This window comes from Ovis aries, chromosome 25, assembly GCF_016772045.2.
Source record: "Ovis aries strain OAR_USU_Benz2616 breed Rambouillet chromosome 25, ARS-UI_Ramb_v3.0, whole genome shotgun sequence".
NCBI lineage: Eukaryota > Metazoa > Chordata > Mammalia > Artiodactyla > Bovidae > Ovis > Ovis aries.
Window position 1 is genome coordinate 24,781,534 of NC_056078.1, and position 284,580 is coordinate 25,066,113.

The 284,580-nt window shown below is 47.5% G+C and overlaps 4 protein-coding genes, 4 long non-coding RNA genes and 1 other non-coding gene across 24 annotated transcripts; 6 read left to right on the forward strand and 3 right to left on the reverse strand.

Annotated features, from left to right (window-relative positions):
- Positions 1 to 14,035: 14,035 nt before the first annotated feature.
- HKDC1 (hexokinase domain containing 1) lies at positions 14,036 to 55,781 on the forward strand. Of its 3 annotated transcripts, none has more exons than XM_027962230.3 (18): positions 14,036 to 14,200; positions 19,536 to 19,698; positions 24,089 to 24,237; positions 24,330 to 24,449; positions 28,587 to 28,682; positions 30,749 to 30,851; positions 33,055 to 33,238; positions 36,208 to 36,363; positions 37,461 to 37,694; positions 38,733 to 39,037; positions 40,618 to 40,763; positions 40,862 to 40,981; positions 45,460 to 45,555; positions 45,729 to 45,828; positions 47,223 to 47,406; positions 49,549 to 49,704; positions 50,339 to 50,572; positions 54,191 to 55,781. In XM_027962230.3, exons 1-18 carry the CDS (start codon positions 14,138 to 14,140, stop codon positions 54,336 to 54,338), a joined length of 2,757 nt encoding a protein of 918 aa, XP_027818031.1. In that variant the 5' UTR covers positions 14,036 to 14,137; the 3' UTR covers positions 54,339 to 55,781. The 3 variants fall into 3 exon arrangements, with proteins under 3 accessions (XP_027818031.1, XP_004021473.1, XP_042096709.1); XM_004021424.6 differs by having other exon boundaries at positions 30,752 to 30,851; XM_042240775.2 differs by lacking the exons at positions 14,036 to 14,200; positions 24,089 to 24,237.
- Positions 55,782 to 77,055: 21,274 nt separating this feature from the next.
- Positions 77,056 to 88,354, reverse strand: LOC132658672 (uncharacterized). The gene is made up of 2 exons (XR_009598599.1): positions 82,195 to 88,354; positions 77,056 to 81,703 (listed from the first exon to the last, which is right to left on the reverse strand). It is a non-coding gene; the product is annotated as an uncharacterized LOC132658672 (long non-coding RNA).
- Positions 88,355 to 91,379: 3,025 nt separating this feature from the next.
- LOC132658673 (uncharacterized) lies at positions 91,380 to 99,013 on the forward strand. The gene is made up of 3 exons (XR_009598601.1): positions 91,380 to 92,265; positions 95,478 to 95,525; positions 98,611 to 99,013. It is a non-coding gene; the product is annotated as an uncharacterized LOC132658673 (long non-coding RNA).
- Positions 99,014 to 108,542: 9,529 nt separating this feature from the next.
- On the forward strand, positions 108,543 to 184,297 carry HK1 (hexokinase 1). Of its 3 annotated transcripts, none has more exons than XM_060406861.1 (18): positions 108,543 to 108,786; positions 130,781 to 130,943; positions 143,314 to 143,462; positions 149,064 to 149,183; positions 151,146 to 151,241; positions 151,833 to 151,932; positions 152,046 to 152,229; positions 158,575 to 158,730; positions 163,042 to 163,275; positions 165,697 to 166,001; positions 166,922 to 167,070; positions 167,386 to 167,505; positions 169,175 to 169,270; positions 171,113 to 171,212; positions 176,101 to 176,284; positions 178,354 to 178,509; positions 181,658 to 181,891; positions 183,413 to 184,297. In XM_060406861.1, the coding sequence occupies exons 1-18, from the start codon at positions 108,727 to 108,729 to the stop codon at positions 183,555 to 183,557; spliced, it is 2,751 nt and encodes a 916-aa protein (XP_060262844.1). In that variant the 5' UTR covers positions 108,543 to 108,726; the 3' UTR covers positions 183,558 to 184,297. The 3 variants fall into 3 exon arrangements, with proteins under 3 accessions (XP_060262844.1, XP_014959890.2, XP_042096800.1); XM_015104404.3 differs by lacking the exon at positions 108,543 to 108,786 and adding an exon at positions 112,041 to 112,181; XM_042240866.2 differs by lacking the exon at positions 108,543 to 108,786 and adding an exon at positions 112,522 to 112,547.
- On the forward strand, positions 154,896 to 154,968 carry TRNAK-UUU (transfer RNA lysine (anticodon UUU)). Its single transcript has one exon. It is a non-coding gene; the product is annotated as a tRNA-Lys (tRNA).
- Positions 184,298 to 185,097: 800 nt separating the features above from the next.
- TACR2 (tachykinin receptor 2) lies at positions 185,098 to 197,588 on the reverse strand. 8 transcript variants are annotated; one of them, XM_042240868.1, is made up of 7 exons: positions 196,687 to 197,588; positions 194,923 to 195,117; positions 191,091 to 191,244; positions 190,064 to 190,260; positions 187,598 to 187,731; positions 186,623 to 186,733; positions 185,098 to 185,465 (listed from the first exon to the last, which is right to left on the reverse strand). In XM_042240868.1, the coding sequence occupies exons 1-6, from the start codon at positions 197,076 to 197,078 to the stop codon at positions 186,657 to 186,659; spliced, it is 1,149 nt and encodes a 382-aa protein (XP_042096802.1). In that variant the 5' UTR covers positions 197,079 to 197,588; the 3' UTR covers positions 185,098 to 185,465; positions 186,623 to 186,656. The 8 variants fall into 8 exon arrangements, with proteins under 8 accessions (XP_042096802.1, XP_042096803.1, XP_042096806.1 ...); XM_042240869.2 differs by having other exon boundaries at positions 185,098 to 185,730; XM_042240872.1 differs by lacking the exon at positions 187,598 to 187,731.
- Positions 197,589 to 199,766: 2,178 nt separating this feature from the next.
- Positions 199,767 to 217,510, reverse strand: LOC114110841 (uncharacterized). Its single transcript, XR_003587002.3, has 4 exons — positions 211,768 to 217,510; positions 209,065 to 209,203; positions 206,994 to 207,068; positions 199,767 to 199,875 (listed from the first exon to the last, which is right to left on the reverse strand). It is a non-coding gene; the product is annotated as an uncharacterized LOC114110841 (long non-coding RNA).
- Positions 199,851 to 222,827, forward strand: LOC105604969 (uncharacterized). 2 transcript variants are annotated; one of them, XR_009598600.1, is made up of 4 exons: positions 199,851 to 207,194; positions 208,392 to 208,499; positions 209,175 to 209,331; positions 222,717 to 222,827. It is a non-coding gene; the product is annotated as an uncharacterized LOC105604969 (long non-coding RNA). The 2 variants fall into 2 exon arrangements; XR_006058055.2 differs by lacking the exon at positions 222,717 to 222,827 and adding an exon at positions 217,503 to 220,286.
- Positions 222,828 to 227,452: 4,625 nt separating this feature from the next.
- Positions 227,453 to 284,132, forward strand: TSPAN15 (tetraspanin 15). Of its 4 annotated transcripts, XM_027962430.3 has the most exons (8): positions 227,453 to 227,649; positions 260,629 to 260,814; positions 262,080 to 262,154; positions 273,156 to 273,251; positions 275,770 to 275,886; positions 280,455 to 280,502; positions 282,975 to 283,091; positions 283,313 to 284,132. In XM_027962430.3, the coding sequence occupies exons 1-8, from the start codon at positions 227,554 to 227,556 to the stop codon at positions 283,460 to 283,462; spliced, it is 885 nt and encodes a 294-aa protein (XP_027818231.1). In that variant the 5' UTR covers positions 227,453 to 227,553; the 3' UTR covers positions 283,463 to 284,132. The 4 variants fall into 4 exon arrangements, with proteins under 4 accessions (XP_027818231.1, XP_027818232.1, XP_027818233.1 ...); XM_027962431.3 differs by lacking the exon at positions 275,770 to 275,886; XM_027962432.3 differs by lacking the exons at positions 260,629 to 260,814; positions 262,080 to 262,154.
- Positions 284,133 to 284,580: the final 448 nt, after the last annotated feature.

The following is a 284,580-nucleotide window of genomic DNA, read 5'->3' on the forward strand; positions in this document are numbered from 1 at the left end:
GTTTTCACCAGTTTCCCTACACCTTTGCGAGGATGTCACAGGTGGAATTCTTTGGCAAACATCTGCTGTCTGTTGTACCCACATACCAGAGGCTCTTCTACGTGCTGGAAATACGTAATAAAAGAAACAGATTATATCCATGCCCTCATGGAGATTATATTTGGTATGGTGACAGATAAGAATAAGTTAACAAATAAACAATGTCAGCTCTATGAGGGCAAATATTGTCTGTATAGTTCACAGCTATATGTATGGTGCCTAGAATACAGTAGCAGCAAAAATGAATGTGAAATTAATAGATGTGATTTCAGAGATAAATGCTAGAAAGTAACAGAATAAGGAAAGAGAATGGTAGTAGTTGGTGGGCTATATCATGTGGAATGAGGGGTCTTCTCATGTCCAAAGGCCAGTCTGATGCATAGTGGCCTTCACTTGTCCAGCAGTGTTTTAAGCTTTGGTTGGAGACACAGCTAATAAGAGCTTAAATACATAGGCTTTGGGGTTGGACAGATTGTGGTTTAGCTTCTGTCATCACTACCAGCTCAGTGACCTTGCCTTCTCTATGGCTTGGTCCTTACATTCAAAAAAGATGGATGGTAATGCCTACTTGGAGTTGTTTGGAAGGTTAAATGACATCTCATGACATTAAAGTCCTGGTATACAGGAAGTGTTTTATAAAGGAACCTGAAGGTTTGAGTTCATTCTGGGCTGTGAATTGAGCTCTTAGGTCATTGGAAGAACTTATTTCTTGAGCAGCTGCCAAGTTGAGGCTGATTACAGCCTGGGGATTAAAGTGATTTGGTTGCATTTCGGTCAAGGAATAGCTAAGTTTGCAGTTAGTCGTCTCTCTGACTTTTTCTTCAATAGTTCAGAGTTCAGATGGTATTTAATTGAGATAGCAATTTTTATTCTTCTAACCTTTGCCTTCATAGAAATAAAAGTTGAACAGGTGGCACTGACTATCTTTTTCCCTTACTTGTGTATAATCAGTAGTGAAATGCCTGGAAGGGCATGTTTCTTTTAATATTTTGTGTTTGAGCAACTTTAACTTATGGAACTTGCTTTCCACTGTGACTTACATCATAGCAGACATAGCCCGTTCTTGCCTAGGTGGTGTCAAAAAATACCTGTGAACTGAATTGGATAATGGATTTGGTTTCATATTTAAGTGAGGATATACATCACTTGGGCTTCCCAGGTGTTGCTAGTGGTAGAGAACCTGCCTGCCAGTGCAGGGGACATAAAAGACGTGGGTTCAATCCTTGGGTTGGGAAGGTCCCATGGAGGAGGGCATGGCAACCCACTACAGTATTCTTGCTTGGAGAATCCCATGCACAGAGGAGCCTGGCGGGCTACAGTCCATGGGGTCACAAAGTCACTTAGTCCCGCATGCACACATACGTCACTTAGAGTGTTATTAATTCTCCCACTTTCTCCAGTTTGGAAGCCAGAACTGGTAAGTCAGAGAAGACACTTTAGGCAAGATGCTTGGAAACTCAGGCAAGTTTATGTTAGTGAAGCTTCAGATAAGGGGGGTGGGGAGGGGAGCTGCTGTAAGCTGTTTGAACATTGAGCTAAAGTGTATTTATAAATACTAGTGATAGTTTACTTTTCACCTGTCCTGTCTGTGGGGGAGGAATAGCTCTGTGGTTAGGCAGAATAAGATTAAAGAAAGATGAAATCAAATGAAACAAAAAAGGAAAAATATAATTGGAGTGGTCTTAATTAATTCCCTGCAGTGTGTTTAAAATTGTCGCTGTAAAAACAAATCTTCCTTCTCTGCTACAAGTTGGACATGTCACTTTCTCTGTGGCCTTATGGGCAAGCTAAGTTCAAGGCATACTTTTCACTAAGGTCATGTTTTCAGTCTTTCCAAAACACAACTTTTTTTTGTTCTTGAAGTTTTCTAACAGGTTTTGAAACACTTGTCTGAAAACCCTCCTTGGACTATTGTGGATTCAGCTCAACATCAGCGCTGAATATGCACTGAGGCTTAGATACTGACTTCAGTTCTGTCAGTATAGATCTAGGTAACTTAGTAAAATGTGGTTAATACATAACTGGTTAACAATAATAACCAATGACTTGTAAAGCCTTGTCCATTGTCTACAAAATGGAATTGAGTCTTTTGAAAAATGACTTCTTGTGAATCACAAAGCTATCATCAGGAAGAACCAAAGATTCTTAACACCTCGAAAGTAGGAGTCTAATGATGTAGTCATTCTTTGTCCAATTTGAAACAAAGCTATGAGTATATAATGAAAAGTTGTGGTTTAATAAGAGAAGAAAATGGATAAATGAATTAGGCTATTTCTTTTCTGTATTTCAAAGGTTATAAAATACATACACTTGAACAGAGATAGCAATGTTTGTAAACATCCTTCTGAATTAGCACTATTATCTAAAAGCCTGTCACTCCACATAGTAGGACCCTTCCACATAGAGGTGGTAAGTGATAGTTGTCTTTATGGGCAAAAAGATGCCAGAGACGGGGGAAAAAAGCTTTGCAAATAGGATCAGGTTTTGAAGATTGAATTTAAGAAGTTACTTCTGGCAAATTTGGGTTGAAGAGGCAATTTTGAAGTCCTTTAAGGCTACACTCTTAGAATCTGCCCAGAGTCTCAATATCAAGTGCTCCGTAGGCAGTCCAGGCCCTTGAAAAGCCTCTGCTGCTTAAAGAGGCTTGGTAAAGGCTTGTAAGCTCAGTGACTACTTTGAACTGCTATTTGACACACCTGTGAAGTGCAGCAAAACTGATAATTTCCTGCTGGGAAATCGCTTTTTTTCTCAAGTGCTTGTAATTCGGTTGAGCCGAATTTTCATATATATTTTTGAAAGTCCCTTAAGTAATTTGTAATGTTCACAAATTGCTTTTTTCTTTCCTCTTAACAGCTACATTTTCATGTAGCTTAGCATGTTCATCACTCACTGTTATTATTAAAAAATTGATAAATAGATGTTGATCACATGTATTTAAAAGTACTGTATATAGAAATTCAAAACAGAGCTCCCTTGAAAGTAAGAACTTTTCCCTAAGTCACACTTGTGTACATTAACTTACCTCTAGCTATACACATAAGCCAAGTAAGCTTAAGCCACTTTTTAAAATAATTTTTGCTAAAGGAATACATACACAGCTTTAAAAACCACAAACAAGCACTTTCAACTCTATTATCTATTTCTTCTCATATTTACCTCTTTGACTGCACAATACACATCCTCTGCTAACTCTTGAGTCATCATTTTAAAGCATTAGCTACTGATTTCTTGTTATATTAGGTGAGGATTTAGCTTTCTTAGATCACTCCTTTTCTCCATTTCTCTTTTGATATAGCTATTATTCCTTTTTGTTTTGTTATTAATAAGTTAAATAAATTAGTTATTAATTTTAAGTCCATATTTAAAATTATGTTCATGACCTTTTGGCTACTTTCTAGGCAATTTCTCCAATTTTAACCCCTTGAAGATTTAATTTATTTTTTCTTCTAACTCCTTGAAGGTTTAATTTTTTCTGCAAGAGATTTCATTTCTTAGACATCCTTATTTGATAGTTCCTTTTTTTATTTTGAAAATAAGAGGAGTAATAATAAACTGTAATGTCTGCATCTGAGAAGAGATTCAGATACACATTTGCCAAGAATCACAATTCAGAAGAATAAAGGGGAGCATGGCAATGTGAGAGAAAAAGGGAAGACTTGTGGCTTGTTATGAGAATGTTGGCATTCTTAAAAAAAATTGAAGTATAGTTGATTTACAGTGTTGTGTTTCAGGTGTACAGCAAAGTGATTCAGTTATATATATATATATACACACATATTTTTCCATATTCTTTTCTCTTCTAGGTTATTACAAAACACTGAGTATAGTTCCCTGTGCTATGTAGGGGGTCCTCATTGGTTATTTGTTTTGTATATAGTAGTGTGTATGTGTTAATTCCAAATTCCTAATTTATTCTTCCCCCTTCCCCCTTTGGTAACCATACGTTTTGTTTTCTATGTCTGTGAGTCTATTTCTGTTTTGTACATAAGTGCATTTGACTCATTATTTTTAGATTCTACATATAAGCATTATCATATATTTGATATTTTGGCTGGCTTCACTTAGTATGATAATCTCTAGGTCCATCCTGTTGCTTCAAATGGCATTATTTCACTCTTTTTTATGGCTCAGTAATATTCTATTGTACCTATCTGCCATATCCTCTTTATTCATTTGTTAGTGGACGCTTAGGTTGCTTCCGTGTCTTGCCTGTTTGTAAACAGTGCAGTAAACATTGGGGTGCATGGGATCTTTTCAAATGATGGTTTTCTACAGATATGTGCCCAGGAGTGGGATCCTTGGATCGTATGGTAATTTTTTTTTTTTTTTTTTTAGCGTTTTAAGGAACCTCCAACTGTTCTCCATAGTGACTATACCAATTTATATTCTTACCAACAGTGTAGAAAGGTTTCTTTGAGAATACTGGCATTCTGACAGTCCCGAGTTCTTAGACAGGAGGTGCTTTCAGCACTAGCCTTTACTTGGTGGCTGTCAGCCACGAGCAGAGTCTCTGTCTTATGGTGATAGAAGAATAACCTCCCGTGATTTAGTCTCCTAAATTCTGCACAATGATTTAATTTCATCACCACCTGGTTCATATACTGTGACTTTTTATCCAATTATATATATAAATTCACATAAATTATTTCAGCTGAATTATCAATTCTGACTCCTGCTATTTAATTTTTAGTAATACTAGAACTCATGTGTCTTCACATATTCTTTTAACTATAATTCTTGCCCTGAACTTGAAAGTTTTTAGCTTTTCTTGCTTATTTTCTGGGCTTCCCTGGTGGCTCAGTGGTAAAGAATCCACCTGCAATGCAGGAGACCCAGCTTCAATCCCTGAATCAGGAAGATCCCCTGGAGGAGGACATGGCAACCCACTCCAGTACTCTTGCCTGGAGAATCCCATGGATGGAGGAGCCTCGTGGGCTGCAGTCCATGGGGTCACAAAGAGTTGGACACAACTGAGCGACTTCACTTTCACTTCTTTCATGCATTGGAGAAGGAAATGGCAACCCACTCTAGTGTTCTTGCCTGGAGAATCCCATGAACAAAGGAGCCTGGCAGGAACAGTCTATAGTGTCCCAAAGAGTTGGACACAACTGAAGCAACTGAGCATGCTTATTTTCTAGGGTAATGCTCTTCTTCCCTTACCAACTTAATACATCATATCTTGTATTGTTAAACAATTTACAATGTATGGGTGCGTGTCTTATCCCTATTTCATTTGCAGACAGTCCTGGTACAGTATAGTATTTCTCACAGGCCATTATCTTACTAGCAGAATTTAAACTGTGCAGAGCTAATTAAAAGCTGCAAAATGTAACCAGAGAATATGAAAGTTTAATACCATCAAAAATAACTGGAAAATTTGTTAGAGTATATCTTTATTCTCCAAAGTTTTATTAGGATGTTCTCTAAAAATTCATATAAACTTTTTATCAGTTATGGCTCAAGGTTAAATTTCTCATTTTGAGCTTAAAATTCTTGCTAGGAAAAAAGTACAGAATTTTGGTGTGTGGGTCATATAATTCCTCTCCCATTCCCTGCTCCACTCTTATTTTTGGTTATCATCTTGTTCTTGTTTCATGAATGCAATCAATATCTTTATTTCCCTAATGATATTATAGTTTTTGTCTTAAATTTTCTTGTTTCCTTTTTTCTTTCTTTCTCATGTGGTTTCTGCCTTTGTTGTTAGAAACTTGTCTTGAGTGTCTAGTAGTCTTTGGCTATGTTCCTATTTAAAAGTGAATTAAGCTGTTGGAGAAGACTCTTGAGAGTGAGATCCAACCAGTCCATCCTAAAGGAAATCAGTCCTGCGTGTTCATTGGAAGGACTGATACTAAAGCTGAAACTTCAATACTTCAGCCACCTCATGCGAAGAGTTGACTCATTGGAAAAGACCCTGATGCTGGGAGGGATTGGGGGCAGGAGGAGAAGGGGACAACAGAGGATGAGATGGCTGGATGGCATCACTGACTCGATGGACTTGAGTCTGAGTGAACTCTGGGAGTTGGTGATGGACAGGGAGGCCTGGCGTGCTGCGATTCTTGGGGTCGCAAAGAGTTGGACACGACTGAGCAACTGAACTGAACTGAAGCTAATAGGAAGCTCTGTTTACATGGGTAATGCTTTTGGGTTTTGATGCAGGTTGATTGTGGAGAAGGCAATGGCAACCCACTCCAGTACTCTTGCCTGGAAAATCCCATGGATGGAGGAGGCTGGTAGGCTGCAGTCCATGGGGTCGCTAAGAGTCAGACATGACTGAGCGACTTCACTTTCACTTCTCACTTTCATGCATTGGAGAAGTCAATGGCAACCCACTCCAGTGTTCTTGCCTGGAGAATCCCAGGGACAGGGGAGCCTGATGAGCTGCCGTCTATGGGGTTGCACAGAGTCAGACACGACTGAAGCGACTTAGCAGCAGCAGCAGCAGGGTGATTGATTCATAAGCTGGCTTTTTTAAAAACTGAGGAATAATTGACATATGATATTGTTTAATTTTAAGGTATGCAGCGTGTTGGTTTGGTACATTTATAAATTACAATATGATTATTTTCGAGTGTTAGCTAATACGTTTATCATGTCACATATTTATCACTTTTTTTATATTAAGAGTAGTTAAGATTTAGTCTCCTAGTAACTTTAAACTTTATAACACAGTACTATTGGCTAGAATCGCTATGTTGTACCTTAGATCTCCAGAACTTATTTATCAACTAGTTACAAGTTTGTACCTTTAACATCTCCCCAGTTGCCCCATCCCTAGCACCTGGTAACCACCATTCTACTCCGTTTTTCACAAGTTCAAGTTTTAAAGATTGCGTATATAAGTGAGATCATAAAGTATTTGTCCTCTGTCTGACTTATCTCATTTTGTATACTGTCTTTAAAGTCCATCAAGGGAATTCCCTGGTGGTTCAGTGGTTAGGACTTGGTGCTTTCACTGCTGTGGCCCCAAGTTCAGTCCCTGGCCAGGGAACTAAGATCCTGCAAGCCACACAGCATGGTCTAAATAAATAAATAAAAGACTATCTTCACTGTCCCAAATGGCAGGATTTCCTTCTTTCTCATGGTCGTATAATATTCTTTTGTATAAATATACCACATCTTTATACATTCAACTGCTGACCGACACTTAGATTGCTTTCATATCTTGGCTATTGTGAGTAAAGATACAATGAACTGGGTATGCAGATATGCTTTTGAGATACTGATTTCAATCCCCTTGGATGTATACCCAGGAATGGGATTGTTGGATCGTATGGTAGTTCATTTTTTAGTTTTTTGAGAAACTGCCATCCTGTTTTCCATTATAATGGTTGTCTCAATTTATAATCCCACCAACCATGCACAAGGGTCTCCTTTTTTCCATATCCTCACCAATGTTGTTATCTCTTGTCTTTTTCTAAAAGCCATCCTGACAGGTGTGGCTTTTCACACCTGTGAATTTCATCTCACTGTGGTTTTGGTTTGCATATCCCTGATGATATTGACCATCTTTTCATAGATCTGTTGGACATCTGTTGGACATGTCTCCTTTGGAAAAATGCCTATTCAGGTCCTTTGCCCATTTCTTATTAGATTATTTTCTTTTTTTGCTGTTGAATTGCATGGGTTTTTTTAATATATTTTGGTTATTAGTGCTTTATCAGATACATGGTTTATGAATATTTTCTCCCATTCTATGGATTGTCTTTTCAATGTATTGATTGTTTCCTTTGCTGTTCAGAAGCTATTTAGTTTAATGGAGTCCCACTTGTTTATTTTAGTTTTTGTTTCCCGTGTTTTGGTGACTAATCTAGGAAATCACTGCCTGGACCAATGTCAAGGATCTTTTCCCCTCTGTTTTCTTCTGGGAGTTTTATGGCTTCAGGTATTGATTTTGAGTTAATTTTTGTGAATGGCACAGGGTAAGTCTCCTGGTTATTTTTGAGGGGTCATGGAACTAATCCCTCACAGATACTAAGAGATGACTGTACATGTATCATTCCAGAATGATGAAGTCATGTTCTTGGGGAAAGCAGCTTTATCAACTATAGTACTCACTCATTTCCAGAGTTACCCAGGTCAGGTCTTCTCTTCCCATCCCCTTCAGGGAGGCTATTTTTATACATTTGTAATATTGTTCTTTTGTCATTCCCATTACATCCATCCTCTCCTAAGTATTCTCGTGAAAGTGAAGTAAAAGTGAAGTTGTTCAGTCGTGTCTGACTCTTTGCGACCCTGTGGACTGTGGCCTCTGTCCATAGGATTCTCCAGGCAAGAATACTGGAGTGGGTTGCCATTTCCTTCTCCAGGGGATCTTCCTGACCCAGGGATCAAACCCAGGTCTCCTGCATTGCAGGCAGATGCTTTACCCTCTGAGCCACCAGGGAAGCCCAAGTATTCTCTTAGAGTCACATAAATTAAATTCACTCTTCATGCTATAAAGTTGTATGGATTTTGACAAATGTATTTTTTTTTCCTCATCCTGAACCCCGCTCCCACCTCCCTCCCCATCCCATCCCTCTGGGTCATCCCAGTGCACCAGCCCTGAGCACCCTTGTATCATGTACTTAACCGTTACAGCATCATACAGAATAGTCTCGCTGCCCTAAAAACTTCTCTGCTTCACTTACTCAATCCTCCTCTCCAGCTCCTTGCAACCACTGATCTGTTTACTATTTCTACTGTTTTGCCTTTTCCATATCTGAGGTCATTTAATTTTACCAGAAGAAAAACTGGATTCCCCAACTTTTCCCAGTGGGGGAAGAAAGGGATATATACAGATAAATATTTGGTGGTGGAAACTGGAAATAAGTGGTTTGGGGTCTCACTGTTGACTTGAGAGTTTAATTTGATGGCCATATTTTCTGTCTCGTGCCTCATTCCTGCTTCCCATGGTGCCTAATGGTCCCAGGTCCAGAGGTTGTTGGATTCAATCTCTCCAAAGAACAAACAGCGGTTCTCCTCTAGGGGGTGGGATGCAATGGTCACTTATTGCTCTAGGCAGAGGAGCATACCTGGACCTAACTGCCTTTTCATATACAGTTTTAGCCGATCTCTTTTTTCCTCTCCTCTCGCTTTTCTGAAGTATCAAGGCCTCCAGTTTCTGAGCAGTTCCAGAGTTACAGATGTCATTCCCCATTTCTTGGAGGAATCACTCTCTGCAGGCACTTAGGTATCAGTGTTTCCTCTGCTAATCTTCTCTGTCAGCTTTCTGTCTTCCAAAATCAGTTAAGTTCTCTTGTTTGTGTGGATTTATGCCATGCTTATGTATTTTGCAAATACAGCTCTTAATGTATAGTTGTGATAAAAAGTAATGTACAGTTGATTTCTTTTTTTCTTTTTAAAAAATCAAATTTAGGTATCATGTATCTGTATAATATGTACGTATTTTTAAAGTTAATAAAAAAGAAAGAAATCAACTGTACATTATTTTTTATCACAACTGTACACAGAGCTATATTATGTAATTTTTTTTTAGAACTATAGTTAATATACATGCTCGTTTGTTCATGAGTGTTCCCTGGATGCTCTTGGGTCAGGAATAAACCTGTAAAAAAAAAAATTATCAGTAGTATTCTTGTGAAACTTGCTGAAGTTAACATTTCAGCTTCACTTGTGGTTGCTCCCATGGAAACACCATAGCAACTGCAACAGCTGGCAGAGTTTGGAAGTTTCTACATTGACTTCTTTCATGGCAGGTTGCTCTTTCACACACTCTCTTTCTTATTCTTTGGCAGCAAGTGGAATACCAGCAGGTCAGACTGACTTATATTAGGGACGTCTTAACTTTGTCCATATTGTTAACAAAAAAAATCAAGGACAGAATTCAAGACCTGTTTACTTTAGTAACAGGAATAAAAATTATAAAATTACTAATTGTTTCTATAGTTCCAGTAAGTGAAACTGGTAACTTTTAGTGGTTTTGGTTATGAAATATTTTTTAGGTTTATTCTAGTTATTTATTAATATTTATTATTGAGGTATCATTGATGCACAATATTATATACAAGTTTCAGGTGTACAACTAGTGAGTCACAATTTTTAAAAGGTTACATTCCACTTGTAGTTATTATAAAATATTAGCTACATTCCCTGTGTTATACAATATAGCCTCATAGCTCATTTCTTTCTCTCTTTTTTCATAATGATTTCAATAGACCTTTATTATCCTGTACTGTTTTCTAGGAGTCTCTGCCATAGAACTTTCACCTTAGACTTTTTTTAAAATTTGCATTTATGTCATACATAGTAGTTTGTACTTCTTACTCCCCCTACTCCTATCTTGTCTCCCCCTTCCCTCTCCCCTCAGATAATTCCTAGTTTATCTTCCATATCCGTGAGTCTGTTTCCTTTTTGTTTTATTCACTAATTTATATTTTGGATTCGATAAATAAGTAATATCATGGTTTGTAGTTATGTTTTACTGAATGTACTGAAAGGGCTGCATGTATTTTCTTACCCTAAGGGCTTAAATGGGATGAGATGAAATAGCAGTTTTAAGAAGGGGTATCTAGCTAGGTGAAGGCTTAAAGAGATGCTTTTGGTGTGCCCACGGTGGGATGCATGGCTTTTCTTATGTGATCTCATTTACTTTTATTTTCCAAATGACCACTGAGGGAACTATGAACACTTTACAGATTCAAACTTGGACCCTTTGTCTTCAAACAGGGCAGAGCCAAACTGGGAGCCCAGGCTCTGTGCACTTTCCACTGGGCCCGTTTCCCTAGTTTGGGTTCCGTATTTCCCCTGTGCTTTGCTTCCAGGTTAGCCAGAGCCAGTGGAGGACAGTGGATAAGCATGGACCCTGAAGCCACACTGCCTGCATTTAAATGTCTATCCCATGTACCACTTGGGCTCTGTGCCTGTTTATTTGTAAAATAGAAGAGAATGATAGTTGCTATGGGAATTAATATTGTAAAACACCCAGTAAACATTACACAAGTGTTTACTAAATAATAGGTAAATTCTGCTGGATTTCTTATCTTTCTGCTATGCTCAGTACTTAAAGGAAAGTAGATATTGTCTTTAGGCCTTCCCCTAGGGGCCAGCTCTATGGAAACAGAAGTGTGTATAGATGGACGGTTTGGTCTAGACAGATAGTACATTTTCACTAAAATGTTACTCAGTTTTCCTGGTGGCTTAGCCATGAAAAATCCATCTGTCAATGTAGGAAACAGTGGGTTTGATACCTGGGTCAGGAAGATCCCCTGGAGAAGGAAATGGCAACACACTCCAGTGTTCTTGCCCATGGGAAATCCCATGGACAGAGGAGCCTGGCAGGCTAGTCCATGGGGTTGTAAAAGAGTTGAACATGACTTAGCGATTGAACAAAAAGAAAAAAAATAGTCACTTAGCTGGCCAACCCTCAAATGGTGTTCTTAAGCAAAATCTAAGTGCTTATAAGACTTGCATATAGCTACATACAGCTTTTTTTTTTTTTTTTTTAAATTTTGCTGTGTCATGTGGCATGCAAGATCTTAATTCCCTGACCAGGGACCGAACCTGTGCTCCCAGCAGTGGCAGTGTAGAGTCTTAACCACTGGACTGCCGGGGAAGTCCCCCACAGAGCTTTAATAAGGGTGAAAAATTCCAATGTTTGTACTGAAATAATCAGATGAAGGATGGCAAAATAATCTAATTATTTAGTCTTTATAAGTTGAGAGGGCTGAGCTAGATGACTCCAAATACATATGATCTTTGTAGTCATTAAGCTTCTTGATTTAGTCATCCAGCTCTGACCTGGAATGTATGAACAGACGCTAATGTGCTTAGATTAAAGAACGGAATGATACAACAGGTGAAAATCCTCAGGTGTCTTTTGCCTGATTAAAGTTCCAGAGGCTGCCTATCTGGCACGTAGAAGCAACCACAAGATTGCAGAGATCTTCGGTTATAGCTTTGTGTCCTTTTGTCCACGAGTCACCGTAACCCTTTATCCCCATGTTGAATAGATAGATCGATGACCTCGGGGCCACACTGCACCTCAGAGGTTACTTTTTAAATGAAGGAATTAGGACAATGCTGTTCTCCCTCATGGGCAGGTGACCTGCCCAGGATGTTATCCTCCTCCAGTGTAGACTCAGGGACAACACAATCTGTCTCAGGAAACCAACAATTTCACATGTCCAGTATTGTCAACAACTGAAGATTAACCTTTGCTTGCTTGCTTGTAGGAATGACAGAGGAGCTGAAAGTATTCAGAGTCTGAGGGGTAAACACACTGCAAAAGATAGTGTTTCTCAGTCTGGGAGAGGGTTTTATATCAATCTGAGAAAAGCATTTGAGTAATTGTAATCGAGCATCCTGGGCTCAAGCTAGACCTCTCGTGGTTCATCCACATGATGGATGGATAGTGAGCACTGATTGGAGAATCAGTACCTTCTGAAGAGGCAGCTGTCGAAGGTTCTCACCCTGGCAATTATCTGGAAATTGTCTTGGTTGATGAGATTATGCTGCTGAAAAGCAAACAAAACTGAGGCTGTTGAGCTGATAGGAAAGTGTTTTCCCTTTGTATTGTAGAGCAGGTGCCTATGGGAGCAGAGAAACACTGGGGTGCCCGTCTGACTCTCATTTACATCAGGCAGTTGCTAATTTTAGGGAGCATTTGGTACCTTAGGCTCAGAAATTTCCTTATTTAGCCATTTCCCCCCACTGGGAAGATCCTGTTGTAGTGATATCTCTGTGTTTAGTTTTCCAAGTACTGTTGACCCTTGAGCAACTCAGAGGTTACGGGCACCAGACCTTCCATGCAGTCTAAAATTTAACAGTTAACAGCCGGCCCACCATGTATGCGATTCGACATCTGCAGGATTCAACCAGCCCTGGATCATGGAGTAATGTAGTATTTACCATTGAAAAAAATCCACATATAAGTGGACCCATGCAGTTCAAACCCTGTGTTACTCAAGGGTCAACTGTAGTTGGAATTCTCGACAATAACCCAACAGAATGCTGCTGCTAGTAGTAGCTCTTATCTATCATGTGGGAAAAGAAGAAAGGCAATGTTGTGTATTGGTTAACAGCTGGGCCCTGAAATGAAACTCCTGGATTCGATTCTTCATTTGCAAGCTTTGTGATTTTGAGTAAATTAACCTTTCTGGGCCTCAGTGTTCACATTTATAAAATGGAAATAGTAAGTGTTCCATCCATGTTAGCTACTGTTGTTAACGTTGTCGTCGGTTTTATTAGCTGACCAGTGACTCCAGGAAGAATCAAGGTCTGTTGTATCCATACGTCGGTTCCTTTATGGGCCCTTCTCATATCAGGTATGATGAGTGAGATACGTGAACCAAACATCCCGGTGGCCTGAGACATTTCCTGCTTATGACTTCGATTTTTCTTGCCAACAGCACAGTGAGTACAATGAGTACAGGTGATTTCATTCCTTCTCATGGATATTTTTTCTCTAGTTCCTTATCTGGGAAATCAAGGTTTTCTGGCTTACCATTCTGAAAAGATAAACCTTTATTGACTTTTTTTTTTTCCATTACCGCAGGCTGTTAGCTAAGAGATCTTGATCTGTCACAAATGAAGGAATTTGCCCCAACATTCTTGAAATCTTCTGACCAAGGCAGTACTTACTCTTAATTAAGATAGTGCTCTGGAAGAGCAGGGATCCAAGAGTTACGTCCCTGTGTTGAGAAGAAAGGACCAAAAAGAAAACTCTTTTTGAGACTAGACTTTTGCAGAGCAGCTCAGCTGGTTGGGAATTGGCTTTGTTTAATGGTCAACTCCTCAGAAGATTTTCCTCAGCTGAGTGGGCTTGGTGGGGCACTAGCTTGAGCATGTTGCTTAGCAACGAGATTTTGTGACACCCAGTTCTCAAAGAGTCAAGCAGCCCACCCCTTGCCTGCCCTCCACCAACCCTCAGCTACCACCCTGAGCCTCCTATTAGACAATCGAGCGTGTGCTGGAGGGAGGGACCAGAGACTGGGGGTGAAGTTTAATCATTGAACTGAGCAGCCCGCAAGTATATAATCTGTAGCACCTAGTTCCCCGGAAGCCTCCAGGCTAGACTGGAAGTGGGCAGCTCTCCAGAGACGTGGGTGTAACACTGCACAGAAACCTCTGCTCACCTCAGGAGAAACCAAACTTGGAGAAAATGTTTGCGGTACACTTGTTGGCGTTTTACTTCACCAAGCTGAAGGAGGATCAGATCAAGAAGGTAAGCACTCTCAGAGCTGAGAGATACCTGGTTCTGTCTCCCCTGATAGAGTTAACTGACCCCTACACAGGAAAAGATTTAAGAGAGCTTATTAGCATAGGCACAAGGCACACAGGAGAGGATTAAAAAAAAAAAAAACTCACAGAGGGGGACAAAGAGGTAAATCTCCCATCAGCTGTACATTGCATACTGTCCTGAGCCTTCAATTTCACTCAAAAATTCCTGGCAGACACCAGATGGGAAGGGGATGAGGAGAAAGTCTGTAAAAAGCCCGGAGATAGTTGTGTTTAATGTGAGAGATGTTTAGGAGGGAGGGCTACAAAGGAGAATAATTTTGTTTTATTTTTTTAAAGAATTTGAGAACTTTAGAAGTAATTCACACGATTCTTCACGTGCTTGAAAAGTATAAATGCAAACACCAAAAAGGGTGTGAGATTCCACATATTGTAATCAAAATATAAATTATTGGTATGTGCTGTTTGCCAGGGGTGTGTGTGCTCTTAATGATGTGCATTATTTTGCCACTTTGCCCAAGAAACCTATCTATGAAACTGATTCCAAGGTGGGCTGATTAAAAGTTGCCAAGGCTGGAGGCCAACAGCATTCTCTCCTGGCAGCTTGGAATGAGGCCGGCCTGCCACTCTAGCCACACCAGTGGCAAGGCTCTGAGCACAAAAATTGCTCAATTTATAGATACCAGAGGTCCTCCCAGCAGGTCAGTTCAGTTCAGTCGCTCAGTCGCGTCTGACTCTTTGCAACCCCATGGACTGTGGCGTGCCAGGCTTCCCGATTCCCGACTTCCTCACCGACTCCTGGAGCTTGCTCAAACTCGTGTCCATCAAGTTGGTGGTGCCATTGAATCATCTCATCCTCTGTTTTCCTCTTCTCCTTCTGCCAGTAGGTTGGTTTAGCCAAGATTACCCAGGTATTTAAGGTGGAGTAGGGATTAAACCCAAGCCCCTGACTCCTCTTCCAGCATTCTTTTCATTGTATCATGATGCTTCCTAGCCTTTCAAACTGAAAGCAAGGAAGCATGGCACCTTTGGGCAGCCCTCCTGCACTGGGTGGGATAACCTCCCTCCCTACATTCATTAGGGAGCTGGCTTGCAGGTTGCAGCAAATCTTAAAATATTGTAAATCAGTCAGAGTTAAGTTATCTGACTTTTCATTTGTCAATTAGATTCATGGAGCCCTCTGCCAGCTTAAGGAGGGGGAAAAGTGCTAAACAGCACTGCTTAAGAATTCATTTACTTCTTGGTCAAGATGCGAGCTGCATGGTGTCTCTCCAGCCCCCAAGGGGAGTCTTTGCAAACTCTGTACCTCCAGTTCTAGCAAATGAGTTTCATTTCCTTGGGCCCTGTTGTGGTGGTTAACCTTTAGTCACACCCTGGAATCAGGCTGGACATGTTTGTCCACCAGCCCAGGTGCAGGCCCAGGAGGCAAGGTACGCAGCCTCCAACAATCTCTTCTCAGTCCTTCTGGGAGGAGGATCGGTGTTTGTCAAGGCCTGGAGGTGACCCTTCTCTCTCTGGGGAGAAAGTTAAGAGTGAGGTGAGCAAGGATAGTCAGCAACATTTTCCAACCACCTGGAGTGAATGGGCAGCAGGTGTCTGGCATAGCAAGGTTTTATGAGCTGCTTGGATGAGTCACAGGTTCAGAGAAAAAACAACTCATTCACCGTCCTCATGGTGACAGTACATCTGGTCAAAAGGCACAGGCTCGTTCTCCCTCCTGGTCAAGCAGCCAGTCCTCTCCAGAGTTTCTGTGCTTCCCGCCTTGAGAGTTGTCAAGATCCTGGGCCCTACTTGCCCGCAAGTGTTAGTATTCAGAACCTGGGGTGATTTTTGAAACCTGCTTATACCAGTATTAAAATGAAAACAAAACAGAAAGGAAGAAGAAAGGGAAAGAGAGAGAGAGGGAAGATAAGAGAAAGGAGAATCCATGCTTATGGCTGCTTTTCCAATTCCATGCATTGGCATTATTTGACCTAGTGATAGCACTGAGCTGAGTTTGGTCACTGACCTGCAGATTGTACATTCATAAGAGAAGGACTGGCTAGGGTTTTCTATGTGTACTTTTTACAGTTTAGTAAGTCAACATTGCAAAAAGTGGAGATGTTACCTTTGGTCCCATCCTTTTCATAAACACTGTCATATTTGCCATGTGGAAGACTTTGCAGCCTTTTTTCACAGTGGATGTTTTTATAGTTATATGGTGCATATTGTTCTGGACCTATGTCCTTCACTTACTGTTATATCGTAACCATGTATATAGATTTCGCCATAACTATCATTTTAATACCTTCCTAATATTCTGTTGAGGCTTTCCTGGTGGCTCAATGGTAAAGAATCCACCTGCCACAATTAAAAAATAAATAGAATTTAAAAAAAACGAATCTGTCTCCCAATGCAGGAGATGTGGGTTCAATTCTGGGTCAGAAAGATCCCCTGGAGAAGGATATGGCAGCCCACTACAGTATTCTTGCCCAGAAAATTCCATGGACAGAGGAGCCACTGGGCTACTGTTCATGGGGTTGCAAAAGAGTCTTAGTGACTAAACAATAATAATATTTGATCAAGTTGGATATGCCATAATTTAAACTTCCCCATCTTTTTGGACATTCAGCTACTTTCACAAACATTTTTTGCCAATTAAAATATTGCTATGTTAAACATAGGCATGCATTTAATATTCTCCATATTTGGGATTGTTTCCTAAGGGTAGGTTTCCAGAAGTGAAATCACTGGGTCCAAGAGTTGAACCATTTTATGACTCTCGATTCATAATATGGGACCTTTGGACTAAGTGATCTGTAAAGTCCCTTCCAGCTCCCACATTCTGTAATTCAGCAGCTTTGAGCTTACATTTTTGAATTTGCTCTTTCTATGTTAAATGTGCTACTTGTTGTTTCTTTTGTTTAGAAAGTATCTCATGTCACGTGATTTGTGAGTCACTCCAAGAGTAGACTTGGTTTTCTGAACTCAAGCGCCTTCCTTGGCGCCTACAATGTGTGTTCCTGGTTATACAGTCCTCAAATCACCTGTTTGGGTTTAAAATATAGCCTTTTTGTCCCAAGGTAGGTTTCATTCTTCTCTTCTAGCTGCTTTACCAGGGGTTGTGGAAGATAAACAAATATATACAAAACAAGAAAGCCATGCTAGTTGACATTTTTTTTTTTTTTGACATAACTTTAACTTATTGAAACAGCAGGAGTAGTAACTCCAAGTCCTGAATGACTCTCTTAAACGTCAGCTGGCAAACGACTGCCAAAGGGCCTCAAAACCATTACTTACAAAGGATGATGCTATGGGAATGCCTAGAGAAGCTCATTATACTCTGGGGATGGGAAGAAATGAGCAGTAGGTTGAGGGCCCCTGTCTGAAGGGCCTTGGGGTGGGAAAGGAGCACGTTTAGTTCCTGAGGGGCACGTCTCACCCTTCTCTGAGCCCCAGTTACTTGGGTCATGTCCTTTCTGTCGGTTGTCTCCTTGTCTGTTGCTGTGCCAACCAATTAGTCATAAACAGACTCCGAGTGAACAGAAAGCCCTTAATGAAGCATGACCTGGTTCCATCCTATCTCCTCAAATATGCTGAAAGCCCAATTGTCCTCTTTTGTTAATGACTCTTTGATGGTCTTCTGACCTCTTTCTGGCCCTCAGGCCCCCAAAGCCATGGACCACTTCACTGGCTTAGGACTCCATACTGGCCCTGGACTGAACTGAGATGCCTGCCCTCTAGGCTTGGCTGAAGGCTGGGTACCTGTCTTATGATAAAGGTCATGTGACCCCTGGCTTTGGTGTAATTTGTCTGTTGGACTTGCGGGTCCTGCACAAAGCTTTGAAGCATTGGAGTGAGGAACATGGAGGAACTGGAGTCCCAGTGCTGCCCCTGACATACAGCTCTCCTGATGGCTCTGAGCCTTGGAGTCCCCATCTCTCAATTAGGAGCCATCATTCTGGCCTTACCTGGCTGCCTCAAGGGGCTTCCCTGGTGGCTCAGACGGTAAAGAATCTGCCCACAACGCAAGAGACTCAAATGGATATCTTGGCGATTAGATGAGGTATCATACACAGAAGCATTTTTTAGACTGCAGCTGATGTTCTTAGCCTTAGGGAAAAGTGTGGGGAAGCAATTCCTGTAGGAATGTGCCCAGATCAAGCCTTCTTGTGACCTGGATGAATAGCGAGGCTGTTCAGTATATAAAGCAGGGTGGCAATACAGGGTGCCTGTCCCACTGTCCCAGTGAGCCCTGGGAATCCAAGCCACGCCATCTAGTGACTAGTGTTAGCATGGGAAGGGAGGTAGTAAGATGTAACTTCCTACTTTAAAATGGACTGTGTACAGCAAGAATAACTTTTATATCTTTCCTCCATTGGGGCATTTGTCTTTTGTCCCAATGTTCTGATTATGTGAGTGACATCCACTCATTTCCAATAGCAATTTGAGCTGGCTTTAAAAATTAAACTTCATCTTAGTTAGAACAACCTCAGTTAAAAAGGAAATTTAAAGTATTGGACTTCAGAGATTGTGCTTGGAAACTGAACTTGGCTTTGAGCTTCCTAGCAGCCCATAAACAAGGGGAGACATGTAAATAGCTAGTATTATCATTGCATAAAAGAAAGCTTCCTGTTTTGGAATTTAAGGTTCACTCTATAAGCTAGTCTCTTCCAATGGAGAGGCAATGGGGAAATGGTGAGGACCTTTTCCCATTAGGGAATTAGAAACTGAGTCCTTCTTGTTTTTGCCCCTCTACTGTCCCATCAGAAAAGTGGGGGGACCATTTTTCCCGCAGGGTTTGTCCTTCAGGGGGAAAAGTCCCTACCCCTCATCCCTCAGTTTCCCATTCAATTCTGTTCTTCTAAGCTCAGTGAGGAGTCAGGCAAGGGGCCTTTGGGGATCCACATCAAGAAGCTGTCCCAGGGACTTCCCTGGTGGTCTAGTGGTTGAGAGTCTGTCTGCCGATGCAGGGGACATGGGTTCAGTTCGTGCTTCCGGGGGATCCCACATGCCGTGTGGCAGCTGAGCCCATGAGCAACAGCTACTCAGCCTAGAGCCTGTGCCCCTTAAGAGAAGCTGTCACAGTGAAAAGCCTGCACGCCACAGCTGGAGAGAGACCCCTGCTCTCTGCAACTGGAGAAAGCCCGTGCACAGCAACGAAGACCTGGCAGAGCCAACAATAAATAAATAAATCTTAAAAAGAAAAAAAAAAAAGAAGAAGAAGAAGAAGCTGTCCTGAGTCAGGAATGCAGCTTTCTGTCTGGAGTGGGAATTAACATCCTTGAGTGGAGGGCAGGTGCCCCCAGCAGCCAACCCTGATCACTCTGCACCTGTTCCAGGTGGACAGGTTCCTGTACCACATGCGCCTCTCCGATGAGACCCTTTTGGACATCATGGCTCGCTTCCAGGCGGAAATGCAGAAGGGCCTAGGGAAGGACACCAACCCCACAGCCTCAGTGAAGATGCTGCCCACCTTCGTCAGGGCCATTCCAGATGGCTCGGGTGAGTGAGGCTAGGGGTGGCCGGGGACACTGCTCCCCCTGGCTCCCTTTTGGCTGATGGGTACCTGAAGTTGTCTCCTGTGTCCTGGCTTACCTCTCCAAGCCCTCTCTCCACATTCCCCCTCCCACCTTCCTGACTCCAGTAATGTCCCATATCAGAAGTTTTGAGCCAGTTTCTTGCTTTCTCCCTGCCTGCCTTGGCCCTATGTATTCTGTGCCCTCTCCTGCTAGAGCATCCCAACACTCTTCCCCTTATGAACACCAACCTGGCCTTTCCACCTTAGTGTAGAGATCACTGACTCCACCTGGGAAGCATCCCCATGCTCGGTTAGGTGCTTGTCACCCTGCTGTGTATGGGAGTCTCCCCACTGGACCAATGCTCCCTGAGGGCGGAGTCTGCATCTTCTTCACCACAGTGCTCCGAGTGCCGCATAGTCCTGGATGCATGCTAGGCCTGAAATGTCTGCAGAATGGATAGTAAATGGCATTTCACTCCTAAGTGCCTAGGTTCTGGGCTACAGATAGCAAGTTGTGGAAGGTAGTATAGTGGAAAAAATATTAAATGCTGGTTGAAGAAACCTGAGTTCTAGGCCCAGGCCTGTCATTCATCAGAGACCTTTGGCAAAATGTTTAGCTTTGATTTTTTCTATCTGTAAAATGTGTTCTCTCTTAGTGCTGTAATAAGTTAGCACATACTTAGTAGCTCTAAACAACGCACATTTATTCTCTTGCAGCCCCGGAGGTCAGAAGTCTGAGATGGGTCTATAAGCAAGGGCTATCGTCAGGATGCGGCTGAGCTGCGTTCCTGGTGGAGGCTTTAGGGAAGAGTCTCTCTGTTTCCTCGCATTTCCCAGCTTTTCCTATGTTCCCTGGCTCATGCCCTTCCCATCTTCAAGCCCCAGTGTAGCATCTTCAGATCTCTGACTCTGACCCTTCTGCCTCCCTTTCCATACTTTAAAACCCTGTGATTACATTAGGCCAACTGATGAGCAATTTTGATTCTATCGGCAACCTTCGTTCCTTCTTGTCACAGAACCTAATATATTCATAGGACCCATGATCAGGATGTAAACATCTTGTGGGAACTATTATTTTGCTATCAAACTGCTCTACTCTCAGCCTCTGGGTAAAGCCATAGGAAGGAAAGAAACTGGTATCTACTACACACCTCCTCTGGTCATGGGGTGCTAGGGACTCGCTGTCTCATACAATCCCCATAAGAACCCCATAGTGAAGCTCTTATCCCCAAGTCAGATGAGAGCAGTGAGGAACAAGGGGCTCCCCCGAATGTCAGAGTCCCAGTGCTCCAACCAAGCTCCAGCAGGGGCTTTGGGGCTTTCAAGGGAGCAAGGACTAAAGTTTAGGAAGTGCTCAGGGATATTTGATTGGATTAGCAGGGCTCTGGGCCCCACTGGGAGAACACCTAGGCCAAAGTTGCTTGACTCTGCCATTTGAGAGGCTCCTGGGAACTGTGATGGGAAAGACCCATTCCCTTGCTGGTGGGGGTTGTGCGGCATGGGCTCTGTACCACGTGGGAGAAACACAAGCTCTGAAGAGAGACAGTCCCGCTTTGAAATCTCTGCTGAGTTCTGACACTGCTCTTTGAGAATGCTGAGAAGACTGTGGTCCTTGATGGGTCCTCTGGGGCCATTCAGAGAAGCACCTGAGTCCTGAGGGGTGTGTGTGCTGGGGAGCACCAGCTCAGAGTCCTCCTGGATTCCAGTGCTTTGTCTCTTCTTGTAGAGTTGTGTCCCCAGAAGCAAGGGGAAGCGGCCTTTGATGGTCTGGAGGCTGCTGGCTGCTTCAGGAAGGTTTGGAAGTGAAACTGACCAAGTTTTAGAAATTACCTCCTCATCAGGCCAGGAGACGCCACCTCCTGTCTTCATGGTCTCCTCTGAGCCTCTCACTACACAATCGGTCTCACTAGGGATTCTGCTGCAGTGAGGTCCCTGGGCCCAGAGTCTTTGTGGAGCCACATGCCTTTGTCAAGTCCCAGAACCACTGTACCCCTGTTCTCATTAGTAAAAGAGATGTGGCCAGTTTGTCCACCAACGTGTAGGTTTGGTAGCATCAGATGAGGTCATGTACAAGGAATGCTTGAAACTCTCCAAAATGTCCCAAGTGCTATGGAGCTCCTCTGAGCTCCTGGTCTGATTTTAGGATTATTTCCTAATCTCTTGGGACCTCCATTTCTGAAATGTGTGCAGTTTCCAGAAGAAATCCATCTGCATTGGCCCATTCTCTAGTTTCCCCTCATCTGAACCTGTCTGAGGCGGGTAACCTGATAGAGCCTTTGTTACCTCCCAGCTGTCAGGGAGCTGCGCTTGACTGTGCTTACAAGAGCCTTAAAAGCATGGTTGTCATTTGTGCCTTCTCCTCCACCAGTCACAAGGGAAGGGGGACAGGAAGTGCCCATCTTGTGATTTGAATGTGTCAGTGATTCTTTAGGCCTCTCTTCTTGACCTCTGCCTCCAGGCAGCCTCCTAGGCCGCTTGGAGGCTGAGCCTTGTGGGTGAGACCAGCAGCCTCTGTATTATCAGCTGAGGGCCCCAGACATCTGCACTGGGGCAAAGGTTCCACACTTGCCTAAGCATAAGACTCACCTGGGGTAACTCCTGGGGGACTTCCTTGGTGGCTCAGATGGTAAAGCGTCTGCCTACAATGCGGGAGACCTGGGTTCAATCCCTGGGTTGGGAAGATCCCCTGGAGAAGGAAATAGTAGCCCACTCCTGCACTCTTGCCTGGAAAATCCCATGGATGGAGGAGCCTGGTAGGCTACAGTCCATGGGGTCGCAAAGAGTCAGACACAACTGAGCAACTTCACTTTCACTTCAATGGGGTAATTCCTAAATATACAGTTTCCCAGGCTTCTCCCCTTGGAGATCGTGAATCTCCAGAAATCTACTCATTCAGTCCCTGTGCACCTTTGGGAGATGCTGTGCTAGAGAGTGGAGAAGGAACAGGGGCACAAGCCAGACACAGTGCAAGCCAGAGCAGGAAAGCCCAGTGTCTACGGTTTCAGCCTACCATGTGGCCACTTTGGCTACCAGCTGACCTCTGGTGTGCAAAATGCTTCCATTTCTGTTTTTACCACCTACTAGCAATTTCCCTCTGTGTTTTATTTCACATTTTACAAGGACTGAATCTGAATGGCTAGCTGGTCCCTTAGATTCAGGCAGCTGTGTCTAGGGTCACATGGTACCAAAAAAAGGCCATTTGAGTGACCAGATTAATGTGCATGGAGTTTCATTTATACATGCCTTGGGTATATGTCATGAAGTATGCCTGGTACACGCAGCCAATTTTCCAGCACAGTTAATTTTGTACGAAGACTTGTTGGTTCAAGGGTCTGCACGCATGAGCTCCCATCCCATATCTGTGGCTGATGCTAAAGACACTGGCAGGGTCCTAGGCAGGAATTCTGGCTGGATGGATTGACATCAGGGTGGGCCACCTCACCCCAATACATGTGTCATTTCTACCTTCTTATTAATAGCATCTGTCTTATACTGGGCTAGGTCATGTTACATTTTCTCCTTTTGGAATGACTCTGCCCCAAAATATTAAGCATCCTTGGCTCCTTGAGGGCCAGTATTAGGTGTTTGCCTCCCTTCCCTCCTAGAGTATTTTCTCTCTGTCCATGAGACTGAGGCTTGTATGAAGCTGGATTCTCTTCCCTGAAATCCTGTCTTTTCTGCCTTATTTGAATTTTGTGAAGTATCAACTCTCCCTTCCTGGTTGTGGTGGTTGTGGTGTGCTAGAATAAGCTCCATCCTCAAGGCTCGTTTCTTTCTTTCTTTCTTTTTTTAAAATTTTTGGTTGTGCTGGGTCTTTTGCTGCCTGCAGGCTTTCTCTAGTTATGGTGTGCAGGCTTCTCACTGTAGCATTTTCCCGTGTTGCGGAGCACAGGCTCTTTGTATGCATGGGCTTCAGTAGTTACCGTGTGTGCGCAGGCTCAGTAGTTGCGGTGCGTGGTCTTAGTCTCACTGCAGCATGTGGAATCTTCCCTGACCAGGGATTGAACCCGTGCGGATTCAATCAGCAGGTGGATTCTTATCCACTGCACCACCAGAGAAGTCTCTCAAGGCACATTTCTATTACCACCTGCCTAAAGTGCATTCACATTTCCCCTCTCCCGATGAACACATTTATTCCCCACAGGATGGCTCAGTGGGCAGGGCTGAGGCGGCAGAGGCAGGCAGACTTGGGCCACACCCCAACTTTGCCCTTCACTGGGAGGGTGCAAATCAACAGTCACACTTCTAGAGTCTTGGCACACGGGCATACCTGGCTTGTGGGGGTGTGAGATTTCATGTTTATCACAGTCCAACTTCTAATGCAGAGCTTGTATATAGCAGACTCTCAGTAAATGATAACTTTTCATTTCATAGAAAATGGGGAATTTCTCTCCCTGGATCTTGGAGGATCCAAGTTTCGAGTCTTGAAGGTGCAAGTCTCTGAGGAGGGGAAACGAAATGTCCAGATGGAGAGTCAGTTTTACCCAACACCCAATGAAATCATCCGAGGGAATGGCACAGAGGTACCAAGACTGGGGGCTCTGTGAAGGTGGTCCTTGGTAGCAAGTTTCTGGATGACCTTAGCCCTGTGTCCTATGCTTTCTTTTCCCTGTAGCTGTTTGAGTACGTAGCTGACTGTCTGGCAGATTTCATGAAGACCAAAGAATTGACGCAGAAGAAATTACCTCTTGGCCTAACCTTTTCCTTTCCCTGCAAACAGACTAAATTAGAAGAGGTAAGACTGGTGCAAGGGAGGGAATAGGCTGTGTAGGATTTGGGTTTGGAGCTGGAGAATGTGGCATGTGAGGGGATCAGGCTGGGAACAGGCAAGATCAGCAGGAGTTTTCTTGTTTGCTTTTTCTTTGTTTTTAAACATGTGAGGCAAAGAATATGGTAACACGGCTGCCTTGAGTTTACATTTACCCCAGGCATAGCACAAGGAAGGAAATGTTTTCACCACCAAGCTCAGTGGTTCTCAGACCTTGGTTTAGTCAGAACCCCTGGAGGGCTTGTTAAACACAGATTGCTGGGCCCCATGCAGGAGTTTCTTAACCAATGGAGCCTTAGATTTGTATTTTTAATAGTTACTGGGTGGTACGGATGTTGCTGGTCTGGCGACCACACTCGGAAGCACTGACATAGTTCACTAGAATAAGGGGAAGGCCGGGGAGTCTCCTTCTACAGTGAGCCCTTAGGAGGAGGGCTGAGGTGGGGTCACTGGAGGGAAAGTGTTACTGAGCAGACCTGGCCTCTGGGATGTACTCTTAGCTGTGCAACTAGCCAGCTGGGCACTCGGGTAATCCACCTCTCTGTGCCTCAGATTATCAGTTTATAGATGGGGAGAAGATAAACCTGATCTTACGTGAATCTGTGGAAATAAATAAAGGGCCATATAACAGGACAGTGAGCTTTCTGGGGCCAGGAGGCTATTGTCTTGAATCAGCTCTCCTGCCTGGGGTGATGGTCCCTGAACTCTTGCTGCCCAGACCAGTCATGGCCCCCAGCTCACAGCCAATTCATGGACCCACCTTGACTTAGGGTGTATTTGATGTTGTTGCCTTGAGATGTTTATTGATTATGGGATAGTGGAAAGGGAGTGGGTTTTCACATTTAATAAACCTGGCTTGGAACCAAGGCTCAGGACATATTGTGTCCTCTGGACAAGTTACTTAACTTCTTGGGTCCCTTTTTTTCTTATCTGTAAAGCAGGGACACTGTCTACTCACTGGGCTGAAGTGAAGCTTAGACAAAGCCTCTGTAATGTGCTGAGCGCTGTGCCTGGTACATCGATGGTAGCTTCAAAGTTTTAATGAATGTCCCTATACAACTTGTCTCTTCATGCTTTTGTATCTTGTCCCTCAACTGAACAGATATTTCTGGAGGGCAGGCACTATTTTATATTGTTCTTCCTGTCCATTTCTAGGGTCTCAAGCACAGTGTCTAATATTTAATAGCTGCTTGATAACTATCTGACAATTGAAATGTGCAATCAGTCATTTACTGGATTCCATTGAATGGGAATTTACCATCACCTATTGATACAGGATATGGGCTGAGGTTTACTGATTAGTTATTTTCTAAAGAAAGAATTAGGGGGAAAATAGTGTAAAGGTTTCAGGGAAGTTAGAAGAGGCCAGGTGAAGCTTTGCTTGTCTTTGCACGTTGAAAGGACAGAGTTCCCACAAGTCAGTAGGGAAAGTGGGGGGAGTCAGGAAATCAGGCCTCAATTCTCCAGATAGTTAAACACCTCTTATTTGAGCTTAGGAACAGAGACCTTAAGTGCTGGAGTGGATTGCCAATTTCCTTCTCCAGGGGATCTTCCTGACCCAGGAATCGAACCCGGGTCTCCAGCATTGCAGGCAGACGCTTTACCGTCTGAGCCACCAGCGAGGCCCTAAGAAGAAGGAAGATTAGGATAGTGATGATAGACTATACCTCACATTTTTACACTAGTACTATGTTGAACTCTCCATGTGTATAACCTCATTAAAATCCCAAAGCAATCATATGAGGCAGATAAAATTATTTCTATTTTATATTTGAAGAAACTGCAGTTCAGAGAGGTTAAGAGACTTACCCAAGGACACACAGCCAAGAATTGCTCAGCCCAAGCTCACAAACTCTCTGACCACACTGATTTTCCAAAAAGACACAGTTCTAGAAAGTTGTTTAAAATGCCAGCAGGGGACTCCCTGCTGATCCAGTGGTTTATTCTCCCTGCTCCCAGTGTAGGGGGGTGTAGGCTTGATCAGTGGTCAGAGGACTAAGATTTTTTACATGCTGTGCAGCATGCCACACACCCCCCGCCCAAAAGTAAGTAAATAAAATTGTTTTTTTTTTTAAAATACCAACAGGTGCCTGAAAGCATTTGACCCATTTTGTGTTGTACACCAAGGAGAGTTTTCAGATGACATTTAAACTAGGCAAGGGTGGCTTGATTATATCAAGTAAAGGTGAAAATATTTCTCTTCAAACTCTAGTTGAATTACTTGCATTTTATAAAATTTCCTCCCAGGCTGCCTTTCAGAGAAGTCTGAAGTAGAAAAGTTTCAGTCACAAGGAAATGAATTAGTAATAACAACCAAGAGTGGGCATAGCTGTTTAACCATGATTCTGATGCATGTAAATTTGTGACATGAAAATAAGGGCTTTGGAGAAGGTGGAGTCTGATCGGCCATGTAGGTACAGAAGGAGGTGGGAAAGGGAAGACTTCCTGAAGGGGTGTGACTGAGGAGGATTCTTTGTGACACTAAAAAATGATTAAAGAAGACCAGGGCATTGGACTTAAAGGAGAAGGTCATTTTGTTGTTGTTTTGTTTATTTAAATGAGGAAACAGAAAAGTCTTAATCAAAGAAAAATTTCTGTGTGTGTATGTGTGTTTCTGATGATAAAATGGCAATATTTCTTAAAGGTAGGGGAAAAAAGAGAGAGAAAAGAGGGTTGGAATTGAAAACTTTAAAGAATCCTCAAATCTCAAGCTTCAGAGACACCCACTACTAGAATTATTGGGTTTTCCTTGCAGTCATGAAAGAGTTAGTCACTCAGTCGTGTCCGACTCTTTGGGATCCCATGGACTATAGCCTGTTAGCCTCCTCTGTCCATGGAAATATCCAGGCAAGAATACTGGAGTGGGTAGCCATTCCCTTCTCCAGGGGATCTTCCTCAACCAGAGACTGAGCCTGGGTTTCCTGAATTGCAGGCGGATTCTTTACTGTCTGAGCCCGTTGCAATCGTATCTATATTGAATACTGGTGCTATGCTGTATGTACAGCTTTTTTTCCCCACCTAACAATATGTCACATACATTTATTCCCCACTCCCCCATATATCTCCCCTTAACCGGTCCCACATTGTCCCTGACATCCTTTTTGAGGGGATACCACCAAACAATCTCTCACTCCTCTGTCCGGTGAGGCAGGAGTTACCATAGCCCAAGAGGGCAGAAGTTAGGGGAAGCTACCACTAGGTAGCGCTGTGGTGCAGGGAAAAAAACCTGCTCTCTGAAGTGGGGGTGGGGGGTTAGAGGGGTGTAGGGGAGGGGGTTAGTGTCAGAAACCTGCATTCCAGCTGGGCTCTCTCCTTCACTGACTATGATACTTTCACTGACTATGATACTTTCACTGACTATGATACTTTCACTGACTATGATACTCGGAGCAACTTCCTTCTTTTCTGAAGCTTGTCTGCTTTATTCATAAGCTGAGGGGGTGGGGCTAGTCAGGGAGTTTGTAAGTTTGGGTTCAACTCCTCTCCACTAGGTAACCTTGGGCATCTTTTAATCTCCAAGTTCTCCTTCAGTCTGAAAAATCCTGTGATTATTTGCTAGGTTAGACATGAAACTCTTTGAGAAACACCACTTGTAAGCAGATAATTGATAATGCATATTGAGATCTATTTTTCCAAGTTGAAATTCAGTCCCCCAAAGAGTCTTACAAGGTAACATGTTGGTTCTGCTTTGTGGACCTGGCAAACTAGACATTCTGCACACATCATGTATCTACCACATTCCGGGTACTTCCATCAGAACACTCCTGAGACAGAGGCAGGGAGGTGATGTTTCCATTTCCAGATGAATAAACTGAGGCTCAGGGAGGTGAAATGACTTGTACAATGTGTTGTGAACCCAAGCATTCTGACTCTGCAGCCATTGTTCTTTCTGCCCCTGTTTTTAATATTTTAAACTGCTCAGATGAGAGTAAGAAGCATGTCGAAATTATTAGAAAAGGCCTCTAAGGAAATGAAAGAATTGGTGTGACTCAGCTTAAAGAGAAGGCTACAGGGGACCCACTGTAGTAAGCATGAAATTTCTGCAGCTCATTTTCAGAACTGAGTGCCTTCTTTATTTTGTCTGGATCTAATATCTTCCCCCAGGGTATCCTGCTTTCATGGACCAAGAAGTTTAAGGCGAGGGGAGTTCTGGGCACAGATGTAGTGAGCTCTCTGACCAATGCTATGAAAAGACACCAGGTAAGGAACCCATCTTGATGTGGGGAGCTCCCCAAGTTCCGGCCCTTATCTCTTGTGGGGGTGGGGAAGGGTTGCCTTCTACTGTGCCTGCCCCTGAAGGAGAATCAGAGAAGGACTTGATCTTAAGAAAGTTCTCACTGTAGCACAGATGTGGCCAATTTGGATAAACCCTCCTGTGGGCCTGGTATGTGGCAAGTGTTCTAATTACTGTTGAAGGGTGACCCATACTTCCCTGGGGCCTCCCCAGCTGCCACAGTCTCTTCAGGGGTCTTGGTTAGACTTTATGCTATGTGAGGCTCCAAGGCCTCACCTTTCCTCTCTGAGGCATGAAAGGTCATTTTCTTTCCTGTCTGGTTCTCCCATTTTCCACACCCTACTCCTTGAATATCTCTATTTGTTGGATACATTTTACAATAATTTAAAGAACTATTAAAGTAAGCCATGCTCCTGGCTGACCTGAGTACACAAATTAACCCAATTGACTTGTTACACTGACAATGTGAGAAATATTTTGAAGTATACCCTTCCAGTCTCTTTTCTCTTTAAAGGCTATCGTAGCCTTTTGTATACGTTTTCTCTTATTTTCATTTTGCTTTAAAATGCTCTCCCAAACCTTGTGGGACCGTGGTGCAATAACCCTCGATGACTTGATAGAACAGGAAAGCCCTGGTGCTGCTCACAGAGAGGACTTGATGGAGGCTGGTTAAAATGTCCCTGTGGGCGAGGACTTTGGTGTTTTCTCCTGGAGGCACCATTCCTCCTAGGATAAACATGATTCCTCAGCGTTCTTCAAGCACTGGCTGGAGTCCTGGAGATCTGTCCCTCATGCTTTCATTGCTCAGAGGCCTTCACCCATGAAACAGGAGCGTGGGTTTCATTCACTCTCAGTCTCAACTGCTCTTTTTCTCTCCTGGACCTTAAACCTTGAGAAAGTCGTTCTTTCTTCTTTTTTTTTTTTTAGCAATTTAAATTTTTTTCTAGAAGATTATTTAACTTAATTTCAATATACAGTCATCAGAGGAAACAGAAACAACAGAGAGGAATAACAGTGTATATATCACCCAATTGGGCCGACAACCTACATCCATACTTGAACAACACTGGGAAGTCCCGAGTAACAGCAATCTGGAGCCCCAGTTGGGAAAGGGGTCCAAGGTGGTGCATCCACATCATGGGTGAGACTTCAGATCGCAGTTCTGGGGGCTTCTGCTTATAATCCCAGCCTGCAAACTACTATTAACCAGTTTTCACATAAAAATGCAGCTCTGGTTTTCCTTTAACTTTTACAATGCTGTTCGTTTCAACTTGTGAATCTTAAGATTCCTTAGACCCTGGGGGACTAGCGAGGTCTCCAGGGGCTTAAGAAAGTCCAAGACCCACTCCTTTTCTTCTCTAAAGTGCCGCTTGACTTGCTGGTAACCACCCGTGTGCTTGCAGGCAGACCTGTAGTTCTGCCAAGGTCGGAAGTCAGTCAGAAGCCTGCTCCCCTAATTTTGAATCCCAAACAAGACTACCTCCATTTTAATTTCCCTAACAGTTCTTTCCTGTTTTGCTAGTTCATCTTGAGTCACAGGTGTGTAGGATCTAGGGGTCAGCAGGAAAAGTCAGAACATCTTGATTGAAGGCAGACAACTGCAGTGGAGCAAAGGCCTTATTTCTTAATAAGGCAGGCCCAGAGGGCAGGATCTAGTGATTCTCTCAACCAGGCACCTTCATTACTTTTGCTTCCCCTAGGAGAAGGCAATGGTGCCCCACTCCAGGACTCTTGCCTGGAAAATCCTATGGACGGAGGAGCCTGGTGGGCTGCAGTCCATGGGGTCACTAAGAGTCGGACACAACTGAGCAACTTCACTTTCACCTTTCACTTTCATGCATAGGAGAAGGAAATGGCAACCCACTCCAGTGTCCTTGCCTGGAGAATCCCAGGAACAGGGGAGCCTGGTGGGCTGCAGTCTCTGGGGTCGCACAGAGTCGGACATGACTGAAGTGATTTAGCAGCATGGGGAAAACTAAGGGAATAGTGCCTCTCTCCCACACACTGATGCCCTCTGGGACTGGTGTTCCAGCAGGACTTAGATGTGGACATCCTGGCTTTGGTCAACGACACCGTGGGGACCATGATGACGTGCGCCTATGACGATCCCTACTGTGAAGTTGGTGTCATCATTGGTAACTCAATTTGCCTTGCTCTTTGGAGGTGGGTTGAAAGGGGCTGGTTTGGGGCTTAGTTTCAGGAAACCCTGAGCAAATTCTGTGGGAAGAGTATTGGTATTTTCTACTTAGAAGAAGCAACATAGGGAGATAGAAAATTAATACACGCGTTCATTCAACAAGTGTTTACTGAGTAACCACTGTGTGCTGGGCCTTGGGCTCTGTGTTGGATGCTCGATGGTGAGAGTCCCAAAGATTCCTGTACTCATGAAATTTTCAGTGCAGAGGTGGGTGAGAGACCAAAAAGGCCTAAACAAATCATATTTCAGGTGGTTAGTGTGATGAGGAATATAAACCAGGGTGATGTGACTGAGAGTGAGGGTAGTGGGGTTGTGAGGTGACACCTCACTGAGGGGTGACATTTGAGCAGGGACCTCAGTGATGAGGAGGAGGGAGCAAAGCAGAGATGGAGGGGAAGCGAATCCTGTGGCCTGTGACAGGGGAATGAGTCTGGGCTGCTCGAGGAGCCCTAAAAGGCTGAATGGTTGTGAATCAAAGCAAGAGAGGCTGAGAGTAGAAGGCCATTCGGGTGAGAAAGAGTGGCTGGGACCGGGCAGATCACCGAGGACATGGGACACCGTCCCTGGAAGGTCTTTGACTTTAAACCCACGGGAGACAAGGCACTAGAGGACTTTGGGTGGTGGATGGACAAGTGGGGTGTGCATTTTGCAAAAGCTCACTTGGCTGCTGTGTAGAGAATCAACTACTGGGGGTCAGGCCAGCCAAGAGGCCACTGCGCTCTATGGCGCAGGACCAGGGAGGCCACAGCAAAGTGGGAGTGTCTGTGGGTGGTCTCAAACCTGAGCTGGAAGGGGGCCCTCCTGGAGGGGTCCATGAAAAGGGCTGTGTGGGGTCAGTAAGGCCAAATGGACCGGATTTATAGGCTGTTCTCAAATGTCCCTTCAACCCTCCTATTCCGTTACTACTATTGGGGAAAGTTTTCTGAATTGTTTTTTCCTAATTAGCATCTCACTCTCCTCAGTCTGACTTTCCCAAAGAGCAGGATCTTTACATCTGGGGGTCTTGATTTGCCTTCCAGTTTCTGGAGCCCTGTATCTCAGAATGGGCCTGGCACTTGCCCAGCAAGGCATCTGCTACAGTCGGCTGTGCTTGTCTTACTGACTCTGTCTGATAACCTGCTAATTGGGTGCCAGTGTCTGTACTTTAAGCCTTTTCCAAATATTGTATTACAATCTGATTGCCTAAATCTCTTATTTCTCATGTTGCCTTTAAAATCCTGAGACCTAAATATCAGCCAGGGAAAGATACTTAAAATTAAAACAACAATAACAACAACAACAAAATAGCTTTATTGGGACTTCCCTGGTAATCCTGCGGTTAAGACCCCACATTTCCACTGCAGGGGGCACAACTTTGGCTCCTGGTTGGCCAACTAAGATCCCACATGCCACATGTCAAGGCCAAACAAAGACAGACTATCTTTGAAGCATAGGGTTTGAAGCATAAAAACCCTCTCATTTAGGTAATAATGAGTGATTTTAGTGAATTTATAGAGTTTTGTAATCATCACCGCAGTCCAGCTGGAACGTTTCCATCATCCCAATATGTCTCAAACAGGTTGTGCCTGTCTGCAAGCTACTCCTCACTACTCAGGTGTTTGAGGCATTTCCTTGCAGTGAATTTATGTTTGAATAATGCATGTTGCTCTCTCATGCGATAGCTCATCACTGTCAAAGATAAGGATGTAGCTTATGCTAGGGACAATTTGCGGCAGGTATGAGTAAGGAATATTTTTAGTATCAAATAGAGAAGAGGCTAAGTAGCACAGGGAAAAGATTAAAAATGTTAGTGAGTCGGTGAATTTTTAAAACCAGAAGATTCAGTTTACTCATCCTCCTCTCCGTAAATGTGCTCTGTCAGCTTTCATACATATTCATCAGGGGCTTCTTCACAATTGACTCCATTCATAACAGCAGACCATTAACACCCTGACAAGTGTGGACTTGACATGTCAGCTTTATTCCTCATGAACTCCCGGGCTGGCCAAAGCTGCTTCCCTCAGCAAGAACCAGCCCCGGGAGTGGATCAAAAGCACTTTGTGGTGCATTCAGAGGACTCTCGGGCGGTTGAGGGTTTCCTCTGTCTTTGCCCAGCTGGGAGCCCTCGCGTCTGTTCGTTTTCTCTCTGCTCCCTCGTCCAGGTACCGGCACCAACGCGTGCTACATGGAGGACATGAGCAACATCGACCTGGTGGAGGGCGACGAGGGGAGGATGTGCATCAACACCGAGTGGGGGGCCTTCGGGGACGACGGGGCCCTGGAGGACATCCGCACTGAGTTCGACCGGGAGCTGGACCTCGGCTCTCTTAACCCCGGGAAGCAGCTGTGAGTACCCTGTGCTGTAATCTGGGCATCGGCACCAGTGACTGTCCACTCGCTCAGGTACGCTTTATACCTGGGAGTCTTCCTAGCTGTCGCTTGTTCTCCATCACAGGGAGTTTAAGAGGCGAGGCTTGTACTGGTATTTCAGTTTTACCAGATAGATGAGGAAAGGGAAGCCAAAGAAATTGCGCGATTTCTCCCAGGTCAGATCCCTGATCAAATTCAATCCAGAGGCAGGGGAGATACAGCTGTGAACCTGGTGACTAAGTCCTGCCTTTTTGGCCCATTGGAATGAATGGTCACAGAACAAATCAGTGCGGCCTGAGGAAGCACACATTCCTCGTTTGCGTTTCAGGGCCCCCCTGCACCTCACTCTCTCCTAGGCCTCACCACGAAGCACCTGGTGTGAGTCCCTCCCAGCCTCAGGTCTCATGGAGACTTCCTGCACGCTTATCCCACGCTCACATGTAGTATAAGCCTTCAGGGTCTGCCCCAGCTCTAACTGAATGCTGAGCTCCCTGAAGGCAGCTACACTTGGGAATTCCTTTCCTTTCTGCACATAATGTCTTTACACGTCGTTGCAGCTTTAAGTGTTTGTTAAAAAAAAAACAAAAAAACAAAAGTGTCTGTTGAATGAAAAAATGTTTACAACTTAAAAAAATAATTTCAGATTTATAGAAAAGTAGTGAAATAGTACAACTTTCAGTCAAATTCCCAAATAGTAACATTCTATCTGTGTGTATATGTATATACACAGACACATAAAATATGCACCTGTATAAAATATACACCTGTATAAACACGTGTCTGAATAAAATTATTTTTCTGAACCATCTGAGACTACAATTGCAAATGTAGTATCCCTTCACCTCTATATACTTCAGAGTATTACCTGAGAACAAGTGCATCCTCTTATACAACCAAAGTGTAACGATCAAAATTAGAACATTAGCATTTAATCAGTTCTAATATCTAATTTATAGATCTTACTCAAAACTCACCAGCTGCCCCACTGTCCTTTATTTAAAAAGAAAAATTGTCCAGGCCCAGGATCACACATTACATGTTGCTGCTGTGTCTTTTAGCCTCTCTCAATCTTCTGTGATATAGTTTTGCTTTTCATGGTCTTCAAGAACACAGACCATGTATTTCACAGCAGATCTCTCAACGTGTGTTTGTCTGGCGTTTCTCATGATTAGAGTCAGGCAATGCATTTTCAGCAGGACTATCACACAAGTGGTGTGTGTCCTTCCCAGGGCATCAGATCTGTAAGTGTATAATATTTATTCAGTTCCTGGTGACACAAATTCAGATCACTTGGTTAAGGGAATATTCGAGAGGTTTTTCCACCGCAAGGTTATTCCCTCTGTAATGAATAAGTATCTGGTGAAGAGATTCTTTGAGACTATGCAATTATCCTGTGTTTCATTAAACTTTTACTCTCTAGTTTTAGCATCCATTGATGAATTTCTAAATGCATTATTCCCTCTGCAGTTATTAGTTGCTATTCTACTGTAAGGAATACTGTAAGGAAGAGCTAGCTCCTCCACTTACTTCCGTATACTAATAGGGATTCTTTTATAATTTAATGTTATAATTTTTTCCTATCATTATTTTATCATTCCTTCCTATCAAATTTTTTTTCAGATTTAGCCAGTGGAAGCTCAAGCTAGTCCCTAAGTGCTTTTGACATGTTCCCATCCCTCTTTAAGTACTTCCCTATTTTCTTGCACAGTAAGATGCTCCAGGCCCACCATGCACTTTCCCAGTCCCAGCAATGGAATCAACCATTTTCCCAAGAAGCCCTGGTGAATAAACATTTTAAGTACCTCCTGGAAACGACTCCACACTAGAAGTGAATATCTGAGGAACAAATTTCTGCTTCTGATGTACTCGTTCCCCAGCACACACCCATTCTGCTTGTGATACAGAACAGTCACAGCCTAAGGAGCCGGGTCCGTTGTGAGGACTTTAGCATCCTCACACTATTCATTTCACTTAGCATAATTCCACTGTCCCAAGCTCAGCTGGGATTTCTTTCTGTTGTCTTCTATTTTTGCAATGTTTTAAGACTTTTTTTATAATGAAATAGATAAAGTTGATTAGGAAACTGGTTGTCCTTGATTTTGTATTTTATTATGTTTGCAGAATAAAAATTATATTGAATAGTTTACTTGGGAAACAGTTAGTAATTGCTTGTTGTATGCAGACTGAAAGTCCACATGTGGGTAACCTGGTGGGACATTTCACCCATATTATTGTGTGTGCGTGTCTATAGATTTTATTTTATTATTATGTTTAAAAATTTTATTGGGGTATGGTTGATTTATAGTATTAGTTTCAGGTGTACAACAAAGTGATTCAGTTATACATATACATATATCCATTGTTTTCCAGATATTTTCCCATATAGATTATTACAGACTATTGATAGAGTTCCCTGTTCTGTACAGTAGGTCCTTGTTGGTTATCTATTTTACTCATTATTGTAGAACCTCTCTGAGGCTATCTAAGCCCAACTGACAGACACAACATCTTTTTCTTTTGGGCAGAAACGTGTAGGAGTTGGAAAAAATTTCAAATTTGGATTTGTCATGCTGTGGTTAGTGATCTTGGGAAAGTACCTAAATTCTCTGAAGTTGAGATTCCTTAGATCTGAGACTGGCACCCCCACAGTCAAGTGTGATTTGAGATAAAGATTCTTGGACTCAAGCACTTTGTGATCAGAAAAGAATCATAGGTTTTCTCTGGTTCAGTGTTCCTCTTTTGTAAGTGGGGATAATGCAGCTCAGAGACCTGCAGCGGGCTCCGAAGGGCACCTCAAGGTGGGGCAAGGACAGAGGCCTCCTGACCCAGAAAGAGGCCTTTCCACTCCTTGTGTTCCTGACCATGGGCCATGGCTCATGGGCTTGGGAGAGGAATGCTGCATAACCAAAGGCATTGCTGCCACTTATCTGTTCACCAAATTGTAGGTTTGAAAAGATGATCAGCGGCCTATACTTGGGTGAACTCGTCAGGCTTATCTTGCTGAAGATGGCCAAGGCAGGCCTCCTGTTTGGCGGTGAGAAATCCTCTGCTCTTCACATTAAAGGCAAGATTGAAACACGACATGTAGCTGCCATGGAGAGGTGAGCTACTGGCAGGATCCCTCCCACCTTGACTCTGAAGAGGGTAGGGTGGGCAGCCAAGGCATGGTGCGCTCGTGGGAGTGGTGCATAGGAAGAACCAGGTCTTCCTTCTTCACCGGGACGATTTCAGACTTGTGCACAGCTTCAGGTGGATTAGCAGTGCCTGTTGGGCCTCACATGTGGCTTCTGGTTGGTATCAGTAACCAGGGATTCTGCTGTTGGAGGTTTACCCCCTTCTTACATTTTGTTGCCTTTTTCCTCCCTAAACTGGTGACATAACTTTTTTCAGATTGCAGACCCCTTTGAGAGTCTAAGTTCTGGACATTTTACCTCCAAAATACACACTTGCACGCAACTTTGCTCATTATATCAGGGTATCCTTGGAACCATTAAGGCCCTAGCGTGGAATCCAAGTTAAGAATTCCCACTACAGCAATAATCTTCTCTACCTGCTGCTGTCAGGGACTGCATTAGGCTGTGGCTTTGGTGATTAGAGGGAAGAGCTCACACAAAGGTCTGCAGTAGGGAGCTGACTGCTGAGGGTGACTGGCCCCGGTTGACTCGAGATCCTGTTAGAAACCCTGGCACTGCCCTGAGCTTTGCAATCAGCTTAGATTCTGAGCTCAGCAGGGTGACACTTGACTTCCAGAGTCTGTGTTTATGCAGAGCTTGGCAGGGACTGAGTTTCTATGAAAGGCAGTGCCGTACAGGGTGCTTACAAGGGTGGGCTCCTTAATCTAACTGCCTAAGTTCAAATCTTGACCCTTGCACTCACCAGTTAAGTGCCTATGGACAGGTTATCTACCCTGTCTGTGCCTCAGATCCCTCTTCGGCACAGTAGGATAATGACTGTCCTCACCCCAGGTTTGTTGTGAGGACTAAGTTAACACACATGTCAAGTCCTTACACTAGCACCCGGCAAATAGTGAGTGAGCAATAAGTGGTGGTTGCCATGATCATTGTTGAGATCATCATTATTATATGACAATGTGCCAGCCTGTTTATGTTCACAGTCCCAAGAGGTGGGAACACGCTCTCTGAGGGGGATTCCCATGGGATGGGGCAGTGTGGTCCTCTCATTCCTGTCCCCTGGCCAGGTACAAAGAAGGCCTAGCCAATACGAGAGAGATCCTGACAGATCTGGGCCTGGAGCCTTCGGATGCAGATTGCATTGCGGTCCAGCACGTCTGTACCATCGTCTCCTTCCGCTCCGCCAATCTCTGCGCAGCCGCTCTGGCAGCCATCCTGACACGCCTCCGGGAGAATAAGAAGCTGGTGCGGCTCCGGACCACAGTGGGCATGGACGGCACGCTCTACAAGATCCACCCCCAGTGAGTGCTGGCCTCCGGCCCACACGCTCCGCAAGCAGTCTCCCCTGGAGCAGAGTCCGGTTTTCTTTCTAAACTAGGCTGCTTCTCTGGGTTTCCAGAACCAACCATATTCTATGGTTCTGAGATTATACAGCAAAGGGTGAATTCAGAGATTACATTCATCTAGCTGGCAGGGCGGCTTTAGGGGGTCATTCTTAAAGGAATATTTTGCTAAAGCCAATAGCCTGACTAGCAAGGCCATCCACCCATGTGCTTATCCATCCATCTATCCCTATATTCATCTATCTATTCATTATTATTGAATACTCACTACGTTAAGATAGGAAAGTGAGATATGTCCAGTTACAAATGGGGCAATAACTGGATGGCAGAGGTTGCCATGTTCACATGAAGGATACCAGTGGGAAAACACAGAAGGGAGAATGAAAGCCCCTCTGACTAACAGAGGTGTAACTGAAAATCAGGCATGTACACCTGGGAAGAGCTGGGGAAAAAAGACCTTTCCCTATGTTCAGTCAATATATGTATTGATTGTATATGTGTATGCATGCTAAATTGCTTCAGTTGTGTCTGACTCTTTGAGACCCTGTGGACTGTAGCCCTCCAGGCTCCCCTGTCCATGGGATTCTCCAGGCAAGAATACTGGGGTGGGTTGCCATGCCCGCCTCTAGGGGATCTTCCTGGCCTGGGAATCGATCCTGCCTCTCCTGCAGCTCCCGCATTGCAGGCAGATTCTTTACTGCTGAGTCACCATGGAAGCCCGTATATTATGTGTGGATATGCCCTACTAGTTGTAATATTGGTGATAAAATAACCACTTCTTTGAGGCTTCCAAGGATCCTTTCCACTCCCTCAGATGACCTGGACCCTACCCTAGTCAACCCCATCATCCCCCTCCATCCAGCAACTAAAGGGGTGAGCCTTGGCCCAGTAGGGCTCCCCAGGACGCTGTCCCACTGCTCCACCTGTATCTGTTGCTATTGGCTGGGCCTGGGCCTTTATGGTTTTTACATATTTTGCCACCACCCCTGCCTTCAGATACCCGAAGCGCCTGCACAAGGTGGTGAGGAAACTGGTCCCGAACTGCGACGTCCGCTTCCTCCTGTCAGAGAGTGGCAGCACCAAGGGGGCTGCCATGGTGACTGCCGTGGCCTCCCGGGTGCAGGCCCAGCGGAAGCAGATTGATAAGGTGCTGGCTCTGTTCCGGCTGACCCAAGAGCAGCTTGTGGGCGTTCGGAACAAGATGCGGGTTGAGTTCGAGTACGGGCTGAAGAAGGATACCCACCCGCGGGCCACAGTCAAGATGCTGCCCACCTACGTCTGTGGGATGCCGGATGGCACAGGTGGGCCCTGCGCCGCTCCCTTCTCTGATGGGCCACCCGGAGCTCCATCCAAGCACCTTAAACCTAGTTAGGATCTTTGTTTCAAGAGTCTTGGGTTCGTGTCTAGAATGGAGGGAGGGAGAGTACTCTGCTGAATCTGTTCTTTGGTTGATCCAGGGCACTGGCAGTGAAGAATACCTGAGTTAGGTTCCATGTGTGTGAAGACCCCGCTGCTGTCCCCGGGAGCTACCGTCTGGACATGTGGCGTCTCTGGCTTGTCTTCTCCCCTTTCCTCTGGCTTTCTTCTCTCCTGGTGCTTGGCTCTCTTCCTCTCCCCTCTCTTCCTTTTCTGCCCCTGAGTTTTCTGATACTTGATCTTTTTTCCTGGTCCTCTGTGCTCAGCTGACAGGAGCTATACAACAGTGAAGTCAGTTCTTTAGACAAGTAACTCTATCTCTTTGCATCTCGTGAATCTCACCGAGATATCCTGATCTTTGTAAAATGCTTCATCTCTTGAATTTGCTTTTGACTCTTTAGTTTCATTTTGTGCTCACAACTACTCTGTATGTTATGTAAAGAGAGAATGATTCCCATTTTATGGATGCCAAAACTGAGACTCAGAGAAGTTAGGTCACATACTTAGGGTTACACAGCTGTACTTGGAGCCTCTCAACAACAAAGATCTTTTCCAGAGCCAGTATCCTTCGAGTCTACTCGGGGGAGAAAATGAGAGCAGGAAAAGACACTATTCAATTATTCATTCTTTCATCTCTTTTTTCCTTTTGCCTCCATTCCTCAAAGTTTCATTAAGTGCCTGCTATAGGTTAGGCTCTGCTGTAGGCACAGTGACAGAGCAGTTAAGAAAACACAGTCCCTGCCTTTATGGAACCTTTGTTCTGTTGGGCTGACAGACAGTAAACAAATAAACACCAGATGATGCCATGCCATGAAGGGCTATGAAGACAAATAGAGCAGAGTCAGGGGTAAGAGAACTGGCTGGGGATGAGGGCTTTGGCAAACTCAAGGAGAGCAGTAAAATGACCAGTGTGATGAGAACAGAGTGAATGAGGCAGTCAGTGAGAGGAGGGATCACACAGAACAGACTGTGATGCTCTAAGATGTCAGAGAAGCAAGAGGCACTGCCCTGGATAGTAATGGGTGTTGGACTTGATACGGTTTCTTATCAGTCTGGTGTGGGTGTGGGAATCCAGGGATGGGAAGAGCGGGACAGAGAGTCATTTCAGGCTTGGGATGAGCAGTTCCTCTAGGCCCTACAGACAGAATGGAAGCACCTTCCTGAGTCCACTGTAGTCAGGTAGCCTGACCTGGATTCACCCTCAGCGGTTCCTTGAGTATAAGTATCACGTGTGGCCGTTAGCAGACACCAAGGAAAGCAAGCTGGCCTCAGATGGGCTCAGGATGCCTCCCCAGGGCTCTGACACCATGCTTGCTGACCACCACGCCCCTTTGGCCTCTGAACCTCAGGCCAACAGGCTCTAGGTCTGTTCTCTTTCGGCATCTCTTCTTCTTCCCAATGCCTGCACACGAGGCCCTGCTTAGTGCATGCTGGTGGAATGCCACACTCACTTCCTCTACCACAGAGAAAGGAAAGTTCCTCGCCCTGGATCTGGGGGGAACCAACTTCCGGGTCCTCCTGGTAAAGATCAGAAGTGGACGACGGTCAGTGCGGATGTACAACAAGATCTTCGCCATCCCCCTGGAGATCATGCAGGGCACGGGCGAGGAGGTAAATGCTGGCCGGGGGTTCACCCTCCGAGGGGCCAGCCTGCCGTCCACCCCGTACAGTGCAGTCCAGCATGACTGCTGCTCTCTCTCTCCCTGCAGCTGTTTGACCACATCGTGCAGTGCATCGCCGACTTCCTGGACTACATGGGCCTCAAGGGAGCCCAGCTGCCTTTGGGCTTCACGTTCTCATTTCCCTGTAGGCAGGCGAGCATTGACAAGGTAAGACGGTCCAGCTTGGCGGGCCTCCCTCCTGCACCTGGGGAATCTCAAGGCAGCTCCGAGTCACTGGTCACTTTATTTAGGGGTCTCAGGTTCAGGGCAGCTGGGGAGACATGATCAAGGATTTAGACTATTTAATTTTTTCTATTTACTGCGTTCCATTTTCACTATTACTGTATTATGGATTGAAGTTTGCAAGATGCTTTAGGGTCGTATAAAGAGACACATGGATAAAATTACTGTTAGAAGTCAAGTCATATTATCAAGAGATAAGAGGGAATGACCAGTTAAGGCAATTTATAAAACTCTTAGCCTGTAAATATTACATGTGTCTTCCTGGGTGGTCAGTGTAAACAGGGAAACACAGAAGGTTGTAAGGCTTTTATTGTCTGATGAACAAAAGCTTACCAGTGCTTCTGAAGAAATGCGTTTCTTTCCTGATGTTAGACTCTCAGGAGACATTGATCATATTGACACATATTTTGCTGACACTGAAAAACTTCATGGATGATGATTTTAATAAATTGTTCATAATAACTTAGAAATGCGCATCACATGACTTTTCTTGGACAAAAGCACCATTCACCTGCTCAAGGAGAACAGAGTACTCTCTTGCTCTCTAAGAGGCTTATGTCAGTCAAGCTAGCTGATCTGGTGTAAAAGCAGAACACCACTTTCAATTTACAGAGAGAACCCTGGTCAGCATGGCAAGCCAGCCAGAGAGCTCATGACGATAATAAGAATGGCACCGAAGATTTAAGACTTTGTTTGATCCAGTCAGTGTCTCCATGATGTACACATTTTTTTTGTTTTGTTTATTTTACCATCTTTTATTGTGGTAAAATTTATATAACGTTTACCATTTTGGCTGTTTTTAAATGTACATCGGTACTTAAAAGTGTACTGATTTACACTTAAAAAGTCCAGCTGTGCTGAGGCCTTAAGTACATCACGTTGTTGCGAACTATCACCACTATCCATCTTCCGAAGTCTTTCATCTTCCCAAACTGAAACGCTGTACTCATTAAACAATCTCTCTCCATGTGCCCTTCTCCTAGCCCCTAATAGCCTTTATTTTACTTTCTGTCTCTATGAATTTGACTATGTTAGGTACCTCATCTAAGTAGAATCATAACAGTATTTGTCATTTTGTGACTGGCTTATTCCATCTAGCATAATGTTCTCAAGGGTGATTCACATAGAATTCCATTCCTTTTTAAAGCTGAATGATATTTTATTGTAGGTTTACCTGCTATTTTTAATCACCATTTTGTAGTTAAGAAAAACAGAGGGACAGAGAAGTTAAGTTGTCCAGGTTACCATATCCATAAACAGTGGGGGAGGGGCCAGTCCAGGACACTGGCCTGAGAGCCCAGGTTCTTGCACTTTGCCCTCAGGACCTGGAACCCATTGTTTTTGGACCATTTCGGCTATAATGCACAGTATACTTACATATATATATATATGTATATATATATATATATATATAATGAAGACAAAAACAAAAAAGAGAGAGTACCTACCCTTGTTCTGTGCATTTAATTTTATTTTCTATCCTGTTTTTCATATGAGGAAATTGAGGCATACAGTCTCATCCAATCAGCAGCTGCAAAACCAGAACTGAAACGGAACTCTCCAGGACTCTGAGAATGCCATGAAAACCCACTCACCAGGCTTACCTCTCACTCCTAATCATTCCGAGAACAGGAAGAGAGGGGTTCAGAAGGTGAAATTATCTGGTAATAGGGCTAGATCTCTCAAAATTAAAAATGCGAGAAGGCTAACAGCCATAAGATCCATTTCCTCAAGATTAATGAACAAGGATATTCACTACACCATCCCTCTTTAATAATGAAAAATTAGAAATAACCCAAATGCCTGGCAATGGAAAATGACTAAATAAAAAATGGAAATAAATTTTCATTTCCCCTAAAATGGAAAATGACTAAATATAGACTACCACTCATATGAGATTACTGGATTTTTATTTAACAAACACGTATGTAGTGCTTGTTTGGTGCCTGATGCTGTACTAAATGCTTCACAGACATCACCTACCCAGTCAGGAGGCCAGCAGAGTGCAATAGTTTGAGAGCATGGGTCTGGAACCACACTGCCTCAGTTTGCATCTTGGCTTCTCCACACTTACTGGCTGTATGACCTTGGGTGAATTACTTAACCTCTCTGCACCTTTTACTCCCTTATTTGAAAAGCAGGGATTAAAATAGTACTCATAGGTATGTTTCGTGGATTTTAAAATTTCTGTGCAATTATACTTGAGGAATATTTTCCATGTTAACTGACCAGGAATGGTATAAAAGATATATTCCTGAGAGAGAAAAACAAGGGCTTCACAGGTGGCTCAGTGAAAAGAATCTGCCTGACAGTGCAGGAGACATGGTTTCGATCCCTGGGTCAGGAAGATCCCCTGGAGAAGGAAATGGCAACCCACTCCAGTATTCTTACCTGGGAAATCCCATGGACAAAGGAGCCTGGTGGGCTACAGTCCATGGGGTTGCAAAGAGTTGGACACGACTGAACGATATAACTTAACTTTCAATAGAGGTTACCTCCCAGGTTTAGGGGAATGGGGAGTTAAAGGAGACTTTGTTGTTATCAATAGCACTGAGTTTTTGCAAAGGTAATGCATTCTTGTATTACTGCGGCTGTTAAAAATTAATACACATAGAAATGGAGTTGGGGGTGGAGGAGGGGAAAGCCATGTGCAGCTGTCCATGGTCCTGAGTGGTCCACAGGCACCAGGCCACAGCTGCTCCTCCTGACTCGGGGCACTGGGCCTCCAGGCCTCCCTCCCAGCAGTTCTGACAAGTTCACGAAGATATAACTAAGAAGGAAGGGAGACCAATGGAGAGCTTGGAGCAAAGACACCAGTGGCTGAGGAGAAAAAAAAACTTTCTTTAAAAATAAATGAAATGTATTTGATTTACAATCCTATATTAGTTTCAGGTATATAACATAGTAATTTGTTATTTTTATAGGTTGTACTCCATACAAAATTATAAAATACTGACTATATTCTCTTGCTGTACATTACATCCTTGTAACTTATTTATTTTATACCTAGTAATTTATATCTTTAAATCTCTTTCACCTGTTTTGCCCCTCTCCTCACCGCTCTTCCTTCTGGTAACCAGTAGTTTTTCAAGAAAGAAAGACTTTAAAAAATTATGATTTGGTATAATTGTAACTAATTAGAAAGATTTGTCAACTGGGGTTGAATCTCTAAGGTTCTACATATATTCACCAGGAAAGGAGCAAGGAAGCCTAGCTTCCCAAGGACTGTGGAGAGAAGGGGGAGCCCGGAGCTGAGGGCCTCAGGGTGAGGTGGCCGTTCATCTCCTGGGGTTGGGGTGCTGCCATTAGAGTTTCTGGCTATCTCATCTATTCCAGCTGCTCTTCTGGCCTAGACACCCCAGCTTTCCCTGCACTCACCCACCCCCAGCTCTAGGATATGGAGTTTGAGGCTAGATAACTCTTGCTTCTGGCTAACAGTGTAACCATCTTTTTAAAAATTAGAAATACTTTTTCTTGGTAGTATAAAAAGTTAGACATATTGATTTTAGGAAAATCGGAAAACATGGACAAGCAAAAAGGAGAGACTGAAAGGTACCTATAATCTTACACCTAAAGAGAACCACCGTCAACCCTCTGGTGTGTGCATTGCTCCAGACCTTTTTCCAGATTTGAGTGTGTGTGTGTGTGTGTGTGGTTTTTAAAAGAATAATTGAATAATTCATCATCTGTATTTGTTTAATGTGAGTTCACTTAACAGTGTATGGTAAACATCTTCCTCTAATGGCTAACATTCTCTTAAAGCATTATATTTTTGTGGCTATAGAGCATTTCCTATATTGATATACAATGATAGATCCATATTGTTGGAAAGACAGAATGTGTGCGTGTGTGTGTGTGTGTGTTTGTGAGTTGCTCAGTTGTGTCTGACTCTTTGCGACCCCATGGACTGTAGCCTGCCAGGCTCCTCCGTCTGTGGAATTTTCCAGGCAAGAATACTGGAGTGGGTAGCCATTCCCTTCTCCAGGAGATCCTCCCAACCCAGGGATCAAACCCACATCTCTTGCATTGCAAGCAGATTCTTTGCTGCCTTACCACCCATTTTTCCTGTGAAACAATGCTTTGATGAACATTTTGTAGCTTTATCTTTGATCATGAAGATGTGATTGATTGGATAAATCAGAAGTGGTGTTTGTTCTGTGCAGTCATGGCCAGGGAACGTGAGTTGATGTGAATTTCTGTAATTATTCCACTCAGCAGTAGACCTTGCCTGAGCATCATGCTTCATGGTGCCTCTGGGTCCAGTGTTAGGGATCCAAATGGAAGCACAGTCAAAAGCATTTGACCAGCAGTCAGCTGTGGTCTCTTGCATCTATTTGATGCTGAGGTTGTGCAGTGGTTCCAGCAAACTATTACTCAAATGAATTTGCCTTCCTTTCTTTCAGGGAACACTCATTGAGTGGACCAAAGGCTTCAAAGCTACTGACTGTGAAGGGGAAGATGTGGTGGATATGCTCAGGGAGGCCATCAAGAGGAGAAATGTATGATATGGTGTTGAAGCTCATACCTGACCTGACCTTCCCCAAGGCCCCTGTGCTCTGTCCTCAGACACCAGCCCTGCAACTCTGGCCTCTGCCCACCTCAGTCTGATATCCCCTCTTGAGACTGTTTGGCCTGCACATCCTACTTACAGTAGAGCTCTCTTCCTTTGCAGGAATTTGACCTGGACATAGTTGCAGTTGTGAATGACACAGTGGGAACCATGATGACCTGTGGCTACGAAGATAGTAATTGTGAGGTTGGCCTGATTGCGGGTAAGTGATCAGGCATGTCCCATTGGCCTGCTCCCATCTGATCTTTTGGAAGTTACCTTTTAACATACTGAGGGGGAGGGGGCCATTGTTCCATTACATAGGGGCTCTGAAGCCAGCTTTGTCCATGGCTAAAATGAAGTTAAGATTGGGATCTCAGGTCTCCTAATTCCCAAGTCTTTACTTAATATCTTTTTCCCTAAGGGTTCTAAGCCAAGGTTGTCCTTTCTGTTGAGGAAGGAGAATAACATAGAAAGAGGGAACTTTCACATTTGGGCCTTGGGGCAGATTTTACTGGGTGGAGGGAGACCACAGTTGGATCATGTTGGTTGGCCTGGAGCTGAGAGAGCTAGATTTTCATTCCAGCACCATCTTGTACCTCTTCTGTTCTCTGACCTCTTCTGGCTGTCAGAAGGTGCACAGGATGGGGAAGAGTTGGAACGAAACCTAGGAGAGGAGCAGGGAGTGGCCCAAGGTATGATATAGGCATTTTAGGAGTCTTCTGGAAAAGTCTGGCAGTGATTAAGGGCAAGGGTAGATTCCAGGGGGATGACTGTAAGTGGTGAGGGGACAGGTGGCATTTGAACAGGTGGAGACAGGGGTGGTGGGTATTCCAAGTGTCAGGCACTTGTTAAATAATCACAGAATCTGAAAAAGTTGTTCCAGCTGGTTGTCTGGGTTTTCCTGAGGGTAAGTAGTGCATAGCACAAGGAGACAGGGATATATTGAGATGTCTTCAGTGCCAAGGAGAGGTTTCATCTCACTCTAAATCTTACCTGCTTTGTGACCTTGGGCAGGTTGCTTATTCTGTCTGGTCTTGAGCTTCCTCATCCATAGGAAGGGTTGGGCTAGATCTGGGAGGTCAAAGAGGTAAGATTTGTTTGATTGAAGATGGTAATTGCCTGGACTGTTGTCTTGAGAATAGTTCTGAGACCAGGTCATGGACAAAGGAGAAGAGGGTGGCTTTCAGATACCAAGTGTCTGCTTATCCAAGACTAGATGGTTCCTCATGGTCCCTTCCAGCTCTGCTAACTCTGTGACTACTTGGAGCTCACTTTGTGTGCCTACGGCTTATCAATAATGGGGAGGGTGAGGAGGAGGATAATGGTATCACAGGTATGAATTCTATGTGGAAGAAACTCACAGACATCATCTCATTTTTTTTTCTTGATAACAAATCTATAAGGCAGGTGTTAGTTCCTTTTTACAGATGAAGAAATTGGATATATGAAAGATGTAATACTTGCCTGCAGTCATCCAACTATAAATATAAGGCTGAAGTCCACACCCAGTTGTATCTGACTCCAAACCTAAATTCCTATCTGCTGTACCCTGCTGGCTCTTTAAGACCTAGTGGTGTCTTCTGAAGACTGAAGTCCCTTCATGATTCCTTCTAGGAACAGGCAGCAACATGTGCTACATGGAGGAGATGAGAAACATTGAACTGGTGGAAGGGGATGAAGGGAAGATGTGCATTAATACCGAGTGGGGAGGATTTGGAGATAATGGCTGCCTAGATGATATCCAGACCCAATATGACAAGGAGGTGGATGAGGGGTCCTTGAATCCTGGCAAACAGAGGTGAGAAGGGGGTGTGTGTACATTTCTGTAGGTCATCCATCTTCGGCAGATCAATGGGGGTGCCCTTTTCATATTACAGCTATTTGTATAGTTTGTACATGTATAACAACTCTTCATCAGATGTCAGTGAAGTGTCTAATTTGAACAAAAGCAAAGGTGGCCCAGTGGTAAAGAATCTTCGTGCAATGCAAGAGACCTGAGAGGCACAGGTTCTATCCCTGGGTCAGGAAGATTCCCTAGAGAAGGAAATGGCAACCCACTCCAGTATTCTTGCCTGGGAAACCCCGTGGACAGAGGAGCCTGGCAGGTTACAGCCCATGGGGTCACAAAGAGTCTGACATGACTAGAGCATGGACACAGCAGCAGCAAAATTTATGACAAGTTCCCAACAAACAGACGGTGTGCCTTTTTCTAATTACCATAAGGTTACCATAAGGTTACCATAAGGTTACCATAAGGTCTAGTGGTGGCTTTGGAAATGAGGCCAAGGTTGTCAGGAAGTCTGTTCACTGTGGGCTTGATGTCACACAGCAGGGGCATGGTGGGCCTCTCAAGATGGGTTTCTAGTAAGTCCTGTTTAGAGGTCAACATCCTTAGTCTTTTAAGAGCAGGCAGCCAGGTTGCTGACCTCTGTGGTTCTGGGGTTGGGGAAGTAACTGCAAGTGAAGGGTAGGAATCCTGGTTCTCAGCCATGACGTCATGTCCCAGCATGGGTCACAATCACTTGTAAGGGTTATTCCAATTGTTAACCATACTAAAAACACTGAAAACAATGAATGGTTAAAAAAGAACAAACACAAAACAGAGTACATTTTCACTCGCATTCTCATATAGCTTCTTTAGTGGGAGAGAAAGGGGTAGAGCTAGCATGGGGGGAACTGATTATTATAGCCTGGGCCCATCTGTTTCCATAGGGGTTGGCGTACTTTTTCTGCAAAGGATCAGAGAGTAATGTTTTACTCTCAGGCCATATGGTCTTGGTCACGACTAAGCTCAGTGTCTTTCTATATGAAATAAGATGAAAATACAGATTTACTGAGAGACAATATCCAAGTGGAAATGTGATGGGATGCCTAGGTCATAGACGCTTTGATGACTATTCAACTGAGAACACTCAGTAGGAAGAGACTTGACAAGACCAAGACCAGCCCTGGTGGTCCCACATCTTCCTTTGGCACTAGTCTTTGTAGCTGGGAGGCAGGCAAGTTACCATAAGCCCAGCTGAACCAGGGGCCCAAATCACAAGGGACCTGAATTCCAAGTTGGGGCATCCAAGTTTTGTGTCTGAATCCAAGTTTTGTGTCTGAATCCATTGGAGGTTCTCATTTCTGGAGTGAAGAGTGTTAGGGGGCAACATACTTGGATTTACTTTGCTGTCCCCATTGTTTGTCTAAGTGTTGGTTCCTTAGACTGATGAAATCCTGAGCAGTTAAGAGAATGCAAATCCAGCATGTAAGTCGCAGGCACACTCAGATTTTCATTTGACCCTGCAGGCAGTTGGAGTCCAACTCCACCTCACTGTTATTACTACTGTTTCACATACCTGGGCAGAGTGCCTGGTCAGTGCCTGTTGATTGTAGAGCTTCTTTTTCTCTTGCACCTTCCATCATGGAGCTCACAGGCTGGTAGGAAGAGGGAAGGGAGCTCACATTTTGGACCATACTTTGTGTGTGTATACAGTTCAAATGTGTTATCTCATGAAGCAGAAGCTCTAGTGGAGAAGATTTCTTCAAATACAAAGCCAACGTAAACTAGCTTTGGGGGCAGAAAAGGGACTTAGCTTAGCTTAGTGTCTACTGTGCACCAGATGCTTGGCTTCCAACAGTCTTGTGGGGTCAGTGCTTTGCTCCCGGTTTCATAGATGATGGCTTATAGTCCTTACTCAGGTCATGCAGCTAATGTGTGGCAGAGCGGGAAATTGACTTCCGCTCAGCATGCCTCCAAAGCCCGGCCTTCGCACATCATACTGTCTCCTGCATGCGCTTCTCTGGGCCTGATGCCCGCTCCACCCCACTGTGACCCAGGTAGCTAGTGGATGCCAGTGGCACGCCTTCCATGCCCTGACATGCGATCCTCTTGGGAACCACTCTCCAGCACTGATTTCCCTGCTCTCACGCACCTTGTCACTCTTCCTCTCAACAGATACGAGAAAATGACCAGTGGGATGTACCTGGGGGAAATCGTGCGGCAGATCCTGATCGACTTGACCAAGCAGGGTCTCCTCTTCCGCGGCCACATTTCAGAACGTCTCCAGACCAGGGGCATCTTTGAAACCAAGTTCTTGTCTCAGATTGAAAGGTGACTCATGATCAGTTTCACTTGCTCCATGTAAAAGGCCCTATATTGGGACATGCTGCTGTCTCACCAGGCTCTAGCAGATTTGAAATCTAAAAATAGAGAGTAAGGGCCTGGCTGGGCAGAGGGTTGCCTCCTGGGGCTACTCCCTCTCTCCAGCTACATCAGTACTACAGCATCCAGCTGAGGAGCCAGAAGCCTGTCTGGGCCCCTAGATTCCTAAATGGTTACAGAAGAGTTAGGTTAGGTTAAAAAATGATCCTCTTCTGGGACTTCCCTGGTGGTCTGGTGGCTAAGCCTCTATGCTCCCAGTGCCAGGGGCCTGGGTTCCATCCCTGGTCAGAAAACTAAATCCCACATGCTGCAACTAAAACCCAGTGCAGCCAAGTAAATAATAAAAAAAAGATCCGCTTTTGATTCTGGAAAGATGATGTGCTCATACTTTAAAGATGATGGGACTTCCTGGGGGTGACAGGCTTTCTCGAATCTCAGCTTCTAAGGCATCCTGCTCCAACCTTGGCTTTTCTGGGACCATTTCTTCTACTCAGGCACCTAGGGATGGGGGACTGTGAGTCCTGAGGAGCAGGTTCCAGGGCCCCAGCAATAGCTCTTGACATCCTGCTCTGCTTGCTGGCAGCGACCGGCTGGCCCTCCTCCAGGTCAGGAGGATCCTGCAGCAGCTCGGCCTGGACAGCACATGTGAGGATAGCATCGTGGTGAAGGAGGTGTGCGGTGCTGTGTCCCGGCGGGCGGCCCAGCTTTATGGTGCTGGCCTGGCTGCCATCGTGGAGAAGAGGAGGGAAGACCAGGGACTTGAGCACGTGAGGATCACCGTGGGTGTGGACGGCACCCTGTACAAGCTGCACCCACAGTGAGTGCTCCAGAGACTCAGGGCTGGGGGCTGAGGCTGAATGTGGAGCCGTTTGGGGCTGACGGACAAAGTGGCTCTGCTTCCTAGTGCTGTGATGTGGGAGTGTTCACCACTCTCCCTAAACCCCAGGCTCTTCTTCTGTATCAGGCAGGCAGAAATAATCTCGAGGACTGGGTGAGTTCATACATGTAAAGGGCTTTACACAGTCCTCGGGTGGCGCTAGTGGAACCCACCTGCCAGTGCAGGAGACATAAGAGACATGGGTTCGATTTGTGGGTCAGAAAGATCCCTGGAGGAGGGCACGGCAGCCCACTCCAGTATTCTTGCCTGGAGAATCCCATGGACAGAGGAGCCTGGCGGGCTACAGTCCATAGGGTCACAAAGAATCAGATATGACTGAAGCAACTTAGCACACATGCAGTAAATACAAGTGGTTGTCATTAACACAGTCCAACCTGACCTCAAAGGGAGCAATGAGAACTGAGTATTTTGCACATCACAGAGAGTGTGTCAAGTATGAGCTCAGAATCAGCAGGCAGAAGGATGAAGAGTGAATTTGAATCCTGGCTCCACTGCTTAGAAGCTGGGAGGCCCAAGGCCAGTTTCTTACCCTCTTTGACCCTAGTTCTTTATGTGTAAAAGGATGATAAAAATCGTACCTACCTCATAGGTTGTCAGGAGAATTAAGTTAAACAGTGTCTGTAGACTGTGACAGATTACAAAGACGGCAATAATGACAGCTTTTATTTTTATTTAATGTTTTACATTTTATCTTGGTAGATGAAGAAAGGTATTAGCCAGCTTGTAAAAAATTCTAATCATGCTGAAATAAACATTAGTACTGTAGTCCTTGATGCTTAGCCCTTCCTATGATGCTGACTAATTATCCAGGATAACTGACTGATATCTTTTCTTGATTCTCCCCTTGAGGTCACATATTTTTGCTGTGATTCCTCCAAGCCTCTTCCTTTGAACCTGACCAAAGGACAAAAACCATATGTTCATTTCAATAGGTGCAGACAAAACTTTTGATAAAATCTAGCACAACAGACTGGTTCCAAATAGAAAAAGGAGTACATCAAGGCTGTGTATTGTCACCCTGCTTATTTAACTTATATGCAGAGTACATCATGCGAATTGCTGGGCTGGATGAAGCACCAGTTGGAATCAAGATTGCTGGGAGAAATATCAATAACCTCAGATATGCAGATGACACCACACTTATGGCAGAAAGTGAAGAAGAAATAAAGAGCCTCTTGATGAAAGTGAAAGAGGAGAGTGAAAAAGTTGGCTTAAAGCTCAACATTCAGAAAACTAAGATCATGGCATCTGGTCCTATCACTTCATGGCAAATAGATGGGGAAACAGTGGAAACCGTGTCAGATTTTTATTTTTGGGGGCTCCAGAATCACTGCAGATGGTGACTGCAGCCATGAAATTAAAAGACGCTTACTCCTTGGAAGGAAAGTTATGACCAACCTAGACAGCATATTAAAAAGCAGAGAGATTACTTTGCCAACAAAGGTCTGTCTAGTCAAAGCTGTGTTTTTTCCAGTAGTCATGTATGGATCTGAGAGTTGGACTATAAAGAAAGCTGAGCACCAAAGAATTGATGCTTTTGAACTGTGGTATTGGAGAAGACTTCTTGAGAGTCCCTTGGACTGCAAGGAGATCTAACCAGTCCATCCTAAATGAAATCAGTCCTGAATATTCATTGGAAGGACTGATACTGAAGTTGAAACTCCAATACTTTGGCCACCTGATGTGAAGAGCTTACTCATTTGAAAAAACTGTGATGCTGGGAAAGATTGAAGGCAGAAAGAGAAGGGGACAGCAGAGGATGAGATGGTTGGATGGCATCACTGACTCAATGGACATGTTTGAGTAAACTCCAGGAGTTAGTGATGGACAGAGAGGCCTGGCATGCTGCAGTCCATGGGGTCGCAAAGAGTCAACACGACTGAGCGACTGAACTGAATTGAGCACCTTTTATGATAAGAGCACTCAACAAACTAGGAATAAAGGAACTCCTTCAACCTGATAAAAGCATCTGTGAAAAATGCACAGCTAATGCCCTACTTACTGGGGAAGCACTGGATGGATGATTTCACCGTAAAATTAGGAACAAGACAAGGATATCCACTCTTGCCGCTGTTCTTCAACATTGTACTGCTTCTAACACTGCCTACAGATGATTGTGTGGTTTTTGTCTCTCAGTCAAGTCTTTATTTAAGGGAGAGGCTTATAGGATCCAGGTCAAAAAATTATGTGACCTCAAAGGGAGAATCAAGCGTAAGTCTAGACAGGCAGTTAGGCAAGAAAAAGAACTAAAAGGCATCCATATTGGAAAAGCAAAACTATAACTATCTTTGTTTGCAGATGATATGATTTTGTATATAGAAATCCTAAGGAATCCACAAAAAACTATTGGAACTAAGAAACAAATTCAGTCACGTTTCAGGATGTAAGATCAGTATATAAAAATCAACTGCATCTCTATGCATCAACAGTGAGTAATCTGAAAATGAAATTAAGAAAACAATTCCATTTCAGTAGCATCAAAAAGAATAAAATACTTAACAATAAATTAACAAAAGAGGTATAAGACTTGTACACTGAAAACTACAAAACATTGTTGAAATTAAGAAAGACCTAAATAAATGGAAAGATATCCTATGCTAGCGGACTGAAAGCCTTAATGTTGTTAAGGGAACAACTTGCCATCTTTTTTTCTAACTGCAGTATAGTTGACATGCAATATTATATTAGTTTTAGGTATATAACATAGTTATTTGATATTTATATACGTTGCAAATTGATCACCACCGTAAGTCTAGTAACCATCTGTGACTGTTTAAAGTTATTGCAATCTTATTGACTATATTTTCCATGTTGTACGTTACATCCCCCTAACATACTTGCTTTATAACTGAAGGTTTGTACCTTTTAGTACCCTTTATCTGTTTGGCCTGATCCTCTAGGCCCCTCCCTTCTGACCACCTGTGTCGTTTGTTTGTTCTCTGTGTCCGTAGCTCTGTTTCTGTTTTGTTTTGTTTGTTCATTTGTTTCGTTTTGTTTTTTTGTTTCACATATAAGTGAAATCGTGCTGTATGTCTTTCTTTCTTTGACTTACTTCACTTAGCATAATCCCCTCTAGATCCATGCATCTTTTTGCAAATGGCAAGATTTCATCCTTTTTGTGACTAATGTGCCGTTGTGTGTATATGTGTGTGTGTGTGTATCATATCATATTTCTTTATCCATTCATCTATTGATGGGCACTTGGGTTGCTCCCATATTTTGGCTATTGTAAATAATGCTGCAATGACCATAGGAATACGTGTATCTTTTCTATTTAGCGTTTTGTTTTCTTTGGATGAATATCCAGAAGTGGAAATTAGTGGATCATGTGCTGGTTCTACTTTTAAATTTTTGAAGACCCTCCATCCGGTTTTCTGTAATGGCTATGCAAGTTTACATTCTCACCATCAGCTGATGGATGGATAAACAAAACGTGGTGCATCTATACAGTGGAGCATTACTTATAAAAAGGCACGAACTACTGGTACATGCTACAGTTAAATGCCAACGATGTTTCCCCTTTCTCTTTTTCTATAGCTTTTCTCGGATACTGCGGGAAACTGTGAAAGAACTAGCTCCTCAATGTGATGTGATGTTCATGCTGTCAGAAGATGGGAGCGGAAAGGGAGCAGCTCTGATCACTGCTGTGGCCAAGAGGTTACAGCAGGCACAAAGGGAGCACTAGGAGCCCCCTGGGGTTGGGCCTGGTGTTCTTTGGCTACTGACCAGCCTTTCCTCTGGCAGACGAGTTAATCAGAGACCAACACGCAAACTTCTGGCTGGCTTCGCCTTTTGGATGGCCAAACGAGAACCCCAGGTTCTTGCGTACTCTTAGAATTTCGTTACTGGCTTTCAGCAGCATGAAATGACTCTCTATTTGCCATCTTTGTACCAAAGATGAGCCAACTTGTAAAACCAAAGCATTGGTCCCGAGAGATTCCATTTCAGCAAATTTCTCATTTGAGACCTAAGCTGTTAATTTTCTGTGGCTTAGTGTCCTGTGGCTGCTGGACTTGGAAGCAAATACACACTCAGCCCAGGTGGCCTGGCTGGCTGAATTCCTTATGGGGATGCTTCAGTCATGGTTTGTAGCAGATTGGGCCATCTACTGGGAATGCACATTTCAGAGGGATAGGGGCTCACGTAATTACCTGGAGATCTAATCTAACTTGTCGTGTTGACTTCAAGCATGAAGTGAGAACAAAACTTTGGAGTATTCAGCCCCAGGATGAAATCATCATCCCAGGATGATTGTCAGGGATCTCCATAGGAAACTCTTCATGCTTAAAGTGAGTTATATCAGCGCCCTGTAGGATTTGTTTCTCAATACATGTGAGTGACAGGGAGGGTGCTGTTCGGGGCACCTGTTAATCATTGTACAGATGGCTTGTGCCACTGCTGATGATAGCTTTTTAAAGGACTATCAGGTATATGAAATCCAGTAAAAGAAAAAATATTTGATTTCCCAAGAATCTTTGAATGAAGTTTTAATAGTTCATCTGGGAATGAAATGATTTCATCACTTGGGAACTCCATGCTCTGTTGGTGGAAGAAGAGACACATAGAGTCACAAGTTGTGGTTTAAACTCTCTCCTTTAAACTCCTTACCAACAAGGAGAAAATATATGGACTATTGTCTATAATATCTTTAACAAATTATCTGAATTTGATTTGAATGAATACTGCCTGTGACCAGGGTGTTTATCCTATGACCCTACAGCTCTTGCTTTTGAACAGCAGGAGTTGACCAGAAGTTTTGTCTTCCAAACTGACCCCTACCTCTCTGGAACTTGGCCCCTCCCACATGCTCCATCTGTCTCTATTTCTACCCTCCCGAACTAAGAGGAACTGGCCTGTCCTTGACCTTTTTCCCACTGGATGTCCTCTCTCTTTCGCTTTCTATTCATTTAATTCCCTGCTCCCATTCTCTAAACCACCTGTAACCTTCTACCTTGTCACAGAGTTATCTGTACACGTCTCTTATCAGGCCTGGTAGATTCTAAGTGCTTTGTTAGATACATTTTTGTTCTGGCCCAGGGAACCCAGCACTGTGCCATTCCTATTAAATATTTCCTAGATAGAGGCATGATCGAAATAAAGTCTTCCAAGAAATTTTTCTTAGAAAAAATGTAGGCCATTATCATGGGTAACAAACTGAATAGAGTGATATTTGATATTCCGGATCATCCAGGTTGATTTATTTCATGTACTTAACGGTGCTAATTGTCTCCATTTGCTAAAGCAAGACATTCAAACAGATAGAATGGAGGAGGCTGGAGGGAGGGAAGAGAGAGTCTAGTTGAGGCTGGGAACAGATGAGCGAGTTCCCTAGGAAATATTTTTTCACACGTTTATGAAATAGGTATGGAGATACTGCTGTAGGTTTACAGGTTCTAGTTACCAAAATGAACTTTTTTTTTGCATTGGCATTCTACCTCTCCTCAAGGATATTGTGTGGGTTTGTTAAAATTATATTTTTGTATTTTGAGGTTATACCTCCTTGGGGAAATGTTTCACCTTAACAGATTTTGCTTAGTTAGCCCCAGACCTTGTTGTCCTTATTATCCTTTCCCCAGTTCTGCTATTCCTAAGATAACCCCGGCTCCAAGTCCCTTTCTCTCCTGATTCTGCTGGGGTTTCTCCCTTTGCCATCCTGCCTGGGTGGATGACCTGGCCCAGAGATTCAGGGATTTGTACCACCACATTCTCCCACCACCTGGTCTTTCAGCACACGTTTGGCAGGTTCGAAATCACCTGGCCTACTTGTCTCTCGGGTTGGTTTCTTGCGAGGAAGAGAAGCCCCAAGGTATCTAGGCAACATTCTGACTAACTGATAGCATCATAGAATCCTTGAACCAAAACAGAACTGCAGAGAGGGCAGATAGCCTTTTTGCTGTCTTCAGACAGGCCGGCCCCAGAAACACACGGGGCAATGGAGGGCTAACTTCTCACAGTTTACTAGGCAGGACCAGCAACCACACAACAAGGTAAACTGTCCTCACGCAACCCCACAGGCTTGTCCTGTTAGGAAAGACATCGTTGTCTACGTTTTCTACCTCGTGGTGACTTTCCTAGGACCCTTTTGTCCAGAAACAACTGATGAATATAGGTGTAAGAACTAGAGATTCCTCATGACTATGACCCCAGAACTAATGGGGTCATTCCCACTTTCTCTCATCAGAAATCCTGTTTTCCCTCCTTTCCATGAGATGGAATGGGTGCTCCATGAGAATAAGGAGTTGGGTTTCATTTTTCCTGTTGTCCCCAGAGCCTGCCACAGTGGCTGGCATTGAGGACCATTGGACAGTTCTCTAAATGAACAAATGAATGGATGCTCAAACAAGCATGTGAATGAATTTTTGCTCTCCTTTGAATCACTCCATTCTTCTACCCCACCCAATGGGACTTGAGCCTTACACAAAATAGATACTCTACAAATGATAGCTCAACAAGTGCTGAGCCCTGTTCTAGGCACTGAGGAGCCAACGAAATAGAAGGTACCACTCCTGCTTCGTGAGGACTCACAGGCTACCAGGGAAGGGAAGGTATATGAATGTAGGTGATACAATATGGTAAACAGGAATAAGGTGAACACGCAGTTCATGACCATGCGCTGTATCCTTTAGGCAAGGAACTAAGGAACTCAGCCTGTGTGTGCGCAAGCATGTGTGTGAACGTGTCCATAAACCCCTTTGGCAATCATGAGAAATCTATGGACCCTTTCTCAGAATGTTTTTAAATGCATTAAATACCTAGGATTACAAAGGAAGTCAGTGGTAGTGAATTACAGTTATTAGAATATTACAGGGGTGGTGTATTAATGGACATGCTTATTGTTAATGCATTCTATGACAAACCTAATAACAATCGTAGTCTTCCCGATGAGTGTAAACAGTATTTTGAGACATTTGCAACAATAGCTCGTATATGAAAATGTCCGTGGTTTTCACTGGAAAGTTACAGGTGCAGCTGTTGCCCATATTCGTAATGGAAGGAAAGGCTAACTTTTAACTAGAAATGATTAACATAAAGTTGAAACCCTTTCCCAAAGAAGTTTATGAACTCCTTGCTTTGAGAGTCATTGAACCCTCCACCCCCCACACCTCACCATGGGGTCCAGGTTAATACTCTCTGATCAAAATAGAACTGGTGCTTACTTAGGGATAACATATTAGATGGCAAAGAGGCAGTGTGGTTTGGATTCAGAAGAACTAGGCATGCTATTTAAACTTCCCAGGCTTCAACTTCCTCATGTGAGAAAGGAGAATAATATAACAGCCTAACACAGCTGTGTGAGCAACACAAGCTGAACATGTGGACTTGTGGATAAGCTATAAGTCATTTGTACACATGTGAGGTGGTTGTGTTATGGTCGTTACGGGCATCTTATCAGGGGTGTGATCAACTCAAATGTCAGCATTAAGGTCCTTCAGAGCCCATTGTCTGGACATATAAATGGCTGCTGCTGCTAAGTCGCTTCAGTCATGTCCGACTCTGTGCAACCCCATAAACGGCAGCCCACCAGGCTCGCCAACCCCTGGGATTCTCCAGGCAAGAACACTGGAGTGGGTTGCCATTGCCTTCTCCAATGCAGGAAAGTGAAAAGTGAAAGTGAAGTCGCTCAGTCATGTCCGACTCTTAACTACACCATGGACTGCAGCCTACCAGGCTCCTCCGTCCATGGGATTTTCCAAGCAAGAGTACTGGAGTGGGGTGCCATTACCTTCTCCAAGACTGGCAATTGAAGCAAATGCATTTCTCACAACCCCTTCCTTCCATCTCTACTGTCTTGTTATTCCCTCTCTTGCCATTTCACAGCTGAAATTCCTAGTGAACCATATTTTATTATAGAAAGCAGGGGATTTGGGAGAAAATATTTGGGAAAATAATAGAGGAATCTGGTACCTCATATTTAGGGTGAAATAAGAGGTGATTAGAGTAAAAGTAGGACAAGATAAGAATCGGACAGGACTGAGCGACTTCACTTTCACTTTTCATTTTCATGCTTTGGAGCCGGAAATGGCAACCCACTCCAGTGTTCTTGCCTGGAGAATCCCAGGGATGGGGGAGCCTGGTGGGCTACCATCTATGGGGTCGCACAGAGTCGGACACGACTGAAGCGACTTAGCAGCAGCAGCAGCAGCGGAGTAAAAGAGTTGGGTTATTTTCTGCTCCAGTCAGGGAAGGAATGAAGCTTGGGAGAAAGTGAAAATACAAAAACTCTTCCAGTTTTTTTTTTTTCCCTTTCATTTTTTGTTTTTCTAATGAGAAAGAGAGAGAGAGAGGACTAAAGGTAGGTTATTGACAACCTCAGGAATCAGAATGGCTTGAGGGATTGACCTCGAGAGCAGGGATGGATTAACAGCTGCAAGGTCTGCAGTTCACGTCATGATCTGAATGTGACCCAGTTCCTATTGAGTCATCTGTGGTAGCTCACATGGTCTCAAGAGGCCTTTCACAAGGTATGTTCTAAGTTTGACTGGATATCCCCAAGTTCACTAGTCCCTGGAGTCAGTCGCTGTTTCCTTTAATACTTGAATGAAATGGCTTATTTCTCTATACTTATTTCCAGATACTGCAGAAAGCTCTGTCCCCCAGCCCTAGTATTTCAGCAGTTCCTAATGGGAATGCTTATATCTTCCCCACTCATCTCAGCTGATCTCACAATTCCTACAGCGGCTGCCTCTCTCTGTGTTTTGCCTAATCTGTGGGACTGTCCCTTTTTGATTCCCCAAAACACCATTAACTCAAGGCCAGTGACTGGAACACACTTAGCTAAATATTTGGGGCCTGTGGAGGGGGACTCCATCACAGAATAGGAAACAATTAATTAATTAATTGATGGCATAAGATGGCAGACTAGAAGGACATGTGCTCATTTTCTCCTGCGAGAACTCCAAAACTACAACTTATTGCTGAACAACCATCGACTGGAGAATGTTGGGTCCCACCAAAAAAAGATACCCCATGTCCAAGGGCAAAGGAGAATCCCCAGCAAGACAGGAGGGGTGAAATCCCATTTAGAATCAAACCCCTTACCCACCAGAGACACTAGGAGGGCTCAAACAAACCTTGTGCCCTCCAGGAACCAGAAACCCTACAGAGACTGAGCCAGGACTGTGTTTGAGTGTCTTCTGCAAAGGTAGAGGGCAGTAGTGGCCTACCTCAGGGGCAGAGACTCTGGGTGCAGCAGACTTGGGTATGGCATAAGTCCCCTTGGAGGAGGTCACCATTAACCCCACCATGGAGCTGCCAGAACTTACACAGGACTGGATAAACAGACTCTTGGAGGGCACAAACCAGAACCTTGTACACACTAGGACCCAGGAGAAAGGAGCAGTGACCCCACAAGAGACTGACCCAGACTTGCCCGTGAATGTCCAGGAGTCTCTGCCAGAGGCATGGGTCAACGATGGACTGCTGCAGGGCCGGGGGCACTGAGTGCAGCAGTGCATGCAGGGGACCTTTTGAAAGTTGCCATCATCTTCATCACCTCCATCACAGTTTGGCCTTAGATCAAACAACAGGGAGGGAACACAGCCTCACCTGTCAAAAGAAAATTGTATTAAAGATTTACTGAGCATGGCCCTGCCCATCAGAACAAGACCCAGTTTCCCCCTCAGTGAGTCTCTCCCATCAGGAAGCTTCCATGAGCCTCTTATCCTTCTCCATCAAAGGGAAGACAGGATGAAAACCATAATCACAGAAAACTAACCAAACTGATCACATGGACCATAGCCTTGTCTAACTCAATGAAACTATGAGCCATGCCATGTAGGGCCACCCATGATGGATGGGTCAAGGTGGAGAGTTCTGACAAAACATGCTCCACTGGAGAAGGGAATGGCAAACCACTTCAGTATTCTTGCCTTGAGAACCCTGTGAACAGCATGAAAAGGCAAAAAAGATAGGACACTGAAAGAGGAACTCCCCAGGTCGTTAGTTCCCAAATATGCTACTGGAGATCAGTGGAGAAATAACTCCAGAAAGAAGGAAGAGAGAGAGCCAAAGCAAAAACAACACCCAGCTGTGGATGTGACTGGTGATGGAAGTAAAGTCTGATGCTATAAAAACCAATATTGCATAGGAACCTGGAATGTTAAGTCCAAGAATCAAGGCAAATTGGAAGTGGTCAAACAGGAGATGGCAAGAGTGAACATTGACATTCTAGGAATCAGTGAACTAAAATGGACTGGAATAGATGAATTTAACTCAGATGATCATTAAGATCATGACATCCGGTCCCATCACTTCATGGCAAATAGATGGGGAGACAGTGGAAACAGTGGCTGACTTTATTGGGGGGGGGGCTCCAAAATCACTGCAGATGGTGACTGCAGCCATAGAATTAAAAGACACTTGTTCTTTGGAAGGAAAGTTATGACCAACCTAGACAGCATATTAAAAAGCAGAGATATTAGTTTTCCAACAAAGGTATGCCTAGTCAAAGCTATGGTTTTTCCAGTAGTCATGTATGGATGTGAGAGTCAGACTATAAAGAAAACTGAGCACCGAAGAATTGATGCTTTTGAACTGTGGTGTTGGAGAAGACTCTTCAGAGTGTCTTGGACTGCAAGGAGATCCAACTAGTCAATCCTAACGGAAATCAGTCCTGAATATTCATTGGAAGGACTGATGTTAAAGCTGAAACTCCAATACTTTAGCCACCTGATGCAAAGAACTGGCTCATTGGAAAAGACCTTGATGCTGGGAAAGATTGAAGGCAGGAGAAGGGGACAACAGAGGATGAGATGGTTGGATGACCTAACTGACTCGATGGACATGCCTGTAAAGTCTGGAAGTTGGTGATGGACAGGGAGGACTGGCTGCAATCCACGGGGTCGCAAAGAGTTGGACACGACTGAGCAACTAAGCTGAACTGAACTAATTAATTAATTATTTGGCTATAACACACAGCTTGCAGGATCTTAGTTCCCTGACCAGGGGCTGAACCCTGACCCTGGCAGCAAGAGCACTGAGTCCTAACCACAGGACCACCAGGGAAATCCCAGGAAAAATTAAATATGAATATCAAAGTTCTATCACCATCTCTGCCCTAGAGAATTTCTCACCAGCCATCTTTCTTCATAGGCTCTGCTGGCTACATGTTTCATGGATTCTTCCCACTTCCTCTGGAGACTTCTTTCTCCCCTTTTCTTAATCCTGGACTCCTCCATAAAGTGAAAACTTTCTATAATTTTTTTTTTTAAACAGAGTAAGTGATTTCTCCTGTGGTCTCCACCCACTTCTAGGACAGCCCAAGGAACCTCACCTTTCCCAACCAAAAAGACCCATTGAGGTGTTTGAATAAAAAGGACTTTTCTCCCTAAAATGAAATCATTCTGCTCTCCTAGAGTCAAGTTACAAGTGCTTTTTCTTGACATAAGTAAACTGCATCTATTTAAAATATATAATTTGATATAATCTGATGACCCATTACTAAACTTTAGACAATGAACATTATCATTACCAACAAAACTTTCCTTGTGACCTTTTGTAATCTCTCTTTCCTATCCCTCTCTTCTCATCCTCATTTGAGTAACTACTGATTTGCTTTGTTTTTAAATAATTTCTTCTGCATTTGCTAGAATTTTATATAAATGGAAGCATTTGTTGTCGTTGTTCAGTTGCTCAGTCATGTCCGACTCTTTGCGACCACATGGAAGGCAGCACGCCAGATTCCCTGTCCATCATCTCCTGGAGCTTGCTCAAACGCGTGTCCACTGAGTTGGTGACACCATCCAACCATCTTGTCCTTCACTGTCCCCTTCTCCTCATGTAGTTTTAGACATCTATTGATGTATCTTAATTTTTTTCTCAATTACTTACAATAATGAGTATCACCTATTAATTTAATAATATTACACCATCCCTGCAACACTGCCATAGACTCATCTTAGTCATGGTTTATTACCATTTTTTATAACTATTGAATTTGATTTGCTAACATTTTATTTAGAAATCATGCATCTTTCCAAGTGGAATGAGCTTATAATCTTTCTTTTTCATATTGTCATTGTCTTGTTTTTGTAAGGTTATACTAGTCTCATAGAAAGAGTTTTTATTTTCTGGAAGAGTTAATTGAAAGTTTTGTGAAACCCACCTATAAAGCCATATTAACTACTTCTTCAATTATTTTGAATAATTAGACTATCTAGGCTTGCCATTTTTTCTTGAATCAAGTTTGTAGATTATATTTTTCCAAGAATTTATCTATTTTGTCTTATTTTTCAAATATATTTGCATAATTTTTTTGATTTATGTAATTCATATGACATAAAATGCACCAGTTTAAAGTGTAAAATTCAGTGGTTTTTAGACTATTAACAAGTTGTGAGACCATCACCACTATCTAATCCCAGAACATTTCCATCACCCTAAAAACTACTCTCTGTGGATTTGCCTATTTTGAAAATTTCATATCATGGAATCACACAATATGTGCCCTCATGGGTCTAACTTCTCTCAACATAATGTTTTCAAGGTATTTATCCATACTATAGCATGTATCAGAACCCATTCCTGTTAAATGCCAAATAATTTTGTTTATCGGTTCATAAGTTGATGGACCTATGCTTGTTCCTACCTTTGACTATTAGAAACAATACTACTATGAACATTTTAAAATAAGTTCTTGTGTGAACATATGATTTTGAATCTCTCAGACATATATCTAGGGTGCAACTGCTGGGCCAAATGATAATTCTGTGCTAACTTTTTGAGGAACTTTCAAATTGTTTCCCAAAGCGACTACATCATTCACATTCCCAAGACAGCGAGCTGTGCGTGTGTGTGTGGTGTGGCATCACACCGCCCGTCCTCACCAACACTTGTTAGTGTCCGTCTTTTTGTTTATAGTCATCCTGGTTGGTATGAAGCAATACCTCACCATGGTTTAGGTTTTCATTTCCCTAGTGACTAATGATATTGAGCATCTTATTATGTGCTCTTGGGCTATTTATCTATCTTCTTTGGAGTCATGTCTACTAAAATCCTTAGCCCATTAAAAAAAAAAAGAGGTTATTTCTCTCTTTGTTGTTGAGTTTTAAGTGTTCTATATATTCAGATGTATGGTTGACAAATAATTTCTCTCATTTTGGTGAGTTATCTTTTCATTTTCTTGATAGTGTCCTTTGAAGCAAATAACATAAATGATTTTATTATTTCTTCTGTTCTGCTTTTGATGTTATGTCTTGAAAACCACTTCTTAACCCAAAGCCAAGAAGATTTACCCTTCTGTTTTCTTTTGTAAATTTTACCTAATTTGCCTTAACTCTACTCAGTGAATTCTTTTTCCTCCTTTCTCTCTTCCTTTCTTTCTTCCTTTCCTTCTTTTTGTTTTCTTTTTTTACAAAATATTATATGAAAAAAATGCTTATCACAGGACTTGCAAAGGGTAGTGCACAATAAGTTATCATTCAGATGGGTTAAGAGAAAATGTTTTTTGTTATTTTTACATTGATTTCTAGTTTTATTGGGTAGTGAAAATAGAATGTCTTTATGGCAACATAAAACAAATTGATATTTATAAAAAATTTATTGACATAATAGTGTTGTATTAGTTTCAGATGTATTACATGACTCTATATATGTACATATCGTAAAATGATTACCACAATAAGTTTAGTTAAAATTCTATCCACACAGAGTTAACAGTTTTTTCTTGTGATGAGAACTTCAAAAATTTAGTCTTCGTACCTTTCAAATATACAATACGACATTCTTAACTATAGTCATCATGTTGTACATTACATCCCCAGGAATTATTTATATCATAACTGGAAGTTGATCACCTTCACCTATTTTGCCCATCCCTTATGCCTCATGTTTTGTAACCACACAAAGGTGGTATCTATGAGTTTTTAAGATTCTACACATAATTGAGGTCATATTGTACTTGTCTCTCTCTATCTGATTTATTTAGCTTAGCATAATGCCCTCAAGGTCCATCCATGTTGTCACAAATGGCAGGGTTTCTTTCTTTTTTATGGCTGAGTAAGATTCCATTCAATATACATGAATACCACATTTTCCTTATCCATTCATCAACTGATGGGCTCTTAATTTCTATGCCTTGGCTGTTGTAAATAATGCTGCAATGAATATGAAAGTGCAGATTATCTTTTCAAGATAGTGATTTCATCTCCTTCAGATAACTGCAGAGGAGGAGAATTGCTGATTCATGTAGCATTCCTATTTTCAATTTTTTGAGGAATCTCCATATTGTTTTTCCTAGTAGCTGAACTGATTTATATTCCCATCAACAATGCACAAAGATTCCCTTTTCTCCATATTCTTTCCATCTTGTTTTTTTTGGTGGATGGGGAAGAATGAGGGCAGGAGGAAAAGGAGGCAGAGGATGAGATGGTTGGATGGCATCATCGAATCAATGGACATGAGTTTGAGCAAACTCTGGGAGATGGAAGGACAGGAAAGCCTGACATACTGCAATCCACAGGGTCGCAAAGAGGCAGTCATGACTGAATGACTGCACAACAAGCCTACATATTACCCTATATCTAGCTTTTTTGGCTTAACAATACATCATGGATAACTATTATGATTTATGTCTTTTTATTTTTTTGGTAGCTCCTTATAAGCTTAAATGAAATAACACTCACAGCTACCCCAGCACTGATAAAAAAACAGTATGTTTTACAGTGAACTATGGAGGGACAGGGGATAGTGCTGGGCACAAAAATAAATCTGAAGGAGCAGAGGAAAGGAGGTTGACATTTCCCAGAGAAACTGATATGTTTGACCCATGTCCCAGGTCAAATCTATCTTCTTGGAACCACCTAGCAGTTCCTCTGACACCTAGAGCACTTAGTGCAAAGCTCACTGCTCAGGTGGCTGTGTGGCTCATTTTTAGATATGTGCATGCTTAATCTGTTCTATCACTTTGCTTTTTCATACTGTTCATGGGGTTCTCAAGGCAAGAATACTGAAGTGGTTTGCCATTCCCTTCTCTGGTGGACCACATTCTATCAGACCTCTCCACCATGAGCCGTCCATCTTGGGTGGCCCCACAGGCATGGCTTAGTTTCATTGAGTTAGAAAAGGCTGTGGTCCATGTGATCAGATTGGCTAGTTTTCTGTGATTATGGTTTCAGTGTGTCTGCCCTCCGATGCCCTCTCACTTAGGTTTCTCTTACCTAGGATGTGGGGTATCTCTTCACGGCTGCTCCAGCAAAGCGCAGCCGCTGCTCCTTACCTTGGATGAGGTCACCCCTTCTGACCTTGAATGTGGAGTAGCTCCTCTTGGCCCTCCTGAACCTGTGCAGCTACTGCTCCTTGGATGTGGGGTTCCTCCTCTCAGCCACCGCCCCGATCTTGGGCATAGGATAGCTCCTCTCAGCCTGTGCCGTTAGCCTTTTAGAACTAACACCCAAAAAAGATGTCCTTTTCATTATAAGGGACTGGAATGCAAAAGTAGGAAGTCAAAAAACACCTGGAGTAACAGGCAAATTTGGTCTTGGAATACGGAATGAAGCAGGGCAAAGGCTAATAGAGTTTTGCCAAGAGAACGCACTGGTCATAGCAAACACCCTCTTCCAACAACACAGGAAACAACTCTACACATGGACATCACCAAATGGTCAACACTGAAAGCAGATTGATTACATTCTTTGCAGCCAAAGATGGAGAAGCTCTATACTGTCAGCAAAAACAAGACCAGGAGCTGACTGTGGCTCAGATCATGAACTCCTTATTGCCAAATTCAGACTTAAATTGAAGAAAGTAGGGAAAACCACTAGACCATTCAGGTATGACCTAAATCAAATCCCTTATGATTATACAGTGGAAGTGAGAAATAGATTTAAGGGCCTAGATCTGATAGACAGAGTGCCTGATGAACTATGGATGGAGGTTCATGACATTGTACAGGAGACAGGGATTAAGACTATCCCCATGGAAAAGAAATGCAAAAAAGCAAAATGGCTGTCTGGGGAGGCCTTACAAATAGCTGTGAAATTAAGAGAAGTGAAAAGCAAAGGAGAAAAGGAAAGATATTCCCATTTGAATGTAGAGTTCCAAAGGATAGCAAGGAGAGATAAGAAAGCCTTCCTCTGCGATCAATGCAAAGAAATAGAGGAAAACACCAGAATGGGAAAGACTAGAGATCTCTTCAAGAAAATTAGAGATACCAAGGGAACATTTCATGCAAGGTGGGCTCAATAAAGGACAGAAATGGTATGGACCTAACAGAAGCAGAGGATATTAAGAAGGGGTGGCGAGGATACACAGAAGAATTGTACAAAAAGATCTTCATGACCCAGATAATCACGATGGTGTGATCACTCACCTAGAGCCAGACATCCTGGAATGTGAAGTCAAGTGGGCCTTAGAAAGCATCACTATGAACAAAGTTAGTGGAGGTGATGGAATTCCAGTTGAGCTATTTCAAATCCTGAAAGATGATGCTGTGAAAGTGCTGTACTCAATATGCCAGCATATTTGGAAAACTCAGCAGTGGCCACAGGACTGGAAAAGGTCAGTTTTCATTCCAATCCCAAAGAAAGGCAATGCCAAAGAATGCTCAAACTACTGCACAATTGCATTCATCTCACACGCTAGTAGAGTAATGCTTAAAATTCTCCAAGCCAAGCTTCAGCAATACGTGAACCGTGAACTTCCAGATGTTCAAGCTGGTTTTAGGAAAGGCAGAGGAACCAGAGACCAAATTGCCATCACCCGCTGGATCATGGAAAAAGCAAGAGAGTTCCAGAAAAACATCTATTTCTGCTTTATTGTCTATGCTAAAGCCTTTGACTGTGTGGATCACAATAAACTGTGGAAAATTCTGAGAGAGATGGGAATACCAGACCACCTGACCTGCCTCTTGAGAAATCTGTATGCAGGTCAGGAAGCAACAGTTAGAACTGGACATGGAACAACAGACTGGTTCCAAATAGGAAAAGGAGTATGTCAAGGCTGTATATTGTCACTCTGCTTATTTAGCTTATATGCAGAGTACATCATGAGAAATGTTTAAGCAAAAGCTGGAATCAAGATTGCCAGGAGAAATATCAATCACCTCAGATATGCAGATGACACCACCCTTATGGCAGAAAGTGAAGAGGAACTAAAAAGCCTCTTGATGAAAGTGAAAGAGGAGAGTGATGAAGATCATGGCATCTGGTCCCATCACTTCATGGCAAATAGATGGGGAAACAGTGGAAACAGTGTCAGACTTTATTTTTGGGGGGGGCTCCAAAATCACTGCAAATGGTGATTGCAGCCATGAAATTAAAAGACACTTACTCCTTGGAAGGAAAGTTATGACCAACCTAGACAGCATATTAAAAAGCAGATATATTACTTTGCCAACAAAGGTCCATCTAGTCAAGGCTATGGTTTTTCCTGTGGTCATGTATGGATATGAGAGTTGGACTGTGAAGAAAGCTGAGCCCTGAAGAATTGTTGCTTTTGAACTGTGGTGTTGGAGAAGACTCTCACGAGTCCCTTGGACTGCAAGGAGATCCAACCTGTCCATCCTAAAGGAGACCAGTCCTGGGTGTTCATTGGAAGGACTGATGCTGAAGCTGAAACTCCAATACTTTGGCCACCTCATGCAAAGAGTTGACTCACTGGAAAATACCCTGATGCTGGGAGGGATTGGGGGCGGGAGGAGAAGGGGACGACAGAGGTTGAGATGGCTGGATGGCATCACGGACTCAGTGGACGTGAGTCTGAGTGGACTCCGGGAGTGGTGATGGACAGGGGGGCCTGGCGTGCTGCGGTTCACGGGGTTGCAGAGCCGGACACGACTGTGCGACTGGACTGAACCATTCTACCAGCTCTTCTGGTGCCTCAGAGTCTGGTCCGCCCTCCCACTCCCCACCACTCACCCATGCCCTTTCCCTCTTGTGTCTGATACACAAAAGGCAGCAGGTACTGGCTGAAACTGGAGATCCATCTGTCCTCTCAGAGAAGGCTGGAGCAATGTGGTCCGTCTCTGGGCCCCATATTCTAGTCTATCTAGATTTCTAAGTCTGTTAGTGAAGCCGGGGAATGCTTTTGGGGGAACACAGGGTGGACTGTCCTGGGACTGAAGCTTGGATCTAAATGGTTGGAGAGTGTCTGGAGTTTTGTACAAAGGATAATTGAATTGTGAATGGGCTGGGAGGTTATTGTGATAGCCCTGGTGCCCTGCGCCTCCAGGGGACTGGAAGCCTGTGGGAGCACATAGCTGGCATTTTTTCCTTGAGATTACGAAGCCTTTAGCTTCCTCTGGGTAGAGGCTTGAATTCAATGAACTGTTGTGATGGGATGTAGTCTTTTTCTTTCGGAAAAATGAAACAGAGATTTGGCTCCAGTTATTACGAGGTGGTGGGCAAATGAGCCGACTCTATGGCGTTTGGTGAAAAGCCAGTGTGAGAGCATGTAGTCACAGTTTTGTCCGGCATCATCAAGAGCACGGAGAAGCTGTGATTCCAGCCTCAGAGGAGGGAGCTTTTATCTCGATATGATTCTCCAAAGACCATCTTTATGCAAGAACTGTCAGAGCCCCATTTCATAGTAAGTTTCTTTTGATGCTTTATTTTGGTTGAAGATTTATTTTATATCCTCACTCAAGGACTGACATCATCTTCAGATAGTGGTGTTTGGAGAGCTTTCCCAGGCCTGGGAGGTGCTGAGTGTTGGTGGGATGACCAAGCTGAGAGGCTGATCCCTGTGTTGTATTCTAGGTTTCTGTCTGGCTCTCCCTGGGCTGATCATCTTTCTACCTTCTTCCTCATGTTGCGAAGGAAGTTGGGAGAGCATGAGAACGCAGGTTCAAAAGCGAATTTAAGTTCCTCTTTCACACACTGTCACGTTTCTGTTTCCCCAGCTCTTTTGTTAGCATCAGCTTTGGAGCAGAACTTGCCTAAAGTTCTCTTAGGTTTTTCAGCTTGGAGAAGAAATTGGGTAGTGCCCAACTGCAAGTTGATTGAGGAGGCTAGACTGGACTGGACGTGCAGAATGGTTAAATGAATGTGTGAATGAAGATACAATTGGTAGAATGTTATCAAGAACCTCAGATTGACACCAGAAACATGTTCTGAGGGATGTTTATTCCAGAAACTAAGTAGATCCTGGCTGTTGTGTAGTTAATACCCATAAGCATTGATAGTTTACATATACAGTCCTAGCCAGCCAAGTCATGAACGCAGGACTTGAAATAAACCACATGCTAGGTGTCATGGGAAGCTTGGGCCAGAGTTAGGAGTCAGATCCTTGTAACCTTTGTTGAACATTCTCCAGAATGTGAGCCAGTCTGCAAAGCCACCTTCATGTCAGTCAGCTCAGCTGAAAGGCACATGTACTTGTAATTGTCTCTATCATGTTCACGCTTGCTTTAATAAAAGCATTTATAACTCTGGGATCTTCTCCTATATTTCAGTTGGTCAATTATTATATCTTCACTAAGAACTTTAGATAAACGAGATTATCATCCTTGGGAGGTCATAGGAAAGAAGACTTCTTTGCAAGAATCCAGAGAACTAAGGTTGATGAAAGGAAGTCAAAAGGAGGCAGATTTGGGGGCTTCCCTGCTGGTCCAGTGGTTAAGAATCTACCTGCAGATGCAGGGAACATGGGTTTAATCCCTGCTCTAGGAAGTTCTCACATGCTGTGAGGCAGCTAAGCCTGTGTGCTGCAACTTCTGAGCCCAAGCTCTAGAGTTTGAGGGCTGCAACTACTGAAGCTCATGTGTGGCCTGGAGCCCAAGCTCCGCAATAAGAGAAGCCACCACAATGAGAAGCCTGTGCATCACAGTGAAGAGTAGCCCCCACTTGCCACAACTAGAGAAAACCTGCAGACAGCAACAAAGATCCAACACAGCCAAAAATAAAAATAAATCTTGTTTATTTTTTTAAAGAAAAAAGAAAAGGAGGCAGATTTCATCCCAGACATGATTAGCCATCAATGGAAAAGGCTACTTTAAAGGGTGGGGTATCACCTACCCAGATCTTGTCTTGAATGGGATTAAGAATAGGATATGATATGCCAAGTTCTTTCCAGTTTTCAAAGAATCTGATTTTACCTCCTGGAGTCTCATGTCTGGGGCAATGGACCTCAGACTTGCTAAAATGTTCGTATTTTATCCCCCATTCTCAACACCATCAAATCACTTGTCCCGTTTCTCTCTACAGCTGCAGATCCCTATCAGGCCTACTCTCAGAAGATTATCTGTGAATTCCTCTTCCATAGGGAACATGTGAGAAAGTGGGAGAGAACCAGAACCTATCATACTTTTAGTGGGTGAATCCACTTGACTGTCGGTATCTGGAACAGAGCTCTCCACTTCATCAGTTGCAGAATGGCATGGGGTCTTGTCGAACACAGATGGTTGGCTCTATCCTCAAAGTTTTCAGTTCAATAGTTCTGCAACAGGGCCTGAGAATGCACATTTTAAACAAGTTCCCAGACAATGCTGCTACCACTGGTCCAGGGAGAAGAATTTGAGAACCATTTGAGAACCCTAGAGGCCCAAGCCAGTCCACTCTCAGTAAGACCCAAATCTGGAGGGATAGATTAATAATCAGTTTTAGGGCACACCCTCCTCCTTCATCCTTCTCTCCTATTATTTCATCAAGATTCACTTCTCACTGGCTCAGAGGCCTCAGAGAAAACTCTGAGGACTTCCCTTGTGGTCTGGTGGTTAAGACTTCACCCTCCAACGCAGGGGATTCAAGTTCAATACCTGGTCAGAGAGCTAGGATCCCATATGCAAAAACCCAAAAATGTTAAACAGAAGCAATGTTGTATCAAATTCAATAATTTTAAAACGGTCCACAACAAAAAAATCTTTTTTTCTTTTTTAAAAAAAGAAAACTCTGACCCAGACCAATGTGTCCCAGATACAAAGTTTGTAATATGTGACTTTTAAAAAACTTTCTATTTTTATTTTTGGCCATGCTGCTCAGTTTATGGGATTTTAGTTCTCTGACCAGGGACTGAATCCATGCCTCAGCCATGAAAGCGCCAAGTTCTAATCACTGGATTGCCAGGGAATTTCTGACTTCTTTTCTAAGTTGCTTTATTATTTATTCTTTACAATTATACTACTGAAGTATTATTGATGTACAGTATTATATGTTACAGGTGTACAAAATAGTGATGTACCATTTTGAAAGGCTATACTCCATTCAAAGAAAGCCATTTAAATTTTTTTAAATTTTCTTTTGTTTTGGCCCCACGGTGTGGCATGTGGGATCTTAGTTCCTCAACCAGGGATTGAACCCTTGCCCTCAGCAGTGAAAATGCAGAGTTCTAACCACCAGAGCCAGGGAATTCCTTCATGTGATTTCTTAATTAATTTACCTCTCTTCCAGAGACTCTAAGCTCCATGAGGGCAGGATTTAAGCAAGAAAGAGGTGAAGGGACAGTAGTAGATTACTCAGGATTGTGAAAGAAGGTGGAAGAACAGGGGTTTTTGTCCAGAAAAGAAGGGCCTATTGATGGAAGGAGGAAAGAAGGAGGTGACCTGGGACAGTAACTAGGACTTTTGGCTCAGGTCTACCTCAGCTCAGCCTGGCACCAACAGATGAGGTTTGTGTGAGTGTGCCTGCTAAGTCGCTTCAGTAGTGTCTGACTCTTTGCAACCTGATGGACATGTAGCCCCCCAGGCTCTTCTGGTCATGGGATTCTCCAGGTAAAAATACTGGCATGGGTTGTCATTCTCTTCTCCAGGGAGTCTTCCCAATCCAGGGATCGAACCCACATCTCCTGCGGCTCTTGCATTGCAGGCAGATTCTTTACCGCTGAGCCACCAGGAAAGCCCAGATGAGGTTTACCTTCTCTATTTTTTCCACCAACCTGAGCATTTCATTTCTTCCCAGATTTAAAAACCTGAGTTGGTTCTACTAATTCTGAGCTACTTGCTAGCTCTAAGCCTCCGCTGCTGCACCCATAAAATGCAGAAGTCAAGCCCCAGGAAGGGAGAGATCTGCGTTCAAAAGCCAGCTCTGCTTTTTCCTGCTGTGTTTCCATGAGCATCTGACTCAGCTTCTCTAAGCTTCAGCTTCCCTAGGCATAAGGAAAAGGTTTCTACTTCCTGAGGCTGTTGGGAAGCCTCTGGAGTCGATACACAGGAAATCTTTAGCATAGTACCTGGCACAGTGAGGGCTCAGTGCACATGGGTTTCCACTGCCATTACGATCCTCACCATCCTCTTCACCACGGTCACCATTCCTGTCCTCCCCACCCAAGGCTTCTGTGAGATCCCAGTGGGACAAAGAACTTTATAACCATAAAGCATAACCATAATCTTGACCTCTGAATGTCAACGGCACCAAGGTCCCCAGCCCCTGCCCATAAGGCCATAGTAACATCCCTTCGTTGGAAACAAGGCCTGTGTCCTTCCGTCCTCAGGATGCTGGAGCAGCCTCTACGCCTTCCCGTCCTTTGGTGAGCCTTGATACAGTGACAAATGCATCTTTTGTCCCTTTCTGTTCTCAGGACTCCAACCAACCAACCGAAGAACTGTTACCCAGTGCATTGTTCCCAAGGAAGAAAAGAGCCAAACACCCACCCACACTTGCTTTGTGCCAAGAATCTCCAGTTGGGTTGCAAGGCAGCATATGTTGTCCTTTTGGAAAAATGAAAGTGAGACCAAGTGAAGAGCCAGCAGAGGTGTCTCAAGTCATCCCAAGGCAAGTGAGTGGGCGGTCAAAACCTGGTGGTCTGACTCTACCCGGAGCCACGCCCTCCCTGACCTTTGCATTAGACAGCTTCCTGTCCTGTGTAAAACAGGATGAGTAAAGAGATACTATGATCTCAAAGGGTAGATCCTGGAGTTCAAACCCACATACTCGACTAAGGGCTTCCCTGGTGGCTCAGACAGTAAAGAATTTGCCAGCAAGGCAGGAGCTGCAGGTTCGTTCCCTGGGTCAGAAGAATCCCCTGGAGAAGAGAACGGCAACCCACTCCGGTATTCTTGCCAGGAGAATTCCACGGACAGAGGGGGCTGGTACGCTACAATCCATGGGGTTGCAAAGAGTCGGACACGACTGAGAGACTAACACTTACTTACTTGACTGAAGAAGCCCAGAGAGGGACAAATACTTCCCCAAGTTTACGCAGCGGTATATGCATTTATTTCTGACTGCACTGACTGGGTCTTCATTGCTTGCACAGGCTTTTCTCTAGCTGCCGCAGGTAGGTGCTACTCTTCGCTGCAGTGCACCGGCTTCTCATAGCAGCGGCTTCTCTTGTTGCAGAGTATGGGCTCTAGGTGTGGGGGGGCTTCAGTGGCTGTGGCACAAGGGCTTAGCTGTTCCACAGCCCGTGGAATCTTCCTGGACCAGGGATCGAACCCATGTCCCCTGCATTGGCAGGCAGACTCTTAATTCCTGAACCACCAAGGAAGCCCTACACAGTGATTTTTCAACTGGACCCAAACTCACTTCAGTTAAGTCTTTTGGTTTTAAATAACTGGGCTAACAGTGTGATTTTTTTTTTTTTAAGGTAAAAGCTGTACTGGTATTCATCATAGCTTAATAAACTGTAAAGGATCTCTCTTCCCTGAGTAACATTTGCCCTTCTTCTTAACTTCAGTGTTTGAGCTGATGCTCTGTTGTTGAGGGAGAATGTAGCACAGAAGCGAAAAGTGCAGGAGCTGGAGCCAATCTGATCTCCAATCTCAGCTCTGCTACTTACTTGCTGTGTGACCTTGGGAAGTTACTTGACCTCTTTGAGCCTCAGTTTCTTCATCTGTAAAATGGGATAATATTACTTATGATATGTTCTTGTGAATTAGGGTCTTGACTTATATGTAGCAGTGCCTGAGAAATAATATGCTCTCAATAACTGCTAGTTACAATCACCTCCAAGTGAGTTGTTTAAGGGAAAGAGTTGTTTAAGGGAAAGATTTGAAGTCAATTGATTAGAAGATTCATGCTTTCTCATAAAGTCTCAGATGATACCAAGAAAGCATATCTGGAAACCAACAAGGAATCCGATCACTGATATGTGCAAATGAATTGTGGATTTGTTGTTATTAAATTCAGGTAAATGACTTAAATTGACTTAAATTTAATTACTTAAATTCAGGTAAATGACTCAAGAAATGAAGCATCTGTTTGGAAGTTGTGTTAAGATGTTGACTATGCCAGGTTTTTTGGGAAGGGCAACTCTCAATTCACACAGATGCTCTAGATTCTGAGGAGGGAATTGAAGAGAGACTGTGTGAGTCCCAGAAAGAGGACTAATGGGCTTATGGGGTAATGCCAGCTCCTAGAAGGAAGGAGGGTGTGTGTGCTGATAGAACCACAGTGGGCCAGTGGAAATGCCACCAATTTCCACATGAGCTCTGGGCCAAAGCAGTTTCTTAACAAAAAGAAACACTGCTTTGAGTGACCTTCACACTGAGTGCCCTGGGCCAGTCCCGAGGTTGCTTTCTCCCCTCATTCCCATCTCCTGGGTAACAGCAGATAGGAAGCCAGCAAAGAAGAGGATGAGAGCATCATCTTCTCGGTCATGTGACAGACCCATGGTGGCTTTAGGAAACAAATACCAATGGGAAAGATGGACGTTTATTGTCTGGCAGGTTGCTCTGGTGATCCAGGGTAGTGTTTGAACTAGACTTGGGAAGCTGCCTGGGCATCAGAAACAGTGCATGTAGAATGTGTTGAGGAACTGCTTTGGATGCTAGTGGGCAACTTAGCTCCTGCAGACTCCTTGGGGAGGGGCTGGACCTGGGGAGTGTGTGATTCACTCCACTCCAGCCTTCAGGAGGCTGAGGCGTGAGGAGGCGTGGATGACATGAGAGACTCTGGAGGACAGGCAGCTTGTGGAGGGGGACAAGGTCTCGGGAGTCTGTGAGATCTTCCCCTGTGCTTGTTTCCCTATGTCCTACTGTGTGACAACTGAGTGTTGGTTGTACTCTCCCCCTTGCAAAAGGTGTTACCAGGATCAAAGGAAAAAATGTATAAGAAGTGCAAATGCAACTCTTTCTTCTTATAGCATTATTAATTATTGGAAGGCAAAGTTTCTTTACAGCCAGCTGCCATTCAGGTCATGCTAATAGCTCCCTTGAGGGATACAAGCAGTTGGATGAGATCTTCACAATGACCTGCTGAAGTAGACAGGAGAGCAGTTGTGATCAGGTGACACTCTGAGGCCTGGAGGGGTCGAGCATCTTCCCCGAGACCATTTAGGTAGCAGCTGGTGGAACCAGGCTAGAGGGAGGCAGCTCCCTGACTCCTGGCTCAGCACTCTCCTACAATAGATGCTCCTGGGAGGCTCAGTTATTTATTGCGATGTTATAAAAACACCCCCAGGGACTTCCCTGGAGGTCCTGTGGTTAAGACTCCATGCTTCCACTGAGGGGGGCACAGGTTCAATCCCTGGTCCAGGAACTAAGATCCTGCATGTTATGTGGCATGGCCAAGAAATTAAAAAAAAAAAACAACTTTGTGGCTTACAACAATAAGCTTGAGATTCTGTGTTACAGCAATGTAGGCTGGGCTGAGCTGAGTGGCTGTAAAAGAAGATCCATTTCATTTGTGTATCTTCTGCTCACTCCAAACGCTTCTGGCCACCAGGTTGGTGGGGTTTCTCTCCCAAACCAAACAATTCCATGACACCAGAATTATAGACCATCCTACAACTTAATTCTGACACCATCTACCAACTCCATGGGCTAAGGGTTCAATTCCACAAGGCTACCTCTCCACCCCCACTTCAACGCCAGTCACAAATCCAGGCTGTCATCTGTGCTTCTGACCAATTGACTCTGTAGATCAGAATTTCCCACAGTCCTCTCTTCAAGTTTAAGTTGCTAGAGCAGCTCACAGAACTCAGGGAAATGGTTTACTTATTAGACAACCAGCTTATTATAAAAGGATATAACTTGGGAATACCCTGGTGGTCCAGTGGTTAGGACTCTGTGCTTTCACTGCTGAGGGTGCTGGTTCAATCCCTGGTCAAGAAACTAAGATCCCTCAAGCTGTGTGGCATGGCCAAAAGAAAAAAATTTATAAGAGTATTCCTCAGGAACAACGAAATGGAAAAGATACATAGGGCAGGATATGTGGGAAGGGGAATCCAGCTTCCATGCCCTCTCCAGGTACACCTTCCTCACAGAACCTCCATGTGTTCATCAACCTGGAAGCTCTCTGAACCCCCATCCTTTTAAGTTTGCAGGGAGTCTTCAATACACAGACAGGACTGATTAAATCACTGATATTGATTCATCTTCTAGCCCCTGTCCCTTCCCCATGGGTGGTGTGGCAGTGGGACAGAGAGGGGCCTGAAATTCCAACCCTCAAATCGCAGGGTTGTTCCCCCTGGCAACTAGCCCCATCCTCATTAACATAAACTTGAAAGGGGCTTGTGAATAATAAGGCACTCCCCTTGATCACTTGAGTTGTTCCTGGAATTGAAGCTATCTGAGGACAAAAGACCAAATATGGTAACAAGAGTCTCTCATTATTTTTATCACTTAGGAAATTACAAGGGTTTTAGGAACTATGTACCAGGAACAGAGACAACGACCAAATGTACATTTCTTATCGTAAATCACATTATCACAGTGGTACTGCAGATCTGAGGCACATGCGGCTGGTCTTGGTCAGACTCACTCCTGCATTTCTGTCAACTCCCTGGTTGGCTGGGGGCTGGCCAGCCACAGATACTCGACTGGGATGGCTATTTCTGCCCCACTGTAGCTCCACATTAGCCAGTAGGCCAGCAGGGGCTTCTTCCCATGACAGCAGTGGCAGGGCTCCCAAGAGCAACAAGAGAAAGCCCCTTAAGTGTAGGCACTTTTCAAGTCTTTTCCTGTGGCACAGTTGCTATTGGCCAATTGCCCAAGGCAAGTCATTGGTGAAACCTGGGTCTTTGTGTATGGGAGCTACCCAAGGGCATGGATACAAAGAAACCTATCCACAGTTGCAACAAGCTGCCATGTGTACAGTGATGAAAGGGAGAAGATGAATGCCAGGGCTCCAGTTTTTATTCAACCTAGGATTCTGTGCCATGGGCCAGAGGTTGGTGTTCTTACTCTGAGAAGTCTCCTTGGATTCCTAAAATATAGTTCTTCCCCATCACAGCGCACTACTGTTGGGGGAGTTTGTAATTTCTTCAGTTCTGTCTCGCCACAGCAAAAATTTGAATCGACAGACAGATCGGTGTTACAGCTCAACTTTACTTGGCATGCAAAGGAAAATACATCCTCAAAGCGTGAGGGTGGGCCAACCCAAAAGATGTGAAGAGAAGAGAAGCCCAATTTTGGCTCCTCTTTTTGTATGTTTTTTCTTCCTCCCCCTGAGCCTGCCCTATATAAATTGGGCTAGCCAGGAGGGGCTGTTTGTTTCACTGAGGTTGGTCCTCCGACCTTCCTTTGTTCTATTTTTGGGGGCTTTTCCCTTCTTTGTCTTTAGCTATCACCATTCTGAACTCCTTTTTCCTATTCTAACTACCTAACATCCCCCCCTCAAGAAATGGGAGGCCCAATTCTTTGGGAATTGGGACATTGAGATCTCTCTGGCTACTTCCTGCAGAGCTGGGATGGTGAGGGGCATTAGGCCTCCCCCTCTTGCTAGTCTCAAGCCTCAGAGTCCTTATAGCAGTGTCCATCTAAGGGTGAGTGATATTTTCTGTGGTTGGGTGTAGTTTTATATATCCTTGTTGAACTGGCACTGCATGTTTTAGCTTGTTGACCTGAGCAGAGACAAAATGGGTTAAACAATTGATAATATATGGGGCAATCACATGCAGCATCAGTATGGTGATAATAAGGATTAGTAGAGGCATTCAGTTCAGTTCAGTTCAGTTCAGTCACTCAGTCGTGCCCAACTCTGCAAACCCATGAACTGCACCACGCCAGGCCACCCTGTCCATCACCAACTCCTGGAGCTTACCCAAACTCACGTCCATCAAGTCAATGATGCCATCCAGCCATCTCAACCTCTGTCGTCCCCTTCTCCTCCTGCCCCCAATCCCTCCCAGCATCAGGGCCTTTTCCAGTGAGTCAACTCTTCGCATGAGGTGGCCAAAGTATTGGAGTTTCAGCTTCAGCATCAGTCCTTCCAATGAATACCCAGGGCTGATCTCCTTTAGGATGGACTGGTTGGATCTCCTTCCAGTCCAAAGGACTCAAGAGTTTTCTCTAACATCACAGTTCAAAAGCATCAATTCTTTGGTGCTCAGCTTTCTTCACAGTCCAACTCTCACAGCCATACATGACCACAGGAAAAACCATAGCCTTGACTAGACAGACCTTAGTTGGCAAAGTAATGTCTCTGCTTTTGAATATGCTATCTAGGTTGGTCATAACTTTCCTTCCAAGGAGTAAGCGTCTTTTAATTTCATGGCTGCAATCACCATTTGCAGTGATTTTGGAGCCCCCCAAAATAAAGTCTGACACTGTTTCCACTGTTTCCCCATCTATTTGCCATGAAGTGATGGGACTGGATGCTATGATCTTCGTTTTCTGAATGTTGAGCTTTAAGCCAACTTTTTCACTCTCCTCTTTCACTTTCATCAAGACGCTTTTTAGTTCCTCTTCACTTTCTGCCATAAGGGTGGTGTCATCTGCGTATCTGAGGTGATTGATATTTCTCCCAGCAGTCTTGATTCCAGCTTGTGCTTCCTCCAGCCCAGCATTTCTCATGATGTACTCTGCATATAAGTTAAATAAGCAGGGTGACAATATACAGCCTTAACATACTCCTTTTCCTATTTGGAACCAGTCTGTTGTTCCATGTCCAGTTCTAACTGTTGCTTCCTGACCTGCATATAGGTTTCTCAAGAGGCATGTCAGGTGATCTGGTATTCCCATCTCTCTCAGAATTTTCCACAGTTCATTGTGATCCATACAGTCAAAGGCTTTGGCATAGTCAATAAAGCAGAAATAGATGTTTTTCTGAACTCGTATTAGCCAACTCCAAATTCCCTCTCGCCATGAGAAGTATCTCCCAAAGAGAGATTGTAGTCACCCTGAGAATTCTCTAGCTCATTCTTTGAGATCTTGTAGGAATCTGAAGGTTTTTCTTGAGGACTGTGAGACTTTCTTTAACTTAGTTGGAGGTATTTACCCAGAAACAACACATCTTATTCAAGATGTCTCAAGTCCCTCCTTGTTCAGGGATCAAGAGATCTCAGTTCAGTTGCTCAGTCGTGTCCAACTCTTTGTGACTCCATGGACTGCAGCATGCCATGCTTCCCTGTCCATCACCAACTCCCAGAGCCTACTCAAACTCATGTCCATCGCATTGGTGATGCATCTCCTGTCTATTTTGGAGTACAACCCCTGCCAAGCTGTGTTGGCTCTTAGAGCTACCCTGAGAAATCTTACCCTTAGAAACTTAATTTTAGGGTTGTTCATTAGAATGGCACTCATTTGTAGTCCTGAATAGGTATCTGAGAGCTACCAGGAGTTCACAGGTATATTGAGTATCCTCTTCTGTTTTCTTCCATGGTTTGACTCGTGAGTAGTGAATCCAGGAGTTGTGTCCTGGTACCTTAACTGCTGTAGGAATAGAAAGTATTACAGGGTAGGGGCCCTTCCATGTGGGCTGGAGTTTGAGCCTTTGGGGACCCATCTTTCCAGACTTTAATTAGGACTTGAATCCCTGGAGCATATAGTGATGACTCTTTAGAATTTTTCGGGTCCTGGTTGACACCCCACAAGTGTATATTTTGTGGGAATTGCCTAATGGCCATGGTAAAGACCAGAGGGTTTGAGCCTCTGGATCTAGGAAGAGGTCACTGACATAAACAAAAAGGTCTCCCATATAGCATCTCATCAGAACTAAGACCAACCTGTTCCTTTCAATATCGGTGTGGAGGAGAGCTATTGGTAAGCCTCCTTCCATCCCAGGGAGGTCTCCTGGGTTATCTTTTTTATCGCTGATTTTAAGAATTTGTTGACTCTCTCTACTTTTCCTAAAGACTGAGGCCTCCAGGCACAATGGAGATAGTGAGTAATGCCCAATGCTTTTGAGACCCCTTGGGTGACCTTAGAAGTAAATGATGTCCCATTGTCACTTTGTAATGACCTGGGCAGACCAAATCTCAGAATGATTTCATGAAACAGTTTTTTTTTTTACCACCTCCTCAGCCTTCTCAGTCCAGGTGGGAAAGCCTTCAATCCATCCTGTGAATGTATCTATCATGACTAGTAGGGGTTTATACCCTTGAGAAACTGGCATCTGGGTGAAGTCCATCTGCCAGTCCTCCCCTGGGTAGGCCCCACATCATTGGACGGACTAGGCCAGCTGGGGTCTTCGAGCTCCTTGAGGGTTGTTTAATTGGCAAGTGGGACAAGAGGAGACAACTTGCCTTATAGTTGTTTGGAGGCTTGTTCCTCTGAAGGACCTCTCTAGTAGTCTTTGGAGGACCTTTTCCCCTAAATTAGTGTGGCATGTAAGGAGTAAACCAACCTTCATTGGAGGTTCCAGGCAGAAAAAGAAGTCCCTTCTTTTGGAACCACCCTATATGATCTTCTTGAAAGCCCTCACTCTTAGCTTTAAGAGTCTCACCTTCAGTATATGAAGGAGTTTCTGGCAAATTAGTTTGTGGAACTAAGGTGGCAACCCCTGTTAGGTCATGGTTCTGTAATGCTGCTCTCCTAGCTGCCTGATCAGCTGCTTGGTTCCCTCACACCACTTCCATGCTCCCTTTTTTGTGTCCTTTACAATGGGAGACTGAAACTTCAGTGGGCAGATGAACTGCCTCCAAGAGCCTAAGGATTTGATCATCATATTTGATTGGGGACCCTCAGGTGGTCAAGTGGCCTCTTTCTTTCCAAATAGCAGCATGTGCATGTAGCACCAGAAAGGCAGACTTGGAGTCAGTGTAGATGGCTACTCCTTTTCCTTTTCCCAGCTCTAAAGCTCGAGTCAGGGCTATGAGCTCAGCTAATTGGGCTGAAGTACCTGGTGGCAGAGGCTTAGCCTCTATGGTCTCAAAATTGGAGACTATTGCATATCCATGTCTTCTTTTTCCATCCAAGACAAAGCTGCTTCCATCAGTGTACCAGATTTTCTCAGGATCAAAGGATCTTCAGAGGATCTTCTGACAATTCCTCTTGGGGTTTTGTTCAGTGGTCCAAGGTTTCTAGGCAAGAATGAAAGGGGAGAGAGGCCTCAGGGATAGGCAAGAGGGCGGCTGGGTTAAGAACCTCACAAAGGGTTATAGTCAGGCCTGGACTTGCTATCAGAACTACTTGATATCCGAGGATTCTTTGATCAGACATCCATATATGGCCTCTCCCATTCAGGAGTTGTTTCACTTGGTGGCTGATAAAAATAGTTTGCCTGCAAGAGAGAGTTTTAAAGCATCTTCTATCAGGACTGCAATAGCTGCAAGATTTTGAAGCAGAGAAAGATCTCTTCCCAATAAGGGAATAGGACACTCAGGGAACACCAGAAACTGGTGGGAAAATATTTGTCCATCCCAGGAACAAAGAAGTGCTTGGGTGAATCTTTTTGTAACTGTTTTTCCTGTAGCACCCAAAATGGTACAGCTTTGGGAGGAGAAGGCTCCAGAGTAGGAGGTCAGGACAGAGTAGGTAGACCCTGTGTCAACCAAGAAATTCTTGGACCTACCTGCCACATCCAGTTGCACCCTTGGCTCCAGCCGCACGATGGTTACCTGTGACAGGCAGGCTGGCTGGAGCAGGCTGCTTCAGTCCTGTCGAGCCATCGTGAGGGAAGGCTTGGAGCTTGACCTTGAGGCTCTTGGGTCCTGAGGGCAGAGTGCCACCCAGTGTTCCGACTGATGGCATTGGTAGCATGTTTTAGGAGACTTGTCACAGTTTGGACACTTAGGCCCAATGTCCTGCCTGTGTACAGATTAGGCATTTGCCTTGTGCTTTGTCCTTTAAGGACTCAGGGTTTGCCCTGAGGGCCCCTGGAGGGCGTCCAGCATGCTTTGTCCCTTTCCTTCTCTCTCTCTCCTGGGCCTTGGCCTCCCTCTCCTGTTCTGTGTTATAAAAGGTATTGGTGGCTGTCCGGATGATCTCATCTAAAGAAGCAGCAGGGTCCTGCTACTGTAGCTGTTGTAACTTTATCCTGATGTCTGATGAACACTGGGACAGGAATTTGTCCTTTAAAATCACCTGTCTGTCATAAGAGTCTAAGTCCAGATTGGTAAACTTCGGAAGGGTCTCGTTTAGCCTTTCCAAAAAGGCAATGGGGTTCTAACTGGGCTCCTGAGTTATTGCTGAGCCCCAGGCATAGCTGATTACTTTCTGCTGGGCTGCTTTTAGTCCCTGTCTTTACACAGATTACAGAATGATCCCTTTCCCAGATGTTTTCAGGGTCATTCTAATCAATTAGGATCTAGAGACGTACTGCAGTTTCCCCCACTGGGTATTTATCTCTTGACATGTGAAGCCCCATAGCATACCTTTGGGCTTCGTTTAAGACCCTAGCATGCTCAGGGTCAGATAAAGTTTTACTAAATATGACCGTGATACACTTCCATGTCAAGTCAAAGGCCAAGGTAATGTGTTGGAATGTATCTATATATATGCCTGGGTCATCTGTATAGCTTCCCAGGTCTTGTTTGATCTGTCTTAGTTCTAAGAATGAGAAGGGCTTATGACCCTGGTTTGTCTGAATTCTCCAGTTTCAACTAAGGGACACACTCAAGTTGGCTTTCGTGGAAGGGGTGTTCCTGGATATGGGGGCACGTTTGGGTACAAGGAAGGAGTGCCAGGTAACTCGGGAGCCGTGGGAGGTGAGCCTTCACGAGGCGCTTCCGTCTCTTGGTTGTCTGCGCCTCACACCATTTGCCTGGTAGGCTCACTTTTAGGGCAGACAACAACCCCATAGTTAAGACAGAGTTCCTTCATATCTCTTAGTTGGAAGAAAATTTGGACATGGGGATCACTGTCCATTTCTCTTGTCTTTGCAGAATAAGTCTAGCTGCAGGAGGGTATTGTAATTTAAGCTCTCATCCTCAGGCCAGTGTTCCTTGTCCCCCAGAGGATACTGTGGCCACACAGTGGCACAGAAGAATTTTAAGCAACTTCTCCTTGAGGTTAGAGGATCGAACAGCTTCCAGTTATCGAGGATGCATCTCAAGGGCGTCTGTTGGGAAATGGATTGGTTATTTCCCATCTGAAAGACAGTGACGACAGGCAGGAAAAGAAAAAAAGTTAATAGGCTTCCTTCTATTTTTATGGGTGGACTTCATTAGGGGTGAGTCTTTCTAAAGATTATCCTACCCAGTACTGTTGCAACCTGAGAGCCAGGCGTCCCCAGGTCAGGGTGCAGGTCCCCAGGTAGGCTGAGGCCTGACAGCCTGTTGGAGATCGAATCCCCCAGCAGGTCGAGGCTGGTCAGCCTCCCGAGAATTGGGTCTCTGGGCAGGTCGAGGCATGTCAACCTCCTGGGACTCCTGGAGGAGTCCTTCCATGGCAACCTTCCAAGGACCAGATCCCTAGGCAGTTTGAAGCAGGTCGACTTCCTGGGGACCCCAGACTGGAGTTGGGCATCCTCAAGGTCTCCAGCGTGACCAGTGCTGGGTAGAATTAAGGGGACACAACTGAGCGACTGAACTGAACTGAACTGAATCTTAACTCATTGCTGGTTTGTCCACTGTGGATGGGAATAGATACCATGATGTAAAGCAATCCAAGTCTGTGCCCTGAGACTGAGAACCTGGTGAAACAGCCATAAGCCTTATCCTCTTATTGCTCTGAGGGAATGTAAACCACTGATTTCCTCTCCTAGTCTTCCATAAGAGCAGTTTAGGGTGTTTTCAGTGGTAAACCTTTCATTGTCATAGACCCACTCCAGGTAATAACAGAAGTAGTGACAAAGGAGTGGGTTATCTGGTCCTGTTAGAGGCATTAAGAGTATTTTAATAATAAGTGGGATGGAGCAATGTTACCTACAAGAGGGGAGGGTCCTGGTTGTAGGAGTTAGTAAGCGGCTTAAGAACAAATTGATAAGAGGCAACAAACCAGATGTTCCATAAAAGTGGAGTGGGGATTTGATCTGGGAGTATGTTTGTAACTTTAGGAGAAGGATTGTAAGGGTCTGGGCCCAAACAGCCTGCAGGGCTAGCTCCCAAAGTGGCAAACATCCCTTGAAGCCCAATTGCCCTTGAAGGGATGCCACCACCAGATGGACTTCTAGCAGGCATTGTGTGCCTGTCGTCCACCCTAGCGGGTTCACTGAGAAATGCTGTTGTTGCACATGCTATAGGAAACATGGAAGATGAAGGCCTGAATATCTAGAACGATTGGATATGACACAGTATTTCTCTTGCAAGGGCTAGCTGTCTTCTGTTTGTCCATCCAGAAGATTGTAGAGGCAACATTGTGAGCCCAGACAACACTGGGCTCAGGAAAAGAGCATGTAACAGGAGGCAAGAGGGCAGGGCACAACTTTTGAAAGAATGACATGGCCCAAGGGCATAACATAAACTGATTAAAATCAAATGGGTTCAAGATGACAAGCCAAATTCAATTAAACCTTGATCCTCAATCTGCAAGCTAAATGACCGACCCAGAGGTGCCAGGACAGTTCCAAGGCACTGTCTAAAGACCAAGGAGTTGGTGGTTCCCCAATTGTTGGGACGGTCCTCCCACTCATTAGCATACGAAATCACCCAGCTTGGAAAAACTAACCATACCACATTCCATGGCCACCACATTCACCCTCTTTGACAGCCCACACCCTGTGCACTGTACTTCTCTCTAAATCCGAACAAACCCACCTCTTACCTATCGCTGTGTCTCTCACTGAATTTTTTTGTAATGAGACATCAAGAGCCTGAGCTTCATTAGGTCTTAAAACCAGGCACCATGGGTTTTGGCCAGGCTCAAGTCTCAGGAGAGAGGACATGAAGGATGGGAGGAAAAAGCAGTGGGAAAATGTGCCTAGGAATCCCCTTCATAACCTGCTGGAAAATCTACTAAATACCTGACCTGTGCTCACAGTTTTCATTGGCCTGATCCTTGGCACAAAGAAGATTAAGATCAGAAGAACCCCTACCTGCTTGGGCAACAGCTCCAAGAGCACAGAGGATAGTGGAGCCTTTGAGACACACTGGGGAGTAGCCTCTCCAGAGTCCCTCAATTGCACCCACTGCCACTCGCCTGTCTGTAGAGGGGTTCAAGGAGACAAGCAACAGGAGATTGTAAAGGAATTAAGATTTTGTTAGCCATATGTCCTTCAAGCCACAGGGACGAGGACTTCTACCCCAGCCAGAGGTCTTCTAGAGTCTGGGACTGAGCTGCATGAGCTTTCTGCCGATTTGTTTTGGTTGTCCTGGTTTCCAGCATGATGGGCTTCCTGTTACTTCCACTGCATTGAGGTTTCTTTGCATTCAGCTTCCACCACAGGAGCTTTTGCTGATTTGGGCTTCTGCTGTGTTTGGGCCTCTGCCTTGCGGGGACCAAGCTGAGCTTGTTTCAGCCAGGTTAAATCTGAGAAACGGCACCATAGATGTCCGGGAAGTTGGTAATTTTCTCGGTTCTGTTTCACCGCAGCAAAAATTTGAAGTGACGGACAGATCAGTGTTACAGCTCAGTTTTATTTGGCAAGCAAAGGAAAATACATCCTCAAGGCGTGAGGGTCGGCCGACCCAAAAGATGTGAAGAGAAGAGAAGAGGAGCCCACTTTTGGCTCCTATATTTTAGTTTGTTCTCCTTCCCCTGAGCCTGCCCTATGCAAATTGGGCTAGCCAGGAGGGCTGTTTGTTTTACCTGAGGTCCTCAATCCGGTCCTCAGACCTTCCTTTGTTCTATTTTCACCGGCTTTTCCCTTCTTTGTCTTTTAGCCACTGCCATTCTGGACTCCTTTTTCCTATTCTAACTACCTAACACTATCATTGCTCTTTAATTGTTATAAACTCCGCAAGGGCAGGGACTGTGTCAATCTTTTTCACTACAGTGCTCCTAACATCTAGTACAAATAAATACTCGGTGAATGGACATCTTTATAATTTCACCTTTGAGAATTACAGAGAGGTGTTTTCTCATGCTTCATAATAGGGCTATATCCGGCAGCTTGATACCCACACCTGGGCTTCTCTGGGTTAGAATAATCTGTTGCCCGCTCTGAGTTGGTAAGTGTAAATATAACATTAATAATAATAATGGCCATATTTATTTAGTACTAATAGTTGTTGCTTATTAAGGACTTATGTATGCCAGGCTTTCCACATTACTTAATCTGCAATGCACATCAGGAGAGTTCCTAGACTCTTCTAAACCTCCAGATTCAAAGATTGCCACAGGCCACACTTGGCCCCATTCTGCATGCAAGACTATAAGACAAGAACCACAACTTGCCTGCAGGACCAGTCCGAGAGCTTCTTTTCTGAAGGAGTCTGTGTAGCAGTTCACAGATAGGAGGAGACAAAATCTCATCAGGCAGCAGGATTCCTTTTAGCTTAAAATCTCCCTTCCCCACAGGAGACAAATTCTCTTGTAACAATTCCATGGGGACATCTTCCAGGGTCCCTGTGGGCACAGGACAAGAATCACCTCTCTGAGGAAAGCCCAAAGCTATGACATTCTATCTAGTGTTTATAGTTCGTCCAACCAAGAGCAATCTACCAATCAGGGATAATCTTTATCCTAGGAGATATTGCTTATAAATAAATTTGACATAGTACCCTTACCAGGTAAGTAGGGGAACAGAGCTAGAGCACTAACTAAGGCCATGTTCTAGTGCAAATCGGGGTGTACCCTGGTGGTTTAGTGGTTGGGATTTCGGGCATTCACTGACATGGCCCAAATTCAATCCCTGGTGAGAGAGCTCGGGGGCTTCCCAGGTAAATAATCCATCTGCCAATGCAGGAGACGCAGGACACAGGGGTTTGATTCCTGCGTTGGGAAGATCCCCTGGAGGAGGAAATGGTAGCCCACTACAGTAGTCTTGTCTGGGCGATTCCATGGACAGAGGAACCTGGCAGGCTACAGTTCATGTGGCTGCAGAGTCAGACACAACTGAGCATGCACACCCATGAGAGAGCTGAGATTCTGCAAGCGTGTGGTGCAGCCAAAAAGAAAGTAGAGAAGGGTCATTCGTTCTTACCTATTACGACCTCCACTTTATAGACAAGGAAACATAGAGAAGTTCAGTGCATAGCAGAGCAAGGATTGAGCCCAGGTCCTAGGCCACATTGCTATTTTGTTAGTCTATCTAGCATTCTTTTTATAAAAATTGAATTAAATAATAAATTACAAAGCAAAATGTTTGTTGCCCATAAGTCATATTTTCTTTGGACTGTGCCAATGATTGGAATTTCATTAGCACTAGATTGATAGAGCCTATTACCTTTTGTTAGTGCCTACTACCACACAACTGCACTCATCTCACATGCTAGTAAAGTAATGCCCAAAAATCTCCAAGACAGACTTCAGCAATACGTGAACCGTGAACTCCCTGATGTTCAAGCTGGTTTTAGGAAAGGCAGAGGAACTAGAGATCAAATTACCAACATCCACTGGTACATGGAAAAAGCAAGAGAGTTCCAGAAAAAATCTATTTCTGCTTTATTGACTATGCCAAAGCCTTTGACTGTGTGGATCACAATACACTGTGGAAAATTCTGAAAGGGATGGGAATACCAGACCACCTGACCTGCCTCTTGAGAAACCTATATGCAGGTCAGGAAGCAACAGTTAGAACTGGACGTGGAACAACAGACTGGTTCCAAATAGGAAAAGGAGTACGTCAAGGCTGTATATTGTCACCTTGCTTATTTAACTTGTATGCAGAGTACATCATGAGAAACGCTGGACTGGAAGAAACACAAGCTGGAATCAAGATTGCCGGGAGAAATATCAATAACCTCAGATATGCAGATGACACCACCCTTATGGCAGAAAGTGAAGAGGAGCTAAAAAGCCTCTTGATGAAAATGAAAGAGGAGAGTGAAAAAGTTGGCTTAAAGCTCAACCTTCAGAAAATGAAGATCATGGCATCTGGTCCCATCACTTCATGGGAAATAGATGGGAAACAGTGGAAACAGTGTCAGACTTTATTTTTGGGGCTCCAAAATCACTGCAGATGGTGACTGCAGCCATGAAATTAAAAGATGCTTACTCCTTGGAAGAAAAGTTATGACCAACCTAAATAGTATATTCAAAAGCAGAGACATTACTTTGCCAACTAAGGTCTGTCTAGTCAAGGCTATGGTTTTTCCTGTGGTCATGTATGGATGTGAGAGTTGGACTGTGAAGAAGGCTGAGCGCCGAAGAATTGATGCTTTTGAACTGTGGTGTTGGAGAAGACTCTTGAGAGTCCCTTGGACTGCAAGGAGATCCAACCAGTCCATTCTGAAGGAGATCAACCCTGGGATTTCTTTGGAAGGAATGATGCTAAAGCTGAAGCTCCAGTACTTTGGCCACCTCATGCGAAGAGTTGGCTCACTGGAAAAGACTCTGATGCTGGGAGGGATCGGGGGCAGGAGGAGAAGGGGACGACAGAGGATGAGATGGCTGGATGGCATCACGGACTCGATGGACGTGAGTCTGAGTGAACTCCGGGAGATGGTGATGGACAGGGAGGCCTGGCGTGCTGCGATTCATGGGGTCGCAGAGAGTTGGACACGACTGAGCGACTAAACTGAACTGAGTGCCTGTGGAGCAAACTAAGAGGAACCAGGGATAAAACTAAGCTGGCTTTACACTCCCAGCCAGATGTCTCCAAACTTTTTTGGTCATGCACTCTACTGGTAACATACTTTTGCAGGCACATTCCCAAATGCACGTATTTTAATTATTTTGAGATTATATACACATATGATTTCACATATGTGGAATGTTCAAAATAGGCAAATCCACAGAGAAGAAAGTAGCTTAGTGGTTGCCAGAGACTAGGGTGGGGAGAGTGAGAGGGAGTACCTGCTGATGGGCACAAGGTTTCTTTCTTTCTTTCTTTCTTTTTGGCTGCACCGCTCTTTTCTTGGGATCTTAGTTCCCTGACCAGACATGGAACCTGTGCCCTCAGCAGTGAAATCATGGAGTCCTAACTACTGGACAGCCAGGGAATTCCCTACAGAGCTTCTTTGAGGATGATGAAAATATTCTGGAATTAGATAGTGGTAATGTTTGCACAACCTTATGCATACACTAAAACCACCAAAGTATACACATACTTTGAAATGTGAATCTTTTGGTACGTGAATTATATCTCAATTAAAAAAAATTATATACATTTAGTAAAGTACTAAAATAGTGTACACATTATAAAGACTAGCCTAAAAAAGTTACAGAATGAGATTTTAAAAGTTGTAAATAAAAGTCCTGATAGCATCTTCAGTCACCCCAACAAACTGTCTGGTGTTCCCTGTGGACTTACTTTGTTAAACCATCTCTGAATAGGCTGTGTCCCCTAATTATAAGCCTTTTCTGGCTCTCGATAAAAGCCCTTTCTTCTTTCACAGCTGTTTTGAATGTCTGTAAATTTGCTTATCAATCAACAGGGATGATGGTTAACTAATGTATCTTGAATATACACTAGGTGCCAAGCTTCTAAGTTTATGTGCCTCATTCCAATGTGGCTCTATTATTATTCTCCCCATTTTACAGTTGAGGAAACTGAGACTCAGATAGGCCAAGTAACTTTTCCAGAGTCAAGGCTATTATGTGGCTGAATAGGGCTCCAAACCAAGTAGCCCAACCTGTAGGCTATGTTCGACACCTATTATGTGCCTAGAACCAGGGAATGCACAAAGTCCCCATATCTTGGGAGCTTATCCTCTGATGGAAGAGTTTGGGGGTGGGTGCAGTTATCAAGTAAATGTCAAAGGACTGATATTTCTAAATTCTCTGAAGGATATTTGATAGCCAAGTTTGTGTCTTTTCTCTTCCAGAAATTCTCAGGATAAAGGAATTAAGTGTGAACTTTAAATGAAATTTTGTTTAGGTAAACAAATAACAAAGCAACCCCACAAGTTTTGTTTATGCCTCTGAGCTGGGCCAGGGAGGCTTTGGGGTGTCAGAGGTGCCCCAGATATACTGCCAAGACCAATTCTGGCAGAATTCACACACCCTGAACTGTTGGGATTCAGTGGCTGCATGCCCAGCTTACGCCAGTGTTTAAGAGCTTGGACTCTTGGCTTACCCTCTGAGAACTGAAAAGGCCTCAAATTGTAGGGAGGCTTTGGATTTGCTGCAGCACCCTAATTGTTAGGCAAATCACATTATATTTGTAAGCTGTTCATGATAAGTAGAGACAATAATATTGCTATGAATTTTGACTTTAGGCTATTGAGTAAGGATTCTTGAATTAGCCTTTCTGTATACAAATTCTAAATCTCTACTCAGTGTAACCAAGAAAAATGATGAGATCTTGATTATGGTTGTTGTTTAGTTGCTCAGTCATGTCCTACTCTTTTGTGACCCCACGGACTGTAGTCCAGCAAGCTCCTCTGTCTATGGGATTTCCCAGGCAAGAATATTGGAGTGGGTTGCCATTTCCTTCTCCAGGGGATCTTCCTGACCCAGGAATCGAACCCACATCTCCTGCATTGGCAGGCAAGAAGCCACTGAGATCTTGGTTAATTGACATGAAAAGATTTTCATAACATAGTATTCTATGGAAAACAGTAGATTTTAAAAGTATATTATAGCATGATTCCATCTTTGTATTCATATTGGTATGTAGTTATCTGGAGAAAAATATAAGGAAGGGGCAGGTGCCACAATGTTAATAAAGCTTCTTTCTGTAGGAATGAAGCTGATCTAATTAAACTACTTGTCTGTATTTTCTGACTTTTGTTGTGATGAATGTACATTGCTTTTGTAATTAGAAAATTATTTTTTTACACAGAGATACTCCCTGTGAAAGTTGCTCAGTCATGTCCGACTCTTTGCGACCCCATGGACTGTACAATCCATGGAATTCTCCAGGCCAGAACACTGGAATGGGTAACCGCTCCCTTCTCTGGGAGATCTTCCCAAACCCAGGTCTCCCACATTGCAGGTGGATTCTTTACCAGCTGAGCAACCAGGGAAGCCCAGAGATACTCCCTACCCTGTTTGTTTATTTTTTTAAGATTTTTTTCTTAATATGGACTATTTTTAAAGTCTTTATTAAATTTGTTACAACACTGCTCCTGTTTTACATTTTGGTTTTTTGGCCACTAGGCATGTGGGATCTTAGCTCTCCAGCCAGGGATTGAATCTGCACCCCTTACATTGGAAGGTGAAGTCTTAACCACCAGACCACCAGGGAAGTCCCTACCCCGTTTTAGACATGGGAGAAGAATGCTACTGTGATGAAGATCACGCTTCTGAAACATTGGAGTTGTCTTGGCTAATTTCCGTTCCTACTTGGTTCCTTCCCCAAAGGAGCACCCAAGACCAGACCTCTTTCTAAGGAGAGGAGGCTGAGGCTGGGATGAGGCACCACCTGCAGACTGGGTTCCTGGGAATTTCTTCTGGGATGATAACCTGCCAGAAACCTCATGACAGTTTACCTTGGGAGACACGGGCCTACACTCAGCCCCTAGTCCTCTGTATCTGCCTGTTTAGCGTCCTAGCTGGGGAGGACAAGAATGAGGTGACAAGCCCCTGATGCTACATCCTCTGGGCTTTGCTCTTCTCCAGGTGTCACCGCCCCTGCTGCTGAGAGTGGAAGAGAGGAAAGGACCTCCAGACAGCAAGTGTCCTCCCCACCATGGGGCAGACCTGCCAGCGAGGATGGGTAAGAGCTCCTCTAGCTTTTCTCTGACTGCACAAGGTCACATGCACCCCTTCCTGCTCAGCCCGCTCTCTCTGGCAGGAGTTACATTAGGATCCATTTTACAATGGAAGCCCCAGACCAAGAGCCCTGCAGGGACTTGTTATGGAACAAGTCAGGAGCCCCTCAGATCCAGCCTTTCTCTGTGCAGTTTAATTTTCACCTGAGCCAGAAATGTCCTGACCAAGGCGAGCCCAGAGGATTATTCATGTAACCCCTCTGTTTAATTGCTTCCTAGATAGTCATCTGCTAATTCACAGATGTGTGATGTAAACAAGACTGTGACTTTTTCTATCTAAGAGAAGACTTCCAGGGCTGTTTTCTATGTTGCCATGTAAAAGCTGAAGCCCATTCTTGCCTCTTACAGACAGCTTTGCTGCTCCTCTGGATGTTGAAACAGATCCTGGAAGATGTTTACAAGACAATGTTCTGAGTGGGCTGGCTCATTTTAAATTAACTTGTGCTGCAGATGGCCCCTCTGGGCGAGGACACACTTGCTCCTTTTCAAAGTTATGGAACTAGAGGCACTGCGGGATTTTAAGCCCAACAGACAGTCGGACAATTGCAGAGCTAAAGTCTTGGGGACAGAACTCTCTCACACCAGCATCTTACATCTTAAACACTCCTATGGCCCCAGCACTCCTGGGTGTCAAATTAATTCCCAAATAGTGTTTGAAAGTGGGGAGGGTGTACGAGCTTGTGAGCTGCTTTAGCCTCCAGGTGAGGGGCTTGGGCACACAGGAGTGGGGTGAGGTGGGGGCTCTTTCCCTCAGTCCTGCCAGACTGGTTTAAAATGCGCCCTTCATCATCTCTGAGATGGACTTTGCAAACTGTAGCCCAGACACATCCTTCCTGCCTCGCAGGGCATTGAGAGAATTGGATTTAATCTCATTTCTAACTCCCAAGTGGAAGCTCAGCCTCTGTCTCTTCTGTGGAATCTGAGGCACCTGTCTGGTTACAGTCAGAGACTCTGTGGGTCCCTGGTCTTCAGCTTCTTTTCCTTCCCTTACTTCCTTTACTCCACAGTGAGAACGAGACAAGTTTTCCTGCTCAGAGGAGGAGGAGGACCTCCCAACTAGGTTTGTCTGGGGTGTCGTTGCTGGTCCCCACTGTCCCTTTCCTGTGCCCCTGCCTGGTTTTGCCAGCTCCAGGCAGAATGCCACTGAGTGTTTAAAACAGGCCAGGCCAGCCTTGGAGAGGGGGCACGAAGCAGTGGGTGTCAGAGGCGACAGGTGGCAGTCAGCAGGCTTGGCCACTGGCACTTGGAATTTGAGGTCAATCTGTGGGTCTAGGATTGGTCCTCTATGGTACTTGGGGGCCCAGAGAGAGGAACACGGGCTCTGGGGTCTCAGACACAAGCTGAAAACTGCCGATTTGGAGGCTGCTTTGAGCTCTCAAGTAGCCCGGGAGGTGAGTTGGGGTGAGTTGATGTTGTTGCTCTGTGCTTCTGTGTAAATCCATGATCTTTTCTGCAGCTGCTGCCATGTCAGGAGCAGTACCCCATGCCAGCCACTTCAGTTTACATTCCTTTAATTTTCACAGAGGCTCAACCAAGCAGGTATTATTCCCATTTTAGAGATGGAGAAACTGAGGCTTGGAGAGGTTAAATTACTTGCCTAATTTTGCACAGCTAGTCAGTGGCAGATCCAGGATATAAATTCAGGTCTCTCTGACCCAAAACCTGTGTTCTTTTTACTTTCACATCAAAGTTAAGGCTCAGGGCAAGGCATGCCACTCAAACCATGACTTCCTCAGGACAGTTCTGTTTCCAGTTGTTTCAAGCTTAGGAATGTTGTGCTTTGAATGCTGAATTCCTACTCTTCATCTAACAAAGGGCCAAAAATTATATGGTTCATTCAGCACAGAGTGGGACCGATACGGGTTGCCTTTCAGGGGGATTCCGATTTTCCTGCTGGTTCTCACAGGGACTGGCTGCATGTCTGCCAGCTGCCATGCAACCTTCTAGAAACCTCGGTCTCCTTCCTCAAAAGGAGGATTTCCTCTTGTGCTCTGTCACGCTGGATTCCATTCCCTCTCACCCACTGAGAGTGGGGTTTGCAAGAGTCCCAACAGCAGCAAGAGAGAGCAGGCCCCTGCACAAGCCATTTTTCAAGTGCTCGCATCCTGTTGCTACCGTCACATAGCCAGTCCCGGAGTAACTCTGGGAGGAGACAGCACTAGAGCATAGACACAGAGAGGTGAACTGTTCTGGCTGTTTTGTTTTTTTGCAAACAATTTACTATTTATATCCTCCTTATCACCTCAGCTGCCATGAGGAAGAAATTCACATGAGCCTGTCTCTCGTTTGGCAGTTCAGTTCAGTCGCTCAGTCGCGTCCGACTCTGCGACCCCATGGACCGCAGCAAACCAGGCCTCCCTGTCCATCACCAACTCCCAGAGTTTACCGAAACTCATGTCCATTGAGTCAGTGATGCCATCCAACCATCTCATCCTCTGTTGTCCTCTTCTCCTCCTGCCCTCAATCTTTCCCAGCATCAGGGTCTTTTCCAATGAGTCAGCTCTTTGCATCAGGTGGCCAAAGTATTGGAGTTTCAGCTTCAACATCAGTCCTTCCAATGAAGGACTTGATTGGCAGCAGCTCCCCACATCTGTTTGGCAGGGGAAATTGTTAGAGGGCTATGGAAGGGCGGGGTGCTAACTCAGCAAATGGTCACTGTTTAATACCCACAGTTCCTCCACACTCATCCAGGAAGCATCTCACCCTGCAGTCTTGGGGATGCGGTGGGGCCAGTGGTTCAGCAGAGACAGATTCCTGTGTTCCCACGGCTTCCCTACCCACCTCTCTAGCAGCTAGCTTAGCCAGCTGTGCTTTCATTATTGCTGAGCACGTCTGTCCTCTCTCGAGGACTGTGGCTCCCTGAGGGCAGAGCCACTGCTGGTTTTCACCTTTGCATCGCCACCTCCTAGCACAGTGCCTAGCACATTTGTAAATACCTAATAAAGGCTGATGTGAATACATTCATGAATCGAAGATTCCTGAGCTTGGCTGCATTTCATTCAGAGGCTCATTTGCCGCTATAGGATATGCTTAGGTATTTCAAGGTTATGTGTAATTACTCTCACTTTCTGAGCATAGTTGGTTAATTATAAGCACCAATGTGCTGTGAATGCAAATTGCATGCCTCTGTAACACCTTATCTTGTCCTGTCTTTAAGTGTACAGAAACTGAAAATTCAATCCGGCCCCCGCTCACTGAAAGTAAGGTAAGAGACCTCAATGTTATTTCCATTTCCTTCTGTAATGTTTTCTGTAGAAGAAACTTAGCATATGGCAATTCCCTTTGGAAATTCTGAACATGGTTTTACTGAGAAGCCCTGCAGTGGATTCTGGGGTGAGGGCCCAGACCACCCCCCAGGGCAGAGGCTTTTGGAGAAGACTTTGTTCCTAGACTCCCTTCTTAACCTTTTTTGAATATTATTCAGTTTTATTGGCGTATAGCTGCTTTACACTGTTGTGTTAATCAGCCATGCATATAAATATATCCACTCTTTTTTGGATTTCCTTCCCATTTAGGTCACCACAAAGCACTGAATTAGGGCTCCCTGAACTACACAGTAGATTCTCATTTGTTATCTATTTTATACACAGTATCTATAGAGTGAAGTGGAGTGAAGTGCAGTGAAGTCGCTCAGTCCTGTCCGACTCTTTGCGACCCCATGGGCTGTAGCCTATCAGGCTCCTCCGTCCATGGGATTTTCCAGGCAAGAGTGCTGGAGTGGATTGCCATTTCCTTCTCCAGGGGATCTTCCTGACCCAGGAATTGAACCCAGGTCTCCCACACTGCAGGCAGACGCTTTACCGTCTGAGCCACCAGGGAAGCCCCATCAATAGGGTATATATGTCAATCCCAATCTTCTAATTCATTCCACCCACCCCCTTCCCTTCTTGGTGTCCATACATTTGTTCTCTATGTCTGTGTCTCTATCATCATTTTGCAAATAAGACCATCTATACCATTTTCATAGATTCCACATATATACGTTAATATACGACATCTGAGCCCTTTCTTAGAAGCAAAATGCTAAGCATCAGAGCAAAACACGGCGCTCTGCAGCCTTGGAGCTGTGTGGCATCCTGACTGCGGGAGACTCTGGGAGATGGAATGGAAGGGTCTTATGCCTCTCTTGTCTCTTCCAGTGTGCTGGAGCAGGCCTGTCAGGAAACTGATGCCCACTCCTCCACCCCAGAGAATGAACAGGTCTCAGATCTTCCCTACTGGAATCACCCATGTGCTCCCAAAACAGAATGTTCTGTGCCATTTGAGGTGGACACCTCCCCTCATTCCCTAAGCTGGCACTTTACAGTGTCTTTAAAATTGCAACAGGGAGTTCCCTGGTGGCCTAGTAGTTATGATTCTGGGCTTCCACTGTCATGGCCTGGGTTCAATCCCTGGTTGGGGAACTGAGATGCTGCAAGTCATGCTGGTGCAGCCAAAAAAAAAAAAAAAAAAATTGCAACAGAGTAGATCTGAGGTGGATTGCTTCATGCAAAGCTGGTAAATTAGAGCCCTTAAGAGCCAATTTGCTGGAAGAAAAGCAGAATAACTCTCGATTTCTCCTGCATCTGGGTCCACTATCTGGTCCTATGTGAGGCTCAAGGCTGGGTTGGCATTCATAGCCACCTCTGCCCTGACCTTTATTCACTGATTGTACAGCTCTATTTTCCTCCTTTCCAAAATAAATGAGTCTCCAGTGTTTGAGGATTTACGGTTGAGAAGTGAAGCTCCACAGAAAAAAGTTACAACATAGGGTGACATGTGACTTAAGAGCCAGATGTCAGAGGACTCAGTCGTGTCTTGGGAAGAGAAGGAAGGCTGGATAGAAGAGGTGAGATCTGCAGAGGGTCTCGATTGAAGAAGGAATTTGTAAGGGCAGGATATACATGCCCAGCAGAGAGAGCAGAGCCTGTAACCGATGGAAAGGAGCCTGGAGAGGCTGTCTGGTGTGATACTGGTGTGGAAGACACAAGGGGAGGCTGATGAAGTCGGGTGGGGCAGGCACTGGGTGTCTGGTTAAGGAACTCTAGCGACTGGGTGAGAAGGCAATGGCACCCCACTCCAGTCCTCTGGCCTGGAAAATCCCATGGACAGAGGAGCCTGGTAGGCTGCAGTCCATGGGGTCGCAAAGAGTCGGACACGACTGAGTGACTTCACTTTCACTTTTCACTTTCCTGCATTGGAGAAGGAAATGGCAACCCACTCCAGTGTTCTTGCCTGGAGAATCCCAGGGACGGGGGAGCCTGGTGGGCTGCCGTCTATGGGGTCGCACAGAGTCAGACACGACTGAAGCGATTTAGCAGCAGCAGCAGCAGCAGCAATGACTGGGTCCGAAAGATCTTTAGGCTGAAGCATCATGTGATTACACTGTATTCTATCTGGCAGTGTCAAGGAGCATGAGCCTTGGGCATCCAGGAAACTCAGACATGGGGATGTGGGGACATGTGTAGAGAGATCCCCAGAGGTGTGTGTGCAAGATAATCCACTCAGAGTAGGGAGAAAATATTACAAAGTCCCATTGTTACAAGTTCCATTGTAACCAATTTCTTGATGGTAACCTTGCTTGGTTAGACTTTCAGATGGTTAGTAGTATCATCTTGCACCTAGGGTCTTTCACAATGAGAAGTGGTTGTTAACAGCCCGTTGCTTTGTTTCCTGAACCTGTTTAAGCATATTATGAGGCTTTATATCTTCAAACTGCTTGGTTGCAGACTTTTTGTTCTTTATTTTTGTTTTTTTTCATATGTTTTGTTTTTCAGTTTTCTGGGTAATGTTTTATTTTTATATAATCCCAAACTTAAACTAGTTGACGTTTTATGCATGACGTTATCTGGCTTTAACTAGACTGACCCTTACAAAACACGCAAGTGGCTGAGAAAGATTTCTACATAGAAACTGGATTAAAGCTAATGAACAGTGAGAAATAAGAATGCTGATTGCTTTCCTATCTCTAATACAAGCTACTCATCAATCACACCTTGGGGTTAAAAGAAACAAAAGGTCTGATCAAATATAATAACTAACCAGTCAAAAAAATTAAAGTGAGCAAGGCTATTTGAATTCTGTCTCTACTTCGTATATCACTAATGATGAGCTAGTCTCTATTTACATAAAAGGCCTTGAAATAATTAGCTAGTGATACATTAGGCTATAGCCTTTTAAAACGGTTTATTTCATCTTTATCTCTTTACTTTTATTAACGTATAATTGACTAGCAGTCAAATGCATAAATCCTAAGTGTTAGATCAATATGTTTGAACACATGTATGCACCTGTGTGTGCTTCCCTCACAGCTCAGTTGGAGAAGAATTCGCCTGCAATGCAGGAGACCCCGGTTTGATCCCTGGGTTGGGAAGATCCCTTGGAGAAGGGAAAGGCTACCCACTTCAGTATTCTTGCCTGGGAAATCCCATGGACACAGGAGTCTGGCGGGCTGCAGTCCATGGGGTCCTCACAAAGAGCTGGACGTGACTGAGGGGCTATTACTCACACGCATATGCACCTATATAACCATCATGAAGTTCAAAATATAGAACATTTCCATCACTCCCCAAAATCTCCTCACGCCCCTTTCCAGTCACTGCTTCCCCATCCCCTGTCCTGAAGTTATCTTTGTTTTCATTTCTAGCACCATAGGTTGGGTTTCTTGTTCTTGAACCTCATGTAAATAAAATCATACATATGTGTTCTTTGGTATCTGGCTTTAATGTTTTTATATTGCTGCATATATTCATTCCTACATGATTTTGTATATAGAAGATCCTAAGATACACACACACACACACACACACACACACACCAAAACTGTTAGAATTAATGAACACATCCAGCAAGGATAGAAAATCCATACACAAAAATCAGTGGATTTCTATACATTTACAAAGAAAATCCAAAATGAAATTAAGAAAATGATTTCATTTATAATAGCACCAAAAAGAGCAAAACACTTGGGAGTAAACTTAAAAAAGTGTAAGACTTATACTATGAAAACTACAAAACATGTTGAAAGAAATTAAAGAAGATCTAAATAACTGGAAAGACATGCCATGTTCATGTATATCGAAAGCCTTAATACTGTTCAGATAGCAATACTCCTCAAATTGATGTATAGATTCAACACAAACCCTATCAAAATCCCAGCTGGCTTCTCTGCAGAAATTGACAAGTGAATCCTAAAATTCATATGGAAATGGAAGGGACTCAGAATAGCCAAAACATCTTTCATAAAAAGAAGAAAGTTGAAGGACTCATATTTCCTATTTTCAAAGCTTATAAAGACAGTGTGGTACTGGTGTAAGGATGGACATATAAATCAATGGAATAGAATGAAAAGTCCAGGAATAAACCCCAACACCTTACAATCATTTGATTTTTGACAGGGATATCAAAACAATTCAATGGGGGTTAAGAAGAGTCTCTTCAACAAATGGTGCTGGGACTGTTGGATAGCCACATGTGAAAGCATGAGGTTGAATCCCTACCTCATTCCATAAGCAGTTCAGTTCAGTTTAGTCGCTCATTAGTGTCTGACTCTTTGTAACCTCATGGTCTGCAGCACACCAGGCTTCCCTGTCCATCACCAACTCCCGGAGCCTGCTCAAACTCACGTCCAGCAAGCCATATGCAAAACTTAATTCAAAAGACCTAAATGCAATAGCTAAAATTATAAAACTCTTACAAGAAAACAGAGGTATGAATCTTGGTGACCTTGGTCTGGTGGTGCTTTCTTAATTTGATACCTGTTATGGACTGAATTGCGACTTCCCTGGTGGCTCAGACGGTAAAGCATCTGCCTACAATGCGGGAGACCCGGGTTCAATCCCTGGGTCGGGAAGGTCTCCTGGAGAAGGAAATGGAAACCCACTCCAGGACTCTTGCCTAGAAAAATCCTAGGGACGGAGGAGTCTGGTGGGCTACAGTCCCTGGGGTCACAAAGAGTCGGACATGACTGAGCGACTTCACTTTCACTGTGGACTGAATGCCGCTGCTACTTGCTGCTAAGTCTCTTCAGTCGTGTCCGACTCTGTGCGACCCCATAGACGGCAGCCCACCAGGCTCCCCCATCCCTGGGATTCTCCAGGCAAGACCGAATTATGTCTCCACAATATTTATGTGTTGAAGTCTTAGCCCCCAGTACCTCAGAATATAATCATATTTGGAGATAGAGTCTTCAGTAAGCTAAAATGAGCTCTTCGGGGTGGACTCTCATCCACCCTGACTAGTATTTCTACGACGATGACGTCTGGATACACAAAGAGACATCAGGGGTCTGTGCCTGAGAGAGAAGACCATATCAGGAAGCAGCCATCTGCAAGGCAATGAGAAAGGCCCTGGAAGAAACCAAACCTACTAACACTGTGGTCTTGGAAAATTCTGAAATTTGGAAAGCTTCTAAAATTGTGAGAGGGTGAATTTCAGTTGTTTAAGCTTAACATCCAGTCAGTGATATTTTGTTATGGCAGCCCTAGCTAACTAATACAATACCAAAAGAATCCCTGGAGTGGAGACAACCAGCTCTCTATTAATGATGAGTGAATAAACAAACTGTGATAAAGCTGCACAACAGAATATTACTCAGATATTTAAAAAAGACTGAAGTTCAGGTATGTGCTACAACATGCTGCTGCTGCTGCTAAGTCGCTTCAGTCGTGTCCGACTCTGTGCGACCCCATAGACGGCAGCCCACCAGGCTCCCCCTGTCCCTGGGATTCTCCAGGCAAGAACGCTGGAGTGGGCTGCCATTTCCTTCGAACCTTAAAAACATGCTAGTACAGAAGAACCTATTTTCAAAACAGCAATAGAGACACAGACATAGAGAATGGGCACATGGATACCAGGGTTGGAAGGGGGTTGGGATGAAGTGGGAGAAGGGGACTATACACACCGCTGTGTATAAAATAGGTAACGAACGAGAACCCGCCATATAGCACAGAGAACTCTACTCACCGCTCTGTGGGGACCTAAACGGGAAGGAAATCCAAACAAGAGGGGATATATGTATAGATAGAGCTGATTCACTTTGCGGTCAGCAGAAACTAACACAGCATTGTAAAGCAACTATACTCCAGACAATTTAAGAATGATGAGGAAATTATGGTAAATAAAAGAAGCCAGTCACCAAAGATTGTATGAGTCCATTTATACAAAATGTCCAGAATAGGCAAATCTGTAGAGACAGAAAGCAGATCAGAGGTTGCTCGGGGCTGGGGAGTGTGGCCTTTTGATGGGAAGGGACAGGTAATGGCTATGGGGTTTCTTTTAGGGATGACGAAAATGTTCTAAAATTGACTGTGGTGAGGATCTCACAACTCTGTAACTGTACTAAACATCATTGAATTTTATACTTTAAATGTGCATATACGGTAGTCAATTATATCTCAATAATATTGTTACCCCTAAAAAAGCATTTGTTTTTTATACCTGAGAAGTATAAAGTATGTATGGATATACTACAATTTGTTTATCCCCTCTCTTGCTCATTGACATTTGAGTGGCTTCTAGTTTTGGCTATTACTGATAACGTGTTATGAATTTTTGTATACAAATCTTTGTAGGGACATATACCCTAATTTCTCTTGGGTAAATACCCAGGAAAGGTATTGCTGGGTCATGGGGTCGGTGTCTATGAGACTTTATCAGAAGCAACCAAACAGTTCTAAAGTAGCTGTATCGTTTAAACTCTCGTCTGTCTCATCCATTTTCATGTCTAGCATAGACATTTAGGCGTGTTTTACAACATACTTATTAGTATGGATATGCATACATATAGTAGTTTGCACTAATAGTTGTAAAACGTTTTTACTACATTGAGATACATGATCAAAACTTTTTTACTATAGGGATTTCTAAACAGATAAGCTCTGGAGCCTGGAGCCAAGAGAGAGTAGATACTGTGCTAAAAGAAATGTATTCATTTCCTAGGGCCACAAGAACAAATTGCCACAATCTTGGTGGCTTAAATAAACAGGAATATATTGTCTCACCCTTCTGGGGGACCAGAAGACCAAAATCAAGGTGTCAGCAGGGCCAGGTTCCTACCACGGGCTCTAGAGGACTTCTTCCACTGCAGGGGGCTCTCGGCACCCTTTGGCTGGGTTTCACGTGGCATCTGCCTCTGCCCTCGTATGGCACTTTCCTTTCTCCTTTGTATGTCTTGTCTTCTGCCTCTCAATGAGGACAGCCATGGGATTTAGGGCCCATCAGTAATCCAGGATAATCTTGAGATCTTTAATTTAATTACACATGCAAAGACCTTTCTTCCACATAAGGTCACATTCACAGGTTGTGGGGATCAGGCCATGCCTTGGAGGGAGGCGGGTGCCATTCAACCCACTCCAGTCCTGCTCCAGCAGAATGAATCAGAAGGAGAAGATGGATTCAAGAGAGTCCGTAGGTTTGATTTGTGTTGTGTTTGTTCTCAAGACCCAAGTATAAGTAGATTTGATGGGGTTTGGTGACAGATTAAATGTGGGGCATTTGGGAGGGGAAAGAGCTCAAGGATGGTGTTCAGGTCTCCAGCTTGGGTGGCAGGGAGTTGGTTCTGTCTGGAACATTCTTTTCCCAAGAGAGAAGAGAAAGCGCAGGCATGGCATACTCCCTCCTTTTATTCTGGTCTCTGCTCAAATGTCACATATTCAGAGAGGCTTCCCTTATCCATCCTATCTAAAATGATACTCAGATTCTCTACGGTTTTCTATTATAATTTAGTTTTTCTCTCTCAAGCTCTGGAAATCTGGAGGCTGTCAGTGTAGGGCTGATGTGGGGTCCCTGGGTGAGAGGGAAACAAGCTCTACTTTATTTTGTTGCTTTGTTTTGTATGGCTGCCATTCTTAAGGTTATCTCTTAATCCAAGACAGTTCGTGGATCTCCAGCCAGTCTGTAGTTCAGCCAGCAGGAGGAAAGGAGGCGGGATGGCAGAGGGGAAGCTGCGCAGGAATGGCCCCGGGAAGCTTCCATGAGATGCTCTCACTTTCTTTTTGTTACTGATGGAACTTGGGTCCTACCATCTGATGTGTAGCAAAATCAATCTACAGATACCGGGTGGGTGGTAGTGAACAAATTGCCGAAGTACACTCTGTACAATATTTACTGTGGGGCACTCAGGGGCAGCTCATGCACTACAGACTTTGAGGCAAGGGTTTTTTGTTTTTTGTTTTTTTTTTCCAGGCAAGGGCTTTTTTAAAGGGAGCATTAGGGGTAAGGGTCGAAGGGTGTGTGATAGGTTAGCAGACATTCTGATTGGTTGGTGGTGAATTAATAGATGTTTTCAGGAGTCCTATTCATCAGTCTTTTAGTTCCAATCACTCTGGGGTCTACATGCTGGGGGTCAGCAAGTTACCACCCTCCTCTGAGTGGGGGTCTTTCTGCAGAACTACTCAAAGATACACACACGCTTCAGATGTTATCTTGGTCACTTCAGGAGGCCCGGGACCATTATTCTAATCATTAACTCCAGGAGTTGGTGACGGACAGGGAGGCCTGGTGTGCTGCAGTCCATGGGGTCGCAGAGTCAGACGCAACTGAGCGACTGAACTGAACTGGACTGAAATACTCTGGGGGGCTCAGGGAAGGCCAAACAAGAAGGCAGATGGGGAGCGGGGAGCATGGAAGGATTTCTGCCTGGGAAGACCCTACAGGGTCCCGCTCAATTTCAGACCACCTTTTCTTGGATATTCCTCAAGCCTGAGGGGAACAGGGATGGGAGAGGAAAGGGAATAAACTTTTGCATAGAGAGGTTAATCATAAACTTGGCAGGGGAACTCAGTTTTGGGGGACTCAAGGACAAGGGGAAATAGAAATTGTAGGAGGTAGTTGTGTGGCCAGCACTTTGCTTTATTTTCCCTCCTACCACCTGACATAAGGTGCCTCTAATTTGCGATTTGTTTACTGTCTCTCCCCACAGAAGGTAGGCAGAGACTCTGTCTTGCTCACCTATACATTTCTAGTGAGCTAGAAGTGCAGGGCACCTTAAGTGCTTCACAAGTATTTGTTGAGTGAATAAATGACAAGGAGAGGAACCAAGAAGAAAATAAATTTAAGAAGAAATGACTGTGATGGGAGACAAATTGAGTTTCAGGTGCCTGTGGGAGCTAGGACTGGGTATTTACAGGCAGCTGGAAATATGAACCTGGAGCTCAGGAGAGGTGGGGACTGCAGCTCTTGACAAACAAGAGTGATTCTTTGGGTAGGGCAGGCTGGGATGCACCCACAGGAGACTCAGAGAGCAGGGAACACCCAGCTCCTTTGACCAAAGTAGATGCCCCACCCCCACCGCACTGGAAGGGGCCGCTGCTTTCCTACCCCCGCTACAGGCCCCTCTGTCACTGGATCGACCTCAGCACTTGGTCGGAAAATGCCCTTTATAGGATGGTTCTGCAGAACCAGGCTCCACGTGCTATGTTTTATACATCTAACCAAAAATGGCTCAGTACACTAGGGGAGACAGGCTCCCCAACTCAAGTGCTTGGACCCAGCTGTGACTGAGCCATCACTAGGCTTGGGTGAAATAAGAGAAATAAGGACAATATCGTGAAATGAATATTTCACCTTCTTAGAGCAGCAGGGTGGTCTTGAGTCAGACTGCCTGGGCTTGGATCCCAGCTCTTCCATCAGTAGCCCTGTAATCTTGGAGAAGTCACTTAATCTCCCTGTGACTTGGTGTTTGCACCTATAAGATGGGGATAAAATTGGTTTTTACCTCATTGGATTGTTCTGTGGATCAAGCATGTTAACATATGTAAAGATTTTAGAACAATACTTGGTATGTGGTAAATCCTGCCTAAACACTATTATTATAAAGGGGGCTTCCCAGGTGGTTTAGTGGTAAAGAATCTGCCTGCCAAGCAGGAGATACAGGTTGGATTCCTGGGTTGGGAAGATCCCCTGGAGAAGGAAATGGCAACCCATTCCAGTATTCTTGCCTGGGAGAATCCCATGTACAGAGGAGCCTGCTGGGCCACAGTCCACAGGTTGTAAAGAGTCAGACGTGACTTAGCAACTGTGTGCGTGTTAGTCGCTCAGTTGTGTCCGACTCTTTGTGACCCCAGGGGCTGTAGCCCACCAGGCTCCTCTGCCCATGGGATTTTCCAGGCAATAATACTGGGGTGGGTTGCCATTCCCTTCTGCAGAGATCTTCCTGACCCAGGGTTTGAACCCAGGTCTCCCACATTGCAGGTGGATTCTTTACCATCTAAACACCAGTAAACATTATTATAAAACCAAAGTATTTGATTTAAAAAGCAGCCCTTATTTTTACTTCTCTGGGCTAAAATATATTTTCCTTTAGGATATTATGGTGAGAGGAGATGGAAATTACAATGGAAAAAAAATCAGCAAAACAAAAAGCCAGTGCCTAGGTTTTGTTTGTGTTTAATTTGCTGGCCTGTGTAGTCCCACAGGCTGGGGACCCTGCCTAGGTGTTGACATGGACTCTCCTATGTGAGCATTTTCCTCTATATTTTGGAGCTAATTCCAAGAGGCAGGATTGAGAAATTTTTCTGGACTCATGAGGGTGGTTTGTGTGGGGGCACTGAGAGAAATAGCCCAGAAAACTCGGGGTAGCCAGCAGGGTGATTTAAGATTGCTCTGTTCCAACATGATATGGGTGTCCTTTGGGGAAGGAGCTGGCCTCAGATAAGGAGCAGGCCTGAGGCCAGGCAGGCCTCAGCAGTCTGGTTAACCCTTCTTCCTCCAGGCCATTATTCTTTAAGCACAGGAGGCTCGTCAGGTTCAGAGGTAACGGGAGGAGGATGGGGTGTTCAGGGATTGACAAGACTGGATTGGGCTTCCCTTGGCATCCCTGAGGGAATCATCCTTAAAGGAGAATAGAAGCCTTTTGGGGACAGAAGCGGAACAAGGTGTCTTGGAGGGAGGGTGGTGGTTTCAGGCCCTTTCAGAACCAGGTAAATAAGTCAGAGGTGAACAGAAAGCAGGCATGCAGGGACCTGGATGACACCTGAGAGGGCTGGGACTTGGGTGAAGCAAAAGAGGCGCCAAGAGTAAAGAGCTGGAGATGACAGAGCGACTGAGCATGCATGCACACATGCAGGGTGCAAGGCCTCTCTTACTTCATCTCAGTCCCGGCTCTGATACCTGAGGCCTTGGGTCTGTAAATTCCAGTTATCAGCTGAAAGTTGAAATGCCTACTCAGGCCTGTCAACTGTGTGTACCAGTGAAGCAGGTGGACAGGTGGGGGTCTGGGGCAAGCCGCAGTACCTCAGCCTTGTCTGAAGGGGGCAGTAGTGGTCAGTGCCAGCTGATTGTTGCCAGTAATAACATGGGCTCTGTGAGGCTAGACTTTAGATGCCAGAAATCTGGATTTTAAAGTGACATCTGGGACTTCTCTGCTGGTCCAGTGGGTGGGCAGACCATGCTTTCAACATAGGGCATGTGGGTTCAATCCCCGGTGGGAGAATTATGATCCCTCAAGCCAGGCAGTAAAGCCTAAAAAATTTTTAAAAATAAGGTGACATCTCCTAATTTTCAAGGGTTGGCCCATACATATAAAACATTGTGCACGTGTGCTTAGTCATGTCCAACTCTTTGCACCCCTTGGACTGCAGCCCACCAGGCTCCTCTGTCCATAGGATTTCCCAAGCAAGAATACCAGAATGGGTTGCCATATCCTTCTCCAGGGAATCTCGTTGACCCAGGGATTGAACCTGTGTCTCCTGCATTGGCAGGCGGACTCTACCTCTGAGCCACCAGGGAAGCACCTAAAACATGAGGTGGGTCCAATACAATGTTTCAGCCTGGCAGTTGCCAATTTGTAACTTCTGTTTTGAGGTTGTTGGAAGGCAGCACTTTAGGCAAATGAAGGAGGAAGGGAGGCAAGCTGAGGTGATTTTACGACCCCAGCCACGCCTTACCCTTCTCACGCAAGAAGCAGAACTGTGCAAAGTTGATGAGAAAGTCACAATGAACTTTCATCCCAGTGTTCTCCAGATTGACAGGATCACTAGGACCCTGGAGGAACCATGGCCAGCAGTGTCTGAGGGAGCCTGCTGAAAGTATTACCGGTCAATTCATTTCAGACATTTCCTCCAGATGTCCCCTTAGAAAGTTAGGGTCTAAATCAGTCATTTTCATTCCTGACAGTCTCTGGCATTCACCTAGGGAACCTTTAAAAGGCTGTTTGGACTGCACCCCAGATCAATTCAGCCATCATCTCTGGGATTAGAGCTGGGACATTAGCATTTATAAAAGCTCTCCAGGTGATTATTATTATTTTTTGCTGCACTGCCTGGCTTGAGGGATCTTAACGTTCCCCAACCAGGGATCGAACCAGGGCCCACAGTAGTGAAAGGGTTGAGTCCTATCCGCTTTCACCACCAGGGAATTCCCTCCAGGTGATTCTTTTATGCACCCAGGTTGAACACCACAGATCTAACTAACAGAAACACTGGGTCAGTCTCCCCTCCTGGTGGTGCTTTTCAGAATGTGTTCTGCATGCATGACAGGGCCCCCACTGTCAGTATTCCAAGATGCTGCCCTAGTGTGGGTTTTCTTTCTTCGCTTTCTCTTTCTCTTTGGGACCTTAAACAAGTTCTATAAACCCCATGACCCTCATTGATTAAGGGGGGATAATGATATTTGCCCTTCTAACCTCACCAGCCTGTTATCAGGAGAAATGAGGCAATAAATGAGAAACTACTCTGTAAACTGTCAACATTATCCAAGCATTGCTGTTACAAGCGTGCTGCCAGATGCTGGGGTACAGCTTTGTTCCTCTGCAGAGAATTTCTGGAGTAAAGTTCCTAGTGCCCATGGGGCTGATGCGAATGGTTTCACTCTGACTTCGCTGCAGCCCTCACTTTCTTACCAGCAGGGGTGTTTCATGGCTTGATAGTCCAGCAGTCTGATCCTCTACCCCCACCCCAACTTGAACAGAGAAACCCAGCAGACATCCAGGAGGAGGGGGGCATCTAGAGGGGAGACCTGTGGAACTAGGTTTCCTATGGTCCAGATCTTTGCTGCTCTTCCTCAGCAAAGGGACTTTGCTGGCGTCCAAGAGATCTGTGACAGCAACTAAAAAAGAGGCAGAATAATAAAGAAGTACAAGGGGTGATAAATGGCATGACATAAGGGGGAAATTCTGAGCCTAGCATGGGACACAGCCGTGCAGCATGGGCCCCGGCCTCAGGAAGCTGTCTGATTGGGACAGATAAGGCCACCCACCCCCAGAAGACAGCCAACAATATCAGGCGGACAGTCATGACTCAGCGTTACTTATCTGCGGGCCAGGCTTACAGTGAGGTGGTGGGAAAGGATGCACAGGACACTGGCTGGGCATCAAGACTGGGTTTGTGTCCCAGCTCCAAACTCTACCACAACCTGACGCTGGGCAAGATGGTCCACCTACTGCTCCTCACGTTGTTACTCTGTAAAGAAGAGCCTTGGTCTAGACCTAGATGGACTCTAAGCACAGTCCGAGTTTGTGCTGTGGAAGTGCTGAGGCCTGGGAAACTTCAGTGAGTAGCCATGGTCAGGGAAGGCTTTATGGGGAGGGTGGGAGAGCTGGGTTTCCGGTGAGAGGGACGCTGGTCAGGTGGAGGTGAGTGGAGAAGGCTGAGCAAGCAAGGAAATAGTGCAGGGGCTCAAACAGGATGGACCTGGTGTGGGCCAAGGACAGGGGGAAGTGGCCTCCTTGGGGTGGAGAAAAGATAAGTGGGGAAGAGTGGAGTCAGATTACGTAAGGCCTCAGACACCAGGCAGAAATGTTTGAATTGGCTCCATCAGGAAGGAGGGGGGCCATCAAGGGATTTAGGGCATGGTTATGATGTGATTAGGCTGCTTTTTCGCAGGAATAATGTGGCTCAGACCTCAGAATGACTTGGATGGCAGGAAGCCAGGAGCCAGGAAGGGCAGCTAGAAGACTTGTAATATTTCTGGCATGGGCTGATGAGGACTGAGGGTTGGGAAAAAGCAGTGAGGCAGGCCTAGAGATATTTCTCAGGAAACCTCGATAGGCCTTGGGACCTGGCCGCATTCTGGGGATGGGGAGGAGTGAGTCCTCTTAAGAAGCAGATTCTCTCTCAAAGGCAACGAAGAGAAAGTACTGGCAGCCTCCCTACCTGCAAACAGAACATCTCAGGGTAGCCTGGCCAGTGGAAGGGTTAGTTTTCTCTTGCTTTGGCTCAGATAAACATCTCAGTTGTAGTGAGGGCTTGGTGATGATGCTGGCTGGGCCTGGGTAAAAGGGTATGTGTACTCCTGATCACTGCCCTGGACTCATTCCATCTTTGAGTGCCAGGCCCTGGGCTGAGTGTGAGACAGAGCAATTAACAAAGCACAATTCTTGGTCCTTGTGAGTCTGGAAGAATTACATTTGCAAGACTTGAATGGCACTTGAGAACAACCAAATTGTTCTCATCCTCCCAATTTTGCTTTATGGAACTGCAGGTGATGAAATGTTTGATGGCTGCCAAGAGACCTCTCTGTTCCTGGCTTATAAGGATACTATCCAGGGGGTGAGGCTTTCCTGATGGCTCAGCAGGTAGAGAATCTGCCTGCAATGCAGGATACACAGGAGACGCGGGTTTGATCCCTGGGTCAGGAAGATCCCCTAGAGGAGGAAATGGCAATCTACTCCAGTATTCTAGCCTGGAGAATACCATGTACAGAGGATTACAGTCCAAAGAGTTGCAAAGAGCCAAAAAGGACTGAGCAACTGAGCACATGTCTAGGAGGCAGAGCCAAGTTTTGTGAGGCTTGTAGCTTAAGCAATTTGGGGGAGCCTCTTTGGAAAATAACTCAAAATTACAAAATAAAGTTGATGGGTCCTCTCAGGGCCTGCTGCTGTTGCTAAGTCACCTCAGTCGTGTCCGACTCTGTGCGACCCCAGGGACGGCAGCCCACCAGGCTCTGCTGTCCCTGGGATTCTCCAGGCAAGAACACTGGAATGGGTTGCCATTTCCTTCTCCGTCTCAGGGCCTAGACTCAGGGAAATGTGAGCAAGAAGCCTCAAAGTGTAAACCTCATCAGCTTCCAAGTCAATCTTATAATACCCACCATTTATTATTTGCATATTATAAGCAAGTGTTTTATTTGTACTCTTTCACAGCAGCCAAGGGAGGTAGGTGCCATTAGTATCTCCATGTTATAAGATGAGAAAGCAGGCTCAGAGAGGTGACTTTGGATGCCTCAGCCATAAAGCAAGGGGGTGAGGGCTATGCTCTGGACTGACAGCTCTAGGCTCCAGGGCTAAAACTGAGATCCTCTTCAATTGATGATGGCAAAAATCATGCCTCTGAGGTTCCTGAGAAGTGTTCTGGTCCTAAACCATCCCCTCCTGACTCCACTGTACCTTTCTTAGGCCTGGCCAGGGGTTCCGAGGATCCAGGGCTCAGGTAGAGGTTATGGGGCTGGACACTGGCCATCTCTGCTGCCTTGGTTCCAGTACCATGGCCTGTTTAGGCAGAGTGGCTACCTACCACTGGGAGGACATAAAACCCAGGGGTGAGCACTGGTTTGAAAACGCACAGACTCAAAGTCTAATCCTAGATCGACAGCTTTCTGGTTGTATAGTAAGACACATGGCCTCAGTGAGCCCCCACTTGCTTACCCGATGAGTCAGTAACCACTTCTTTGTATTTTGAGTTCAGTTCACGTCCTCTCGTAAGGCAGTAAAGCGCCTGGTGGTGTCTGGCACACAGAAGCAATTAATCTAAGAATCCTATGGCTGCCATCAGTCCTAGTAGCAGCATAAACACCTCTGATTCCGCACCTCCCTTCCGTATTTTAGAACTGAATAGTTTTCCGGGGATTCCTCCCAACCCAGCTAACTTCCTCCAGGATGTGAAAAAGGCGGCATCTAAGAGGGGCGCCTAAACTGTCCCCCAAACTCCACCGAGCCTGGGCCTGGGCGCTCGGGAGCCTACGGGTTGGGGCCAGTGCCTGCAGCTCAAGTCCCGCCCAGCGGCGTGCGGCGTGCGCCCTTGGGGAAGACGGCTCAAAGAACCGGTGACTCAGGGACGGACGCTGTGGGGCGTCGCTCTTGGTTTAGCAATACAAATCCTCCAGCCGGAGGATCAGGCCTGGAGGCGCTGCAGCACGGGCGGGCCAGGGTGGAGTGGGGTGATGCCCGGTCGGTGAGGACCCCTTGGGCCCGCGAGAGCTGGCAGGCGTGGGGCCCCGGGGCGAGGACCGCCAAGCCTCCCAAGCCTCTCGCATCCGCCGCCACAGGCCCCGCTCGCTTTTCAAGGCCACTTCTTCGAGTCCCCTTAGGGCGTCTCCCCTTCCTTGGAACTAACAGGGGCTAACCCTAATTTCCGAGAAGGGGGACTGCGTCCCCGCCCCCCGCCTGCCCAGTTCCCCAGCCAGCCGGGCCGGGCGATGCCGCCTCCCCGCCTGCGCCCCGCCCAAGCAGGGCGCCGCCACGCGTGGCGGTGCGCGCGCGACAAAACCTCCCGCCCCTGCGCCGGCTCCCTACGTGGGGGACGTGCCGGGAGATGCCTGGCCGTGGGGGATTTCGCAGCGTCGCCCGCCCTCTTTCAGACGCTGGGAGGAGCGGCCACCGCGCCCCCCAGGTCCTGGCCCGCCCGCCGCCGCCCGGCGCAGCCGAGGCGCGCGGCAGCCAATGGGCGCCGAGGAGGTGGGCCGGCTGGCGACGGTCACCCTCGCGCGGACGGGAGCGCGCAGACGGGGCGCGCGTGAGCCGGCGCCGCGCTCCGGGCGGTGGGGGAGGAGCCGCGGGAGCAGGAGGAGGAGCCGCGGAGCAGCCGCCAGAGGACCACTGATCGCCCGGGCTGCGGAGGACAGACGCCGGCCGCCCGCCTGTCGCCCCGAGCCCCCGACCGCCAGCATGATCGCCGCGCAGCTCCTAGCTTATTACTTCACCGAACTGAAGGATGACCAAGTCAAAAAGGTGAGCCGGGGCCGCTGCCGCCGCCCGGCGCTCTGCCCGCAGCCTTGCATTCCGGCATCCGCTCGCCGCCGCAGCCGCCTCCATCCTCCCGCGCCCAGCCTCCCTCAGGCCAGCGTTGGTTGGATTGTCGGGCGGTGGGGAAGTCTTCGCCTTTCGATTCTTCCTGGGGCCGTCTGTGTCTGTGTGGAGGAAAGACCCTCGAGCCTGGGCTGCCTGCTGCAGTGTCCTTGAAACGGGCTGTGGAAGTCAAACGGGCCCCCGGGCCAGGCGGGGAGGTGGCCGCGTGGGGACTGGTGGGCTGGTCCGTAGGCCTGTTTGGTACGGTCCTAGCGCCGTGGGCGGAGTGATCACAGCGATGCTGGGGAGGTGAGTGCGCGGCAGGCGGGGGTGCTGGCTGGAAGCCGGGCATCCCATATTTGGGGTTCCTGGTGGAGGGCGTCAGGGGTCCGGGAAAACTGTCACCCCCAGCTCTCCCAGCTATTGCGGCTGCTCCCTTAATCTGAGTACCGAACGACCCGCATGGTTTCCTGAAACAGGGAGGGGCGCGGAGGCCACCGGAAACTTTGCTCATAGGCCTCAGGTCTGGAGCGGTACGTCTGAATGGAATTTTTTTTTTAATCCCTCTCCGTGACCGCTCTCTTAAGCTGTAATTTCCCACCAGCCCAAGGGAGCTCAAATAAGAGACTGCTCTTTTGAGTCGGATGGAGGTCTTGACTTGTATGCTTGTGGCGTGTGTGTTCTTGCACAAGGACACATCTCCCTTCCCGGACTTATAACATAACAAACTGTCAGCTGGCAGGTGTGAAAGGTGTATCTCTCCCTTCTACCAGCTTTGGCACCAAGTTTTTAAGAAACAGCCTAAACTGTAGGGAAAGACGCCCATTTTATCATTGCCGAGCCTGGCAGATGCTCCTGATCCACACCCAAAGTGAGTGACATTATTGCTGGGATAAAGTGGGCTGGAGAGCAAAGTCAACCTGACTTTGGAGTTCCAACAAGGGAGCGCTACCTACAGGTGAGAGGCAGGAGCCATAGAGCTGTAGCCACCGGAAGTTCAATGCTCTTCTCTTCCTAATCACCCGGGACAGCCCCCGCCTCTGGCACAAGAGGAAACAGGCCTGCTCAGGGTAGTGAGGTCACCTCATCAAGGTCACCCGAGGAGTTAGGGGGAAAGCCAGGGTGTGACCCACGTTTCTGCCTCTCTCCGCTAGGAACCTGACCGAGGCTCCTCCTTGAAGTCAGCTTAAGGGGAGGTGCTGAGACAGAAACGATGGAGGATGCTGCTTGGATCTTGGATCCTGCGCTCAGTAGGGACCAGAGTTGAGTAGTTAGGAGACAGGCCTGGGAACCAGCCAGGGTCCCTCATGGCTACAAGTGGCAGTGACTGGAGCTGTGAAACCATGGGACTCCACTCCCGAGGAGCACCCTGCAGCCTCCTGGCCACTGAGCTCTGGGAGCTGTGCATGCCAACGTGTACATTTCACCAGTGGTCTGCAGTGGTGTTGTGTATCATTGATGTTCTTCCCATTTCACAGTGGGGAGTTGAAGACATAGATGGGTTCACTGTCCTCTCCCTGCCCGTGGTGCCCTCTGTAGCTCAAGACGGCCGATCACCAAGGTGGGGACCCAGATAACCTTGTAAGCCTCCAGCATCCACACCCACCATCATCTGTGGCTGCCAGGGGCCAAGTTGAGTTGAGGTTTGGACTGCCTTGGTGGGACCCATTTTATCATGTGGGCAGTTTCTAGTGTAGCCAGAGCCCTCCACTCCTTATGGTGGCCTGACTCGCAGTCTATCCACCAGGCTCCTGTACGCATCTAACTGTGTGATTTCTGAATCACTTGATCCTCAAATCCCTCCTCCTCTGAGACTGGCATTCTGAAATTCCTTCTCTGCCTTCCTCTGGCCTCAGAACCTTGCTGGAGGAGGGTCTTGAGGCCAAAGCTTCCACCAAATAATATTATTGGTCAAGGAGAGTCTTAAAAATAAGCTGGCATTCTTGCATCTCACGGAGGAGTTCTCAGGCTGCTTTCTATGGGGAGAGGATGTGGATTCCTGCCAGAGGGACCTTCATGATGGGCTGCGTGGCTCTTCCATTGTGTGTGTGATCCTCAGGAAGCTTCCTGGGCCTCCTGAACACAGAGTGGGCACTTGTTCTGATAGCCTAGTCAGTTTTCCCAGCCGCTACTTGTGCAGATCCTGAGAGACTGCGTCTGTTCTCCTGAGACTCCGGATTATTAGAGACCACTTACCATAGGGATCCAGGGTAAGCCCTCCACTGGCAGGACTCCAAGCCCTGTTCTTCCTGCGGAACTGGGCCCTACTTGCAACCCGATGAGGACCCAGTGAAGACAAGCCATGATGATTCAGCCCTCCAGCCCTAGGTGGCCTCTGGAGCACTGGAGACAGCTCTGGCAGCCCCCACTAATCTTCATCCATCTCCTTGCCCTCTGTCTTGGGGGTGGGGAAGGGGAAGATGGGGATGGTGCCAGCAAAGGTTTATGGGATTGCTTGGGATACAAAAGTGATCATGAAAGGGTATCTTTTCTCTCCCCATTGCTTATGGGACATCAGTAATTCAACCTCATAAATACATCCTGTGTTGAAATGCGCCAAGCATCTGGCTTCCCAGCATGGATCGCCGTTTTCCAGACTGCGTATGCATAGTGTTAGATGATGGGGTGCAGTGAAAAGGGTGCCCTGGCATTAGACTGAAGTACAAGGGTACAAAACACAGATATCCCTTTTACTCTTCTATTGCTTTTGGGAGGAAAAGGATGCTCGTGTGCATTCCATTCATCAGAATTCTAGCCACCTGTTAATTCTGCAGCTAGAGCCTGTGTCTTTTGACCTCCAAGCAGCTTTTAACATGCCTCTTCTCTCGCCTGCTTCCTCCACTTGGGTTAGCCATTAAGAGCCTGAAGGAAGGTGAAGGACTACATTGTGCTGTATTCCTTCAGAAAAGGAAGATGGGCCCCGCAAGGTTAGAACTTGGCCTCTAAAGAAAGGCTAGACTTCTTTCCCCCGGGGATGTCAGAATGGTGAACAAATGCCAGTGGATTTTCCCTAGGAGGGATCCCCATGATCGGTCGGAATCTCCATAAGCAGGTGAGCAACAAGTGTGATTTGTCCAAAGTCCTCGAGTACTTGGTTCGTGAAGACAGAGGAGAGTATGCTTAGCAGTTAACAGGGCTACCGAGTTCTAGTTCCCTGGGGCCCCTGTGTCCCAGTGGCAAAAGCAAGCATTTAAAAAATGCCTGTTTCCTTATTGATTGGGGGTGGGGTGGGGGGAGTGAGACAGAAATGATAGGAAACCATCACAGGCACCTTTTGATCTGGTGTTAGGCAGATACTCAGGAAGAGCCTCACTCCCTGGGGAATCTTCGTTACACAGCCCCTGTCCCCTCTACCCTTTGGAAGTTCCTTGGAGTTCTCTACCCAGAAAATCCCCAACACTTCCTTTGGTTTCACAGTTTGGGATGTCTTGAGGGAATAAACTGGGAGTGCGGGTGGGTATGAGGGACTTTCACATCTGGCCATGCCATGCAGTCCTCCCACACTCCTGTTTTCTGGAGAAAGCATGGGCAGCTTTCTCCTAGAAGGACTGTGTGCCTGCAGTCAGGGGTTCCTGTCTGGTAGAATTAGCCACTGGAGTCAGCTCTGAACATGCCTGAGGAGGTCCTAGGGGAGATGCTGGAGAGGCCAGCATACACCTCTGCACCCAGGAAGTAGTCCTGGCTAGACCGCTGGCACCTGCTTAATTGATTTGAGGACATTTAGAATCAAATCGGATCATGGGAGAGCAGTCATTTCTTCAGAAAATGTTTGAGTCCTTTATTACGTGCAGAGTACTATACTAGGCTGGAGTGATGACTATAAACCTGGACAAAATAGTCCCTGTTTTCTCACAGAGTATAAATAATTATCTGCTCTCTTATGATAGAGCAAAGCATAGAATGCTATGAGAGCTCTTGGGGCCATAGTCAGATCTTTAGGTGGGAAGTCACTAGCCTAGGAGTTGCTTAAAGTCAGGCGCTAGGGAACTCCCTGGCAGTCCTTTGATTAGTACTGCATACTTTCACTGCCAAGGGCCCTGGTTTGATCCCTGGTCAGGGAACTAAGACTACACATGGGCTGTAGGGGGCGGGGCAGGGGGAAAGCTACACTCTAAATGTACAAATGGGAATGTTATACTTAGAAACTTTGTAAGGGTGAGTCAAATGGATAGTTACCAAAATGTAGTTTGCCTTCTCTTTTTTTAAATGGTTCTCTTTTTAAAACACCTTCCGGGTGCCATGTGCGTGGGTGCTAAGTCACTTCAGTTGTGTCCGACTCTTTGTGATGCTGTGAACCATAGCCCTCCAGGCTCCTCTGTCCGTGGGATTCTCCAGTCAAGAATACTAGAGTGTGTTGCCATGCCCTCCTCCAGGAGATCTTCCCAGCCCAGGGATCAAACCTGTCTCTCAACGCCTCCTGCATTGACTGGCGGGTTCTTTACCACTAGCACCACCTGAGAAGTCCTGCCGCTGCTGCTGCTGCTAAGTCGCTTCAGTCGTGTCCGACTCTGTGCGACCCCATAGATGGAAGCCCACCAGGCTCCGCCGTCCCTGGGATTCTCCAGGCAAGAGCACTGGAGTAGGTTGCCATTTCCTTCTCCAATGCGTGAAAGTGAAAAGTGAGAGTGAAGTCGCTCAGTCGTGTCCGACTCTTGGTGAACCCATGGACTGCAGCCCACCAGGCTCCTCTGTCCATGGGATTTTCCAGGCAAGAGTACTGGAGTGGGTTGCCATTTCCTATCAGATACCAATTGGGTGTGTAGGTATATATGTCTGTCTGTATCTAACAATACACAAGGACATACTGACAGCCACAGGGGTAAGTGTGTGCTTTCATCTGATCTTTCAGAAACCTCAGTGAGGTTGTCATGGCAGGAAGTGTTATCCGTCCCCCTCACTGCTCCTTCCCTGCACATTCTGCTGCCTTGAGTGTATGGACAGAAGGCAGAGATTTTATTCCCCTTTTAGAAACAGGGACTGGCTGGAGGCCCAGAGGAGATAAGTAACTTTCTCAAGGTCTTAGAAACTGGAATGGGTTCCAGAGGGCTATTGTTTTTAGTGATTTAACTTGGAATCTGTATTTTAATTCTCTCCCCCCACCAAATCAGTACATAAGAGTTAATTTATTATTGTGAAATATTCGAGGTGCATAAAAAATATTGAAGCTAATATAACAAACACTTGTGTATCCACTGCATAGCTTGAAAAGTAACAGACACAGTTGCAATTTTATTACAGACACAACTGAAACCTTTTCTACGCCCATCTTCCGTCCCATTCATTTCTCCTCCCAGAGGTGACCACTGTCCTGAATTTGGTGTTTATCATTTCCTGCATGTTTAATATTTTTTTGACTGCATATCATGTATCTATGAAGCAGTGTGTGCTGTTACTTTATATGGCTTGAACCTTTTGTAAATGGTGTTATTCTGTTTGTATCCTTCTGCAACTGGTTTCTTTAAAAGCTCAACGTTGTATATTTAAGACTCTTCCATGTTGATCCGTGTACCTCCCTTTCATCAATTTAAACTGTGGAATGCTCTTACATTGTGTGAACACACTAAACTCACTTATCAGTTCTTTTGGTGTGCTTTTGAATTTCTGATTCTTTAAATTGCAGTGCCATAGGGATCTTCTGTCCACAAAGAAGTTGCTCTAGGCTGTGTTTCTAGGGCTGAAATTACTTGGCAGAAGAGTGTGTGTATCTTCCCATTGTTGACGTTTGCTAGATTGCCTTCGTGATCAGGCTTCCGGTTGGAAGTTTTGTACAGGTTCCGAACTTATGGTTGCCAGGGGGAGGAAGTGGGGAAGGGATAGCTAGGGACTTTGGGCTGGACGTGTACACACTGCTATGTTTAAAATGGCCAGCCAGCAAGGACCTGCTATGTATAGCACAAGGAGCTCTGCTCAATGTTATGTGGCAGCCTGGATGGGAGGGGAGAACATGTATATGTATAGCTGAGCACCTGAAACTATCACAACATTGTTAATTGGCTATACTCCTATAAAAATAAAAAGTTTAAAAAAATAGAAAAAACAAAACAAAAAAAAGTTTTGTACAGGTTCCTATGGTTCCACAGCCAACCCTTGGTGCAGTAAAACCTTTACAATTTGTAATAGACAATTTTTAAACAGACTGTTTCTTCCCAGACACTTCCACGCACGTGACAGCATTTGAGCTTGGTTTAAAAATAGCCATTTCCTAGTTTGCCTTACGAAGGGAACCCTTGCTGCCAGAGTGTTACTGACTGAGGCTGAAAACTCACTGTGAGCAGTGCCCGCCTCCTTGGCTGTTTCCACGGTGCATGCGGAGGGGGTGGGGGTGGGGGGTACAGAGACAAGCTTGTGAGGGCTCTTTGTGTCCCCTGTGCTCTAGCGTGAATCCTGTAAACTTTCCTGGGAGTTGAAACACACAAGCGTGCTTTTGCCCGTGCGTCCTCTCTCTTCCTGGGTGGATCTGGGTGGGCAGGGCTGGCTTATCAGCCCCGTAAACATTTCTCTGTTAGAGAACGCTCAAAGCCGGCAGCCTCTCTCAGACTATCTTCCCTAAAAGGAGAGGGTGGCTGTGTCCCCCGCGGCAGGGAAACTGAAATGTGGAGTCTGCAGCCCAGCCCTTTGCAACAGATCTTGTGAGCCCTGTGAGAGGCAGAAAATGTCGGATCATGTTCATCCGATTCCACTCTCAGTTACTGGCTTGCAGGCGCTGAGGCATTGAGGGGACCTTGGAGGGAAGGTTGCACTGAATGCCTACTAGGGGCCTGTCTTTCCTAAAATGGTTCTTATTTAACCGTCAGTAGTGACAATACTAACCGAAGCCAACGTGTGATGCCTGTCCTGTTTGCTGCACCGAAGGCATTACATGCCCCCAGCTCCCCTGTTAGTGGGGATCTCTTATGATCACTGCTTTTGGATGAGAACCCTGAGCCTCAGGTATAAACAGAAGAGTCAGCGTGCAGACCCATTCAGTCTGCTGGCAGAGCCCCTGCTTTTTTTGAACATTGAGATATAATTCACATACCACAAAACTTAACGTTGTAAAGAGTGCACGTCTGTGGTGTCTAATACATTCACGAGCTTGGGTAACTGTCACCACCGTCTCATTGCAGAACATTTTCATCAACCCCAGGAGAAACTCTGTACCCGTTAAGCAGTCACTCCCCATTGCTCCCTACACCTTGGTATCTACTAATCTATTTCTTTTTTAAATGAATTTACTTCTTCTGAACATTTCATATGAACAGAATTGTATACTAATGTGACCTTTGTGTGTGGTTTCTTTCGCTTAGCGTGTTTTCATGGTTCATTCATACGTATGTACTCCTAAGTACCTGTACTCCAGTTCTTTTTATTGCTGAATAGTGTTCATGTGTGCTTATCTCCCACGTTTTGTTTACACATTTGTTAGTTCAGGATGTTTGTGTTGTTTCCACCTTGAGGCTGTTGTGATAATGCGGCTGTGAGCAGTTTTCCCTGTGTGGACATACTTTCATTTCTCTTGGGTATGTGTGTAGAAGTGGAATTGCTGGAAGAGATCCTGCTTCTGTCCCCCTGAGGAAGGAAATGAGGAAACTGAGGCCCCATGTGGTGGAGGGACTTGCTGACCACATGGCTTGTGAGTGATAGAGACAGAAACACCGTCAGGTCCCCTAACTCAGAAACCCATCTTCTTTCTACTATAACACACCCAACTCTCGTTTTGCTGTTGAGGGAAACAGATTCAAAGGAGGAAAGAGCTGGGGACAAGGCAGAGCTGGGCACAGAATCCTCAAAATCCCCCTGACTCCCATCTCCCCTACCTCCCCACCCTCCCCAGCACCAGCACCCTGGTTTGTGCCTGTCCATCCCCACCCTCCGCCCCCTACCTCTCCACGCCCCACCCCTCCACCCCCATACCTCTCCACGCCCCACCCCTCCAGCCCCATACCTCTCCACGCCCCACCCCTCCAGCCCCATGCTGCTCAGTGTTGACCAACTCCTTCCACCTGGGAAGGAAATTGACCCAATAAAGTCTTTTACAGTGAATGTTAGGGATGTTCTCTGGTTTTCAAATTTCTCTCTGTACCCTTTGTCCATTTGTCCCCCTCCCTCCATCCTGTTTGTATTTAAAAGAGGACATTTGGGGAGGCCAGTGCTCACCTTGCAAGACCTCCCTGTGCTCCCTGTAAGGCATTATCAATCTAGCTTTCTCTCCCAACATCTGCCTGGCCCTTCTGTAAGCAGCTGCTTTCCTTGATTGATTGATGCACGGGGTTTGCCTGCAGGCTTGTTATTCAAGCTGACCTCATTCCTCTGATGTCCCCCAGTGCCTTCCAGGACCCTGCTGGGGTGGGTGCGATGAATCAAGTAGGAGACTCCAGGCCATCACTGTAACAAAGACACTGCCTCACATTTGCAAAGTTCTGTTTCATTTTCAAAATACTTTTACATGCTTGATTTAGTGGAGTCCTTCTGGCAAGCTTGAATGTGGGCATTTCTTCCTACCTCTTACATGTAGGGGCAGGGAAGCCTCAGGAAGTGGAATTGACATGATCTTTGTTAGCCAGAGAACAGAAGAGCTGGGAAGGGGCACAGGTCTGCCTACACCAGTGGGTGGCTGTCACTGCGCATGCAAATCCAGGACTGTGGTCCAGGGCTTGAGGCTTCCACAGCAGTGCATGGCAGTGGCCTCCCAGCAGAAATTGTCTCTCAAGGCTCCCATGATGGGGATGTGGCTGGAGTGCTAGAGCCTTGCTGTCCAGAACAAGAGCCACTAGCCATGTGTGGCTGCTGCTGCTAAGTTGCTCAGTCGTGTCCGACTCTGTGCGACCCCATAGACGGCAGCCCACCAGGCTCCTCCGCCCATGGGATTTTCCAGGCAAGAACACTAGAGTGGGTTGCCATTGCCTTCTCCACATGTGTGGCTATTGAGCACTTAAAATGTGGCAAGTCTGGTTTGAGATGTGCTGTTGAACATTAAATATAGGGTTTTGAAGACTTTGTATGACAAAGAAGATATATAATACAGCTCATCGATGATTTAAAAGATATTAATTACATGTGGGAATAATAGTTTGGATATATTGGGTTAAATAAAATGTTATTAGAATTAATGTCACCTTTTCAAAAAATGTAGGTACTAGAAAATTTTAAATTACATATGTGCCTTGCATTATATTCCTGCTGGAAGCACTCTGCTAGAAGTGAATTTTATGGCTCCGAGGTTTGGACAGAGGCACTCTGCATTTAAAGCAGTAGGTTCCTGGGGTCCTTGGGGCTCGATTTCCTCATCTGTAAAACCAGGAGGCTGGAATCCTTTCTCTCTTAAGGATCCCTGTGGCTGAAGCAGTATTGTTAGGCATCAAGCCCTTTGGGTCTCAGTTCCCTTCTCTGTCAGATGAGGTGATTTGTGTCTCACTGCCCGTTTATGAAATCAGAGAATGGGTATGGAAACACTTGGAAAGTGTCCTGAATTACATAAATGCCAGATATTATCATTGTTCATCCAGAGCACACCGGTAGGCACCTGCAGAAGGAGCGCAGCTTCCTGGATAACAGCAGGCAGGTGGCCAGACCCCCGAGCTGGGCAGGAATCCTGGGTCCCATTCTGCTTGGCCTCCATAGGATTCTGAAATCTTGTATTCTGAGGAATCCATGGTGTCATGGAGCTCCAGTGCCCACTGTATGTGACAAGAGGGTAGTTTTCAATGATGCTCTTTTACTGATAGGAAAAACACAGATGGAAGTGATGGGCCCAGGGTTATAGGAGGAATCCGTGCAGCTGGAGGAGGCCTGAGATCCTTTGCTTTCCAGACTGTTCTGCCCCCACCACTGCAGTACTTTGGAACCATGACTCTGGGGTCTGGATGTCTCATGGTGAAAGCAAAGCTGTCTATACTTCGGATCTTCTCTTCCCTTGCCTGGAGGCACCTGAGACATTGAAAACTGTGAGTCTGGAGCCTGGCTCTAGCCCAAGCCATTGACCACGAGGCCCAGAATGAAGCCTGTTGTTCTTGTCCTGCCACATTCCAGGGCTGTTCTGTTCACCTTCAGGGACTGGGTACCTCCTTTATTTTTAGCTAGTTCAGTATGACAGCTGTGTTCTCATCCTGGGCAAGGGCTTGGTCTCTCACCAGCAGAAAGTGCCTCGTAGCAGGAGTCAAGGTCACCAGGAGGACTTCGGGCATGACCTTTGGCAGTCATCCTAGCAAGAGGAGTCTGCGGAGCACTGGATTGGGGTCTGAACCCAGAGCCACCCTAGATATCCCAGATGCTGCATGTCCGGGCCTTTCCCTTGGCTGCTTGACCCCAGGCTCCTCCCATGTAAAACGGGGCTGACAACGCCCACCCTGCAAGTGTGCTGCTTAGATCAGGGCAGGCTGAAGTGTTCAGCAGGGGCTCCAGTGCCGCTTACTGTTATCTCGGTTCCCAGAGCCTCAGTTTCCTCATCAAGAATGGGGATCCCATTTTCCTCCTGATTTGTTGTGATTAAACAGAAGTGTTGTATGAATAGTACATGGTGCTTAATAAATGCTCAGTCCATGCCCACTGAAATGGAACTAACCATTCAGAAGTACAAAGGACCAAGAGCTGTATCTGAACCTTCGAAAGGGCCTGAGAAAGGGAGCCTCTGAGGACAGTGTTTGAACCTGCCAAAGAGACCCTGATGGTTTGGGGATGTTTGCACACACAGCTCTGTCTCAGAAGCCTCTAAAATGGAATTTATTTTCCCAAACATGTTTCCTCTCTCAGGTATTCAGCAGCCTCTGGTCACCTTGAATAGTGGAGACCCCTGATCATCTGTAGAGCTTTTGTGTCCCCCCTGGACCCCAGGGTGCAGATGTTGTGAGGGGTAGGGGGATTGGAGAGCGCCTGGAGCAGTCCCTCCCTCACAGAGGGGCTGTTGGATCCACACAAGTCACCATGAGGCTGAAGTAAGGGGCTGGTGCTGGAGAAGGCCTGTGTCATTCAGGGAAGAGGACTCCTGCTTTATCTGAGCTAGCAAACCCTTCTGAGATGACCTCCTGGGTTAGGTGTCACTGGAGGCTTCTGTTCACCCAGGAGAGCAGCCATTCAGCCCAGCTGAGAAGCCACCTGAGGGGGTGGGGACACCAGTGGCCTGGAAGTGTGGCCCCTGCACCCCTGGCACTCCCAGTCTGGTGGGAGGCACACACCGTGCACATGTTGCTGCGGTGCCCTGGGGAAGACTCACTGCTGCTGTCCCCAGGCAGGTTGCTTCCTCCACACTGAGCACAAGGGCCAAGGGGATGCTGAGAAGAGCAGCAGCTGGTGCTGGGCGGGCGGATCACCTGGCCCTTTGGAGGAGTGCGCGTGGAGAAAGGAGCGGGGTGTTGAGCGGCACTGACGGGCCAAGGCAGTCAAGTGGAAGCAGATCTGTCAGGAAGGACCATCAGTGGGGCAGAAGGCAGGAGGGTGCCCCGGACGGGTGATTCTGGTAGGGAACTCAGGGCGTCCAAAATGTCTCTCTTTGTGTCCAGTGCCCTGCCTGCTCAGGGACTAGCTGCCAGAAGTAGGATAGAAAGGTAGGTTTCCTGGGCCACCACCCTCATTGGTGAGGTGGGGCTGGGCAGGCAGGAAGGGGGTTGGACCTGCCAGAGGGGGGCTTGGGATGGTACCCACCATGGCGGAGGGTGCCGTTAGGCCAGGACCTTTGGGTTTGCTATGGCTTTTGAGCATCCTTCCCAGGATGGTGTGAAAGGGAAAATGAAATGAGCAATTCAGATCGCTGGTGGCTGCTGGGGGGTGAATGAGGCCTCCAGAATAACCAGGCTGCAGGGTGTGCTTTTGTCAGGCAAGGGAGCCTGTATACTGCTTCTGTAGTGGATGGAGTGGTGGCATTAATGCCACCGTTTCCCACACCTCCCTGCTCTCTGACCCTGGGGCTGGGTTCGCCCTGGGCTGAGCAAGAAGGGTACCGAGGAAGGAGCACAGAACCAGGAACTTGGTGTCCACTCCAGCATTCTCGCTGACCAGTGATCACCTCGAAAGTGTTCGTTGCTCAGTCATATCCGATTCTTGGTGACCCCATGGACTGTAGCCCTCCAGGCTCCTCTGTCCGTGGAATTCTCCAGGCAAGAATACTGAGTGGGTAGCCATTCCCTTCTCCAGGGGATCTTCCTGACCCAGGGATCGAACCCAGGTCTCCTGCATTACAGGCAGATTCTTTACGGTCTGAGTCACCAGGTGGTCACCGTGGCCAGTTGAATAACCTCTCGAGACTCTGATTTTTCCTAAGGGCGTTGGATGTGATGGCACCTGCGCTGCTTCTCTGGACAGGATAGCTTGAGGGTCAGCACATGAAAGCGCCGTGCAAAGTAGAAGGCCTTCGTAGGTCAAAGTCAGGTGGACACAGCCACATTATAGATGGAAAGACTGAGGTGCCTGCAAAATGGCAAAGCTGGAGTCCGACCTAGGTGTCTACACTGCTCAGTCCGTGCCGTATCCTCGAGCCAGGCAGTTTCCTAAAATCTAAGTTGGCTGTTAGTGTGTCTTAGAGAAAGTTCCCAGGAGAAACAGGAATGGAGTTAAGGTTTCAAGGGAGAAACTGTTTATAATATGATTCCATTTTTGTAACAAAATATAAAAAAACCAAGCTCTGTACCCACGGATGCTTAAGTAGGAAAGCTGCCCTAGAACATAAAACTGTACTAGCAAGGACTTCTCTGGGGAGATTGAGGGACGAACTCAGACTTTTTATTAGTACTTTTATGCCTTGTTTGTGTTCTTTAGTAGTAAATATATATAACTTACTATTAGTTTAAAAGAAAAGAATAAAACAACCCAAAAGTTTCAGAGGACTTTTGTGAGAATCTTTCATTTGCTATGATTTCAGGCAAATGACCACCTTGCCTTTCGTTTTCTTTTTTACAAGATGGGTTAGTAATATCTGGCAATCAATGCATTTCTCTAGATATTTAGGTAAAAGGAATTAGGGGCATGTGATTATGAACTAGACAGGTGAGTGAGAGAGATGGATTCCCTTTTGGTCATTTCAGTGGAAGGATGGGAAGAGTTTTTGACACATTATTAAAATTCTCCCAGTAGCTTTCTAAGGTGAAAGTATTGCATGCATGCTCAGCCCCGTCCGACTCTGCAATCCCAAGGACTGTAGCCTGCCATGTTCCTCTGTCCATGGAATTTTCCAGGCAAAAATACCAGAGTGGGTTGCCATTTCCTAATGCAGGGGATCTTCCAGACCCAGGGATCAAACCTGTGTCTCTTACGTCTCCTGCCTTGGCAGGCGGATTCTTTACCACCATGCCACCTGGGAAGCAAAAATATTATTATTCCCATTTGAAAGAGGAAAACAAGAATCAGAGAGATTAAGTAACTTGTCCAAAGTCACACAGCTAATAAATGGCAGGTATGGAACTCGGTTCTCTTCATCCACAGCCCTGGGTGCTTCCCACATGTGAGAAAGAATAGAAATCCATAAGGAGGAGCCCCCAGAGAGGGGTTGGAAGGCTTGGAGTCTAGGTCCAGCTGCCACTTATAAACCACATGACTGTGTGTGAGTCATGGGTCCCCATTTCCTCAGCTATAAAATGAAGATAATGATATCTTTCCTGCCTGCTTCACTGCCGTATTGTGCTGGAAGAAAGGGAACTAACGCATGAGCCCCCACTTCATGCCAGGCACCTGACATCCACAAGCTCGTTTCTTCCCTTTCTATGACATCCAGATGGGATAATATGTGAAAGTCATGTGTGTAAATGGCAGAGTCCTCTGCAAACATGAGCGCTCATTAAAATAATATTTATCACCCTGGACCCATTCTTTCCTGAGTCAGTCCCCTTAAGAAAGAGAAGTGCATCTGATGTTGAAATCTCTTCTCTGCCCTTAAGCAAGAGTCCTTCTTAACCCTTCACTGCCTGTTCCCCAGTTTCCTCTGTGAGTAAAACATCTCACTTGGGACGTTCACTTCACAGGCCTGTGCTGAGCCACTCAGGCACATCTGTTGCTTTGCTGAGAGAGGGAGTGAAAAATTTTCCATGGCTGTGCCCCTTGCCATGAGGGGTCAGAGTGCCCGAATCACCAGTAGTTACGGTGCCTCCTGCCACAATTGGCCTATTCACTTGGGCATGCCCAGTCTTGAATTTTTTTTTTTTTTTTAATGCATGTTTGGGAGCAGGAGGTGGCTTCGGGCACAGATGCTTTTGAGTTTAGACCAGTGTGGGGCCGCTGGGTACTTCTGCTGGCAGAGTGGCTCTGCGGGGCTTGGCGAGGCTGTGTTCTCTTCTGACATCCCCCCTGCCTCTGAGCTGTGTCTGCAGGATCCAGCGCAGCGTGTGGTGTCTGGGACCTTGGCACCCCTGCCCCCATCTCCTTCCCAGTCTGACTGAGTCCTGCGTGCTCGTGTCAGACACCAGGTGTGAACGTGAGCTCTCCAGAGCCCAAGGAGTTCCTATCACAGACTCCTGGGAGCCTCTGTCTGTGTCTGTGATAGACATCCTATGATAGATGGCTTGCAGCTTGAAGCCACCAGAAGAGGTGCTGTGCCCTCCTGTCACCAAAATGTAGGGCTAGGAGTTTAAGGCATGTGTGGGATGCGTTGGACACCAGCGTTTGGCCAGAGCAGCAGAGTTTGGAGGCAGTATCCTAAGGGAAGAGGAAAGACTGTGGAAATATGAGAGGTAGGGAGAGAGAGTAGGGAGGAAAAGATCTGAAGCTGTTTGGAGAGGGGGCAGAAATAGAAAAACTGAGAGGACCACAACTTTGGCCAAATCTCCCAAAGCCAGAAGTTGTCCTTCTCCAGCCCTGCCTCTCTCATTTTCCCCTCCTGGGCTTCTGGGCCCACCTTCTATAAGAAAAACAGCTCTTGCACTGGGGTTCTTGCAGAGCTCTGGAGCAAACAGGAGAACCCCCTTCCTTTCTACCTCCCTCTACCCACTGCCCATTCCCAGCTTCTTTCCCAGGTGGGACAGAGGGCAGCCCAGCCAGCTGCCAGGCAGGGCTCATCTGATGAAGAGGAAAGAGGCCCCTTGTTTGGTGAGGTTCTGGGCACTCTAGTTCCCACGGAGCATCCTGCAAGTGTCTCTTGATGTGGCTTCAGTGCTTCCTGGGCTGCTAAAAGGGCCACAGTCCGTATGATGCGAGTCTGCTGAGCCCTGCACCAGGTACCTGCCTGGCCGGGCAGGGTGGGGGGTACTGCAGCCCAGCCTCAGGTTCAAAGGCCCCTCCTGAGCTTCTGAGGACCAGGAAGGTACCACCTGAGATCCTAGGGGCTTCAGAGTCAGTTCTAGCTCTGCCCTGTGCTGTACCCTTTTTCTGGCCCCGATTTCCACATCTCTGCTGAGAGGAGTTGTACCATGTGATGATTCATGAACATGAACCAGAGAGGGAAAGCCCTTCTTCCTTCAACACTTGAGGGCCAGGTTGTCTGGCATCTGTTTCCCTAGCCTGCTTTCCTGTATGAGCTTCTTGGCTCTATTTGGCTTTGATGGGCTGTCCTAAAACATCGGGCTTCTGGGATCACTGTCCCTGTGCTGAGCTGCACCTTGAGTCAGGAGGCAGGCTGGCTGTGGAGCCCTGCTTTTTCTAGAAGTTTCTCCCTGACCAGCTAGAAAGTCTCAGCAGTTTTGCTTGGCCTTGATGCCTGCACAGTAGAGGGGACTGGCCTTCCCCAAGGGGTGGGAGCGGTGGTAGGCTCCACTTAGCTTCTTGAAGCCTCAATTTCTACAACTGGAAAATGGGGATTAAGAATGTCCCCCTGACAGGGTTATTTTGAAGACAAAATGACATATTAGATACAAAAGCACTTGATAAACTATAAACCCTGATATAAAGTATTCTTGCATCCAGCATTTGTTGGGTGCAACAACAAATTTATTGGGTGCCTCCTTTGTTCCAGGCAACCGGGTAGTTCCAAAGGTCTACTCGACATGTTTCCTTTCCCTGGGAAACTCATGAGTTATCAGAGGAGACAGGCATGTCAGTAGACAGATGAACGTAAGGAGGGTGAGGAGTGTGGTAGGGAAAACACGTCCAGATGCCAGAGGAGCGCCGTGACTGTCTCGTCTCTGCTCCTGCTCACCCGTCCCCTCCGCAGCACACAGCTTGATCTTTCCGAGACACATCTCACTGTTGAATACTCAGTCGAGTCACCTTTAGAGTCTGAATTTGTCCACCTGTCTTATCAGGCCCCGCAAGCCTTTGCTCCTGACAGCCTTTCAGCTGCTCCATTCTTGCACTGTGCGCTCCATCATCACACAGACCACCCTACCTGCCTCGTCCTTGGCCTTTGCTCTCGCTTGTGCCCTGATGCGCTCTTGCACTCAGTAGCTGCCCCCGCCTCCGCCCGCCGTGCGCTTCTGTGGCTCACGCATGAGCGACTGCCTCTTCCGACCAGCTCGTGGTCGCCGTGACTTGCAGCAAGAGCTGCCGATGGGCGCTGCCAGCCTTGGGGGTAGAACAGAGCACGTCTCCTGGGGCTGTGTCCTGGCCATTTCTATTCCAGCTCTCAGCGGTTTCTGATTGCCCTTCTCTTCATTACGAAGGGGAAAGAAAAGGTGGTTGTGGTGGAAGAGATGGGGGTGGGGGTAGGGCACAGGCCACAGAGGACGCTGGAGGACTCCTGCCTTGTCTGTGAGACTGGAGACAGGCGGGGCTGGGAGCAGCAGGAGGCGAGAATCCAGAGCAAGAAGGCTGCCTGAGAGCAAGATATGCAGAAATTACTCTGTGTCCTTGAGTTGAGTGTTTCCAGCCACCCTGAAATGTAAGCATGAGATCCCATTCTCAGAAGCCAGTCAGCATCAAAGGCCTTTTCAGCAGCCTCACTGAGTCATAAATCAGCCTCTTCATCGACCGGGAGCTTGCTATGTGTGAGGCTTCTGTGAGTCACTGGGAGGTCAAGGTGGATGGAGCAGACACTGTCCCCATGACAGGTGTAGCAGGCAGTGAGCCAGGCTGGACCATGTGGAGAGATAAGTGCTGAGGGAGTCATTGTCTGTACCCTGAGGGTCTCAGACGTCTGCTGGAGGAAGTGACATTTGACTGAACCTTGAAGGGAAGGTGAGATTTGAGTGGGAAGAGAAGGAAGGATGGTTTGACAGGAGAGCCCAGGCACCTCCCAGGAATAGTAGGAGAGGTTTGGCTGGAGGTCAGAGAGCCCAGAGCTGCACCTGCAGAGTGTAGGGGCCTTGGACATGGGAGGCATTGCAAGGTTTTGAGCAGAGGAGTGAAGTGATCAGGGTCCCAGTTTAAGAAAGTGAAATATCCTGGACAAGCCCCCTGCCTCCCACCCCGCAAAAGGCAAAATGTGGTCATGGTATAGAAGATAGGTTAGAAAGGGAGAGAAATTGAAGACTGAAAACCATTGCAGTGAGTGGGTCAGGAGTCAGGAATCCAGGCACTTGGCTATAAGGGCTTCCTAAAGCAGAACGTGGCAGAAAGAATGAGCCAGGAGACAGAGAGACTTCCAGTGAACTCCATGAGGACAGGTGTCTAACCCAGAGCCAGACATGTAGTAGGCGCCCAGTTAATACTTTTGGGGAGAGTCATTGGGAAGGTACTATGAAGAAAGAAAAACAAATGACGACAAGGAGGCCTAAGGTTGGGAGCCTGGGATCCTGGAGGAGAGCAGGTAGCCCAGGAAGAGGAGCAGGTTGGTTCGGTCCTGGTGGAGTCAAGGGTGGTCTGATCTGGAAGAGTGGGCACATGGGCTCTGGCACACAGGCATGGGAACTTGGGCTCTTCCAGACCTTTTCGGGAGAGTGAGGTTAAGGTCTCTGTGCCCTGGGCCTGAAGCGGCATGTCCTGAAGGGCTCCGGCCCTTCACTAGCCATTTCCTTTCACCTAGAAGTCATGCCCAAGGAAACCCACCAGCACCACTGCCTCACGACCCTAGTAAGAAATTGCTGATGTTTATTGAGCACTTTGCTGTGTTCCAAGGGCTTCTCTGTCTCCTTTGATCTTGTAACATTCCGCGAAGGAGGTTCTGTTTATCATCTCAGTTTTTCAGTTGAGGAAACTGAAATTCACACAGCTGTTAAGCGATGGAGCTGGGATTTGAGCCCCAGGTGATGGCTTTGGAGCCCTTGTTCTGGGGCACTGCCATCCATGTGAGGATGAGCCAGAGGGAAGGAGTCACATGGAGGCTTAATGTGCCTCTGGCATGTGCTTGGGAATCAAAGGACAGTTTCCATGTAATATTTAAGGGTTGATAGGGACCTTGGAGGTGTCTCGTTCATTTTACAGGAGAGGGACCAGGGCTCAGAGCATTTGCAAACCTGCTCTGGTTGCAACATGGTTGATGGCAGCTCAAGGATGGATCAGCATGGGTGCTCCAGGGCCCATGGATCTGTATGGTCTTAGATGGGTACCTCTCACTCTAGTGTTCTTGCCTGGAGAATCCCAGGGACAGAGGAGCCTGGTTGGCTGCCATCTATGGGGTCGCACAGAGTTGGACACGACTGAAGCGACTTAGCAGTAGCAGCAGCAGATGGGTACCTCACCCCGTCGTCCCTGTCCTCCTCCAACCAGACTGGAGCTGAAACGACCTTCCTCAGCCTTGGCCTCACTTTCTTTTCTTCTCATCCTTCCTCTAGATTGACAAGTATCTCTATGCCATGCGGCTCTCTGATGAAACTCTGTTAGATATCATGAATCGTTTCAAAAAGGAGATGAAGAATGGCCTCTCCCGGGATTTTAATCCGACAGCCACAGTCAAGATGTTGCCAACATTTGTAAGGTCTATTCCCGATGGCTCAGGTGAGTCTCACGCCCAGAGATTGGGCTCTCAGGGCTGAATGCTCTGTGAAACCATCCTTCCAACTTTCATTCATTTGTTCATTTATTCATTTGCTTACTCATCCAGTTATCCATCCATTCACCATTCCATCCATTCATCTATCCATCCATTCATCCATCATTCCATCCATCCATCCAATTTATGTTTGTTGGGATTCTGTCGTGTGATAGGGGACCATGTTTGGACCAGGCTGACCTCCCCTGATTGTCCTGACTGTCTAGTGACTTGTGGAAAGAGGGCATAGTGTTCATGGATCTTTCCGATGCTATGTGAATTACTCTTACATCTCCAGGACAGGAAAGGTTCCAGAACAAGCCAAGAGTTCATGTTAGGAGAATCTCTCCATCAGGGCACCAGGGCCTCCCTGTACGATCCCAGATAAGCAGCAACCCTAGTGGCCAGGTGGATCTCAGGCCCAGAGGGGAAATTCAGGTCCCCATTTGAACAAATTTCACAGATGCTAAGTCAGGTCCATGCTGTGTGAATTACTCTTACATCTCCAGGACAGGAAAGGTTCCAGAACAAGCCAAGAGTTCATGTTAGGAGAATCTCTCCATCAGGGCACCAGGAATGGTGAGGGGAGTAGGATTGGAAAAGGGAAATTACCCTCTTGGTCTGCATCGTGTGGCTCATGTCCTGCAGTGGGCATTTGGGGGCTTCCTGAGGATTGTCATTGCCCCGCCCTAGGGGAGTGGCCTCAGTCCCTCCGCTTGGCAGAGTGGAAGCTGAGCGCGCATAGCCTGGCCTTGGCCTGCTCAGTGGAGGTTGTTCTGTCTGGCTGACCCAGTAGTGGGTGTTGTCCCTACCCCAGCTTAGCACATGCCCAGGAATCCCGCCTTGAGCTGGGTTCTGTCCTCTAGGCTGGGGTTCACCTGCCATGTGCAAGGGAGGGAGAGAGATTATGAAAGTTAAATTTCTCTTGGGGTTGTGAGTACACACTCCGAGAGTATGGCCCTTACGCTCTCCTGCTATTTCTTCCCTGCTCTGGAGACTCACTGAAAGCTGTGATTTGAGGCATCTGATATGCAGCCTTCAAAATGGCCATCAGGAAAACTGCAGCTGTTTCAGCTGATGTTTATGAAAGACGGGCAGGTGCACTGCGTGTTGGAGTGACTGGGCGTGGTGGGAAGGTCCTTTTGTGCCAGCAGCTGGCCTTTAAAGTCCTGAGCAGACTGGGACACCATGGAAGGGCGGGTGCTCTTGTGTGCCTTATGGCCACAGGTGGGGTTTACTTCACGCACACACACTGGTATTTGTATTTCTCACGTTTCCCGACTTTTTAAAATCTACCCCACTTTTATCCTCTTGTTTTCCTTGAGGTCTTGCTCACCAGCAGTTTAGGCTCTTTTATGACTACCGAGGAGACTCTGGCCGTCAGAGTGACCAGACCACAGTGTCCCCTGGGTTTTTTTTCTCATATCTCTGGCTTTGTAGTTTGCTCCTACTTTTCCCAACCCCGAATGGCACCCGTGTCCAGAAGCATTTGTGTCTTTACCAGGTTAGTTGAATTCTGCATGTGGCTCTGCCTGCTGTCCGCTGAGAGAAGGGGGAAAGGGAGATAAGATAGAGGCGCGTCCCCCCAGGGCCCCCGCTCTGGCTTTGCTTAGATAACTCAGAAGGATGCCTGATGCTTGGGGGACCCCTGATCTTGTGTGACTGGCCCTGTGCTGGCATGTCCCATGAGAGGTTCCTTCCCTTTCCTCCTGAAAGCTGCCTGCAACCCAGCTTCCCTTCCGTGGCCCGTGTGACAGCAGGGGGTGCCTTGCCTCATACCTTCACATTTTTAGGGCTGAGGGACTCAAAGTGTGATCCAGATACAGTAATAATCTAGCCGTTTGAAAACAGGGCTCCACATGCATTCTTATTTGGGAAAAACAATATTTCCAAAGATCCCTCTTAGAGATCCAGAGCAGGGACTTGATAGTCCCGAGGTTAGGACTCTGTGCTTCCAGCGCAGGGGGCGTGGATTTGATCCCTGGTCGGAACTAAGATCCCATATGTTACGTGGCATGGAAAATCAAAAAGAAAACAAAAGAAGAGATTGGAAGCAGATACCAGGGTGCTAAAGGCCCTGAGCAGTCCTGCAGGAGAGAAAACTATTAAACCCGGCTACCTGCCTTTTCCCCAAACCTGTTTGCTCTTTCCCCCAGTATTTACTACTATATTTCATCTATTCCGAGACCCTATTTTCATCTTTGTTGTCGAGTCCTCTGAAATCAGCAGTGCACTGTGCAGTAGTTGCCTCTTTAAATTACTGTGAGCAGCACTTTTTTCTCTCTTCGAATTACATAAAATAACGACGTGTCCACAATCAGTGGTGTCTTAAATGTGATGATGTATGTGGTGATTACGCCCGTGTTGGGAAATGCTGTCCTAGAGTTTGTGGAACTGGAGCCAGCAGCCTGGGCCCCATGCCTCCTTCTGAGCCTCTCTCGTGTCCAGTGTGAAAAGAAGTGAGTGGGCCCGAATGTTCAGGGTCCCTCGGGAGCACAGAGCCGTGCTGAGAGCAGGAGGAGGAGGAAGGGGAGACGCCAAAGCCCTGAGCCCCCAGGACCCACCCTGAGGCCCTGGCTCCCCTGGCCTGCAGGGCTAGCCCTTCCCCAGCTCCGCCTCCCTCGGCCCTCCCTGGGGACTGTTTCTTCCGCTCTGTGTTAGTTTCCAAGGCTGCTGTAATGAAGTCCCATGAACCGCGTGGCTTTAAATGAGAGTGATTGTCTCACAGTTCTGGAAGCTTGAAGTCCAAAATCAAGGTGTCGGTGGGGCCGTGCCCCTTCCGAGACGCTGGGTTAAGTCTTTCCTTGCCCCTTGCTGGCTTCTGGAGGTGGCTGGCAGCCCCTGACGTTCCTTGACACGCACCTGCATCTCTCCACTCTCAGCCTCTGTCGTCATGTGGCATTTTCCTCTAGTAAGGATGCCAGTCGGACTAGAACCCACACTCATGACCGCCTCTTCATCCGATTACATCATCTAAAAAGACCCTTTTCCAAATAAGGCCACATTTACAGGTACCCAGGGTTAGGACTTCTGTGCCTTTTGGTGGGGATACTGTGCAACCATAAAATACTGTGTAGCTCTTCTCTCTCTGATTGTTCCTAATATTCATGGGTGGGCTCAAGTCAGGTGTCCAGGGGCCCACACTCCTCCTGGAATGGTCCCTCCAGCCCCACATAGGCACTGATATTGATGCCAAGGCCTTGGGCACCAGTCCAGTCCCTGCCACTTTTTGATGGAAGTGCCTCCAACCACGAGGTCCCTTGGAGGAGCCAGAATGTGGGTCTCCTTCATTGTAAACCATGGTGCTAGTCTCTTTTTGAGATGTTAATTACTGCTTCACCTGTATAATTAGTCAGTGACAGAATTAGTGGTAATCCCAAACCACCAAAGGATAAATTGGAGTCACTGCAGTGGAGAGCTGCCCCTGCCCGTCAAGCGGTGATGTGACTTCCAAGTCAGAGGGAGAAGCAAACCTTTCCTTTCCTGCTGACCTTGACCCTGATGACTGGATTACTGAAAACTGTTGGCTTTTGAAACTGTATTGATTTTTTTGGAAAATGTTATCAGCCCATTTTTGTTAATTTCCCCCCTTTTGACGATTTTAATGGGCAGTGCTTTTTCATTAATTGTTCTCAAGTAATCTATACATTAGGTTAAAAAAAGATGCAAAACCCTAAAGTGGCTTTTAGCTGCTGCATATCCTTTTTGCAATGGGAAAGATATGAATAATACATAAAGGAGGAAGATACTGAAGCCTTTTTATGCTGGTGACTTGGCTAAACAGAAACCCTTGTTCAAAGGTGCCCGGTTTCTGGGGATAGCTGCCCATCTGTATCCAGCTTCTGTCAGAAGGCCTGCCCGACTTTGATTCTCACTTGGGAAACGTCCCCTTTTTTTCTCATCTTGTCATTTATCACTCAGGATATTGTAAATATCAATTAGATTGTAAGCTTCTTGAGGGTAAATTGAGTTGAAGATTTCCTTGTTTCCGCCATGTGGTTCCTTAGTGTGCTCTTCACCCAGAGGATAAGTTTAGAATGTTTGATTTGAGGTGTGGTCCTGGGCTTCCCCTGGTAGCTCAGGTGGTAAAGAATCTGCCTGTAATATGGGAGACCCGGGTTTGATCCCTGGGGCAGGAAGAACCCCTGGAGAAGGGAATGGTAACCCAGTCCAGTATTCTTGCCTGGGAAATCCCATGGATAGAGGAGCCTGGAAGGCTACAGTCCATGGGGTCGCAGAGTCAGACACGACTGGACGACTAACACACTTCTTCCTGGACTTCCCAGGTGGCGCTGGTGGTAAAGAACACACCTGCCAGTGCAGGAGATATAAGATCCCGGGGTCAGGAAGATCCCCTGGAGGGAGGACATGGCAACCTACTCCAGTATTCTTGCCTGGAGAATCCCACGTACAAAGGAGTCTGGCGGGCTACAGTCCCTAGGGTCACAGAGTCAGGCGTGACTGGAGCGACTTAGCACACTCACAGTTAAATTGGTGGGGCTTAAGATACACTGCTTTCCAGCCAAAGGAAGGAAAACGTTTCCTTTCTCACTGCATTTGGGCTGTTTACTTACCTTTCTCTGTCCTTATGTGGGAAGATGGTTGGATTATCTCAGAAATTCTCTCATTTGATGAAATCTCCGAAATGCCTAGCATTCCAGTTGGGTTTCTGATGAAGGTGTGAACTCTCATTGGCTAGCAGGATTGCAGACAGGAGGCTTTGTGTCTTGTGTACAGGATTAATGCATGGAGCAGGCAACGGGAGGCAGCTCATGAGCGCTGAGTTTTGTTTGCCCTGTATTCCAGCACAGGTCTGGACTCAAGAGAGACATCTGTTTCAGTGTTTGTTTGCCATTATTTGCTGGTAATAATGGCTGTCATTAGAAAGTGGAGAGTTGCCAGGGGCCCTTCAGATGCTTTGTTTAATGAGCCTTCTATAGAAGAGCACTTCTTCTTGGCTTCAGTGGAAATGGGAAATGTAGGGTGAAGTCTCGGCAGCAGCAGGCAGGAAGGTTGAAGCCAAAGATTTGAAGAGGAAGTAAGAAAGGAAGTCAGCTGCTGCAAGGAGACCGAACTTGAAACTGAAGGGGAAAATAGAGTTTCAGACCACTGGATTAATCTCCGGCTCTGCTGCTTATTATCTGTGTGATCTTGGAGAAGTCACTTAACTGCTATAAGCCTCCATTTCCTCATCTGTAAAATGGGTGTGGTAGTCCTGCTGTGCCTGCCTCGAAAGGCTGTCAGAAGGATCAAAGTGCTTTGGAAACTGCAAACCACCATGAGAGTTACAGAGAGTCATTGTTCTGCTGGTCATCATTATAACTTAATAAATGACTTTCTAAGAATTCTTAATGAGCGTCCCTGGTGGCTCCGTGGTAAAGAATCTGCCTGCCAATGCAGGAGACGTGGGTTCGATCCCTGGGTCAGGAAGATCCCCTGGAGAAGGAAATGGCAACCCATTCCAGGATTCTTGCCTGGGAAATCCTATGGAAAGAGGAGCCTGGCAGGCTACAGTCCATGGGGTCACAAAAGAATCAGGCACAGCTTAGCAACTAAACAACAACAAAGAATTCTTTGGAAGAATTTCTCAACTTTGGAAGGCCTTCCCATCTGATGTGGCCAAAGGCCCCCTACCCATCAGACCTAAAGGTAGAGGTCTCGCCCTGGAGGAAAATGTCAGAGCTTTTCAGAATTCACCAGCATCCCTGTGATGTTATGGGAGGGAGGAGACAAAAAAAGGGGGGAAGCAAAGGCAGGCTGTCTCACCCCCACCCCAGTACCCCTCATAATTGTGGATGAGCCCACAGACTACAGCTCTGGTTCCTCTGCAGCTGGGTGATTGAATACCACAGCTCTGAATGGGGGGACCAACTGAGATAAAGGGGAGGATACATCCTTTATGGAGGGCAAGTTGGTATTTGGAGCACCCATTGCCTAGTAAAGAATATTGAACCCAGCAGCCTCTGCTTATAACTGAAAGAAATCTAACTCAAAGTTGTATAAGCAAGAAAGGGAATTCTAGGTTCACATAATGGAAAATGTAGTTGTAGGTTGGCTCCTGTAACCCAGGCCTCATCTGTCTCTTAACCAAGGCTTCATTCGTAGGCTGCCTCTCCCTTATGGGGGCAGAGATAGCCCCAGCAGCTGTAGCTGACACCTCATCTCCAAACTAGAGGTCCCGGGGTGGTCTTGGAGAAGGTGGTGATTGGCTGATGTGGGTCACGTGCCCACCCTGAACCAATCACATTGGCCGAAGCTGGGGACTCTGGATGCTCTTGGGTCACATGGAACAGGCGGTCAACCCCACCCCCAATTCAGATGACAAAACGGGAAGGGTGGTTATCTAAAGAGACACCAGACAGCAAACAAAGCTTTCTGGACACCTTGCCAGAAGTCAGTCCTTGGTGTCCTTTGCCTGGCAGAGGATAGGGCTGAACAGACCATGCATTTAACCCAGGTGTTCTAACTGAACTAGCTGCAAACACTTTCTGATTTGCCTACTGTATGTGGGACTCAGTACTAGGGAGAAGGAAGTAAGCATGCTAAATTGCCCTTGCCTTCGAATTGCTCATCACCCAGACGAGGAAGATAAAACTTTATGTGTATATGTGTGTGTGTGTGTGTATGAATGAGCATCCCAGTATTTGCAAGTATATGAGTGACTAAGGAAAGGGAAGGGCCCTGGCCTTGCCACAGGTGTGACCATGAGCAAGTCATTCAGCAGGTTTGGTTGGAGCTGCCTTATCCATAGATTGAGGAGGCGGGTTAATATTTGTCCCATATTTCCTGAGCTGCAAATGTGATTTACAGAAGAGATGCCAACTGCCATTTCTTTTAGCAAGCACAAACACACCCTGGAATCAGGGTCACTGCTCAGGAAAGGATCAGGGGCTGCATTGGGCTTAACAGCGACCGTAAAATGCCTTCAGGGAAAGGCCCCTTCACAAATCATCTCAAGGCTAACTTTTCTCCTTCTCTGCCCCTAACTCCCTGAAACCCTATTGACCTGTGTTTGTTAAAAAAAAAAAAAAAAAGAAAGAAAAAGGAGAAATGGGGTGGACAGACTGTGGTGGGAGGCTGGGACGGGGCAGGGGTCTTACAGAGCTGCAGAAGTGTGGGCCGGCCCCATGCACCCTAAGGCCAGGTTCTTCCCTGACCTAGAGGCAGATGAGATCATTTAAACTTATCCTGCTTGAAAACTTGAGAGCTGGGGCTTCAGGGGTGCTGCCTGAAACCTGATTCCTTCCTGTTGTGTGTTGATAATGACACCAATAAGCAAGAGATCCCCTACCATCACGTGGAACTTGAGCATAAGAGCCTGCTTTTACTTAGTCCCTTGATTCAACTGAAGATGAGACTTTTGACCTGATTGATTTATCAAGATTTCTCAAGCTATTTTTTAAAGTTATGATGAAAGCCAGTGCAAAACATGAAATAAATAACTGTTTGGTTTTTTTTTTTAAATTAAAACAGTGTGTGTGTGTGTGTGTGTGTGTGTGTGTGTGTGTGTGTGTGTGTGTTAGTCCCTCAGTCGTGCCCAACTCTTTGCGACCCCATGGACTGCAATCCACCAGGTTCCTCTATCCATGAGATTTTCCAAGCAAGGATACTGGAGTGGGTTGCCATTTCCTTCTCCAGGGGATCTTCCCAACTCAGGGATCGAACCTGGGTCTCCTGCACTACAGGCAAATTCTTTACTGACTGAACAGTAAATGAATTAATTAAATAAAAATGTTAGCAAGGAAAAGCTCCCATATTTTCATCCTAGCACAGTGTCCGCTTTTGCGTGTGTTATTTCCCTGTACACAAGTGGTTTTTAGAGAGATGTAGCCATTCCTGATGTGCTGATCTCACTCTAATGCCCTCTCTGGGGATCCTTGTTCCTGAGGTCTGTCTAAGAGGCAGTTGTATCCAATGGCTATGAATTTGGGCTTTGGATTCAAATTCTGGCTCTGTCAATTACTGGCTGTGTGCTTGGGCAAGTTCCCTAACCCCTCCTAGACTTTACTTGCTCATCTGCAGAATGGGGATCATAATAGTACCTACTTCATAGAGTGGAGAGGGGTTAGAAGTAAAATGAGCCAGAAGAAGTACTTAGCAATTGGAGAACAGAAAGGCTTAATGAATGATAGTAAAGTTAAGTGTTTCTGATGTTCTAGTAATTCATTCTCCTGAGAAGGAACCCTCTCATATCACATCTATTTTTTTTTTACCCAGTAGTAGTGTAAGGGATTAGGATTCTGATGAGAACTCAGGGAAAACCCAAAACTAATTTGAATGACCTATGACATCAGGGTCAGAATTTCTCACAAAGCTGAGACACCTTCTTCCTAGCATTCCCACTTGGCTTCTTTCCTTTGGACCATTGTTGCTCAGTTGCTAAGTTGTGTCCAACTCTGACTGATGGACTGCAGCACGCCAGACTTCCCTGTCCTTCACTATCTCCCAGAGATTGCTCAAGCTCATGTCATTGAGTCTCTGATGCCATCCAACCATCTCGTCCTCTGTCGCCCCCTTCTCCTGCGCTCAGTCTTTCCCAGCACCAGGGTCTTTTCCAATGGGTTGGCTCTTCACATCAAGTGGCCACAATGTTGGCGCTTCAGCATCAGTCCTTCCTGAACATTCAGGGTTGATTTCCTCTAGGACTGACTGGCTTGATCTCCTTGATGTCCAAGGGATCAAAGAGTCTTCTCCAGCACCACAGTTCGAAAGCAAAAATTCTTCAGTGCTCAGCCTTCTTTATGGTCCAGCTCTCACATCTTGTACATGACTACTGTAAAAACCATAGCTTGAACTATACAGACCTTTGTTGGCAAAGCGATGTCTCTGCTTTTTAATATACTGTCTAGGTTTGTCATAGCTTTTCTTTCAAGGAGCTAGCCTCTTAATTTCATGGGTGCAGTCACCATCTGCAGTGATTTTGAAGCCCAAGAAAATAAAGTCTGTCTTGGTTTCCATTTTTTCTGTATCTATTTGCCAGGAAGTGTTGGGGCTGGATGCTGTGATCTTAGTTTTTTGAACATTGGGTTTTAAGCCAACTTTTTCACTCTGCTCTTTCACCTTCATCAAGAGGCTTTTTAGTTCTTCTTTGCTTTGTACCATTTAGGGTGGTATCATGTGCATATCTGAGATTATTGACATTTCTCCTGACAATCTTGTTTCCAGCTTGTGATTCATCCAGCCTGGCATTTTGCTTGATGTACTCTGCATTCAAGTTAAATAAGCAGGGTGACAAGTAACCTTGACATACTCCTTTCCCAATTTTGAACCAGTCCATTTTTCCATGCCTGGTCCTAACTGTTACTTCTTGACTTGCATACAGGTTTCTCAGGAGGCAGGTAGGGTGATCTGATATTCCAGTCTCTTTAAGAATTTTCCACAGTTTGTTGTGATCACAGAAGCAGTTTTAAAACAGCAACATCATGTGGTATATCCATACTGTGGAATGTAACCTGTCACAGAAAGGAATGAGGTACTGGTATATGCTTCAATGCAGGTGAACCTTGAAAGCATTATGGTACATGAAAGAAGTCAGCCACAGAGGACCACGTATTGTATGTGTCCATTGTAATGAAATGTCCAGAATAGGGAAATCTCTTGAGACAGACAGTGAATTAGTGGCTGTTAGTGGATGAGGCGGTTTGGGAGGAAATGGGGAGTGACTGCTAATGGGTATAGAGTTTCTTTTGTGGATGATGAAAAATTTCTGTAATTAGATAGTGGTGATGTAAATATACTAAAACTCACCAAACTGTACACTTTAGAATGTGATAGGTGCAGACTTCCTTGGTAGTCCAGTGGTGCAGTTAGGACTTCACTCTTTTATTGCAGGGGGCATGGGTTTGATGCCCACGCCCCCTTGAGCCATGTGGCACGGCCAAATAATAAAAATAAAATCAAATGTGATATTTTAATTATTTCCTATAAAGCTGTTGCTAAGAAAACAAACAACCAATCAGTGGTGTAACTGCTTCCTGTGTAATGAACAAGAAGCCAAACTTCCTTGAATGAATGAATGGGCCACCAACCCTTGTGATCAAGCAGCTACCAAGCACTTATTGAACTACCCTGGGTACCAAGGGCAGATGTAAAGAATCCTAAGTTGTAGTTTTTCCCTCAAAGAGCTTGAGAGGATAAGAACAGAAATTCAGTTGTAAATGTCTTTGGTTTATTCCTCAATTCCTTTGCCACCCTCATTAATTCAACTATTAATATTGGTTGTGTTCATATTATATGCCAAACAACCATTCTAAGTTCCAGAAATAGAGCAGTGTGTCAGAACCTAAAGTTTGCTGGAATCAAATACAAAGAGGGTGTCAGTTTATAAAAAAGAAGTTAAAAAAAAAACAACAATCCATTACATAAAAAAAATAAAAACTTCAAGGGGCTCAAAATAGTGAAAACAATGTTGCAAAAGAACAGGGTTGGAGGACTTTCACTTCCCAGTTTCAGATATTCGGAAGCAGTCAGGTCGGTGTGGTACTGCTGTTAGGATAGATATACAGATCAGTGAATCAGAATTGAGTGTTCACTATGTCAATTACATCTCAAAACGGGGGGGAAAAAAGGAATTGGGAGTTCAGAAATAAATCCATATTTATGGTCACTTGATTTTTTACAAGGGTGTCAAGACTTTTCAGTGAGGGAAAGAATAGTCTGTTTAGCAAATGGTGTTGCTATTTGACAGTGCCTGCCTGGTAAAGAATCTGCCTGTCAGTGCAGGAGACATAGGAGACATGGGTTCCATCCCTGGGTCGGGAGGATCCTCTGGAGAAGGAAATGGCAACCCACTCCAGTATTCTTGCCTGGGAAATCCATGGACAGAAGAACTTGGGGGGTTATAGTCCATTGGATCACAAAAAACACGACTCAGCAACTAAGCAACAACCGTCCATGTGCCAAAGAAGGAAGCTGAACCTCTACTTCAGACCATATACACAGATTAACTCAAAATGGACCAAATACCTCAATGTAAGAACTAAAACTGTAAAACTCTTAGAAGGAAGCATAGGTATGAATCTTTGTGACCTTGAATTTGGCAATGGATTTTTAGATATGACCCCAAAAGCATTAGCCACAGAAGAAAAAAGATAAGTCGCACTTTATCAAAATTATAAACTCTTATGCTTCAAAAGTCATCATCAAGAAAGTAAGGTGATGGTGAGACAGTGATAATGTAGCATCAGAAGTAAAATGAACAGATTTTCATTGATTTTGGAGGGGACCTGGGATAGAGGATGCTGGGTGGAGGCTTAGTGGTTTGGTTTCTCATCACAGCCACCTCCACTGGTGCTCTGTGGTGGTCTTGACACACAAGCCTGTTGTCTTTCTCTAACCCACTGAGGTCCACCCCAATCACTGCTCACATTGGTCGCGAGGAATAAAAGTGGTTCAAGCCAGTTTACTCTTGTGTGACCAGGAGGGACTTCTGTTAAAAACATCCCCTGGGCAGAAACAACAGGAGTGTCCAGTATCTGATGAATGGATATACATACAAGGAAATATCACCCAGCCTGAAAACAGTGAACTACTGATATAGGCTATAACATGGATCAACCCTGGAGACTTGATACAATGCGAAATAAGCCAGACACTAAAGGACAGATACTGTATGATTTTGTTTATGAGAAATATCTAGAACAGGCAAATTCATAGAAGTAAAAAGTAGAATAGTGTTTGCCTGGGGCTGGGGACAGGGGAAATGAGGAATTACTGCTTACTGGTTATAGAGGTTCTGTTTGGGATGATGGAAATTTCTGAGGATGGTGGTGGTAGTTGTGTAACATTGTGAACATTTTTAATGTCAGTGGGCTGTACACTGAGAAATGGTTGCAGCGGAAAATTTTATGTTATGTATATTTTACTACAATTAAAAAAAAAAAATCCCCTGGGGAATCAGTGGAGGTATGGACTAGCTGGAATTGGTGTCTCAGCTGATGGGGAAGGAACTCAAGGCATGGAATAGACCTCAGATGCAGGGTTTGCTCTGAGTTGAAATGCTGTTTTTATTTTTACCTTATGGATAGCATAGCCATTTGTGAGAAGGGGTAAAGACTTGGAGAACGATGGTTGGTACTTTAATGAAGTCCATACTTTCATTCTGCAGTTGGGACTGAACGGAACTGTGTGAAGCTGTCTGCCTAGGGACGCCCGGCTAGGAGAGGGCTTCTCTTGCCCACTCTTCCAGGTGGGGCTGTAGTGTGATGGAGTCTTCATGACTCCTGTTTTGTGGCCAAAAGCACTGTGAAGTGGGGCCAGACCCTGCTGAGAAGTGGGTGAAGCGTGCAGCCTTCCCAGGCACTTGAGTCTGATGTGATGTTATTGTCTCCCTAACAGAAAAAGGAGATTTCATCGCCCTGGATCTTGGTGGGTCTTCCTTTCGAATTCTGCGGGTGCAGGTGAATCATGAGCAGAACCAGGCTGTTCATATGGAGTCTGAGGTTTATGACACCCCAGAGAACATCATGCATGGCAGTGGAAGCCAGGTGGGTCTCTACTTCCCTTCTGACTAGCCCCTGTGGCCTAAGCCTCAGGCTGCAGGGTACCCCCAGGAACCAGCCCCAGAGCAGCGGTGGGCCGAGCCCCTGGGCGAGTCCATCATAGGCATGCATAGAGAAGGACTCCCGGGTGGAATCCTCACTGTGTGAATGAGCTGGAGGATGGGAGGGGGCTATTGGTCCTTTCAGCTGCTGGGCCTTTCAGGTGAGGGGTGTAAAGAGGAGGCCCAGCAGGTAAATGCATTCATTCCCTAAGGATCCTGGGGTGGTTCCCCAGAAGAGGGAGCGCAGAGCCCTTGGGTGAAAGCCCTTCTTCCAAGTCACTGTCCTCCTCACCCAGTTCCCCCATGGCCTCGGCCTCGTCAGTTGTGGCTGTCACCTTGTGGGACAGCAGGAATCTGAGTTCAGAGCCCCAGGACTATTCTAAAGGGCTCCTGGCTTCCCAGCTGAATAGTCTCCTACGAGACCTTGGCATGGAAAGCAGCGAGGGCAGGGCCTTGCCTGGAAAGTCACCATCCCTTCCTCTCACACTTGTAACCCCTGCCAATGGAAGGGCTGCCTTCATTTGCTGGCCGAGGCCATGCGCATGCTCAGGAGGGCCTGACCACCCTCCTGCTTCCCCATCTGGTTGTGGTGGGTGGTAGGCTGCAGGCTCACTGAGGACCCTGTGATCAGGTTGTGGGCAGCCCTTGGCAGGCTTGCAGTCATTTCTGGTCCTGTTCTGCTCCTCCCCCTCTCCTGCAGATGTTCTGACCCCTCCCCTCCCGTTTAGAGCTCGCCTCCTAAGTCATGGCTGTTGTCAGGATATGTATTATTCAGAGCTTGCCAAATATTTGTTTTAGGGAGGGTGTGTTCACAGCAAGGTTCATGACTAAGTTCTGCAGAAAACCTAATGGCTCTGGGCTGGACTTTGGGATGAAGCCCAGCGCCTTCTCTTGACTCCTCTTTGTTCTTAAATTCCTGTGGCTGGGACCTAATGCAAACTCCACCTTTTCCTTCTACCAGAGAAAAGGGCTAATCCTGGTCTTTCACCTGCTGCTGAGGAGGGGCAGGGGTTGTGTTCAGAGCTTTTCAGACTGTGAGCATTGATGGGGACACTGTCCTTAGGCCACTTTTTTATCAGCCACTGAAACGGGTGCATCGCTCATAGGATGCCCCTGCCTGGAGGTCTCTCTGCTGTCCCTCCATAACAGGGCTGCAGAGATTGGCTCATTCATTCAGTGTGTGCATGAAGGCTGCCAGCGAGTGGGTCTCCTCACCCTGCCCAGTGCTCGCCACATTGCTCCTTTCTGCAGGTGGCCAGCAGCCTCCAGTTGGCATCTTGCTCCTTCTATTTGCCAACAAACACTGATTAGTCACTCTTCCCCATGGCCCTTGGGAGGAGCCACCTCTGCCTCCTGCCTTCACCTTTGGGACTTGCCCCCCATGCCGTGGACATTCCTGTGAGTCTTGGCTTAACTTTTTAGGAGCAGGGTTTGTAAATTGAGGGGATGCCCTCCTTCAGGTGCACGCTTGCTGCATCACTTCTGCCGTGACTCTTTTTTTTAAAGATTTTTAGAAAAACGTTTATTTCTTAAAAGTTAACATGTGCATACTAGGAAACCAAAAAACACAAGAAGCAGAAGACATAGTCATCCAAAATCATGAGCAGTTGACCATTTGATGTGTCCTTCTAGGTTTCATTTGTGTATTTACACAACTAAGCATCCATTTTTGTGTAATTAAGATCATACAGTTGTGTATCATGCTTTCTCACACATCATGAATATTAATTGTTTCAGAGTTCCGAAGCTAATGACTCTTCTAATTGCTGCCCCCAGGACCTTGTCTATCCCAGCCTCTGTCCCCTTCTTCCCAGCTCCAAAATTACTTTGTTTCCAGCTGTTTCTGCAGCTGCCCCTTTCAAGCAGTTTGCAAAGAAAAGATGTTGATGTTGATGAGGATAATGATGATGTTATATTATTAGAGCAAATACTTGCATAGAACTTGTTATGTATGTCACTGATATAAGCCCTTTATACAGATTAACTCATTTAATCATCATTACAGCTCTGTGGGTAGATATTATTCCTGTTTCACAGATGAGAAAATTGAGGTTCAGCTGTTAAGTGATCAGCCCCTTGGGTCACACAGCACATAAGTGATAAAGCTGGGATTTGAACCTGGGCAGTCTGGCTCCAGATGTGACAGTTTTAGCAATGTGGGGCACTGTTAGACTGGGTCTTTGTTTTTAATTAATTAATAAATTAGTTAGTATTTTTACTAAAATTTTTTGATAGTGTAGAAATGTGTGGGCAAGGAGGAAGGTTGGCAGTTGAAAAATAGGAATGAAGCGGCAACCTCTCGTCTAGAAGTTTGGTGTGAGGTTAGCAATAAATATTGGTGGCCCATTTTTCTGATATCTCTTGTTGACCTATAGAATACCCTAGTCCACAAAGGGCCCCATTTTGCCCATGAAGCAGCTCAAACTCACAGCCTGTGAACTGTGCTGAATTCTTGGGGCTGTGATCTCATGTTCAAACATAGGCAGGAATTTTTGATAGATTTTAAAACCTTTTACTCTAAATAATTTTAAACTTTCAGAAAAACTTTAAGATAGGCACAAAGAGCTTTTTATATCCTTTATCCAGATTTCCCAATTAACTATTTGTTTTACCCTTTTTTCTCTCTTGCTCTACACACACACACATAACACACACAGAAACACAAAGTATCTTGAAAGTTTCAGCACAGTTTTAAGTGTTAATAATTTCAGAAACATAATTGTGATCTTCTTAAGACATCACTTATTTAGCTTGGGGAGTTTTGAATACTAAATAAATGACTTAAATTTATTTAAATTAAATAAATGTGCATGTTGTCAGGAAAGAAAAAGAATGTTTTTTAATCACTAAAATTTTGAGTGCAGAGAGGCTGGGTAACTTCCCTTTCTGGTTGGTTAGACACGAGGTAGCCTGGGGGAAGCTTCCTGTCTATTCTGAGCAGGCTTGTCACCGCTTCGTTGGGGCATTCCACAAATGGCATTTCCTTTTTAGCAAAGTGCAAAGGGGTGGGTGTGTGACTTCAATCCAGAGACTGCTTCCAGCGCCACAGCCCTGTGTAACTCACTTCCCTGCCTCTTCCTGCCCACAGCCTGCCTGCCTTCCGCCCAGCCGGCTCCCCTGAGGGAGCTTCTTCCGGCAGATGACGTGGGGCAAGCTGTCGGGCTTCGTAATGGGCTTACGTCGCTCAGAAATGTAGGTCGCAGGAAGCTTAGCTGGGTTCTCCCAGGGGAGGTGGTCATGTGTCTCCTTGGCCAGAGTTGCCGCTGTCACCGTGGCCTCAGTAATAGTGACTCAGGGACAGAGGCTCCCAAGTCAGAACTGACAAGTTTTCCTTTCCTTTGGCAGGAAGATCAGACTGCAGAGCTGGGTCAGGGACGTCTGGGGAGAGATGGGGATGGGAATATTGACTTCTGGCCTCCTCCCAAGGAGACTCTACAGAGTGGCTGTGGGGGCAGCCGTGATGCCTGGCCCAGCTCTGCCTGGGCCCTTCCTGGATTCCTCCTACACAATTTATCCGACGTTTTATTTTGGTTTCCTCTGTCCCCTCAATCTGTCAGGGAGCTCTGACAGAGTGGCCCGGAGTGAGTAGACCGTGGTTTTGGTGAAACTGTCTCTTCTCCCTTCAAACTACAGCCCTAGTGGGGAGAGGAAGTGGGTGCTGCTTGTGGTCTGGTGTTTTATCTGTAAATTCAGTCTGGAATCAGAAGGCTGTGTATTCTGGCAAATGGTCCTTGTGCCATTCCCCGACTCCTCCCTGGTCTGGGTTCTTGTTCCTCCATAGCCCTGTATCCCAGGCACCACCCCCACAGCCTGGGGACCAGCCCCCTCCCCTGTATAGGTCTCCCCCGAAATCCCTTTAGATGAGGAGCGAAGAGAAGGAGAGGGGAGGGGACCTGCCCCCTCCTCAGGCGTTTGGGAGGGATCTACCCCCATGGACTCCCCTCTTTCCTGTGGGGCTCTCTCCTCGACACATTTGTTAAAATCAAACTATAAGTTTGAATAGAACTATAAGTTTAATATGGGGAGGGGAAGGACCCTGCAGAGAAAGCCTTCAGGCAGTTGGCCTTGCCTTGGCTGAGTTTGCTTCCTGTGACTGTGCGGTTCGGCCCTGCAGACGCTGCATTCTCTGGGCTTCAAGAAGCTCCATTAGCTGTGTCAATCCCATGTACTTGGGAGGCCTAGTGTTAGATGACAGCCACGTGAAAAAAACAGAGGGGTTACCTAGACTGTGGCATAGTTGCCAAAAGAGCATATATATGGTTTGGTTATATTAATGGAGGTAGAGAGCTAAGAGAAAGGGAGGTTCTTAGTTCAACTAAGCTTTTTTTTTTTAATCGGAGCACATGTGAAATACTATATTCAGTTCTGGATATACTTTAGAGAAAGAAGGAGATATTGGATAAATCCAAGAAGTTGCCTAGGAGGTGATGAGCTTGCCGTCATTGACAGCATTCACACAGAGGCTAGGGAAACAGTGTTCTGACTTCTTTCTAGTGGATCCTAAGAGACATATGCATATTCTGGCAACTTGTTGTAGAGCCAGCAAGTTCTACAGCATGTCGTAGAACTTAAATTGCAGTTCACTAAATAAATCGTAGTATATTCACACCATAGAATACTATGCAGCAATGAGAACCAGCACTGGTTCTCACACAACTACGTGGATGGCCCACACACATAGTGTAGAGGAGAAGAAGGCAGACGCCACGGAGTGCACGCTGCTGTTCCTTTTATACATAGTAGACAGCCATGCAGAGGGCGTTGGAAGTCCGAGTGCCTTGCGATTGGCCTTGTGAGTTTGGGTGGCAGCAGTGACTGCACGGGAGGGTGTCTGGGCGCACCTGTGAGAATCCAATGAACCCTACACTTAGGACGCGAGCACTTTTTTTTGCATGCATATGGAACGTGAGTTAAAGTAAAAAGTGGATAACTCGAAGATTGTGAGATCACTCAAGTGGCCTGGAGGCTGGGGAATTGCCTCACAGAGCTTCTGGAACTGACAGAGGGAGGGAGAGAGAGATGGAGTTAGAGAGAAGGGGCCAGATGGCCATGCTGCCTGGGTGGCTGCTGGCGGTCCAGGGCCTGTGTGTTGTGGAGGATGAACTGTCTTTCTCTTATTTTCACATTTCGTAAATACCCAGATGATACATCTTAGTACCCAGGTGATACACAAGAGGCCACGTGAAGGCTTACAAAGGCTTCCTAAGCCGTGCTGGCCCACAAGGCAGGCTGTTTTCAAGGGACTCTTCTTTGCCAGTCATGCACTTATTGGCTTCTCTTTTCCTTTTTTTTTTTCTGTGCTGCACATCATACATGATCTTAGTTCCTTAACAAGGGATTGAACCCACATCCCCTGCAGTGGAAGCATGAGGAGTCTTAACCACTGAACCTCCAGGGAAAGCCCCACCTGGCGACCAGGTGCCTTGGGGATGGGCAGCTAGGGTAGCCAGGCTCCTTTCTGTGTTGGGCGGAGAATCCTTCACATTTTACCTGAAATGCTAAGTCCTCTTTCTCCTTCCCAACTGCTTTCTTGTGCTTCCTCCAGCTTTTTGATCACGTCGCTGAGTGCCTGGGAGACTTCATGGAGAAAAAAAAAATCAAGGACAAGAAATTACCTGTGGGATTCACATTTTCTTTCCCTTGTCGGCAATCCAGAATAGACGAGGTAAGACGTTCTGGGATTATCAGGCTTCCCAGACACCCCGGAGAGGAAATGCTAAGGAACCCTTTTCCTTTCTCTGGAAGGTCTGCGTGTCTTGGATTTTTTTTCTTTAAGAAGCATTTGTAGAATGAGTGTAAGGTCATGATAATCATGTTTATTTTTCGGTTGCTTTAGTTATATGTGTATTTTTCATGACAAATCATGGTATTTGTGGCCATTTGGTAGAGAAAACCATTTCTTAAACTCAAGCAAGTGAAAGAAAAGAAAGTAGGGTTAGTGGCCTTTAACGAGCAGCGTTGTCAGTACTGTTTTCCCTTGGCTTTTGAGAGCTGAGGCTTGACAGCCACGCTCCCCAGGCAGAAGACAGGGTGAGACTTCCCTGTTCCCGCCGGAAGAGGCAGGAGATGGGCCGGGAATGAAGCGGCTGCTGGCTGTTTGCTTTTTCATCAGTGGCTGTGGACCAAGTGCCATCCTTGTGGGTTGGGCTAGGCCCTGGGAGAAAGCTGCACACAGATATGGCCTGCCTGGCAGAGGTGCTGTCTTCCAAGAAAGAAGGCATTGCAGAAGTGGATAGGGAATGTCCTCGGGGGCACAAGAGCCCCACAGAGCAGAGCAGAGCAGAGCAGAGCAGATGGTGCCTGGCAGAGAAAGAGCCAAAAGTGTGGCCCCCACCTGCCAGCCTTGACCCTTCTCTGGGGAGGGCTTGCTCAGCCGGGCATGCTGCCTGCTAGGAAGCCAGTGGATCCCAGGATCTAATTACCCATCTGGAGGCCTGAGCCCACTCTCAAGGCTGCCTGGGACCTTCAAGAGTGTCTAGACCAGCTGCCTTTTTTGACAGATGAACAGAGTCACCATAAGAGGAGTTGGGAAGACTGCCCACGAGGAAATGGACAGAAGTGGTGGGGATAGGATTGATGTCCTGATTTCCAATCCATGTTCTTTCCACAGCACTGTGTTTTCCAAGGCTTTGAGGGGCCTGAGCGTCAAAGGGGTGATAACAGTGTCTGGGGGCTTTTGGAATGCCCGGTCAGCTGCAGGCTGCTGCCTACCCTTCCTGATGCATCCTGCATGGAGGCTACCCGGCTTTTGGAGTGCAGGGCAGCCCAGTGTAGACATTTCCCATCCCTGTGTCACCCTGGAGACAACAAGGCCTAAACAGCAGCTCTTCCTAACCAAGCCGCATTTATAATGACTTCCTGCACTTGGAGAATAGTCACATAGAACAATATTCTTTTCTTGGATCCTTGATTTAAAGAAAAAGATACAGAAGCAATATGTAAAACTATTGAAATAATATAAAGGTGTAAAGCAAAATGTGAAATTCCTATGCTTGTATAGTCTCAAGTGAATAACCACTGGATATATGTCCTTAGTGTTTCTCTAGAAATATACACACGGAAATGGATTATACTGTAGAGTCATCGCTTACAAATGGGATTTACATTCCAAACTTGTGGAAGAGGCATGAATCAGTTAGTGTTATCCTTTAAGCTCAGGACTTGGCTCTTAGAAGCACAGTAGCCAAGAATTATCTTAGCATTTTGTTTCTCTTCGAAATTTGGCTCTGATGAAAGTTCCTTGGGGCCATGGGCCATGGAAACCAAGGTCTGGTTTGAAAATACAGAAGGGTGATCAGGTAATAACAGCATTTCTCTTTCTAAATGAAGTCGGGCTGTGCAGTTGACACCAGTTAGATCTGCATGCTGTGTGACACCACCCACTAGCCAGCCACTGACAATGTTTGAGTATGAGCTGCAGGGTTTTTTTCCCTGTGGCAGCTGCCAGAGAACTCCATTGTGTGGATAGATAAGCAGGAGATAAGAGTCTGGGTCTGTTACCTGATGTGATGTGTCTCCCCTCCCTGGGCCTCGGCTTAGTCACTGTCCTTGAGCAGACTCTCCAGGGACCTGGAGGTTGCGGAGGCCTCCTAGCCCTCTTCTGACCCCTCTGTGCTCTCCTGTACAGGCCATCCTGATCACCTGGACAAAGAGATTCAAAGCAAGCGGCGTGGAGGGAACTGATGTGGTGAAGCTGCTTGACAAAGCCATCAAAAAGCGTGGGGTAACTTCTCACTAGCCACTTGCCTTGACCACCTAGAGGTGGGGAGTGTGGGGAGAAGTCTGTGTGACTAAGGTTCTTTCGGGGGACAGTAGTGCATGGCCTGTGGCGGTGGTGTGGTGGGTGCGGGTCTTTGAAGACCGAGGCAGGTGAGCAGTGAGAGCTCACACTCTGGAAGGTTGGGGCTGGTTCAAAGCAGAGCTGTCCGAGGTGCTACCAAAGAGCCGAGCTCTTGGGCAGGGGTTAGCCTCCTTTTGACATGAGGGCAGCTGTGCAGGGAGCTGGCGTGATTGAATGCAGCGTGCCAGGGTTGCAGCAAATGCAGAAGGCACATGGATGCATTGGGATGGTTTACACAGGGCTGTGGCTCTGTAAGTGAACTCCACACTGAAAAGAATCATAAGCCAAATAACGAAGGGCGCCTCTTTGTCTCCATACTGTGATCACTGGGCTTGAGTCCGGTGAATTTGAGTGCCCGCAGTGATGAAAGCAGCGGAGGCTATGAAGTGGGAGCCCTCCAGCCAGGCCATCTTAAAGGCAGGTGATCGCTGCTCCACGTGCGAGTGGACAGTGACCCCTCTTCTCTCCCTCCAGGACTATGATGCCAACATTGTGGCTGTGGTGAACGACACGGTGGGGACCATGATGACCTGTGGCTACGACGACCAGCTGTGTGAAGTCGGCCTCATCATTGGTAACGCCCACCCTGTCCTTGTCCCTTCCTGAAGCCGGTGTTTCCAGCAGGTGCTGCCGTCTCTCTCATGACGTGGTGTGGTCACAGCTTCTGATCTCCTCTCTCTCTCCAAGGTACTGGCACCAACGCGTGCTACATGGAGGAGCTGAGGCACATCGACCTGGTGGAGGGCGACGAGGGGAGGATGTGCATCAACACCGAGTGGGGGGCCTTTGGGGACGACGGGGCCCTGGAGGACATCCGCACTGAGTTCGACCGGGAGATAGACCGGGGGTCGCTCAACCCCGGGAAGCAGCTGTGAGTCCCACCTTTTCTTAATAGTCATATAGAGGACCTACAGGACACTTAAGGGGAGATTTGGGGTGGTTGATGAGAGGGGCAGGAAGCCAGGTGATCACAAAAGGATCACCCATCAAGTGTATATTAGCTCACTTTTTTGGAGACACACACAGCTGTGGCGTGTGCAGCATTGAAAGCGTATTTTAAATTATTTTCTCCTTATTAATTTTTGTTGAAGTATAATTGATTTACAATGTGTTGGTTTCTGCTATACAACAAAGCAAATCGCTTATACTGATACATTTATCCACTCTTTTTTAGATTCTATTCCCATATAGGTCAGTGTATTGAGTAAAGTTCCCTGTGCTATACAGTAGGTTCTTATTAGTTATCTGTTTTATAGATAGTAATAACATGTATACATCCATCTCAATCTCCCAGTTTACCCCCCCGACTCCACCCCCAAATTTCTGTTTAATTACACTGTGATTGTGTTCTTGTAAACGTTTTAAAAATTAAAAGCACAGAAGCATTAGCCTGAAGCTAAGGTTTAAAAACATTTCTGTATGATGTCCTCAGTAGGGTTTGCTGCTGAGGGTGGGAGAGGCCACTCAGCATGTGGGGTGTCTGGCGAGCAGGGAGAGTGAGCAAGTGTCCATTCATTCTGCACACACTTCTGGAGCACCTGAGATGTGCCAGCTCAGTGCTTGGCTCCAGGCATACAGAGTAGCACCTTCCCTTCCGGAACTTAAGGTCCATTTGGGGAGGGAAGTCACATCTGCAAATACCTGTCATGCAGGGGAGTGGTCGGGAGCCATGTGAGTCGTGCAGACTGTGGGGAGACCTTCTTCCATGTCGTGTATAAGCCAGATGGGTCACAGCTGATAGAGAACGTTGCATCAGACTTCTCTGGCAAGTTGGTCTTGGCCTTGGAGAGTTCTGGCCACAGAAGTGTGAGTGATATTATTTAGGCTGGTGTGGGCATTGCTTCCTGTGAGCTCCTTGTTTCCTGAAGTGCATATTCATATTTCTCTGTGATGCTTGCATGCTGCCCTCTTTGACTGACCTCCCAGCAGCCTTACTCTGGAGTTGGGTGCTGTCAGCACGCTGGGAGATGTTCATTGACCCTGTGAGCTTAATTGCCCTTATCCTTTGCCAGAGAGACACTGTCAGGGAGTTTGTCATTTTGAAATCTGTCACCCAAAAGATCTCAGCCCCCCAGGCTGGCTAATAGGCTTTCCACCTGAGTTAATGGAATTGCATAAATGGCCAGCCTCCCTCCACTGGGACTGGTGGTGGTGAATAAATGAGGTCTCTCACTGGGAGAATCCTGAGTTCTTAGACCCAGCATTGAACATCTGCTCTGCATGCTGAAACACCAGCTGGGTAATAAGGAGCCCCAGCTCTGACAACCAAAGGTTTTTTCCCCTCAATCCATTGACCTAAACCCCAATTCTAAAACCTGACCCCAGCTGCCTTGAAGCTATTTACTCGCGTGTTTATACATGTCCCTGGAGATCCGTGCTTGGTTATAGCCCTGCCTCAGGCACCCCTGGGGCTATTCTGTACTATGTGGCATGTGTACCGTACTACCTCTCTGAAATCCTCAAATGTCCACGTTCCCGAGCATATGTGACCCCAGGGGTTTCAGATAAGAAATGATGTACCTGTAGTTACTGTCAATCACTGAGTCTGAAGTCACCCGTCTCAGCAGAGCAGGTTGGGCAGTTACCTGTGATAACTGAGCAGATAAGGCCCAGGGCCTTGGCTATTTCCTTAGCCTTAATGTAGGGATCCTACGTGGCTTAGGTGGAAACCTGGACTGTCTGTCATCCATTTTGATGTAGTTCTGAATTTCTCTAAAGAGTTGAACTGTATCCTCAGGCTGAAATGTGAACTGGCCTCACAGTTGACTTTCAATAAACATATTTGGAATAGTGGATGGATAGAAGATGGACACGCAAAGATAAGTGGATGGATGGATGGATGGATGGATGGATGGGGGTTGGAGGATGAGTAGTGGATAAGAAGTGTGGCTGGGAAATGGGTGGGAAATACGTGCGTGTATAAAAGAGTGAGACAGGTGGGATAAGGTCCATCTCCATCTTCCCTGCGGACTGAACCATAGGGCAGGTCTTGGTGAGCACAGTTCCGAAGAGATGACAGATTTTGAGTTGTATCATATATTTCTAGAAATAGGCTATCGGTCAGAGGGTTTTTTGCCAAAGTTGATGTAGCTGGTCTCCTAGGCATCTGCCTGATTTGGGGGGTCTTCCCTGTGTCTTCTGTGCAATGTCAGGTTCTTCAAAGCTGTTTTGTTTTCCTTGTACCAGGGAAAGGTGTTTGCTCCATTTGACTGATGGGGAAATTAAGGCACGAGGACCCTGGGACAGGGCAAAGCTGGTTTCATTTGAGGTTTCATTTGGCTTAAGTTTGTGGTTTTCTGTCCTGCTGGAAAGTACATGTTTTTCATAGTGAACTTCCAGAATGTCTTAAGAGGCATTTCATCATTTATGAGCAAACATTATCATGAATGGTCTAAAGGAATGTTTTTCTTTTTTTTGGCTGTGCTACACGGCATGAAGGATCTTAATTCCCTAGAAGAATTCCCCAGGAAGTCCCCTAGAGGAATGTTTTTCACTAGAATTACATTAAAACATTTTTTTCTTTTTTAAAAGGGGAATTCCCTGGTGGTCCAGTGGTTAGGACTCTGCACTTTTACTGCCAAGGGTCTAGGTTCAATCCCTGTTCAGGGAACTAAGATCCCACAAGCTGCGTGGCATGGCCAGAAAAAATAAAGAAGAATTACGTAGAGACCTTTAAAAAACACATTATTGCCTAGGTATTTTCCCACCCTACCCACCTTCCCTCCCAGTCCTACTTGGCCTAGGCTGAGCCCTGTCTTCAAGAGCCTGCAAGTGGTTCTAGTTTTTAACCAGGGCTGAAAGCAGAGGTGCATCTAGCTAGCTCTGTCTAAAGGCTCTGTGCCCAGGTGGGCTCTCGACCGCTGCGCGTCCACTCATTTGTTTGGATTGAAGTTTCCATTTCCTGAGTACTGACCGTATGCAGCTGACAGGAAGGGTATCAGCACCGCGGCTCTGTGGCTCCTGCCTTCGTTGCTGACAGCTGCTTCAGGACCCCTCCCCCAGCCCCCAGGTTAGAAGGTTTATCCCTCTAAAAGGGGTCGGCCATGGCCTTCCTTCCTCCCTGCTGCCCTCTGTCCTGGTTCCGCACCTGTCTCCTACTGTAGATGAAGCCCCAGCTTCTTTCATTTCTAATTTTCCTTCTCCTCTTCTTGTCTTCTTAGGCCTTTTGCTCTTCTGTTTTCTTTTATTTTCTGCTTTGTTAGGAATTCTGAATCCCATTCCCCTGTGATTCCCTCTCACATCTTTCATAGTGATGGAGACACCGCCCCCTAAAGCAGCAGCAGCAGCCGTGATTGTGACAGCAGGGAGGTCTGGCCTGGAGAAGTCTTTGGCCTGGATGGTGGTGGAGTAATTGCACCTCTTTTGAAGTCATCCCCCAAACACCTTCGTTACTGTTGCTCTGCCTGCTCCATAGACTCTCTCAGCAGTTCTAACCCTCTTTAGGTGCCCACAGACCTCACCTTTCTTCTCTGACCCTGGGCTGCCCGTTGGAGCAGACCCTGGCTGCCAAGGGCATTCCTTGTCAGCATCCAATCCCCTGCCCACCTTTCCCAGGCCCTGTGGGCCACAGCCCTGCCTGTGCCCACCAGCATGCAGCGAGGCTGCAACACCATGGTGCCACCCACTGGCCTGTGGTCGTAGGTATCTGACTGCTGAGCAGCAGATCACGGCTTGCTGGCTTTCGCCGGAGGCTTGTGAGAAGGGCTGTTTCCTTGTTCTGCTGCTCCAGCGGGGACTCTAGGGACTGGGAAAGGACAGATTCTTGGCCTCAGGCTTCCTTTATCTGAAAAGGAGGATGGCAGTGTCTGTGTGTCTAAGAGACCATCATATAGAAAAGGGAGCAGGTTATTCTGAGTGTCTCCAGAAGGCAGAACAAGAAGCAATGGGTGGGACTTCCCTGCTGGTCTGGTGGTTTACAAATCCACCTGCCAATGCAGGAGGCATGGTTTGATCCCTGGTCTGGGAAGATCCCACATTCTGTGGGGCAACAAAGCCTGTGCCCCACAACTGCTGAACCCCGATAGCATTAGAGCCCATGCTCTGCAACTAGAGAGTAGCCCCTGTTCCCTACAACTAGAGAAAGCCTGGGCACAGCAATGAAGGCCTGGCACACCCAAAAATAAGTTAAAAAAGAAGAAGCAGCAATGGTAGGAAGGTGCACAAGGCTGACTGTAGTCCACCTTAAGGGGGAAGAACCTTCTTGCTGTCAAATTTGCCCAATAGCAGGGGCAGGCTGCCTAGAGGAGTGAGCTGGAGGTAGACGAGCAGAGGCTGGGTTGGGCTGGGGCTGCTGGCTGCCAGGATGACAGTGATACAGGTGACTTTTAATGATACTGTCCATGGGAGAGACAGAAGAGCACAGTGCTTAGAGCATGGAATCTGAGGCTGGATTTAACTGGATTGAAAATAATTTGCCACTCATCAGCCCTATGACTGTGGGCAAGTTATATAACCTTTCTATGCCTCAGTTTTCTCATCTGTGGAATGGGGATAATGATGATGTCTATCTCATAGGCTTTATAATAAGGATGAAATAAGTTAATACACATGAAGTGCTTAATTAGGCAGGAGACATAGCAAGGGCCATGGCTCAGTATTAGTCAGGCACTGGAGCATTTTACCTATATCCACCTCTATCTTTCATACAGCAACCTTAGAGGTGGGCCCTGTGTGCTCCCCATTATGCAGGTAAAGAAACTGAGGCCCAAAGAGGTAAGTAGCATAATAAAGTGGTAGGGCTGGAGTTCAATTCAGGCAGTCTGGCTCCTGTCTGTTCTGAGATTCCAGTTTGGGTGGCACTAAAGCTGTTCCCACAGGTTCCTGGGCCAGGAGCTGGGTGGGGCAGCTAGGACTTAGCAGGGTGCCCTCCTGCCAGGGATCCTCAACGCAACTGGGGCCAGGGCAGTCCTGTCTGGTCCTGTCTGAACAATGGGACCTAGTGTTTCTCCACTCCTTGATTTAGGGGCGGGTTGGGGGACCGTGTGCTCAGGTCCCGGCAGCATCCCTGGCTCCTGCGCCAGCTCTGAATGGAGCAGATTGTTTTGCTGTGTCATAGCCAGCCCTGGATGTGCCAGCTGGGTGCGCTCAGAGGAGAGGCCAGCTGCCTGGATGTGGACCTGCCTCTGATCTGTCTTGCTCTGGGCTTCCTCCTGGCCTCTCATCAGCCAGGACTCAGGACCTGGCTCTGGCTCAGATATGGCTTCGAGCCCTAGTTCCTGGCTCCCTCTCCCCTGCAGTGTTAGGCTCAAAATGGCTGCTGCAGTCACAGCACTCAAACCGCCCACCACACCTCCCAGGGGAGGCAGGAGGGCCGAGCCACTGTGATTGGCCTGTGGCTGAATGTGGCCGGAGCGGTAGGAGGAGCTGGTTGGTTTTTAAGCTACTCGGGGAGCCCTCTCCTGGAGTGTAAGGGCAGGTCAGTGGGGAAGGAGTGAGTTGCACAAAGCACTTTCCTGGAGACCTTTTTTCTTTGTCTCTCCGCTGGAGAAGGAGAACATGGGTGCCAGGAAGGTGACCAGTGACAGAGGTCCCATGGGGAATGGCTGCATTTTAGCCTTGTCATCTCCCCTCAGAGAAGACGTCTACACTTTCTGAGCTGGGAAATGGAGAGAATACTTCCTGACCACCTTGCCACAGGAATTGGAGAGCTTTCTGATAGAGGGATAAAGATGAAAGCCCTTTGAAAAGTACAGTAATTGGAATTCCCTGGCAGTCCAGTGGTTAGGACTCAGTGCTTACACTGCTAGGGCATAGGTTCGATCCCTGGTCGAAGAGCTAAGATCCAGGCAAGCTAAGATCTTGTAAGCCAGGTGGCATGGCCCAAAAATAATAAAAATAAAAAATAAGGCGTAAAGTTTTGCACAAGATGATCATATCCTACTCATTCCTGTCTGGGTCCCTCCTCATTACCCTTCATCTAAATCCTGATGCTCCCTCCACCTCCAGGCAGCCTTCCCTGACTGCCCCTGCCCTTGGCGCTCTCCTCCTGTTTCCTTCCCTGGGAATGGGTGTGGGGTCTGGATGACCCTGTTCCCCCGCTTGTCTGTTCATTGTTTACTCACACAAACGTGTGGTCTTGCCTGCCAGTGAGACTGTGCACTTGTGAGAATTGAGGTGTGTTTTCCTCTCGTTTCACGTCTCTCCCACCACTCATGAGATGCCACAGTGGTGAGCATGTAGGAAGGACTGACGAGTGCCTGGTGCTTTTCTCCTGCAGGTTCGAGAAGATGGTCAGTGGCATGTACCTCGGCGAGCTGGTCCGACTGATCCTGGTCAAGATGGCCAAGGAGGGCCTTTTATTTGAAGGGCGGATCACTCCCGAGCTGCTCACCAGAGGGAAGTTTAACACCAGTGATGTGTCGGCCATCGAAAAGTAGGTGCCTTCCCTCACGGCTTTCCAGGGGGCATGGGGCAGAGAAGAACAACGGGTCTCTCATTACCTGCTTGAGTCCTGGTTTGCTGGGCTTCTCCTGAGGAGTGTTAGAGCTTTCTGGGCCGATCTCCCCTCTCACTTGGCTGACCAACCCTGGGCTGCTCTCCCTGCGGGCACCTGGTGGCTGCACATTAAAAAGTCGTCTAGTTAGGGGCAAATGCTCCTTGAATGGTGTGATTACCAAAGATCCCCTTCTCCTTCACTCTCCCCCAGCCCCACATACAGCTGATCCTGGAGGTGAACAGGAACTGATTGAGCTCAGGCCTGGGTTAATCCCTCCTTGGGATTATCAGGGTCTTCTCCAGACAGTGTTCCAGAGAACCCTACTGACCTCAAGATCATTAGGTGTTCCCCCGAAGAAAGGGTTTTGTGGCCACTAGGACTGGGAGATATTTAGAGAAGTCTTAAGTAATCATGATGGTGTGATCACTCACCTAGAGCCAGACATCCTGGAAAGTGAAGTCAAGTGGGCCTTAGGAAGCATCACTACCAACAAAGCTAGTGGAGGTGATGGAATTCCAGTTGAGCTATTTCAAATCCTGAAAGATGATGCTGTGAAAGTGCTGCACTCAATATGCCAGCACATTTGGAAAACTCAGCAGTGGCCACAGGACTGGAAAAGGTCAGTTTTCATCCCAGTCCCAAAGAAAGGCAATGCCAAAGAATGCTCAAACTACCGCACAATTGCACTCATCTCACACGCTGGTAAAGTAATACTCAAAATTCTCCAAGCCAGGCTTCAGCAATACGTGAACCGTGAACTTCCTGATGTTCAAGCTGGTTTTAGAAAAGGCAGAGGAACCAGAGATCAAATTGCCAACATCTGCTGGATCATGGAAAAAGCAAGAGAGTTCCAGAAAAACATCTATTTCTGCTTTATTGTCTATGCCAAAGCCTTTGACTGTGTGGATCACAATAAACTGTGGAAAATTCTGAGAGAGATGGGCATACCAGACCACCTGATCTGCCTCTTGAGAAACCTGTATGCAGGTCAGGAAGCAACAGTTAGAACTGGATGTGTAACAACAGACTGGTTCCAACTAGGAAAAGGAGTACGTCAAGGCTGTATATTGTCACCCTGCTTATTTAGCTTATATGCAGAGTACACCATGAGAAACGCTGGGCTGGAGGAAGCACAAGCTGGAATCAAGATTGCCAGGAGAAATATCAATAACCTCAGATATGCAGATGACACCACCATTATGGCAGAAAGTGAAGAGGAACTAAAAAGCCTCTTGATGAAAGTAAAAGAGGAGAGTGAAAAAGTTGGCTTAAAGCTCAACCTTCAGAAAATGAAGATCATGGCATCTGGTCCCATCACTTCATGGCAAATAGATGGGGAAATAGTGGAAAACAGTGTCAGACTTTATTTTTGGGGGCTCCAAAATCACTGCAGATGGTGACTGCAGCCATGAAATTAAAAGACACTTACTCCTTGGAAGGAAAGTTATGACCAACCTAGATAGCTTATTAAAAAGCAGAGGTATTACTTTGCCAACAAAGGTCTGTCTAGTCAAGGCTATGGTTTTTCTAGTGGTCATGTATGGCTGTGAGAGTTGGACTGTGCAGAAAGCTGAGTGCCAAAGAATTGATGCTTTTGAACTGTGGTGTTGGAGAAGACTCTTGAGAGTCCCTTGGACTGCAAGGAGATCCAACCAGTCCATTCTAAAGGAAATCAGTCCTGGGCGTTCTTTATAAGGACTGATGCTAAAGCTGAAACTCCAATACTTTGGCCACCTCATGCGAAGAGTTGACTCATTGGAAAAGACCCTGATGCTGGGAGGGATTGGGGGCAGGAGGAGAAGGGGACGACAGAGGATGAGATAGCTGGATGGCATCACTGACTTGATGGACATGAGTTTGAGTGAACTCCGGAATTTGGTGATGGACAGGGAGGCCTGGCGTGCTGCGTGATTCATGGGGTTGCAAAGAGTCGGACACGACTAAGTGACTGAACTGAACTGAACTGAAGTGTTCATTAGCATATAAAAGAAAGCCTAGTTCACTTTGGTTAACTGGTCATTTCCCAAAATCCTTTTGTGCCTGAAGCACCCTCCCCACTCTTCCTACCCCATGCCCCTCTCTGTCTCCCACCCCCCAGCCTCCCCATTCTTTCACTTGTTCACAGCCACACATGTTCCTTGGCACAAGTTTGAGAAGCATTGGTTAATAGATGAGATAGGACAGATAGACATAGAAGGACAGAGTCCAGCCAGCAACCTGGCTTCTATCTTTTGACCTCAACGTAAGAAACCCAGTCTTCTCTGTCTCAAGTCCACCCAAGGCCTGTTATTTGCAGGCCTTGGGTGGCTTGATGCCAGGCAGCTTGATGTAGCCGAATGTCTGAAGGGCATCTGTCCTGTGGCTGGTTCCCTTTGCCACCAGGTTCTATTCCTGGTTCAGGAGACTCCACGTAGCCACGTGAGGCCACCTGCTAAAAGACAGGGTTAGCTTGATGCTAGAAATGCCCTTTCATCTCTGCATGAGGCCGTCATCCTACTGCCCATGCTGTGGTCCTCGAAATTCAGAGCCAGTGGCATCATTGCTCTGGCTCCAGGGAGAAGATGCTGATGTAAATGGAAAGGGGTTTATCTGAACCTGCTCTTTTCGAGTCCTGACCTTTGTCCTAGGACCTCTCCTTCAGGACCTGCAGCACTACAGTCATTAGGGAACCACACTACTGAGTTTCCAACAGTCTCCCTTCTCAGGTCCCTGCTCAGCTGTTGGGAGGGGAGGGAGCAAGAAATGTGTGGCTTATCTCAGAATCACTGACAAAGTCAGGAAATGCCTGCCTTCCTCTGGGCCTGTTTATGGTGTTGGCTCTTTGGTTACCAAGAAACAAAACCCACTTGAACTAGCTCAAGAAGGCATCTATGTTGTAATAAAGCCTATCTCAAAAAAAAAAGAAAAAATCTATTAAAAACCTCTTACCAGTGAAGATATATTGGAAACATTCTCTTTAAATTCAGGACCAAAATAGTATCACCTGATTCTTTTTTGTTGTTGTTTCATTGGAGGATAATTGCTTTAGAATGTTGTATTGGTTTCTGCTGTACAGCAACATGAATCAGCCATAAGTATGCCTATGTCCCCTCCCTCTTGAAGCTCTCCCCCACCCCTTCCTACCCCTCTGGGTTGTCATAGAGCACCGAGTTAAGCGTCCTGTGTTAGTATCACCTGTTTCTATTCAGCATTGTCCTGGAGCCTTAGCTCCAATATTTTTTTACGAAAGAAAAAAAGAAAAGAAATTAAAGACATAAGAATCCAAAAGAGAAGTAAAACTGTCATTAATTGCAGATGTATTTGTATGGAATACCAACATATCTAGACAAGTAACAGAAGAGGTTAGGAATGATATCTAGAGATAAGATACAAAAGTTAATTATATTTCTATGTATTGACAGTAATTAAAATATGTACATATTTTAAAATCTTTTAGACTATTTTTAGAATTGCAGAAAAACTTCAAAGATAGTATATACCTCTTACCCAACGTTTCCCATTGTTAACATTTTAATACGGTACATTTAAAATACGTGTGTATTTGTATTTTTTATTTAAGACAACATCTACAATAGTATTAAAGCTATACCCTCCAGGATATACTTTAAATCCAACAAAAGCTATACAAAGCATATATGCAGCAAATTACGCACTTCCCAGGTGGCTCAGTGGTAAAGAATCCACCTGCCAAGCAGGAGATGTGGGTTCGATCCCCGGGTGATGAAGATCCCCTTGGAGAAGGAAATGGCAACCCACTCCAGTATTCTTGCCTGGGCAATCCCATGGGCAGAGAAGCCTGGCAGGCCACAGTCCATGGGGTAGCAGAAGAGCTGGACATGACTTAGCGACTAAATAACAAAAATGCAGGAAATGAAACTCTGACTGAAAAAATCGTGGAAGAATGTGTAAGAATCCAGGGGCATACTACAGACCCAGACCAGGAGATTCCCTCACATCTCTGAAGCACTGAGGCCTGGGATGGAAGCAGCTATTTCTCCACCTGTTCAGAGCCCATGCGGGCTGGCCTCTCTTCTCCATGTGCCTGACATCACTTAACCATCACAGTTTTTCCTTCTGCTGCTTTCTGACTTCTTACGGAGGAGACCCCGTCTCGGGCATTTCTCCTTTGCCATACACACATGATGAATGGTCAGTTCAGCTCCCCAGGACCTTCAAGCCCCAGTGCTCACAGCAGTGCACTGCCGGCTGTAGTCCTTAACTAACGACTTTTGGCCTCTGACTTCACAGGAATAAGGAAGGCCTCCACAATGCCAAAGAAATCCTGACCCGCCTGGGAGTGGAGCCGTCTAATGACGACTGTGTTTCGGTTCAGCACGTGTGCACCATCGTCTCATTTCGCTCTGCCAACCTGGTGGCGGCGACCCTGGGCGCCATCTTGAGCCGCCTCCGAGATAACAAGGGCACGCCCAGGCTGCGGACCACGGTTGGTGTCGACGGGTCCCTTTACAAGACGCACCCACAGTGAGTCCCCTTTGCTCTAATTGGCACTCAGTACCTGCCCTGGCTAAGGACCGTCTCCAGAGGTCAGACTTTTGCACCCAGTGAAAGGTTTTGGCAGATAAGACAATATCTAGTTGGACAGAAGGGTCAGAGTTGCCCACTTGGAGAAATATCTGGCTCTCAGCTGATTCCCGCTGGTGTTGCTTCTGCACTGCTCTGGCATCTCTCCTCATTTCATAAGTCTTGTTAGAGGCTACTCTAGCTGCCAGGAGCCCTGGGTGGAATGTGTCTGTATCGTCAGTTCTCTTACTTGTCTGCATTTAATCAGGGACCATCATTGTCACTGTAGTTTGGGTCATACATGTGCTGCCCACATCCCTGTGTTAGAAGCTCCTGTGAGTTTCTAAAGCTCCCCAAACACTCAGATAGTAATTTTTAAAAACAGGCAGCTTGTCAACACTTTGCATCTGCAAGCCAGTGAGAGATTAGGTTGTCAGTAGTCCTCACTTAGATGCTGCCTTCTTGTCTGTTGGACTCCTTAGTGTCAGAAGCCGCCTTTGGCCACAAGAACATGGTTTGTAGTTTTTTAAAAAGCTAAAGGTGAATTCTAAGTCTTTATGTACTGAGTTTTATTTGTTTATTTTAATTAATTTTTTAAAGCTTTTTTTGATGTGGGTCATTTTAAAAGTCTTCATTGAATTTATTACAATGTTGCTTCTGTTTTTTTGGCCACAAAGCATGTAGGATCTTAGCCCCCCATTCAGGGACTGAACCCACACCCCTGCCTTGGAAGGTGAAATCTTAACCCCTGGACAGCCAGGGAAGTCCCTGTATTGAGTTTTAAAAATGACTGCCTATAAGATGTTTTTTTTTTTTAAATACATGACCTCAGATATTTCTCCCATTGTATATATAATGTGCCTGTTGAAGTGGCTTTGCAGATACTGTGCCTTCATACCAGGTCTTGAAACAGTTAAATGAAGATTGACTTAAACTGAGATAATTCAGTGTTATTGAGGGGATAGGGTTTGAGCTAGTTAGCTGTTGTTATCTGCCAGGTTCACAAGAGTATTTGTAAAATTCTTAATAATGCAATTAGCCATTAAAAAAAAATTTCTTGGCTAATTTTTGGACAAGAAAGCTTAGGCATTTACATCACATTAAAATAATTTTCTAGTTGTGATAAAATATACATAATATAAAATTTACCATCTTAACCATTTTCTTAGTGTATAGGTCAGTAAATTTAAGTTCACTCATCCTGTTGTGCAGCCATCACCACCAGCCATCTCTTGAACTCTTCATTTACAACATCATATTAAAAAAAATAACTGATTAAATACAGATTAAAATACAAAGTAACATACTTTTGGTATAGAAACTTCAAATAATTCAAAAAATGCCAGAGAGAAGCCATTTTTGATCCCATCCCCTGGAATTGACCATTCTTATCATTTTGGGGTTCTAAATTCCCAGTTTCCCAGCCTTCCATACTTACAACAGACCACAAACCTGGAGAAAATTCTGTGTCTTACTGAGTCCTGTCCTAAAGTCCTCTTCTAACCACTAAAAAATATCTCAGCTCTTGGGCACTGAGGGAAAAGTCCAAGTGAAAATGAAAAACAAGAGCAGTTCTTTATTGAGCCCCTGCTTAGCGCCAGTTATTCACTGAAGCATTTGATGAACTCAGTTGAGTTCCTTCCTCATCATTGTCAGCCAGACGCTGTCATCTGCATTGACTCCAGGATTAAGTAACAGGCCCAGGTCCCCTGGTGTGGAAGTGGGGACTTTTTTTAAAGATTTTTTTATGTGGACCATTTTTAAAGTCTTTATTGAAGTTGTTCCAACACTGCTTCTGTTTTGTTTGGTTTTTTAGCCCTGAGGCATGTGGAATCTTAGCTCCCTGACCAGGGATCTAACCTGTACCCCTTGCATTGGAAGCCAAAGTCTTAACCACTGGACCTCCAAGGAAGTCCCTTCTGGTCTGACTTAAACACTGGGCTCTTTCTTAACCAGTGTACTGTATTATCTCCTTGTCATGGTGGACAACAGATTTTTGAACCCTGAATTTTCTGTACTCGATACAATTTTTTTTTTTTTTTTTGGCTGCCTGGTATGTGGGATCCTAGTACCCTGATCAGGGATCAAACCTGTGCCCCCTGCACTGGAAACATGGGGTCTTAACCATTAGACCACCAGAGCAGGCCCTCGATATTTGTATAATAATGAGAGCCCTCTCTTTTTGTGTGTGATTATGGGTAATTTCAGTTTTCCTTTTTTACCTGTCTGCGTTTGCTAACTTGTCTACAGTGGATGTGTTGTATGACTTGAGTAACGAGGAAAGTGAGTGTAGAAGATGGAATTAAAATGTGGAGAAAGAAGGGGATCCGAGAGGTCCCGACAGTCTGGCTCAGTCTGTATACTGTGCGCCCCGCGCCCCAGGTATTCTCGGCGTTTCCACAAGACTCTGCGGCGCTTGGTACCCGACTGCGATGTGCGTTTCCTCCTCTCCGAGAGCGGCAGTGGCAAGGGGGCCGCCATGGTGACTGCTGTGGCCTACCGCCTGGCTGAGCAGCACCGGCAGATAGAAGAAACCCTGGCCCACTTCAGTCTTACCAAGGAAATGCTGCTGGAGGTGAAAAAGAGGATGCGGGCTGAGATGGAATTGGGGCTGGGCAAGCAGACGCATGACAAGGCTGTGGTCAAGATGCTGCCCTCCTTCGTCCGGAGCATTCCTGATGGGACTGGTGAGGACCTGAGCTGGGGGCTCACACGTGCCTCCCGCTTCTCATCCCAGCGGCCGAGTCACTGCGGGGCTGCCGGGAGGTTGTCTTCTCTAGGGGATACATTGACACTGGGACGGGTGGCATTATTTTGGCAAGAGTTAGAAACTCACTCAAACCTCTCAAAGATATCTCTTCTATTTTTATATAGACCATTTCTAAAGTGTCTATTGAATTTGTTACAGTGTTGCTTCTGTTTTCTGTTTTGTGTTTTTGACCATGAGGGATGTGGAATCTTAGCTCCCCAACCAGGAATTGAACTCACATCCCCTGCATTAGAAAGTGAAGTGTTAGCCACTGGACCACCAGTGAAGTCCCTCTCTTCCATTTTTACCACCGACTTGCTTGCTGCATGTGAGACTTGAGGCAGCTGACCTCCCCTGGTCTGGACTCCCAGGCAGGTGCTGTCTTTAAAACCACAGCCCTGACTCTGAATTAGAAAGTATTGTTTAAAGAACAGAGCTGGGCAGATTCTGAAGCACTGAGATTGCTTGTAGGTCCTTTGTTAAACACAGTAAGGCAGAAGAAGGACACACCCAGCGCCTCCTTCCTAGGTGGAGAGTGTGAGAGGCCCGCAGAGGCCTGGGGAGTTTTACATCCAGGCACATTGGAGCTCAGCATCCAACCTGTACTGTGACCTTGCTGGTCCTGTTGGTTCATCCATGGGGCCTTTTGTCTTCTGGTGTGACTTGGAGACTGTGGTGGTCATGAGTTTGTGCCCACCTCTCTGAGCCTGGGCTGTATGCTGAGAAAAGACTTAACGGTTTCTCCCCTCTGTTTAATATGGGGTTTCCTCCCTTGAAAGTTTGAAGTCTTGGACTTACTGGCTGCCAGGAGGTGAAATTCACTCTTCTTGACCTTCTTGATGTTCTTGACTACAACAGAGAATGGTGACTTCTTGGCCCTGGATCTTGGAGGAACGAATTTCCGCGTCCTGCTGGTGAAAATCCGTAGTGGGAAAAAGAGATCGGTGGAAATGCACAATAAGATCTATGCCATTCCCATTGAAATCATGCAGGGCACTGGGGAGGAGGTAAGATAGTGTTGCTTTTCCCTCGCCAAGGCACGTGTGCGTCACATACGTGGCCAGTGGCATTGCTGGGCCCCAGAGCCTCCATGTGATACGTGCTGCAGTGCAGCTGGGTCCGTGCAGCCCAGAAGTGTCAGGTACATTCAGCCCGCCTGGGCTGAGGATGCTCAGGCCCCTCTGAAGATCCGAGGGAGGGCAGCTTGCTCTGCCTGTGTCATTGTGTGTGTGTCTGTGTGTCTGTGTGTGTGTGCGCGCGCGCGCGCGCACTGAGGGTGTGAACCCAGAGGTGCATGAGTAATCCCTTCTTTTCTTCTAAAGCTGTTTGACCACATCGTTTCCTGCATCTCTGACTTCCTGGACTACATGGGCATCAAGGGCCCTAAAATGCCTCTGGGCTTCACATTTTCGTTTCCCTGCAAGCAGACGAGCTTAGATGCGGTGAGTCTCTTTCTTTCCAGGCCTCAGACATTGGGCAGCACTGACCGACTGTTGGCCAGTGTGGGTCAGCCCTTGAAGCCTCCTCCAGACTGTGTCACCCCTCGATTCTGGACAATTTAGCTGTCACAGAGGGTTGACCCAGCTCTTACGCCACACCCTCCAAAACATCTTCAGACTCTATTCTTCTTTTATCATTTAAAGCATGTACCTCTTCTGGGAAGCCTTCTGGGCCTCCAGGCAAAAAGAATCTCACCCTCCTTAGTGTTCCCTGTTCTCATGTTGCCTGGTTGTAGCACTTTTTACCCAGTTTTTAGTGTTCTTCTGTGTCATTCTTTTCTTCAACGTCATTTGACCCTTGAGCCAAGGATTTGTATTCCCCACAGGCCCTAGCCCAATGTGCTAGCAGAAAAGACGCTTAATAAATGTTTATTCAGTAGATGGAATGACACAGGGTTCAAGGTCAGGGCTTGAGCACCTGCTGAGGACTGAGAACACTAGGCAGGCAGTTCCTGTCCTCAGGGAGCCCCCAGTCTAGTGGAGCATCCCAGCCCTTAGACCAGCAGCTCCAGCGCCACGCTTAGGGGTCCTGGTGGGGCAGGGGGACAGTCTGTGTGAAAGGAGCTGACTGTTCAGAGTTGTGCAGGCAGGCCCCGTCCTGTTGTTGCGGGTGCCCGTGTTTTCCCAGGTAGGGGTATGGCCAGGGAGGAAGCCGTGGTGCTGGCATCGCATGACATAGGTCTTAGGCCAGGGTTTGCAGCGTATGACTGGCAGCAGTTGAGACGCTGGGTAGGGCCACCTGCCTCTGAAGCCAGTTAATCCAGTCACAGTGCTGACTTAGGGCTTTTTCCCTCTTAAAGGCTTTGAAATCTCAACAGGTGGATCCATGTAAACTTGTTTCTGGCAGTTTTTAAGGGTGTTTTTTTAAAGGTCTGGTGGTTTTTAAAAGCAGTTCACTTGTACCGTCATCATAGTGAGTACACAGCTAGCAAGCATATAAACTACAGTCCAATCAAGCCTAAAGTTGACTTTAGGTAGTAACAGAGTTACTAAAAGTTTGCATTTCTCCACTTCTGTTTTTGGCAAACTGTTCTTCAGGGGAACTAGTTGGTGACACCACGGGCAGCACCATTAACTTTCTATGCCCAGTTCAGTTCAGTCACTCAGTCGTGTCCGACTCTTTGCGACCCCATGAATCTCAGCACGCCAGGCCTCCCTGTCCATCACCAACTCCCGGAGTTCACCCAGACTCACGTCCATCGAGTCCATGATGCCATCCAGCCATCTCATCCTCTGTTGTCCCCTTCTCCTCCTGCTCCCAATCCCTCCCAGCATCAGAGTCTTTTCCAATGAGTCACCTCTTCGTGTGAGGTGGCCAAAGTACTGGAGTTTCAGCTTTAGCATCATTCCTTCCAAAGAAATCCCAGGGCTGATCTCCTTTAGAGTCTCCATTTGTGAAGTGGCGCTTATAAACCAGACCACTGTGAGAACTGTGAGAAGGGGGCAGGCCTGGGAGGACTCTTCATATTCTACTCGTTGTGCCTCCGATGTTCCAGCGTCATCTCACTGTGCTGTCTTAGCAGGTGTTTACTCTGGAAGGAGGGAGTGGCATTTTGTGTTCTGCCTGGAAGGATTAATGACACGAGACTCTGCGGGGCCCTTCTTGTTGCAGGGTATCTTAATCACCTGGACCAAAGGTTTTAAGGCAACCGACTGCGTGGGGCACGACGTAGCAACCTTACTGAGGGAGGCGATAAAAAGGAGAGAGGTAACTATTAAAAGGATGTTTTAAAAAATCCTTACTACTTTTTTTCAGGTTATGTTTTGATTTTTTGGCTGCACCACACAGCATGTGGAATCTTATTTCCCCAAGCAGGAATCGAACCCTCGGCCCTTGCATTGTAAGCTCAGAGTCTTTTTTAGCATATGTGCTGCCGAAGCGAGCACTAAGCTCAGAGTCTTAACCACTGAACTGCTCCTTTCTTCAGATTATAAAAATTGTACTTGATTGGGAATTCTCTGGTGACCCAGTGGTTAGGACTCCACAGTTCCACTGCAGGGGGCACAGGTTTGATACCTGGTTGCAGAACTAAGATCCCACCAGTCACTCTGTACCACCAAAAAAAAAAAAGGTTGTACTTGTTTGTTGTACAGAATTCAGTCGATACAGAAGTATGCGACAAGGGTACCAACATTCCCCCCACCCAATGGCAATAAAATATCAGAACAGTTTTGTGTTATTAAGGGATAGTTTAAGAAATGTAAAATCATGGCTCTCCTCTAGCTTGAAAAAGGGAAAATCAGCTCCTGACTGTGGGGCACAGCCTGGCACTGTTGCGGGGCACAGCTGCCGTCACAGCCCCCCTGCGACAGTGATGGAATCAGGTGAGAAAGAAGCACTCCGTCATCACAGCAGAACTTGGCACACACTCGGAGATGGCCCTGCCTCCTGACAGCACCCAGTCCAGAGCCAAACCCCACTTCTTGACACCCTCCCTAAAACCACCAGCACAGGCTCAAATCCTAGACTTGTGCTTTCTAACACATTCTGAGTCACGCCATGGGATGTGTTTGCCTGTGTTGCAGCCAACCAGCCAGGAAGCCCAGCTTTATCTACCGTGGGTGCGTTTCTATGGGTATGGTCTTTGGCTGGAGGACGTTGACAAAATGTAAAATAAAAAATTAGCTCCTTAGTTAATGAGGGAATCAGTAAGAAGTTAAAGAAAAAAGTCCATTCAAGTCTCTCTGGTTCAGAAGAGCAGATAAATACACAGGCAGTTAGAAAAGCTGAAATGAATAGGCATGAAGAGGAGCCGGTTGTTCCTAGAGGAATATGCTAAACGACAGTTAATATTTCATTGAAAAGAAATCTGATGACTCATTTTGCCCATTTCACAAACTTTTAGTGTTCTTCCAATGTACTTTCCATGTGTATACGAATATACACACATTTAAAAAATGGGAGTCATTCCATATATACTATATTACAGCTGCTTGGGTTTTTTTTTTTTTTTTTTTTCATTTAATAGGAAACCAGGAGTCTTTCATGTTACTACATAGAGGCCAACCTCACTCGCTTTCTTGGCTGCACAGGATTCCAGGGTTTGTCTGCGTCGGGCCTTCCATAGTCCCCTTTGATCTGCATTCCAGTTGTTTCTCCTGGCTCTCCTGAGTTACGGAGAAAATACGCTTGTATGTGCCTTTGTGTACTTGCTTGTCTGGACAGATTCTGAGACATGGATTTGGTATTTCCGTCACGCCCTCTGAAGGCTATCATTTTTACCTGCCAAGACAAAGAGCTGCGTGGCCATGATTCCTCAGCTTTTCCCCATCCCACAGCGCCCTCTGGGCTGCCTCTCTAGTGCTCAGTGCCATCTCGGAAGTGGGTAGAATGCATTCTTTCTTCTGAGTTCAGGCTTCAGATGCACCTTTAATAGCAGATGCTTAGTGAAGGAGCATCTCGTTACCTTTCACAGGCTGTTAAGGAAACAGTTTCAGATGACGCACCAGCGGCTTTCTGACTGGCATGCAGCAGAGTGAACCTGCAGACCTCAAGCCGGGCAGTGCGTGTCCTTCCCCTAAAGCTAAACTTGTCTTTTTCTTTCCAAAGGAATTTGACCTGGACGTGGTGGCTGTGGTCAATGACACGGTGGGCACCATGATGACCTGTGCTTATGAGGAGCCCAGCTGCGAGGTTGGACTCATTGTAGGTGGGTGTCCTGGAAGGTCTTTTTCTGCGGCAGGGAAGGCTGGGTTTTCCTGTTTTGTGGAGCCCTGAGTCAGTGTCTCGGTGCTCGGTGGGAGACATCGTACATCTGTCGGTGCTGTCCCCTTACACCTCCAGAGTTGCATTGTGGACTGAGGCTGCAGGGCTCTCCAGAGGTTTCCCCTCCTAAAACTCACCCCATGAGGCTGTGCACTGACCATGAGCAGACTGTCAGAAACTGAACTCTCCGGGAATGAGGCTCCTGGTGGCTCTCATGGCCCCAGTGGACAGGGTGGGAGGGCCTGGAGCTGACCTGCTCAGCAGGGCAACTCAGAGGGCTTGCATGAGGGACTTGGGCAGGTGTTGCAGGGCCAGGTCTGTGGCTGGGAAGGAAGCAGAGCCTACTCTTTTCCTGACTGCAGAGAAGGGCCAGAGGGCAGTCTGGATGCCATTTGGCCTTCAGCAGCAGTGGCCCGCCAGCTGCTGAAGAGGGAGGCACGTTACTGAGCCAAAACCTGGGTCCGCTCACCCAGTAAAGCCAATCCGCCAACACTGGGATATGGTGAAGGAAAAACCACTTTTTTTTTTTGATAGAAAAAGAGGTTGTTTATTAGCATAGGATAAAAGTACAGCATTTATTGTAAGGCGCCATACAAGGAATCCAGGACAGTCAGTGCTCAAAAAGTCTGAACTCCCCAGTTGGTTTCAGCGAAGCCGTTTTAACGGGCTTACCTGGTGGCTCAGACGGTAAAGAACCCACCTGCATTTCAGGAGACTGGGGTTTGATCCCTGGGTTGGGAAGATCCTCTGAAGGAGGACATGGCAACCCACTCCAGGATTCTTGCCTGGAGAATCCCATGGACAAAGGAGCCTGGTGGGCTAAAGTTCATGGGGTCCCTAAGAAGGCCACGTGAGGGAGGGAGTCCCAGAATGTGATCAGCTCGTGCACAGTTCTCTGACTGGTTGAGATGAGGCAGCAGGGTGGTGTCACAGGGGTTAACATTATCAATCCTTAGGCTCCAGCAGGCCTGTGGGCTGTGTGCCCAAGGTCAGCAAGTAGCTAGTATCTTCCATTTGGTGGGGGTTTTGGCATCTGTAACACAACTCAGGGAATATTCTTCGGACGTATTATCTAGGCACTTCAGAGAGGAGCTAAAGCAGAGAGTGTGGGAGAAGGGTCTGTCCAGGGAAGGCCCCATAGAGTCCTGCTTGGTTATAGGCAGAAAGATTATCTTTTGGCTTTTCAGGTTGTTCCTTTATAATCCAAGTACGAGTCTGGGCCTTGAGAGCACAGAATTCCAGAAGCGTCTTGATTTAGGTTGCAAGAAAACCATTTGTTTAACCGATCCTGCTCCTAGTCTCAGGAATGCTGAGAAAAGGCCCGGTTTCTTAGTCAACAGCTGCAGACATCCCTGGGCAGAGAGGGTTAGCACCTTGCTGTGTAGACCTGGGGGATTGGGAGAAGGCCCCAGAAGGCTGCCTTCCTGGTGCCAGGAAGACCTTTTCTTTTATTAATCCACTTTTGGCTTCAGTGGAGATTTCAAAGAAGAGGAGCAGCTCCAGGGGAAGATTGGTTGAGGCCTGACTTTGGGCACTTTGTTTCTTTCTTTCTTTTGCAAAGCTTGCTTTCTCCTCCTGGTCCCTTCCGCTTTCTGCTTATGAATGGCCTTAGGTGTGAAATGCAAAGCTAGAGTGACTCAGCACTTTCTCTGCTTCCGGCCTGAGTCAGACCCACAGATGTAAGGGCAGGGGTGTGGGAGAGGTGTAGGAGGGGTTCTGCTGCCTTCAAACCACTCTTTGCCATCAATTGATCTCTGTGCAGAACTCCCCCAGCAAGAAGTATGGTTTGCATATTTTGGTTTTCTTTGTACCCCTTCCATTTCTGGGCCTCTTCTCTCAATTTCACCCTCTGGTTGAAAGGGAACTGAGAAAGCAAAAGTAATCCAGTCATGTTAATCCCAAACTGGGTTGGCTTCTTGGTGGGCATTGAGCCAAAAGACACAGCCAAACCAAAGATCAGAAGGAGAACACTGGGGATCTTTCCCAAAGCAGTGTCCCCTACAACAGAAGAATTGGGGAAGTTTTAAGCTAAGGGTACTTGCATATTCATGAAATACCTTGGGCTTGGGCAGAGGAGAATTCAGTATAGAGTTGGGGCAAAGGTTGACAGAGTCCAGGCTTCATTTGATTTAAGTCACAAGGGTGAGAAAGGTCAACATCACCATCTCTTCAGTCAGTTCAGCTGCTCAGTTGTGTCCAACTCTTTGCGACCCCTTGGACTGCAACACACCAGGTTTCCCTGCCCTTCATTATCTCTCTTGGAGGTTGCTCAAACCCATATCTATTGAGTCAGGGATGCCATCCAGCCATCTCATCCTTTGTCATCCCCTTCTCCTGCCTTCAATCTTTCCCAGCATCAGGATCTTTTCTAATGAGTCAGTTCTTTGCATCAGGTGGCCAAAGTACTGGAGCTTCAGCTTCAGCATCAGTCCCTCCAATGAATACCCAGGACTGATTTCCTTTAGGATTGACTGGTTTGATCTTCCTGCAGTCCCAGGGACTTTCAAGTCTTCTGCAACACTACAGTTCAAAAGCACTAATTCTTTGGCGCTCAGCCTTCTTTATGATCCAACTCTCACATCCATACATGATGATCTGGCAGTTGAGTGCCTGCAGGGGGTTTAAAGTCTGCAAAACAGCTCAGGAAAGTGCTTCAGGCTAATCTTTAACATGAAACAGAACTAGGAATCTTTACAACTGATTTATTTTTTTTGCTATTATTACTTCTCTTCCCTGATAATAGTCTGTTCTTTTGTCCCTTAAGATCATTATTACTGAGACCTGTTGCAGAGCAAGAATTGTGGCCAAACTTAGATCACAAAATGCATTAGGCCAACATGGCTTCATTAACGTTAAGAAAATCATGCCTGTTTGTCTTTCTCCGGGGACCCCCTACCCTATCTGCTTATAGTTATACAGTCAGAAGCATCTGCAAATTCTACTTAAGTTTCTTTAAAGGGCATAAAACAACCTGAGCCCACTTGTCTAGTTGGTAGGGGTGTCTTTGTGTCCCTTAATGATGTTGAAAATCAATCTACCTCTGCATCCCACCCAGGATGGGTCCATGGTGCTCTAGGGCCTTGTGAATCTTGTTGTGGTCCATGGACCAGCAACATCAGCATCATCTGAGAGCGTATGAGAAATGCAGGGTCTTGGGACTCATCCTTCACCTCCTGAATCAGGAAATCCATCTTAACACCTCCTCAGGGGATTCAGGTATATAGAAAAATATCTATGTGAGGGACTCCTTGGTTGGTTGGTTGGTTTTTAAATTTCCCATCCATTCACTGAGACAAAGCCAACAACCACAAGTTTGATATCTGGCAATTAAAACTGTTATGAAAGTTTTAGAACACTTCCTCCCAACATCTGGACCTAAATCCTCCTGGATGAGAACAGCAAACAGTTTGGGTTCTAACCCTAGTCCTTAAGGGACCACACTCTGAGTAGCCCTGTCCTGGGACATCAGGGATGGAAATCAGAGGCTCCTGACCCCCTGGAATCCGTTTGTGAGACTATGTGTATACAGTGTATGGGTACACCTGGGGAGATGTCCCTTTTCTCAGGAGTGTGTATGTGCTAAGTTGATTCAGTTGTGTCTGACTCTTTGCCAAGCTCCTCTGTCCATGGGATTCTCCAGGCAAGAATACTGGAATGGGTTGCCATTTCCTCCTCCAGGAGATCTTCCTGACCCAGAGATCAAACCCCTATCTTTTATGTCTCCTGCAGTGACAGGAGGGTTCTTTACCACTAGTGCTACCAGTTCCCAGACCCCGGCCCCCTGCATTGGGAGCACAGAATCTTAGCCCCTGGACCACCAGGGAAGTTCCTTTCTCAGGAGAATCATCAGAATTTCAAAGAGATCTGTGATACCAAAATGGTGAGGAACCATTGCTTTAGAAATGCACCCTGGACATGCTCAGGACGCTGTCCTTTGGTGAACTAACCAGAGGCCTCATTGTAGAACACACAGGAGAGTTTATTCAGGCAGAGTCCATGACCAAGTGTGATAAGATATATGGATATATGTCGCTGGATAGTAGACAACACCTCCACGTATTAATAGTAATATATGCATGTGTGCTAAGTCGCTTCAGTTGTGTCCTACTCTTTGCGACCCCATGGACTGTTGCCTGCCAGGCTTCTCTGCCCAAGGAATTCTCCAGGCAAGAATATTGGAGTGGATTACCATGCCCTTCTCCAGGGGATCTTCCTGACTGATCTCCTGCTTTGGCAGGCAGGCTCTTTACCCCCTGGGAAGCCCAATTTTTATATATAGTGTGTGTGTGTATGTTTGTATCTGTGGCCAGTGTGTTGGGGGTGTGGGGGAAGAGAATTGGAGAAATACCCTTTCAATCTGAATGCTGCATAAACCTCCACCACTTTTAAGATGCATCCCTTTGCTCTAACACCGTCTTGTATTAAAGTAAGCATAGCCCTACTTGGTGGAGAAGGAAATGGCAACCCACTCTAGTACTCTTGCTAGAAAATCCCCTGGGCGGAGGAGCCTGATGGGGTGCCGTCTATGGGGTTGGACAGAGTAGGACACGACTGAAGCAACTTAGCAGCAGCAGCAGCAGCAGCCCTGCTTGGACAGGTGAACGTTTGAGGCTCTTAGTATTGGTGCCTTGGTATAAAGTGAGTTAATCAAATGCTCTGGGCAGTTTTCACTCTAACTTTCCCATGATATTTTGAGATTTTTCTGGAAGACATTGGGAAAGTAAATGTTCATCTCAGAAGCGTGCCCCGGTGGAGCGCCAGGCCTAGTTGCAATCCCCCTCCCCACCAAGCATGGAGACATGGCCATTCATTCCCCACTTTATGTATTTCAGGGACTGGCAGCAATGCCTGCTACATGGAGGAAATGAAAAACGTCGAGACGCTAGAAGGAAACCAGGGACAAATGTGTATCAACATGGAGTGGGGGGCCTTTGGGGACAACGGGTGTCTGGATGATATCAGAACAATCTATGACAAACTGGTGGATGAGTTTTCTCTAAACTCTGGGAAGCAAAGGTAATTCCACCTGGTAGAGGAGACAGGACAGTGGTGGGCGGGTGGGGGGCGGGGGTGCAGGGTACGTGGCTGTGTTTCTGCCTGTGTTCGTCTATTTTTTGGCTGAGTCATGTAGCGTGTGGGAGCTTAGTTCTCTGACTAGGGATTGAACCTGGGCCCCCTGCAGTGAAAGCATGGAGTCCTAATCACTGGACTGCCGGGGAAGTCCCCTGCCTGTTACAGTGAAGGAAGTTTCTAGTGGGAGGGGGCTTTGCACAGAGCCTGGAGACTGTGGTCCCTCAGGTTAACTCCTGACCTTTTCTTTTGGCCCAAGAACAGAGAACTTAGGGGTGGCAGCTGCAGGTGGCACAGGATGGCCCAGGTTGATGTTCTGTCCAGGTGCCTTCCCTGGGTACAGGGTGGCAGTGGTCACACCAGTCCTCTCACTGACCATGTTTATTCTGGAACATTCTGGTCTTGCTGTTGCTCTATGATTCCTCCCCATAGACTAATAGAAACCTCTTGGTCAGCAGGCTGCTCACTTGTTTAGTGGACGCAGAACACCCTTGACTTGCAGTTGGTAATGGGCAAGGGAAGTTAGGATGTTGCCAGTGGGGGTGGGGATGGGAGTAGGGGGCTCCAGGTCAGGGGTGAGGCTGAGGCCTGCCGCCCTTTAGCCTTCCCACAGCAGACCTCTTGCAACACCTAGTGGCTATTTGGAGCTTTGCAGCCTGGGTTTCAGGGACCCTCCCCAAGGTGGCAGTGTTCCCCCTTCCCAGCAAAGAGACAAATGATCTCTTGTTTCAGGCTCCCAGGGATCAGGCCATCCTCTGCCACAGCCAAGATAGGGTGGTCTAAGTCACGTCCCCAGAAGCAGAACGAAGAGCTGGGGTAGTACCTCTCAAACATAAGTGATTCTCCAGCTAACCTCAAGATTTACATCTTTTCCAAATACCACCTAGGCTGCATGTTTTTCTTTAAATCAGCTTGTATTCCTGAGTTTAATAAGGGAGGAAAAACCAGTATTACCATAAAATGGATATAGTGAAGAAGAATGTTATTTCTGTCTTACCTACTGTGCCCACCAAACGCTCTACAGGAAGACCCTCTTTGTTAAAAGGGAGATCTGTAGGGGTTGGAAGGGGATAGAGCCATATCAGCACCAAACTGTTCCATACCAAGGAGATGTCTCCTTGATGGAATGAGAAAGACTAGGTGAGAATTGAGGATAATTGTGCTATTTCTTGTTTGTGTTTTTTTTTTCCCCTATGGAGCACCCCAGATCTTCTGGAGTATACAGATTCCAGGGGAGTCTTCCCAGCTTAGGGACCCTGAGATATGGGGTGTGTGCACGGAAGCAGTTAAATCCCTTGTCATTTCTTGAGGCCCTTGAGCATGGAGAGGGCAGGAATTAAAAGCCCCAAAAACAAGTGGCCCCCAGGGGTGCGGTGGCTGCCTGGGTCCTCCAGCCCGTGTGGCTTTGTCACTCTGTGGGTGCTTGACCAGCACCCTGGGTTGTGGCAAAACCTTTCAAAAATCGAGTGGAAACACTCTCCGTGTTGTCCTATCCCTTTAAGCCACTTGAGAGCTCTCCAGTTAGCTATTGAGCGCTTCAGAGAGCAGCACTGTGTTGTGCTAGGCCCTGGGACACAAAACTGAGCAAGGTACTCACACTCTGTCCCCTCGAGGCTTTCACTGCAGGGATGCCGAGAGGCGGAGGACCCGCGTGCGTTGGGAAAAAGGGAGGGTGTCTGGAAGCTGAGACAGGCAGGTGAACTGTGGGGAGGATAGACCCCTTGGAGCGGTGATGGTTGAACTGAGAGCTAGGAGCTTGAGTGGGATTTCACCAGGCAGAGGCAGGGAGTCGGGTGAGGAAGAGGATGATCCAGCAATGAAGCAGTGCTGGTGGTAGGTATCCTGGGAGGGTTGGGGATTCCTCAGTCCTTCCTGGTCTTGCACTTCGCCTCTGCCAGGGAGCACAGGGCTGGGTGCGCGGGGTGGTGATGCCCGTGAGGCACAGGAAGGCACCCATGGTTACTGCGAGACCAGAGGCCTCCTAGAGATGCCCAGCCTCCCTCCTCTCGTTCCAGGTATGAGAAGATGATCAGCGGTATGTACCTGGGTGAGATTGTCCGCAACATCTTGATCGACTTTGCCAAGAGGGGCTTCCTCTTCCGGGGGCAGATCTCTGAGCCGCTGAAGACCCGGGGCCTCTTTCAGACCAAGTATCTCTCTCAGATCGAGAGGTGAGCGGGCAGGGCCTTCAAGTCACAGGTGGACCTGGCCAGGGGGCCGTGGTAGGGGTGGTAGGCAATCTAGGGGACATCTTGGCCGTTTGTGAGGGTTTTCTTCTTTTCTGGAGTAGTATACCCTGAGCAGTTGCATGTTGAAGTTCCATAATTTTACTGTAAATCATTCCCTTTTATTCATTCTGTATGTTAGGGCGTTATATTGATTTGTTTGAAATCGTCCTGTGTGTAAGTAGGTTACATTTCAAGACAGGAAAGGTGCGTTGCAGATATTTGAATTGAAGGAGCACTGAGTCCAAAAGAGCCAGGTGCCATTGGTCTGACCTCACGCTCTTCTCCTCTGAAAGGCAGCTTGGGATGCAGGGCTCACCACCCACAGTGTCCCAGCAAGCCGCTTCTGTCTTCCTCCTGTTTTTCTCACCTGGAGTGAACATTTCATCTCCAGCATTGCCATCTTGCACAGTGAACTGTGGGAGAAAGTAGGAAAGTGCTCAGCGAAGCGCTTGTGCAGAAGCCTCCTGCATTTTAGCATGGTCATGACAGCGGCACTGGGCCAGGGCCTGCTCCTCACTGTCCCCCAAGCCTGGGTCTATAACCTGCAGGGGAAACTCATTGCCCACCAGAACCCACGCAGTAAAGTGCTTGCTGCTGTAGACAGCAGCCCCGAGGCCCCGACCTTGGAGGCACCCAGAGTGGTAGCATTTCACAGCCTCAGGGGAGGGAGGGGCCGTGATAGGGAACCAAGTTTCCCACCTCTCTTCATTCTCAGTTCACCCATGAGCCAAGTGTGGAAAATAGCAGCCAGAAAAGGAGAAGAAAGTAGCAGTGAATATTTCTTGTTAGTACTTTTTTATCACCGTGAAGTGAAAGTTGCTCGGTCGAGTCTGACTCTTTGTGACCCCATGGACTTCTTGACAACTTCCATCCGTCCATGGCATTCTCCAGGCCAGAATACTGGAGTGGGTAGCTGTTCCCTTCTCCAGGATATCTTCCCAACCCAGGGATCAAACCCAGGTCTCCTGCATTGCTGGCAGATTCTTTACCAGCCGAGCCACAGGGGAAGCCCTTTTTATTGTGGTAGATACACATAGTGTTAACTTTATCATTGTGACCATCTTGGAAGTGGACAGTTCAGCGGCATTAAATACCTTCACTTTGTTGTCTGACCATCTGCACCATCCATCTCCAGAACTTTTTCATCTTCCCAAACTGAAATTCGTACCCACTAAATACTAACTCTCATATCCCCCTCCCCCCAGCCCCTGGCAACCACTGCTCTGCCTTCTGTCTATGATTTTGACTCTAGTGACTTCATGTAAGTGGAATCATATAGCATTTGTCCTTTCACACCTGGCTTACTGCACTTAGCACAGTATCTTTAAGGTTCGTCCAAGTTGTAGCATGTGTCAGAATTTCTTTTTTTAAGGCCAAATATGAATAATTCCTTGTATTGTATACACCACATTGTGCTTATCCATTCAACCATCCGTGGACACTTGGGTTGCTTCCACTTTTTGGCTGTTGTGCATAATGCTGCTATGAACATGAGTGTGCAAACACATGACCACATCCCGGCTTTCGATTCTTTTGGGTGTATACTCAGAAGTGGAATTGATGGATCACATAATTATTTTATTTATTTACTTGGAGGAACTGCTATTCTCTTCCACAGTGGCTGTACCATTTTACATCCCACCAACAATATATATAAGGGCTCCAACTTTATATCCTTGTCAACAATATTTTATTTTCTGTTTTTATTTCTTTTAATAAGAGCCATCCTGATGGGTGTGAAGTGCTGGGGAAAGTCTTTTCATGTGCCATATCAAAGGGAGAAATAATAAAGAGAAAATTGCAAATTTTAGCTGCATGGTTTCTGTAAGTTAAAAACAATATCAATCCTCAAGCTTAAAAGACAAAACAGCAAACCAAAGAAAACATCTGCATTCTATATGACAAGATACAGAGCATGGCACGGTGGGCGAGAGCTTCGGTAGTTCTGGCCCTGAGACCTGCTCTACGTCACTGGCTGTGAGCTCTGCCTCACCTGCCACATCTTTAAGATGGGAACAGTCAAATGTGGATCAGTTGGCTGTTAGGAAGAGGAATGAAGTGATGTGTGTAAACACCTGTCACATAGTAGGTCCTCAAAGAAGGCTCACCGCTCTTGTCACTGTTGTTGTCATCGTCATTGTTTCATGGTCAACTCTTTCAATTTCATGAGGAGACAAATATCCCAGGAGACCAAGAGTCAGCTTTCAGAAAGGCACTTGCCTTCTGGGTCAAAAGCTCTTCGACCCAGAAATGTATCCTAAAGGTAAAATCTGAGTTGCACACAAAGACTTCTAAACAGGAATGTCATCAGAGTGTTACTTTTTGGTAGCAAAAAATTTCAAGTTAAATTTCTCTAAATAAATTATGGTCATTCCCAGAATGGAATACTATGGCAGCCTTTTTCAGTCCCGGTCTTGGATAAGGAGGTAGGAACTCCCTCATAAATGAAGTAAGAAAAAAGCAAGAAAGAAAACCATATATAAAGGGCAAGTCCACAATATTATTAATCAACTATGTGAAAGTCAAAGCCACCCAGTCATGTCTGACCCTTTGAGACCCCATGGACTGTCCAGTCCATGGAATTCTCCAGGCCAGAATGCTGGAGTGGGTAGCCTTTCCCTACACCAGGGGATCTTCCCAATCCAGGGATTGAACCCAGGTTTCCTGCATTGCAGGTGGATTCTTTACCAGCTAAGCCAGAAGGGAAGCCAATTAATCAACTATACTCCAGTATAAAATAAAAATTTAAACATAAATAAATGACAAGCCTATTTACATACAGAACAAACACAGTTTAATGATATTCAAGAAAATTAGATTGGAAGGTAATATATTTAAACCTTAATAGTGTTTTCCCCAGTGTTGGGGTTGTAGAGGTTTAATTTTCCAATTTTAATTTTTCTAGAGTTGCCAGTTTTTCTACAACTTAACTTGTAATACTTGGAGGGTCATTTTTAAAATATATATTATTTTGAAGGGAAGAGAAAACCCCATGACCCTTTTCACGGATAAGCTTGGTGATTTGGGGATGGCCCCTGCTGCTCTCCAGCGGGTTCCCTTTCATCCGGCCTCCTGACTTTCGCCCCCACAGCGACCGATTAGCGCTACTGCAGGTCCGGGCCATCCTCCAGCAGCTGGGTCTGAACAGCACATGCGACGACAGTATCCTCGTGAAGACCGTGTGTGGGGTGGTGTCCAAGAGGGCAGCGCAGCTGTGTGGCGCAGGCATGGCTGCTGTGGTGGATAAGATCCGCGAAAACAGGGGGCTGGACCGCCTCAACGTGACTGTGGGCGTGGACGGCACGCTCTACAAGCTTCATCCGCAGTGAGTGGGGCTTCCATTGGGGGTGGGCGCGTGGGCGAGGCCCCTTTTGGTTCCGGGACATCAGGATGGGATTTCCCGCCCCCTAGTAAAATTCCTCACCAGGAACACAGCCGGCCTGCAGGCTGTGCGGTCGGGGCGGGGCTCGTTTGGCACGAGGAACTGGGCGCAGGGCGGAGAAGTGGCTTCGCATGTAGCTGGCTCCATCCCCAGCTGTTTCTTCACCGTTGTGAAGCAGGGTGGGCGCGGGCTTACCCATCAGCCGGTGGAGAAGCTGTTTTTTAGAAGCCGGGAGAGGGAGTGAAGGAAAGGGAGAGGCCCCACTGTCTTGTTCATCTGCTACATGCGACAAAAGCCTTGGAGCTTGGAGCACGGAGGCTGGCAGGATCAACCTCCTTTAGGCCCGGTGTCCCACATCCCATGCTGGAAGAGAAGGGGTGGGCCCATCTGCTCTTTGACCCGCCTTATGTCTCAAAGCTGGCCTCTTACCTATGGAGTGACCGTATTATTGTCAAAACAGAGGTACTTTGGCCAGTCGAGAGAGGGCTACTAATAATTACACTGGGACCGTTCCCAAGTAAACCAGCCATAATGTCACCCTACTTTAAAGCAGGCATACCCGACTCAGCGTGGATGGTGCCTGCTTACCTCACGGCCGTGGCTTGGGATGGAACAGGCTGTCTGGCTCCATCCCCAGCTGTTTCTTCACCGTTGTCGCTGTACTCCTTGTCACTGTGTTTAGAGCTAGTCTTTGGAGCCCAGCGTGGACAGGCATGGATTTAATCCTGACAGCACCCTTTAGAAGCTGTGCTCAATTGCTTCATCTCTGTCAAGTCTCCTCTTTGCGGGATAATAACCATTGGCAGACTGGACATTACATATATCAAGTGTGGGACACCTAGGAGATACTCAGCAGAGGGCAAGCAGTATTACCTCTAGGAGCCCCGCTGCCCTGAGCATTCTCAGCCTGGCCCTATCTCATTTGCAGTCCAAAATGCAAGAACCCAGAGTCGCTTCTCATTTAGAGATTATGCTTCACTTGGGGGTGGAAAGGAAGGCTCCCTCTCAGCTTCAGGTGCTGATGGGCTGGGGTCTCAGAGGGCTGCAAGCTAGGGATGGGTGGTGATTGTTTCCATGAAGCCTGCTGAGCTGAACAGCTGACCCGGCCTGGCGCGCCTCAGTGGTCCATGCCCAGGTCTCGACACCCCCTTCTTGGATTTCGGTCCTCTCAGATCCTCAGGCTCTGAGGACGGGAGCTGTCTGGGTGTGTTACTCATGCCATTGCCCTCAGAAGCTGTCCAGAGGAGCTCATTTTGGATTCTCCGTCGTGCCTCCCTGCTGCAAATTGTAATTAGGTTGGCAGTAAACCTGCTTTCCTCCCAGCCATTCTCAATAAGTCTCCGCTGCTTCAGAGCAGCCCCACCCCTCTCACTTCCCTCCTTCCCTTTGGCTGCCTCAGCATCTTCAGGCGGGTCCCGCATCTCTCCTGTTCCCCTACCAACCCATCTCTTTCGTCCTTTTCAGCTTCTCCAGAATCATGCACCAAACCGTGAAGGAACTGTCACCAAAGTGTAACGTGTCCTTCCTCTTATCCGAAGACGGCAGCGGCAAGGGAGCCGCCCTCATCACAGCAGTGGGCGTTCGGCTCCGGCAAGAAATGAGCAGCTAAGAGCCCTGACCCCCAGCCTGCTGCCCTTCCAGCACTTCTCTCTTCAAGCAGCGACCCCTTATTTTGCCCAGCGAGCTGTGCTGGGAGACGCCGGCGCCAGAACCCGCCTGCACCACCGCAGGGAGGAAACCAGAAGCCCACTAACGGCGCGTAACGTAGGGTACAAAATAGAGTGTGTGCTGTTGATAATCTCCCTGCCCTCCAGGTCCCTCCTCACCTGCCTACCACTCTGCATGATTTGATTTCAACCCGGTCGTATGTTCCCCACGTGTGAAGTTTAGTGGCGTCCATTTCTAATTTATGCATTCGTCCAACCGTTATTTATTGGCCCAAGATGAAAAGTCACACCATCTGACAGGCCTTAAGGGCCTCTGCTGCCCGTCCCTGGGGACCCATCCCCCACGTGCAATGTATTATCACCAGCAGACACTGCCGGGACTTCTCCTCCCATGGGTGCAGTGGCCGCCGCTTCCTCCCGGCGCTGCACCCACTGCTGTCTGGTGTCCCATCTGGGCATGGCAATGCCACTGAATTATGTGTCCGTGGAACTGGTCATAGCCACATTGTGACAGTCTTGCTTTCTGTCTGTCTTGGGGAGGGGAGGTGGGCAGTCCTGCGGGAAAGTGTCTTGTCTCCATTTGGGTAAAAGGAACCAATCAAGAAACAGTACGCTCATTGGAATTACCCATCGCTTTTGTGAGCCATGTTGTATGACCTAGTAAACTTTGTACCAATTCAAAGACCCGAGTGATGCTTAATGACTGGGGAGTGGGGAGGATACTGGGGGATGTGGCAAAAACCAAACCCTGGGGGGTTTTGTGGCCTTCTGGGTCGGGGGAAGAGTTTGAACTGAAGGCTGTGTTCTTCAGCCTGCAGCCTTCTTTTGGCTCAAGGACTTCTGTGCTCTCCCCGTGTCTTCTGGCACCTGCCCTCCAGGCTCCCTGCTGCAGCCCCAGGGGCCTGCCTAGGGGAGGGATTCCTGCACCCCCACCTCGACCTCTTTCAGAAGGTAAAGGCTTCTGTCTTCCAATAGCCTGCCTTCCTCACCTGTAGCTGGAACAAAGTAGAAGCTTGGCTTGCAGGGGCTGTTTGGGTTTCCCGAGAGGACGGGGCAACACTGGCCCCCGCCGCTCCCACTGTTCCCGAGCAGGTCCTGCCTTCATCATCCTATCTGCCAACTCCAGGCGAACAGATGAAGAGACGCCCTGCCCCGAGTAGGTGAAGCCTTGCAGCAGCCCTGGGTAGCAGGGTTGTGGTGCTCTCCTCCCGCGGCCCCCCCTCACACACACCCCCTTTGAAAACTAACCCCTTCTATGGGAAACTGGCCCTTGTCCAGCCCTTCCATCCCTGCCCCACCTCAGCCTGGAGGGTGCTGTTCCACTCTGTGGCTGCCATTTTGGATTCCTCCCCCCAGGCTGGTCAGCAGACCCCACATTAGCCCACATTCTGGTGCCCTGTGACTGCAGTGCCACGTGAGTCTCCCCGGCCATGGGCACACCTCTGCATGGTCTTCCCCAGGACCGACTGCATGTTCACTTGGTTTGGTGAGACCAGGGTCCCTTTATTGGCACTGCCAGCGCCTACGGCACAGTGATTTTATGGAGAACACAGGTAACATTAAACTCTAGGTGTGTGTTTCCAGCATTATGTGCTTCTTCTGGAAGGGCCCGAGGCAGGAAGGGTGAGTCAGCAGGCAGAGTGACGTGTGGACCCAGCCGGGCCTGGAGCTTTCTAGGGGATGGGATGGCTGGTGTTCTCTGCCTGCCAGCCTCTTGAGCAGAAGTAAGGGTGACGGCTGTGTTGCTGACTTGCAGAGGCATTCATGTCAGACGGCTGCCATGGTAGTAATGAAAGTCACGGCTGCTGTTTATGAGGGCTTCCCAGGTGACTCAGTGGTAAAGAATCTGCCTGTCAATGCAGGAGACATAGGTTTTATCCCTGGGTCGGGAAGATCCCCTGGAGGAAGACACGGCAACCCACTCCAGTATTCTTGCCTGGAGAATGCCATGGAAAGGAGCCTGGTGGGCTACAGTCCATGGGGTCACAAAGAGTTGGACATGACATAGTGACTGCGCACACACACTGTTTATGAAGCACTTAACATGTATTGGGCTTGCTGATGTATAGGCATCCCTCCCATCATCCTCAGCCTCCCTGCAAAGTAGCTCTGCAACTGAAAGAGGAAGGCAATGTGAAGGTCATTGTCTTGAGACCACCCAGCTGAGGCTCCCTTTGACCCTTAACCACCAACTCCCCTGGGGTGGAACTGGGTTCTTAGATGCTAAAGCAGAGAAGCCCTGGATTGGCTCACAGGTTAGGGGCTTTGCAAAATTAAGAAGCTTCTTTCCTTGTGTCTTTATCCTGATAATAAATCAGTGTCCTGGTTGAGTACTGCCCATGGGTGTGTTTTGTTTGGTTCATACAACATGTATAAAAATGTGAGCTAAATTTAACAATTCTGGAAGTGAAGTTTCACAAATTTGGATTTCTGGCTTCTCTTGAAAGATGCAGAGGATCAGTCACATGGCAGCATTTGCCCAGAGCTGATCAGCTACTGTCCCCTTTGGATTCCTATGCCCTCCAGTTTGCCACAGTCCCCACCATTCCCTATTGCCCCAACACTGGAAGCCAGTTATCTTTTATCAATATATCTACAATTTTTCTTTTATACTGGGTTCAATTTACTCATTATGTTGTATGCCCCAGGAAGGCATTTGACCTTTCAACTCCTGGATTAGATAAGTGTTAGCTCACCCTGTCTTTGAATTATTGGATCCCTGAAGCACTGTCTGAAGGGCTAGCTGGGAGAGGCAGTACCCACTGCAGAGTTCCTGGCCCTGCCTTGTCTTCCCATGGATGTACTGAAGGGTGAGGCATGGGCCAAACTTTCAGATGTGGTCCTTTCGACTGGCTACTTCTCAAGGGTGCGGAGCCTCTCCCTGCAGCCAGGCACTAGGCTTCAGGGTTCAGTAGACACTCCAGCCTGGGGGCTTTCAGCCTGCCTGTTGACTGCCTCAGAGGGGGCCAGATCCCCAGACATGAAAAAAATCTCTTTAGTGTGACACCTGTTGACCCTCGTGGAGAGGGATGGAGTGTGGGTCAGCTCCATCTTGTCCTCCTCGGTTGGCGTGACCCATGGACAGCAACGGAAAGCAAGCCGGAATCCAGAGCGAAACCTGAGGGGTGGAGGGTCATCTTGAGAAATGGAGTGAGGCCAAGTTATGGGAACTGCCCTGTGGCTGCCCCACCTCCCGGAGCCGATCTTCCCTCCAGAGGAAAGTTGCTTCGGAAATTCACTCATAAGAGCTCAGGGTCTCTGGAGGACTTCCCTGGTGGTCCAGTGGTTGAGAATCCTCCTGCCAATGCAGGGGACGAGGATTCGATCCCTGGTCCAGGAACTAAGACCTCACATGCCCGTGCAGCTAAGCCTGTGAAGCTAAGCCCGTGACCACAACTACTGAATCCCGAGCGCCCTAGAGCCTGTGCTCCACAACAAGAGAAGCCACTGAAATGAGATGCCTGCACATCACACCTAGAGAAAAGCCGGCGCACAGCAAAAAAACCCCAGGGCAGCCAAAAATAAAGAATTAAAAAAAAAAAAAAAAAGAGCTCAGAGACACGTTCTTTAGTGGGTTGGGGTTTTGGAAACAGCCAGAAGTAATCTGGAGCCAAGTCCAAGTTTGAAGTGGGTGATTAAGCTGGACAAGACCATTTGTTATTACAAACAAATAACAACAAACCAAGTACAATTATAACACAACAGATTTTCTTGTTTGTTAATTGGCTTCTAAAGGCGTATACAAAGAGGAATCTTAAGAAATTGGGGCTTTGGCAATGTTGGCTGGAATAAGGATGCTCTCCAAGGGGACTGCTTTGAAAGGAAATATGCACATGGAACTACTAAGTCTGGGGACATTTGCTTAAAGAATAAGTGAGCTTTCCCCATAGCAGCACAGAGGGTCCCCACGTAAATGAGAGATCAGAGGAAGGAGAGAGTGAGTGGAGAAGTGAGACAGAGCCAGCAGAAGGTAGACACTGACCTGTTAGGAGCAGAAATAGATGAGGCCCTGTGTGGTGCAGAGAGAGGCAGACAACCGGGTGGTCTGTTCCCAGGAGATGCAAGCTTCTGTGTTGCAGAAGCGCGGACCTGACGTTGGTTCCTCCCCCTGTAGCTCTAGAGAGTCCACGGTGCAGCCCAATGAACACCTTTATTATGGGAGCTTCATGGCCACTGTCCCTTATACCTACACTCAGCATATCCCAACCTGAGCTCCCTATCCTCTTCCCCCCATACCCCTGACAGTCGTCCTCATCTCAGCTCCTGATAACTGACCACCTGAGAACCTGGAGTCATCCTTGACTTCCTCTCCATCAAATTCTGTTGACTGTACCTTAGCAATCTCCAGATTCTGACCACTTCTAAACCCACCATCTCTTGCCTGGTGGGATTACTGCAACTGCCTAATCCTCTCCCGGCTTCTCCCCCTTACCTTGGGTGTTCCCTCTGCCTGGAACTCTTATCCAGACAGCTACCAGGGCCCACTCAGTCCTCAAATCTGCTCTAAAGGCTCCTCAGTAAGGCCTACCCTGACCATCCTGTAAAATTGCAACCATTATGCCCATTACTTCCCCCATTACTTCCTGTCCTCCCTTAGCCAGTTCTTCTTTTTTTCTATAGGATTTATCACCTAATACACACTGTGACTCACTGACTCATTAGCTTTGCTTATTGTCTATCTCCACCTGCTCCCCCTAGAAGGCCAGCTCCCTGAGGAAAGGGATCACTGTTTTTGTTCACCAGCATATCCCAAAGGGCCTGGAACAGAGCTGGCACACAAAGCCACTGGAGATTATTTTTTAGAGAAAAGAAGACTGCACCAGGAGGAACAGTCCTACTGCAGAGCTGGTGTCTTCAAATCCTGAACGATCAGAGGTTGTTTCAGGAACTCACAGAGCCCTGGGGTGTTGACTCCCATGGACTGTGTCATTGGGTACCAGTGCATAGACACAGAAGGCTGGGGGCCCTCCCTGCTGTGACAGTCCCTGTCTCTCAGTTCTCACTTCTACAACTGCATGGGAGAAAAATGTGTGATGTGGGGATGAGATTACAGACCTTGGAAACACATGGAAGTCTTGTTGTATGAATTTAGGAGAGTTTTCCTTTCTGAGACTCAGTTTCTTTATCTGTAAAATGGGGATAACACCTCCATCCCATTACATGGGTAGCCCTGGTGGCTCAGATGGTAAAGAATCTGCCTGCAATGAATCTGCCTGGAGAAGGGAATGGCAACCCACTCCAGTATTCCTGCCTGGAGAATTCCATGGACAGAGGAGCCTGGTAGGCTACAGTCCATGGGGTATACTTGCCTGTCAGGAGACAATGGAGGGTTCTGATGCCTATTAAACATTCAAAAGATAAAAGTCAGTCTCTCACTTCCTTCTGGCCTGTCCCAGGTGGGTAGGATGTCTGAGCAACAAAGGCTCTATTGGGCTTATGAATGGTCTGGATATCTCTGCAGAGAGGTGATAAAAGAGGCCCAAGGTCAATGTCACCCACATCACTGCCTTGTTAAGGCCAGGACTCAGTGTTCACCTCTCACCGACTCTCACCTGGCCCCACTGTCCTGAGGCTGAGTGGCCTGCTCTACAAGGACTCCTGGGCACTGGGGCTCCCGCCTGGCCCAGCATCTCCCACCTGTGCACGTGCTCCAGAGCACATGCCAGTCCCTCAGTGAGACTCCACTTCTCTAGAGGTACGAGAGCAGCAGGGAGTGAGAACTGGGCTCCTTCCTCCCTGGCAGTCTCTGCCAAGGTCATTTCCTACCGCCCCTGAAAGCCCCTCCTGTGATCTTCCAGGGAGCAACCCGTTTCCCCTCCAGCCGCGGCCCCAGCCCTCAGGCTGTGTTTCATTCACTGTGGCTGGCACTGTTCTCGCCTACAGACAGTCCTCAGTTGCCTCCTCAAAGTAGAAAGCTCTTAAAAACATCAGTACCTCCCTCCTCCTTGTTGTTGTTGTTTCTTTTGTCTTTATTGAATTTCTTACAATATTGCTTTCTATTTTGTGTTTGTTTTTTTTTTTGCTGATAGGCACGTGTGATCTTAGCTCCCCAACCAGGGATCAAACCCACACCCTCTGCATTGGCAGGCAAAGTCTTAACCACTGGACCACTAGGGAAGTAGCCAAGTCCCTCCTTCCTTTACCTGGCTCCTTCCTTCCTCCCTCTCTGGCTGTCCTTCTGCCTCTCTGCCCCTCCCTCCATCTCTCTGTCCCTCCCTTCTCTCTTCTCCTTGTCCCAGGTGCAGCCCCCAGAAGAAAGAGCAGGAGCAGGCAGACGTGAAAGCTGTGGCCTGGGCATTGGGGCAGAGCTTTGGGGAGGGGGTGGGGCTCAAGCGAGGATTATGCTGGGGGATCCCTGTGAGGATGGCAATCCCATGGGGATGGGTGAAGCTGTGCAGGGGGGTCCGGATGGAGCCAGGCTGAGGAGAGGGGCTGGGGTAAGGGCTACCTGTGGTTGAGGCAGCAGTAGATGATGGGATTGTACATGGTGGAGCTCATGGCCAGCCAGAAGAGCGCCAGGTAGACCTGCTGGATGAACTTGTGGCAGTAGATGTCCTCCTGGAAGGTGCCCAGGATGAAGTAGAGGTGGTAGGGCAGCCAGCAGATGGCAAACGTCACCACCACCAGCACCATGGTCTTCACGAACTGGGCCAGGAGACACTCCAGTCACTCCGCAGCCCGGATGCCCCAAGACCCACCAGTCTTCCTGAGGGTGAGGGTGGGGCACCCCTCATGCCAGCCTGAGAAGCCCTCAATAATCAGGTCCCCCAGAACACCTGCTACCCAGGCACTCCTGGGCCCTCTACCTGAGGGCTTTTGCTCAGGCTGGTCTCTAGGCTCACACTGCTGTCTTTCCTTCTTAGTCCTCAACTCCTCAAAGCCCAGTTCAATGCCACCTTCTCTAAAAGGCGTCGTGGATCCTTCTTTGAGCAAAGCAGCTCCCCTCCCTGGAGAGTGGATGAGCTCTCGCTCCTAACCCCATCCTTTGGAGAGACCCTGCCAGCTATGGGTCCGCAAGACCCCCACTCGCTGCAATCTGTGCCTGTCACAACCCAAAGACCAAAGGCAAGTCGGCCGGCCTGGGGAAGCAGGAATGAAGGCTCTGGCCAGAAACTTGGGACAAACGCAAGGTACAGGCGGAGTCTACCCTCCGCGGCGCCCTTTCGCGGGTGGGCCCGGAATGGCCGATGCCGAGGCGTGGCCAAACTTCCGGGCCCGCCCTGACCCCGCCCCCCGCCCCCCCCCCCCCCCCCCCCCCCCCCCCCCCCCCCCCCCCCCCCCCCCCCCCCCCGCCCCCCGCCCCCCCCCCCCCCCCCGGCCCCCCCCCCCCCGGCGGCCCCTGGCGGGTGGGCCCGGAATGGCCGATGCCGAGGCGTGGCCAAACCCCCCCCCCCCGCGCGCCCCGCCCGCCCCCCCGCCCCCCCCGCCCCCGCCCCCCCCCGCCCCCCCCCGCCCCCTTCGCCCCCGGAGTTCACCTTCTTCTTGGCCTGCAGGTGGCGCAAGTTGGCACCATGAGCCTGGTGCCCCGGGACAGAGCGTCTCCAGAGCGTGAGTCCGATGACACTGTAGGCGACGAACATCACCACGAGAGGCAGGAAGTAAATGAGGGCGATCACTACGAGATGGTACCTGGAGGGAGAGTCAAGGGCCTGGGCACCTGGCGACTGCCAGAGCTCAATCCCCAGGACCTTGCAGTGCCCCTGAGTTTTCCTGACAGGCCACCCCAGGGCCGCCTCCCAAGACCTTGGTTTAATTTTTTTTTTTTTTTAAGGCAAACCGACTAGCATATGTGCCCAGTGAGGGCTTCCCCTGCCGCAAAAGGGACACCAGTGTAAGCTCCGAGTCCTTCCAAGTGGCAGACAAGTTATCAAACGAGGAAATAAATAGGAATGAAAAAGTTAACCAATACATTTGTTTAAAATTTATAATGACATTAAGCACAAGTGAAAGTGGCTCAGTCGTGTCTGACTCTTTGCGACCCCATAGACTATACAGTCTATGGAATTCTCTAGGCCAGAATACTGGAGTGGGTAGCCTTTCCCGTCTCCAGGGGATCTTCCCAACTCAGGAATCGAACTGAGGTCTCCTGCATTGCAGGCAGATTCTTCACCAGCTGAGCTATCAGGGAAGCCCCATTAAGCACAAAGGAGGAAGTAAAATTGCATATCCCACCCCCGCCACTATTAACGATTTGGAATATTTTCTTCCAGAATCATGCATTATATGTGTGTATATACACATGTATTAGATAGATTATGTATATTGTCTATATCTGCATCTGTCTGTCTAAATAGATTTCCGGGAGTTGATGTGTTTCTATCCTGCACCAGCATCCCTACCAGGGAACGGGGCAGTGAAGATGGGCCACACTGTTCAAGCTATCGGATCACCTCTTCCTGACTGTGAGCATTGTTGGGAACACGGCTCATATCAGCAGACACACTTTCTGCTGTGAGCAAGTGGCCTGGAACACCACTGATGGTGCTCATCCAGTCCCCATGGCGGACACCCAGGGCTGTGCTGAGGCCCTTTTATTTCCTTTGGGGTAAAGGACATGCGTGCTGCCCCTTCTGGTTTCTGAGTGGTGCTGCAGTCACGCTCCAACAAGACCCAGGCAGGAGCATTTGGTGGATGGACCCAAGACCCCTGGCCCTGTCATGTGACCTTCTTCTAGGAAAACTGAGGTGTTCCCAAGCCACTTCTCTCCTCCACGTGTGCCAGCCTTTCTGGGCCCCTTTCAAGAGGGGCTGCCACCTGGAGAGAGGAGAGCAGATGGGTTCTTCCCTAAATACCTTCCCTAAAACCTGAGTTTAGAATTCGACTTTCTAATTACAAAATGTCTGGCGCCTCCTAGACACCCTGATCCCCATCTATCCTACTGTGGAGCAGGTAAGGAGATGAGGAGCAGTGAGTGCCAGGCCCCTGTCACTTTTGATTGTGAGGTCACAGATAGACCTTGAGGATCAGCTGAGCCATCTGCCTCAGTGTCCAGATCGAGGAACTGAGGCTCAGAGAGGCACAGGAAGTCTGTGTCATGTGAAACAGCTCTACAGACTTAACACCTAAATGATTTCCCTTTCACTGAGAATCAGCCCTGTGGAGTCAGAAGATCCGGGTTCTTGTCCAACCTCTAATTTAAAGCATGACCTTGGGCAATCAGATCTCTCCTTCAGTCTCAGTTTCCCCATTTGTAAAACATGGAGATAATCTCCACCATGCTTCCCGAGTATGAGTGATGCCCCTTTGTTGCCTCATTCTTTCTTGGGTTGGTGCAGGATGGGGATTCACTCTGGGCTAAGTTCCCACCACAAGGAAGAGCCAAGGAGCATTGGGGACCATCTTCTAGGGCCTGCCATTATCAGGAATGGCTTCTCCCACAGCTGAGACTGCCTTTTTCTTGGCATTTTGATTTTGCAAGTGTATGTGCATTTCCCTGGAGAGGGGATCTGTCATTTTATCAGATTCACACACACAGAATGTGAGCCTGTAAGGATGGAGCCCCCAGTCTAAACCTCAGAAGCTCCCTAACCCGAGAATGAATAATAAATTCTCACACATAAGAAACCAAGCTTTGGCCCAAATCCTCTCAGAATTCGAAGTATCACCAAAGGATACCCTCCTAGCCCATCTCTGCCCTCTTGCTTTCTGCCTTCGTCTGAATCAGGGTCGCAAATCACCAACCCCAGAAAACTGGGGTACCCTGGTCCTGGTTGGTACCCTGAGTTACTACTCCGAGCCTCCAGGAGAAAAGCTCCATGTTAAGGTGGAGAAACATCGCCCCCCAGTGGCCAGTCTCGAAATGTTCTGCTCCCATCCCTTCCCGGAGCCAGAAGAGGGGCGCGTCCCTACATGGACACCGCCCACGGAGCATTGAATCCTGAGAACGTGGGGGTACAGGGTGAGGCCAAGACCCAGGGCAGGGCCTGCCCTCGAAGCACAGCAGTCCCCAGGAACAGGCTTCTCAGAGGAATGGCGCCTTCTGGCCAGTGCTCGGGACTGGAGGAGAGGTAGGGGCCGGCGCTGGGAGAGGGCTGTCGCGGGGGCGGGGAGGGGCCTGAATTGTCGCGGTGATCTGGCGGCTCTGGGCTCAGAGCGTGTACAGACTTATGCTTGCGGTAGCCAGGCTTTTCTTGGACTAAGTCTGACGGGTTTGTTTTCGTTTGTTCCCGTTTAAACGACGACATCCTGGGCACAGGTTCTGCTGCAGGCTCGGTACTACGTGCCTCACAACAACCCCTGAGCAAGGGTCTCTTGCGAATCTCCTTTGAGAGAAAGAGCCAAAGGCTCAGAGAGGTTAAGTGACTCAAAGGATCCTTGAGCCAGCAGGGGACAGAGCAGGATCCAACCCGAATACTGTTGCCAGAACCTCAACCGCTTCTTTATCCTCTATTTTGAATTTCCAAGGTGCTTGGGGATGACAGAGCCACGTGAGAACTAGGCAAACTGAGGCCCAGAAAAGGAAAGGACTCATCCAGGGTCACACAGCAGCTGCACCGAGTCTGAGTTCTGCTTTCTGCCCCCATCCCCTAGCCCATGGTGCCTGCCTCAACTTAGGCTGTCTCCAGGCTCCTCCTGAAAACATCCCAGGCTCCATCATCTGCTCTTTCTTTCTGCCTCAGTACCGTGATATGCCCCTTATTTAAGCAAGAGTGTTGAGGAGATTGGGCTCTGAAGCAGGACTGCCTGGATTTAAATCCTTGATTTACCACTTAATAGCTGTGTGGTCCTAGGCCCTTAATTTTTTTAGTGCTTTGGTTTCCTCATCTGAGAAATGGAAATAATAATAATACATACTCATAGTGTTATGAGAATTAAATGAGTTCATGTATGTAAAGTGCTTAGACCAGACCTGACGTTTACTGAGTGCTAAGTGTCACTTTGAGTTGATACTGTGCTCACATTGGAGAAGGCAATGGCACCCGCTCCAGTACGCTTGCCTGGAAAATCCCATGGACTGAGGAGCCTACCTACAGTCTATGGGGTCGCCAAGAGTTGGACACGACTGAGCGACTTCACTTTCACTTTTCACTTTCATGCACTGGAGAAGGAAATGGCAACCCGCTCCAGTGTTCTTGCCTGGAGAATCCCAGGGATGGGGGAGCCTGGTGGGCTGCCATCTAAGGGATCACACCGAGTCGGACACGACTGAAGCGACTCAGCAGCAGCAGTGCTCACATTATCCCCCGTCCACTCACAGATACCTGTGCACTCACACTCACACGCTGCACATGTGTACACCATGGATGTGCATGCACGCACACACAGGCGCATGCACACACGCCATGTTCCCTCACCCCCAGGCCTTACAGAAGGAGCGTCTTGCCACCGCTGTCTTCAGGCCAGGCCACCACGCACTTGGTGGCGCCCTCATCCATGGTGATGGTGGAGTAGAAGCACTGGGGGAAGGCGAGGGCCAGGGCCACCAGCCAGATGCCAGCAATGACCGCTCTGGTGCCAGGAGCTGAGAGCCGGGGCTGGAAGGGGTGGACGATGGCCATGTACCTGTGAGCAGAGGGCGGTGTGAGTCGCGGGTGCACTCCCATCAGACCAGCCTGCACCTCCTCTTCCCAGTCCAGGCCCACACTCTCCAGCCTATTCCCCGCACCCCGCTGGTGACCTGCAGAGAGCTGCCGGGCTGGTGACGGTCTTGTCGACGCATGGCACGCTAGCGCCCTAAACTTCTGTCCACCTCATCACCTCCTTCTGAGCGTGGACATGCTCTCAGAAGGCCACAAGAGGGCAGTGTGGCCACACCAGAAGTCCATCTGGGGCATTGTCCTGCAGCTCCGCCCTGCCGAGTTCCTCAGCAGCCCAGCCTCTCTTCTGTTCAGAAACTCTTAACAGCCCGAAGGTCTTCTGCACAAAGCCCAAGCAGTTGCCCACCAGCTGTCTGCAGTGGAGAAAGTGCTCTACATATGCAGAAATGACCTTGGTCCTAGATGACCCCCCGAGCCTTCCTCCCTGGGATTAATCTGAACCTTCAGACATGGCCAGGACGATAAGACAAAGCTCAAATCCCACCCTTTCACTGATCCTGACATACTGACATCCTGATATACTACCTGCCCCACCCCAAAACACAAATCCTAGCGCCTCGAATCCCCTATCCCCTTTCTAATATTTTCCCATAGCCCTCATGACCTCAAAATACAATGCATAATTTATTTAGTCTTGTGTTTCTATTTAAATTTTCACCAGGGCAGGCATCTTTATCTGTTTTTACCTGAATGTGCAGAGCAGTATCTGTACATAGTGGGCACTGAACGTAAGAATGAATGAAGAAAGGGATGGACGAGTCTCCATTATTACCATCCTGACCTGAGCCACCATCTTCCCTCCCCTGAGTTACTAGTCAACCGCCTCCTGCCTGTCTGGACTCCTGGCTTCCACCCTGCCCTCTACAGCCCATACTACCCAGCCCCCAACCTGAGCTTTAAGGCGGAAGTTCCATGAGGCCATGCTTTTCCCACTGGTGTATATTCCCCAGTGCCTGAGACAGTGCCTCAGATACTTACTGAGTGAATGAGAAAGTCTTAGGTGACTTAGACCTGCTGACTGATCACTCCTCCACCCTCCTGCCCCTCAACCCCTCCAGAGCCTTGCTCTGCAGCCCCGGAGATACAGCACTTGGGAGGTAATTGGCCCCATCGTAATTATGTGGTAACTGCATGCAGTGTTTCATTTTCCCCTCACATAATCTATCTAGGAATAGGAAACAAAATAAGCAATTTCCTTGTAAAAGAAAGAAACCAAAACAAAAATCAACTCCAGAGAAGAACACTCCAGAAGGTCCCTAAGACACTGTTCTTCCCCTATAGCCTTGAACAGCCATCTAGGGCAAAGTTCTTTCTCGTGTCTAATCTTATCCTTTCTCGTCTCAGTTCCACAGTCCTCTGTGAAACTATTCCAGATGCATAGTCTAGGATCATGAGCAGGTTAGGAGGCAATTAATTCCCTGGGTTCTACACTTAACTTGCTGTGTGACTGTGGGCGTGGTATCAGCCCTATCTGAAGCCAACACAGTGAACCGGCTCCCCGCAGCTGCCCCACTACCCCACTGCCCCTTCTTGCCTGTCAGCAGCAATGGCAGTCATGGAGTAGATACTGACGAACATGGCTGTGATGGGGAAGAGGTTCTGGAAGTAGCAGAAGGCACGGCCAAAGTACCAGATGTTGTGGCTGGCGTAGACGAAGTTGAAGGCAGCGTTGAAGGCAGCCATGCAGAGGTCAGCCAGGGCCAGGTTGACGATGAAGTAGTTGGTGACTGTGCGCATCCTCTGATGGGCCAGAATGATCCAGATGACTGTGGCATTACCCATCACAGCCACCAGCACCAGGGCCAGGTAGGCTGCGGTCCACAGTGCCAGCTGCCAGCCGGGCATGGAGAAGGCTGTGATGCCCGTGGCGTTGCTGTCAAGGCCAGACGAGATGTTTATATCGGTCATCACGACACAGGCCCCCATGGCCGCCTCTGAGTCTGGGACAAGGGGTAAGGCTCCTTGGCTCCCTCCAGGCCCTGGTGCCCTGTGGGAGCACACAAATCCTCTCTGAGTGCGGGGAGCAGGAGGAGTGGGTGCCGAGCCAGGCACGCCCAGGGAGCTGGGGGGTCACTCCCAAGTCTCAAACAGAGATGAGTTAGGCTGAGCAGACAGCCGGGTCCAGAGCCCTAGGCACTTCAGATTCCCATGTCCTGGCCAGCCTTCTCCAACGTCACGTGGATATCTAGAATCCAAGACGTGGTCTCAGAGTAAGAGGCATCCTTCTAAATCATCAGTCTGCGTCTTCACTGCAGAAATGGAAAAACAGATTCCAAGTGGGGACCAGCCCAGGTCATGTCGTAAGTTGGTGATAAACTCGAACCCAGGTCCCTCCTAATGTGGTTCAGGAGACATTAGGGATCAGATGTGCGCAAAGCAGCTGTTTGGATCCCGCAGGTCAGTTGTGCAGCAGGCTGTCTCTCCAGGCGCTGGGGTGCAGGCGGGGAGGCCGTCCCGCTACTATCCGGGCGGGGCCGTGCGGTGCAGGGCGGCGAGGGCCTTGGCAGAGGTGCTGTCTTCTCACGAGCTGGGGCTTTGCCTCCGCCCTTTGCCCCACCTCCCGCATGGATGGCCAGGCTTCATCTCTTGAGGAAAGATTTAGGACTGGCTGCTGAGGCAGGGAGAGACCCAGGGAAAGTTGAGGGGGTGGCCGGGGTGGGGCCTGGCATGGAGGGCACAGTCCTCAGTAGGGTGTTTACATTCAGCGGGGCCGGAGCTTCGTCTAGAATGTGACTAGGGGCACGGGCTTGGGAGCCTCGGGGGCTCCAGGCAAGGACTCCTAAACCTTTCCGAACTTCAGCTTCCCCATCTGAAAAAAATAGGAGCAATACAGTGTGCATCTCGCAGTGTATTGGTGAGTTTTAAATGAGATAGTGTATATTAAGTCTGCTTAGCACAGGAGCTGACACGTAAAAGGTGTGACAAGGAGTCCCAGCCCCGTGGGAGGCCCCCGGGCCTGCTCAGGGCTCTGTGACCAAGACAGAACGCAAAGCACGTCCAGCACGTTCTCGGGTGATGTTAATGCTGCTGGCCCAGGGACCTCACTTTGAGAACCACTGTCTTAGGACAAGGACAGGGCTCACCGCCTCTCCTGTGAGCTCCAGAAAACCCCGAGGGGCGGCCCGCAGACTCCACTCTTGCACGCTGACTGTGTGATGTGTCGGGCACTGCCTGAAGCTGCTGTCTGAGTGACTGTATGTGTATGTGACTGGCATGTGTAAGCGCATGCACATCCGTGCACCTGTGCACACCCGTGGGGGTGTAGACCATCAAGACTGGGCAGCCGCAGAAGGGCAGGGCATGTCCCTCCTTAACGCTTGGAGGGTTCTCAGTCACCAGCATGGGCAGCCCTGCTGTGCCAAGTGTGTGCTGTCTCCCTGGACTCCAGCCAGCTTCCGGGGACCCCTACTCTTCCCGCGGGTGTGTATACTGTAGGACCCTGGGCCTCCTGCCCTCCCAGAGTCAGCTTAGGACACAAGGGCTCCCACCCCGGCGAGGCCATGGGGCAGAGGGAGGCCTGTTCCCTGTCTGGGTTGGGCCACCATCCTCTGTTTGGACAACTGCCTTTTGCTGAACGACCTCTGCCTCTGATGTCTTTTGGCAGGAGAGCCACAGACACTCCAGTTCGGGGCTTGTTTGTCTTATGCTTCCCTGACCAGGGTTTTGGAGGCAGAATGTGTAGAAATAAGGATGTAAGCTGGGGCAACCTACTCTGTTGGTTGTTCTGCCTCCTCCTCCAGGCTGTCAGAATTTGTTGAGTTTCAGGTACACGCAGAGTGCAAGGATAGGACACCGACGCGTGTCACCCATCAGAGAAGCCCCAAACAGTACCCGTTTCTCCTCCCCGCCAGCATCCCACCACCTCCAGTGTTTACATGAGGATTATGTTTTGGAGCTGATAAATCTAAGAGTTTTATTTCCCCCTTAAATCATGTGCTCTTGTAGCTTTCCAACTATGTACTGGTGGCCTCGTAGAAGGAGAGGGTGGGGGCCACCCTGGACAGAGGGGCGCGCAGAGCTGGCCTGCGGAGTCCATCACTAAACAATGGTCGTGAAAGCCGGTCTTTCTCAAGACAGGAAAACGTTCTGAATTCCTTTAGCTCCTCTGCATACGTCCAGGTTCCAGTTTGGTCCTCGAGGATTTGTATGGGAAGTTTCCTCCATCAGGAAGTGGAGGAGATTGCTGCCCATCAGTTCTGTTTGGATGGGCTGAGCAGTGGCACAGGTTGCGTACCCCGGGAGGCTACTCTGGTTCCGACTTTAGAGTGCAGGATGTTTATTAAGGAGCACATGGGATCAACCCCTGGGGAAGGGAGGGGAGAGAAGCAGGTGTGGGCAAAGGGGGTGGCTGAGCAGTGATGGTGAGACAGTGGCCTTGGACAGCCCCAGGTCAGATCACTCTGAGCTAGAAGGACCCATTAGAGTTACCCTCATGGTTTGTGCTATTGTGGTTTTGAAGCTGGAGTCCTGAAGACTAGAATGGGAGAGGAATTGTACTTCAGGGAGTTTGGAACAGAAGGTGGGAGCTGCTGCAGGTGTAAGGGATGGGAGAAAGAAAGGGGTTCCAGGAAGTGCTGTGGCCCAGGTGCCCCTCAACAGTGTCCCAGAGATGCCTTTGGCAGTCGCCCGACCATGTCTCTGGCTGGGCTTGGACCACCTGGTCACGGCTTCAGCGGGTCACACGTGGCTGCAGGTCATCTGGTCACCACGAAGTTCACCTGGGCTGGGCAAGACGAGGACAAGGACAGCACAGTGAGCTGTTCATTTGGGTGAATGAATCCCATTTGAAAAATCAGCCTTCATTCTGAAACTATGCCCTTCTTGCTTTGGGGGTTGAAATATCCTTTTTTTCAGGAAATAATGGTGATGGCAGATGGTAGTTGCCTCCCTGGTTTTTCGTTTCCTTTTACGTTTCTTACTCAGTGGAATACCATGCTGATGAGCTGTATGGTTCCCTCAGTTAGGTGTTTTGGTATTTTATTGGTCCATGAAATTCAAAGACACAGGAGTCCTGATCTAGTTCCTCATTTGGAGAAGAGAGGGGGAGCCCCTGAGAGGAGTAGGCTGGCCTCGGGTCCTCTGGCCTGTGAAGGGGGCCGCTTCCTGATGGCTTCCCTCGTCCTGCACAGTCTGCGCTGGCTTGCCTGCCTCTGCTCTCATGAAGCCACTTCTTGGTCACCTCCTTGTTACACAGGTGGGGAGCTCCTCAGGGCCTGGGCTGTGTCTAGTTTATGTCTTTTGTCCAGGAGAGCAGCGAGCATATCGCAGGTACCTCTAAGTGTGGACTGAATGAAAATGATGAACCAGATTTAAAATGACTCAGGGGTGAGGGATGGTAAATTGTATATATTGCATATATCATCTATTTATCTATCTATCTATAATGCTGCAGCTTAGTGGTTCAGTTGTGTCTGACTCTGTGACCCTGTGGACTGTAGCCTGCCAGGCTCCTCTGTCCATGGAATTTTCCAGGTAAGAATACTGGAGTGAGTTCCCATTCCTTCTTCAGGGGATTTTCCCAACTCAGGGATCAAACCCAAATCTCCCACATTGCAGGCAGATTCTTTACCGTCTGAGCCACCATGGACGCATCTATCTATAATAGGTAGAACATATCTAATAAAGAGACAGATGTTTGACAGATAGATAGATGTGAAAACCTTAAACTAATGGGATTGGCAGTGGTGGGATTTTAGGGAACTTTGAGTGGGCAGGGCAGTGTAAAACCTGGCACACTGGCACACAGTAGGTGCTCAATAAATCTCAGATGAATACATGAATAACAAATAATGAATAAAGTTTAGAACATCACTTGGTCAGGGGTGATGGGAGTAGCATTCTTATTTTCACAGAATCTAAAACTTAAACTAAAAAAACATGTCTGTGTAGGTCAGGCAGAGCTTTTGGAGGATGCTGAGTGTTTCCACAGCATCTTAGGATTTATTCCTCAGTTTGCCCCACCTTGTCCACAAGAGGGTCCCAAGATGTGGCCCCTTTAGAAGATGAACTCTGGGCCCCCACCCCCCTGGCCTGAGCATCAGTGGCCCAGAATCTGGGACTTCAGCTGGGAGAGGGACAGTTGCAGTCTGCCAAGAGCACGCGCTGCAGCTGACACCTTTTTTAAACACTGTGAGTGTGATGGGGCGGTGCCTCCCCCTAAAAGCCTGAAGTTTATCTAGCCAGAGAAGAGAGGCCGTGAGTGTTTACATCTGCTGCGGTGCTGGTGTACACAGAGCTCAGAAGCTCTTAACACCAAACGGGTTCATTTCCCAACATCAGGCTTCTGCAAAATCTGCCCATCTATGGCAGGCCTAGGAGGAAGTGGGCGAGGCTTGCCTAGGAGGGGATTGCTAGTTAGGTGACTGGGGTCATCCCAGAGGCAGCCTGGGTGTTGCAGACAGAGGGCACTTGGTGTCTGCCCTGGTACTGGCAATTGTGCTGTCGTGAGGAAGGGGGGAATGAATGAGGAAAGGGGGGTGACAGAGAGTCAGGGTTTCTGCTGAAAGGTCTGAGTCCTGTGCCCTGCAGGGGGTCTCTCAACTGGACTGGGAGTGGAGAGACTCCCTGCAATCATCCCGGAGTTAGGAGAAAGCATCATGTCTCTACCTTCAAGAAGCTTCCAGCCGAGATGGAGAGCCAAATCCTGGAGGAGCAGAGAGCTTACCACCCCTGTACTCTCTGTCCCTCTCCACTCCATCCTCCGCCACAGTGACCTCTTAAAACACTATCTGACCACGCACTTCCTGCTTGTAACCCTCAATGAATCCCCATTGCTCTCTGGTGTTGGGGGCCAGCGTGAGGAACTCCGCCCGTGGCAAAGTCATGAGGAAGGAAGCTTGGCATACGCAAAGGCGTGATCAAGCCTCAGGAAACCCCCTGTTCCCGAGCATCTACCCCAAAACCAGAGTACTTTACAGGGAGCTCTCCCCCATAACCATTTCTCTCAGAGAATGAGTTAACTTGCAGCTCCAGTTAATAAAAATTCCTGGGTGTGACAAGAGTGTTTCAATTTACGAACTCTGGAGGTTCTCTGGCCTGCCTCATCAGGCTCGTCCGGCCACATGTGATTGTTTACAGCCTCCCAACAGTGAGAGGCACAGGATGTTTTAAAACTTTCTAAAAACAGACTCTTTTGAGAAGTTAGAAGATCATTAGTATAGTATTAGTAGGATGATTAGGAATTATATTGGTGAAGGGTTTTTTCATTTGTCCTGCCAATAATTACTGCTAATTCCCTGCCCTGGGTGTGACAAGGATGTCTCAGGTCAAACCTCTCTGCTGACAGACTAGCTTGTGCGACAGCCCCTCAGCCATAAACAGCACAGAGTTTGGAGTATTGGCATAGGGCTTTTTTCATTGATGAGTCAATGATTGCCATCAGGCCTCCATATCCTTAGGCACCTGGGAATATATTAATCAATGTATTTGGAATATAGAAAAGGAAATATAGTAGTTTTTTGATGTTAGCAATACTAGACTTTTTGAGTTAATGAATCTTCTCTTTGGTTATAGATCACTGTACTTTGTTATAAATCACTATAAATCACTGTGTCCTTGCTATGCAAAAATGTAACTTTATCAGTATCTTAAAACAAAATAGATCTTAAGGGGAACATTGGTGAAGGGTTTACATTTGTTGAGCCAATATTTGCTGCTAAAACTTTCATATTCCTGCCCTTATAATGAATATAACTAGCATAGGAAAAATAAGTATTAACCTTTAAGATTAATCATGTTAAACCCTAGGTTAAGTAAATTCCTTTCTTGATTGTAACTCACTACACCCTCACCCTATAGGAATGCAACTTTATTTGGAGGGTGGCGCCTGATTTAAGAAAAAATCACCCCTGGAAAAATAAGTTTTCTGGTTAACTGACAGGTATCAGAAAGAGCCATAAAATGTCAGCAGACCTCATGGCTAAAAGATGATGAAACTCATAAGACCTTTGTATAATTTTATATGAAGCACCTGATTGTGACAAGGGTCAGGTCTGCTGACCCCCACGTGACTCTGTATTCATCCCTATGTATAACAAAAAGGTATATAAACAAACCTGAAAAATAAAGAAATCGGATCAGTTTCCAGAAAGACTGATTCCCCCATGTCGCTTCTTTCTTGCTCCCGTTTTTCTGGCTGAATTCCCGTCTGGAGCATGGATGCTATTCCACGTAATCCAAGTTATTCAGCCTCTTTTTCTCCACTAATCTTCCTACTACACTATCCATTTCTAATCTCTCTAGATCTATGATTAAATATGTATTTTTCCAAAGACGCTGGCTCCGTCCCCACCTTCGAATCACCCTGGATCCACCAGGGCTGGACCCTGGCACTCTGGGTTGAGGAAAATAGCCTCATTCTTTTACTGCTAATTCTTTCTCAGGACCACTTTCCCCTTGCTTCTTGTAGCAATAAAACTGCCTCTGTTGTTACCTATTGTCACCTGGCTTCCCAGCTAATGGACTGTATTTCCAAGCCTCCCTTCCAAGCCAGAGGTGGTCACATGATTAAGACCTGACCAGTAGGATGTGACATGTATATATAGACAACTTCAAAGTCTCATCTGCTTTTTTTTTTAAACAGCTTACTTTTTTAAAGTTTTAATTAATTAACTAATTAAGTTTTGGTTGTCCTGGGCCTTCATTGCTGCATACAGGCTTTCTCTAGTTATGGTGAGTGGAGGCTGCTCTAGTTTCGGTGTGTGGGATTCTCACTGCCGTGGCTTCTCTTGTTGCTGAGCACAGGCTCTAGGAGGGTGGGCTTCAACAGTTGTGGCCCACAGGCTCAGCGGTTGTGGCCCACGGGCTCCGTGGTTGTGGCCCACAGGGTCAGTGGCTCAGCAGTTGTGGCCCACGGGCTCAGCGGTTGTGGCCCACGGGCTTGGTTACTCCATGGCATGTGGAATCTTCCCGGACCAGTGATTGAACCTGTGTCCCCTGCACTAGCAGGCAGATTCCCATCCATAGCACCACCAGGTAAGTCCTCATCTTTTTTTTTCTAATCTATTTTTTATTGAGATATAGTTGAGTTACAATGTTGTGCTAATTACTGCTGTACAGCAAAGTGACTCATTATACATATATGAACATTCTTCATATTTTCATGTTATAGTTTATCACAGGATATTGAATTTAATTCCCAGTGCTGTACAATTAGACTTCTGTCATTTATCCATTCTATATATACTAGTTTGCATCTGCTAGTCCCAAACTCCCAGTCCAGCCCCCTCCCACCTGTCTCTGCCTTGGCAACCACTGGTCTTTTCTCTACGTCCCTGATTCTATTTCTGTTTCATATATAGGTTCATCTGTGTCCTATTTTAGGTTCCACTGATAAGCAATGTCATATGGTATTTGTCTGTCTTCCTTACTTCACTTAGTATGAGCCTCTCTAGGTCCATCCATATTGCTGCAAGTGGCATTATTTCATTGTTTTTTATGGCTGAGTAGTATTCCATTGTATGTTGTACAACGTCTTTATCCATTCATCTGTTGATGGACAGTTAGGCTGTTTTTATGTCTTGGCTATTGTGAATAGTGCTGCTATGAACATAGGAATGCATGTATCTTTTTGAATTATAGTTTTGTCTGGATATATGCCCAGGACTAGGATTGCTGGATACTATGGTAGTTCAATTTTTAGTTTTCTAAATAGAATCTCTGTACTATTTTCCATAGTGACTGCACTCACTCACATCCTCACCAGCAGGTTAGGAGGGTTCCCTTTTCTCCATACTCTCTCCAGTATTTGTTATTTGTAGACTTTTTGATGATGGCCATTCTGAAGGTCTCATCTTTAGAGAAGGAGTTGGCTGCTTTCCATTTCCACTCCCCTCTTCCTACTGGGTGGGAAATGGTAACAACAGGAGCTGACAGTTTGAATCCAGAGAGGGCAGCCCTGTCTTATGGCGGGCAAAACCCAGGGTTGTTGCATGAAAAAGAAAAACAAAGCAAAACAAACTTCTCTCTTATTTAAGGCATTGCATGTTAGGCTCTATTACAGCACTGAGCCCTTCATGATACACTATCCTTTAAGAATTTCCTTGATGATTCCACAGGTTGACTATCTTTGTCCTATACTCCAGTAGCATGCCTGTGCTTTCCTTCTTGTTAATACCCTGACCCATGCTAAGAAATTCATGAGGCCAGGAGTCCTATCTGTCTTCATTATGGTCATATCTTCCTTTCCCTCCATTATGATTGACACACTGTGCACGCTAGATGCTATTTGTTGGTTAAATAAAATGAATGATTGGGCAAACAAATGAATATATTGACACAGCTTGGGTGTAATGGTAGAAAACTTTTTGCTATAAGCAATAATGACTTAAACAAATGGGGGCTTATTTTCGCACATAACCAGAAGTCAGGAGGTCAGTGATTCCATGCTAAACAGTGCGACAGTTTCAAAGTTCTTTAGGAATTTTTTTTTCCTTGACCTTTGCCTCTTGGCTGTTAGATGGCTCCAACAGCTCCAAGTAGCAGTTTCTTACATGACAGCATTCCCATTCCAGGAAGGGAGCAGGAAGGAAAATAATTCCCCTTCCAGGCATTTCTCCTTTGTTAGGGAGGGAAATCTTTTTTCAGCACCCTCCCAGCAGATGTCCCTTATATCATGTGACCGGAACAAGGTCACATGACCACCCTTAGCTACATGGGCAGTTGGGAGAGGAAATGTTTTTCATTTTTAAGACCCAGCTGTGTTTTGGTACTGTGGGGCCCACTGAGGCTGGTAGGAAGAAGCCAGTTCTAAGAGCCCATGCCTTTCTTTAGCCAAATGGTCCTTCCATTCGGGAAGTCCCAGGAACCATAGGGTATCATGATGTGGTCACAAATAAGAGCTTCATGCACTGTGCTTAATGCTTGCTGGAGAATGTCACTTTCTGCCTCTTGAAATTCTTTCCTCGACACTGACCTTCCCAGGAGGCTGAGCTCTGCCAACAAGCTTACCTGTTCCAGTAAAATCCATTGACTATCATCTCTGTGGTCACAGAAGTAACTGTCCACCCACCACGTGCCCATGTGCCTGGGGACTGAACCAGTGAAATAACCTCTTTGTTCCTCCTCCTCCTTGTTTGTCAAATAGGGCTAGTTATCTCGTAGGATTGTGGTGAGGATTAAATTAGTTAATACATGCAAAGTGTACCTGGTGCACAGGGCTAAATAAGAGTTTGCAGTTGTCATTTCATTATAACCCAGTCTCATACATGAGATTATACGCTCAGAAAGGTTAAAGAACTTGCCCAAGGTCATGCAGCTGGGGGAACCATCGGTCAAGCCTGGTCTGTCTGACTCCAGAGCCCATACCCTCTTTTCTCCGACCACAGGCCTTCTCTGAGATAAGTTTCTCCTGAATGTCCCAAGGGTGGGGTGTCTGGCCACAGACACTTTAGGGCCCGGATGGAATGCTACCTCCTTCCAGAAGCCTGTCTGGAAACTTGCCCTCTACTCCTTACTGGCATGTGACAGCCTTTCTGGAGAACATGAGAACTGCCACTTGTCTCTTCCTTTGAGGCAGAGAAGGTCAGTCTTGTCCGCTGTTGTGATCATCAATATGGATACACTGTTAGTCCTCCAGGAGCACCTCGTCATGGTAAGGACACTGATGCCCGGGTAAGGTGCTCACTGCAGGTTGAACAGCCAGTACTGACAGAGCCATGCCTGCAGCTCCCACCAGCAAACTCCCCATTCAGTAGCCCCCGCTCAAGCCTCCTTCCATGAGGTGAGCACTTTGCAAGGACAGCGGCTTATCCCAAGGAGACCTTATTCAAGTTGGGCCAAGCATTGGGGCTCCCTGGGAGATTGTAGCCTGAGCAGTAAAAAAGATCATCTCTGATTGCTCACCTCCAGCTCCTGTTCCTCCCTGGGCCCAGGTCCTGGGTCCATCTCCTGCATGTGTGTCAACTGACGCCTGAGTGCCTGTAAGACAGATAGTGACACCAGAGGGCGACATCATTACTTTAATCCTTGTGAGCACAAGGGCTTCAAGCAGCCTCTCAGACTCAGATGATGGGGAAGATGGTGATGATGATAACCACGGCCAGGGTTAAGATTTTTTAAGCCAAACCTCTTTGTAATAAGCATGCATCACCTCTAATCAGGAGATCTTCCTGCGTGCAACCCCTTTCTCCTGCTGTGTTCTGCATCTCAGAAAACGGACCACATGCCCCCAGTCACCCAAGCCTGAAACCTGGGCATCAGGGACAGCAGCTTCTACACTTGCTCCCCACCCAGTATCACTCACTCCTGTCCACTCTACATCCTAAATCTTAACTCATCCACTTCTCTCCATTCCCACTGTTTGTTCTCTGCCTCCAGTTCCTAGTTCCACCTACAGAGAGCCACAGGTTCTGGCCTCAAGCTTGGTGTAGGCCCGTGGTTCCCAAACTTTGCTGCTCATTAGAACCACCTGGGGAGCTTTGAAAATGCTTGCTGCCACATCACAGCTCAGATGAGTTAAGGCAGGAGGCGGAGGGCATGGGTGCCTCCCTGGTAGCTCAGCTGGTAAAGAATCTGCCTACAATGCAGGAGACCCCAGTTCAATTCCTGGGTCGGGAAGATCCCCTGGAGAAGGGCTTGGCTACCCACTCCAGTATTCCTGGGTTTCCCTGGTGGTTCAGACAGTAAAGAAGCTGCCCGCAATGTGGGAGACCTGGGTTCGATTCTTGGGTTGGGAAGATCCCCTGGAGGAGGGCATGGCAACCCAGAATAAATGCTTCAGTATTCTTGCCTGGAGAATCCCCATGGACAGAGGAGCCTGGTGGGCTACAGTCCATGGGGTCTCAAAGAGTCGGACACGACTGAGAGACAGCACGGCACGGAGGGCATGGGGGTGGGAGCCAGACGTCAGTACTTTTTAGAGATCCCTAGGTGGTTCTAGTTTGCAGTCAAGTTTGGGAACCACTCTCCCCTTGTTCTGAGACCCTCTTACACATCCTTTCACTGGGGCAATGTCCACTTAATCTGGCAGGCTTCTTTTTAACATTGCTGCCTCCTGGAAGCCTCCCTGAACACACAGATCTAAGCAACTGCTCCTTCCCAATGTTGACACTTACCGCATTGTGTTGTTATTGCTTTTTCAAATGTCCGTCTTTCCCCCACCTTCCCCCACTTACCACCACCTCCTTCCCCACTGAGTGGATACGTGCATGCAACTAATCTCACAACAAGAGGCAAGTTTTATTAACCTTATGATTTTGAATGTTGCCCAGATTTTAATCTTTGCCATTTATCTGTTTACAGTGTTTGAAGCATGAAGAAAAGCATTTTCTCTTTAAATGTGGATATAGATACAAAGGGGGCTTCCCAGGTGGCACAGTGGTAAAGAATCCACCTGCCAATGCAGGAGAGGTAAGAGACACAGGTTTGATCCCTGGGTCGGGAAGATATCCTGGAGGATGAAATGGCACATAGATGTAAAGATGTCTGTTCTTTGAACTCTTCAAGCCAGTTTTTATCTGTTTTCTATTTGAAATTCCCAAGTGGTGGCTAATAATTACCCAGGGAACTCGAGACTGGGGAAAACACCCTGTATTTAAAACTGATTTATTATTTCCTGTCGATTATCTGTTGACATTGCTTCTCTGGTGTCCAGATTCAAGAGCTAAAAATGAAAACTCTAATGTTTGTTTGATGTTTGTTTCTCTTTTAAGGAAGCTGCTCTCTCTGCTGTAAGACTGTAGTTTTTTCTCTTTTTATGTAGAATTCAGGTATAAATTGACAAATTTATATCAGGTGTATAAGGGTATTGGTTTTAAATATGATACTCAGTGAGCCCTTTCATTTTGAAAACAAGTTTTTCTTCACAGGGAATTTTTCTTCTATAATTTCTTAATTTCTTCTCATATTATGTAAGAATGTAGCAGAACAATTGAGTAAAGAATGACTTGAATAAATAGGTGCTTATTTTCCTTACCTCACAGGGCTCTGGGTAGGCAGCTGCTGACTTGGGTTCTGTTGTTCGACAGCATCAGGGTTTCGACTGGTATGTCCTCACTTCTCTTGGCCTCTTTCTTATGGTTACAGGATGGCTGCTGCAGCTCCAGGCATCATGTCTGCATTCAACATAGGAATAAAGGAGAAAAACATGTGACACTAATTATTGTCACGCGAGTGTATATTCCTCGATTCTTTGTCTCGTCACAACAAAGATTTGGAGTGATGGACATTTAAAGTCCCCTTGGTGAGTCACAGCTCTCAGGTCTTAGATAGACTGTGTTATAGCTCTTAGACAAATCAGTGTTACAGCTCTATTTTATATAGAAGATAGCAGGAAAATCCATCTTTGAGGCGTGAGGGCACGTCGATCTAAAGACACGAGGAGAAGAGCGCCCCAGCACGCAGGAAAGAGAGAGAGAGCTGGCTCTGGCTCCTCTATTTATATGTTTCTCTCTCCCTGGGCTTGTCCTATGTACGTTGGGCCAGCCAGGAGTGTTGTTTGTTTTACCTGAGGTCCTCACTCCAGTCCTCGGACCTTCTTTTGTTTCATTTTCATGGGCTTTTCCCTTCCTTGTCTTTTTAGCCACCACCATTTTGGACTCCTTTTCCCTATTCTACTTACCTAACATTCCCCCTCAAGAGATGGGAGGCCCAATTCTTTGGGAATAGGGGCGTCGAGGTCTCTCTGGCTACTTCCTGCTGAACTGGGGCAGCGAGGGGTGTTGGGCCTCCCCCTCTTGCTAGTCTCAAGCCTCAGAGTCCTTATAGCGGTGTCCATCTAAGGGTGTGTGATATTTCCTGTGGTCGGCTGGAGTTTTATATCTTTGTGGAACTGGCACTGTATGTTGTAGCTGGTTGACCGGGGCAGAGACAAAACAGGTTAGACACCTGAGAGTACATGGAATAATCATAAGCATCATCAATATAGCATAACAAGGACTAGTAGGGGCATTAGTCATTTTTAAATTCACATCGCCAGGATGGCTCAAGTCCCTCCTTGTTCAGGGATCAGAAGATCTATCTCCTGTCTGTTTCGGAGTACAATCTCTGTCAAGCTGTGTTGGCTCTTTAGAGCTATCTTGAGAAATCTTATCTCCAGAAAACAGATTTGGGGGGTGTTCATTAGAATGGCACTCATTGGTAGTCCTGAATAGGTATCTGAGATCTCCCAGGAGTTCACAGGTGTATTGAGTGTCCTCTTCTGTTTTCTTCCATGGCTTGACTCATGAGTAGTGAATTCAGGAGTCATGTCCTGGTACCTTGACTGCTGTGGGAGTAGAAAGTATTACAGGGTAGGGGCCCTTCCATGTGGGCTGGAGTTGAGCTTTTGGGGACCCATCTTTCCAGACTTTAATTAGGACTTGAGTCCTGGAGCATATAGTGTTGACTCCTTAGAATCTTTTGGGTCCTGGTTCATACCCCACAAGCATATATCCTGTTGGAATTGCCCAGTGGCCATGGTATAAGACTGGAGGGTCTGAGCCTCCGGATCTAGGAAGAGGTCATTGACATAAACGAGAGGTCTCCCATATAGCATCTCATAAGGACGAAGACCAGCCTGTTCCTTAGGGGCGATATGGGTGCAGAGGAGGGCTATCGGTAAAGCCTCCTTCCATCCCAGGGAGGTCTCCTGGGTTATCTTTTTTATTGCTGATTTTAAGAATTGATTGGCTCTCTCTATTTTTCCCGAAGATTGAGGCCTCCAGGCACAATGGAGATAATAAGTAATGCCCAATGCTTTTGAGACCCCTTGGGTGACCTTAGAAGTAAATGATGTCCCATTGTCACTTTGTAATGACCTGGGCAGACCAAATCTTGGAATGATTTCATGGAGCAGGTTTTTTACCACCTCCTCAGCCTTCTCAGTCTGGGTAGGAAAGCCTTCAATCCATCCTGTGAATGTATCTATCATGACTAATGGGTGAAGTCTAATGGACTAATGGACTATCTGGGTGAAGTCCATCTGCCAGTTCTCTCCTGGGTAGGCCCCTCGTTGTTGGACGGGGTGGGCCAGCTGGGGTTTTCGAGCTCCTTGGGGGTTGTTTAATTGGCAAGTGGGACAAGAAGACACCACCTGTCTTATAGTTGTTTGGAAGCCTGTTCCTCTGAAGGACCTTTCTAATAATCTTTGGAGGACCTTTTCTCCTAAATGAGTAGTGGCATGTAAGGAGTTAACCAACCTCCATTGGAGGTTCCCAGGCAGAAAAAGGAGTCCCTCCTTTTGGAACCACCCCATATGATCTTCTTGAAAGCCCTTGCTCTTAGCTTTAAGAGTCTCACCTTCAGTATATGAAGGAGTTTCTGGCAAATTAGTCTGTGGAACTAAGGTGGCAACCCCTATTAGGTCATGGTTCTGTAATGCTGCTCTCCTAGCTGCCTGATCAGCTTCTTGGTTCCCTTGTGCCACTTCTGTGCTCCCTTTTTGGTGTCCTTTACCGTAGGAGACTGAAACCTCAGTGGGCAGATGGACTGCCTCCAAGAGTCGAAGAATTTGATCACCATATTTCATTGGGGACCCTTGGGTGGTCAAGTGGCCCCTTTCTTTCCGAATAGCCACATGTGCATGTAGCACCAGAAAGGCAGACTTGAAATCAGTGTAAATGGCTTTTTTTTTTTTTTTCTTTTCCCAGCTCTAAAGCTCAAGTCAGGGCTATGAGCTCAGCTAATTGGGCTGAAGTACCTGGTGGCAGAGGCTTAGCCTCTATGGTCTCAAAATTGGAGACTACTGCATACGGCTCTTCTTTTTCCATCCAAGACAAAGCTGCTTCCATCAGTGTACCAGAGTTCCTCAGGGTTGGTCAGAGGATCTTCTGACAATCCTTCTCGGCGTTTTGTCCAGTGGTCCAAGGTTTCTAGACAAGAGTGAAAGGGGAGAGAGCCCTCGGGGGTAGGTAGGAGGGTGGCTGGGTTAAGAACCTCACAAGGGGATATAGTGAGGCCTGGATTTTCCATCAGCATTACTTGATATCTAAGGATTCTTTGATTAGACATCCATAAATGGCCTCTCCCATTTAAGAGTTGTTTTACTTGGTGGCTGGTAAAAATAGTTTGCCCCCAAAGGAGAGTTTTAAAGCATCTTCTAGCATGACTGCAATAGCTGCAAGATTTCGAAGGCAGCCTCGGGTAGTTGGATCAAGCTTTTTGGATAAGTAAGCTACAGGCTGGGGCTCAGATCCCAACCTTTGAGTTAACACTCCCAAGGCTATTCCCTCTCTTTCATGGACATAAAGTTGGAATGCTTTTTCTGGGTCTGGCAACCTCAAAGCAGGTGCCTGAGTTAAGGCCTGTTTTAGTGTAGCCTCTGCCTTCTCTTGAGGAGCTCCCCATATCAGTGGGATTGAATCATCTCGTCCCTTTAAGCTTTCATATAAGGGCTGGGCAATTAGATCATAGTTGGGTATCCAGATTCTACAATATCCAGTTAGCCCCAGGAAAGCTTGCAATTGTTTTCGAGTCATGGGGGAGGGCAACTGGAGGATTCCTTGTACCCGATCATAGGACAGCCTCCTGGACCCGTGTGTAATCTGAACTCCCAGGTAAGTGACCTTTGTCTCGACCATCTGTGCCTTAGCACGGGAGACCTTATATTCCTCTTTCTGCTAAGCAGTTTAGAACCTGAACTGTGTGTTGTTGGGCACTTTTCTCATCTGAAGAGCATATTAGTAGGTCATCTACGTATTATAATATTTTCCCATTAGGTCCCAGGTCCAGATCTAGGAGATCCCGGCTAAGGGCCTGTCCAAACAGGTGGGGTCTATCTCTGAACCCTTGGGGTAATACTGTCCAAGTCATCTGTTGGCGTTTTTCTCCTGGGGCCTCCCACTCAAAGGCAAAAAGATATTGGGATTCTTTAGCCAGCGGTATGCAAAAAAATGCATCTTTGAGATCCAAGACTGTAAACCACTTGGCACTGGGTGGGATTTCTCCCAGGATTACATAGGGATTGGGTACTGTGGGATGGAGGGGGACTACAGCTTCATTTATGATCCGGAGATCTTGAACCATTTGCCAGGTTCCGTCTTTTTTCTTTACTGAGAGGATTGGGGTGTTACATGGTGAACTGGTGGGGACCAATAGCCCACAGGCAAGGAATTTATTTATTAAAGGCTGTAGTCCCTCTTGAGCCTCTTTTGAGAGGGTGTTGTTTCTGGTTAGGAAACCAAGTGGGATCTTGGAGGACAATGATGACTGGTTCAGCTTGGTGGGCTCTCCCAGGAATCCCCTGGTCCCACACCTGGGGGTTAATTTTGTCTTCCCATAGTTTTTGGTCCCTCTCTATTGAAGGTGTAATGGGTTTTTCAGTAGTAACCAGGAGCTGCAGGGCTCTAGGGGCTGAAAAACTTCCCATCACAAGGGTGGTCCCCAGTTTAGTGAGTATATCTCTTCCAATAAGGGAGTAGGACACTCAGGGACCACTAGAAACAGGTGGGAAAATATTTGTCCATCTCAGCAACAAAGAAGTACTTGGGTGAATCTTTTAGTAGTTGCTTTTCCTGTAGCACCCAAAATGGTACAGGTTTGGGAGGAGAAGGGTCCGGAGTAGGAGATCAAGACAGAGTAGGTGGCCCCTGTGTCAACCAAGAAATTCTCGGACCTACCTGCCACATCCAGTTGCACCCTTGGCTCCAGCCCCATGATGGTTATCTGTGACAGGCAGGCTGGCTGGAGCGGGCAGCTTCAGTCCTTTTGAACCATCGTGAGGTTAGGCTTGGCGCTTGACCTTGAGGCTCTTGTGTCCCGAGGGCAGAGTGTCACCCAGTGTCCCAGTTGATGGCATTTGTGGCAAGCTGTTTTAGGAGACTTGTCATGGTTTGGACACTCTTTGGCCCAATGCCCCGCCTGTCTACAGATCAGGCATTTGTCTTTTGCCTGTCCTTCAAGGACTTGAGATTTGCCATAGGGCTTCCCTGGAGGGCAGCCAGCATCTGGGCATGCCTTGTCTCTTTCTTTCTCTCCTTCTCCTGGGCCTTGGCCTCCTTCTCCTGTTCTCTGTTCTAAAAGGTATTGGTGGCTGTCTGGACCATCTCATTTAAAGAGGCAGCGGGGTCCTGCTGTTGTAGCTGTTGTAACTTAATTCTGATATCTGATGCACATTGGGACAGGAATTTGTCCTTTAAAATCACCTGTCCCTTGTAAGAGTCTAAGTCCAGATTGGTAAACTTTTGGAGTGCCTCTTTTAGCCTTTCCAGAAAGGCAATGGGGTTCTCATTGGGCTCCTGAGTTATTGCTGAGACCCGGGCATAGCTAATTACTTTTTGTTGGGCTGCCTTCAGTCCTGCCTTCACACAGATTAGAAAATGATCTCTTTCCCAGATGTGCTCAGGGTCATTATAATTCCAATTAGGATCGGAGGAGGGGACTGCAGTTTCCCCTACTGGGAGTCTATCACTGGACATGTGAAGCCCTGTTGCATACCTCTGGGCCTCCTTTAAGACCCTAGTATATTCAGGGTCAGATAAAGTTTGACTAAATATGACCATGATGTCTTTCCACGTCAAGTCAAAGGCCAAGGTAATATGTTGGAATGTATCTAAGTGTTTGCCTGGGTCATGTGTATAGCTTCCCAGATCTTGTTTGATCTGTCTTAGTTTTAAGAGGGAGAAGGGCTTATGGAACCGGGTTGGTCTGAATTCTCCTCCAGTTTCAACTAAAGGACATACTCTAGCTGGCTTTTGTAGAGGGGGTGCTCCCGGATACGAGGGCACGTTTGGATACAAGGAAGGAGCACCAGGCAACTCGGGAGCTGTGGATGGTGAGCCTTCACGAGGGGGTTCCTTCCCTTGGTTGCCTGTGCCTAACACCATGTGCCTAGTGGGCTCACTTTTAGGGCGTACAACAATCCCATATTTAAGACAGAGTTCCTTCATATCCCTTAGTCGGAAGAAAATTTGGACATGGGGATCTCTTTCAATTTTTATGGGTGGACTTCGTTAGGGGTGAGTCTTTTTGAAGCTTGTCTTACCCAGAACTGTTGCAACCTGAGAGCCAGGCATCCCCGGGTTAGGGTGCAGATCTCCAGGCAGGCTGAGGCGTGACAGCCTCCTAGAGATCGAATCCCCGGGCAGGCCGAGGCGTGACGGCCTCCCGAGAATTGGGTCCCTGGGCAGGTCGAGGCGTGATGACCTCCTGGGACCCCTGGGACTAGCGGATCCCCGAACAGGTTGAGGCATGACAACCTTTCGAGGACCAGATCCCTAGGCAGGTCAAGGCGTGATGACCTCCTGGGACCCCCGGACTGGAGTTTGGGAGTCCCCAAGGTCTCCAGTGTGACCAGTACTAGGTAGGATTAGGGGGTTGGATATTATAGAGTATTTCCCTCCCAAAACCAGTTATTTTCTGGTTGTCTCTCCAGAAGATTGTAGAGGAAAACTTGTGGGTCTGGATGGGACTCAGGAAAAGAGCATGAAACAGGAGGAAAGAGGACAGAGCACAACCTTTGAAAGAATGACATAGCACAAGGGTATAATGTAAACCAGTTAAAATCAATTGGGTCTAAAATGACAAGTCAAATTCAAGTAAACCTTAATCTCCAATCCATAAGCCAACAGACACACCCAGAGGTGGCAGGACAGCTCCAAGGCACTGTGAAAGAGATGGAGGAGTGGGTGATTCCCCAATGGCTGGGATGATCCTCACACTCATTAGCATATGAATTTACCCCTCTAGCAAAACCGAGCCAGGCCGCATTCAATGGCCAGTATCCCGTAGAATGCAGCACTTTTTTCTGAATCTTAACAAATCTACCTCTTATCTATCGCTTTGACTCTCAGTGAATTTTTGTAATGAGACCTCAGAGCCTGAACTTTATTAGTTTTGGCCAGGCTTGAGTCCCGGGAGAGAGCTGAAGGACAGGAGGAAAAAGCAGTGGGAAAAACGTGCCAAGGAATCCCCTTCATACCCCGCCGGAAAATTTGCTAAATATCTGACCGGTGCTCACCGTTTCTTTGGTCTGATCCTTGGCACAGAGAAGAGAAAGGACAGAAGAACCCCCACCGGCTTGTGTAACAGCTACTGGGGCTCAGCAGATAGTGCCTTTGGGACATGCTGAGGAGTAGCCTCTCCAGAGTCCCTCAATTGTGCCCCCTGCTGCCTGCCTGTTCGCGGGAGGTTCGAGGAAACAGGAAACAAGAGGTTGTAAAGGAATTAAGATTTCGTTAGGCATGTCCCTCCAGCCAGAACAGCGAGGACCTCTTTCCTTAACTGGAGGTCTTCTGGGATCTGAGACTGGGCTTTCCGCCGTCCCGGTTTCCAGCACGATGGGCCTTCCCCTGCGCTGGATTTTCTTCGCGTTCCGCCTCTACCGCGGGAGCTTCGCTGAGCTGGGCTCCGGCTGTGCTTGGCCTCTTCCACGCGGAGATTGTTTCAGCCAGGTTACATCCGAGTCACGGCACCATAGATGTCACGTGAGTGTATGTTCCTCGATCCTTTCTCTTGTCACAACAAAGATTTGGAGTGACGGACATTAAAGCCCCCTCGGTGAGTCACAGCTCTCAGGTCTTGGATAGACCGTTATAGCTCTTAGACAAATCAGTGTTACAGCTCAGTGCTACAGCTCTATTTTATTTAGAAGATAGTAGGAAAATCCATCTTCCAGGCATGAGGGCACGTCGATCTAAAGACACGAGGAGAAGAGCGCCCCAGCGCGCGGGAAAGAGAGAGAGAGGGAGCTGGCTTTGGCTCTTCTATTTGTATGTTTCTCTCTCCCTGGGCCTGTCCTATGTACGTTGGGCCAGCCAGGAGTGGTGTTTGTTTTACCTGAGGTCCTCACTCCGGACCTCGGACCTTCTTTTGTTTCATTTTCACGGGCTTTTCCCTTCCTTGTCTGTGGCCACCACCATTTTGGACTTTTTCCCTGTTCTGCCTACCTAACACTAATTATATCAGAAAAGACAAAGAATCTTTCTGGATGTCTACGAACCCAGAACAGTATCAAGCAAGGGAAGCTGGTAATAAGTATACTTCACGTGTCCAGCCTCCACAGTGAAGTCAGAGTAGGAAGGAGGAGGTTGAGAACAGGGTTGAGTTAGCAGCAGCATCTACCACATTCGTCCTGGATCTGGCCTCCACATCTCTTCATCTTTTTCTTCTAATCCACGTCTTTGTGTTTTTCCTCTGAATTCTGAGATACTTCTCTCTCTGCCTTTCAGACCAGGACTCAATGTGCAGCACGCGCTGTCTCTATTGGATTGTTATATTTGAAAGTCATACTTTTTAGTTTGCAGGAATCTTTTTGTGTGTGCTCCAGCTACATCTTTCCGTGACCCTTTTTTCTCTCTTTGAAGTCCTCTTCTGTCTGTCTTGCTAGTTCTAATTTACATGTTCACCTAGGGCTTCCTCCCGTTGTTACTGAGTCCTTTCAAGCAAGTGTGATTTTTCTTTACTTGCTCATATTTTTTTTTCCCTTGGTCCCCCTAGGGTTCAGGCTGTTGACACGTCCAGAGTGGGGCCGAGCCAATAAGTGGTAGAAGACACAGCCCTTTCTGCTCTCCTGGGCCTTTGGCAAAGCAAGGGTCTGGCAAACAGTCATTCCTTCACCACTGTCCACCCGAGGCATCTTCAGATGTTCACTGGCCGCCTGGGATCCACCGGTCCCCCAGCGCAGTTCCCCTCTGGTCCATGGTGGTCAGCTGGGTGGGGCAGGCCCCCCAGGACCACACACAGCTGGAAGGCAGAAGCAGCCCGCTCCCTGAGAAGAGTTAGGGTTCTACTGTGGCGGGGGGTGGTTCACCTCTGGGAACCAGGAGTTCCTTTCTACCTCGTGCCAAAAGGAGCTGTGCCTTTTTTCCCACCACTGGTCCTTGAGCTGTGACTCCAGAGGGTGGGGCCCCAGACCTTCTCTTGTCCTTGGAGATGTAGGGGCTCCCTGTGGCCTTAGATGCTCTTTCCTGGCTTCCTGGTTATTTCACCCAGAGAGTGAGTGGCAGGTAGGGGGAGGGGATATGCACTCAGTGCTCAGTCAAGGCAATCTCAGGATTCACTTGAGCCAAGTTTGTATGGGTTATGCTTTTGCTTAATACCTGGGTAGTCTCTGTATAAACAAATGTTATAATAAATCCAGGTGTAACTTACCTGTTTGCTGAAACAGGCCTGGTAGGGCTTCTCTGGAGGCATTTGGTCAACAGTTTGAATTAGTGATTTCAAACAGTGGGTGATGACTAGTGTTTAAAGGGAGACCATAGAAAATACAGGAATGCATCCTGTGGCAAAGGTGACTTTGTTTCATGCAGCTTTTGCTGAGTTGTGTGTTTTGTACACTGGACTGTAACGTGAAATACAGTTCTGCATCATGTTATAAAAAGTTGTTTAAGCAGGGGAATTCCCTGGCAGTCCAGTGGTTAGGGCTCGGTGCTTTCACTGCTACAGTTGGAGTTCAATCCCTGGTTGGGGAACTAAGATCCCACAAGCCACCAGGTGTGGCAAAAAAAAAAAAAAAATATAAGCGGTGTTGAATTGGAGGATGTTCTAGGGGCAGTTGTTTTGGCTTCATATGAAAATAAAAATAGAAAAGGATTAGATCCTTTACCAGAAGAATCCCATGACTCCCTCCACCCCAGCTGATTTTAAACACAGGTTCCTAAGACATACTGAACTAACTAGTATTTAGCAGCCTAAATTTTCAGTGTTCTTTCCCCAGCCCCCACTTGACCCTCCAGAAGTCAGACTAGCCTGCTTTCTCTGCAGTTCTTGTGAAGGTTTGGGGTCATTTGCTGGGGGCAGAGAGGGAGCCCGCTTTGCTCCAGTGTTTGGGGGGACGATTGAGGAGGCTCAGTAGGAAGCAGAAACCAGCCCTAGCCTGCGTGTAGACTGTAGGGCTGCGTGCAACACACACTCCTCGTGAATAAAGCAAGAATTATCTTCCTTGTCTAGTTTTGCACCCAAGGATATTCTGATGACCCATGGAAAAGGAAAAAAATCCCTCAGTCAATACATGTTTGTAACAGAAAATGGAGTTTTGCTAATGGAAAGCCTTTTATTTTCTCTGAGCCGGACAGAGAGGGACTTGGGAATGTAAGACAGAGAGTAGCAGCCGTGGCTGATGCAAATTGCTCAGCAAACAGGAAAGAGGAAGTTGAAATGGCCTACAGGGAAATGTAGGCCTTAGGAGTCTGCAAGTCTGGGAGAAGGGAACTGGCTCCTCCCAGGACAAGTTTTACATTAAATGTCTGTGGGACTAGGTTTCTGGTGGAAGCCCCAGGGGAGGGCGGAACCTGCGGTCTGAACGAAGCTGCAGGCAGAGGTGGCTCGTGTGGCTGTGTCCATGTTTAATGAGCAGCTATGTGTGTCCAACACCCCACGAGGCCCTCAGATACCAATTGGTGAGATGGTCCTTGCTTCATGGTGCCAACAACCATGGGGAAGGAGGGTGATAGCCAAGTAAATCTAGGAGTGGTGAGGGCTCTAATATGTGGGTGAAAGCACTGTGTCAGCTCTAAACTGGGTGGTCTGCCCTTAGGCCTACCCTTGCTGGAGGTCCCCTAGCAACCAGCACGGGGCAGGATGCTGTGGCTTGTAAACCTTCCTGACGTAGATCAGCAAGTCCATGAACATTTTCTGAGTGTAAAAGCCTTACATCCCTTCCTCAGTAGCTACAGGATCAGGTTCAGACCCCAGTTCTGTGTTCCCCAAGGCCCAATCTTGGTACCTTCTGACTGCACTGGGGGCCCAGCCACCTCCTCTGAGGCTCCCCACCCCCAGCAGCACCCAGTCTTCCAGAAGCAGCTGCCCTGCTCTTCCACATGATAGGTGGAACCACTGCTGCAGCCCTGATGCCTGGGTGCCCGCCACTCCCAGTGAGTCACACAGCCCTGGTCCAGCACCAGTGTACCCAGGCTGCTTTCCCAGAATTCCCGGCCGGGCCCCAGTGAGGTCAACCCCTGTGGGTGGCCAGCTCCGAGACCCTTCCTCTGTTTGAGAGGCCAGCCTGGAGTCTTCTCCAGAAGGGCCTCTCCCCTATGGGAAGAAGAGGTGGGAATGGCATTTCCCCAGTCTGTCAGCCCTTGGCATTGCCTACTTAAAGGAATCTATTAGTTAATTTTAAAATGTACAAAGGGGAAAAGGGGGCTTCCCTGGTGGTTCAGTGATCAAGACTCTGCGCTCCCATTGCAGGAGGCATGGGTTGGATCCTGGTATCCCGCATGCTTCACAGCGCAGCCAAAGAAAAAATATACAGAAAATAAAATCATAAAATTTGTAAAACTACAAACGACTAATCAACATGTAAAACTACACTTGACTTCACTAATCATAGAGGATATGCATATTTAAAAACTGTTTTCTTTTCAAAAAACATTTTTCTTTTATTGTGCAATATAACACATATAGAAGAGGGCATTAGGTGTAAATAGGCAACTGTGAGCAGGATGCTGGCTTCTTTTAGCTTAAGTTCCTCTGTTCATTTATGAGAGGGGTGGACCGAATGATCTCTGAAGATCCTCCCAGCTTGGCTGCTCCCTGAATCACGACTGTCAGACTTGATTTACTGCTAATTTCCTCTCTGGTCTGTGGGGATGGGGTTGATGTCCTAACCACCCTCTTTTCTCATTTGTAATCAGGCACACAAACACGGAGTCAGCCTGCCTCCCAGTGCTGGCAGGTGGCTCCAAAAAGTTTGAAGGAGAAAACCAGCCAGAGGATAAATGCCCTGGGAGGGTCAATGCCAAGCACAGGGTCAGCACCCAGGCTGTGAGGGAAGGGAAAGTCTGTGAGGTCAGTCCTACCACCCACCATGTCTACTGGTCCCCATTGGACTGGGTCAACTGTGGGCAGATCTGACTCAGTTCTTTAGGACCAGCTTTGTTTTAAGTACAATGCTCGATAATTTCATTTGGTTACCTTGTAGGGTCCCATTTCACAGATGGCATTGGTGTCCCAGGAGGGTAACTCGGGTTCCCAGAGCCTCATTCAGAGTTGATTGGCGTGTGGTAGGGCTGGCATGTAACCCTGCCCCTACCCCAACCCCCCCAATCCTGAATCACAGTGTTTTTCTCAAAGCTGTGCTGCTTCAGGGAGCTTGACTCATCCTCAGCATGTCTCCTCGGTCCCTGTCCCAAGGGATCCCTTAGAATGAACTTTTCCCTTTCCTCTCATGACAGCCTCCAGAACCTGAAGACACTGGTCCTGTCCCCTGAGTGTTTTCTTCCTCTTTCTCTGACTTTAGGGGGCACAGTCTGAAGCTGTCTTACACTGGCTACACCCCTCTGAACATCTGTGAGATGATGGAAAGGATGGAAAGAAATAGGATGACCAGTTGTCCTGCTTTTGCACTGGTCCTTCCTAGTTTTAGCACCCAAGCTCCTCCAGTCCCAGGTGGACTGTATTTCTCGGGACTGTCCCAGTTTTAAATGTCCCACAAACCACTAACAGACACTAGTGTTTGAGATGTTAAAGCTGGTGTCTGGGGGAAGATAGAGGTGTGCAGTCAAATATAGTTGAGAAAAGCTGCATCTCCCTCTTTCTTACTGGAGAGAAACAATATCTGTTCTCATGGTAAAGGCTTTGAAACAGTCCTTCAGCATTTCCCAGACTTATTTGATAGATCCTTTTTAACAAAACACTTATCTCACAGAACTACTATCTTGCAGTAATGCACAATAATGCTACGGAAAGTTGCAACTCTAACCAGTATTGAACTCAGTATCTGAGCTATGGTGTATTATTTCCAGTTGCTTTTTAAGCCACATAGTTAATTCATTTTACTCTAGCGCAGCTGGGCCACATCTGCATTCGGTAGAAAGCACATCATTTGCTGGCTCATAGAGCATTTGGACTTCCCACTGGAGATAAATCAGTTTACTTCTTTGAATCTCAGTTTCCTTCACCTTTCAACTATAAAGTGGGATTCATCAAATCAAATTCTATGGGTGGTGAGAAATTAAGAGGTAGTTATGTGAAAGCCCTGATGCTTAATGTGGAAGCATCAGGGCCTGATGCTTAATAAATAACTGGTTGGGAATAAACAGAGATCCTTGAGAGTTAAGATGGCATGGGAAGGAAAAGTGGCCTAAATTCTGAGCCATGAGATGGCCCCCAAAAGAGTCAAGGAAAACCTGAAGGACAGCAAAAGTCCCTCCTCCAGAAGAAATAAATAGACTCAAATGTGCAGTACTTTAGGGGAAGAACTGGAGGAATGATTTAAATTGATCTGATGACTCTCAAACTTATATCATCTAACTTAAACCTCACTTCTGAGTTCCCTGGACAATTCTACCTGGGTTTTAAGAAGGTATCTCAAAAAATTAAATGGCCAAAGTAATTGATTTTTGACCCACATTCCCCCACTCCCCGGCAGCAGCATTCTTCGTAACATCCCTCATGTTTGTAAATGGGAGCAAACTTTACCTGGTTGCTCAAAGCAAAAACACTTCGGAGTATCTTGATTTCTCCCTTCCTCACATTCCACACCCAATCTGTCAGTAAACCCTGGTGGCTCTGTCTCCAGGATACATCCCCAGTGCAGCTACCTGTCACCATTCCCAGTGTGCACCACTAGTCCACAGCCCTTCACACTGACCCTGTGCAAAGGCTCCCTAACCAGCCTTCCTCACCCCCAGCCCTGGCCCCCTCCTGTCTGTCCTCTGTGCTGAAACTGTCTTCTTTTTTTTTTTGGTTGTGTGGCATGTGGGATCCTAGTTCCCTGACCAAGGATCAAACCTGTGCCCCCTGCAATGGAAACTCGGAGTTTTAACCACCAGACTGCCAGGAAAGTCCCAGCTGCAACCTTCTAAAGTTTAAATCAGATTCAGGATCACGTCCCGGCTAAACACAGTACCCATGGCCCTCACTAAACCTGGAAATAAATCTGAACTGTTTACAAAAGTTGTGAGGTTTCTTCCCATGCCTCTGATCTCTCTCCATTCTATTATATTCTCCTGAGGTCCTTGCACAAGCCACATGGACCTTCTCAAAGCTGCAGCTTCTCTCATGGCCTTTGTACCTGTTGCTTCTCCCACTCAGAAGGTCTTCTCCTGTATCTTCAGCACTTGTCAGTACCTGCAGTTATCTTTGTCTTATATTAGTGGTCATACATGTTGCATATCCCCACCCCCACCCCCACCCCTCCAATGCCTCAATAGAAGAGACTAGGCGCTGTTGTCTATCTTGTTTATAGCTGTATCCCCAAAGCCCTGGGCAGGGCTTGAGTCACAGGAGAAGCTCAGCGTTTATTTGCTGACTGACTTGTCTGTGAGGACTATAGCTAAGATTGTTAGAACTAGAAAAGAAACAGTCCAAACTGATGGTTTCACAGAGGGGGAAACAGAGGAATGGATGCCAACTTATGCCAGCCAGGTTGGTTGTGCATAATCGGTAGGTTTCTTTTTCATAGGCGTAGTAGCCACTAAAGGTGAGATTAGTTATTTCCCCCTACAATCTCCCTGCCAGGTTATCATGAATTAGGTATCAGAACAAATTCTGCTACCCATGTAAGCATACAGCAAGCATTTCGAGCAAGGAGCCACAAGACCAGTTCATACAATGTGTTATTTGAAGTCAGTGAAGCCCCAGTTCCCTGTATCACCTTGCATGAAGAGTCCAATCAAGACAGATACAACAGGGACTTCTCTGGTGGTCCAGTGGCTAAACTCCATGCTCCCAACGCAGGGGGCCTGGGTTCGATCCCTGGTCAGGGAACTAGATCCCACACGCTGCAACTAGGCACTCGTACCACAAGTAAGAGAAGTCTGAGTACTGCGACAAACAGCCGGCATGCCGCAATGAAGACCCAGTACAGCCTAAATAAAATTTAAAATGTAAAAAAAGACTCAATCTCTTAAAAAAAAATACAATATCCTAGAGGCAGAATTCAGTTAGCTAGATGGTCACATTAGGCAACCAGAATCCCTCAGGATTTGGGATGCCTCAAGGGTTTAGCCCAGTGCATCACCCTTAAGTAAGATTTTTTTACTCTGAAGAAAGAATCAGTAGCGCCCTCAGTCATTTTAGCCAACCCATACATCTTGAATGCGACAGGCACACCTTGTTTTCTTGCACTTCACTTTATGGCATTTGGAAGATACCGTGGTTTTTACAAATTGGTTGGTGGGAGCCCTGTGTCAAGTCCAGCAGCATCTGCTCACTACATGGTTCTGTCACATTTTGGTAATTGTCACAGTAGTTCAAATTTTTTCCTTATTTGTTATGGTGATCAGTGATCTTTGATGTTACTATTGCAAAAAGATTACAGCTTGATGAAGGTTCAGGTGATGATTAGCATTCTTTAGCAATAAACTATTTTTATCTTTTTTATTTTTATTTTTTTTAATAAACTATTTTTAAATTAGGCATCGACATTGCATTTTTAGACATAATGCTACTGCACTCTTAATAGACAATGGTATAAACCTATCTTTTATATGCACTGAGAAACAGAAATTCATGTCACTCACTTTATTGCAATATTGGAACCCTCAACATGAAATATCTGTGAGATAAGCTGGCAGTAAGTTCATCAAAGAATAGCTCATTTCTGACACCTGTTGTGCTAATTAATAAGCCATGAGTTTCACTGATGCATTCATTATGGCACTCCCTATGCTAATCAGTATTGAGATAAGGAAAGCTATGGGGCTGTGTTGAGCTGTTTGGGTGTGACTGTGCACATCTCAGACATGGTGGGAGTATTTACACCATGGAAAGTGGCAAGAGTCCCCCTCTGCACCCCCTACCAGAGAGCTAGTTATTTAACTTTGACCTGCATACTGATAGCTATCATACCTGATAGCTGAGTGTCCTCAGGAATGTGACCTTTCTGATAAAATTCTGACTGACCACCTCACCCTCATGACTACCTCTAGATTGGCAATGCCTGCTCTTTAGAAATTACCTGGGACCTTTACAACAATACTGATAACTGATACGCAGGTCCCTGTTGGTGGAGATGCTGACTTGACTGGACTGGGGTGGGGCTTGGAAATCAGGAAACATTGAAAGCTCACCACGTGGTTCTAAACTGCAGCCAGGGTCACACTCATGCCTGTATGTCATATTGGGTTGGCCAAAAATTTTGTTCAGCTTTTTTTTCTGTAAGATATTCGGGAATATGATTTATGCCACATATTCTAACGAAGTTCATGACTGAACCCAGCTTGGCATCAGACCTGCTGACCCGCAGCCAGGAGTTTCTGGCAAAAGGAGAGAAAAATCGGCACTTCCCTGGTGGTCCAGTGGCTACAATTTTAAGCTCTCAATGCACAGGGCCTAGGTTCGATCCCTGGTCAGGAACTAGATTCCACACGCTGCCACCAAGAGTTCACGTGCCACAACTAAACATCCTGCGTGCCACAATGAAGATTAAAATCCCATGTGCTGCAATCACCCAGTGCAGCCAAATAAAGGAAAATAATTTTTTTTTTAAATGGAGACACTGAAAATACGTTGTCACCGCTTCTGAGATCTCAGTGTTTGCCAGTGTGACTGAGGAGTACCCCATAGCACTTGTGATCAGGTCGGGGATAGGGAGGGACAGCAAACTTGCTCAGGAACTGGGGAAAGGGTGTGCTAGCCCCAAGAGCTCCAGGCTTCCTCTGCAGGGGTGTCTCAGCCTCATCACTCCAGGCGTCATTGTACAGGGGCTCAGGGATTGCTGAGAGGAGCCACTCAAATGAGTGCATGTCATTAGGAAAGATTTGTAGAGGAGCGAGTGCAGCTAGCTAGAAGGCCAGGACTAAGACAGGGACAACTGAAAGAAAATCCCAGTAGGGAAGGAGGCTAGAAGGCTAACCCCAGGGAGTAGGAGACAAGACAACCCCTCCGAGGGCATGGTGCTGAGTCAGCCCTCCCGGGGATGGAGCACCTCAAAGAGTAAGTGTAAGGTGAGGGCTGGTGAGGAAAGTTAGTCCTGTAAAGAGGGGTAAAGAGTTAGTTTCTTCCTCCTTAAAGGACAGAATATGGGCTTCTCTGATAGCTCAGTTGATAAAGAATCTGCCTGCAAATGCAGGAGATCCCGGTTCCACTCCTGGGTCGCGAAGATCCCCTGGAGAAGAGATAGGCTACCCACTCCAGTATTCTTGGGCTTCCCTTGTGGCTCAGCTGGTAAATAATCCACTTACAATGCGGTAGACCTAGGTTTGATCCCTGGGTTGGGAAGATCCCCTGGAGAAGGGAAAGGCTACCCACTCCAGTATTCTGGCCTGGAGAATTTCATGGACTGTATAGTCCATGGGGTCGCAAAGAGTCAGACACCACTGAGTGAAACCATTCAAAGGACAGAAATGACAACTTCTAACCTTGAAGTAGGATGCCTTTGAAGCCCCAGGTTATTCATTTGAAGGTGACCCTCAGCAGTCCCTGGTTCCATGTCTCTACCCAACCTTGCAGGGTTTGCTCCCTTGTACCAGGAAACTGGCTTCCTTTCAACCCCTGGGCATGACATTGCTTCCCTCCCCACCCAGACCTTACTTGCTTCCTTCTACAGTGAAACCGGCAGAACTCTGGGGGCTGGGCCGCTGGTCTCTATCTGTCTCTGGCAGGCTTGTGAATTCAGATCCCGGGAATGGGACAAGAGTGCCATTCCCGAAGTCGCCACCAGGGACCACACCCAGCCCTGCCTTGAACTCTCATATTTAATTCCTGAATGCTACAAACATGGATTGCCTGGTTCCCAAGTCCCCAGCTGAGCTCGTCCTGCGGGGAAAGGAAAACAGCAGTGAGTCAAGCAGGGGCCGTGGGAGACAGACTCACAGCCAGGAAGACAGACTTTGACCCCAGACAGAGGAAAGGCTGGGCGGAAAGAGGGTGGGTCAGACCTGGGCTGTGTGCAAGGTCTGAGTTAGGGCTAGTGGGTGAGGGCTTCTCGGAGGAGGAGGCCATGGGGGCAGGGTTGCTACCTCACCTAGTCCCCAGTGAAGGAGAGGATCGGAGACTTGGGGGAAAGCCTCCCACTGTTACAAAAGGAACTGTGGGGCCTTCCAGGAGGGCCCTCCGCCCTACCCTGGTCTGCGGCGCCTTCCCAGATGCGACCCTCCCGCCCTGCTTAGACTGAACAACTCCATTTCCTTATTCCATTCATGGCTTGCACACTTAATTGCACATTTTTTAACGCCTTAAGCCATAAATTCCTGCTCTTTCCCCATGGTCTTCCCTCTGGACCGCAGTAGAAAGCGGGCATCTGTGTGCCCCGAATGAAGCACACTAGCTCTCTCCGTAGCGACGCTCTGCACACTCTCTCCCACGCCCCTCAACGCGCCTTAGCACCGGCGCTTCTAGATTTGCCCGCGACCTGGTTCGCACAACCCTCGCCCCCGCCCCTGCCTTGGCCTCCTCTGGGTCCAGGGCCTCCGCCCCGCCCCAGGCCCGCCCCCTCCCCGAGCGCCCATTGGCCGCTGGGGCTGGCCGGTCCCGGGCCGGAGCTGTGATTGCGGCTCGCCGGTGTCAGTCCCCGAGCGAGCGCGGGTGGCGGGGCCGGGAGCCGGTCCGGCAGCCGCAGGTGGGGCTGCTGGCAGCGAGGGACCCAGCCCGGGAGCCCCCCAGGATGCCCCGCGGGGACTCGGAGCAGGTGCGCTACTGCGCGCGCTTCTCCTACCTCTGGCTCAAGTTCTCGCTCGTCATCTACTCCACAGTGTTCTGGGTGAGTGACCCCAGTCGGGCCCCGGGATGGGAGGGGGAGAACGCACTCCCTTGTTCACCCACACGATGCGCCGGGGGGTGGGGGGATGGGGGTTGGGTTGGGTGCAGACTTGTCTGCACCAGGGAGGGGGCAGAAGCGCACAACTGGATTCTCGTCCCACTTTTCTTGGGAACCAGGAAATTCTGGCTGCTCGAGCTTAGCCTGAATTTCAGCCGCCGGGTGGGGAGCCTTAGAGCTCGTTGGCAAGGGCTACGACGAAGGAGCTCCGCGTGGCTCACCTGTGTGCACCTGACCAGCAGTTTGGTTCTAGGAGTCCACCAGCCTGCCCTGGTGCGGTAGGCTGTGGTTACCACGTTTGGCCGCTCCCGCCCCGCCTGCCGGGTGTTACTGAGTTCGCCTACCCATCATTCTGTGGAGCAGTGGTCAGGCTTTGTGGTCTGCGGTTGGGGGACCTGGACTCCTTATCCTGTCCCACTATATACCTGCCAGCGTCCCCCAGGATGCCTCCCCATTGTGCCGCTGGTTCCTCTAGGGTGGAAGGAGGTGCCTTGTAGGAGGTGTGGTCAGGCGGATTCCACCAGAAGTGTCTGAGGATATCTCCAGCTGCTTTTAGGTGCTCAGATCTTTAAAAAGCCCCTGCACTTTACCTTCTCCTCTCTCCTGTTGGAGGACAGGATGCTTGTGGTTGGACATGAACCAGCTTCAAATCCTGCCACTACCACTTTACAGCTGAGTGATAGTGGGGAAGTTACTTCGTCTCCTGAGGCCATGGTTTCCTCATGTGCCCATAGAAACAGTGATGATACTCAACTTTCAGAATGGTTGTGGGGATTAACTGAAACAGGTCAAATCCGTTGCTTATTACAGGGACCAGCAAAGAGCTCAAGAAATCCCAGCCATTGTTATTACGGACAGGGGAGCGGACCCTCCTGGTAGGCTGACCCAGTAGACTGGGTTTCACTATGGAGATTTCGGACTGGGCTGGGCCGCCTCCTAGAAATGAGGACTTCTTTCTACAGGCCAGTGCCAGCCCTGCCACTCTAGAATAGTTCCCCTGCCCCCAGTATGCCACAGGACAGACTTGCCCAGGTACCTGACACCCATCCCCTGCAAACACATGCACACTCTGGGCTCTTTCTCAACCTTCACTGAGTCTTTTCTTCTGGTGGGAACTGCGAGATCTGCCATCAGGCTTTCCTTGTGACCCCTCTGTGGATGTGACCTTACCTGGTGTCCAGATCCAGATTCTTGATTTGTTCTGTTACTGACTCAATGGGAGATCTTAGGCAAGTCACTTCCCTGTCTGGGGCCTCAGAGCTGTGAATTGACTCACCCAGCTCCCAGTTCAGTTCTCTGACTCTATGTAATGAGCAAGAGTGATGAGCAGTATGTACGGGGGCTGGAGCACAGACTCACTGATGGATGGTCCAGGGAGGCAGAAGTGTTTCGTTTTGTTTTTTAATATTCATTATTTTGGCTGCGCTGGGTCTTTGTTATGGCACGTGGGAACTTTAGTTGCAGCATACAAACTCTTAGTTGCAGCAGGTGGGATTTCCTCAGTCAGGGATCAAACCTGGGCCCCTGCATTGGGAGTGTGGAGTCTTAGCCACTAGACCACCAGGGGAGTCCCAGGAGCAGAAGGTTTTATGTGAAACTGGGATGGGGATGATCTGAGCTGTCACTCAGCGGTTCTCTCTCAAAGGTACACCAGAATCAACTCAGAATTTTAAAAACACTCTAGATCCCTGGGCCCTGGCATACATATTTATTTAAACTTATTGAACCTCCTCAGGTAAGTGTATAATAAGTGTTAAAAACTGCCGGGCTAGATGGTCTCATGGGCCCCTTGATTCTGATTCTGGGATTTTTTTTGCCTGCTCCTTGTTTGTCTGGCCTCAGAAGCTCCTTCCCTGGAGGTCAGAGTTGGCAGGGAGAAGGCTAAAGTTGATGGGTGGGGAGAGGGGGAAATAGAAGACCAGGAGTCAGAAGGTGGGGGTTACTTTTTTGGCTTCACTGCTTCTCTCAACATTGTCACTGTCAGTCGCTAAGTTGTGTCCAACTCTTTTTGACCCCATGGACTGCAGCATACCAGGCCTCCCTGCCCCTCACCATCTCCTGGAGTTCACTCAAGTTCATGTCCATTGAATCAGTGATGCCATCCAACTGTCTCATCATCTGCTACTCTCTTCTCCTTTTGCCTTCAATCTTTCCCAGCATCAGGGTCTTCCAATGAATTGGCTGTTTGCATCAGGTAACCAGAGTATTGGAGCTTCAGCTTCAGCATCAGTCCTTCCAAAGAATATTCAAGGTTGATTTCCCTTAAGATTGACTGGTTTGATCTCCTTGATGTCCAAGAGACTCCCAACAGTCTTTTCCAACACCACAATTCGAAAGCATCAATTCCTTGGCACTCAGCCTTCTTTATGGTCCAACTCTCACATCCATACCTAACTACTGAAAAGACCATAGCTTTGTCTCCTAATTTCTTTGCATCTCCATTTTTCCATCTACAAAATGGGTAACTGATATCCTGCCCCACACCTCAATGGATTGTTTTTAGGGTTAGCCATGTGGGGAGAAGGTGACACGTGGACAAACCAAGTGCTATAAAAAAGAAAGTCACACAGTTAAAATGAAACTTGAATTTTCAACACCCTGCTTGCCACTGTCCCTGCAGCCGTAAGAAAAGACCACTCTCTGGCCCTTGCTCTGTCCCTTCTGGAGCAGGGTGGGACTCAGAACTCAGAATCCTCCCTTTTCAGCCACCTGAGACTGACTTTAAAAATCTTTAACTTCCCATCCCTGGAGGTATTAGTGCTTAATAATCTCCTTATGCATGCCAAGAACCCAGCCACCTGCCAGGGCAACTTGGTTGCCAGGTGCCAGAATTTGACTTCAGGGTGGAGGCCCAGTTTAAGTGATTTGTCCTAACTGGGTTTCTTGTTATTTGGAAACCATTACAGGAAAGCTTATTAGCTCAGTGCCATCCCTTGGGAGGAGCAGTGGGGCCAAGGGTTACTTGCTTTGTAAGCCCAAGGAGCTAGCATTTTCATCTCAGTTATCTAAGGAGCTAAAAGGTTCACCATAGCTATGCACCTTCCGTAGGACTTTATGCTTTAAAACTTATTATCAAATAGGAAATACAAGGACATTGTACAAAATTTAAACGTATGAAAGAGTAATCATCAGTTATAAGCCTTCCTCCAGTCCCTCTCTGGTATGCCCTGTCCATAACTTTTGTGAGTTTCTTTAGCCTTCCTTTTGTTTTTTGGCCTTGTCTTGTGGCATGTGGGATCTTAGTTCCCCACCCAGAGATCAGACCATGCCCCCTGTATTGGAAGCATGGAATCTTAACCACTGGACTGCCAGGGAAGTCTCTGTTAGGAGTTTCTTGTGATTCTTTTCTGAGATACTATCCCAGGCACAAACATGTTCATGTGTTATATACCCTTCCCCCCCCCCTGCATAAAATAGCATTCTGGGCTTCCCAGGGGGCCCTAGTGGTAAAGAACCTGATTGCCAAGGCAGGAGACTTGATAGCCATGGGTTCAATCCCTGGGTCAGGAAGATCCCGAGGAGAAGGAAATGGCAACCCGCTCCAGTATTCTTGCCTGGGAAATCCCACGGACAGAGGAGCTTGGCGGGCTACAGTCCTTGGAGTTGCAAAGAGTCAGACACGACTAAACACACACGCACACAAAGTAGCATACTATACGCAGTTCTGTCCTTACCTTTTCACTTAAATTTAAATCCGTGTCAATTTTGGAGCTCTGATAGGGGCTGCCTCATTCTGTTTGATGGCTATGTAGAATTTACTGTGGATGCGTGCTAAGTCGCTTCAGTTTGTGTCCGACTCTTTGTGACCCCATGGACTGTAGACCGCCAGGCTCCTCTGTCCATGGGATTCTCCAGGCATGAATACTGGAGTGGGCTGCCATGCCCTCCTCCAGGGGATCTTCCCAACCCAGGGATCGAACCCACATCTCTTTTGTCTCCTGCATTGGCAGACAGATTCTTTACCACTAATGCTGTCTGGGAAGCCCAGAATTCACTGCAGGCTATGCCAAAATATATTTCATCTGTCTCCAGCTTGGGGACTCAGGACTAAAGATTAAGGACCAGTCTTTGATTACTGCAAATAGTGCATTTTTGAATGTGTCATTTTACACATGTGTGTATGTCTGCAGGGTGATTTCTAGAGGTGGAATTGCTGGGTTAAAGGCTATATGAATACATTATATACATATGGGAATGCACTCATCTTAAGTGTATACAACTTAGTGAATTTTTACAAAGTGAACATCACTGTATAATCAGCCCCCAGGTCAACCAACAGAACTGTCAGCAGAACCAGAAACCCACCTTGTGTCCACTGCCAGTTGCTACCACCCCTCACCAGTAGTAATCACTATTGGGATGCCTAATAACACAGAAAAGCTTTGCCTGTTTTTGTACGTACATTAAAACTTTTCATTAATGTTGTTAAAACAGCCATAGTAGAAGCTATAAGTATTATAAATTATTTATGTGTAATATTATATTACTTTAAACTGATTCACTTTTTAAACTTAAATTTATTTCCCCTGTGACTTGCAGGATCTTAGTACCCCAACCATGGAGTGAACTTGTGCCCTTGGCAGTGAAAGCATGGAGTTCTAACCACTGGACTGCCAGGGAATTCCCTACACTTAAATTTATTTTTAAAAGGAGGCTTTATATCACTACTTCCAATGGGGAAGGCTTCCTAAGTGGTGCAGTGGTAAAAAATCTGCCTACCAGTGAGAGAGAAACAAGAGACTCGGGTTGGAGCCCCGAGTCAGGAAGATCCCTTGGCGGACTACATGGCAACCCACTCCAGTATTCTTGCTGGAAAAGTCAATGGACTGAGGAACCTGACGGGCTACAATCCACGGGGTCACAAGAGTCAGATACGACTGAGTGCCCGCGCACACACACACAATGGGGAACCAAAACTCCTCATCGAAAATAGCTGGTAACAGTGACAGTAAACATAGTGCAGGGAGAAAAATCACATTGTGAAATCCTAGCTGGACACTGCGGGTGCTGGAGGCTGCGAACCTGAGGCTTGGCTGGGTTGTCCCAAAGGCAGCTCGGCAGATGTCTTGAGAGGTGTAAAGACAAACTGACACCAAAGCCGAGATTTGCTCCATGATGAGACTGGAAGGATCAGAAGGAAAGTGAGCAACAAAAACTTCTCTTAGTCTGTGAGTCAATATGAACATGACCTTGAACCGCTTATGAGATCTCTTTTGCCATGCTTGGGGGCCCTCTTATTTTTTTTAGAGGGTGACCCCAGGGCTCCGACAGGGCATGTCTCAAGGTCACTCAGCACAGCTGGCACTAGCCTTCAGGTGTCCTCGTTTCCAGTTCAGTGAGAAATGAGCTCATCCACAGGCTCTTGGAGCCTCCTCTTCCCACTGCACGGGTGAATCATTCTGACACATGTGCCCTCAGCCCACTGGGGACACACCTCTAATTATAGCACCGACCACAGGGTATCCTAGAGATCTGTTTACATGACTTTTTTCTCGCTGGACTGTGGGCTCCTGGAGGTCAGGGGAGTAGCTCTTTCATGTCCTCTTCCGGTCTCAAGGCCAGGCACACAGTGGGTGCTCAGGAAAGGCTTGTTGCATTGGGGTGGCTAAGTCCCGACCTATACCTCGGAAGCAGGGATTGGAGATATGGGCGCCCGGATCAGAGGCCAAACTGGGTGTGTAGCCAGCAATGGTCAAGTTTGCTGACGCTTTGAATTTGCAAAGTGGGCTGGACTGATCATGGAGACACTGGCTGTCTAGAAAGCACCAAACCTATCCCGTTACAATGAGGTAGGGTTTTCGGTTGGGTAAGGGTGTCAGGGCTGAGCGGTGTCTATAATTGGGAAGGAAGTGGGTGCGGACAGGTGGTGGAGGTTATAAATGCTGGAGGCAATATTAAGTCTTTCTTGTCCCTTCAAGGATGGGCCTCATTACCATAGTTCTTGTTACCCAAAGTTTAATGGTTAAGAGTGTGGACTCTGTACCAAGCTATCTGGGTTCAAATCCGGACTCTGACACTTACAGGTTGAGTGACATAGGCATTAACTTCCGTCTGTCTCAGTCATCTCATCTGAAAAACAGGTGACACCAGAACCTACCTGAGAGTCGCTGAGACCCTTAAATGGGTTAATTATCGGAAGGGCTTAGAGCAATGCCTGCCACGTGATAAACACTACACCGGCTACTTAAGAGTTAGCCATTCTTTCCCTGCCTTCCTTTCTATTCTTCAATTAGAAGGGCCCTTGAAGGCACCTCTAGTGTGAACTTTTAATTTTCCTGAGAAGGAAACAGGCCTGGAGAGGAGAAGCAAAGATCAGAGACCCCACAGCAAGTTAATGACAGACCCAGACCAGGACTTAGCCACCTGACTTCAGTTTCTTCATGGGGTCACCGTGACCTTTACCAGCAATGGTATCCCCCTCCCCCATCCCCCGGTGGCCCTCCACTTGTCAGGGCTCCAGGTATTAAGTGGACAACAGCATTTCTGGAAGGAGCTAGGTAACTGGCCTCCCTCTTGAGCACAGCAGGAATTTTTAAGTTTTGAAAAGAGCTTTGTTTGTGCAAAAATAATATGTGGCACATAGTTGAAAAAGAATTCCAACCAATTCAGGTAAGCACAGAGATGAAAATAAAAGTCACTTTCAATGCTATCAGTAAAAGGACCATTGTTGGGGTAAATACTCATTTGGACATCTCATCACACATTTGTGTGTGGGTGCTAAATGACTTCAGTTGTGTCTGACTCTTTGCAACCCCAGGGACTGTAGCCTGCCAGACTCCTCTGTCCGTGGGATTCTCCAGGCAAGAATACTGGAGTGCGTTGCCATGACCTCCTCCAGGGGATCTTCCCAATCCAGGGATCGAACCCCCGTCTCTTACGTTTCCTGCATTGGCAGTCAGGTTCTTAACCACTAGCACCGCTTGGGAAGTCCCTTCCTTGCACATATATGTAAATATTTAATTTTTTTTTTTTTTTTTTACTGTGTTTGATTGATTGGGAAGTTCTATTTCCTTCTTGTTCTAGGCAAGCATTTCAAAGAGAAAATAGTGAAACTCAAGAAAATGAGGAAGCTTAAATAGTGGAGGTGGTCACGGGCCCAGAGATGGCCTGGGGCTGGGCTCAGGCCTCAGGCCCAGGGAGGTCCCTCCCCTAGCCGGGCCACAGGACCTTTACAATCCAGAGAATCCAGAAGGCAGCTCCTGAAGGGGTTTGGAGAATTTTCGAATGCTCTCATTTTCCAGATGAGCAAGTAAGACCCCAAGAAAGTTTCTTTGTGCTTAGTCGAGGCTTCTGTGGGTAAACCCACCTTTTCCTGTAAGAGAAGGGTTGTTTTATGCTGCAGGACTGGGTTGGGAGCTCACTGCTACCTTCGATTGGTTGTTCTTGAGAAGCAGGAGTAAGTAACAGTCTGCCCTTCTCCTTCCCCCTGCCCAGTGCCTCTTCTCTCTGGGTGGCTCACAATGCCGACCTGGGGTAGGTAGGACTCAGAGTCAACCAGACTAGGGACTGATAATGAAATTTTTGGAGCAGCTGGCTCCAAATACAGGGGAAAGATGTCTTCTGGGTAAGCCTGGGCATGGGGGATTGAAAAGACAGACCTTTCCCAGAGAGCACCTCTGGATGTGAGTGGGTTGGAATTGATGTCTTCATGGAAGGCAGGAGAGTCCAGTCTTGACACGCCATTCCCTCCAGGGTGGGAACCATTTGTTTGCTTATTCAGTCAACAAAATAGTTATTTAATGCCTACTGGGTATACCAGGCACAGGGATAGTTAACCAGGAAACAACTGTGAACAAGATAGACTTGTCTGGAAGACAGACAAACCACTAAATACATGTAGCTGCGATAGGTGTTAAGGAGCAAATTAGGGGGAAGTGGGGAAAGGTGGAAATTCTTACTTTAAATGGGGTGGTCAAGGAAAGACTTTATGAGGAGCTCAAAGACTGAGAGGCTTCCCAGGTGGTTCAGTGGTAAAGAATCAGCCTGCCGATGCAGGAGATGCAGAAGATGTGGTTTTGATCCATGAGTTGGGAAGATCCCCTGCAGGAGAAAACGGCAACCCACTCCAGTATTCTTGCCTGGAAAATCACATGAACAGGGGAGCCTGGCGGGCTACAGTCCATAGGGTCGCAAAGAATCGGACACAACTGAGCAACTGAGCATGCATGCAAAGACTGAGAAGGAGCCAGCCACACAAAAGGCCTGTGGAGAACATCTCAGATGGAGAGAACAGTAAGTGCACAGGCCCTAAGGTAGGCAAGTGTGGTTGCAGCACATGAGGAAGCCTGCTGCTGCTGCTGCTAAGTCGCTTCAGTCGCGTCCGACTCTGTGTGGCCCCGTAGACGGCAGCCCACCAGGCTCCTCTGTCCATGGGATTTTCCAGGTGAGAGTACTGGAGTGGGGTGCCATTGCCTTCTCCGTGAGGAAGCCAAATCACGGGAGGAGAGACTGGTGGGAGTCTGGTCATATGAGGAGTCTGGGGTCTGAGTGACCTAGGGGGGCGGTTTCATTGTCAGGACTTGATGGCAGTGCCATCTGGAGACATGGATCAAGTGCTGGTTCTGCTGTGACTCTGAGTAAAGAGAGGACTCCCTGAGCCTGCTGGATGACTCATCTATGGATGCTGAGGGGAGGATCCCGCAAGATGAGAGATGTGGAAGCTCCCAGCTCACTGTGGGCCTGGTCCACGGAGGGATGGAGACTTACCTGGGGAGCCTTACAGAGCTCAAGGGAACTGGGACGTTAGATGTGATAACTTCTGGAACTTGTCTTATCAGAGGAGGTTACTTTCTGCTGGGGATGCTCTGCCTGCTTAGAGCAGATGGCTGTGGCTTTGCCCTCGGGTGGAAAAGTCTGACCCCTTGGGAGAACATGTGGCTTCTTCTAGGAGCTGGGCCCTTCCTACTCTTTACTTCCTGGCTTTAATGGTGCACCAGTAGAGGCTCTGCGCCATATGCTGCGCATGTGAGTCTAGCCTAACCAGAAGGCGCTGAGAACACCCAGATGAGAGAAGAGGGGATGGGAAAAGCACTTCTGGGAGCCTAGAGGCAGGGTCTGCCCTTGCCAGAGAATGTCAGACAGATGATGTCAACAGGGGCACTGTTCAGCTCCAGGCTGGGCCTTCTTGCCTAGGCCAGGAGGAGGAGACCAAGGAGCAGATTAGGAGAAGAGAAGATGAAGAGGTCAGCCCACGAGGGAGATGGAAACTGAAATCAGGCAGCAGTGGCCAGCTGGAGCTGGTATGTGGTTTTCTGCCCGACTGTCTGGCTATGACTGCAGAGGAGCCCTGGGGAGACTTCCAGGAGGTGGGAGCTGGGCTGGAGGGGCGCAGAGGCCAGGCTGAAAGGAGTGGAGATAAGCTTCGGGAGGGGAGGGTGGGTCACTGCAGAACTGGATGTTTCTTGGGCCTGGTTATTGAGGTCAGAAATAGCCGCTGGGGGAACTAGGCCTGGAGGCCCAGCTCTACTAGGCAACTAGTTAGGAGAATGAGCGCTTCTTGTCTGATGGGTGGGGAGCAGGTCTGATTGACTGAGTGACCGTGGAAAAGTCACGAGCAACTCTGTGCCTCAGTTTCTTGTCTGTGGGAATGAGGTAACCCTTGTACCTTGAACAGAACCAGGCTTGGGTGGGCAATGCTTCCAGAGCTCTTAGCAGGGTGTCTTGTGTAATAAGCATCAGCGTGGATGCCGGGAGAAGTGGCATCACTGGGTGGGAGCCAGGTGGCTGCTTGCTGGATGTTGGCAGAGAGGCTGGAGGTGGGGAGGAGGCTCTGCTTTGCACTTACATCACTGAACTTGCACTTCACTTCTCTGGGTTCTCAGAACAACCCTGTAAGCTGGACACTCGTCCCCTTTTACAGCTGAGGGGACTGAGGCCTAGAGGGAGACATGACTGACACAACCCACTGTTTGCCTCCATCCCTGAGACCAGAGCTGTTTCACTGTGAAAATTGTACCTGTTGTGTTTTGTTTAATTCTTTCCAAAGGAGACTTTCTCACTAATAGAGATATTTGCATCTTAGTCTGCAGGGAAGTAAATATTTGCCCAGAGGGTAGAAGAACAGCCTTGGCCTGGTCATTCTCAGAGCCCTCCCCTTCCTGCGGGAAAGCGCCTCCCAGATGTGGCAGGTGGCCTTGGACAAGTCAGGGCTCCCTGTTGCTGTTTGCCATCCCTACCAGAAGATGGGCTGTACTGGGTTCAGTGCAGGGGGCTGCGGTCAGTTCCTGTGCATCCACTGAGAGCTGGGCTCTGGGCCCAGAGAAGGGCCCATTGTGCTTGGTGGTGGGCAGAGGGCAGCCTCCAGCCTGACCCATCACAGGCCAGGGCCAAATACCCTGCTGTGGTGGAGTGGGGTGCTGGCTTCCGAGGCTGGCACGAATTTAGAGACTAGGTCACTTCCTGAGGTCGAAAGACAGGATCTTCTAGGCCATTGGATCTGTGAGGCCTCCCATCTCACGGATTTCACAAGCACATGTATCTAAGATCCATTTTCACATCTGATTCCATGGGTCTGGGTTGGGGTCCAAGCACCTATAATTTTTAAACTTCCCCAGGTGATTCTAAGGAGCCGCTGGAATAAAACCGCTCATGGCGGTGTCTGTGAGGGAATTCTGGTGGAATGGCCTGCTTTCCACGCCGACTTTCTCACTAGCTGAATCCTGATTGATTTGCTGAATGTTTTCCCAATCTTGCTGACCATCTGGACAGTGTGTGGGCTGGGGAAGTTGGTATGCCTGTTTGAGGGAAGCTCGCTGGGAGGGAGCTGTCCTGGAAGTGGAGGGAGCATGCTAGGTGGGCGTGGACAAGTCGGGGATGTGAGGGGTGTTGGCAGCACCCAGTCGGGGCTGGTGGAGGTATGTAGAGACTACCAGCCTTGGCATTTGGGTGACTGTGTGGAGGCTGGGCTTCTCTGGGGATCTAGATGTATCTGGTTGTGGGTGGGTATCCATAGTTCTAGAATTCTGTATTCCTTTCGTTATCTTTACAACATCCCTTTATCTGCTTTAAAGGCAATGCTTCTCTGTAGTTAACTTTGTAACTTGAAGACGTTTCTATAGAACCAGACTTGAAGTTTCTTGAGTCAGGGATTCACACACTTAGAGGGTGAGCTGTGATCATTTCTCCCCTTCAATTATGTCTCCAGTTTGAGAACAGCTGATCTGTTAGCATTGTGTTGGAAGGCTGACTATGATCTACTGAGTGTCAGTGACCTAAAGTAATGACCCTACAGGGGAGGTGCGGCAAGGAGGGAAGCAGAGTTTCAGATGGCTGTGATGAACCTGCTTGGGGTCACTGTAATGGCCCAGTTAGTGGAAGGATGAGGACTTGACTTCTGACTCTGACCATGAGCTCTGTATTGGGTTGAATGGTTCCCTCCCCCGCATCCCCAACAACAACATAAAAGATATGTTCATGCTGCAGAACTTGTGAATGTGGCCTTATTCGGGAAAGGGTCTTTGTAGATATAATTGGGCTCAGAATCTTGTGATGAAGTCACTCTGGATTGACAGAACATGGCTTAAACTGAAATGACAAGCATCCTTGTAAGAGAAAGGCAGAGGGAGCTTTGAGGCAGAAGAGAAGACAGACATGCCAAGGGGAAAGCCGTGTGAATGCAGAGGCCAAGGAATGCCTGGAGTCACCTGCAGAAGCTGGAAGAGGTGAGAGAGGCTATTCCCCTGAGCCCTCTGGAGGAGGCATGGCCCTGCCCCACCTTGGTTTCAGGCTTCAGTGCAGTTCAGTTCAGTTCAGTCGCTCAGTCATGTCTGACTCTTTTCGACCCCATGAATCGCAGCACACCAGGCCTCCCTGTCCATCACCCACTCCCGGAGTTCACTCAGACTCACGTTCATCAAGTCAGTGATGCCATCCAGCCATCTCATCCTCTGTCGTCCCCTTCTCCTCCTGCCCCCAATCCCTCCCAGCATCAAAGTCTTTTCCAATGAGTCACCTCTTCGCATGAGGTGGCCAAAGTACTGGAGTTTCAGCTTTAGCATCATTCCTTTCAAAGAAATCCCAGGGTTGATCTCCTTCAGAATGGACTGGTTGGATCTCCTTGCAGTCCAAGGAACTCTCAAGAGTCTTCTCCAACACCACAGTTCAAAAGCATCAATTCTTCGGCGCTCAGCCTTCTTCACAGTCCAACTCTCACATCCATACATGACTACTGGAAAAACCATAGCCTTGACTAGACGGACCTTAGTTGGCAAAGTAATGTCTCTGCTTTTGAATATGCTATCTAGGTTGGTCATAACTTTTCTTCTAAGGAGTAAGCGTCTTTTAATTTCATGGCTGCAGTCACCATCTGCAGTGATTTTGGAGCCCCCCAAAATAAAAGTCTAACACTGTTTCCACTGTTTCCCCATCTATTTCCCATGAAGTGATGGGACCGAATGCCATGATCTTCGTTTTCTGAATGTTGAGCTTTAAGCCAACTTTTTCACTCTCCCCTTTCACTTTCGTCAAGAGGCTTTTTAGTTCCTCTTCACTTTCTGCCATAAGGGTGGTGTCATCTGCATATCTGAGGTTATTGGTATTTCTCCCGGCAATCTTGATTCCAGCTTGTGTTTCTTCCAGTCCAGCGTTTCTCATGATGTACTCTGCATAGAAGTTAAATAAGCATGGTGACAATGTACAGCCTTGACGTACTCCTTTTCCTAGTTGGAACCAGTCTGTTGTTCCATGTCCAGTTCTAACTGTTGCTTCCTGACCTGCATACAGGTTTCTCAAGAGGCAGGTCAGGTGGTCTGGTATTTGTGTCTCTTTCAGAATTTTCCACAGTTTATTGTGATCCACGCAGTCAAAGGCTTTGGCATAGTCAATAAAGCAGAAATAGATGTTTTTCTGGAACTCTCTTGCTTTTTCGATGATCCAGCGGATGTTGGCAATTTGATCTCTGGTTCCTCTGCCTTTTCGAAAACCAGCTTGAACATCAGGAAGTTCACGGTTCACGTATTGCTGAAGCCTGGCTTGGAGAATTTTGAGCATTACTTTACTAGCATGTGAGATGAGTGTAATTGTGCGGTTCTGGCCTCCAGAATTTTGAGAGAGTGCGTTTCCGTTGTTCTAAGCCCTTTGTGGTAATTTGCTGTGGCAGCCCAGAGGACCAGTGCAAGCCCTTTCTGCTTCTCCCGGTTGCCTGGCTAGGGAGGGGCCCAGTTGAGCAAGGCCTTGAAAATTCCTTCCCCTTCAGCAGGTGCTGAAAGCGGAGGAGAAGGGGTGGGGCGGGGGGAGGAACCTGGCTGGCCAGGTTGAAGGCCCATCGTCCCACCCCACTGGGGCCCCGCCCCTCACGAAGCCCCGCCTCTCAAGCGGCCCGGCTCCACGCAGGTCCAGCCCCTTTCCAGCCTCTGCCCAAGCAGATCGAAGGCTGTGTTCTACAACTGATTTCTCAAGGGTTTTTCCTCTGCGAGGAAAGCCTGATAGAAAGAAGCTAAAGCATGGGAAGGGAGTACAAGTTAGCTCTCAGGAAGGACTTCCAGATTCTGAAAATAGTTAAATCTAAGCTGCTTGCCGAGCGGAGCTGTGAAACACCCACTGTTCCCCTACAACCTCTCAGAACAGGAGTGTCACCCACCCCTTGGGGCATTTAGGATGTGGTGGAGTTCCAATTGGGCGAACTTCGAAGGACCATGGAGAGCATCTGGTGTAGCAACACCTTCCTTCCGGAGCAGAGGGAACTGAGACCAGACCACACAGAAAGTGCCTCTGGTTCGAATACCTCCATTCAGAGGGGACAATAGGAACTGCTTCGTGATTTCACCCCAGTGACAACCTCTCTCGCTGGCATTGTTGGTGTCCTCCCCTGTAAACGGGCCTGCTGCTGCACCTGCTGCAGAGGCCTGATGTGTGACCTGTCACAGACTGGCCTTCTCTGCAGAGCTAGAAAGAACTCAGGCAGCGGGAACTCTGTACCTGCCTCTGACCTGGTTCTCTTCAGCCTTTGACGAGGAAGCTCTATTTGCCTGACGCTATGCTGGGTCGGGGGACAGATGTTCCAGTCATGTCCCTGTCCCTTGAGAGGCTGGCACTCACTGCGTCCTAGCAGTGTGCTCAGGACAGCGGCAGACGTTCTGTGATTGGGGTGGAGCCGGCCGGCAGCTCCTAGTCAGCAGTGGAGGCTTGGGTTCTGGGCGGAAGCAGCCACTTGACTTTCCATCCTGGAGAGGAGGTGGGCTTAGCATCAGAGCAGAAAGAAGACGAGGACAGGAGTTGTTCAGGGGCCCACAGTCCTGAGACAGGAGCGGCCCTGTTTTTGTCTTCCTTTTCCACTGCAGTCTCTTTTACTCACCTTACTTAGAATTAAGCTTTCCCTTTGCAATTAGAAAACCTCCCTTGTCTGCCCTCTGTCTAATCTGGTTGTGCCTTGTGCTTCCTCTTTTGTCTTTTTAATTTTTATTCCAGCTTTGTTGAGATATTTTTATTCCAGCTGTATACGTTTAAGGTGTACATAATGATTTGATGATGGTTTGAATTAAATCATGAAATGATTATCACAGTAACTTTAGTTACCATCATCTGATATATCAATAGACATAAAATTAAAGAAATAGAAAAATTTTTCCTCGTGATGAGAATGCTTAGGATTTACTCTTTAAAAAGTTTCACGCATGACATACAGTAGTGTTAACTATATTTATCATATAGTAAATTACATTTCTAGTATTAACTTACCTTTTAACTGGGCATGTGGGATCTTAAGTTCCCTGACCAGGGATTGAACCCGTGCCCCCCTGCAGTGGAAGTGAGGAGTCTTAACCCCTGGATTGCCAGGAAAGACTCTTGTCTTTTAAAAGCTAACAATGAATGAGCCCTTCCTATGTGCTAGACTGTGCTCTTTCTTAGACATTCTTTCCTTTAATCCTCCAGCAACCCTGAGAGCAGTTTTAGGCTTATTGCCCCACTCTACACTGAGGTAAAGAGAGGCTCAGAGAGGTTAGGGGACTTGCAAGTAAATGCAAAGCCTTACTCTCTCTCTTCTGGCAAACTTCTCGATGCCTTCCTGTCCCAGGTATTTGTCTTTAGGAGGAGAACACTTTTAAGGGAGGTGGGCTGTTTGGGGATGAGTTGTTTGTTCTTTGGTTCTATCCTTTAGTCACTCATTTAACATTTCCTAAGCATACAGGAAATACTTCGGGGCTTCCCAAGTGGCGCTAGTAGTAAAGAACCTGCCTGCCAGTGTAAGAGACGTGGGTTTGATCCCTGGGTCGGGAAGGTCCCCTGGAGGAGGCATGGCAATCCATTCCAGTATTCTTGCCTGGAGAATCCCATGGACAGAGGAGCCTGGTGGGCTACAGTCCTTAGGGTCGCAGAGTCAGACACGACTGAAACATCTTAGCATGCACACGTGCATGCAGGCATACAGGGGCTGTCAGGTTCTCCCTAAGATGCTGCTAGAGGAGAAAGGGCACTGGAGTGGGGACCGACTTTCTGGGGCAGGGACCCTGGGCTCCTCAGGGAGATGGGTTGACTGCCCCACTCTGTGGAAAGGGCAGGGGCAGCCCTGAAGTGGCCCAGGTGCCCAGTCCTCTTCAGGCTGTAGGCTCTCAGGAGCTACAGGAAGGGAGAAATGGAGCCTTCAGAAACATCACTGTCCTTCAGAAAGAGGTTTTTAAAAATTTTTCTTTTAGGAGAGGATGTGCCAGGGTGTGAGAATTCTTTGTTCCCGATGGGAAAAGGCAGCTTGCCGTGGAGAGAGCACTGGCCTTGGGAGTCTGGAGGCCTGGGTCACGGCTGCTGACCGAAGGCTAATGTGCTGTGTGACCTTGTGGGAGTGACTGCTTCTCTCTGGGCCTCAGATGCCCATCTGCCAAATAAGAGAAGGGGACTGGAACAGCACCATCTCCTTAGTGCTGGTGGTCCACAGTGATTTTAGGTGCTTCTAGGGGGGACATTTTAAAATTTAGTATGTGTGTATTCGGTGTAATGTGTATTAAAGAAGATAATTAGTACCTCAGATTTATGATTTCATAGATGTAGATTAGGCTAGGTCAGGACCGTATTTATCTTAGTAAGAAAAGTCAGTCAATTTAAAGAAAAATTGTGGCATTTCCCGGTCAGGTGTAGGCACTTAATAGTCTTTGTATCTGCTGAACCTTTACGAAAGAATGGGGATTCCCATTACGTGTTACAGCACTTTACAAAGGAACTTCCCCTTCTCACTGGGTCCTTTGAGTGACCATTAGGCAGGTATTATCATTCCTTTTTGGGTGGCTCTAGTGGTAAAGAGGGCTTCCCTGGTAGCTCAGCTGGTAAATAATCTGCCTGCAATGCAGGAGACCCTGGTTCAATTCCTGGGTGGGGAAGTTCCCCTGGATAAGCTACCCATTCCAGTATTCCTGGGCTTCCCTGGTGGCTCAGATGGTAAAGAATCCACCTGTAATGTGGGAGACCTGGGTTTGATCCCTGGGTTGGGAAGATCTCCTGGAGGAGAGCATGGCAATGCACTCCAGTATTCTTGCCTGAAGAATCCCCATGGGCAGAGGAGCCTGGGGGCTACAGCCCATGGGGTCACAAAGAGTCAGACATGACAGTGTGTGCACACACACACATCATTCCTATTTAGCAGCAGAGTCAGCTGACTCTCTAAGAGGAAAGTGGTCTATCCAAGGTCACACAGCTTCTAAGTGGGCTCAGCTGGCACATGCTCTTTGCCCACCAGCCCAGCCTCAGGGAGCGCAGTTCACATGGCCTTTGGCTGGCACCGGCTGACCTCATATTGTTGGTTTCCCGTGTGCATCTTCTCTGTTCTAACTTCCTTAAAGCAGAGAAGGATGCAATTAAAGGTGACGAGGGACTCTCTCTGTCCCTTCTCCAAGCTTTTCCCCCAAGCATAGGAGGAGCATGTCCCACAGCCCCGGGTGCTGTTTTCCTGTGTTCTTGCTGGATGGGTAATAGGCAGGTTCCCAGCACAGCCAGTATTTAGTCCTGGTTGGCAGTTAGTGGAACATCTGGTGAGGGCATTAATTCCAGGCCAGAGGAAGCTGCCGGCCCTGAGCCCTCGTTGAGCCGGCCCCTGGCTGTGACCACTGAGACCTCCCAGGCCAAAGGGAGACTCAGACTGTGAACATATCCTCTCATAGAAGAAATGGAACTTGGACCTTGCTTGCTGCTTCAATATTTTTATTGTAAAAAAAATTTTAAACATAAAAAAGGTGAAAGAATGATAGTGAATACCCATGAGCTTACTTTGCTGTGCTATGCTTAGTCACTCAGTCGTGTCCAACTCTTTGGGGCCCCGTGGACGAGCCTGCCAGGCTCCTCTGTCCGTGGGATTCTCCAGGCAAGAATACTGGAGTGGGTTGCCATTTCCTTCTCTAGGGGATCTTCCTGTCCCAGGGATTGAACACAGGTCTCCTGCATTGCAGGCAGATTCTTTACCAGCTGAGGTACAGGGAAGCCATATATGCCCACTGCTGCTGCTGCTGCTAAGTCGCTTCAGTCGTGTCCAACTCTGTGAGATCCCATAGACGGCAGCCCACCAGGCTCCCCCATCCCTGGGATTCTCCAGGCAAGAACACTGGAGTGGGTTGCCATTTTCTTCTCCAGTGCATGAAAGTGAAAAGTGAAAGGGAAGTCGCTCAGTCGTGTCCGACTCTTAGCGACCCCATGGACTGCAGCCCACCGGGCTCCTCCATCCATGGGACTTTCCAGGCAAGAGTACTGGAGTGGGGTGCCATTGCCTTCTCCAATATATGCCCGCTAGCCAGAATCAATCATTTTAACATGTGGCAATGTCAGAATAAGTTGCAGACAGTTCACCCCAGATATCCAGGATGCATCTCCTTTTAAAAAAAGTGTCCTTAGATATAGCCACAACACCATCATCATGCCTAATAAAAAAACAAGTCCATGTGAAAACTTTGCCAGTTGTCCTTAAGATGTGTCTCACGGTGCATTAGAAAAAGTAATCAGGATCCAGTAATACATTGAATCTCATTTTGACAAAAAAGGTCCCAGTGCATCTGAAACACGAGGGGTGATCTCTGAGGCCCCAAATGATACAGATTCTGGAGTCCCAGGAAAGATGATCATGTGTTACTTGCCTACATTTGCCTAATCCACCAAGAAATACTAGGGCCTGGCTTAGGGAAATTCAGAAAGTGGAGAAGGAGGAGCTTCCTTGGGAGCCTGGGTTCAATCCCTGGTCAGGAAACTCGATCCCACATGCTGCAACTGAGTTTGAATGCCACCTAAAGATCCTGCTCGACGCAATGAAGATCAACTATTCTGAGTGCCGAAACTAAGACCCGGTACAGCCAAATAAAATAAATAAATATTTTTTTAAAGAGAAAGAAAGTGGAGAGGGAGAGGCTTGCTGGGCTGGGATATCCATGTGGATCTGCCGGCCCTGCCTGCACAAGCCCTCTTTCTGCCTCTTCCTGTTGGAAGGAGCACTGCTCAGTGGCTGGAGCCTAGACACCGGACTCCCTGAGTCCCACCCCTTCACCCCGCCCCAATCACCAGTGGCACCTGCTCGGCCCTGTGCCAGGTGCTGTGGGGCGATGTTCTGAAGAGCTATGAGACCTGGGTCCAGCTGCCCACAGTCTGCAGGGACACTCCATAGATGCTCTGTTTGCAGATAACCAGCGTGTATGGATCGGAGAAGGCGATGGCACCCCACTCCAGTACTCTTGCCTGGAAAATCCCATGGATTGAGGAGCCTGGTACGCTGCAGTCCATGGGGTCGCGATGTCAGGCACGACTGAGCGACTTCACTTTCACTTTTCACTTTCATGCATTGGAGAAGGAAATGGCAACCCATTCCAGTGTTCTTGCCTGGAGAGTCCCAGGGTTGGGGGAGCCTGGTGGGCTGCCGTCTATGGGATCTCACAGAGTTGGACACGACTGAAGCGACTTAGTAGCAGCAGCGTGTATGGATGTGTGGGGTGGAGCCTCTTTGTTCCTTGGCTTGGCTGCCTGGGGCCTGGTTGGGTTGGAGTGGGAGAAGCTTCTTGCGTAAGATGGAAAGCACTAAATCAATAGCGCCTAATTAGCCGTGACAGGGAAATGAACTTTGAAAAAAAATTTTTAAACCCATAGAAAATTTGAAAGAGGAATTCAAAGAATACCTGTATGTTATTATTAGCATCTTGTTTTAATATCTCTCTCCCTATCTTTCATCCCCCAAACCCTTCTCTCTTAATACTTCTTTTTTTTTGACTGCAGCTTTTGTGACCACAGCCTTACATACCCCAGCAAGCAGGTTTCCAAAAGGGGCATTTTTCCACATGCTGCCATTGTCCATCTGAAAACAAATTACCGTTAGATAGAACCTATGCCGTCCATATCCAGATTTCCCTCCTTGTTCACCAAATGTCTTTTGTAGTGAATATTTTACCCAATCTAGGTCCACATGTTTCGGCTGTGACGTGTCTCTTTCATCTCCCCTAACCTAGACTCTCTTCACTGCTTTTGATTCCTTTGAAGCCTCCAGGCCCTTGTTCTGTAGAATATCAGCATTCTGGATTTACTTTATGATCTCCTGGTAATTAGGTTCAGGCCATACATTTCTAGCTGTGGTGCTGGAGAAGACTCTTGAGAGTCCCCTAGGTAGCAAGGAGATCAAACCAGTCAATCCTAAAGGAAATCAACCCTGAATATTCTTTGGAAGGACTGATGCTGAAGCTGAAGCTCCAATACTTTGGCCACCTGATGTGAAGAGCTGACTCATTTGAAAAGACCCTGATGCTGGGAAAGATTAAGGGCAGGAAGGGAAAGGAGCAACAGAAGATGAGATGGTTGGATGGCATCACTGACTCAATGGACATGAGTTTGAGCAAACTTCGGGAGATAGTGAAGGACAGGGAAGCCTGGTGTGCTGCAGTCCCTGGGGTCACAAAGAGTCGAACATGACTTAGTGACTGAATAACAACAACATAAATTTCCCGTATGAGTGCTTCACAGGGTATGTGGAAGGTATAGGAAGCGTGATGCTCAGCCACTCAGCTGCTCTCCATGCCAGCCTTGACCCCCAGCCCTCTCCATTGCAAGCATGCATTTCCCCGTGGTAACGAATGCCTGAGCTGTGGGTGACACCTGAGGCTGTGTGAATATTCTGTCTACCAAATAACTTTTGAAAGCAAATCTGAGCATGGGACTCCCTGCTTAAATGATGTCAGTGATTTTCCTTCAGAATATATCCAGTCTGCCTGCTTCTTGCTACCTGCACATGCCCGTCCTGGTCCAGGCCACCATCACCTAGCATCTAGGTTGCTGCAGTAGATTCCTGACCATTCCGATCCCGTATCTCCATCCCCCAGTTCTCAGCGCAGCAGTTTCAGAGTAACTCATTTAAACATCAAAGTCAGATCTGGTCACTCCTCTGCAAACTTGGAGTGCCTTTTGCCCACGCAGAGCAAAAGTCAGAGTCCACTCCATAGCTTCAAAGGTTCTGCCTGCTCCCACACCGCTGCCCTCTCCCCTTCTCCCCTCCATTCTCCCCACCACTGGGCTGGAGCAGCTATTCTCTGAACACATGGGCACATTCCAAGGTCTTGGTAGCTGCTTGGATGTTCACCTGTGTATCCGTGTGGATGGTAGAGAGCCCCCTACCCCTTCACGTCTTCACTCCAATATCACTCTCCCTGGCTGTGGTATTGAAAATGCCAGCCCCCTCCATCAGCCTTCCTGGCCTCCTTTCCTATTTCTGCCTTCATAGCCCTCATAACCAAGACATACCATGTACTTTTTGTTTATTTATTTCGCCCCAACTGGAGCATGAGCTCCCCCATAGCCGAGACATTTGTGTTTGGTTGGTTAACTGCTAGCTGGGCCCAGCTCCCCATCTCACACCCAATTGCTTTTTTTTTTTTTAATGTGGAGCATTTTTACAGTCTTTATTAAATTTGTTACATTATTGCTTCTGTCTTATGTTTTGTTTTTTTTTGGCCAAGATACGTATGGGATCTTAGCTCCTCAACCAGGGCTCAGGCCCACACCCCCACACCCCCTGCACTGGAAGGTGAAGTCTTAACCACTGGACCAGCAGGGAAGCCCTCCACACCCTGTTCTTAGCTGCTCCCAAAGTATGCTCCAGGAATCCTTGGTGGGTGGAGCCTTTTCAGGGGATCTGTGAAGTCAAAATCATTTTCTTGGTAATACTAGGATGCTATTTGCCTTCCTGCTGTCATCCTCTCAGGATTGCCTAGGGGAATTTCAAGGACGTATGATGGTGATGTGGCTGCAAATTGAGTGAGGAGCAGCTTCAAGAATCTACCAGCTCAAAAAAAAAAAAAAAAAAAAAAAGAATCTACCAGCTCATCTCATCAGCCAGATATTTACATTTGCAAAAATGTAAAGCCCATGCTACCCTTCCTCTCGCAATTTTTGGGGAAAATTTTTAACAAAAAATATGCCATTTATGTTAACATGTAAATCTATTATTGTTATTTCTAAATTCAGTTCAGTTCAGTTCAGTCACTCAGTCGTGTCCGACTCTTTGCGACACCATGAACCGCAGTATACCAGGCCTCCCTGTCCATCACCAACTCCTGGAGTTCACCCAAACTCATATCCATCGAGTTGCTGATGCCATCCAGCCATCTCATCCTCTGTCGTCCTCTTCTCCTCCTGCCCCCAATCCCTCCCAGCATCAGAGTCTTTTCTGAGTCAACTCTTTGCATAAGGTGCCCAAAGTATTGGAGTTTCAGCTTTAGCATCAGTCCTTCCGAAGAACACCCAGGACTGACCTCCTTTATTTATTTATTTTTTGTTGTTGTTTTTTTTATTTTTATTTTTTTTTATTTTTTATTTTATTTATTTATTTTTTTTAATTTTTAAAATCTTTAATTCTTACATGCATTCCCAAACATGAACCCCCCTCCCACCTGACCTCCTTTTGAATGGACTGGTTGGATCTCCTTGCAGTCCACGGGACTCTCAAGAGTCTTCTCCAACACCACAGTTCAAAAGCATCAATTCTTCGATGCTCAGCTTTCTTCAAGTCCAACTCTCACATCCATACATGTCTACTGGAAAAACCATAGTCTTGACTAGACAGACCTTTGTTGGCAAAGTAATGTCTCTGCTTTTGAATATGCTATCTAGGTTGGTCATAACTTTCTTTCCAAGGAGTAAGGGTCTTTTAATTTCATGGCTGCAATAAATATTTAAAATAGGTCTTTTAATTTCTTATATAGTAAATAATCTATAGATATAATCACCCAAAACAAAAACTCTAGGGCCCTCAGAAGTTTTTAAGGGTAAAAATGAATCCTGAGACCAAAAACTTGGAGAATCACTGGCTCACACAACCTCTCAGTAAAGAAAGATCAAACAAATGAATGAACTTCTTGGTTTAGGCTGAGAGACTTTGCCATGGTGGTCTGGCTTCTGAGCTCTTCCCTGGCCTCCTCCATCCCCTGTCTGCCTCTTCTCGGTTCTAAATATGCCGACCTGCTTTCCTCGTGGCACCTTCATGGGCATCTAAAATTCCTTGTCCATCTCAGAAATTCTTGCTTGTCCATTACATTCATCGAATGGAACTCAGTTTGAACTCACCTCTCCCAGGACACCTTCCTTGATCTCACTGGTATTGCCTGTGATTTAGCGTCGCCTCCTATCTAGCTCTTCTGCACTCAGTTACCTCTACCTCAGTGTCCCCATTTCTGTTGCATTTGTTGGTATACAGATATGTCTTACCAGACTGAGCTTCTTGAGGGCAGAAACTAGATCTTACCTTTTTGTGTCCAGTGCCTGGTACATACTAGGAGGCACTTTCTAAAATATGTGTTGAATCAGTGAGTGATGCCTTGGAATTCAGAATAGGGACTTCCTTTCTTCTGATTTATCCTTGGACCAAAGTGCCTCTAAAGGGGGCATGGTTTCTGGCATCTGATTTGAGTCTTGAAATGTCAGGGTGACAACAGTGCTTCACCTTCACTCAGAAGTAATGTTTATTGAGCGCCTGCTGGGTGCTGGGGAATTTTGCTTGGTATCTTGTTTCAGGGGCACTGTGGTTCATTAGGCCATTGTGAGCTGGCTTGGGCTCTAATCACTTTTCATATGGCTTCTATGGGGATAACATGGTCTGGGAGCTAAGCTAAACTTCTGGGACTAATGCATTTGTATTATATATGCAGACTGTGAGGTTGTTGAAGTCAAAGATGGTGTGGTAGGTGTGTTGCTGGGTCCTGCTACCATGCTCTGTATGCAGTAGGTAGTAAATAGCTGGAATAATTTGTTCAATGGGCATAGTTAGTACTGGAAATAACAGTACAATGAGGGCTTCCCATTGGTGGTTTCATAGGTGATCATAAGTGGAGAGAGATTTCTATAGCTGGAGTGATCCAGGAAGTCTTCCCAGGAGAGGAGTCTTTGAGCTAAACTTTGGAGGATGGGTGTTAGCCCCTTTCATTTTTGTTATTTCCAAAAACACTTGGTCTCCTTTCCGTGGCTGCTGTGGGAGGCAGTGCCGGAGTCGTATGCCTTGATCAGGCTGGAGTGGGAAGGATATCTCTGTTCCCTGTAGGACCTACTCATGCAGAAGTGTGACATCTCCTGGCCAGGTGGGAAAGCAAGGGCGGACCCATGGAGAAGGACTCAGTAGCGGAAAATACTCTGGACTACCGTGGCCTGCTGACGGCTGGGGTTCTTGCGAGGGCTGTCTGGGCATGGGTTTCCGTGGGTTCCTGGAGCTCTGAAGGGATCCTAGGGCTTGTGGCCAAACATCTCCCTTTTTGAGCAGGGAAATTGAGGCCCAGAGAGGGGAAGGGACTTGCCCAAGGTCACATGGGAATTAGTGACAGAATTGGGATTAAAGTTTAGGGCTCCCCTCTCATCTGCCTCCCCCAACCCTCAGCACTCTTTGTAATATATAATGCTGCCTCTTTTCCCCTTTTTCCCTTTGACCTCTTTGGAGTCATAAGCCTTTGGAGTGGGGGACCTTTGGGTCCCCAGGGGTAAATCCTTTGCTGTCTCAGGGAAGAATGGGGGATGCCTGGCCCAGTTCCTGGTGGGCAGGTGTGGATTCTGGGACCTGAACTGGAGGCCATTGTTGAGGACAAAGTCCACTTGTCACCTCTGTGAGCCTGTGGCTGCTTTTAAAATGTCTGAGTGAAAGGGAGACTTGGGCCATCTGACTCACTCCTGCCTGCGTCCTGCAGCTGTGAGCGAGGAGCCTGTGCCATCTGGGACAGAGGACCAAGGAATGGGGACCAGCAGTGGTCTGGCACAGAATGTACTCCTGAGTGTACCCCAGCAGGAGGCACTGCCCCTGGGCTGAGACCTGGGGAGATAATCACCCAGGTGCCACGGTAATACAGCGCCAGGAGGTGGGCTCTGACTTTCCTGGTGCTGACCTGTGGACAGTGGAGAGGAGGGGGATCCAGAGAGGGAAGGGAAAAGGAAAACCAGGGAGAAGTGTCTGTTGGGTAGAGGTGATGTGTTCTTGGCTCTTCTTTGCCCCTTGGCTGTTTCTCTTTTCAGATTAACCAGATAAGTCATCTTGTTAGTATTATTTTTAAATGGAGGTTCCTGTGGGAAATCTGCTCTTATTCACCATAATGAATTAGGTCTGCCTCAGGTCTTGATAACGTAAGACACCTATCTTTCTGAGCACCTCCATTCTCTTTTTAATGCAAGTTTTCAGGACTGTATGTCATTTAATCTTGCAGCCTCAGAGTACTCTGGAGCGGGATCATTAGCTTCTTCTTTGGGTTTATAGGCATCTAAAGCAATAGCGTTTCTCAGATTCATTCCTCTGATAGGTCTGGCGGCTGGTCCCTGTGTTGGTGGAGCGTCCAGTGATGTGAGATCAAAATCCTGTGTGGCCTCAGCTCCAATGGACCTGCTCTGATTTCCCAGGAGGAAGAGACTGCCAGGCCTCTTGTTTCAGAATATTTTCTCCGGCTGTTTGTTATACCATTCTCCATCTGCCTGCCCCTGAACGCTTCTCAGAGAGAGTCCGGGCTCCATCAGATCTTAACCTCCAGTGTTTCATTTGTTTATATTTGTTTGTGATTAGACATTCCACTCTGCTCCTGCTGGGTTGAGTAGCTGGGGCTTGCAAACCTCCCAGCGTAGCTCTTTCACAGCCTGGAATGTGCTGCGAGCTTGTGGGAGTCTTTTTATTATCATTATTATTATAGGAATGTGGAAGAGCATTTAGAGAGAGAAAGGGACAAGGCAGACCTCCAAAAAAACTTCACAGTATAGAGAACAGATATGTGTGTGGGTCTTTTATCTTTTTAATTTCATTTTTATTTTATATCAGAGTATAGTTGATTTGCAGTCTGGTGTTAGTTTCAGGTGTACAGCAAAGTGATTCAGTGAGATGTATATATACACATATATTCATTCTTTTTCAGATTCTTTTCCATTAGAAGTTATTTAAGAATATTGAGTAGAGTTCCTTGTGCTATAGTGGGTCCATGTTGATTATCTGTTTTACGTATAGTAATGTGTACATGCAGTCTTCCCACAGACACTTCCAGTAAAGAACGCTCCTGCCGATGCAGGAGATGTGAGAGACACAGGTTCAATTCCTGGGTCAGGAAGATCCCTTGGAGGAGGGCATGGCAGCCCACTCCAGTGTCCAGATTCTCCAGTGCCTGGAGAATCCCATGGACAGAGGAGCCTGGTGGGCTGCGATCCATAGAGTTGCAAAGAGTCGGACATGACTGAAGTGACTTAGCACGTGTGCAATGCACAAACGTGTATATGTTAATCCCAGACTCCTAATTTATCAGGCAGGAATGAGTGTTTGTAACTGTTGGTGACAGGAGGGTAGCAAAACAGGGTGTTAAGTCCACTTTGCTTCTTAGAGAGAAGGCCATGTTTCCCACCCCGGGCCAAGCTGGAGAGCCAAGCCTGGGAAATACTTCCAGAAGTTTCTCCCCGAATCTGTCTAGACAGCCATGGGAAAGCTTGAGGGAGGTGGAGACCACTGTTGTTAGAGAGGTCATGATAAAGATGATGTAAATAAAGAAGGAATAAACCAGGCCTATGGGCAGGAAAGCCTGGTAAAGGTGTGGATTTTCTCCCAAGGGATCTATAGATCCAATGTGATTCCAGTCAAACCTCAGGAGGTTTTTTCAAGGAACTTGATAAGATGATTCTGAAATACGTACACAAGAGTCAAGGTCTAAGAATATCCAGGACGCTTCCGAAGAAGGCAGGAAGGAGGGGCGTGGCCTTGCAGATGCCTCAGTGGTATTATAAAACTGCAGTCACTACCGAAGGGAGGTTTGTTTAGAAACAGACTGACTGATGGGAGAGACTGGGAGCCAGAAAGAGACCTAGCCATGTGTAGAACCTCAGTGTATACAGAAGAGTTGTAGCAGATCCATGGGGACAAGAGGCCTAGTTAATAAGTGGTGCCTGTTGCATTCCAAACAAAAGCAGATTGTCAGAGAATGTCATGGACCAAGGGTTGCAGTTAACCAAGTTCTCTGCATGGATGTCAAGCTTTTTTTGTTTTGTGTTTTAAGAAGAAGTTCAGGGTCAAGGCAGAGTTGACAGCAGAGTATCGGTGACAAAGACCAGGGACCGGCTCTTTTGCTGGCAGCGGCAGTCTGCTGCTGCTTCCTCCAGGGCTGGCTTTGTCTTGGGCTTGAGAGGAACCTTATTCCTCCAGCACAGACTGCCTGAATTTAGCGCTGGGGCCAGGCCAGTGGCACCAAGTCCAGGGCCCCAGAGCTTAGAATACTGCCCTGTCCTTCTGGAGGTGGGTCTGGCCCCTCCTGGGAGACAGAATGAGCCCCAGATCAGTTTGGGTTGGGAGCTCTGGATCTGGTCTGTCCTGCTGTTCGTAGTGGCAAGAGAAGTGGGGTGGCAGGAGCTGAGCTTTCTTGGGGAAAGTGAGAGAAGAGATTACTTTCTCTTGGATGAAAGTCATTGAATATAAACTTCCTCTAGCCAGTGGTAGGATGATTAGGGCACATGACTCTTTGATAAGGATGGTCTCTACCATCAGAAAGGAGCAAGGCAGGAATGGTAAGGGGTAGCATCCAAGTGACCACCAACTACCCCTGTCACATCTAAACTATCTTAAATGAAGTAAAATGAAAACTTTGGGCTTCCCTGCTGACTCAGTAGGTACAGAATCTGCCTGCCAATGCAGGAGACACAGGTTCAGTCCCGGGGTTGGGAAAATCTCCTGGAGAAGGAAATGGCAATCCACTCCAGTATTCTTGCCTGAAAAATCTCATGGACAGAGGATCCCGGGAGGCTATAGTCCGTGGAGTCACAAAAGAGTTGGACACGACTTAGCAACTAACCAATAACAACAAAATGAAAAATTCAGCTTTTCAGGCACACAAGCCGTGTTTCAAGAGCTTGCTAGTTCCATATGGCTAGTGACTGACCACACTGGATGTTGCCACCATCATAGAAGATTCTGTTGGGAGCACTGCTCTGCTACCGGCACCTTTGTATTTTGCAGAGACATTTCGGACCCATTCTCTCCCAGATCAAAGTGAAAGGCCTGTCTGGTAGATTTAGTGGCAGGCAGACAAGTTTGGGCTGTGCATCCTGACTCCGCCTCTTATAAGCTCTGTGTCACTTAACCTCACTGAGTCTGGTCTTTAAAAGCAATTAGCTGTTTCTTAGACATGCCAGGGTGTGTGACAGTCAGGGAGATGCTGGTATGGCACTTTGTAGGCTGTTGGTGCCACGTAATCACTCTGTACATGGGAGCAGGCATTACTATTTTACAAGTGAAAAGTGAGGCTCAGAGAGGCAAAGTGACATGGCCAAAGCCTCTGAACTAATAAATGAAGGCCCAGAATACCAACTCCCATCTCTTATTTTACCTCCATCCAGCCCCAATCTGTGCAGGACAGACACTGGTAGAGTGTGCTGAGCAGGAGCACACACCTGCAGGGTGGGCTCAGCCCTGGGCCAGGCAGGATAAGTCTGGGACCAAAGGGCTGGTGGGTATGAGGTCCAGGACTTCCTGGATGGATGCAGGGGCCCTGCTAGCCCCACCTTATTTAAAATCTCTTTTAGGCCTTGGAGTTTACCCTTTTAAGCTCAAACTTTACAAAAGTGCTTTGTTTGGGCCATATAGAGCCTTGCAGCCTTTGAGCGCCCCTTAGGTGGTTTCAATGTGGATCAGTTATTGGAGACTTCAAGAAAACACTGGCTCCTCCAGGAAGCTCATCCTGATTTTCTGAAATTTCCTTTCGCCCCCACAATTTTGTTCAAATTCCCAGAGTCTTCCCCATGGGAGAGATTCAGCATTCTTCCCCTAGATCTGAGATTCTTCCTCTTTTTTTGTGCCAGGAACATTTCAGTTGAAGGATAATGATAGTAAAGTTTGGCTTTTTTCTCCATCCCCAGTTCAGAGATCCCTGAATCCCATCCATCAGGCCATAGAGATCATTTCAAGACTCTCAACCTGTCTTCCCCCAGACTTAGCCCATGTACAGTCTTGTGACCCCTTGTGACCATCAGGGTCTGGGACACAGTAGGTGCCTGGCATGTGCCTTTGGGGGTAAAGGTAGGCCTTGTGGGTCCCCTCTGAGTGCAGACCTGCCCCAGCTGGGGGTGAGCCAGCCGGAACCAGATGCTTCCTGAAGGAGGAGGCAGTGCAGGTGCTGGAAGGCCTCACATGCTTGCCAGCAGCAGCATGAAGCTGGGCCTCAGCTTGCAGAGGAAGAAGACAGTTCCCAGGCTGCAGGGCTCAGAGGGGACTTCAGGCCTGGTTCACAGTGGGCAACAGGCTCCCATGCAGCCTTTTGAAGATGCCACGTGGTTTGTGGCAAAATCTGGGGCTCTTAGCCTGGCCCATGGACTTTTTCCTTCTCTGGCCCCAAATGGGCATGGCCGTGTGCCCCTCACCCCCAGCCAATTTTAGCTGAAGCTGTCCTGCTTGACAGATGGGCCATTTGCTTCCTGTGCTGGAGCTGAGTGGCTGGGTGCCCAAAGAGAGACTATAATTAGCAGAGAAAAGGGGAATGGGATTGCACACTAGCATTGACAGTTAATTTTATACTCACAGGGAAACATAAACTAATGTTCTCAGAGATGTAAATATCATTTGGAAATCATGAAGTTCCTGGGAAGGGTATGTCAGCCTCTCCCCATGCCTGCTGCTCCTGGAACCCTTGAATAAGGAGCCTAGATCTGCTTGTGCTGTGTGTAGTGCCACCTCAGGGGCTACCCAGTGGCTTCTGGAAGGACTGAGGTGGCAGCACCCCTGGCTGGACCAGGAGAGATGAGCCTGTGATGGCTCAGTACACAGTGGTGCAGGAGCTCAGAGGTTTGGGTCTGCACTAGAAAGCTGCAGTAGCTTTTTATGGCTTTAGTGGTCTGGAAATGCTGCAAGGCTAACTCGCAAGGAAAATGTGATCTTTTGTAACAGGAGGGAGATCAGACCAAAGAAAGTTTTGTTTCCTGCCAGGAAGGCCGTTCTGGAGTGGGTCCTGGGGCTCTGGAGAGCTTATAAAAATAGAAGAAGCCACTGACTGCCTTTACAAAGAGGGCTGGGGTCAATTCTGCTCAGAATGCAGGCCTACAACAGCTTGGTGTTTTGGGGATGGTTTCCAAAGCAGGGTACCTGAACCCAGAAGCATAGCGTCAGATGGGAAGGAGGAGGGACAGCCTAGGATGGTGGTTAGATGTTGCTTTTTTATCTAAACAAACAAACAAAAATACTGAAACACAGAAGTCTCAAAAGTATGTGGAATCAATCCTGAAAATATTAAGGTGTTATCTTGTTGTTTCAGTGACAACATGCAAATTACAGTTTTCACCAAGATAGAGGATAAAATGCCACTTCTCTTGCCCGAGGCACACCGTGTCCTTGCATATTGATTGCACGCCCTGCCTGGGCTCTGATGATGTGGGGTTCTTCTTTAACCGTCAACCCTGGCTCTAGGGCTGAAGGATCTCTGGGTCCTGTGTCTGGTTCAGGGTTGCTGCTGCTGCTAAGTCGCTTCAGTTGTGTCCGACTCTGTGCGATCCCATAGACGGCAGCCCACGAGGCTCCCCCATCCCTGGGATTCTCCAGGCAAGAACACTGGAGTGGGTTGCCATTTCCTTCTCCAATGCATGAAAGTGAAAAGTGAAAGTGAAGTCGCTCCGTCGTGTCCAACTCTTCACGACCCCATGAACTGCAGCCTGCCAGGCTCCTCCGTCCACGGGATTTTCCAGGCAAGAGTACTGGCTTGGGGTGCCATTGTTCAGGGTTAGAGTTGAGTAATTCCTTGTAAGTGCACTAATAAGGAAGGGGAGGATTTGGCTCTTTAAAACTTCTTGCCCTTGTTCTCAGAGGACCCGCAGGGCTTAGGCTGGCCTCGAACAATGATTTCACCATGTCCTGGGTTTTGGAGCATGAACTGACCAAATAACTTTGGTTAATATTTTTCTATCAAAAGTAGATTTTATTTCTTGTGGTCCTCATTTTCCTATAGAGGGCCTTGTGTGTGTGTCTCCTAACTTTTTAAATTTAAATTAAAAAATTTATCCAGCTGAGTGATTTGGATGACATCATTTCACTCATGGTTTTCCTGACATGGCCAACTTGTTAATAAGCAGTTCATGGCCAAGTTTGTCAATGCCTTTAGCACCTCTTGGCCTGTGTGTGCTGGGAAGGCATTCCTTTTAGACCTGGGGAGTAGGTATCAGTAATCCTAGATTATCCTTTCAAACTAAGGAGAATGGCAGTTAGCAGTGACATACAGCAGAGCCCTGGACCGGAGGAGATGGCTTCCCGGTAACCCTCTGTTACCCGATGTTTCCAAGTAAGTAAGTTTGGTCTGCTTGACTTTTGGCATCCCTGCCACTTGCAGAGCTTAGGGGAAGCAGGTACTTCCCTTTGCCCAGAACAGTCTTGGCGCTCTTTAGAAGGCCGTTGAGGAGATCTACTTTGAGGGCACATTGTATAATAGCCATTTTAAGCTGGAGGTAGACCAGGAGTAACTGGAGGAGCCACCACCTCCTTGGTGTTTAGGATGTTGACTCTAGGGTGGCTGTGCTCATGGCGTATCTTGCCTATATCTTGTCTGTATTATCCCTCATTTCCTTTACTTAGACCTTCACTGACAGCACCATGGCTTCTGACTCCTCTCCCACACTGCCTCCTGCTCTGTGGAGAAGTCCAGTGTATCTGCTCTTGGGAATGTGTGGCCTGGAATGCCAGAATCATTGGACAGGCAGAATGCTGGGTAGACAGCGCTGGACTCAAACCCAAGCGGGGATCTACTGGGAAGCCTGGCTTGCATCTGTTCAACAGACATTGATTGTAAATGCCTGTTGTGCTTCCTTAATGTCAGGGCTGTTCTGGTGCTGGGGATGCCTTAAACAGTTGAAAAATTCCTCCTAGCATGGAGCTTATGTTCTTGTGGGGAAGACAAACAGTTAAAAGAGAAAACAAAAAATGTAGTACATTTACTACTTGTCAGTGCAAAGGAAAAATAAATCAGGAAATTGGGATTGAGAGTTTCAGGGAGAGAATTTTCTGTGTTTAAACAAGATGACCCCAAAGGCCTCACTGAGCAGGTGAGAAGTGAGCAAAGATGAGAAGGAGGTGAGGGCGGGAGCCGTAGTGCCATTTGGAGATCAGGAGAAAGCACATTCCAGGCAGTGGGAACAGCCTGTGCAAAGGCGCCTAGCTGGTGCACTCGTGTGTTTGGCCGGCAGTGAGGGGCCCAGTGCAGTTAAAGCAGAGTGAGGAAGTGGGGGGAGTGAGAAGTGAGCTCAGCCAGGCTGTGTGGACTGTGATTAGGGTTGTGGCTTTTACTCTCAGGGCACAGAGAACCAGCTTGTCCTGAGTAGATTTTGCTTGGTCAGCTCTGGTAGGAAGAACAGGCTGAAGGGGGCCAGTTAGAACACTATTGTGAATCCCAGGGTGATGGGGCAATGCAGTCCCAGACATGTCTGAGGGTTTGGGGTGACAGCCGCCGATAGGGTTCCTTGAAGATTTAGTATGAGACTTTGCCAGCTGAGAGCAGGAAGGGGTCCTCCAAGAACTTTTTTGCCTCATTTTTCCTGATGGGGAGTTACAGTGGTCACCTTTCCACTGTTAGGAAAATTGACGAGGAGGAATTTGACTTAAAAATCTCTTCAAAATCCCTCCTGCTCCAACTTTCAGTTTTCCTGATGATCATTCTGAAGATAAATCCCACTGAGTGCACTGCCCGTCCCCCTGAGCAGGTCTGAAATTTCCTTTGGTGTTCTGCCTGTGTAAGACACACCCCAGGGCCCCATGCTTTCAGGTTCATAGTGTTTCCACTGTCCTTATCTCACTAAAGCCTTGCAAAAACCCTTGGGTGAACAGGGCAGAAATGATAGTCTTCATACCCATTTTTCAGATGAGAACACAGACTCGTGTGGTCCAATGCTTGTCCAAAGCCCAGGGTTAGCAAGTGGCAGAGCTGGGACTGCGGCCCAGGTTCTCTGATCCTCTAGGCAGTGGCATTTCCCCTGACTCACCAGTACTTCCCACCAAAGCAGCATTTCCTAATAGGGTCTGTGTTAATTTACTAGGGCTGCCGTAATAGAGTACCACAGACTGGGCGGCTTAAGCAACAGAGGTTTATTGTCTCTCAGTTCTGGAGGCTGGATGTCCAAGATGAAGGTGTGGGCAGAGTTGGTTTTCTCGGAGCCCTTCTCTTTGGCTTTGCCAATGATTGTCTTCTCTGTGTGTCTTCACGTGGTCTTCTCTCAGTGTGTCTGTGTCCTAATCTCCTCTTATGAACATTCATAGTGGATTCAACCCGAGTCGTAAGACCTCATTTTAACTTCATTACCTCTTTTAAGCCTCAGTTTCCAAGTACAGTCCCATTCTGAGGTTCTGGGGGTTAGGACTTCAGCTTGTGAATTTTGGGAACACAGTTCAGCCCATAACAGGTTGCCTCACATCCGGTGACCTGGGGTGACCCCTCCAACGGCAGGCACCAACCCTCCCTTGAGTCCTTCGTAGGAGAATCAAGCAACTACAGTCCTTTTCCTCTCTCACTGCTTGTTTTCTTGCTGCAGCTGATCGGGGGCCTGGTCCTGTCTGTGGGGATCTATGCAGAGGTCGAGAGGCAGAAATACAAAACCCTGGAAAGCGCCTTTCTGGCCCCGGCCATCATCCTCATCCTCCTGGGGGTCATCATGTTCATCGTGTCCTTCATCGGTGTCCTGGCTTCCCTCCGTGACAACCTGTGTCTCCTCCAAGCAGTGAGTTGGTCCCAGGCACCCATCAGCTGGTGGGGCAGGGGGTGTGATCCTTGGAGTCCCTGGGAGAGCTGAGAGACCACCCCTGGGCCCTCGGGCAGCCCAGTTAATCAGTCCTTGCCTCAAACCAGCTCTACTGGAGGGTTTCGTGGGTCAGCCTGTCCATATTGGCCCAAGAAGGCTCAGCTTCCTCCACTTCTGCTTAGAAAGGCTGATTCAAAAACTGTTCTTAAACCTCATGTTGGTCTGGTCTGTCTGTTGGAAGTGGGAGAAGGTACGCTCAGATGAGAGCAAGCAAAACCAAGAAAAGTTGTTGGTGGTGACTCATTAGCTCATATAACCAGCAAGTCCACCCTAGGTCCAGGGGTTTAGCTGACGCCCTGGGCTTTCTCTCTCTTGCCACCTCCCAGCTGGATGCCAGCTGCTGTCCTCAGGTTCTCTTTGCGATGGTCACCAGCAGCCTTAGGCCAACAGTCCTTATAGCTCAGGGTCCTGGGGAGTCTTTCCTGGTAACTCTGGCCAAGATCCTAGGACTTTGATGGGACTGCTTGGCCAAGTGCCTGCCCTGGGGTCAGGGATAGGGTCAGCCTCCCTGCCCCCTTACTGTGGGGTGAGGGATGGCTTCTCAACACAGGGGGTGCCGGATAGGAGATCTGTTTACTCTGCACCCACATGTGTGTGTGACCTCATTGTTCCCCTCACCCGGGAAGCCCCTAAAAGCCCCTGTGAGTGTGGTCTCAGTGATCCTTCCTGAGGCTGGAAGTTGTTGACATTAGTTTGGACAATGCTTGTTTCTGTGCTAAAGAGTAGTGTATATACTCAGCCTGAGACAGCCCCTCATCTGCCCTTGGGGTCTGGGAAGTCACTTTGCAGGGGCTTTGCTGGCAGAGCTGGAAACGCTGCTCTAACCTGCTTGTCAAGACAGGCCTGTCCCCTCTGGGTCAGCCAGAGGAGGACCAGCGGCTGCTCAAGGTGTGGGGTTGGGGGAGGGGATTGTGTTTTTTCACCCAGACCCCACTGAGGACTTCTGGGACAAACCTCGATAACAGTCTGGCTGGGACAGCTGAGTCACTCTTCCTCATCACAGGCTCCAGCGACGGGCTTTCTTGGGAATGTCTGTCCACATCCTGTGCCTCACAGGAGGAAGGGGTGAAAGGCCCAGGAACCCTTAAGAGCTCTGACAAAGATGATTTTCTTACTGTGCTTGACCCTGAAGCAGATGGCACTTCCCTTCCCCTCTCAGTGACTCACTGAACTTTGTTTTGCAGTTCATGTACATCCTTGGGATTTGCCTCATAATTGAGCTCATTGGTGGCGTGGTGGCCTTGATCTTCCGGAACCAGGTGGGCCTCTGGCACATTTACCAGTCCCGTGTATGCTGGGCACCCGCTCTGTGTGCGCCCTGTTGCAAACTGGGAGTGCAGCGGAGAGTGGGGCGGATAATCCCTCCTGTGTCTATTGGGCTGGGGAGACAGGCACTGAACAGGTGGCCCAGAAAACAAGAGAACAAAACAGGCTGATGGCAGAGTGCCTGGGGTGGAGGTGGGGAGGATGCTGATGAGAAGGAGCCAACCTGCTGAGGCTCAGGGGGACAGAGGGAACCACTGAGGCAGAAGGGAGCTTGGTGGGTTTGTGCACAGTGTGGAGACTGCTTGGCTGAAGGTGAGTGATGGGAAGTGGGTAGAAGGTGAAGCTGGAAGGACTGGCCAGGGCAGATCATGTAAGGCCTTGGAATTTTTTTAAAAGGCAGTGGGAGCCTGTGGAGAGTTTTATGCTGGGAAGTGATGTGATCTGATTCACGTTTTACTTGCTGCTGAATGGAGAATGGCCAGTAGGGACACTAGCTGTGGGTGAGCCTTAACCACGGGCGTGTCTTAGCCTTGGAATCCAAGGGTCTTCTTCCTGTTTCATGAGTACCAGGAAAGGGGAGGGGAGATTCCCGTCACACTGATGGAGTCACTGAGGCGCAGAGAGGTTAAGAAGCCCTCCTAAGAGTACATAGCAAGAGGGAGGCAGCTCAGGGATGCTTTCCAATTTCTTTTCATTTCTTTTTTCCTCCTCTGCCCCAGCCTTATTGAGGAATAATTGACAAATAAAATTATGTTTAAACTCTACAATGTGATGATTTGATATATGCATACATTGTGAAAGGATTACCATAATCAAGTTAATAATACATCCATCACCTTGGATAGTTAACTTTGGGGGAGGGCTAAGATGTTAATATTTATGATCTATTCTCTAAGCAAATTTCAAATGTATAATACTGTATTATTAACTATAGTCCTCATACTGTTCATTAGATCCTCAGAACTTATTCATCTTGTAACTGAAAATTTATACCACTGACCAACATCTTCCTGTTTCCCCCATCTCCTATCCCCCAACAACCACTTTTCTACTCTCTGGGTCTATGAGTTTGACTCTTTTTTAGATTTCAAATGTAAGTGGCCCCATATAAGAAGTGTTTGTTTCTCTCTCTCACTTATTTCTCTTAGCATAATACCCTCAAGAGTCACCCATGTTGTTCTAAGTGGCAGTTTTCCTTATTTTTCATGGCTGAATAATATTCTATTATATATATATACATTCTGTATACACAAACAGTGGAATATCTGTATCTATCTCACATCTTGATCCATTCATCTGGCAAACAGACAGGTTGTTTCCATATCTTGGCAATTGTGAGTAATGTCACGATGAACGTGAGAGTTCTTTTCACGGCAGATGACTCTTTGAGATAGTAATTTCATTTCCTTTGGCTATGAGTGGGATTGTACCACACATGGTAGTTCTATTTTTAATTTTTTGAGAAAGCATCATACAGTTTTCCATAGTGATTGTACCAATTTTACACTCCCAGCAACAGTGTACAAAGGTTCCCTTTTTGCCTCACCCACATTTGTCTCCTGTCTTTTAATAATGGACATTCTAACAGGAGTGAGATTATATCTCTTTATGGCTTTAGTTTGCATTTCCCTGATGTTTAGAGATGTTGAGCATTTTTTCATATACTTGTTGTTCATTTGTATGTCTTCTTTGAAAAACTATCTATTCAGGTTCTCTGCCCATTTTTTAATTAAATTGCAGCTGATGCTTGAACAACATGGGTTTGAATACTGTATATCCACTTATACACAGATATTTTTCAATAAATATAGTATCTGTATTTCATTTTACAGATCTTTAAATCAATCAAGTGTGAGAAATGTTTATGTTCAGTTAGAGGTCACAGTGCTGCTGCTGCTGCTGCTAAGTTGCTTCAGTTGTGTCCGACTCTGTGCAACCCCATAGACAGCAGCCCACCAGGCTCCCCCGTCCCTGGGATTCTCCAGGCAAGAACACTGGAGTGGGTTGCCATTTCCTTCTCCAATGCATGAAGGTGAAAAGAGAAAGTGAAGTCACTCAGTCATGTCTGACTCTTAGCGACCCCATGGACTGCAGCCTACCAGGCTCCTCCGTCCATGGGATTTTCCAGGCAAGAGTACTGGAGTGCAGTGCCATTGCCTTCTCCGAGAGATCACCATATGTGGAGTCAAAAGGACTAGGGTTTGAGTCCTGATTCTATTTAAACTGTGTTTTAGCTTCCTGCCCTTCAGTGAGTTATTTATCAATTCCTTTGTTCAGAAGCAGTATGCAGATTCTCAACTGTATTGGGGGTTGGCATCCCTAATCCCTGCATTGTTCAAAGGTCAACTGTATTTTTCTTTTTTTTTTTTTTTTTTGCTATTTTGCAACTGTAGTGGTTCCATATATATTTTGGGTATTAACCCTTTTCAGATATATTGTTTACAGTTCAGTTCAGTCGCTCAGTCATGTCCGACTCTTTGCGACCCCATGAATCGCAGCATACCAGGCCTCCCTGTCCATCACCAACTCCCGGAGTTCATTCAGATTCACGTTCATCGAGTCAGTGATGCCATCCAGCCATCTCATCCTCTGTCGTCCCCTTCTCCTCCTGCCCCCAATCCTTCCCAGCATCAAAGTCTTTTCCAATGAGTCAACTCTTCGCATGAGGTGGCCAAAGTACTGGAGTTTCAGCTTCAGCATTATTCCTTCCAAAGAAATCCCAGGGTTGATCTCCTTTAGGATGGACTGGTTGGATCTCCTTGCAGTCCAAGGGACTCTCAAGAGTCTTCTCCAACACCACAGTTCAAAAGCATCAATTCTTCAGAGCTCAGCTTTCTTCACAGTCCAACTCTCACATCCATACATGACCACAGGAGAAACCATAGCCTTGACTAGACGGACCTTAGTCGGCAAAGTAATGTCTCTGCTTTTGAACATGCTATCTGGGTTGGTCATAACTTTTCTTCCAAGGAGTAAGCGTCTTTTAATTTCATGGCTGCAATCACCATCTGCAGTGATTTTGGAGCCCCCCAAAATGAAGTCTGACACTGTTTCCACTGTTTCCCCATCTATTTCCCATGAAGTGATGGGACTGAATGCCATGATTTTCGTTTTCTGAATGTTGAGCTTTAAGCCAACTTTTTCACTCTCCTCTTTCACTTTAATTAAGATGCTTTTTAGTTCCTCTTCACTTTCTGCCATAAGGATGGTGTTTACAGTTATGTTCTCCCAATTCATAGCTTACCTTTTAACTTTTTCCATAGTTTACTTTTTAGCAGAAATGCTTTAGTTTAACATAGTCCCACTTATTTTTTTTTTTGCTATAGGCAACATTGCCTATATATTTGATGTCAGATCCAAGAAATCATTGCCAAGAACAATACCAAGGAGTTTTTTCCTATATTTCCTTTAGGAGTTAGTTCTACTTGAGGTCTTCTGCTACATTTAAGTCTTAACTCATTTTGAGTTGTTTTCTGTCTATGATATAAGGATCCAGTTTCATTCTTTAGCATGTGGATTTGCAGTTTTCTCAACATTATTTATTAAAGAGAGTTGGCATCTTTGTTGGGAATTAGTTGACCATATATGTTGGCTTTATTTCCAGACTCCCTTTTCTGTACCATTGATCTATGTGTCTATTTTTATGTCAAAACCATACTGTTTTGGTAACCATAACTTTGTAATATTGAAATACATGAAGTGTGATACCTTCAGCTCGGCTCTTCTTATTCCAGATTGCTTTGGCTACCAGGGTTGGTTGTGATTCCATATGAATTTGAGCATTTTTTTCTGTATCTCTGAAAGATGCCGTCTGAATTTGGCAGGGGGATTGCGCTGAATCTATAGGTTGCTTTGGCCCATTTGGTTGTCCTCCCGATTCAGTTTTGCTATCTGTTCCTCCCTTTTCCTCTTTTCTGCTTTTCAGACCATCTGCTCTGGGCTGGCAGACCCAGGGTCCTGGCTCATTTTTCAGCAGCCTTGAGGAGAGAGAGATGTTTATTCCATTTGCCCATGGGGATGCCTTTCTGTGCAGCCAGCAGGGCTCCTGGCTGCCCACAACTTTCCAGAGTTATGAGTTAGTGCCTTACTAACTAGAGCCCAAGTCCAGGCCACGGTTAGCAGCATCAGTGGCTTAATAAACAATCTCCTAAGTGAATAGCAGTTCTCGTTTACAGGGTGCTTTCACAAAGATTGATGACTTATTTTCCTTGCCCGTAGCTCAACAGGGGCTGTGACACCACTCCTTTCCAGGGAGGAGCTAAGTAAAGGCGAAACCTCCAGGGACCTTTAGTCCTCACAGCTGAGGATGCCACAGGCTTGAGGTCAGGGCTGAGAGCTTACATTATCCCCAAACACGGAGGGCACTACAGGGTGAAGTGTGTTCCTTCCCCTTGGGTACTGTGTCCCCTCATGGGACTATGTCAGTCCAGGAAGGACCCTCATCGTCAGGGCTCTCAGCTCTTGGGAGGCTTATGATGGGCTGTGCTCTCATATGACAGTGATATATAATTCAAAAACATAAAAATGAGATACAAAACTGTAAATGTAGGGACTTCTCTGGCAGTCCAATGGTTAAGACTCTGTGCTCCCAACGCAGGGGACATGGGTTCAATCCCTGGTTGGAGAACTAAGATCCCACATTACTGCACAGCATGGCCTAAAAGAAAGAAAAAGAGAGAGAGAAAAAGAAAAAAAAAAAAGCCCTGTAAGTGCAGTAAGATCTCCACAAAGAAAAAAAATAGGCCTGAAAAAATCTGGAAGGAAATAGAAATATTAACATATTAAATCATATTTTCCCTGAGGGATGGAACTAGGGTGATTTTTATTTCCTCCTTTATATCTTTTTTCCCTAGCTCCCAAATTTTCTTTTACATTTTTTATAATCAAGAAGGAAAATACCATATAAAGGAAAATAATGTCCCTGCCAACTGTAATGCCATGTGATTTCGTAAAACAAGAAATGGGCCAGTGGCGAGGAGAGGGAAGGAGGAGCCTGGCCACTGATGGTGGGGAAAGAGGTGAGGCACAGTCAAGGTCAGGTTCCAGGTGAATTCCCAATTCCAGTTTTTCTTCCCCAAGAGGAGAAGACAGATTTCTCTGAGTCACAGTGTAACAAGTTCAGTCTCCAGCCCCCCAGGCTACCTCTTAACTCTAAGAATCCACTTGTGATGACAGATGAAGACAAATCATCAGGCTGATGGCTTCACACAGGGCTCCCAGGAAGGTACAACCGTGGTCACCTCCAGGCAGCGAAAGATAAACAACTCCCAGGTGTGAGGCAGAAATTCTGTATCAGTTGCTGACCCTGGGCACAGTTTCTGCCGCTAGGCATGACCCAGGAGTTGGATTGAAGCAGCTCCTCTGCTTATGTGGGGTGGAGTGGCTGTGTGATGGGGAACTTGGTGCAGAGCTGGTGGCCCCAAGGATCCAGGCATTAAAAGGCGGATAAGTGCAGAGAAGTGCAGCACCCTGGACCCAGCAGTGGGTGGAGAACCTGCATGACTTCCACGGGTGTCTGGGTCTCCCTGCTCTTTACTTTTTAAAATTAATTTATGTTTTGGCCGTGCAGGGCTTCCCTGGAGGCTCAGTTGGTAAAGAATCTGCCTGCAATACAGGAGACCCAGGTTCAGTCCCTGGGTCAGGAAGATCCTGGAGAAAGGAATGGCTACCCACTCCAATATTCTTGGCAGGATAATTCCATGGATGGTGGAGCCTGACAGGCTACAGTCCATGGGGTCACAAAGAGTCAGACACAACTGAGTGACTAGCACTTTGACTTTGGGCTTCTCTGTGGCTCAGATGGTAAGGAATCTGCCTGCTCTGCAGGAGACCTGGGTTTGATCCCTGGGTTGGGAAGATCCCCTAGAGGAGGAAATGGCAACCCACTCCAGCATACTTGCCTGGATCTTACTTCCCTGACCAGGGATTGAACCTGCATCAGGGAAGCATGGAGTCTTAAGCACTGGACAGCCAGGGAAATCCCCAGGTCTCATTGGTTTTGACCTGACATCACCCCAGCTTGCTGTGAGCCTTCCTGAAGGAATATTGGGGGTGTTGGAGGCGGGCAGCTCATGCCCATGTGTTCCCAGCGAGGCAGGGCTGAGCAGGGACACCCAGAAGACACTGGGCTGTGGCTGGTATGTCTGTACCCATCCCTGGCCTCCTTCCCTCTACCTCCTGGACAAGTGGAGGAGTGACCTCTTCTCTGGCCTTGATTGGATGGTGCCGTGGTCACACCCAACACCAGCCAGGGATCAATGGGCAGCACCCAACCTGTTTATCTTGGCACTGTCACCAGCTGGCTCTTGGCATGACCCTGAGGTTGGAGCAGGGAGAAAGGAGACCGCATAGCCTGCTTGTCCTGTTTCCACCTGCAGCAAGTAGAGAAAGTTCTACACTAATGTGAATGGACTCCTGCAGCTGGTGCATCCCACTGTCAGCCGTTTGGAAGTGAGAGCTGGGCTCCAAACACCTGGAAAATCAAAGCATAACCCTCCCCCACCTTGGGGATTAATCCTGCGACTTCCAGCCAAGTGTGAGAGGCCTGCCTGGTGGCTGATCTGCTCGTGGTGGCTCGTGGTGAAGCATCTGCTTGCTGTGAAGAAGACCTGGGTTTGATCCCTGAGTTGGGAAGATTTCCTGGAAAAGGAAATGGCAACCCACTCCAGTATTCTTGCCTGGAAAATCCCATGGACGGAAGAGTTCATGGGGTTGCAAAGAGTCGGACACAACTGAGGGGCTAACACACAGTCCAGCCAGGTCTGAGGAAGGGACTGGCAGATATTCCTGAGAACCTTGCAGTGTTCACACCTCTTTCTTTCTCACTCTTTGGGCTCCTCTCAACCCTTGGTTGTCTGATGGGGGCCCATCTCAGGGCTGGAGCAGAGGCTGGGGTCTGGAGGCAACAAGGATGAGTCTTTACCCTCTGGGGGATGCTGAGGGGAGCCCAGAGATGCTGGCTCAGCCCAGGCAATCAGGGAGGAAGAAGTCCGAGTCTGAGCACCGTCCTCTGTGTTGTGAGAGCTGAGCTGGCGATGGTTCTGGCTGAGCTGCCGGCTACTGGGCCTCCCCAGTGTGGGCCCCAGAAGCTGACATGAATCAATGGAGGCCGGCTGGCAGCCTGCAAGAAATTAGGGCAGCTCGTCCCCAGAGGCCTGGTGGGAGGCTCCAGCTGCTGGCTCTTCCACTCCTCCTTTCTTGCTCCTCAGCCTCCCATCCGGGGGAGCTGCCACCCATTCCCCCCACCCCCAAAGCCTTATTTATTTGTTCTTCAGGCTTATAAAGGCTTTATTGATGCATAATTCACATACCATACAGTTCAGGTTTCCCCGGTGGCCCTAGTGGTAAAGAATGCACCTGCTAATGGGGGAGACCCAAGGGATGAGGGTTCGATCCCTCGGTTGGAAAGATCCCCTGGAGGAGGAAATGGCAACCCACTCCAGTGTTCTTCCCTGGAGAATCCCATGGACAGAGGAGCCTGGTGAGCTACAGTCCATGGTGTCGCCAAGCTTCGGACACGACTGAGCGACTGAGCTTGAAAACCATACAGTTCACTCATTTGAAGTGTCCATTCGTACATGACCTGTTGATTTTAGAACATTTCCGTGGCTTTGAGAAGAAATCCGCCACCCCCGAGCTATCCTGCTCGTTCATCAACAAACTGTCCAAGTGCCTCCACTGAGGGGAGTGATGCAGAGGCTTCGGGCATCTTTAAAACTAGATTGAAAGACAGGGCTAGAAAGGGCAGTGCTCTGTGGCTCGAGTCTGGTAGCTTGAACAATGTGCTGTGAAAATCCCATGGTTTTGATGATTGCTTACTCTTTGTTTTATTTAGCCCGGGCCACATGCCTCTGAGGCCATGCCAGCCATTCATGAAAGGTGGTTTTCAGGTCCTCACTGGAGCTGCCCCACTGCATGACCTGGTTTAGAGCCGGGTGGGGATGGCCCTGGGTGCGTTGCCCTCTGAGACAGCAGAGGAAGCCAGAATTCGCTCTTCCCTGCCGAGCTCCCACAGGACATGTCCTCTGAGTGGCTCCCCCAGTCCCTCAGAACATTGTGGAACATAGCAGCGCACTACAGTTGATTATAGTTAATTAATGAACCATACAACCCCAACCCCTGCAGGAACCACCCAGACATTCTACGCGTCTCCCTGGTGTGGACGTGTGCACACACACACACACAGACATGGTGCCAAGCGCAGCACGCATGTGTAAGAGCCAGCACAAGCCAGAGAGCTCCCCAGTGGGAACGGGGGCAGCTGCCGCCCGTGCAGTCTGGGACCATCTGTTCTTCCTGTCCGTCCAGAGAGGCCTCCAGTGGGCCCTCCCTCCCCCGCAGGGTCCAGCTCAGCTAACCTGATGGAAGGCCTGATTTGCACAAAGAAGGCCTCTTTCGGAGTCCGCGCCTTTGGAAAATACCCAGAGACTGAGACGGTTTGGGGAGAGAGGTCAGGGCTGCTCACCAAAGAGCGGGGGGGAGCTTTTCCCGTGGGGCTGCCGGGCATCCGCTCTTCCGCTTGTCTTCCTCCCTGCCCTGGGCCTCCTGCCCTCATCCCACCCTGGCTCCTAACCGCATGTGACCCCATGGGAGGGCTGAGGGGTGACCCAGCAGAGGGACTGTGAGGTGGCCAGTGGGCTGGGATAGGAGGGCCAGGATGACCTGCAGTGCCTTGAGACTGAAGGGAAGCCACTTCACCTGCCACGAGTGTGGCCCTTGACATATCCCTGACCTTGGACATCACCCCCTGCCAAGAGCCCCTTACAGCATGCCATGTAATCCTGTGAGCTCATTCCCTGGGTGACAGACTGATCCAGCCTGGTGTCCTGTTTCTTAGCCACCCCCAACTATGCTGCAGCTGGCTGGCCTTTCCCTTCATCATCACCCCAGGGAACAGGCACCCAAGACTGGAAAGGCTGTGGGACCTGGGGACCTCTGGGAAGGGTAGACCTGAGAACCAGGCGGGTCCCTGCTCTGCCCAGGTCGGATGGCCAGCAAACAGCCCTTCCCCTGAGCCCTTGCCCCAGGATCCAGAGCCAGACCTGGGCAGGGCGGATGGCTGGTGATGGCAGAGCCTGTTACAGGGGAAGAGGGCTGGCCTGGTGCCTCCCGAGGCTGGCGTGATCCTCCTCAACTCCCAGGTCTGCTCCTGAACGGTGATTATCATCAACAGAGGGTTTTCCTTCTGAGCTCGGAGACTGGTTTCCTTGAGCCAGTCTGCTTTGTCACCTTGGCTTTGAGCAGTGTATGAATGTCAGGAAGGAGGTGGCTATCACATCCTTGTTTCTCTCTTCCTGATACTGGAGATAGTTTGGGGAGCTGGCCCTGAACTCAGCCTTGGGTTCTTGGCTTCTTAAAGCGTATCAGGATGCGATTTTGACAGTTTGGTTCCAGCAGGTCTCTGCCCGTGATCATTGGGGTGACCTTAGACAAGTCACATTACCTCTTTGGGCTGCAGGGAGTTTGGGAGGGGTCCCAGATCAGGAGTGGCTCTTGGACAAGACTTAGGGTCTTGATTTATTTTGGGATTAGCCACTTTCCACTGATGCCATGATGGGTATGAAGTGGTACTACCTCCTGGAAAAAGAGAAAAATCTATCATAATAATACGTAATAATGCTATGCGCCTGGCATCATGCTAAGCACTTTCGTTGCTCTAGTTTGTTTGAGTCTCAAATTCCTCTGAGGCAGAGGATCCCCTTTCCCACCCTGTAGGGGAGGAAAAGTGTCAGTCACCCAGTCGGATCCAACTATTTGGAACCCTGTGGACTGTAGCCTGCCAGGCTCCTCTGTCCATGGAATTCTCCAGGCAAGAATACTGGAGTGAGTTTCCATTCCCTTCTCCAGGGGATCTTCCTGATCCAGGGTTCAAACCCAGATTTCCTGGATTGCTGGCATATCCTTTACCGTCTGAGCCACTGGAGGTTCAGAAGTTAATTGATATTCCTGAGGCAGGTGTGGTGCAAAGACTGTTCTTGACCACGAGGTGTGACAGCCCCTTGCAGCTTAGTCTTTGATCTTTGGCGCTGGAAGGTGCCTTAAAGACAGGCCTGTATGACTGATTCACAAGTGGGGAGCTGAGAGTGCAGGAGTAGGGTGGGGCCTGCAGTCCTAGGGTGGGGCCTGGAACTCAGGACCCTCTTGTCCCCACGAACCCTGAGGGCGCCTCCCCCGGGAATTGTCTGGCTCCAGAGCTGAGAATACGCCCTTTGTGCCAGCACAATCTCTGATGATCCACCGGCCTCCCTGCTCTGAAAGCCCTGATTGTCACTGTGAGTTTGGAGCCGGGCTGCCCACACTCCCGCCCAATCCCTTCCCGCTGTGGGGCCTTTTGTGCTCCTGGATCTCAGCACAACAGCCGGGCTGTTGATCCCGAAGGCCCAGCGTGACTGGGAGAGGGTGCCCTGCCAGCACCCTTCCTGGTGGGGATTGTCCCAGTCCGAGAGGGAGGTGGGCCCTGTCGTCTGGGCCGGAGCACTGCAGCAACAGAGAGAGGCCCAGAGGGAAGCTAACCAAAGCTGACGCCTGCTTGGTGACCTGGGAAGAGTCAATCTCCCTCTCTAGGCCTCTTCATCTGTAAAAGAAGAGCTTATATAGGAAAGAAGAGTGGAGAGGGGGCTGGAGGGCAAAGGGAAGGTTCCGGTGCAGGCCTGTCTTTAGCTACAGTAGAAGGCGCACTAGGGCAGCCCTGCCCCAGCCCTGGCCTGGCTCCTTCGGAACGGTGTCCCCCAGGCAGGGCCTCACCCTCTTGGGTCCTGGGTTGCCTGATCTGTAAAGGAATGGGGTGCACCATTCCTGCCTCTGATGGTCACTGGGGACATGGAGAGGGTGCTGGTACAGGGAGGTCGTGGGTGGGAATGGAGGTGCTCTCTGCAGGTCGTGGGGGGAGGCTGCCTGGGAGGTGGACTCTCTGGTTCAGTCCTGATCTGGGAAATCTTGGGTTGGGCCCTGGGGTCGTGTGCTCTTCCTCCTTTGTAATTTCTCTGTCTACATAGACCATCGACTTTCTGAATGACAATATTCGCAGAGGAATCGAGAACTACTATGATGATCTGGACTTCAAAAACATCATGGATTTTGTTCAGAAGGAGGTGAGTCAGGAGCTTGGGGTCAGAAATTTGCCTCCCACGTCCTTTGCTCTGCTCCCACTGCGCCACCCACCCCCCCCCCCGCCCCCAACTTGGGACCCTGCTCAAGAGGGTGGGGGCGAGAGGTCAGGTGGCTTATCCATCCCCACATGGCTGGCCAAGTTGGCAGTTGAGGGTGGGCCATGGACAGCCGCCAAGGGTGGGGATGCCAGGGCATGCCTGGCCCAGCATATACTTGCCCTGCCTGTTCCTTTCCAGCTACACAAACCCTCCCTTTCTGAAAAAAAAAAGAAAGAAAAAGGTCAGAGGGAGCTACAAACCACGTGGCAGAGTCTCAGGGTGCCCCTCTTTAGTGGGCAAAGAATCCTCTTTGAGGTGGGAGTGACCTCCAAGCCACCCAATTCAAAGTTCCCTCTGCCGAGACCCTTCAGGGACAGGGAGCTCCCTCCCTTGCCAAATCAAGGACAGCCCTGATGGGGAGAGAGCTCTTCCCTGGTTCCATTTACCCCTGCACAGGGGACAGAGCAAGTCTTCTCCTTTCATCCGACGGCACTTCTTTGAATGTGATGATTGTTATCCCTCCTCCCCACGGTCCACACAAGTCTGTGGGTGTAACAGTAACAGCAGTGCCTGCTGCTGCCGTCAGGGGCTTCTACACACCAATCTCACTTAGTCCTGAGCCTCAGGTTCCACACCTGCCCCAGCGGGATACTGATGGTCCCTTCTACTTAGTGTAGCTGTGAGATTTGCCTTGATTTATTTCAGAGGTGGTTAGAGCAGGGCCAGGCATGTGGTGAGACTAAATCAGTGTCAGCTAGGGTGATCATTGTCTGCCTGTCCTCCTAGGTGAGGATGAGTGGAGTTTTAGAGCTGAGGGCCTCCTCAGCCCTGGCAGCGCTTCTTGGGACATGACCTTGGGGGCGTCAGCTGACCTGATCCCCGTGATAGCCCTCAGTGGGGGATCAACATCTCCCTGCACCCGGGGCCATCCATAGTGGCCACCCCCTTGGCTCAGGCCTTCTCTGTAGTCATAACAGGTGCAGCCTCTGGGAAGCCCTTCTCTGCCAGGGATGCGCCTGCCAGCTCTGGCCATTGGGTGGGGCAAGATGTTTTTATTGGAAGCAACCTTCAGCTGGCTTGCAAATTTCATTTCTCCCAGGGTGGAATGGCGAGATGACTCATGCTCACTGGGCACCTGCTTGGGGCCAGGTCCTAGGCTGAGTGCTTCATGCTTGGCTTATCTTTGTACTTCTCAGCTCAGCTGTGCAAAGCTGGCATTGCTCTTCCTGCTTTACAGTTGAGCCTCTGAGGCCCAGAGAGGCTGATTGACTTGCCCAGCATCACACAGCATGGAGTGGTGGTATGAGGATTTGAATGCTGGCCTGTCAGGTGGCAAAATAAATACTCTGCATTGCACCCCACAGAGGTACTTCCTGGACTCCTAGACTGATAGCCTGAAAGGCTCTGTGGAGACTCTGGAAGGGCATCTACTTTATTTCCACTAGAACCTCTGACCATATCACTCCCCTGGTTAAAACCTTCTCCAGTAACTTCCTGTCACTAAGGATACTACCCCCGTTCCCTGCTTATTTTGGCTCACAAAGCTTTCATGGTCTGACCTCAACCCCTCTTGCTCACTCTGCTCCAGTTACGCCTGCTGCTGAAATATCAGTACAACTAACTCATCTCCATGCGGGGTCTTGGCATGTCTTGACTGTTTTTTTTTCCTGTTCATATTTCCAATTAAATGAGATCTCCTCAGGCCTTTCCCAACCTCCTGTCTCCTTCCCCCATTTGCCATATCCCTGGTACCCAGCACTGCCTCACACCTTTTTCACGTGGTGGTTCCTCTCCATCTCCCTCAGGGCTGTGGCGCTTTCCGTCCCCCTTGGTTTTCGGGCATACAGAACAATGCCCGGCACACAGCAGCAGCCCAGTGGAGTAATGGCTTCCCCCAGGTGTTGGCATCTGTACAGGGGGACATGCAGGGCAGAGCTCAGCCGAGGGGAAAATGACGCCAGCTGTGCCATCACTTCAGTCCTGAACCCCGACCAGGGTGTGTGTGTGTGCCCCTTTGCTAAGGGTGGGATAGGCAGAGCTGGGTGGGTGAGGTTCAGGGTCCCCTGGATTGTGGGGGTCCTCTAGAATCCTAGTCTCTGGGACTTTAAAGGCCAGGTCCTGGGGTGGAGCACCTGCCCTGGGGATGTGAAGATGGAGTCCAGCTGGCAAGAAAGGGCTTTTCCTCCAGCATTTAGATACCACCCACCATCCCACCAAAAGGCTACCCAGCCTTGGCTTGCATGCCTCCTCAGTGATGGGGTGCTCGCTACCTTCTGGGCCACTATTCTGCTTTTGTTGAGCTCTGACCTGTAATGATGCTTCACATGCTCCCCATGATGCCCCCTACCTGTGTGACCCGCATCATAAATCACATCGTCCCCTGGCTGGGCCCCTCCCTGCTGTCTGCCTGGGGGCCTTGGTGGTGATGGCAGCTCTCTTCCCCACTTGCTTCCTCCTTCAGTTTAAGTGCTGTGGCGGGGAAGACTACCGAGATTGGAGCAAAAACCAGTACCACGACTGCAGTGCCCCTGGACCCCTGGCCTGTGGGGTGCCCTACACCTGCTGCTTCAGAAACACGGTATCCACTGTTCCTGGGGCACATCTCCTGGCTGGTCAAATGCTTCTCTCACCTTTTAGCACCGGGGCGGTGGGGCTGGATAGGAGGAGTAGGCAGGAGGTGGTGGTCCTTGCCAAGGCGAGGCTTCCTGAGCCTCAAGGGCTACTGAATGGGGTGAATCTGGGGATAGAGGATGGGGAAGACTTGTCTTATTAGTAATGGTTGTTGATATATTGAGCACTTACCACGTGGTGGCCTGTTCTAGGTTCTTTAGTTGTTTTAACTCGTTAAGTCCTTTCAACAACCCTGTGAGGTAGGTATGGTTATTTTACCCACTATACTGATGAGAAAACTGAGGCACCAAAAGGTGAGGTTCTTGGCTCAAGGTTGATAGAGCTAGGATGAAATTCAGGCAGCTCTTGTCAGAGCTGTGCCCTGGACTACTGTGCACGCCAGGCGAAGAGTGGGAGAGAGTCCAGGCCGGGGGTCTTAGCAGGGTGGCCGGCTTGGCAGCCATAGCTGGGGGCCAGGGCAGGGCCTGTACTTTGAACGTTGCTGGTGGACTTTGGGCTTGACATCCTGGTGATCATCAGCAACGAGGTGCTTGGAAGCGGCTGGTGATGTAAATGCCAGCCTCTGCCTCTCCCCAGTGGGATCCTCTCAGCTCTGTTGCCTCCTTGGCCACTTGGGAGGCTGCCCTGTGCCGTCACTGCTAATAAATGAGAGGCTCGGTCAATCCTGTGTTTGACTAATGTGTCCAAAAGCTGCCTGGTTTCTGGAGTGGAATGAGGCGGGGAGTTTTGCAATTACTCATGCCTTGAAGAGTCATGGAAAATTTCTCTTCTGACGTCTCCACCATCCTGTGCCCACTGCTGGATTCTGTAAACTGAGCAGCTGCTGGTGGGGGTGGGGGCCTCACCCATGACTCAGGGAGCCAGTGCCAAGTGCATGAGCCCTAAAAAGGCTGGGCCAGGAGGGAAGGTTTGTTTGGAAGTTGGAGCTGCCATTTTAGGGTAGCTCTTTGTGCAGGGGGAGTGCTGAGGAGGAGCCCAGGGTTTTCAGAGAGGCCTGTGGAGGGGGCGGGGATGACTCTGAACTTCCAAGGCAGTGGCGCCTGAATGTCCAAGTTGAGATGTGAAAGCCCAACGTGCATTCATTCATTCATTCATTCACCAGGTATTTACTGAAGACCAGCCAGAGGCAGTTTTGTGTTCTAAGGATACAGGAAACACACAGAGAACTCTCTGCCCACATGGAGCTGACATCCTTTCTAGTGGAGAAAACTAATAAGCAAAATAAATAAGTAAAAGAGATGATATTCTAAGAGATGATAAATTCTAAGGAGAAAAATAAAACAGGGGCATGGAGGATTGCATTTTAGATACTGAGAAGGTTGGTTCTCAGTAAAACCCTGAAAGTGAGGGAGTAAGCCATGCTGTCTGGGGATGGGAATTCCTGGCAGAGAGAAGAGCAAGTGCAAAGGCCCTGAGGTGGGACCTGCCCCCGTGAATTTAAGAAACAGCACAGAGACCAGCTCCAGTGTGGCTGGAGCAGAGTGAGCTTGGGGGAGGATAGTTGTAGATGAAGTCAGAGGTCATGGGTACCCTGAAGGTCATGATCAGGACTTTGCTTCCCTTGAGTGACGAGAAGTCAAGTGACACGGCTTTAGTGGGCGAGTAGCAGATTTTCCTTAGGCTTTACCAGCACCACCCTGTCTGCTGTGGTGGCAGAGATGACATGGGTGGGCAGTCCGGTTAGGGGCTAGTGCAGTGATCCCAGTGTCTCAGCCTAGGCTGTCTGGAAAGCAGGCTCTGAGATGCTGGTTAGTGAGCAGGAAGCTTAGTAGGAGGTGTGCTCAGGATTGACACCTGTAAGGGAGGGGATAGAAGCTGGGCCGGGCAGAAGGAGAGGTTGAGCAATGATGCAGTCTCAGTGGGCGCCTCAGCCGAATCCATGGGGATGTCCTGGGATGATCCTGCAGAATTGTCCCATGTTGGGGTGAGATGGGCAGGCCTTCATACCTCCACATTCAGCAGGCATTACATGAGTTTAGTGTTTCACCCAGGAAGGGACTTGCTGGCTTGTTTAGCAGAAAAACAGAATCAATAGGATGTGTGTGTGTGTGTGTGTGTGTGTGTGTGTGTGTGTGTATGTGTGTGTGTGTAAAGAGGTTTATTATAAGAAATTGATTCACAGAATTATGGAGACAGGCAAGTCCCAAGACCTGCAGAGTGAGCTGGCAAGCAAGAGCCCAGGAGAGCCAATGGTTTACTTCCAGTGTGAGTCTACAGGCCTAAGGACCAGGGGAGCTGGTGATGCAGCTCCTGTTTGAGGCTGGCAGCCTCAAGGCCCACGAAGAGCTGATGTTTCAGTTCAGGCTTGAAATCAGACAGGAAGAATTCTTCCTTACGTGGGGGAAGGGTAGCCTTTTTGTTCTATTTAGGCCTTCGACTGATTGTACGAGGCCCACCCACATTAGGGAGAGCAATCTGCTTTACTCAGCCTACTGATTTTAATGTTAATTTCATTTAAAAATGCCCAGAATAATATTTGCCTGGATATCTACATCAGTTCTCTTCCACCTCTGGGGCCTAGAGAAGAGTCTTTTGGCTCCGGGTGTAAGGGAGGCCTCTGCCACAGCATGTCCGTTCCCCAAGGGCAGGAGCTGTGGTTCTGCCTCCAGGTCTGGAAGCAGCACAATGAAGAGGAAAGTTACTCTTGTCACCTTCTTACGTATCAGACAGTTCACTTATTTATTATGTTCATCGCCTATCTCCATTCCTAGAATAATAGTTCATGAAGGCAAGGATCTTATTTTGTTCTTCTGTATTCCCAACACCTAGAACAGAAAATGGTACATAATTGATGCTCAATATCTGTTCAGTAATGATTGAATGAGTGGACAAATAAGGCAGGAAGCACCTGCTCCCATCATGCCCTCATACCTCTGCTACCCAGGCTGGAGCTTCTCCACTGGGGTCTGTTTATGGCCTGGAGGGGCCACTGATGCTGACTGACGTGAGGTGGATCCTGGGTGTTTTGGGGTCTGAGGGTTCCTGGGGGACAGTCTAGACTGAAGGAGGTTATTTTGTCCACACATCAAGCCTTGACATTTAGACTGATCTAGATGACATCTGCTGAGAAGGCAATGGCACCCCACTCCAGTACTCTTGCCTGGAAAATCCCATGGACCGATGAGCCTGTGGGCTGCAGTCCATGGGGTCGCTAAGAGTCAGACACGACTGAGTGACTTCACTTTCACTTTTCACTTTCATGCATTGGAGAAGGAAATGGCAACCCACTCCAGTGTTCTTGCCTGGAGAATCCCAGGGATGGGGGAGCCTGGTGGGCTTCTGTCCATGGGGTCGCTAAGAGTCGGACACAACTGAAGCGACTTAGCAGTAGCAGCAGCAGCAGCAGCAGCAGCAGCAGATGACATCTGAGGTTCAGCTCATGCTTTTAGAAAGAGTAGCAGCCGTCCTTGACTTCCAGGGTCTGGGATTGTGTTCAAGGTCAGTCCAGCCAGTGTGCCATGCCCTTGGACAATCATTTTATGTATATATCTCACTTTATATTAAAAAAAATCCCCATGGGTACATTCAGAGATTATGATTGCTTTATTGAAGAGTCCAGGGAACCTATCCATTCATTCATCCAACAAATTCTTATTGAGTGCCTCCGTGTGCTTGTCCCTCAGCGCTACACCTAAGGTTGGTCACAGAGCTCCTAAGTGGCAGAGCAGGGCCTGGACTGGGCAATGTGATGCCAGAGCCCACACTGGCCACTCTGCCCACCTACATCACTGCTGGCACCTGTGGCACCCTGATCCCACAGTAGCTGTCACTTAGATGTGAATGGGTTCATTGAGCTCGCTCTCACCTTCTAGAAAGCAGAGGAGACTCCACAAGGGCTCAGGCTGTGATGGGAAGTGCCCCTGCCAGCCCTGTGACCTAGGTTAGCTGGGAAGAGATTTGATGAGCCCAGGGCCAACCACAATTTCCACTGTGCCCAGATTAGTCAGCAGCTAGAAGCTCCTGAAGGCAGCTGTCTTTCCGGGCAGGAGGTTGAACAGCCCTACTGGCGGGTAGCGGTCTGCAGGGGCCGGGAAGTGTGGTCAGAGGCCTGGCCTTGCCCTCAGGTAAACCCCAGCTGGCCAGGGGCCTGGCTGTGGTCTGGGATTTTCTTTCACAAGAGCCAGCAGACTGGGAGCAGCGCAGTCCTGACCTCAGCACATGACCATCTCAGCAAAGTGAGGCTCTGGCGGCTGCAACAGAAGAGCCTGGGGCTGTGCCCTTTCTTCTGGGCTCCTAGGCTGCCACTGGTGGAGCAGTGGGTCTCCCACCCAAAAGCCACAGAACTGGTCTTCCCACCTTTTCTCTCTGGCATTTCTTGGATCCAGAAGATTAAGATGCAGACTTGAACCAGGCAGCTGGGATGGGACTCTCAGCTCCATTCATCCTGGATAGTGCAACTCTCTATGCCTCAGTTTTTTCATCTGTAAAATGGGGGAGGGGGGTGGTGGCTGTGGAATAAGTGTCTTCTGCAGGAATCACCATGTAAGTGTTAGCTAATACACATTTCTGTTTCAGACAGAAGTTGTCAACACCATGTGTGGCTACAAAACTATCGACAAGGAGGTAATGTCTTTGAAATCTCTTTTCCCCAGAAAGGCTGCTCTTCCTGTTCCATCCCCAGGGTGATTGGAGGGGCTTCCAGGGGTGAGGCTCCTGGCTGTTGAGATCTCCCAACATTCCTGGCTGTGAACAGGAGCCAGGGACTGCCCACTATCTAGACACAGAAGGACTTGGGGAGCCAAGAATCCCCCCCAGGTTGGGAGAAGCTGGCTGCCAGAGTTGACTGAGCAACTAATGTGTAAGTCCACCGTGCCCTTGTCAGTGCCTGCAGTGTGTCCCCATGCCCAGCTGCATTCACCAGCCCACCTCTGCCCTTGGAGCTGCCAGTTTGCAGATACACACTGGCTCCCTCAGCCTGGGACCCAGGAGTCCCCAGCGGAAGAGAGTCTTTGGCTGGTACCTTCGGGGTCAGCTTCCTGGGCATTTCTTCTGGACTTGGAGAGAAGATGGGGTTGTGTTGAGAAGGGAGCTAAAAAATAATGATGACTTGAAATGGCCTCTGAGCAGTGGTTCTCAAATGAGGTCCCCAGACCAGCAGTAACAGCAGCCCCAAGGAGCTTGTTAGAAACGCGCACTCTTGGGGTGGGGCCAGTGGGCGACTCTGACAAACACCTAAGATGCTGAACCACAGACCAGCAGTGCTTCTCCAAACATGGGACCCAATGGCTAGTTTTTATAATAAACACTTGGTAATGGCCTATTTGGGCTTCCCAGATGGCACTGATGGTAAATAACTCGCCTGCCAATTCAGGAGATGCAAGAGATGCGAATTTGATCCCTGAGTCGGGAAGGTCCCCTGGAGGAGGGCATGGCAGCCCACTCCAGTAGTCTTGCCTGGAGAATCCTATGGACAGAGGAGCCTGGCGAGCTACAGTCCGTGGGATCGCAGAGTCAGGCACCACTGAAGTGACTTAGCATACACAATGCCCTATTGTTTTTTGTTATTCCAAAATGACACTCACAGATATGATAACCTACCTACACACCTAATTCCAAAACAAGTGGCATAATGATTTGAGATAAGTGAAAGTAGCTCAGTCATGTCCGACTCTTTGAGACCCCATGCACTTATACAGTGCATGAAATTCTCCAGGTCAGAATCCCTTCTCCAGGGGATCTTCCCAACCCAGGGATCGAACCCAGGTCTCCCACATTGCGGGCAGATTCTTTACTGGCTGAGCCACAAGGGAAGCCCAAGAATACTGGAGTGGGTAGCCTATCCCTTCTCCAGTGGATCTTCCCAACCCAGGAATGGAACTGGGGTATCCTGCATTGCAGGTGGATTCTTTACCAACTAGCTATGAGGGAAGCCCCTGATTTGAGATAAAGGGAGAAATAAGATAAAATGATTGATAAGTATATACATGCTTAGGTGCTAGATAGAAACAGCTGCTGCTGCTGCTAAGTCGCTTCAGTCGTGTCCAACTCTGTGCAACCCCATAGACGGCAGCCCACGAGGCTCCCCTGTCCCTGGGACTCTCCAGGCAAGAACACTGGAGTGGGTTGCCATTTCCTTCTCCAATGCATGAAAGTGAAAAGTGAAAGTGAAGTTGCTCAGTCGTGTCTGACTCTTAGCGACCCCATGGACTGCAGCCTACCAGGCTCCTCCGTCCATGGGATCTTCCAGGCAAGAGTACTGGAGTGGGTGTCATTGCCTTCTCCAAGACAGTAACAGCAGAAGACAGCAAAGTTGATCAGGTGTTTGCACTGCCAGGGGCTTCTGTTGCCTAGGAGGGGTGCTGTGTGGGCAACTTGCATAGCATGGGCATATTTTTTTGCCATGGACATGGTTTTTTACATGGTGAACAATTCTTGGATAAAGTTCCAAGCAAAATCGAGTATAATTATCCCTTAGTTTACCTATTTCTCTTTTCTGTACAATTCAATGTATAGTAAAGCCAAGCAGAAAACACTGGTTTTTATGTCCCTGGAGTTAGGCTTTGGGCTCAGATAGCGGGGGACATCTAAGAGGTAGGTAGTCTGGGTGGCTGTGGCTGTCCTTGAGAAGGATTGCCCTGAGCTCTGTAGTCCTTCAGCCCCCACCCCTATCTCTGTGACAAGCATAAGTGCCACCACAATGCCAGCGGGCTCTCTAGGGAACAGTACTGCCTGTTGAAGGGCTTCCGCTTTCCCGGTAGCTCAGCTGGTAAAGAATTCACCCGCAATGCGGGAGACCTGGGTTTGATCCCTAGGTTGGGAAGATCCCTTGGAAAAGGGGATGGCTACCCACTCCAGTATTGTGGCCTGGAGAATCCCATGGACAGGAGCTTGGCAGTCCAGGGGGTTGCAAAGAGTCGGACACGACTGAGCAACTTTCACTTCCTGTTGAGATCCTGTGGTTTAGAGTCAACTTCTCAGGTTGCCTATGAGAAACTGAGGCCCAGAGAGGCGGAGGGACTCACCTGGGCCTGGGATGAGTGGCAGAGCCGGGACTGGGGTTGCCAGGCGGGCACTCAGCCAGGCTCCTCCCCGCAGCGCCTCAGCGTGCAGAACGTCATCTACGTGCGGGGCTGCACCAACGCCGTGCTCATCTGGTTCATGGACAACTACACCATCATGGCGGGCCTCCTGCTGGGCATCCTGCTCCCCCAGGTGGGCTGGTCCCTCCTCCACCAGGGAGGGCCCAGGGGTGGGGTGGGCAGGCTGTGGGCCGGGGTGATGTGTGGCTTGGTGATTAGAGTGCAGAGGAGGGACAAAACTGGGGTGAAGGGTGCTCGGCTATGCTGGGCTCAGACGGCGAGGGCTGGGGGGCTGGAAAGAGAGGGCGAATGGCCCGGATAGTGAGTGACACCCACCGCGCCCCTTCTCCTCAGTTCCTGGGAGTGATGCTGACATTCCTGTACATCACCCGGGTGGAGGACATCATCGCGGAGCACTCTGTCACCGACGGGCTCCTGGGGCCCGGCACCAAGGCCGGCGTGGAGGCGGCAGGCACGGGGTGCTGCATGTGTTACCCCATTTAGGGCCGTGGCCTGGGCATCGGCTCCGGAAGGACCGTGACGGGACCGCTTTGCTGAGGCCACGTCAGGGGCGGGAGGGGGTCTGGACAGGCCTGCGGCTCCTCTCAGCATACTCAGCACTGACCAAAGCCCCGGCTGTGTTTGCTCAGGGCTCCCAGACTACTGCATGTCTGGAGGCAGAGCCACCCCCCAGCTGCGGGACTCTGTGCCTGCCCACCCTGCTGGGCATGGGGAACCGGCGCCCCTTCTCCAGGCTCCAGCCGCTGGGAAGGGGGAGCTCAGTGCTGGGCTTCAGACCCACCTCATTTCTGGTAGTGCCTTGGCCTTGGGGTTTGAGCCTTTGAAGGCAGTTTTGTACTGACTTGTAATCGGGTAGCGAGGAGACACACGTGCCCCGTGGTGAAGGAGGGGAGGGGTGTAGTCCCCTGCCCCCCGTCCTTCGGCCTCACTCCTGAGGCCAGGGTGGGCCTATTTCTCAGCCTCCCAGGTGCCTTGAGCCCTCCCCAGGGCTGCTGCTTTGCTGACCTGTTTTTTTACATGATTTTTGTAACATTCATTTTGTACACAGTTAATAGGACTTTCCGACTAATCAAAGCTGGATGTTACCCGCCCCTTACAGTCTTCCCTCTCCAAGCCAGTACATTAATCAGACAATAAAGATGTGATTTTTTTCCCTGGTGTTTCATTTGTGCTGTTTAGGTCAAGGGTGGGTGAAGAAAACCTCAGGTTAGGCTTGGAAGTCCCTCATTGGTGCAGAGATTGAAGGGGGGTCATCCTGGAACCAAGATTTGGGACAGTGCAAGACACTAAGGCTGGGAGGAGGGAAGATCACCGAGGCCGCCTGCTCCCTGCTTGGAAACACCTCCCCCATCCTTTGGTGTTGCTGCTTCAGGAAATGGCTTTTCCCAGCTGTGCTTGTGGGCAGGGCATGGAGCCTCTCTTGCCTGTCATTCCTGCTAAGAATTCACTGTGGGACCTCTGGGAAAGAGACAGTGATGACAACCTGTTTTACAAACTGGGAAACTGAGGCCAAGCCACCACGGCATGAGTCTCCACTTCCAGGAAGTGAACAGATTGGAACTAGGAAAGTCAGGCGTCCAGGAGGGAGCAGTGCCCACAAA

Coding starts and splice junctions, on each gene's coding strand:
- HKDC1 (XM_027962230.3), top strand. CDS start 14,138: ATGTTTGCGGTACACTTGTTGGCGTTTTACTTCACCAAGCTGAAGGAG. Junction 24,450..28,586: donor AACAGACTAAATTAGAAGAG/GTAAGACTGGTG, acceptor ATCTTCCCCCAG/GGTATCCTGCTTTCATGGAC. Junction 36,364..37,460: donor CATGTAGCTGCCATGGAGAG/GTGAGCTACTGG, acceptor TCCCCTGGCCAG/GTACAAAGAAGGCCTAGCCA.
- HK1 (XM_015104404.3), top strand. CDS start 112,119: ATGATCGCCGCGCAGCTCCTAGCTTATTACTTCACCGAACTGAAGGAT. Junction 171,213..176,100: donor CGAGGTTGGACTCATTGTAG/GTGGGTGTCCTG, acceptor TATGTATTTCAG/GGACTGGCAGCAATGCCTGC. Junction 181,892..183,412: donor CTCTACAAGCTTCATCCGCA/GTGAGTGGGGCT, acceptor CGTCCTTTTCAG/CTTCTCCAGAATCATGCACC.
- TSPAN15 (XM_060406863.1), top strand. CDS start 227,554: ATGCCCCGCGGGGACTCGGAGCAGGTGCGCTACTGCGCGCGCTTCTCC. Junction 227,650..260,628: donor TCTACTCCACAGTGTTCTGG/GTGAGTGACCCC, acceptor TTCTTGCTGCAG/CTGATCGGGGGCCTGGTCCT. Junction 262,155..273,155: donor CCTTGATCTTCCGGAACCAG/GTGGGCCTCTGG, acceptor CTGTCTACATAG/ACCATCGACTTTCTGAATGA.
- TACR2 (XM_042240867.1), bottom strand. CDS start 197,078: ATGGGGGCCTGTGTCGTGATGACCGATATAAACATCTCGTCTGGCCTT. Junction 195,118..196,686: donor ACTGCCATTGCTGCTGACAG/GCAAGAAGGGGC, acceptor CTCTGCTCACAG/GTACATGGCCATCGTCCACC. Junction 187,732..190,063: donor TACTGCTGCCTCAACCACAG/GTAGCCCTTACC, acceptor TGGACTCTCTAG/AGCTACAGGGGGAGGAACCA.